Source organism: Sorex araneus, chromosome 3 (genome assembly GCF_027595985.1).
Source record: "Sorex araneus isolate mSorAra2 chromosome 3, mSorAra2.pri, whole genome shotgun sequence".
Taxonomy (NCBI): Eukaryota; Metazoa; Chordata; class Mammalia; order Eulipotyphla; family Soricidae; genus Sorex; species Sorex araneus.
In genome coordinates this window covers 146,830,246-147,079,245 of record NC_073304.1, presented here as the reverse complement: position 1 = coordinate 147,079,245, position 249,000 = coordinate 146,830,246, and the positions used below count along the sequence as shown (strand labels likewise).

General features: G+C 42.9%; 2 protein-coding genes across 6 annotated transcripts; one reads left to right on the top strand and one right to left on the bottom strand.

Moving 5' to 3' along the window:
- Positions 1 to 5,498: 5,498 nt before the first annotated feature.
- Positions 5,499 to 46,816, bottom strand: WDR3 (WD repeat domain 3). Of its 2 annotated transcripts, none has more exons than XM_055133018.1 (27): positions 46,755 to 46,816; positions 44,725 to 44,917; positions 43,050 to 43,259; positions 40,712 to 40,830; positions 37,681 to 37,759; positions 35,736 to 35,831; positions 34,566 to 34,679; positions 33,663 to 33,764; positions 33,038 to 33,135; positions 32,051 to 32,158; positions 31,129 to 31,359; positions 26,839 to 26,932; positions 23,787 to 23,888; positions 22,132 to 22,217; positions 21,833 to 21,968; positions 19,943 to 19,999; positions 18,901 to 19,001; positions 18,598 to 18,709; positions 18,176 to 18,310; positions 17,795 to 17,845; positions 17,192 to 17,257; positions 16,662 to 16,754; positions 15,999 to 16,046; positions 15,126 to 15,169; positions 9,843 to 9,971; positions 6,596 to 6,689; positions 5,499 to 6,360 (listed from the first exon to the last, which is right to left on the bottom strand). In XM_055133018.1, exons 2-27 carry the CDS (start codon positions 44,893 to 44,895, stop codon positions 6,205 to 6,207), a joined length of 2,832 nt encoding a protein of 943 aa, XP_054988993.1. In that variant the 5' UTR covers positions 44,896 to 44,917; positions 46,755 to 46,816; the 3' UTR covers positions 5,499 to 6,204. The 2 variants fall into 2 exon arrangements, with proteins under 2 accessions (XP_054988993.1, XP_054988994.1); XM_055133019.1 differs by lacking the exon at positions 46,755 to 46,816 and adding an exon at positions 46,329 to 46,730.
- Positions 46,817 to 46,866: 50 nt separating this feature from the next.
- GDAP2 (ganglioside induced differentiation associated protein 2) lies at positions 46,867 to 226,482 on the top strand. 4 transcript variants are annotated; one of them, XR_008629100.1, is made up of 15 exons: positions 46,867 to 47,022; positions 55,928 to 56,160; positions 56,685 to 56,824; positions 69,776 to 69,929; positions 70,348 to 70,436; positions 78,793 to 78,869; positions 82,882 to 83,041; positions 85,684 to 85,840; positions 95,340 to 95,416; positions 96,458 to 96,534; positions 99,795 to 99,934; positions 100,823 to 100,877; positions 115,234 to 115,377; positions 224,134 to 224,324; positions 226,291 to 226,482. XR_008629100.1 is itself a non-coding variant. In XM_055129915.1 (14 exons), exons 2-14 carry the CDS (start codon positions 55,985 to 55,987, stop codon positions 121,662 to 121,664), a joined length of 1,494 nt encoding a protein of 497 aa, XP_054985890.1. In that variant the 5' UTR covers positions 46,867 to 47,022; positions 55,928 to 55,984; the 3' UTR covers positions 121,665 to 122,454. The 4 variants fall into 4 exon arrangements, 3 of the variants coding, with proteins under 3 accessions (XP_054985890.1, XP_054985891.1, XP_054985892.1); XM_055129915.1 differs by lacking the exons at positions 224,134 to 224,324; positions 226,291 to 226,482 and adding an exon at positions 121,617 to 122,454; XM_055129916.1 differs by lacking the exons at positions 224,134 to 224,324; positions 226,291 to 226,482 and adding an exon at positions 121,617 to 122,454 and having other exon boundaries at positions 55,925 to 56,160.
- Positions 226,483 to 249,000: the final 22,518 nt, after the last annotated feature.

Below are 249,000 nucleotides of genomic sequence, written 5' to 3'. Positions count from 1 at the left end.
CTCTCTCTTCTTTTAGGTTATCTTGTTTTGTAGCATACAGCTCCTCAAAGTAATCTCTGATATTTTAAATTTCTGTGGTTTCTGTTGTGATGTCCCCCTTTTTATTTCTGATTTGGTTTATTAGGGTTTTCTCCCTCTCTCTATATATCTTGATCTTGTTTATTTTTTCAAAGAATCAGCGCTTGGTTTTGTTGATCTTTTGGATGGTTTTTTGGAATCCATCTCATTAGTTTCTGCTCTAAGTTGTACAATTTCTTTCCTCCTGCCTGGTTTGGGCTCCTTTTGTTGATCATTTTCTAAGATCTTAAGCTGTGAAGTCAAGCTATTTATGTGGGCCCTTTCTTCCTTCCTGATAAAAACTTTCCTCTTAACATTGCTTTTGCTGTGTCCCACAACTTCTGATAGCTAATGTCCTCATTCTCACTTGTTTCCAGCAATCTTTTGACTTCGTCTTTGATTTCCTCTCTAACCCACTGGTTGCTCAGCAACGAGTGTTTAATTTTCAGATGTTTGATTCTCCTGCTCTGTTTGATTGACTTCTATTTTCAGTGCATTGTGATCTAAAAAGATAGTTGATACAATTTATATCTTCTTGATTTTATTGAGGTATAGTTTATGGCCCAGCATGTGGTGTGGTCCATCTTGAAAAATGTTTCATGTGCATTGGAGAAGAATGTGTATTTGGTTTTGGGGGGATGAAAAAGCCCTGTATATATCTACTACCCCTCTCTCTTCCATTTTTTTTCTTCCCGGCCAGTACTTCCTTGCTGAGTTTTAGTCTCGTTGATCTAGCAAGAGATGGCAAGGCACTGTTGAAGTCTACAACTACAATTGTACTGCTGCCAATGTCCTCTGTGAAGTCTATTAGCAGCTGTTTTAAGTATTTTGCTGGTCCCTCATTGGGTGTGTATATTTATTGGAGTTAAATTTCTTCTTGATGTACTTATCCCTTAATTATTAAGAAATGACCCTTTACTGTCCTGTCTAATCTTTTTCAGTCTGAAATCTAGTATGTCTACCCTGGCTGTTTTGATGGAGTTTGCTTGAAGAACCCTTTTCCATCCTTTAACTTTGAGTCTGTTTGCTCCCACTGTTCAAATGTGTTTCTTGTACGTGGCAGAATGTTGGATTCACGTTTGTTTGTTTTTTTTTTCTTATCCACTTTGCCACTCTGTGTCTCTTAACTGGTGAGTTTAGTCCACTGACATTGAGAGACTATTGTCATGGGGTTTTATGCCATCTTTCTGTAGAAGTTTGTTTTGTTTGTGGGGTTTGTCTTATCTTTTTTTTTTGGGGGGGGTCACACCCGGCAATGCACAGGGGTTACTCCTGGCTCTTCACTCAGGAATTACCCCTGGCGGTGCTCAGGGGACCATATGGGATGCTGGGATTTGAACCCGGGTCGGCCGCGTGCAAGGCAAACGCCCTACCCGCTGTGCTATCTCTCCAGCCCCGGTTTGTCTTATCTTACAGCAGACCTTCAGTTCTCCTTTTAAGGTTGGTTTTGAGTCTTTAAGTTCCTGAGCTATTGCTTATCCATTAAGTAGTGTATTATTGAGTCTGAGAGTCTAGCTGGATATATTATTGTGAGTTTATTTCATTTATTTCATTATTTCATTTTTCACTATATTCCACCAGTCTTTGGGTCCAGATGGTTTCATCTGATAAGTCTGCTGTAAATCTAAGGGATGCTCCTTTGTTTCTGATTTCCTGGCCATGCTGCTTGCATTATTGTGTCTCTGTGATTCATCATTCTGATTATATGTCTTGGAGTCTTATTATTAGGATCTCTTTTACCTCATGCCCTTTGGGCTTTTTGGATTTGGATGCCTGCATTCTGCATCTTTGGGAACTTCTCAGCAATGATGTCTTTGTCTTTATCTGCTACTACCTCATTGGGGTTGCTCCCTGTCCTTCTGGTACTCCCATGATTATGTTTTTCCTCTTGAGCTCATCCCCTATGTCTTTTACCCACCGTTGAACTATCTTGAAGTCTTTTTTTCCATTTTGTATTGTTGCCTGTATGCTTTCTGCAACTCTTCAAGCTCACTGATTCTGTCTTGGCTACTGTCATTCTGTTGGGAGTACCCACTGAGTGACTTTCATCTACCAATTTTTTTATTAGTGACACTTCTGTTTGTAGCTTTATTTCTGCTCTCATTTCTTCCCTGTATTCTATTGGCTGTCCATTCCACTGTTTTTTTCATATCTTCCTATATTTTATTGGATGTCCATTACACTTTTTTTGAGCTCATTAAACATTCTTACCATTTCATTTTTGAATTCTTTATCAGAGATTGTGCTTGTAGATATTCGCTGTCGAGGCCTCAAAGGGCTCTTCATCCATTCCTCCTGTGGTGGGGTTCTGTGCTGTTTCCCATGATGCTGTAGCAGTCTGGAGGTGGATCCCTCCAGTTCACTGTCAGTGTCCCCCTCTCGCTGCCAGGAGGGACTCCAGACAAGCTCAACTGATGTGGTCTCCTCTTTACACCTTCAAGGGTGTCCCAGTGCGACTTAGGTGGGTCCTCTAGTGCTGATTCAGGGAATGTTTTCTTTTGGGTTGGATTTGTAGATTCTTGTATACAAATTATTTTGGTGAGTTTTGGGACTGTTTTGATTGGAATAGGTGAGTGCACTATTGGCCTAATGTGGTTGGGGTAGCTAGGCTGCCCTGGTAAGAGTTCACTATAGGAAAATTAACTGGTGGCTGTGTGGGCAGATGTCCTGGAGGCCATGCCCCCCACCACTGGTGTACCTGTTGGGGAAGGGGCCCCTCATTGGCACATATCCTGGATTACTGTTCTGAGTGCCACTTCCAGCCCACTTCTAAAACCGCAGGTGTCCCATATTGCCTAGGCCCTCATTTGGGCACCTGTGCCTGTAAAGGGCCTTCCTGCATTCACCACTCAGCATCTCCTCTTATATTTTAATATAAATAGTAAGAAATCAAGTATATCTCCCATACTTTGCTTGGAAAACTTAGCTAAATACCCAAGTTCAATGTCCTCAAATCCTACTTAAAATTTCTTTATTTTACGGGCAGAGGGGAGAGAGAGAGTAAAGTGAGTAGGGGGCTTGACTCGCATGTGGCAGACCTAGGTCTGATCCTCCAAACATACATGATGCCGTGTCCACCAGGACTGATAAACCTGGTGCAGAGCCAGAAGCCAGCCCCGGGCACCACTGGGTGTGGCCCAAACTCCAAAATATCAAATAAAATATTTTAGGCACCATGATTTAAAATGCTTTTGATTGGGTTCATGCATAGAATATTCCAGCACCACACAACCTTCACCATCTCACTGTCCTCACCCTCTGTCCTTCCCCACATGGTGAGCCCAGTTCTCGGGACATATCGTACCTTTCCTTCAAAAGCAGAGCAAGATTCAGGGACACTGGCCATCACTTTTTAACAGGGATCACTTTTCTACAATCACATTTTTCTCTGCATCTAATTAAGACCAACTTTAGTGTTCACATTCCTTTTTTTGGTATGGGTGGGAGGACTAGCATTTGGGCCACACTAGCAGTGTTCAGGGCTGACTGCTGGGAAGACTGGAGATCAGATGATGTGTTGAGAATTGATCATGGGCCAGTTGTGCGAAAGGCCATTACCTTAGTGGCCACACTGTTGCTCTGGGCCCTAATGTTCGTTCTTTCTAACAACACTATTCACAGTAATCCAGGAAACTCTCTTTTCATGATATAGAAAAAAAATCCCTAAAATGATAGAAATTTTTATCTAATGTTCTCAATGCTACAGCGTCCTCACCAACAAATAAATAATCTTTTTTCTTTTTAAACTATACTTGTGTGACTTGGACTACTCCCAGCGTGGTGCTCAGGGGTTGTTGCAGAGGCCGGGGAGCACCCTGGGATTCTGCATGCAGTGTGCACTCCAGTGCTTTGGGCTTTCTTCCTCATCGAGAGGAGCCTTTTTCCATCATGCACCTCAAAATTTTTCCTTTACCTCTTACCCAATGCCAAACCCATGTCCACATTTTAGGTGTTTGTTACAGTCGCACCCTGTTCCCAGCATCTGGAGCGGAGGAGAAAACTGGTCTGGCCTCTGTCCTGGCTCCTGCTGGTGAGCAGGATCCCGGGGGTTCCTTGGTTTCTGGCCACTCTCACCTCAGCTTCACTTTTTACCCCATCACGTGCTATATTTTCTTCGTAGCTGTCACTGGATTTAGGACTTATCCTAATTTAGCTTGGCCGCATTTTAACTAATGGAGTTTGTAATGGTTCTAATTCACATCACATTTCCAGTTCCTGAGTCTTTTTTCTTTTGTTTACTGTTCTGTTCATTCCAGTAGACATTTTAATAGCTCTGTAAATATTTTCGACCCTCCTTTAAAAGGATAAAGGACCCCTAAATTCTTGGACACTTCGGGAACCACTGAATGAAAGCAAAGTTTATCCTAGGGTTTCTGCCAGTGACTTCCAGATGTTATCACCGCAAACTGAGAAGGGACATTTGCTTCTCTAGATGGACAATTATGAAAACTATGGATTAGCTTTCAAAACAAACATTCCTATTTCCCATTGGCATTAATCTACTACCAGTAACTTCATCTATCTGCCTAAAAGAAGAAATGTCAGAAATGTCTTCTTCGATCCCCTCCCCCACATCGCTGATTGGCCAGGGCTTCGAACGTGCAAGGCCTGTGCTCTACCACCACATTGCCACATTCTCAGTCACATAGGAAAAAAAATTTTTTTTGATGAAATGGGCACACCCAGTGGTGCTCAGAACTTACTCCTGGCTCTGCATTGAGAGCTCACTCCTGGCAAACTCAGGGAACCGAATGGCATGCAGCAATCGAACCCAGGTTGGCCACTGGCCACAAGCAAAGCAAACGCCTCCCACTATATTGCTCCAGAAACCGAGGCTACTCTTGATGCTCCTTTGTTCATAGTGTGACAGTTACCGAGAAAAAGATGCAGTATTGTGACCTTTCATTTTAACATTTATTGCAGTCTGTAATATCACTCTAAGCTAACATGACGTTTTAGTCTATTTCTAGTATTTTCTACTTGAGACTATATTAGAATTGTTCTGAAATTATGCAATTTGTATGTCTTCCTATGTAAAAACAGCAATTTCTTTTAGTGGTATGTTACGTTGCTACAAAATAAGCTATGCTCAAACATAAAACAGTGCACACTTGCGATTCTATGGACCAGGAATCCAGGCACAGCTCTGCAGGGAACTCTGGCCCAGCTTGGAAGAGTTTGCTCTCAGGTAGCTGCTGGCAGGGCTTAGTTCCCTGCAGGGTGTTGACTGAGGACCTTAGTGATTAGGAATGTTCCCGTAAAAGCATAGGTCTAAATGTCAAGTTCCCTGCCTAAAATACTCCTTCCTCCCTAAATTTCTACCATGCATGTGTACATGTGAGCGTGAGCGCGCCCATACACACACACACACACACACACACACACACACACACACACCATATTGAGAAACCTAGGAAGAATTTCAACTTGACTACACCAACTAGAAATAACAATTTTATTTAGAGACATATAAACAGCAATAAAGGCCTTTTTATATACAGATATAACAACCTACAAGGTTAAATTTAAGGTTGGCTGTTCCAGATCAACTTTATAGCTCCTTTTAGCTCTCTAAGTCCATGCCAGCACGTATTAATGGGTTGAGGACAATCAATTCAGACACCTGATTATTTCAGTAGAAGGCAGGACCTAATACAAACAGGTAGTAAATAACCCAACAAACCTGTCATTAAATAAGAAAAACTGTGGAAACGCTCATCTCAAATCCAGTGAGGGGGGAAAAAAAACCACCTAATTTGGAAAAATCCTTTGTTTTCTATTGGGACATAAAGGGAAGAAGTCCTACAGGGCTCAAGGATTGATCTTTGGCAGCAAAGGAATATTTTCTTTTCTTTTTTAAAACTAAGCATGGTTCTGGGGGGGGGGGGGGAAGGGAGGGATGGAGAGACAGAGCGAGAGAGAGGGAAAGAGGGAGGGAGGAGAGGGAGAAGAGAAGGCGAGAGTGTGCTCGAGAGAGAGCCTGCCAGATTGGAATTCTTTCAGGCCAAGCTAGCTGGAACCATCCAGAGATCTCCAACACGTGGATGATGACGTTTGTCATCTGGTTATTTTAAAGCTGATACTACTAACTCTGCAGTCTGGAAGTTCTGTGTTAAAAAAAGTCGACAAAGGTACCACATTTAGATCTTAAGTCAGGGTTAAGATTAACTTCTCCCTTTTTTTCCTCTTCCTCTTTTTCTCCTCCAATTGGCTAGTGGCATCAGCAAAAAACATGACTTCACTTTTTGCTTCGAATTCCCTCTTGAGATAATCAAGGCCTGCCATATTGAAGCCAATAACATCCTGGGGACAAGACGAGAGAGATTAAACACACCTTCCCTCCTATCAGTTCCCATACAGAGACACAGTTACCTGTCCTTCTGTGTCTAGGGTTCTTTTACCCACCCCTTCCCCAGTGCAGATAATACAGGCACACGCACAACACACATGCCTGGAGATTGGGCTCAGCGTCCTGTGCTACTCCTAAGTCACGCATCCACTGGTTTCCCGGGTCATCCTTCTCTACAAAGACACTTACCCGGACTTGGCTGACCTTGGAAATAGTTGTTTCCTTTAATTTTTCAATTACTGGCACAAGCATTTGGTTGCTAGTGATCTGCCCAAAGTGAATCCTAGGAGAAAATTGAGAGTTAATTTTGCTAACAGAGATAGTGCTTTTTGCCTCTACTTATGCCTTCCAGAGTTAGCAAATTAAAAACAGTGTCAAAATAAAAAATTGGTTTTACTATATAGTGGGAGTGCTGAAATCTTTCTAGCAAAAAGCCAAAACCAAAACAAAACCCCAAACTTAAAAATAAAAAATCTTTGTTACTCTTTCATTCTATTTAAAATGACAGTTTAAAAATTAAACTACCCTAAATCTTCTAACAGTTCAGCTCATATGCCAAGCAAACTCTTCCCAGCAATCTGGTCAAGCATTCAGTTTCTAACAATGGTTATTTATAGAAGAAGAAGATGATGAGACTTCTAAAAAATACTATGCACTGTCTGTCTGTCGCACTGTGGTCCCATTGCTCATCGATTTGCTTGAGCGGGCACCAGTAACATCTCCATTGTGAGACTTGTTGTTACTGTTTTTGGCATATTGAATACGCCATGAATAGCTTGCCAGGCTATGCCCTTTGGGCGAGATCTCAGTAGCTTGCCTGGCGAGGGGCGGAGGAATAGAACCCAGGTCAGCCACGTGCAAGGCGAATGCCCTACCCGCTGTGCTTTCGCTCCAGTCTCGATCAAAAATAATGAAACAAAACTTTTTTAAAAAAAATACTAATTCAAAAATATTAAAATTTTTAGTGAAGCCACAGCAAGAAAGAGGCGGTCATGTAACTCGAGAGCCCAACTGTAACCTGCAGTGCCAAGATGAACACCTAGAGCTTCTACTCATCTAAAGTCCACACTAGCCCCCCACCCTCATCAGCTATCTGCCACATCTTCCTGTGAAGCAACAGCACACAGGCCTCAGCAACAGGAAGTTATTAGCCAAATGTTAAGAATTTGTGTCCTAATAATTTGCCCCAAATTATAAGTATGGCAATAATATAAACTTGTCACCTTTTTTTGGGGCCACTATCTGGTAGATGAAAGAAACGGAGGTTACAAATCATGAAAACCAGTCCCCGAATCACATTCTCTATCTACTCTGGTTTCTTCAAATGTTTGGTAGTGGCTGACCAGGTTTGCCTGTGCCGTGACCACAGCATTGGAAGGAATTGAAAGCCTCGTAAGCTTGGCTCTGTCCATCCTGTAACAGCTTGAGAAGGGACCAAGGGGCAGAGAGTGGGAGACCAGAAGATATTCCTATACCTCTGTAAATGTTTGCAATACACATTAATAAAAATTCTTCATACGTGGAGGTATGGTGCCGCTAGCAGGTCAACTTGTACCTGCGGAGCGAGTGCGTCAGAAGCCTGATGGCCTGATGGTGCCTTCAGACTTCCAGATACCCCAAAATTGCTGCTGTGCCTTTGGCCAGACCCCAACAACTTGAGGCCAAGTTTACCAAGAAATTAAATGGCCAAAAGTTAGGTATGTGGGAGACACACCCACAAACCACCTCCAGCTCAGCTACATAAGCTCATTTATTGGCCTTATTTCAGAAACCCATAAATCTCAAGAGATCAAAAGACGCAGTTAGGGCCTGTAGTGCGGGGGTATGCGGGAACCTGTGACTGAGAGCTTCAGGTCCCCTTGGATCGGGACTGGGCCTCCTCCCCACAGGTCCCCACTTTTCCAGAAGCTTGGCAGTCACACCACAAACTGCCCCCAGTACCATGTAATCTCATCAATGGCCAAGACCCAGGGACTATAAACTAAAACTCCCAAAAGAGAGCACCATAGAATGTCCTGAACCCAAGGCCACTCCCCACATGATCAGGCCAAACCTCAAGCATGATTTAAGTCCTACAGAACCCAGGTAATGCAGAACTTCGTGACCCTGGACTCTGGGAACATACGGGACCAGGATGGAGATCCTTTGCCCGCATTCCCCAGTGTCCAACGACCCAGGGGTCATGCCCATAGGCCACCTCCTGCTGGCGCCAGATAATCTCATCATCGGCCACTGTCCAGATCACATGGCTGCTTCTCCTGAAAGGGAGCATAACATGAGGCCCCCGTAACCATGGCACCGGACTCTGCACCAGGCTGCTTCACACTGGGTGCCCCAGAAGGGGGCGCGTGAAAGCCCTCCCTGCCCCAAGGGAGCCAGCTCCGGGAGCCAAAAACCTCCACAACCAAACCGCTACCATGCTTAAGGCTGCTCCCCATGAGCTCGTGCCGAGTCTTACAGATAACATATTCTTGGATAGCGCAGCTGCTTTTGCGGCGGCGCGACATCATAAAACACCCCCTACCCATTCTCTATAATTACCGCACCACATTTGATGGGGTTCAGATAAAAATTCTTCAAACTTAAAATAATCTGGACTGGAGCGATAGCACAGTAGGTAGGGCATTTGCCTTGCATGTAGCCGACCCAGGTTGAGTCCTCTGTCCCTTTAGGAGAGCCCAGCAAGTTACTGAGAGTATCCTGCCTGCATGGCAGAGCCTGGCAAGCTACCTGTGGCGTACTGGATATGCCCAAAACAGTAACAAGTTTCACAATGGAGGTGCTACTGGTGTCTGCTCAAGCAAATCGATGAACTGGACAACAATGCTACAGTGCTACTTAAAATAATCCATGAACAAAACTGGACTCCATGTTTTTCAGTACCCTTGTATACCTTGTATACCTGCCTTTACCTTCCTATTCCTATTTGCTGTAACCTGAAAAACAAACCTATTTACTCTTAAAATGCTGCTCTGAGGATATGACAAAACCTTTAAACAGCTTTAATAGTTCTAAAGAAGTTCAAAAGCTTTAAATGGTTATCACGAAACAACGAATATGAGAAACCATCAAAAGGCCCTGACCAGAGCATCTCTGCTTAATGGTAACCTAAAGACCTGAAAAGCAGCCCTCGCTCCTACGGCTTACAGAGATGGGTCATCACAGGCCAGGGGCCTAGTCTAGCAGCAGGGCACTTGCCTTGTACACAGCTGACCTAGGCTTCATCCCAGGTACCCCGTATGTTCCCTTAACACCACCAAGTGGTCCCCCAGGAAGATTAAAAATGAAAAAGGCCCGAGAAACAAAAGCATGTCCAGCAGCGCTGGCGATTCACCCAGCCCGCCAAACAGCAAGGGCAGAGCTCTGCACTGCAAGCACAGGCTGCCTCGGGAAGGTGTGGCTGGGGTCGCTACACCGAGAAAGGCACTGCTGTTACCTGAGGAGGAAGAAGAGGCAGCGGCACAGGAGCTCGACATCAGAGCCCCACTGGATGAACTCGTTGAAGAGTGTGAGGATGTCTGGGACGTAGGAGAAGGGCAGCACGAGCAGAGACTCTTCCAGCTCACTGCAGGACACAGACAAACAGGACGCCACGTTTCTTCCAACAGTCAACTGGGAAGTCTTTCCCGCCACACTGTGAGCATCATGTGCTGCCGGAGGGCGAAACCCAGGGCCCCTGCACACACGGCCTGTGCTCCAGCCCTCGGAGTGACTTCCCGCGCACCCCACCCCCACACAGTGTGGGCTGCTTCTCCATTTGAATGACTCCTGTTCACTTAGTTTATGTTACAAATCATGAAATCGTGGGGTACATGATTAAACACCCATCGATATTTTAGATGGTTCTCTTTTTGAAATGTTGTGGGTTTTCTAATCAGCATTTTAACAGACTTGATAAATTCTCCAAAGCCCTTTTGAAAAAAAAAGTTCATCTCTTCTCCGATAGTTCTTTCTCTCACTGTTAACAGACCATTTACATGAAGAGTCTGCTTCAGGGCTCTGAGTCTTCTCTGATGGTTGATTCTGACAGCAACGTATATAAATGTCTAAATTTTGCTATAGTATCACAACCCATGAGAATCTCTCCATTTTGCTGTGCGTTTGGCTGGTCTGTCGCTGCTGGTGCTGTTGGGGGGCTCAGGACTCACTCCTGGCTGTGCCCAGGGATTAGGGATGTGATGCCAGGTTGAAACTGAGCTCAGCGCTGTACCTGCACTATCTCTCTGACCCTGCTGTGCAGTCTTACCTTAAGATACCTCTAATATGCCATCTGTTCCAAACAGGAAATGAGAAATACTGATTGGATTCCCATTGTGATCACACCACAAACCAATCTTTTAAACGTATAATCTTAATATTAATAAATGCATTGTAAGGACCAGTACAATGGGGAGGGCGTTTGCTTTCCAAAAGGCCGACCTGGATTCAATACTGGCACCCGATTCCAATCACTACCCGGAGTGATCCTTGAGTGCAAAGCCAGGAGTAACCCAATCCCTGACATCACTGGGTGTGACCCAAAAAGAAAAAAAATGTATTGTAAAGTATTGCACCTCCATGAATTAAAAAAAAAAATCTCTAGTAAAATTTCATTATTATCTTCAGATAGATCCTGTTTATTTGTTCTCAGGAATATTTAAGTATTATTAGTAAGAAAAATACCAATTTTCATTAGGCCAAACTAATAATAAAGCCAGAAGTGTAACAAGATTCCAAAAATACATGCAAGGATGTAAAGAGTTCTTAAAAACTAGTAAAGTAAAAAGGGGGGCCCAGAGCCACAGCTTAACAGGCTGAGTGCATGCACATCACAGGAGAGACTGGGGCTTGGGGGCCCAGTTCCTGACCTGTAGTCCCCAAGCACGCCCTGGAGTTAGCCCTGGACTCACCTTTGGACCAGTCAGCCTTAAAAGCAAACAACTGACAAATACAACTAAGCATAAGAGATGGAAAGGAGCAAAATTAAAAAAAAAAAAACAGAAACAAGCAATAAATATGATAAAAATTTAACTTCATAATCACCCAAAGAAATCCAAGTACAATACCCCTTTTACAGGCACTTGCGAAAATGCTCTTCATCCCTAATCATCAGCGAGACAAAATCTAAACAACAATGAGATATCATCTCACACCACAGACACTGGCACACATCCAAGAGAATAAGAGCAACCAGCGCTGACGCAGATGTGGGGACAATGAGACTCTCCTTCATTGTTGGTCAGAATGCCAACTGGTCCAGTCTTCTTGGAAAATAGTATGGACATTCCTCCAGAAACTAAAATTGAGCTCCCATTTGACTCAGCAACACCACTTTTGGGAATATACCCTGCAGAAACACCAACTGCACTCTCGGGTCATTCTAGCACTGTTCACAACAGCTAGACAGCCTGGAAACAATCTGAGTGCCAAAGAACAGACGAATGGATAAACAAACTGTGGCACATCCACACAATGGAATACTATGCAGCTGTCAGGAAAAATGAAGTCATGAAATTTGCTTATGAATATATGGACATGGAGAGTATCATGTAAGTGAAATGAGTGATAAAGAGAGGGGCAGATATAGGATGACTGTGTTCATTTGTGGATATAAAAAATACATATAGTAGAAGACTAATATCCATGGTCAGGGAAAACAGGGGGTAGGAGGACTGGTCCATGATGGCTGGATCTAACCACAAGTGTGTGTGGGGCCATGAGGTGGTAAGATAGAGAAGAGACCATTATGACAGTAATAGCTGGGAATGATCATGCTGGACAAGAATTGCGAGTTAAAAAGGTAAAGGGATATTCTTGATAACCTTTCAGTATCAATATTGCAAACCACAATGACCCCAAAAGGGGGGCATGGGGAAAAGGGGTGGGGTGGGACTCCTGCCATACAGGCAAGCAGGGGGTGGGGGTGATGGGAGGGAACCTGGGACTGGTACTGGAAAATGTACACTGGTGGACCCGCAGACCAAAGGAGCAGAGTTGAATATTCTGCCACAGACTCTCAAATATACGACCACTTAAACTTTGACAAAAGAGCAAGAAATGTGAAGCAAAACAAGGAAAGCCTCTTCAACAAGTGGTGCTGGGAAAACTGGACAGCTACCTGCAAAAAAAAGAACTCTGACATCTGTCTAACGCCAGGCACAAAAGACAGATCAAAGTGGATAAAAGACCTCAATATCAGACCTGAATCCATAAGGTACATGGAGGAAAATGTAGGCAGAACCCTTCATGATATTGAAGCTGAAGCATCTTCAAGGTTGAAACACCACTGACCAAGCAAATAGAAACAAACATAAACAAATGGGACTACATCAAACTAAGAAGCTCCTGCACCTCAAAAGAAACAGTGACCAAAATACAGAGAAAGCCCACAGAATGGGAAATAATATTTACCCAATACCCTGGTTCAATTCTTCCATCCCTCTCGGATACCCCGGCAAGCTACTCAGAGTATCCCACCCACATGGCAGAGCCTGGCAAGCTACCCGTGGCGTACTGGATATGCCCAAAACAGTCTCACAATGGAGGTGTTACTGGTGCCCACTTGAACAAATCGATGAACACAGGGACAACAGTGCTACAGTGCTACCCATCTGATAAGGGGTTAATATCCAGGATATACAAGACACTAGCAAATTGTACAAGGAAAAAACCTCCAATCCCATAAAAAAAAAATGGGAAGGAGAAATGAACAGAAGCTCCCTCAAAAAAGAAATACAACTGGCCAAAGGCACATGAAAAAGTGCTCCACATCGCTAATCATCAGGGAGATGCATATAAAAACAATGAGATATCATCTCACACCACAGAGACTGGCATACATCAAAAAGAACAAGAACAACCAGAGAAAGGAACTCTCTTTCATTGTTGGTGGGAATGCTGACTGGCCTAGCCTTTTTGGAAAACAATATGGGCATTCCTTAAAAAACTAGAAATTGAGCTTCCATATGACCCCACAATACCACTTCTGGGAATATATCCTGAGGGTGCAAAAATTCACAGTAGAAATGACATCTGCACCTGCATATTCATTCCAGCACTGCTTACAATAGCCAGAATCTGGAAACAACCCAAGTACCCAAGAACAGACAACTGGTTAAAGAAACTTTGGTACCTCTACACAATGGAGTACTATGCAGCTGTTAGGAAAGATGAAGTCATGAAATTTGCTTATAAGTGGATGGCCATGGAGAGTATCATGCTAAGTGAAATGAGTCAGAAAGAGGAACAGACATAGAAGGACTGCACTCATTTGTGGAATATAAAATGAGACTGACACCCAAGGACAGTAGAGACAAGGGCTAGGAATATTGCCTCATGAGCTGGGGGAGAAGGCAGCTGGGATAGAGAAAGGGTCACTAAGTCAATGATGGTTGGTGGGATTGTTTGGGATGGGAGATGTGTTCTGAAAGTGAATAAAGGACCAAACATGACAGCCTCTCAGTATCTGTACTGCAAACCATAAAGCCCCAGAGTAGAGAGTATGGGGGAAATTGTCTGCCACAGAGGCAGGGGGAGGGATGGGACGGGTGGGATTACTGGGGATATTGGCTGTAGAAAATGTGAACTGGTGAAGAATGGGTGTTTGATCATTGTATGACTGAAACTCAAACATGAAAGCTTTGTAACTATCCACAGTGATTCAATAAAAAAAAAAAATTTTTTTTTTAAATGTACACTGGTAGAGGATGGGTGTTGGAATACTGTATGACGGAAATCCAATCATGAACAGCTTTGCAGGGGTCTATCATGGTGATTCAATAAAGTTTAAAAAACTACCCTTTGCAAAAAAAAAAAACTACCCTTTGCTTCTATAGCTAGAATGTATATATGCATATATATATATATATACACACACATATTTATTTATTATTTTTAATTTTTAAAAAATCAGTTTTGGAGTCACACCTGACTATGCTCAGGGGTTACTCCTGGTTCTGAGCTCAGGAATCACTCCTGATGGGGCTCCAGGGACCACGTGGGACCCTAGGGATCAAACCTGGTTGGCCACATGCCCTACCCACTATCACTCTGACCCCTAGTGGAAAGAAATTTTAAGAGTCTTTAAGCATCTGAGCAAGCAAGCCTGGAAAGTCATTTAGAAATATCAACCTCAAAAAAAGCTCGTGCAGAATCGCTATTTCACCAAAGATGTTCCTGCTATAAACTGTTTTTGAATTTGGGGAAAAAAAAAACAAGCCAGTGAGTTTAGGCACTGATCAGAAGGAGCACTCTTCTTAAGAAGAGAACAAATATTTATATGCAAAGTGTCCACAGAAGCAGTATTAATAATAGCAAAAACCAAATTCATCATCTAATAAGTTATTTGTGCAATGGAACGTTTTAAATAAATCTGGTGGTAACATGTTTGTAAAGCATGAAAAGAATGTACACATGTTCTTAAGTATTCTGTCAAAAAGAACAGGATATAAAATTGTATATAATGTAATCCGCATGTTCATGGAGGAAAGCAGGAGAAAATAATATACCAAAAAATGTGAAGAGCCAGTATACTGACTGATATCACCCTCCATTTTCCTGCCAAGTTTCTCCCTCTTTCAGTCTTCTAGCTCTACTCTCAAAAAGTAAATTTACAATGGATTCCTTTTCATAAAAATTCTACACATTTAAAGCTCCAAGGAAGGGACCAATCAACGACAATTTCTAAGTCATGTTTAGATAAGTGTTTTAGATGACAAAGGAAGTGTGTGTTGGAACTCACCTGGATCTGACTCCTTTCAAAATCTCTAGCACATAAGCTGAAGGCTACAAGAAAGGATAATGGCATTAGAGACACTCTTGATTGCCTTCTAGTGACACTCTCTAATTCCCACTGTAACACACATGGGAGGGACCCCTTTCTCTTGAAAAAGGGCACTCCAAAGAGGAAAGGTGGGCCTGGGTCTAGAGCAGGTCAGACGCGGGCTCACGATCCAGCCCTGCCTCTCTCCACCTCTGTCACCATTTACCCCAGGCCAGCTCCCCTGAAGAAAACAAAGAATCAGACACAAGGGACTGGTCAAGGAGTGACACACCTAAGTCCGCACTAATCCAACGTTTCTAATCAATTATAGATGATCACATGTTCTTTCGTACTCTCCTTTGACAGACTTATTTCAACTTGCTATTCAAAGTTCCTTAGGCGAATTGATCTTCAAAGGGCTCTGGCTTCAGGAGTGAGGCGAGCACTGACAAACACCACCCAGTCTGGCCCAGACACTGAGCCCGGCATTCCCAGTGCTGTCTAGGGACCACATGGTGCTGGGAATTGCACCTGGGCCTCCCACGTAGGAAGCAGGTGCTCGGCCCACTGAGCCATCTCCTTGGCCCTGAAAGGAGTGGATTTTTGGGTTCTGCTTTGTTTTGACTTAGTTTCCGAGCCACATGTGACCGTGGTCAGGGATGATGCCCAGTGGTGCTGGAGACTCAACCAGGGCCAACCGTGACTTACCCACCCCTGCACTTACTTACTCTAGCTCCGATGAGAGATTTTTAAAAGACTATCCCACTAAATTTACGCTCAAATCCTAATGCTTCTCCACTTCCTCTCCTGTCCCTAAATGTCCCCAAGGTGAAATGTCAGATATTCACTCACAGAGATGTTGCCGTATGCCATCAGGATGGGGTTAACGGGAAGACGAACCTAAAAGAAATCACTGTCATTTCAAAAGGCAGACCCACGAGTGCTTGCTGTAGGCAGGGCATGACATGATTCTATACTTTTGAAAAGAGCAAACAAAGCAGGCCTTAAAATGGAAGGAAACTGACACTGTCTGTTTTTTGGTTTCCACAGTGCTCATGAGTAAGCCTAGGCCACATTGGAAATGGTCATATCATTTCCAACCAACACGAAAGAATTCGGTTCTAGTCAACACAATAATCTCTATCTCTCTGAATCTGTTTTCCTACCCTTCCCTCTTACTAGGGCCAAGCTCCTCCCAGTTCAATCCTTTTCTTGTAACCAAGTCATCAGTGACAGGACACATCACAATGGGCGTGTTGACTCACTAGTTGTCTACCTCCACTGTGAAGCCATTGCCCTGCCACCAAGGGGACATAACTTTCAAGGTTTACTTTTTGGATCCCCGTCACTCATCTTGTGTCCTCTCTCACCTTTAGCCTGTGACCTCCTAATACCTGAACTGGAAACAGTTCTGTGATATTTATCGCACTCCCTAATCTGAGCTAGAAAAAAGTGAAATCATGATGTTCCTCCTCCACCTGTGAGGGAGTCAGGAGAGCTGCCAGGCCATCTCACCTCTTTCCCGGCAGCCTTGCAAATGGCTTTGTGTTCTTTCATTTTTGCAGTTTCTTCTCGGTATAGCTCAATAGCCTCCATGATCCTTTCAGCCTACAAAGATGACAAAGAAGAGAAATCATCAAATCACACCCAGCACCCCAGAAAACGGCAACAGGAAGGCCTTGCGAGAAAAGGAGCACGTGAAATAGCTTCAGCTGGTTAATAAAGACGTGCTGACAGTACAAACTGTCCAAGGATGCCGCCTTTGGGTTTTTTTGTTCCTTTCACTTTACAGGGAAGAGAGAAAGTGCCCTGGGGTTAGGTGAGATTGTAAGCGGTTACCTCAAGGAGCACCACAGAGAAACCCTGGGGCCAGGCTCAGGAGACCAAGACACTGTCCCTGCCCTTGGTCACGAGGCGAGAAAACATGCCAACATCACCACCACAAACACCCTGGGTTTTTTTTTTTTACAGAAGAGCAGTTTGGTTGATGAAAAGGTACCAGAGAGTTGAGAATCCATGGAAAAGAAATACATAGGTCAACTTACTGCTTTGACGGTTTCAATAGTTTTTTTCCCAGTAAAATAATTCTCCCCTTGAGTCTCCCCTGGGACCTACAAGATACAAAAAAGGTACTTGAACATTATCACTGACAGATGGTAAAAAAACAAGAAATCAACCTTGTACCAACAAAGAGCAGACATTAGCACTCTAGGATAATGGTAATACATTGTTATCAGCTACCGTTAGTTAAGTTCTTTGTAAGAGCCATACACTATTTCTCAGGCATTTTCATTAAAACAAAAAAACAAAAAAAACCCAACCCCCTCCAAAAGCCTAATTTATAAATGTTTAAAGAGAATAGTCAATTTCTTTTCTTTTCTTTTTTTAAATTCTACATAAAATTCCCTGTGCCCTCTTTAATGGTCATCATTCAGTCCCATATTTGGATAGTCACTTGTCCTATGAAGGTCAGGATACTTAGTTGAATAAAAATGCAAGGATGCTCCCAAGACCAGAAACTTAGATGGCTGATAATAACTCTGGCATTTCACTCCAATTCTAATTCCCATAGAAACTGTTGAAATGAAAATAACATATAATTATGGGGCACAATATTAGGGTAGCAAAAAAAAAAACAATGTCCTTACTGCTGGCTGGTCTTCTTTGGCCACACTCTCTTCATACTCTGCTTCCCTTTCCTGCAAAGGGGGGAGAGGGAAGAAAGGAAGAGGGGAAGAGGGGGGAATGGGAGGAGGGAGAGGGGGGAGAGAGAGAGAAATTAATTTTTTGGGGAAAAAAGACAGTCTTATTTGTGAAGTGAAATGAGGCACTGAGCAATTGCTTCTTTCAAATGACACTCCCTTGGTGGCATTTCCATCTCCGAACTTGCAGGTGAAATGGTGATGTTGATCTTGGGAACATCTGTATAGTGTTGGGACTCGCACCGGCTATGGTGCAACAGCATTACAACGAAAACACCCCCTGACAAAGCCTCCAGATTCCCCAGCAAACCGGTCACGGAATCTTACCATCTCCCGCTCCTCTTCAAGAATAAGAGGCTCTCTGGTTCTCTCCCAAAGCCTCAAGGACTTGTCATGGGACGATGACACAACATAGTCTCCACTAGGGCTAATGGCCAAGCACCAGATTTCCTGGTGGTGCCCCTGGACAGAGTGAAAAGCAGAAACAAAAATGCTGAAGGTCTTATGCAGGGGGGTGACCTGCTTACCCTAGAGGGAAACCAGCACTTAAGTCAGCCCCATTTTTGTTCATTTTTGCTTTGTTTCGGGATCACATTGGTGGTGCTCCGCGCTTGCTCCTAGCTCTGGGCTCAGGGGACAAGGTAGGGTGCCAGGGATTGAACTGAATGGCTGAGTATAAGACAAGTGCCCTACCTACTGTACTACCTTTCTGGACCCCGGCTCAAAGTAGTTCTTGAGGAAGAGGTTACCTCCAGAGTTTGTATGTGTTCAAATTTATCAGCATCCCACTGCTTAATCTTCCGGTCTTTGCCAGCAGTGAAGAAGAGGTGAGATTTGGGCACAAACTTCAGGAACATGACACTGAAAACAGAGGGTGTGAAGTGTGTAAATGCCAACTGCAAAAGCGCCTTGTCCATGCACATGGCTTTGAAGCAGCTAGCTCCGGAGTGTTGGGGTTTAGACCTTAGACTTTCTAACTGATGCTAAGAACACCGGAGACTCAGGCGAGCATGAGGTGACTCCGGGGGAGGACTCCGAGGGACCGTGCGCACCTGTCATCGTGTGCAAAGAGGGACTTATGACAGTCTCCAAAGTCCAGACCCCAGATCTTCACATTCCTGTCGGCAGAGCCCGTGGCTATGAGTGCCCCATCCTGAGAGAGAGGAAGGAAAACACTACTGTATGACGGCCTGATAGTCTCTAAATTAAAGCTATCCCGAATGTTCAACCCATTTCTTTCCAAAACACTGAAATGAATGTTAACCAAAATTCAAACTGCATCTTTAGCAAGAGCACCTAATTCTTCGTTTTTCCTACTGGTCTACTGGTAAGTACCTCTGTGGTAGAGCTGCAGGTCTCACCTGCCTGAGGCCCTGGGATGGATGAACTGGAACCAAAAAGAAAAAATAATGGAAACGTATGAACACCACCACCCACTCAAAGACTTCATGGTGGGGGTCAGGGTGAGGGAAAAAAAAGGTAAGGATGAGATTAACTCAAAATATTTATGACCTAGTATTTTTCCCCTATCTTAACAGTCCTCCTCTTTAAATGCCTAGATTGGAGAGTCAAAAGTGTGTAAATACTTTTTTAATACCAACCAAAGGCGGCAGCTATAGCATGGGGCCAAGTTCTTTTACCCATACAGGATATGTTTGCAAATATTATCACTCTCAATCACAAATCGGCACTGCAAAAATGTTGGTTAAAACAGACTGTCTATGGGACAGAACCTGATGAAATTCAAATATAAACTCAATTTCCATCTTCCTCACAACTATTATTCTCCAGAACAGATGGCAGATGTCATCTTAAAAAGGTTCTTATATTTTAGGATGCTCTACTAATTATAATAATTTAGACAACAAAATACTATTTGGGAAAACAACAGGTCTTAATTGCAAGGATTAATTCAATTAATACTTGTGAAAATATTCTGAAAATTTTAAAGACAAATAGATAAGAGATAACTTCAGTATATTATCTTTGAGGACACAGACAACAGAAATCCTCTTAAATAAAGGTATCAAATTTAGAACTAAGAGCTTTACAAAGAATAACTTGTTACTAAGAGAGCATTTAAAATTTACTTACATAAGAGATGTCCATGCATATAACGGGCAGTTTGTGTCCATACAGTGAGAGGAAAAACTAAACGTTAAAAAAAAAATTTTTGTTCTATAAAAATATAGGCATAATTTATCATATGTGAAACAAAAATCTAACTTTATAATTCAATGCAAACATTGCTACAGATTGATTTTGATCTCTATTTTCTTTTCTTTTTTGTTTTTTTCTTTTTCTTTTTTTGGGTCACACCCAGCGTTACACAGGGGTTACTCCTGGCTCATGCACTCAGGAATTACTCCTGGCGGTGCTCGGGGGACCATGTGGGATACTGGGAATCGAACCCGGGTTGGCTGCATGCAAGGCAAACGCCCTACCCGCTGTGCTATCACTCCAGCCCCGATCTCTATTTTCTTTTATTTGGTATTTGGGTCACACTCAGAAATGATCGGGGTCACTCCTGGTTCTGCACTGAGGAATCACCCCTAATGGTAATCAGGGGACCCTGTGGGATGCCAGGGACTGAACCCCATTGGCTGCACACAAGGCAAACACCACGTCCACTGTTCTATCGCTCTGGCCCCCTTTAAAAAAATATTTTTGAGTTTACAACGCTACTAAAGCGTTTCTCATGCACATAATTTCATCACCGCATCATCACCAGTGTTCCTGCCCCACCCCCGGGACCCCGAGAATCCTCCCTTTCAAGCTCCCCCTCGAACCCCAACTATTGTGGGCACAGTCCTCCCATCATGCTGCCTTTCCTTTGGGTGCTCCCCTGCTGTGTCTACATCCCACACAGAGGCCGCTCTGCACCAGACCTGTCCTGGCCGACTTCACTCAGGACGATACCCTTTAGCCCCATGCATGTGGGGACGAATGGCATGATTTTCACAGCAAGCTTTAAATGAAATACTTCGCCAAGTCTGGAAAATCTTGCCCCAGCCAGTCGTTTTTGGTTTTTGCTGCTTGGGGCCACATGCAGTGGTGCTGGGGAGGCCACCCCGGCGGTGTTGGGAGGCGGCAGGGCCAGGTCTGGAGTCCATGTCCTGCAGGCGAAGAATGCACAAGAATGCGCTCCCACCCTCTGAGCTCTCCCTGACCCACATCACTTGGAGCACGCTCAGTGACCCAGACAGACTGTTCTGGTTTTGAATCGCGCCTAACAGTGCTCAGGGCACCATGTGTACTGCCAGGGATTGAACCGGAACCCGCCATGTGCAAGGCCAGGCCTGACGTCCTGTACTATCTCTCCAGCACCTGAGCGCATCTCTCCCAGTCTGTCTAAACCCCTGGCTCTTGGGTTGCAGTGTTTTGGGCAGTAGCATGCAGGGGACCATCTGCAGTCATTGGTTCAAGCTGCTTATAGTGGTCTGTCTTTGAAAATCTTGCCACAAGCATGGGACCAATGGATCCTGGACTGAGTGAAGTCAGTCAGAAGGGAAGGGCTAGGTGCAGGGTGATCTCTCTTATGGGGGACATAAAGATGCACAGCAAGAGCACCAAAAGGAAAGCTTGCTTTAAATGAAATACTATTTACCTTAAACTGAAACACAAAGAATCACAACACTTACAACCCAAAGGATTCTCTTAAATTAGTTTCCCCATTGTGCCAACCAGGATTTTAGAAAAACCACACTCTGTGGTGCATAGTCAAGATTACTTCTTTGGAATATCAACCCAAATTCTTTTTTTGTTTTTTTTTTTGGGGGGGGGCAACACCCAGTGATGCTCAGGGAGCATCTCTGGCAATCGCAGGGGACCTCAGGGATGCTGGGGATTGAACCCGGGTCTGCCGCAAGCAAGGCCAACTGCCTTCCCTGTGGTACTTCCCTGAGTACCTTTTTGGCCCCCCAGCCCAAATTCTTAAGATTAATCAGAAAGCAAAGAAGATACTCCCAGGCATCATCATTGTACCTTTAAGGTGTCAACATAAAAAACTTTCACAGTACAGTCCAGCAAAGACACAGCTAGCAACTTCTGGTTGGGAGAGTAACTGACACACAGGACATCTTCATCCAGTTGCAGGGTCCGGGTCTGCTTCACAGAAAGTCTACCATCGCAGACAAAATCAACAGAAGCAGGAATCAGTCCTTCACAAAAGCATACAATACTCCTACAACACCCTGGAGCTCAAAAGAACACAGACGTCAAAAGACCATTCTGTGTTTCGCCACTGACCCCCCAACTGCTCCCAAATGAAAATATTTACTCACCGCTTTTGGGTACTATTTTCATCTTTCACCAGCTCAAAATCCCAGAATTTGACAGATTTATCTGCACCCCCCGTCACAAAGCCATGCTGCAATTAAATGACAAGGTCAATTACAAAATATTTCTGCATAAACTTTAATTAAGACACATTAAAAATGGCACACAAGACCATTTTTCTATTTGTGGCAGAGGGTATGAAGACAAACCTGTTTCTAACCCCTTCATGGCTCTTTTAGTGCTGCTGACATGGACCTTTCCCGAAAACTCCTAGCAGAGACTCAGGCAGATAATGACAACCCAGTTTGAGAGTCAAAAGAATTCGCTGTTCAGTAGTAAAATAGCTGAACAAATGCACACTGGTTGTACAATCTAAGTTTGTTCTACATATTTACCTCTCCGGGGTACAAATTTATTTCTGTACAAGTCTCTACTAAAAACGTCCAAAATGATTTTCCCAAATCAAGAAATTAAATTCCATTTCAGACAAAACAGGAAATAGTCTGACAATAACCCTCAATTTTGTTGTAGCAACGAAACCTAAAGCAGTAGGGAAAAATGGTTCTTTGAATCCACACTTGCACCCAAACACGAGGTCCCTCCCACAGGCACACACCGTGGCTGGAATGCAAGGGGGCGGCAGGGCGCCCAGAGCACAGAGCACTGTGTCCCAGAAGGGGACGGGGCTGCCGGGCCCCAGCCTCACCAGGAGACTGGGGAGGGACCTAGAACTCCCCACTTAAACTATACAACAAACTTCAAAAGCAAAAAAAAAAAAAAAAGAAAATAAGTGACAATACTGGGAAAGACAGAACAATCTACATATGTCAGACACTATTTTAAATTTATAGATATTTTGTTTAGCAATGAAGAGCAATGCACACCCCAGATGCCTTTTTTGCAAAAATAGCATTTCCTTTCACGGATTAGAGTTTGCCATCATCAAGCGTATCCAGAGGCACACTATTCAGGGGCATGATCTGTTAAGGTATTGTCAAGGTAGTTCAGAAAATCTGCCGAGCAACAATGCCATTTCTAAAATACGGGTTTCTAGAACATAATCATTTCTAGATAGTTTCTCAGGATGGCACCTTCAAAGGGAAGAGTAATTTACTGACTCAGAAAGACCAATACAAGCAAAACAAAACAAAACAATTCTAAGACCAGCAGAAAAGTTTACTCTGTTTCCTGCGCTGTGTTGACCAGGAATTTTGAAGTCTCACAAATCACGAGGGTGGGCTGGTGGGTACCTGTGCATGCAGGCTTGGCCCCTAGGTTATGGTGCCATGAGCAGTCTCAGGACTGAACCCTGAGCACTTAAGTCAAGAGCAGCCCTCAAACACTGCCAACTACAGCATGAAAACAGAGTAAATAAATCATCCAAGGCGAAGCCATCTGCCATCATGTGGCTGATGGCCCAGAGCAGCAGAATCCCAGTTCCTTTCAGGATTCTCCAATCACCGGATACAAGAGACAGTACCATGAGATCTAAACATCTGTGGGCTATCTTTAAAGACACCCTAAGAGAAATTTTTATTAGGTGGTAGTAAAACTAAAAATGAGAAATGAGAGATGGTAATGGTGTAATGCGATGGTACTTCAGTTTAAGAAGAGAAGAAACGGGGAACCGCAGTTGAGAGCTTAGCGCTGGAGTAGTTACCTGGTCTGGGGAGAGACACATGGACCATAAGGCCCCCTCGTGTGCGTCAATAGCCTCCAGCAGACTTCCTGAGGCCAAGTCATAAATCTGGAGCTTTCCTGTCTACGAAAGACACAAAACAGCTCTGGTCAACACACCTAGGTCCTCGATGATTCCTGCTGATGCAGCTGAGAAAAACTTCATGACCAAGCAGCAGCAAGGCTGCCGGTTGCTGTGAAAGGCCTGAGTCCCATCTGAATCCTCCGAGCAGGGCCCCACTGATGGGCCCAAGCTAGGAAGCAGGACAGCTCAGCCACACAACTGCTAACAGCACAGCTCTGCGGAATGACTTCTGTCACCCTCATGGGTCCCCTAAACCTGGGAGAACGATCAGGGCCATAAGCAAATCAGAACAAACCTGACAGCAAATGGTGGCTCTAAAAGCCCCTAAGCTCCATCAGCCTTTCAAATGGGTATTCTTTCTTATCATCAGCTCACCCAGGTCTTCATTACCAGTCTGCGTTGCCTCCTAAACAATACACTGACTATAAGAAATACACTTTTTCCCTGGGGCAGGGGTGGGATGGGGTGGGGAGGGGAGGGTGGCACACCCGGCAGTGTCAAGGCTCCCTCCTGGCTCTCTGCTCGGAGATCACTCCTGGCAGGCTCGAGGGAGTCTATGTGTTTCCCAGAATCAAACCTGGGTTGGCTAAGTGCAAGGCAGGCACCCGACCCACTCTGGAATTGCTCTAGCCCGGGTAGTAGAAATCTGACTGAAAAGTGAACGGGGACAAGACAATATTCTCAGCAGCTCAGACGTGACCAGTCATACTTCCTGCTCAGGACTGTCTTGGTGACCACTGATGCAGCAGCAAACACGCTCCACACCCACTACTCTGTGAGAAAGGGGACCTGGCAGGGGACCTAAAGCCCAGCACTGCCTCCTTCTAGCGCCTCGAACGCGAGTGAGTTCCGTTCCACGAGTCTGCTTCCACATCTGTAAAACAAACCTCAGAGCTCCGACGGCCCTGAGCTGCTCTCGGCGTATGAGGTAGTAAGTGCCGAGCTCAGACACTGCGCAGGGCTGTGGTGCTCACAGGCCGTCTGCACAGCGACCCACAGAACACTGTCCCTACAGCAAATGCTGGCTACTTGACCTCCACCCCCGCCCCTGCCATGATCCTCTGAGCACAGGAGAAGCCCGGAGCACTGCCAGGTGTAGCTCACAAACAAAGACCAAAACCCACTATTTCCCTTGACACTGACCCCAAATGTTTTTCAGTGCATTTTCTACATTTTGCTGTATATAAAGAAAATTATCCACTGTAATACATCTGTGCGCGTAATGTATAAAAATCAACACATAAAATCATCCTGTAATCATGTGCATTGGGAATTTAATGACAAATACTTCAAGCCATTTTTCAGAATATCCCACAGATCTCGTTCCATTTCTCTTGTCACAGACTTCTGCTAACATTTCTATTTAGTCATTTGCTATATGCCACTCTCTGCTGTTTTGTACAGAGGTAGGGTATTGGCATCATTTTATGTAAGAAAACCAAGGCTTACTTTGCTAACAACTGGAGAAGCTGGAATTAACCGAGTCTGTTTGGTGGGGAGGTGAGAGCACTGTCAAAGAGCACATCATCCCATTGGTGAGCTATGGGACTGAGGCTGATGCAAGTCACACGTTTTTTAAGGTGGAGACTCTGAATCAAAGCCATGTCTGCTTCTTTCCACCCATGGTCATCGCCCACATAACTAGCACAGGGAATGTAGGCTTGATTTGTTTGTCCTTAGTGAATTCTTCTGTCTGCCAAGCAAGAGATTTGGTACTTGATATAATTTCTCAAAACTCAATTACATATGTGCACTTAAAAGACGCATGAAGACTGCCTGAAATCAGTCTTAATAAAAATTAAAAGAAGGGGCTGGAGCGATAGCACAGTGGGTAGGGCGTTTGCCTTGCACTCGGATGACCCGGGTTCGACCCCCCAGCATCCCATATGGTCCCCCAAGCACCGCCAGGAGTAATTCCTGAGTGCAAAGCCAGGAGTAACCCCTGAGCATCGCTGGGTGTGACCCAAAAAGCAATAAATAAATAAATAAATAAAATAAAATAAAAGAAAAAAAATTCATGAAAAAAATCACCAAGTGGGGCCGGAGCAATAGTACAATGGGAATGACGCTTGCCTTGCATGCAGCTGACCCAGGTTCGATCCCTGGCATCCTCTATGGTCCCCTTAGCTTGCTAGGAGTGATTCCTGAATGCAGAATAAGGAGTAAGTCCTGAGCACTGCAGGGTGTGGCAAAAACAAAACCAAAACCAAACCAACAAACATTAAGAAGGGCTGGAGCAGAGTCCAGTGGGTAGGGCATGTGCCTTACCGGGGTCCGGGTTTGATCCCCAGTACTCCATATGGCCTCCCAAGCACTGCCAAGAGTAATTCCTGTGTGCAGAGTCAGGAGTGACCCCTGAGCATCGCAGCTGTGGCCCCAAAACATAAATAAAAGATCAACCAAGATGTCAACAATATCTGGATCACAAATTTAATTTTCTTCTATATGATTTTGGCATTTTCGTTTCATAATTTTAGAAGACAAAAACAAAATTTTAAAAATGAAGGAAGGGGAGAGGATGGTGCTGATGAGCCAAGAGAGCTGAAACACATTCTTGTCTGGGATGTTCTTGGTCTCCGAGCATCGAGTCAGGAGTAATGGCCGAGTACGGTGGGTAGACACAAGAGCAGAAGCTGGGAGAGGGCCATGAACCCACCCCTCCTAGACAGTTACCCCACACACATGCTGGTATATGGAAACTAAACCCCTGGGCTGGAGAGAGTAAAGAGGGAGGGTGCAGGCCTGCATCCAGCCAATCCGGGCTCAAGCCCGGCACCCCACAGGTCCAAGCCTCCAAGGATGATCCCTGAGCACAGATCCAGGAGCAAGCCCTGGGCACATTGGATAAGGCCTAAAAACAAAGGGGAAAAAAGAAACCCCAGACTTCTCAAATAGTTTTCAAGAATTCTGAATATAAAAGCCGTCTCTGGCCAAGAAAGCCTCAGTTTACCTTTGTTCCTATGATCACCTGCCTGTCGCCGGGAACAAAGAAGGAGCAGAGCGCGTATTCACAGGTCATTGTGCGAATGCACTGCAGCGTAGACCTGGGGAGAACATCGGGAATATGGGTTAAGGGAAACTGTCCCTCCATCCCTGAGGTCAGGGTGTATGTTCTGATACACGTGCAGGCACAGAATAGGCAACAGAACAGAAGATCAATGTCTGAATAACCCTGGGCTCAGGCCCACTCACAGTCAATCAAGGAGACCAGAGTAAACGCACCTAACTTTGCTCTGTCTGTGGGCATAGTTACTTCCTAACCCTAAAATAAAGGACATCACAGAAAGCAGGGCACGGAAAACCATCCGCTGAGTCTGCCGGGACTGGATCCACCACGGCTGAGGCGAGTTTCACAGGACTGCAAGTTTAAATTAGCATTCTAGGAAATCCCTAACATTTCATACTGTTTCATTCGATCAACATTTACAGAGTTCTAGGTGATGAAGACACACACTGAATTAAACGAAAAAGGTCTCAAGTCTCGTAAGTTGTCATGTCCTTGGGGAATAAAACACAGAAATCACGATGTGTCTGGTGTTAGGTGCTGTGGGGAAACACAGTCCAGGATGAAGAGAGCGAGGCAGTTAGAGAACAGCATCCTGTCATTTCTTCAGAGGGACAGTGTCTGCAAGCAAAGGGGTAGAGTGGCTGGAGACACAGCAAAGGGGCAAGAGGCCTGCTCGGCAAACAGCAGGCCCCAGCCCCAGCCCCAGGCACCTCTCCCCTGCCCTGCAGGAACCATCCCTGAGCACAGAGGCAGGAAGGAGTCAGCCCTGAGCACTTTCAGGAATGACCCACGCCACCTCAACCCTCCTTCCCTTTCAGAGAGGTTGAGTGTTTGAGGCATAGAGAACGAGGAGCATAGAGCCAGGCCCTTGTCATGTCTGAGGAACAGCAAACATCCGGGTCGCTGCACTCAAGTACAAGACTGTTAAGAAATAAGATCTGTAAGAACTTTGGCTCTTTAAGGGGATGTGGGACGGGGGTGGGGAGGGGGAGGAGAAAACCCCCAACAACAGGGATCCTCCTCGTGATTTCTGGCCACGAGACTTAGTGCTAGGGCCTGGTGCCAGGCCTATACCAGAGCTATTGGGACAGCGTGCCACGGTGGGCCTGAGTTCTGGGAGGAGGCGCGCCTGCAGCCCTGGGCCCTGGACTCTCCCTCTGGCCCCAGGACTCTGGTAACAGTTTTCAACCTTTTTAACCCCCGTGAACTGACAGCTAGAGGACAACTGGAGTGCAGAGATACAGGGACAAGAAAGCAGGGAGAAGATCGGGAAGTACGGCAATGCTCCGGAGGGGAGGCGGTGGGGCAGTCACTGGGTGGGCAGCGCTCTAGGGGAGGGGACGGGGCGGTCACTGGGCGGGCAGTGCTCTAGGGGAGGGGACGGAGCGGTCACTGGGTGGGCAGTGCTCTAGGGGAGGGAACGGAGCGGTCACTGGGCGGGCAGTGCTCTAGGGGAGGGGACAGGGTGGTCACTGGGCGAGCAGTGCTCTAGGGGAGGGAACGGGGCGGTCACTGGGCGGGCAGTGCTCTAGGGGAGGGGACGGAGCGGTCACTGGGTGGGCAGTGCTCTAGGGGAGGGGACAGGGTGGTCACTGGGCGAGCAGTGCTCTAGGGGAGGGGACAGGGCAGTCACTGGGTGGGCAGCGCTCTAGGGGAGGGGACGGGGCGGTCACTGGGCGGGCAGTGCTCTAGGGGAGGGGATGGAGCGGTCACTGGGTGGGCAGTGCTCTAGGGGAGGGAACGGAGCGGTCACTGGGCGGGCAGTGCTCTAGGGGAGGGAACGGAGCGGTCACTGGGCGGGCAGTGCTCTAGGGGAGGGGACAGGGTGGTCACTGGGCGAGCAGTGCTCTAGGGGAGGGAACGGGGCGGTCACTGGGCGGGCAGTGCTCTAGGGGAGGGGACGGAGCGGTCACTGGGTGGGCAGTGCTCTAGGGGAGGGGACAGGGTGGTCACTGGGCGAGCAGTGCTCTAGGGGAGGGAACGGAGCGGTCACTGGGTGGGCAGTGCTCTAAGGGAGAGGTGAGGGACGGTCACTGGGCAGGGACAGCGCCAGGAAGAGCGCCAGGAAGCAGGGCAGCACTCCTATGGGAGCCTACCGGCAGACTCGGGGCAGCAGCAGTGCAGGTCTGAGATGTGGCTGGAGTCTCACCCAGTTCTAATGGGGGAACTGAGGATTTCCCAATGGATGAAACAAACAACAGGAAATGCACCGTGGGCTTTGCCGAGCTGTACTGAAATAGGAACTACTGATCTGCCATGCTGGAAAGGTCGGGGGCGGGGGTGGGAAGAGCAGGGGAGAAGGTTAGAGAACTGAGATGGGTTTTAGCCATATAAAGATTTAAGGAGCCCATCAGACACCTAAAGAGAAATGAAAGGAAGGGTACAGAGAGACCAGTGCTGGCCGCTGGATAGTAACCCAATGTCGTAGGCTTCATCTGTGAACTGCCCCTTTTCCTCTTCCCAGAGAAGCTTATCGTGTCCTTGCTAGCATCTTCAGTTTAGTCTATCTTTAACCTTTCCTTTGTGTTTTACCTCTCACTGTCACAGTTCCCCAAGTCAGTCTTGATTACTTATAAGCCAAAACTTTATGGTAATTCTGAACTTCGTATTTGTACCTCCTTTTCTATTTCCCCATAGCCTTTTTATATTTCACTATAGAGCAATGTTCTTGGTTAAACACAGAAAGACCATTAATGCTATGTTCCTAATATTTGGGAGTTGACTGACTCTGAAATATATCCATCCTGGGCACAATTGCTTGGCCATAATTACTTGACTCAGGCTTCAGTTGCTGTAGTTCCTAACACCCCAAAAGGGAGGTCCCGCCGTGGGACTGGGATGGACCCAGGGCGAGTGGCTACCCTGACATCAAAATGGGACATTCTAGAAGCATAAATGCATGGTTTTGATGCAAACTGTTATTGACTTAAGAGACATGACCCCCATGGGGAAGGATAAGCTGGACTGATCTGAAATTTAGGATCTGGAATTTATGGTAAAAGCCTTGCTTGCTCTCAGCCCAGAGAACAAAGTGTTGGGACTTTTGTTTCTTACTGTGTTTATCCAAACAACTACAAGTATTGATAATATACTGTTAGAGGGAAAGATAAGAGCAATGTAGATGTCCCTGGGAGACAGAGTATCTCCTTGAGTTAATTTCCCCAAGAGAATTTTCTCTGCCAAATGTTTATTTATGCAAATGATCAATCACACCTAAGTATGCTAGCAGCTCTGCATTGAAGGAGCCATTTTCACCATCAGCTGTGGTCCCCGTCTCCCTGTCTCTCTGCTGGGGGGTGGGGAGGCAGCTTTTGGCCACCGAACGCGCACACGCAGCAGCAGCAACCCCCACGTTTTACTGTGTGAACTTACATTCAACAACACGTGAATGCCAGAGGTAGAAATATGCAGTTAGCAGAAATAAAATCTCACGCCCATAGTGGAGAGAAAAACCTCACGAAAAGCAAGAAAAGGTTCCAAGCGGCCACCCCACAGGATTCCAGCATGTAAGTGACCAGAAATATAGAAAGGAGCCAGTAAAGACTGAGGAGAAAGAATAGCAGAGGAAAGGGAAGTGATGAAAGTCCAAGGAAGTTTAAAAGAGAAGAAAATTAGTAAGGTCAATGTCAAATAAAGCTTACAGGCCACGAGAACACACAGGTCACTGCTTTGGTAAATGGTGGAAGTAAAGGTGGGTGGGAGACCAGATACGACAGGGCCAGGGAGGAGAACAGGGCCAGGATCAAGATGGCCCATCAGCTCCCACCGCGCATCTCCCTCTGGGGCAGCCCTGAGGCCCCACAGGCCGAGCAAGGCTTCATGCTGTGCCCAATCGTTCACCAGCAGGCCTGGCCCACAGGCCCTCCAAGAGTGGCTCAGACCAGGACTCTGAGCAGCACCTGAGAGGCAAGGCTGGGAAGCACCCGGAGACAGGGGGTGAGAGAAGGGGCTACTGTGCAGAAAACAGCACAGGGACTAATTTTCTCTATGCCGGGGTTGTTACAAACTGGGAATAAGATGGTGTTTTTAGTTGGAGCCCAACTACAAAAGGCCCCTTTCTCCTGGACTGACCTGGCAGGCCTGTGGTCCAGGTTCCCGGGAGATACATTCTGAGGGAACTGTATTTTGGGCCCCGGGAAGTCTGCAGTTAATCATCACAATTACCCCAAAAAACAACTCAGAGGAGGTAAAGTGCCACTGGCCACAGCTCTGGAGGTCCCTCCCCCTACAGACCTGTTCCATATCTTAGCAGACTCAGCTGAGGCGGAGAGGACAGCAATGTTGTCTGAACTGAATGACAGGGTCCGGACATCGCTGCGGTGGCCCCCAATGGTGATTCTGTTGGTCCTGGCCGGCTGAGGAGCTGGCGCCGATGGGTTCAGTGAATACAATTCCACCAAGTTGTTCTGTAGCAGGAAGACGGCCTTCAGCTCTCCCTGCGGCGAGTGAATCAAGTCAAAGGACCTGCATGAGAAGACAGGTCGTAAGCAGGGAGCTCATGGAGTTAAGTCCTCCAGGACAGAGGCCTTGCAACGCTCTCCATCTACACAGTGCGCGGACGGCCACAATGAATGCTACAAATAAGAGAGCAATTACTAATGTCATCAAGCTCAGAATCTTTAAAAAAATCAAAGAAATCTGGTACTTAAATCAAAGAAGTAAGTTCTAACATTTTTTGGTGTTTGTTTTGGTGCGTATATTTCATAAGTTAACCAAATCCTTCAAATCCTTTCTAGGCATGAGGCAGTTTTTGTTTCGTTTTGTTTTTTTAAAACAGCAGCAACCCCATCTCCCCCCCCACCCTGCAAAACAGTAGATAATAAAAAAGAGCAAAATATGTGGGAGCATTGTGGGAAGATTAAGAGTCTTGGTGACAAGCAGGTGTCCCCCACCATCCTACTCCAGATATATATGCCATAAAGATGGGGCTGGTGAGATAGCACAGTGGGGAGGGCGCTGGCCCTGCGTATAGCTGACCCTGGTTCAGCCCCGGGCACCATATATGGTCTCCCAAGCACCACCGCGTACAGCCCCAAGACCACCTCCCCTAGTCCCACATCCATAAAGACTTGATTAGAAATATCAACTGGCCAACATAACTTTGTAGCTTGCTCTTTTACTACTTCTGAGCTCTCTCTGAAGCATATGGACTCACTTGATTTTGGCAGAAGTTCTGATATTGGTCAACCGTTGAATTTCATCTTGCAATGTCATTTCAACAGTGACTTCAAGATCTTCCTCTTCCCCTTTGTCAGAATTTAATCTGGGGGTGGGGTGGGGAGAAGGTATAATATAGTTACATTCTAGAAAAAGTTTTACTGTCAACTGAGTGCTCAAGTTCTGGCTCTAAGGTCAAGTTGAGTGACCCTGGAAAAGTCACTTATCACACAGTATAGCCATGAAAATTAGGATACACTGTCCAGGTGGAAATATTTCACTAACAACAGATTCACAGATAATGAAATTCTACCAGCAGAACTTTCAACAAGTAGACTCTGAATGTACCAGCCCATTATATTTCTGGGATAAGCTTTAGTAATTCACAATATTCCACTGAAGTGTTTCCAGTAAACATTTTTAGAAAAGCCATTACCCAGTACTCACTAATAGGTATCAGGTAAATCAGACTAGATTTCAAAAGATTTGCCAAGCTAAATGGTAAATTATTGCAGAAGACAGTAATTTACATTTCAATGACTGAGGAATGGGTTTCTATGGTTCTAATGACCTTTTTCAAGGCCATGCTGTCCCTGAACCTGTCCAATCACAGACATAGTCCAGGCAGTTTTACTCTCACAGTCTGACACTACGTCAGTCACCATCCCAGCATCCTCCTGCAAGGCTGAGGTGAGTCACATTGCTGGCCAGAGAATTCATTGGTTCTGAAGCTATTTCTAGAACTCTCTGTAGAGTCTTTCTAATTACGTACGGCTAAGACCAGGATGAAGAGAGATTCTGCCTAGGAAACTATTCTAAAGAAAGAAATTTAAAGCTTCGTCTAGCGGCACTCCATAAAATCTTCTCTATTCTTAATACTAAGTGTTAGTAGAGCATTTATTACCTTAAAGACGCAGTTTCTGATTAGTAATAATGTTGCTCACACCAAAATACTTATTAATAATAAGTATTTAAAAAAACATACCTTGCTTTCTTTTTAGCTTTCTTCCTCTTCTTATCCATTTTCTTCTGAATTTCCTCTTTGGAAAGGATAGAAAAGACTTCTAGCACAGAATCTGTTCCCTAAGAAGGCAAAGACCGATGTGAATCCAAGACTGTCAATTTGCTATAAATATAGCTCATTCTCAGGACAAATCCATGTTCTTGTTCTTCCCCTGGGTAGTTGTACTATATCTTGGACGACTTAATCTTACTGGTGTTTTGAAGACTAAGCGAAATGAGCTTTTAAACAAAAACATAAAATGTGGGGCTGGAGCGAGAGCACAGCAGGTAGGGCATTTGCCTTGTAGTTGGTTGACCCGATTCTATTCCCAGCATTTCATATAGTCCCCTGAGCACTGCCAGGAGTAATTCCTGAGTGCATGAGCCAGGATTAACCCCTGAGCATCTCCGGGTGTGACCCAAGAAGAAAAAAAAAGTGCCTTTAATTTGCTTGGAAAAACAGCATTTAACAAGTGAATGCTAATAGTAGTAGTGGTCATTGTACTGTTGCTCTAACATAACCAAAGAAAAAATCCATTGAACAGGACAAGAATCTCTGGAAGGAACCACTTAACATTTGTCATTCTTCTCCCAAGTCTGGTACTCACATGACAAGCCAGAATCTTGCCTGCTCTGTCTACAGCGAGGTTCACGACTCTGTCCCTTCCTTCCCTCATTAGGGACCCAGCTTTTCTGCAGGTAAGGATGCGCTATAAAAGAACCACAGTGAAGTATCATGCTAAGTGAAATGAGTTCAAAAAGAGAGGTACAGACAATAGAATGACTGCACTCATTTGTGGAATATAAACTAACATAGTATGAGACTGATACCCAAGGACAGTAGAGACAAAGGCCAGGAATATTGCTCCAAGGTTGGAAGCTGTCTCATGAGCTGGGGGAGAAGGCAGCTGGGACAGAGAAGGGATCACTAAGTCAATGATGGTTGGAGGGATCGGTTGGGATGGGACATGTGTGCTAAAAGTAGATAAAGGACCAAATGTGATAGCCTCTCGGTATCTGTATTGCAAACCATAATCCCAAAGTAGAGAGAGAGTCTGGGGGAAATTGTCTGCCACAGAGGCAGGGGGAGGGGTGGGATGGGAGGGGGGGAACACTGGGGACATTGGTGGTAGAAAATGCGCACTGGAGGAGGGATGAGTGTTCAATCATTGTATGACACCGAAACTCAAATATGAAAACTTTGTAACTGTTAAAAAAAAAAGAAAGAAAAAGAACGAGAGTGAAACATGAGATCCGCAGAACCGTGGTTTCAAAGGAAATGACAATGAGGGTGGCACACTCAAAAGCACCCTGAAATCCTCATTTCCCCATCATTAAACTCAACTGAAACTGACACAGGAATGAATAATGAGGGCTGGAGGGAGTGCCTGACTGCATGGGGGGCATGCAGGAGGCCTCAGGTCTAGTCCCGGGGACCACAGCACCCAGTCAGGAGTCATGATGCAAAAAATTCAAAATGAATGAATTAATTCAATTAGGGAATCAATTACATCCTCTGGAGATTCATCCGCCTCAAGGGCCACATCCTGGAACTCACGCAGGTCTTGTTCCCTGGGTGAAGACCCTTTGGCTTTCTTGGGCTCTGGTTCTTCAGGATCTTCAACCTGTTTTGTAACAAGTGGAAAAACCAAAGTGGTAATACATGTTCCAGATGATTCAACTCTAAAGGCTTAGAAACAAGTTACTGCCACTACTCATCTCCAGTTAGGGATTGGTCAAATCTCTGCCACACAGGAATGTATGAAAAAAGTATTATACGGAAAGTAGGAAACACAAACCAGTCATCACTAACTGCACTGCATTCAGCAATTTTCTTTGGTATTTTGGGGCCAGAGCTATTGCACAACAGGTACACTTGCCTTGCTTACGGTCAACCTGGGTTCAATCCTAGAATCCCTGAGCCCTAACAGGAGTGATCCCTCAGCATAAAACCAGGAGTAACCCCTGAGGAAGCTGGATATGCCCCTACTATTCCCTGTAAATACCCCAAAAACAAAAAATAGAAATTTTCTATATCTGAAATACTGTGTCATAGCAGAGTGAAAAAATGATAACCAACTCTTTTCTAGCTTTGTAAAAACCCTGTAAAAGTTTATCAGACTTCAAAGGGAGATTCAAATCATCTTTAGGAACAAAAAAGGCACTGCAAGAGTTGTGACATTTTCTCTTTAAATGAGATAAAGATAACCCTTGTCTGCTAATGTAGAAACCACCAAATATGGCCCTGCTGGCCCACCATACACTGCTCTCCACCCGACTCTAAGGCCCACGGCCTTTCTCCACAGGAGGCCTTCCAAACCTGAAAAGTTGGATTTGTCTCATAACGTATGACTTAGAAACACACAAAAACTCCATACAAATTCTTGTTTGCGGGAAAGGATCACAGATATTATAAAATCCATCCAAGGACACCCAAAAACGTTCAGCAACTATCAGGCTGAGATACCCCCAAACAACTTTAATTAGGAGGAAGAGACCCCATAAGTCTAGAATGATTCTCCCCAGTTCACACAAACCAGGGCGATGCCACAATGAAGACAGACAACTCTGAACCAGTGTGCCAACACAAGCCAGCTAGATCAGAATTTCTAGAATCTGATGGCACCTAAACCCCAGCAGCAACTGAAACATGCTGCTGGCCATGGTCGGGAGAGAGTTACCTCCTGCAGGTAGCCTATGTCCCAGGCACGCAGCTCACTGTCAGAAGAACCTGTGATGAGTCGCTGGTCTTGAGACACCAGCACCAATCCCCACACCTACAAAGTTAGGAAAAGGATTAAGACGATATGACCAAGTGTTTCCAGAATGCCCCCAGAAAAGTACCTGATATTCCAGAATCTTACATCTGCAAGAGTGCATATCGAAATCTAGCAAAGGAGAAAAAGGAAACCTTTTCAAAAGGCATTAGTGAAGGGCCAGAGTGATACAGGGCAGGGTGCTTTCCTTGCATGCTGCTGACCGGGATTCATTCCCCGACATCCCCGACAGTCTCACGGGACCCTCTCGGAGTAGTCCCTGAGCACAGAGCCAGGAGGAAGCCCTGAGCACATCAGGGGTGGCCTCCAAACAAAAGTACTATTGGGGGGAAAAAGAACAAAAGGCACCTGAGTGGGACTAGAGAGTACGGGGGTAGCGTGCTCATCCTGCTCAAAGCTAGCACAAGTGCAATCCCTGGCACCCCATACGGTCCCGAGCCCCACCAGGAGTAACCCTGACTGCAGAGTCAGGGGTGGTCCAAAAACTAAACCAAACACAAAAGAATTGTTAACTTTTATTTTTAAAAAAAAAGTGTGGAACAACTGCTGATATTTATAGGAAAACTAGCATTTTCTCTGGCACTTCCGACCTTTAAATTTAGAACGGGGGAGCGTCAGGGATGGACATCTGTCTCACATGTACCAGGCATCCCTGCTCTGAGCATGGCAGGGCCCAGGAGAACCACAACCACCCAGGTGGTTCAGTGAGCATGAAACTTCAACAGCCCAGCAGCTAAGAGTGCCCCTCCAACCTCCATGGGACTGGCTCCCCAATAAAGAGGAAAAATGGGAGGGGCCAGGAGGGCAGTTCATGAGTAAAGAGAGTGATAGAATGACAGGTAGGGTGCTTGCCTTGCATGCGGCCAACCCAGACCGGATCCCTGGCAACCCACATGGTCCCCAATCCCTGCCTGGAGTGATCCTGATCCCTGAGCGCAGAACCAGGCGTCAACCATGAGCACCACCAGGTGTGGCTCAAAACTTGGGAGAAAAAAGGGATCTGACTTTGCTATCAGCCACACATGCTCCGTACTTACATCAACCCCGCCCTGCCCTCCCTCTCCCCCTCTAGCACTCCTGGGCGCACCCCCAGAGGCTGGCAGATCTGCTGGGTTGAGCACCACTGGGCCCAAGATGGAGCACTGTCAGGAGGACACCCGTGCTCCCTGAGCACCGCCTGGGAGGCCCCCACAAAACAGAACTGAGGTAACATCTCAGCACAAGTCTCAACCAGACAGCACTCAGAAGGCTGTCATCCTCACACGGCCTTGCTTTAGGCACAGCCCAGCAGTAAGAGGTGCTCCGGTAATATCTCCTGCAGAATTTCTGGCTGCAAGGATTCAAGCACTAAACAATGGAAAGAACAGTAATCTAAGTCAACAGTCCAGGACTCTGCCCGGCCTTCCCTTCTGCTTCCAGGCACGTCTACAAAGCCTGGTGTCCACAGAGCACGCAGGAGGGTGCAAAGGTATGAAACCTCCCTTGATCTGTGATGATCGGGACTGTCAGAGCAGCTACGACCTGCGGGCCATGTGTCTCGGGGAAGCACCGTGCAGGCAGCACTGTCAAACTTTCCTGTAACCATGGAGGCAGAAGCTTATTACCCAACGATGACACTCGTATCTGGCTCATTTTTCAGCGGTAAAACTCATCCAAAGTCTATTTTCCCTCAATGCCAGAGCAGTGTACCAGCGCCAGTGGTTGCCACTCCTTCCCCCACACTGACCTTCCCTCTCTCAAGGCCGCTCAGGACTGACACGAGCAGCAGAAACAAAGAGCTACCGGGAGCTGATGGAAGGACCCATTTCCTGGGCCTTGACTGTTCCCTAGGTCACAACCCTCCACGTACCTCAGTCCGGTGGTCGACCATTGTCTTGAAGCAGTGCTGAGTGTCAAGGTCCCACCACTTCACTGTGGTGTCCTTCCCACTACAAGAAGACATTGGGAAAAAGAAATCTCATTAGGTAGGGAGAGGAGGGCAGAGAAGGGGAGAAACCGAGAGGGAAGAGACAGGTGGGAAGAAACAGGGGCAGGGCCACAGGGATGGAATCCACCGGCGGTGAGATGGCGTGGTATAACCAATACCCAAATCAGAGTCAACCACACTGGAATCATGACACCCAAACTTCCAAAGCCAAACTTGAAAATGTGCTTGTCAAGATGGCAGGCTGGGGGTTGGGGAGGTGGGGCCATCAGGGGACATCAGTGGCGGGGGAGTTGACACCTGCGGTGGGATTGGTGCTGGACACTGTCTAAAGCTCAACTATGAATAACTTTGACAATCATGGGATTTTAATATTAAAGAAAAAAATCTCCTAAGGAAGATTCACTTAGTGAATTTTAAGGAAAATTCAGGATTCACTAGCTGCCTTTGGAAGAAAAAATGTAATCTTGAGGCTGGAGCAAGGGCACAGTGGGTAGGGCATTCGCCTTGCACGTGGCTGAGCCAGGCTCAATTCCCGGCATCCCATATGGTTCCCCGAGCACCACCAGGAGTAATTCCTGAGTGCAGAGCCAGAAAGAAGTAACCCCTGAGCATTGCCAGGTGTGACCCAAACAAACAAACGAACAAACAAAAAACAAAAAAAGTAATCTTGAGGATTGTGGCTGGGGAACAGCAGGCCTGACCTACAAGTATGAAGCCACAAGTTTGATTCCCTGCACTGTCCCGTGTGCCAGGCGCCATCCCAGCCCAGTGGGACTGCCATAGGGATCCTTGGAGCCACAACCAAGCGCGTGTAAGCACTACAAGTGTGCACCCCTCAGTGAGCACTACAATCAAGCACTGAGCCCCCAACAGCAACAAGGAGAAGGAAAGAAGGGGTGGGAGAGGCAACATACAGTCCAGTCCCACATTCCTTGGTTTACTGTCCCCTATCAGCAGTCCCCCTCCTCCCCTCACTTACCTTCTTTAAGGGTACAGAAAGCCCTCCCTGCCAAGGCTACACTGCCCATGCAGGCAGAGGGCAGTGACCCCCACTTTGGGCGACATTGGTGCAGAGCAATACCTTGCGGGACTCTTCTGCCTCATCTTCTATTTTTATTTACTTTTTTATGCACCATAGCAGGCAGTCCTTAGGGTTTACTCCTGACTCTGCATTCAGGGATCACTCCAGATGCTCAGGAAACCATATGGGTCAGACTCAGGCAAGGTCAAGGCCCTCCCTGCTGTACCATCATCCAGCCCCTGGTGGAAGTGGCTAGTCTGATGGGCGGTGTGGTGTTGGAACACCGCATGCATGAAAGCCAAGGGCACCCCACATAGAACTGACGAAGGAAAGGAAAGGGCTCTTGATGCTCCACAGGGCTATTCTCAGGGAGAATGTAAGATGTTCCACCTGTAGACACGAGAGTAATTTCCACCTGAATTCAGGGTGGGAAAGAACATTGCAATGGGGGCTAGACAGATAGTGCAGCGGGGAGGGTGTTTGCCTTGCATGCGGCTGACGGCGGTTCGATCCCTGACATCCCATATGGTCCTCTGAGCCTGCCAGGAGTCACCCCTAAGTGCAGAGCCCTGGGTTCTTCACTTACTTAAATCCAGCACAAACCTCCCTTCATAAGCAAACCTGGTGATATCTAGAAAATCTGTCTTCTATAATCCCACCATGAAGCCGTATAACATGTCTCCTTCAAGAGTAATCCCTGAACGTCCCTGGGTGCGGCCCAAAGACAAATTAACAAGCAAGCAAAAAAGAACACGGAATGTGACCCACCACCATTGCCGCCATCACAGGATTGAACTTCCGAGCAACACACACGTGCCAGACTATTCCAGACTGTTCCAGACCGTTCCAGACTGCCCCTTTTCCTCAGTCCAGCCAGTCTGTGTGTCCCAGAAAGGTGTCTCTGCCCTATTTCTGTGCCCGACTCCTTCCACTCCATCTCTGTACTGCAAACCTGAATTTATGCCCCACTGCCTAAATCAGGTTAACGTTTCATTTGGTTTGTCCACTCCTGTCTCCTCATCGCATTCACTGTAGATATTCCCGGTTTTCTGAATTTACACTGTTTAGGGTTCTCTCTGGTTCCTCCGCCACTGCCCAGTCACTGGTTTTAACCTGCTGCCAGAGGCCGTGGCCCTTCCTGCCTCAGGAGCCTCTTCCATTCTCACAATTTTATTTAAATTTTTGGTGGCTCTGAGGAGCAAACCAGACATACTGAAGCTTGAGCCTGTCTATTTTAGCAGAACGGCAGTCACGCTCTACAGCATCTGTGGATGTGAACTGCCTGGTTCACTCCCACATGGGCACATCCACAGATGGCACAGCAGCCGGCTTCCTTCAGAGCATCTCAGTCCTCACCAGCTCGAGTCACTGTGGGACAAACATGCAGCTCCGAAACCTCCTGTGGAGAGGACAGCACCGGGGCCGGCAGACAGACCAAGGGACTGGAGCCCCAGCTTCACATGCGGGAGTCCTTGGCTCTGATCTCTGAGCACCAGGCAGGGAGTAACTCCCAAGTCTTGCCAGGTGCAACCACCCACCTCACCACGCCCCACCCACCAAAACAAAGACCTGAACCTTTCAAAAGACAGGCCAAACTTGTCCATGCAAGAGATTGTTCTCCCCACTTTCTCCGGGCCCAGAAAGGCGACTCGAGCTCGTTCTATCAAAGGCTAAGGAACACGGAAAAGCTGGGCTCAGGGGAAAACAATGACAGATCCGGAAAGAGAATCACAGAATGCGCTGTCTCTGGACGGTCCCCATCATGTGAGGGGAAGCAGAGGAGAGGAAAACGGGGACCAAAAGACACTAGCACCCGGATTTAAGAAAAAAATCGATGAAAGGTGTCAGAAATGAAGCAGACTTCCTTGTTGGCGTTCCCCTCAGCAAGCCGACCCAGTGGAGCAGCGCTGAAAGTGAAACTCCCCTCTTTACCTGGTAACCAGCAGATTCTTCTCCCGGAGAAACAACGCTTGTGTGACAGCATCTTTGTGTCCCTTGAGACGGTACAGACCACTTTCATTGATCACATCCCACACAATAACGTCCGTGTCCTCAAGAGATCAAATACAAAGAACTGTCTTTACCATGTAAAAGTCATCTTAAAAACAAACACATTGCAGTATTCCCATTACGAAAGTGACAACTAGTCCCTACAAAACATTTTGAGAGCAAATAGGAAAGTAGAAGGAATGAACATAATATATTCCAACATCCAAATATTACTGTCCTAGTCTTCGTCCAAATTTATGTATAAAGCCAGGTTACTTTTCTACTAGAAAATGCAGATGCTATTCCTATTGTTTTATAACACCCTTACACTTTCCCATTCTTCTATGTATTTCAGACATATTCTCCTTTCTAAAGTTCCTATGTGCCCCAAGAAGGCTATATGTTTATTACTTAAACCACTTAGGTAATTTCTAATTTTCTGCCATGACAAATACAGAGATATTCCTTTTGTATATAACTCTCTTCAAAGTAAATTCTACACAGAGAACTATGGGGGCTGAAAGACTAATCTCCTTTTAAAGACTAGGACTCATGTTGTCAAGAAGTCTCCAGAAAGGTCACATGAATCTTCAGGCCTACAGGGACAGGTATGAAAGGCCAATTTTCCTATCACCTTAGCTATCTATGGATACTGTCAGTTCCTCAAACATCCCTGCTAAGTTTATCAATCACAACTGCATTTCTCAATACTTATCCTGACTTGTATTCCTGAATACCAAGGAGAAGCTGCGTGTACTCTGCGGTCACTACTGGAAACATACATGTCTTTGAACCACCTGGTCCTGTCTTACCTCTTTTCTTGGATCTATACTTTTTGTTTTGGGGTTTGAGCCCCAGCAGTGCTCAGGATACCTGGTTGTCTGCCCAGCATGGGACTAGAACCATGTGGGGCTGGGGATCAGCCCTAGAGCTCCTTCAAGCAAAACAAGAACGGAAGCCCCTTGAGTTCTCTCCCACCCTGACTATACCTCCTTACTAGATAGATATTAACCTTTCCCTTCAGATAAAAAAAAATTACTTTTTCTTCATTGTCTTTGGTACGCACAAATACCTTAAATTTAAATAAGCATCTTAAAATTTAAATATTCCAATGTATCCCTTTCTTTATAGTTCTAATTTATTTTTTCATTTTATTTAAGGGGACTGGAGCGATAGCAAAGCGGGTAGGGTGTTTGCCCTGCACGCAAGCGACCTGGGTTCGATTCCTCTGTCCCTCTCAGAGAGCCAGGCAAGCTACTGAGAGTATCTCACCCGCAGGGCAGAACCTGGCAAGCTACCCATGGCGTATTCAATATGCCAAAAAACAGTCTCACAATGGAGACGTTACTGGTACCCGCTCGAGCAAATCGATGAGCATCGGGACAATAGTGACAATGATTTTAGGAACCATGTTTTAGAAAACTGTAATTGTAGTATAGGGTTACATGCATAACACCCCCCACCCCCAGCATCCCCCCACGTCTGTTTCCCTCCACTGTCCCGTGACCCCCCTCCATGCCTCCCTATAGTGAGCTTCCTACTGAAGATCTGTTCTCAGTTTCTGTTGCTTTGGGCATGTTATTCCCTGTCTCTTTATATCCGGCATCAGGAGAGATCATTCTGTGTCTGCCCCTGTCCTGGCTTCACTCAGCATGAGACTCTCCAGATCTAGCCACATAGCGCAAATTGCAAGGTTTCACCTTTTCTTAAAGCCGAGTAGCATTCCACTGTGCACGTGTACCATGCTTTACAGTTCTTAAAAACAGACTGGTTAGGAATGTGAGAAGCGTACTGTATTTATTTCTAGGCTATTAATTCGTCTGTAATAATCTATGTTGCCTTAGTAACACATCTTTAACTGTGGCTTTATAATGTATTTTTCTATCATTATAATGCACTTACTATTATTTCTCAAAATCTTAGTGTTTATTTTAATTTTTATGTTTTTCAGATCCTGGCCATATTTCAGAAAAACATGAAAACAAAACAAAAAACCAAAACTCCAACATTTTGGAATACTTAGCTTTAATTATATCACTGGGCAACATTTTCACACCAACACTATAGTCAGTTGACGTGGGATTCGTCACCCAGTCAGTCAACATAAGAGGCTTTTATCAGAGAATATTGGAGGAAACAAAAAGACTTGCCAATCCACCCTTTTTGTACTAGTTCTTCCATGTACACAATTTTGCACACTGAGCATCACTGCATCACCCCACAATCTGAGCAAAAACCATTCACACTTGTAACAGTCTGAGTACCTGTTTCTTAGCCTCACCTTGGAGCCAGATGCCAATCTGCCCCCTAGCTGGTCATACTTCAAAGACGTGATGGCTGCTTTGTGTCCATTGAATGTCACATTTCCTTCCCCACTCAGGAGACTAAAGATTCGGATAGAGCCATCCTCATAGCCTACCGCCAAGTGCAGTCCATCTGGGGATGGGCACAGGCAAGTGACTTCTTGTTTAAGCCCCCGAAGAATGAGGATCTGAAATCGTAAGAATCAAGAAGTGAAAGTGAAGAGCTGAGTATGTCATCATGGGAGAAGTCTGGGAATAATTAGGCACAGAAAATTAAAAATACCAATAATTTCAAATCACTCTACTGAGGAAAAATTAAATTCCACAATCTATTTTAAGTTCTTTAATATAAAAATTATTGAAATCGGAACAACAGTATAGCATGTAGGGTGTTTGCCTTGCATGAGGCCCACCTGGGTTGATCCCTGGCATCCCATGTCGTCCACTGAGCACTGCCAGGAATAATTCCTGAGAGCAGAGTCAGGAGTAACGACTGAGCATCACCAGGTGTGACCCACAAGCCAAAAAAAAAAAAGAAAAAAAAAATTACTCGTACAATTGGGCAACAAAATATTCACAATTAAAATTATTTCCCCCTAAGTTCTATGCTAAGTTAAAACATGAAAAATTTCTCAAAACAATGGAAATAACCACTAATTATTTATCGCACATTAATGTGAAATGGTTTTCCAGAAAAAATTAGAAATACCTTCTTGCTATAACCGAGCCTATGTTATAGAGATGAACCCACATGCATCAAAGTGCTGCTATTGGTTTGTACCCAAAGACACTATGACTGACAATTAAGTAGCAAAGAACTAACCTTTTGGGAATCACAAAGGACACTAACAATACCAAAAGGCCTTTTTTTTTGGTTTGGCAGAAATAGGCTAAGGGATGGATCCAATGAATCACCAAGTAATAAAGTTAGTTTCCTTTTGTTTGGGGGCCATACATGGCGGAACTCAGGGCTCACTCCCGGCTCTGTGTTCAACCAGGCAATGTTTGGGGGAATCATATGTGGTTCAGGGAATGGACTGGGGTTAGCTGCATGCAAGGCAAAAGCCCAAAATACCTAACATTTCATACTGGTTGTGAAGGCACATATTCAAATTTACCTATTTGAAAAAAACAAAAAAACAAAAAAAATCAACTAGCAAAGTGAAGAAAAGCAAATCTGTCAAGAAGAATCATTAGAAACAAATATCAAGATCTGTACAAATATCAAAAAAGGCTTGCTCTTTAAGCCCCAGTTCTCCCAAGAATATGCAAATCACTTACTTGTCTTGATGTTTCTTTGCTGGCATACTTTCACTCGAGAATCTTGTGTTCACTCCTGAACCCATACCTTTCTCTGTCTCTCCCCTCACATCTTTCTAGAAAAAGTTTCAATAAAAACAACCTTGCTTCTCTAAAATAAATAAAGACAAAAAGATACCTCAAAGGTAAATAGCTATGTGCGGCTGTGATTTTCAGGAGTTACTGTAGAAACAGCACAACAGAACCTGACCATTAGACTCAAAGGAAAAAAATTTCTCATCTAAGTGCACGCAAAAGTACTATCTGTGCCTAATACATCAGAGTGCCCCCACTTCTGCCTCCTCATCCTCAAATACCCATAATCAATATCAACTTCGCTGATTTCAGGCTTACCTTTTCTCCTTTCCTTAAGTCCCAGATGAAAACATGCTCGCAGGCAGGCACTGCCACGTAGCGCCCCTTTTCACCACGGAGTGTCACGAAGACAATACTGCCTTTTTGGCTGCCAATAAGGCCGAAAACTGCACTAGCAACGTAGCGGAGGTACTGCTTGGTGAGCCCCATGTCGCACGGTCTGGTCTCCAAGCTGAGGCAATGGCACGAACAAAGAACGCTCACTCAGTATTCCAGAGTCTGGGTCCTACTGGGCCAGACTTGTTAAAGAATCTATTCCTCATAATGTGGCAAAACCTATGCCATCTCTATCTTTATTTACTCTGGACAAAACACTGGCAAAAAACACTTGGGCACCCTTGTTTTCTCATTTATTGCTGATTAAATGTGGAGTCTCTCAGTTTCAGGTTATTTACACTTTGTCACGCCCACCTCTAAATTATCTTACACTAAGTCTCTATGCAACTCAACCATTCATGTCTGACCTACCATCAGTTTCCACACTGTACAAGAGCCCGGCTAAGACAGAACATATTTATCGGGCAATATTTATTATATAATTATCAGGCACTATAGTCGAGATAATGGAAGTCTAGTACTGGGTCAAACAAAAGAGCTAATGGTACATACCTTGTACAGTGGTTCTCAAAGTTCAACCCTGTATCTTAGAGGGGCAGCTGATAAAAAGTTGCTCGAAGCCACCTCTGCCTTGGTTCCCTATAGCTGGCTCAGGAGATCTGAGGTGGAGCCCCAGATTTTCCATGACTAACACATTCTCAAGTAATGGTCCCACTACTGCTGCTATGCTAACTGTTGATGCAGTTTCTCAACTTGTGAACTATTATTTCATGACATGCAGGTCTGCCCTTGATTCCAAACAAGTACCCCCACTCTTCCTGACACAGAAAAAAAGAGGAAGAGTAATTCGAACCTAAAACCTAATCTACTCTTTGTTTTGTTGTTTCTTTGCTTTTGGGGTCATACCCGGCAATGCACAGGGGTTATTCCCGGCTCTGCACTCAGGAATTACTTCTGGCGGTGCTCAGGGGACCATATGGGATGCTGGGAATCGAACCCTGGTCAGCAGTGTGAAAGGCAAATGCCCTACCCACTGAACTATCACTCCAGCCCCCTCCCCAACCCAATTTACTCTGCTTCCTAAACCCCTCTCTTTGTTTTCTGAAACTAAGACACAACCAGGTTCAAAATCTTGTAGTAGGAGCTGGAGTGATAGAGAGCACAGCAGGTCCTATCCCCAGCATCCCAGTATGGTCCCTGAGCACTGCCAGGTGTGATTTCTGGGTGGCAAGCCAGGAGTAGCCCCTGGGCATCTCCGGGTGTGAAGTCCCCTGCCCCACCCCACCCCTCACATCAAATAATGCCCAAATTTTGTAGCAAGGTTTAGTTCATTAGTTTTTTAAAAAAATTAACATAGCAGCCAAGACGGAAGGACCTGCTTTTCAGGAAACAGGTCCAGAGCACTGAATGTATAGAGCAGGTAAACGCAGAACAGAGGTTTAATGAGATACAGTGAAGAATGCAAACGGAAAGGGGGGGCATGAAACATTGTTCGCGGTAACCAATGAGGTCAGAGTTACTTTTACCTTCATTTTACAGCACAGGAAACCAGACACAGGCAATGTGAACCAGCCAGCTCCACGTCCCTTTGGCCAGCTAAGTACCAGATCAGGATCCAGCCCGGTTTAATCCGGTAAGAGGACTAAAGCAGTCCTCTTACATGCTCTGCCCCTCCTAGCATCTGCTCCGTGCTCCCACTGCCTGTCCGACGTCCCGGGGAGTGCCGGGCACTGCCCCATCTACACCACCGAGCGGACGGCGTCAGCGCCTCGGGGAGCGACAGCCCGGTCCCGTCCGCGCGGCCCGACCCGCTCCCGGCTCCAGCGAGCGGGATGCCCCGGCCAAGCGTCCTCGGGGGTCTGCGAGCCGGGACACAGGGCCGAGGCGCCCACGCACGAGAGGCCGGTCGAGCCCCGTCCCGCGCGCCGCTGACCCCGCAGCCCGCGACTCACCTGCGCCGCACGCGGCCCCGAGCAGCCGCCGCCGCCGCCGCGCCCCTTCCGGCCCTCGCCCCGCCCCTTCCTGCGGGAGGAAATGACGTTGGCCCGGCCTCCGATTGGCGGGCGACCGCCGTGAGCGGAAGTCGCGGGGTCGCCGCCGGCTCGGGCGGTGCTCGCTCTGGCCTCCGGGATCGGGACGTGCCCCTGGGATGACGCGCGGCGCCTCCTCCGAGCAGCCCCCGCCGCCTCGCTGCCGCCCGCATGGGACACCGCGAGAGCCGTGAGCGGCGGGCCAGGCCGGGCGGAGGGCGGCGCGGGCGGGCCGGGAGGGGCCGGGCCGGGGACGCCGGGGTCTTGGCCGCGGAGGCCCGAGCGCCGCGCCGGGAGTGACCTGGGCGGCCCGGGGTGGGCGCGCCCGCGGGGCTTGGCCTCCGGGTGCCGTGGGTGCCCCGCGCGCGCGCGCGTGTGTGTGTGCATGCGTGTGTGGTGCGCGTGCGTGTGTGTGCGTGTGTGTGGACTGTATGATCCTATTTTCCTAGACTTGAGGGTTTCGGTTTGGATTGGGGCTGGCGGGAGAGGGGCACATCCCGCCGTGCTGGGGGTCCAGCCTGGTGGCTCTTCTCCATAAGCCACCCTGGCACCTGGAGCTCCCTTCAGTTTCTAAGACGGGTCTGCCCTACGCAGGACAGTCGCAGTCGTGGAGAATGGGTGTGTTGACCCTGTGGGTATAGATATTTTGAAACAACTGTAGATCAGATGATGCGTAAGAAGGGGTGGAAGTGTGTCAGCAAATTTTCAGGAAGTCTGACATTTTAGGTGGGGGTGTAGATTGTGTGGTCTAGATCTCATCCCCATGACGCCTTTGGATTATCAGAGCCTAAGAAACTATTATTAATAGGGTAAACCGTAAATAATGTCAATGTTTAATAGTTTTGTCTGTGCAAAGTCTGTCGTCCTAAAATTTTAATGGTAGGATTGGTTTTATGCACCTTCAGCCTTCTTGATCTGATTTTTATCCACCTGCCCAGTTCCTTTGCAAGTTAAATAAAATCTTGAACACGTGTTCAGTCATTTTTACATTTGAATGAGTCATAATTTTACCTTCAAAGAAGTTAACTTGGTGTTATTCAGTGTCATGGGAAAGGACAATCATAAGTGGGAAAAATAATTTTAGTTGTTGGTGAAAGAGAAAAACTGAATGCTAAAAATAATGTGTCTTGTCACACTGTTTTCTCGTTGTTCATCGGTTTGCTTGGGTGGGCACCAGTAACGTCTCCATTGTGAGATTTGTTACTGTTTTTGGCATATCAAATATGCCATGGGTAGCTTGCCAGGCTCTGCCGTGTGGGTGGGATACTCTCTGGGTAGATTGCCGGTCTCTCCAAGATGGATGGAGGAATGGAACCTGGGTCGGCCACTTGCAAGGCAAACACCCTACCCGCTTTGCTATCACTCCAGCCCGTGTGTCTTGTAAGATTTTCAATATTGGATTTCAAAGTGTAGCCCTAGATTCCTTTTAAAAATTTCTCCTTGTGGGGCTGGAGCAATAGCACAGTGGGTAGGGTGTTTGCCTTGCACGTGGCTAACCCGGGCTCGATTCCCAGCATCCTATATGGTCCCCCAAGCACCGCCAGGAGTAATTCCTGAGTGCATGAGCCAGGAGTAACCCCTATGCAACGATGGGTGTGACACCCCCCCCCAAAAAAAATCTCGTTGTAATGATACTTAAACTAAAACATGAGCATTTTTAATATGAAGGTGATCTACCAGCTCACTATGGGAACAAGCACTTTTGGTATTTTTTTAAATTTTAATTTTTTTTTTTTATTGAGTCACTGTGAGAACAGTTACAGGGCTTTAGGATTGAGTCTCAGTCATACTATGCACAAACGCCCATCCCTTCACCAGTGCACATGTTCCACCACCAATAACCCCAGCATACCCCCCCCTACTCCCCCTCTGCCTGTGTGGCAGATGATTTTCACTTTACTCTTTCCTTACTTTGATTACATTCAATTTTCGACAGGAAACTCACTACCATTATTTGGAGTTTTTCCCCCAACAGTCAGACCTGTCGGAATGGCATCATTAGATTGTATGTTTTCTATTGTTGGTAACAAAGAGCATAACTTTTGGTATTTTTGAACCTTGACCTGGCTTAGAAGTATTTCTGCTATCCAGTAGCTCCCATATTATCCCCATTATGCTTTGAATGGTTTCGGTTAGAAAACCATCAACTGTGGTTCAAAACTATTTCTAAAAATAGTCCACATTCATATAGCATATTACAGCATTTTTATTTTGGGGGGGTTTTGTTTTTGTTGTTTTGTTTGTTTTTAGGTTACACTCAGTGATGCTCAGGGATTATTTCTGGCGCTGTACTCAGGAATCACTCCTGGCAGTGCTCAGGGGACCATGTGGGATGCCAGAGATTGAACCCAGTTGGCCGTGCACAAGACAGGCACCTGCTGCACTATCACTCTGGGCCATACCTGGCTGTGCTCAGGGTCTGCTCCTGGCTCTGTGCTCGGGGACTTCATGGGGTAACAAGTGGGCACCCACCAACCCGTGATGGGCTGCATGCAAGTGAAGTGCTCTACATTTTGTACTGTCTCTCGAGCCTCTACAATACTGTATTTTAACTCTTTTATTTTATTATTAGCTAGTGTTATTCTCTTGGTATACCCAGTTTATAGATTAACCTAAAGGATTAGCATTAGTATATATATTTGGGAAAAACACTAGATGTTGCCAGTGAGAGCAACTGGAAAGGGGAAGGGAGGGGCCCTCGGGCAGTGGGGATGAAGCAGCTGCAATAGTGTGTTGCCTCCTCCTTCGGCTTGCTTCTGTGTCAGAGGGGAAGTGCATGATAGGAGTTAGAACTGGTGGCCTCAGGCTACACCTCACACCTATTTGGTCCATGTGATCCCTGTTCCCTGTGTTTTCCAGGAGCCGTGACCTTCATTAGGAGAAATTTCCTCTTTGCGGAAAGGTCAGTCCTGACCTCTGCCCAAGTTTCCAGGTTCAATGAACTCTTTTATTAAAAGGGAGATTTAAAAAAAAAGTGCTCAAGAATATAGGCCTCTTCAGAGAGCCCAATGAAGAGAGAGAAAGGAACTCTGCCCCCCTCGTTGGGATGGGTGTGACTCCAAGTAAAATGTGCAATGTTCTGTGAACAGTCACTTATAGCTGCCTTGGCCCAGGTGCTTTTTGGTCTGGCCCCTTTTCAGGGAAGGAAAGTCTGGGCACCAATGGTCTTCCGCACTCAGCCTTAGCGTGCCTTCAGTTTTTGAATCATCTCCTGTGCGGGTTCAGTCTTCAAGCTGGACGGAATCCTGCAGGGTACTCTAGGGTTGGAGCTGGGGCCTGGCGTCAGGTCTGGCTGGAGCAGATGGAGGTGGCTCTTTCCAGAAACTCTGGGAGGTGGTGGTGGTGGGTAAGGGGCCTGCTCCTTCCTGTAAGAATCTGGAGCCATTTGAGACCCAGTTGGGGCCGGAGGATCCATGGCTAAGGGGAGTCACTCACCTGCTTGGCAGTGGCCCTATGTTGGCAGGATCTCTCGGTGTCTCATCTTGGGGACCTTTCCACGGGCCGCCGGAGTGTCTCCAAGTCTTGGGAACTAGTCTCCCCAAACCCATGGCTTAGGAGCATGGCAGCAGCCGCCGCGCCTTCAGAGTCATACTCGGTCCTTGCTGTTGCATCTTGCTGATTACACAGGCCAGTTCAATTTATCACGGATAACAGCTTAAACGAGGATATTCAAAATAATTGCTAAAATGGAGGCACTGACTGACACAGGAGACCCTGCCTTGCCTGCATTTATTTCAGCATTAGCTATGTGACTCCCCACTCCTGCCCCAGGAATCCTGGAACAGGATCAGAAAATGTGTTTTGGGGCGATCTGGGTGTTAGGGATTAATAAATTATTACAAAGAATACTTTGAGCTATTATTTTTAAAGTATCTAAATCCAGTCATATGTTTCTCTTACTTGGTGTTTGCTGAAAGACTTTTGGATCAAAAGCAAGTCTTTTGATGTATGATAAAGGGGCAGATTTACCTATGACTTTTATAACTGCTCCAAGAAAGTTATAGCAGTTAACTTTCATGGAGCCTTGCTCTGTGCCAGTTGCCCTACTTTAAAATTTTAATAGAAATTAAGTAATTCAATCACAAAAACCCTAGGAGTTTGTTAGACTTGTTTTAGAATTATGAAGACCTAGGTCAAAGATACTATTCTGTGGGGGCTCCCAGATCTAAATTCATTGCTTTCAGTAACAAAACCCACATTCTGAATGCCGACTAGTTCAGCCCTTTTAGAAAACAATATGGACGATTCTCAAAAAACTAGAGGTTGAGCTTCCATTTGACCCAGCAATAGCACTGCTGGGAATATATCCCAGAGGAGCAAAAAAGTATAGTCGAAATGACATCTGCACTTATATGTTCATTGCAGCACTGTTTACAATAGCCAGAATCTGGAAAAAACCCGCGTGCCCTAGAACAGATGACTGGTTGAAGAAACTCTGGTACATCTATACAGTGGAATACTATGCAGCTGTTAGAAAAAATGAGGTCATGAAGTTTGCATATAAGTGGATCAGCATGGAAAGTATCATGCTAAGTGAAATGAGTCAGAAAGAGAGAGACAGACATAGAAAGATTGCACTCATCTGTGGAATATAGAATAATAGACTAGGAATCTAACGCCCAAGAATAGTAGAAATAAGTACTAGGAGGTTGACTCCATGGCTTGGAGGCTGGTCTCTCATTCTGGGCAACTCAGATAAGGGAACACCAAGTAAAATGTGGTCGGAGGTCATGCAGGGGAGGGGTGACGCGTGCCGAATGTGGACTAGAGACTGAACACAATGGCCACTCAACACCTTTATTGCAAAACACAACACCTAATCAGAGAGAGAGAACGAAAGGGAATACCCTGCCATAGTGGCAGTTTGGGGTGGGGGGAGACGGGACTGGGGAGGGTGGGAGGGACGCTGGTTTTACTGGTGGTGGAGAATGGGCACTGGTGAAGGGATGGGTTCTCGAACTTTGTATGGGGGAAACATGAGCACAAAAATTTATAAATCTGTAACTGTGCCCTCACGGTGATTCTCTAATTAAAAAAAAAAAAAACACATTCTGACTTTATACTACCTTGCATCTGCCTCACAGTGTAATTGCAGGTGAGAATATAGACCTTAAAATACTAATGAAGCTACATTCAGAGTCCATACAAAATGATTCTTCTCTAAGATAAAACAAAGGATAGTAAATAAGTATATTAAAACTCGAGAACTCTCCTCCCTTACATGTTGGTGTTTTTCAAATGTTTTATAAGTAGGTATCACTTAGAAAATTTTACTTATTTATTTTTTGGGGGATAACATTCTGTGGTGCTTGGGGGCTACTCCTGACTCTGGGGACTTTCTTAGTGTTGGGGATCAGACCATAACACAGGGTCTACTGCAGGCCAGGTGTGCACCTTAACCCCTGTGTTATCTCTTCGACCTGGGAAAATTTATTCTAGATATGTAATTTTATCTTTAAAGTTGGTGTCAGGTTAATCAAATGGAAACTAAAGTTGTGGCTAAAGGAATTTTTTTACACGATGGTTTAAAAGTTCTAGCCTGATTTATTGCATCCAAAAATGTGTAAGTTTTTTATGAGAATAGGCATTTTTTACACTGCATTAAATAGTTCTAGTTTTCTTACATAGGTCAAAACCATATAATAATCACTAATTGGCTCTTACTCATTTTCTGATCATTTTATTTGCCAGTTTTTAAAATTTTGTTGGAATAAACAATATAAAGTAAGTTTGTTATGTGCCAAAGGTTGGGGTTGGGAGGGAGATAGGATGTTGGTGGAGGAAAGGTCACACTGGTGGGGTTGTAACACTAAAGGCTAGAGACAGCTGTATAAGGAACACGTTTGTAAATCACAGTGCTTTTTGTAAATATTAAATTTTTGTTTAAGCTTTCAAAATTATGATTTTATGAGAAGTCCTGTTCCACTGAGCTTTAGGCAGCTCAGCCATGGACTCTGAGCATGGTGAACATTTGTTCTTTTTTCAACTTTTAAAGAGAGAACTTCAGTGCTAAGTCATATGCCTCATATGAGTAAGGCCCTGGTTTGATGTTGTGTGAGACATACAATAGATACACACACTTACTGTACACATAGAGATAGAATTGTCATAGTTTTATCATAGCATAGTCTCCAAGGCCTTTCTGAGATTAATTACCACATTTCCTACCTCTCATTTTAGCAAGAAGCACTAAGGAATTTGGTGTCAAAGGCATGCTTATTCTTCTTAGCTGTAACAGCAGACATCAGGGCCATACAGAAAATCTGCAGTAAGAACTTTACATTTCCTGATCATCTATGTGTTCCTGTTATTTTCAGTTACTGGTAACATCAAATTTGCTGAGCCAGCTAGATGTCACTGAGCCTTTAGGGACACTCGTGTTTTACTCCAGCACATCTTTTATGGTGCCTGCATTCCTTTTTTTTTTCTTTGCTGTTTTTTTGGGTCACACCCATTGATGCACAGAGGTAGGCCTTGAAGCATGGCACGGACCTTAACTCTAGTCTTGTCTCTCCAGCCCCTCTTGAAATGTTTTCTGTCCTTTCTCCTTAGACCAGCGCAGCACACTCCTGATATTTACCCTACTGTCTTAATCTGTTCTTCGTGTGCTCACATTTGGACTCTCCTTACAGACATCTATATTTTGCCCGAGGACTTGCCCTTGGTTCTTTTTTCTCTGTTTGCACTTAATCTTTAGGTAACCTTGTCCAGTGATCTTGTCTCAGAGCTTTGTGCTAGTGTGCTCAGACTTGCAGATTTCTCTCAGCTGCTCCAGCTTCCTCTGAGCTCTGGCTTTGTTTTATCTGAAATAAATACTTGGCCATATATAATGGCATTCAAGCAATAAATGTATGGGAAAAGAAAAATACCTTGATTGTTTTTTCACTCTACCCCACAACCTAGCCTTCTCTGAACAGTGCAGTCAGCTACTCCGTTGCTCTGTATTCATTTGAAAGAAACTTCAAAACGCATTCCAAATCTTACCATTTCTCAACATTTTTCTGATCTCTTCCAGACCACAACAGTTGTTTACTGTCTTGCTTTCACTCTTTTTTTTTTTTTTTTTTTTTTGCTTTTTTGGTCACACCCAGTGATGCGCAAGGGTTACTCCTGGCTCTGAGCTCAGGAATTACTCCTGGCGGTGCTCAAGGGACCATATGGATGCTGGGAATCGAGCCCCAGTCGGCCGCGTGCAAGGCAAATGCCCTACCCGCTGTGCTATCGCTCCAGCCCCTTGCCTTCACTCTTGATAGAATAATCTTTTGAACTGTTACTTTGTCTGGTCTGGAAAGATGGCTTGAAGGGCTGGGGCGCACGTGTGGCATGTGGGAAGCCCAGGTCTGGTCACTGGCATTGCCTGACTCCTTGTGCACCGCTGGAGTGGCCCTCGAGCACTGCTGCTGGTAGCCTCTCCCACCCCAAATACATAAAATACAATTTATAGGAGGTAATCTTGATCAAGATTCTCTGGTAGACTCCTGTGATATTTAGAATAAGATTTAAACTTCTTAAAATGAATGGACAAACTGCATTAGCTGCTCATATCCTCGCAACCTCATCACTTCCTACTCTTTAGCTGTTTTATTCTGCTCTGGCCACATAGATCTTGTACTTTGAAAACACTAAGGTCCTTCCTGCCCTTGGGTCTTCTCACATGCTGTTTTCTCTGCCTAAAACACTCCCCAGAACTTCTCAGCGCTTGCTCTCTCCCTTTATTGAGCTCCCTCTACAGTTACCACTTTTTCTATGTGTTGCCTCCAGTCTTTCAGCCAACAAACCTGCTGGCATGTTTATCATTTATCTCCGTCATCTCTCTAGGATATTGAAGTTCAGTAAGTTAAATTAAGTAAGGAACTTGCTCAGTCTTACTCATCGCTTTATCTCCAGACCCTGAAACAACACCTGACCCCAAGTAGATGCTTACATAGATTTATTGAATTAATACATGCAGCTGTCTGCCTCGTTGGCAAGTTAAATACACTTTTGATGTGTTATGTTTTCCATGACCTCTCTGCAATATTTTTCTGTGTCTTCTAGTCACCCGCTTCGTTTAATTTCTGCATTTAGTCCGAGCATTCTACCACATCAGTGTCTCATACACCTAACCCTACGCATTGCCCAGCCCTACTCATTCTTCCTTTGGCCATCAAACCCATGTCCCTTTATTACCTGTATTTAGTGCAGACTTTTCACTACTTTAGCTTAATTGCAGTCACCTCTCCACCTCTTTGTCTTAATTGACTTGTCACTTTATTAGACTGCCCTAAATTGTACATATCATTTATCTTTGTCTATTTTGAAGCACCTAGAGTCCCCTCCCCTTCCCCACAACACACACACAGGTACACAGATACACACACACACACAGGAGCAGACACATTGTGTTTAATGAATGGTCTTGTGTCTGGGAAGTAAGACTGGTGGGACCATGGGATTATTTTATAGCTGAAATTTTTGGAAAAGATTTATGCTTAAGTAATCCCTTTTCCTATTTTAGAAAAGCTGTGGCAAAAGTAGAGAAAAGGAGGGAGGGAGGGTGGCAGGCAGGCAGGCACAGGTGGGTGAGATGGAAACTGGGGACATTGGTGGTTAGAAATGTACGCTGTTGAAGGGATGGGTGTTGGAGCATTATATGATTAAAACCCAATCATGAACAACTTTGTTAACTGTGTATCTCTCTGTGATTCAATTTTAAAAAATGATATTTACCACATTAAAAAATCTGTTATAGGGGGCTGGAGCAATAGCACAGCGGGTAGGGCGTTTGCCTTGCATGCGGCCGACCCGGGTTCGATTCCCAGTATCCCATATGGTCCCTTGAGCACCACCAGGAGTAATTCCTGAGCTCAGAGCCAGGAGTAACCCTTATGCATTATTGGGTGTGACCCAAAAAGCAAAAAAAAAAAAAAAAGGTTTTAAAGATTAAAAAAATATTTAGGTTGTAGCAATCTTTGTTATACATTGATTTTCATGGACTAAGTAATCATATTCATATGGTGCATAATGGAAGCACTTGACAATAGAGTTTTGTTATTTTCTCTAATAGAAGTAAAGTATCTGATTATTAAAACAATCCTTTCTTTTTTCTAAAGCAGAATTTTCCAGTGCATCTTGACTTGCTGAGGATTTGGGGAAGCTGCATTTCCCATCCCATGGATCCCCTGGGTGCACCTTCCCAGTTCGTGGATGTGGAAACGCTTCCAAGCTGGGGCAACTCATGTGAAGAAGGATCAAACGCTCCGGACACAGCAGCTGAGGCACCTCAGGAAGACCCTATTCGATCACCTTTTCTTTATAACAAGGATATTAATGGAAAAGTGGTTCTTTGGTAATACTTGGATTCAACTCTAATTTTTTCTAAACTCTTTTGGTAACTCCTAGCCTTCTACTGATTTACTTTTTGTTTCTATAGGCTCGCCTGTTTCGTGTAAATAGAACCAGTTGTGACTTAGCACAGTGCTATTAAGATTCATCTGTGTTATAATATGAATACATGTTTTGCTCCTTATAAGGCCAAATGATATTCTATTGTATAATTTACCACATCTGGTTTATCAGTTCACTAGTTGATTTTGTGCTGGTTTTCCAGTGGACTATTATATAGATAGATATAGGTATACCTGTCTATATCTTATGTGTCTGTATATAGGTGTAGATATATATGTATATGTGTGTATAGATATAGACATATATATTTAGAGAGAGAGAGTGCTGTTTTTCTACTCTTGCATAGTTTGTAAGCTAACAAATCAAGATCGTTAAGGAATAAGGATAGATTTTTGTAACAATTTGAAACTAGTTTTCTTACCTACCTCTTCTTCCTCACACTAGTATTATTTCTTGTTTCCTCAGGAAAGGAGATGTGGCATTACTGAACTGTACAGCTATTGTGAATACCAGCAATGAAAGTCTTACCGATAAGAATCCCGTGTCAGAAAGTATCTTCATGCTCGCAGGGCCTGATTTGAAGGAGGACCTCCAGAAACTTAAAGGTGATTGAAATTTCATAGGTTTGTTATCACTTGGAAAATAATTATTGTAATACCTTTTACCTTGAAAAAGAATGTTTTGCAGGTGAGGAAGATATGTAAATTTATTTTTATTGTTACTGTATCACTGTATCACTGTCAATTTACTCGAGCAGGCACCAGTTATGTCTCTATGACACTAAGCCCTGAGATTTTAGCAGCCTCTTCTTACTCATCTTTCCCAACGATTGGAGGCTCTTTCAGGGTCAGGGGAATGAGGCTTATCATTACTGTTTTTGGCATATTGAATACACCATGGGTAGCTTGCCAGGTTCTGCTGTGCGGGCCGGATACTCTCAGTAGCTTGCCGGACTCTCTGAGAGATATGTATATATCAAATATAACAAATGTATATATAGTTACTATGTAAAATAATTTTTTGAAGGTGGTGGAGAGATAGATAGTACAGTAGGTAAGGTATTTGCCTTGCATGCAGCCAACCTGGGTTTGGGTTCTCCCCCTGGCATTCATATGACCCCTTGAGCCTCTCTAGGAGTGATCCCTGTGCACAAAACCAGTAGTAAGCTCTGAGCATTGTTGACTGGCCCCAAAATAAAGCAAAAACAATTTTTTTTTTAAACTTCACATTGTGTTATGAACTAAAACTTTTTTTTTTTCCTTTTTGGGTCACACCCAGCAATGCTTAGGGGTTATTACTCCTGGCTCTGCACTCAGGAATCACTCCTGGCGGTGCTCGGGGGACCATAGGGGATGCTGGGAATCGAACCCGGGTCGTCTGTGTGCAAGGCAAATGCCCTACCCGCTGTGCTATAGCTCCAGGTCCGTCATTTTCTGCTGTGCTATCGCTCCAGCCCCAATGAACTGAAACTGCTCTCTGTAAAATGCCTCTGTGTTTAAGAATCTTAAATGGTATATATATTGTCGGCGATTTGATAGCTTGTTCCTGACTGGATATTTTCTTGTACAGATAATCCTTGTAAAAACAATGCTTTTTATCTAAACTAGAAATCTCTTGCTCATGATTTAACATTAATCATGAATTTTTTAAATATACTTCTCAGTATATGTTGAAATTCTGAAATGAAATTTATTTCTGAATAAAACCAAAGTGCAAATGTTTCTTTGAAATAGGAACAGAAAAAGTTCAGGATCTGGTTTTTCTTTCTTCTTTGCGCTTATTTTCTTAAATTACAAGCCTTGAAACATTTTGTTGTTATTTAAACACAGTGAAATATTGTGAAACTCAACCATTCCATTTGTAAAAAGTATTTATGAGAAGGGCTTCTCCAAATGTAAGTTGCAAATCCCAGCTGTATGATATCATGATATCAGCTAGAATTAACACTGACCAGCAGTTTGTAACTTAGTAAAGATAATTGTAATCTGAAATGAGAATATTTATGAAGCTGGATCCATGAGAGAGGAATAGAGAGAGAATTTCATTATCTGGTGAGGAACCTGAACTTGTCTCTCAGAGGAACGTAAAAGGTCTTTATTAAACTGAAACATGGCACCATGATGAACATGTGGAAATTAGAAAATTATTTCTAATAATTTTATTAGAAGCAACTCTGGAGTTCTTTGATAAAGTGTTCAGAGAAATTTTCTAGGGGTGTGTGTGTGTGTGTGTTTCCAAACTTCATAAAGCTGGATTAGAAAATGATGTAAATGTATTAAAATATTACATATATGTTATATGTTATTAAAACAATATATATTACATATATTAAGAAATACCTTAATAGTAGCATGTTCTAAGTGCTGTATTCCTTGAACCTCCTTTGCAGGGTACATGTTCTAACACCCCTTTCCTCACTGGCCAATTGTTTCACCACTTACATTTCCTTCACACTCAGGCTAGGAGAGTGATACTGGTTTCTACCTCACTTCCTGACACGTAACCATAGCCCTCTATGGTTTGGAAATGGAAAAAAGTGATAGAATGAAAATTATGATAAAGAATGATAAGTACTAAGCATAGCATAAGTGTTTAGTCAGTATTTTTACTGTGTTATCAGACTAGTATTATCTAGAGGCCCCAGTTGTATTGTTTAGTGAAACATTGCCAACCTGTAGAGAAATGATTAATGTGCATGAAAAGGCTAAGACTTAGTCCTATCTCTTTTTGGGTTTTTTTTAAGCATGTTTAGTAACTTAGCAAATGATGATGTTTTAGTTTGCCAGATCTGTAGATGATAGAAAGGTGGCATGACAGAAGACATTGGGTGACAGACTAACGGTGCTTAAATATGTGTATCGACTTGAAAACAAGTCAAAGAATCAAGAAGATGACAGGGCTGGACTTAATAGGTTTTCAGGGAGTTTAAAATGTTCTAAAAATGTAAAATCCCCATTAAAGGAAGGGGAACACAGGCTGACACCTTTCTTTCTTTCTTTCTTTTTTTTAATTTTTAAAAAAATTTTAAATTAGTCACAGTGAGGGTACAGTTACAAATTCAAACATTTTGTGCTTGCTTTTCCCTCATGCAGTGTTCGGGAGCCCATCCCTCCACCAGTGTCCATTCTCCACCACCAATGAACCAGTATCCCTCCCACCCCCCAATCCCATCCCCCCACCCAACCCGCCTCTCTGGCAGGGCATTCCAATTTGTTCTCTCTCTCTCCTTTTGGGTGTTCTGGTCTGCAATAGGGGTATTGAGTGGCCATCATGTTCGGTCACTAGTCCACTTTCAGCGCCCATTTCCCTTACCACATGTGATCTCCACTCACAATTTACTTGGTGTTCCCTTCTCCATTTGGTATGACTTTCCCCCAGCGTGTGAGGCCAAGTTCCAAGCTATGGAGTCAACCTCCTGGTATTGCATACTACTATTCTTGGCTATTAGTCTCCTACTCTGTTACTTTATATTCCACAGATAAGTGCAATCTTTCTATGTCTGTCCCTCTCTTTCTGACTCATTTCACTTAGCATGATACTTTTCATGTTGATCCACTTATATGCAAAGTTCATGACTTCATCTTTTCTAACAGGTGCATACTATTCCATTGTATAGATGTACCAGAGTTTCTTTAACCAGTCATCTGCTCTTGGGCACTCGGGTTTTTTCCAGGTTCTGGCTATTGTAAACAGTGTCATGATGAACATATAAGTGCAGATGTCATTTCAACTATACTTTTATGTTTCTCCAGGATATATTCCCAGAAGTGGTATTGCTGGATCAAATGGGAGCTCAATTTCTAATTTTTTGAGAAGCGTCCATATTGTTTTCCAAAAGAGCTGAACCAGTCGGCATTCCCACCAGCAGTGCAGGAGGGTCCCTTTCTCCCAACATCCTCTCAAACAGCAGTTGCTTTTGTTCTTTTGGATGTGTGCTAGTCTCTGTGGTGTGAGGTGGTATCTCATGGTTGTTTTGATCTGCATATCTTTGATGATTAGTGATGCAGAGCATTTTTCATGTACCTTTTAACCATTCATATCTCTTCCTTGGAAAAGTTTCTGTTCATTTCTTCACCCCATTTTCTGATGGGGTTGGATGTTTTCTTCTTGTAGAGTTCAACCAGTGCTTTATATACCCTTGATATCAACCCTTTATCGGATAGGTATTGGGTGAATATCCTTTCCCATTCTGTAGATTGCCTTTGTATTCTGGTCACTGTGTCTTTTGCGGTGCAGAAGCTTCTTATTTTAATATAGTCCCATTTGTTTATCTCTTTTTTTACTAGATTGCTTAGTTCTGTGTCATCTTTGAAGATACCTTTAGCTTCAATATCGTGAAGGATTTTGCCGACACTCTCTTCAATGTACCTTATGGATTGTGGTCTGATGTTGAGGTCTTTAATCCATTTTGATCTGATTTTTGTGCATGGAGTCAAGTCGAGGTCTAAGCCCATTCTTTTGCATGTGGTTATCCAGTTATGCCAGCACCATTTGTTGAAGAGGCTTTCTTTGCTCCACTTCATATTTCCTGCCCCCTTATCATCAAATATTAAGTGATCATACATTTGGGGTTGTGTGTAGGGATATTCCGCTCTGTTCCATTGGTCTACGGCTCTGCCTTTGTTCCAGTACCATGCTGTTTTATTACTGCTTTGTAGTAAAGTTTATGGTTGGGGAGGGTGATGACTCCCATCATCTTTTTCCCAAGAATTGTTTTAGCTATCCGTGGGCGTTTATTGTTCCATATGAATTTCAGGATTGCTTGATCCATTTCTTTGAAGAATGTCATGGGTATCCTTATAGGGATCGCGTTAAATCTGTATAGTGCTTTGGGGAGTATTGCCATTTTGACAATGTTGATTCTCCCTATCCATGAGCAGGGGATATGTTTCTATTTCCTCATGTCCTCTTTTATTTTATGGAGTAGCGTTTTATAGTTTTCTTTGTAGAGGTCCTTTACTTCTTTAGTTAAGCTGATTCCGAGGTATTTGATTTTCTGGGGCAAGATTGTAAATGGGATTGCTTTTTTCATGTCCCTTTCCTGTGTCTCATTGTTTGCATATAGGAAGGCCGTGGTTTTTTGGGTATTGATTTTATAGCCTGCGACTTTACTGTACAGGTCAATTGTTTCTAAGAGTTTCTTAGTAGAGGTTTTAAGCTTCTCTAGATATAGTATCATATCGTCTGTGAATAGTGAGAGTTTGACTTCTTCCTTTCCTATCTGAATGCCCTTAATATCTTTTTCTTGCCTAATGGCTATTGCTAGTACTTCCAGTACTATATTGAAGAGAAGTGGTGAGAGTGGGCATCCTTGTCTTGTCCCCGATCTTAGAGGAAAGGCCCTTAGTTTTTCCCCATTGATGATAAAGCTTGCCATAGGTTTGTGGTAGATGGCTTTGACTATCTTGAGGAAAGCTCTGCTAAAACCCATTTTGGTGAGAGTTTTCATCATGAATGGATGTTGGATCTTATCAAATGGTTTCTCTGCATCTATTGATATGATCATATGTTTTTATCTTTACTTTTTTTGATATGATGGATTATGTTGATTGATTTTCGAATGTTAAACCATCCTTGCATCCCCGGGATGAATCCCACTTAATCATGGTGTATGATCTTTTTGATGAGTTGTTGGATTCTATTTGCTAGTATTTTGTTGAGGGTCTTCGCATCGGTATTCATCAGGGATATTGGTCTATAGTTTTCTTTTAGTGGTGTCTTTGTTTGCTTTTGGTATTAGGGAGATATGTGCCTCATAAAAACTGTTTGGGAGGGTTCCTGTCTTTTCAGTTTCCTGGAAAAGCTTGAGAAGAACTGGCAGCAAGTCTTCTTTAAATGTTTGGAAGAATTCACCAGTGAATCCGTCTGGACCTGGGCTTTTGTTTTTGGGGAGACTTTTGATTACAGTTTTGATTTCCTTGATATTTTGGGGCCTATTCAGGTACTTCAAGTCTTGGTTCAGTATTGGGAGATTGTAGGAATCAAGGAATTCGTCCATTTCTTTTAGGTTCTCTTGTTTTGTGGCATACAGACTTTCAAAGTAGTCTCTGATGATCTTTTGAATCTCCTCGGTTTCTGTTGTGATGTCCCCCTTTTCATTTCTGATTCAGTTTATTAGAGTTCTCCCTCTCTCTTTCTTTGTGAGTCTTGCTAGCGGTTTATCAGTCTTATTTATTTTCTCGAAGAACCAGCTCTTTGTTTCATTGATCTTTTGGATTGTTTTTTGGGTTTCCATGTCATTAATTTCTGCTCTGAGTTTTATTATTTCTTTCTTTCAATCTGGTTTGGGTTCCTTTTGCTGGTCCTCTTCTAAGATCTTGAGCTGTGAAGTCAGGCTATCTATATAGGCCCTTTCTTCCTTAGGAAAGCTTGCAGAGCTATAACTATTCCCCTTAACACAGCTTTAGCTGCGTCCCATAGGTTCTGGTAGCTTGTGTCTTCATTCTCATTTGTTTCGAGGTATTTTTTGATTTCTTCCTTGATTTCCTTCGTGACCCACTCATTGTTCAACAGAGAGTTGTTTAATTTCCAGGTGTTTGATTTGGCTCTCCGCGTCTGTGTGTGATTAACTTCCATCTTCAGTGCATTATGGTCTGAAAAGATAGTTGATGCAATTTCTGTCTTCCCGATTCTATTAAGGTATAATTTGTGGCCCAGAACGTGGTCTGTTTTGGAAAACGTTCCATGTGTGCTGGAAAAGAATGTGTATTCTTTCTTTTTGGGGTGTATAGCCCTGTATAGGTCTATTAGCCCTGTCTCCTCCATTTCTTCCTTCAGACCCATTGTTTCCTTGCTGAGTGTTGTTATTGTCGACCTGTGCAGAGGTGATAAGGCAGTGTTGAAGTCTCCAATTACTATCAGGTGCTAGTTATGTCCCCCTTAAATTCTGTTAGGAGTTCTTTCAAGTATTTATCTGGTCGTTCATTAGGTGCATATATGTTTAAGAGTGTGATTTCTTCCTGTTGTACATATCCCTTGATGAGTAGAAAATGGCCTCGCTGTCTCTTCTGATCTTTTTCAGCCTGAAATCTATGTTGTCGGATACTAGTACGGCCACCCCAGCTTTTTTGAGGGAGTTGTTTGCTTGCAGGATTGTTTTCCATCCTTTGACTTTGTTTTTATTTTTTTTTTCCATCCTTTGACTTTGAGTCTGTGTTTGTTCTGGCTATTCAGATGTGTTCCTTGTAGGCAGCAGAAAGTTGGGTTTAGTTTCCGAATCCATTTTGCCACTTTGTGCCTCTTAATTGGTACATTTAAACCATTAACATTGAGAGAAATTATTGTCCTGGGATTTTGTGCCATCTTTTTGTAGGGTTTGTTGTTCTTGTAGGGTTTTTCCTTGTCTTATAATAGCCCTTTTAGTCCTTCTTTTACATTTGGTCTTGAGTCTATGAAGTTCCTGAGCTGTTGTTTCTCCGTGAGCCAGGTAAAGTATTCTTGGTGAGGCATTCATTTCATTGAGTTTTTTCACTATATCCCACCATTGTCTTCGGGCTTGGAAGGTTTCCTGTGATAGGTCTGCTGTGAATCTAAGGGGTGCTCCTTTGTATATGATTTCCTTCTTTGATTTTGCTGCTTGCAGTATTGTGTCTCTATCCACGGCATCCATCATTCTGACTATGATATGCCTTGGGGATTTTTTATTTGGGTCCCTTTTAGCTGGCACCCTTCGGACTCCTTGGATCTGGATGCCCGCATACTCAAGCTCTGGGAATTTCTTAGCAGTGATGTCTTTAATGGTGTTTTTTTCGTTGGGATTGGTTCCCTGTGGTTCTGGCACTCCAGTGATTCTTATGTTGTTTCTCTTGAGGTCATCCCCTAAGACTCTAATTCATTCTAGAGCCATTTTGAAGTCTTTTGCCATTATTTGTTGTTGCCTATATGCTTTCTGCAGCTCATCTTCAAGCTCACTGATTCTGTCTTCAGCTGTAGTCATTCTACTATTGAGGGCTCCTACTGAGTTTTTCATTTCATCTACCGATTCTTTTAATAGTGTCACTTCTGTTCTTAGCTTTGAAATTTCTGCTCTCATTTCTTCCTGGATTATCTTGGTGGACTGTTCTAAAGCTGCATCCATAGCTTCCCTTAGTTTAATGGATGTTCGTTCCATAGTTGCTTTGAGTTCATCAACCATCTTTATGATTTCCTCTCTGAATCCTTTATCTGAGAGGAGGTTTTATTTCTGGGAAGTCCCTGTTGAGGTTTCTGAGATCCTATCTTCCATCTCTCCTGGTGGTGGGGATTTTCGCTGTTGTTGTGGGCTTTACTGTCAGGCGCACTTCCTTAGCTTGTGAGGAGCCTCCGTTGAAGACGTGGGGCTAAGGTCTCTTTACAGAGGACTTTTTGTGCAGCTTGATCTGTTCACTGGGGGAAGAGGCAGGCCTCAGGACAAAGCCAAGAGGTGACTGACACCTTTCTTAGATAAGAGGGTGCTTGTTTATCTAAGTAAAACATTATCACGGAAAGGATCTTCTGCTGCTACTTGGAACTGGATCCAAACCACACATTGCATCTTGTTGTTTGAGCTCTTTGTTTCTTTTTTTTATATCCAGCACAGTTCATTTTCTGACTGATTTATTTAGAACTAGGCCAGATCTTTTCCAGATGTTCCCCCTCCCCTTGTCTTCTGGGTTTATCAGATTCACCTGAGGTGCCTGTATCCCCTCTGTCATGTAAACTGGAAGTTAGAGCTAATGGAAGCGAGTTTGATGAAGACATTTCTCTCAGTGTGTACTTCAGGTTATACCCTTTAGATTTGCTTGAACAATTAAATATACCACTTCTGCTATTAAAAGAACTCTGCATTAGTGTGATGAGAGTTTCATCTTTCCTTTTGTAACTGAAGGTGGTCTATATGCTTTTGAATATCTAGTTACTTATCACACATTCACATATTGTTCTTTGTAATGGTTCACATGCTTGTCTGAATCAGTAATTTTAAATTAACGATGGTGTCCTAGATTTTATCAGTTCCATCCACATTTACTAGATAACATTCTTGGAGCCTTCCTCAATAGTTGACACTGAGTTATGACTGATTTATAGTTTCTGTAAAGAGGGACAGGATAAGTGCTTACATTTTAATTACCATTTCTCAAATCAAAATTTGATTTGGTAACCACCTCAGATGGTGCTAAATTAGTTTCCCTCACTTTCCTCTTATATGAGTATTATTTTATATCAAAATGTCCGAGCTCGAAAACTATCCCCTATCTTCCCCCCCTTCTACTTCCGATTCCTTTTCTTCCGGAATTAATACTTTGAAAATGTTTGGTTAGCCTTTCTTAATTCTTTTCCTTAGTTACCATCTGTTTGCAAATAATGTGCTGAAATTATTGTAGTGATTTTTTTTTTCTTTTGACTTCTCTTTGTTGAAGTTAAAGAGTGAACTCATGCATTTGCAGAACACATATACATTTTCCTCCACCTTCACTTCCTCAGATTGGTTGGTTGAAAATGTTGTTAAATCAGTATTCAACCTTAACAGTACTGTTATGTAAATAGTGCTCCTAGCTGATTAGAAGGCAGATTGCTTGGACCAGAGCAATAGGGCAGTGGATAGGGTGTTTGCATGCCACTGACCCAGGTTTGATCCCCAACATCTGGTATGGCCTTCTGAGCCCCAGCAGGCCTGATTCCTGAGAGTAGAGCCAGGAGTAAGCCCTGAGCATGCCAGGTTGGCCAAAAACCAGGAACAAAGGAAGGGAGGAAGAAAGGAGGGAAAGGAAGGACGGGAAGGGAGGGAGGAAAGAAGGATAGAAGAGATGGAGAGAGGGAAGGAACGAAAGGTGGGTGATTGTTGTACACAGCTGTTTTCCCTCTAGGATATTATTTTTGTTGTTTCTTTAGTCTTGGCCCTGTCTTTCATTGACAGTCCCAGACTGTCAATGATTTTGTAGAAATTTCTCTTTCCTTCTCCTTTTGTGGCTGCTGCTGTGAGAGGAGGCCACCCGCCTTGGTTACAGGGCTTGCTTACGTCCTTGCTGGGGTCACCATCTCCCGTGTGGTGTTTGCACACCTTGGTGGCAGGGGTGACTCACTTGGTGGCAGGATCCTAAAGGACAGCTCGTCTGACTTGACTCATCATGTGGTGGGAGTGGAGCATAGGATTCACATTTGTAAGGCAGCACTTGTGCCACTGAGCTGTCCCCGGACATAACTGGAACTTTCCTCTCAGTAAAGTTAAGTGCGTGGAATTATTTTCCAGTATTATTTTTTTACATGCATACACACATGTACACACATGTGTGCGTCCCCACACTCAATGCGATTATTTCCTAGTACTATATTTCACACACACACACACTATGTTCAATTGGTAGGTAGTTGGAAATCTGGGCTGGAAATAATTTTCCAGAGTTTGAAGGCATTGCTCTGTTATTTTTATTATTTCTCTAGAAAATTTGATTGCTGTTCTTATTCTTCATATGCCCTGGTTTCTTTTCTAAGATCATCATCTGTGTATGTCTCGTGTTCTCTCTGTCTCTGTCTCTGTCTGTCTGTCTGTTTCTCTCTCTCTCTTCTCTCTCTCTCTGTCTTTGAATCACTGTGAGATAGGCCACCACAAAGCTATTCATGATTGGGTATCAGTTATTCAAAGGTCTAGCACCTATCCCTTCACCACTATCCATTTCCTACCCACCAGTGTCCTCAGTTCTCCCCCCTACCTCAACCCCTACCCCCCACCTACCTCTGTGGCAGGCACCTTTTTCCCTTGATCTTTCTCTCCTGTGCATTATGGTTTGCAACTGGGTGGTGGCTTTGGATTGTGGGCATGACTGCTGGGGCTTCCAGAATTACAGGGAGGGGGAGGATGTAGCCTATCCCAACCCTGAGAGAGCCTGTAAAAACAATGCTTTTTCATCTAAACTGCAAATCTTTTGACCATGGTTTAACATTGATAATATATTTTTTTCCGTCACAAAACTTGCATACCCAAATTTTCAGCAGATTGACATTTTGGTGGCGTCTGTCCCAAGACGGTGGAGTCCAACCAAGAGCATGGTAGTGATTTTGGATTGTGGGAGCAAGTGGCTGCCAGGGGTTATGCTTGCAGGGGTGGGGAGGGGGCCCTGGCAAACCTGCCCCTTTCTGGTGTACCCCATCTGTACAGCCTTGCACAAGTCCCAGACTAACTGACTTCTGATCTCTTTTGATGTTTATTTATGGGTCTCTGAAGCAAGGCCGATAAAAGAGCTTGTACGAATGAGCCGAGGTGGTTCGTGGGTGTGAATCTCGTGTGCCTAATTTTTGGCAGTGTAACTTCTGGGGAAACTTGGTCCTGGGTTGTTGGAGTCCAGTCAGAGGCACAGCAGCGATTCAGGGTATGAGGAAGAATGAGGGGCACAACCAAGCTGCCAGTGCCCTTGCTCCACAGGCCCAGGTTGACCTGCCGGCAGCACCATACCCCTGTGCCCCAGCCAGAGTATCCCAGGGGCACCTGCACTCACTCACACCGCAATTTTGTGGCTCCGTAGGTTATTCAGAGAGATGAGAGCTGCCATCTGCTGGCGCTTCTACCATCTTGACCTTAACACTTCTGCAACCTTTGCGCATAACTATGGAATCTAGTTCTAAAGCTCCGTCTCTGGTGCTCTTAATTTCTCAGTAACATATATGCTAATGGATCGTTTGTGTATTGCATGAGGTCCTTGAGTACAGAAACACATTTCCTCTGTTCCTAAACATTTCTTCTTTTATTTTTATTATGTTTTCAATGGGGCAGGAGCCTTGCAGGCGTCCAACCCAGGTTCCATTCCTCCGCCCCTCTTGGAGAGCCCAGCAAGCTACCTAGGGTATCTCGCCCACACGGCAGAGCCTTGCAAGCTACCTGTGGCATATTCGATATGCCAAAGACAGTAACAAGAAGTCTTACAATGGAGATGTTACTGTACCCGCTAGAGCAAATTGATGAGCAACGGGATGACAGTGACAGTGATGTTTTCAATGATTTCCATCTTTTTGTATTATTTACTCTTTCCTTGAAGAAATCATTTTGAACACTGACTTTTTTTAACCCTCCAGTTGTCAAGTCTCTTATCCTTTGCCTTTCCATCTTTATTGTCTTCTGAAGGATTTTCTCAAATCTTCCAGAATGGGTAGACTTAACCTAATGAACTATTAATTATTTTGTTTTTCTATTTATTTACTTATTTTGCTTTTTTTGGATCACACCCTGCGATACACAGAGATTACTCCTGGCTCTGCACTCAGGAATCACTCCTGGCAGTGCTTGGGGGACCATATGGGATGCCGGGGATTGAACTCAGCGTGGCTGCATGCAAGGCAAATGCCCTACCCGCTGGACTATTGCTTTGGTCCCCTGTTGAATGTTTCAGGTCTGCTTCATAGTTTTTGCCCGATTATAAGTTATGTAAATGTCGTTTCTCGTTTCATCTTCTATTTTTTTTTTAATGACATTCTGATTTGATCTTGGATGTATAGTATATTCTCATACTTTTTTGAGGGTGGTAATTATTGTATTGGGAAGTTCTGGTTTGTTTTTAACATTTTCTTTCTTTGCACTGTTGAGTTTTGAGCATTTATTTTGCCTTCCTCTTATTGGGAATATTCCTGATGCCACGGCGATCCTTGGTCAGCTGGGTTTAAGAGGGAAGCACTGAGCAGGGTGCTGTGTGGCAGGAAGAATTGGTGCATCTAGAAATAGATGATAAAGCAGGAGCCCCATCATTTGAGGGGAGTCTGCTTGTTACTACAGTCTGCGCTTTCTTGGTTCGAGCCTCTCCTGTTTTGGAACGGGATTTCCAGGAGTATCCGCCATCACTGTTGCCTTGAACATGTGGACAGAATGCCTTTTCAGCTTTGCCCAGACTCCGGGAGTTGAGAAACTACTTCAAAGTTTGTCTAGTTAACGTCTCCTGCATGTATCTCCTTTGCTCCTCTGGCGATGAAGAAATCTTCACCTTGCAGTGCGGCTAGGGAGGGATTGTTGGCTGACTTGGCTGTTAACCCATAAACTGTGAACTCAGTCACATCCTTCTAGTTCAGCTCCACATCACAGCCTGTCCTTGCTTCAAGGCCTTTGATTCTTGAATCTCTCTAATGTTTGCAGTGACAGCAGTGCATTGCATATTCCTTTGTTCTTCTGAAGTACTTACTAATGTCCCTACTAAATAGGAAATGGAGGCATGGCAGGACCAAGCCCCTGCCCCAAAATATCCCCAACAGGAAAGTTGTAGACTCAGAATTAGAATCACAGCAATCTGTTTAGACTCCTGTACTACCTTTCTATTTAGACCAGAATGTTCTCTATTGGGTTTTCACCCATTTCTGCAGTTATGTTTCTCTGCTTGCTAAATGAGTGAGACTTACTGTCTTTGGAAATTTTAATGGTGCTATTTTGTTGTCTTCCATTTTTTTGTCACTCTATCATGTTGCTTTTTTTTTTCCATTTTGAAAACAAATACATGTTTGTGTTCAGTTCATGTTTTCAGCTGAAATTGTTGCAGTTATTAGCACTTATTCTGTGTCAGGAATGTTATGTTTTTGTTTTCCTAATTCCCCCACAATTTATGTTTGTACTCTTTTATTCCCAGGCTGCCGGACAGGTGAAGCAAAATTGACAAAAGGATTTAATTTAGCTGCTCGGTTCATCATTCATACCGTGGGGCCAAAGTACAAGAGCCGATACCGCACAGCCGCCGAGAGTTCCCTGTACAGCTGCTACAGAAACGTGCTCCAGCTGGCCAAGTATGCCTCCCCTCTTGCCTGGGCATTGGTCAAGGCCTGGTTTTAAACTGAAATCGATCTATGGAAGTCAAATTTTGAAGGATTTGACAATCTAGGAGGACACTGAGATAGAATTATCTTCTCAAACTTAGCAGAGCAGATAGAAGGAACAGATAAGCAAACACAAGGAACTGTAAAAGGAACAGATCTGAGGGACTTAAGATTTTCATCTGTTACCATTTTGCCCAGTTTTTGCTGGATGTGTTTCTGATTAAGTTATGTATAATGTAATTATTAAATGGTGAGTGGGCTAACTATTGCAATAAATTTCTTGAATGAATGGGAAGGGGAAGTTGAGTTGCTTTTTTAAATTATGTTCTGTTTTGTTTGTACTACGAGTAATGGTAATGTCATCTTTCTGCTTTCTGTTTGATTTCAGAGAGCAGTCAATGTCTTCTGTTGGGTTCTGTGTCATCAATTCTGCAAAACGAGGTTATCCCTTAGAGGATGCAACTCACATAGCACTTCGTAAGTCACATGCTGTGCAGAGCTGGCATACCACTTAAGATGGGTACTGCATAATCAGTTTTTAAAAACATTTGTTTCATCACTAGTTAAATAGTTGTAGCTGAAGAAAATTTGATGATGGACTAATAAATCATGACACCCTAGAGGGATCTTTGTATTGGCCAGTTGCGGAGTTCTCAGTTTACATCCTTGGGTTGGCATTTTTATCCACTTAATAAAGGATTAAAAGCATTTCTATGAAAATTTAAAATAATACCAAGCAAATAGAGTGGTAATGCATTCATTGGGTTTTTGAATAATTCAGATAATGGTAACAGGCTGCAATAATGGAGTTAAAATAGATTTTATAATGACTAAGTTGTTTGTAAACTTTACAGTTTAAATGTTTGTGGCATTTTAAAATTAAAATCTACATTTGGATTTTTAAAAAGACAGGGCTTAATCTTTATAAATTGAAATGCTTTATATGTGATATACAAATAAGATGCTTGGCTTAAGAGCCTCTGTGACCCCAATATATTTCATAAATTCAGATTCAAGGAGAGTTGTGTGTGTAATGCTCATATTTCATGAGACTTGGACAAACTGGTGGGCCAGCAGCTTAACATCAGTGTTTTTTCTACTAAAGAGAAGCATCACCGAGTCTTACGAAGCCCATTTTCACGTGCCGGCCTCATTACAGGCTTCCTCTGTGCTGTAGTGCAGTAGTTCTTTGGATCTTTGGAACTCAGCAGAAGCTACACTTAGTATCTCAGGAAAGAAAGTTTTACCCCTTCATTGCCCAGTTCCTCCCTCTAACATCTCAGAGTGCTCCAGGTTCCTGTAAGGGTCGGTACAGCGAAGGCCTCCAGCTAGTGACAGTAGGTTTGAGACCAAGTGACAAGGAAGGAACGGTCCTATTTGAGATTGGATTGCTTGTAATAGAAAGGTTTTTTTAAGTTAACTTGTCCCTCTTCTCATGCAGAGACTTTCTTTAATGCCATCTTTAATGTCTCCATTTATTTATTTATTATTTTTTGCTTTTGGGGTCACACCCGGCGATACACAGGAGTCACTCCTGGCTCTGCACACAGGAATTACCCCTGGTGGTGCTCAAGGGACCATATGGGATGCTGGGAATCGAACCCTGGTCAACCACGTGCAAGGCAAATGCCCTACCCACTGTGCTATCGCTCCAGCCCCTAATGTCTCCATTTCTTACTAGTCACAAGTGTGTAAAACACAAAAATAAAAAGGAAAGCGCGGGCGAGGGAAGGGACGGAGCCATGATGGTTGGTCTCACCGCAGTTTATTCCAAACTTCTTTCTCCATTCTCCTCTGATTCTCCTCCTGCTTCTTTCTCCCCCATGCTACTTCATTCTCTCTCCCTGCTTCCACTCCACTTCCCCAGCCCCCTCATCCAGCTACCTTAAATCTCCCGCATCTGGGGGTTTACTCGTAGGTAGGTGTGGTTACAATCTATAGGGGGTAAAGTTCTATCCCTTAGAAGATGCTTTCACTAGGACAGAATCTCTCTCAGCGGGACATCCACCCAAGAGTGGAATTCCATGGGTGTGTTTCTCCTCTCTTTGTCTAAGTATTCATATTATAAATCATTTTGTAAGGACAAAGCAAGAGACACATTAAACTTATAGAATTGCTCTGGGGTCACCTCGATCTCAGACTACAGCGTTCAGGCCAGATTAGTCTTTCTTAGCCCTAGCAGGGCCTAGTCTCGTTGCTTTTGGATCATGACATGACAAGCCCATGACCAAGCTCTTAACATATAGTTAAGCATTAGGCACTTTGGCCAGGCCCATCTCGATGCCAGGGTAGCACATAACTCACCGCTTGTCCTGGGTCCATCTCATCCCCCGTTGGGACCCTGCTTTTGAGGGTGCTAGGAAGTAAGGCCAGCTGAAGCTTAAGTGGAGAAAGCAGATGCCCAGGAATGAATAATATTTGAAGCCAATTAAATCCCATGTTAATGAAGCATATTAATAAATGTCTTTCTTTGTCTATACAAAAAGAAATTGTTTTAAAGTAAACTATTCAAAAGACATAAGAGAGGAGAAAGACAATATTAACTTACAATGCAAGTACACTTGTCTTAGCAAGGTCTGACCTTACAAATTAACAGAGTTTGATTAGAGGAAGAGCAGATAAACTGGTAGAAGTGGTTACAGATAAACAAAGGAATGGGAGTGACTCAGGAGCACTTTGATGGGCGTGACCGATATACCTAAGCTCCTAGTGGCAAGGAGAGCAGGACAAACCAATGATATCCAACACACAAGAGTGAAAATTTAAAGAGGCAGCATCATTTTGTAGAAAGGCTCTGAAAAAAATGGGGCTGAAGCGATAGCACAGCAGATACGGTGTTTGCCTTGCATGCAGCCAATCCAGGTTCGATTCCCAGCATCCCATATGGTCCCCCGGGCACTGCCAAGGGTAATTCTTGAGTTCAGAGCCAGGAGTAACCCCTGAGCATTGCTGGGTGTGACCCAAAAAGAAAAAAGAAAAAAAAAAAAGGCTCTAAAAAGAGTCAAGAAAACTGGGTTTTGTTCCCAGCTCTTTCATCTAATTCTAACTGATTCCAAATTAGACTACTTGCTATGTAATGAGATATTAGCTTAAGCACTAATTCTAATAACAGTAGGTGATGAAGAGTAACAGTTAAGGATAAAAGATTTTAATGAAAAAAATTCTAGGAATTTAGCACAGAGGAAATACAAAGGGTTTAAGTAGGAATGAAAAAAAGGGAAAGTTAAGTTACATTTTATCATGCTTATTGGATTATTAACTGTAAATCTAGCAGCAAAACACACAGATAACTGTGCCCTTTGCTCAAATACTTTCAGAGCCTTTTATAAGGAATGGCTTGTTGGCTTTTGTGGCATATGTGGGCCATCAACAAATCTAATCATATAATTCTAAATCTTTAGTACCAAGAGCTTTGCTACTAATTAGACTATGAAAAGAAATGATTTCATTTGAAACCTAGGTAATGTCTTCTATATGACTGCATTAAAGCTGTTTATCTTTTTGTTTGTTCATGAGCAATTCAGTTCTTCTGAAAAACTCGTAAGAAACATCTGCATTAAAACAAATTTAGCAGGTTAATTATTTATTCAGCAAAACTGGGTTAGAGTTACTGTATAGGAAAGGAGACAGTACTGAGGAAAAAGACCCAAACCAAAGAAACAAAACAAAACAAAACAAAACCCTATTCTTTTGCTTCCAGAGTAGACATTTTAATGTGTCGGGTATTACCCTTTGCAATCACAGGATTTTCACTGAAATTTAGATATATAATCCAAATATTATGATTACAAAGAATAGTGCCCAGTTGAAACTTGGGACAGAATAGTCTGTAATGACTTTATTTTTTTTAACTTTATTTTTATTGAATCACTGTGAGATACAGTTACAAAGCTTTCATGTTTGAATTTTGGTCATACAGTGATCAAATACCCATTCTTTCACCAGTTCACATTTTTCACCACCAAAATTCCCAGTATCCACCCCCCACCCCTCCCAACCCTCCCCCTGCCCTGTGGCAGACATTTCCACAATACTCTCCCTCTACTTTGATTACATTCAATATTTTGACACCAGTCCCACCATTATTATTTGGAATTTTCCTGCCACCACTCAAACCCAAAAAGGCAATGCTAGACAATTTATTTTGTATTGTTTGTTATGGATAACATATGATGTTGTATGGTCACAAGTGGCCGTGCACTCCTGGAATTCTAAAATTTTAACATTGGGTCTGGAGAGATCTCTGCGGTGAGCTGCTCGGTTCCGAGATTCTTTTGTGTGTCTGGAGTGACAGACTTTACTACACCGCTATAGTCATGGCTTTATCCTTTCGTTTCTCTTTTCTACAAAATTACTCCTATAAATTAATTCTGCAGTACAAAGAAATTCAATTTGGTTACTTGTCTTCCAAAATAAATCCCACACATATATATGTTAGTGATTATTATGTGTAGACATTAAATTAAAAAATAAGTTGGTACCAAAGTAGAGAGGATAAAAGAAAATCCACTTAAAATTTTTTATTAATTATTAAAGCAGAATAATGAGGGTAATGAAAAATGTACTTGTTGCCTAACAGGAAGAATTATAAATATTTGCCAAGTCCATCAGTAAATTTCTCTGCTTTTTAGCTTCTCCAGTTACAGTTGTCACAGCCTGACACTATGAAGATAAACAGGCATAAGAGGTTAATTCAGGGGCTGGAGTGATAACACAGCGAGTAGGGCGTTTGCCTTGCACACGACTGACCCAGGTTCAATTCCCAGCATCCCATATGGTCTCCCGAGCACTGCCAGGGGTAATTTCTGAGTGCATGAGCCAGGAGTAACCTCTGCAACGCCGGGTGTGACCCAAAAAGCAAAAAACAAAAAGGTTAATTGAGTTATGAGCTGTATTTGAATGATAACTCTTCTTATTTTTAAAGTGTAATGAATCCCATAGGTTAATATAAACTATATAGTCTTCAAAAACCTTACAGTCTCGCTATAAAATGCTGTGAGGAGTAGTTGGTAACAGGTTTACTAGCAGAGCGTGAGCATCATGGAGTCCCACACAAAAGAGGTGGGTTATAATGGACCTCGAAGAGTAAATTGGAATTCACCAGGAAAGATGTGGGCCAGTGGATGGTTAGCGATTACCCAGCAGGGAAAGGGAGCATGGCTGGAGTTTTAAAGAGAGCGAAGCCAGTTTCACTGAAGCATGATGTTTGTGGGTGAAGTAATTGGAAATAGGGCCTAGGGGTCAAAGTATGACCCGGGTCAGAGTATTAAGAGCCGTGTGAGGGACTTTGAATCCCTCCCTGTCAGCACTGGGAGTCTTGTTTGGTTGTCGAGCACCACGTGTGAACTGGAAATGAGTAAACAAGGCCAGTGAGGCAGGAATGAACATATAGATTTGTCATGTTGTTCTTGTTCTGGAGCTGGGAGGTGGGAGGAAGTGCTCCTCCCTCGATGCCTGGTGCTGGGGGTGGAGCCCAGGCTTCGGTGTCACAGCCTGAGCCCTCAGCCATCTCTCAGCCCTGAATATACAGACCTGGAAAAGAAATGAACATGGGAAATGCTGAAGAGCTTTTTACCCGAGACTGTAAACATGGAGAGGCTCAGAGCAGTGGCAAGAGAAGTAATGCGTGGAAGAAATGTTGGCAGTAGAAGTTAAGAAGATTCTTAAAAAAATGCAGGATAAGGGAAAAGGTGAAGGTGGAAAAAAAAAAAGTTCTAGCATGTGAGGAATGTGTGTTGTCTAACTGAGAGAAAGAACAGGCCTTGCCGGGAAAAGATGGAAATAAAGTTTGGACCTGTTGAGCCAGATCTGAACATTTGGAATGTGAGTTCACTGAACTTTCTGGGTGGATATGCTGTGTAGGCAGAAGGGAATTTATTTAGTGCAGAAAAAAAGAATAAAAAGATTTGTGAGCCCTCAGCATTTGGGGTTAGTACCTGACCAGAAAATCAGTGTGCTGAAGAGAAAATACAGATCTGTTACGTGTGTGTATTAGTGTGTATAGTAGAGTGTTATGTGTATGTATTTATGTAATCATGATAAATAATATGTAATCATAATACATAGACTTAAAAAGTTAGAGGAAGCTTGGTGGATGTTTTTTAAAAGTCAGATACAGGCCAGAGATATAGTACAGTGGGTATTCCAGGCAGCCAATCGAGCTTTGGTCCCTGGCACCCCATTTGGTGCTCCCAGAGCCCTGCCAGACGTGACCCCTGAGTGCAGAGCCAGGAGTAAGCCCTGAGCACAGCTGGGTGTGGCATTTGTTCAGGAATAAAGCTGGAAACAGTATCAAAAATTAAGTTTTGCTTAACGGGCTTTTGACAGTGATAAAGGGCTGAGCAAGAGAACTGAAACTGTTAACCGGGGGTGGGAAAGACTGCAGGTAGATCCTTGATCACGCACTGGCCCAGGTAAGGAGAAGAACATGCTGAGGAGGGGAGACTTCTCCAGAGCCAGCACCTTCCCTTGCCAGGCACTATGTTAGACCCAGGTACAGAGCAGTAATTGCAGCGCTCATTGCTGGGCAGGGGGGTGGGCAGAGAGGAGAGTGAGCAGGAGATGCCACGGAATGTCTCAAGAGTTACTCTGGAGAGAACAAATCAGGAAACAATTTATGAAGAGAAATTTTTAGGGTGTGTTGCTGCCAGCAGGTCAGCCTGCACCCACAGGGCAAGTGCTTCCACCGCCTGGTGGTGCCTTCAGGCTTGCTGATACCCCAAAATTACTGCTGTGCCTTTCACCAGACCCCAACAACTCGGAACCAAGTTTCCCAAGAAATCAAAGGACCAAGAGTTGGGTTTGTGGGAGCCACGCCCACAAACCACCTCCAATCAGCTGTCCAAGCTCATTTATCAGCCTTGCTTCAGAGACCCGTCAATAAGTCTTGAAAGAGATTAAAAGCCACAGTTAAATTTGGACCCAAGCCAAGCTGAACAAACTAGGGTAAATTGGAGGGGGGCAGGTCAGCCTGATGCCCACCCAGCAAAGGCCCTGGCAGCTGCTAGCTTCCACAATCCAAAATTGCCACCATGCCCTGGCCAGACTGCACTGTCTCGGAAAGGAACTCGCCAAGATAAAATCTGCTGAAAATTCAGGTATGTGGGTTTTGTGACTGAACTCCCTGGCTTTCTCGGGGTCGGGATGGGCTGCCTCCTCCCACCTCCCCGTTCTTCCAGAAGCCTCAGCAGTCACGTCCACACCCCAAAGTTGCCACCCAGTTACAAAAAGCTACTCCGGCCTTACCTTCCTGATAAAAACACTGACCGACCTGAACAAACATGATGATCTCTTAGTACCTTTTGCAAACCATAAAGCACAGAAGGAGAGAGAAAGAAGAAAAGTGCCTGCCATAGAGGCAGGCTGGGGGGATGGGATGCTGTGGGATGGTGGGAGGGAAACAGGGTGTAAGAAACTAAAGCACGCTGTCGGGCGTGTGCACTCTCGGGCTCTCCGAGCGGCTCTGTCTCACTGCCCCTGGAACCGCTGTGTGTGCTGTCGGTCAAGGGCAGGCGACAGAAGGAAGAAGTCCAAACTGGTTGCTCGATCAGTTTATTTCATTCTCTCTCTCTACTTCTCTCCCGGCTCTGGATCTCTCTCTGGATCTGTGAATCTAGCCCCGCAACCCACTCTTACAGCCTAGTTAAATCTCCCCAGCATGAGTGGGTTGGGACGTATACATAGGTGTGGTCACCATCAATGAGGGTGAGGTTCTTTTCCCTCAGGGGATGCTTCTCCTAGGACTGATTCTCTTTCAGCAGGAGGATCCACCCAAGGGCGGAGTCCCATGAGTGTGTTTCTCCTCTCTTCATCCAGCAAACATATAAGCATTCATAATATTAATCATTTTGTATGGACACAATAAGAGATGCATTAGAGTGTATAGAATTGCTCTCCTGGGGCCATCTCGATCTCAGACTTACAGTGCTCAGGCCAGATTAGTCTTTCTATCCCTAGCAGGGTCCTAGTCTCGTCATTACTTTTGGATCATGACAGCATTTGTCTATGATCAAGCTCTTATAGTTAAGAATCAGGCACTGTGGCCAGGCCCATCTCGATGCCAAGATAGCACATAACTCACCACTTGCCCTGGATCCGTCCCGTCCCTCGTCGGGACCCTGCTTTTGGGGTGCTAGGAACTGAGGGCAACTGAGGCTTAAGTGGAGAAAGCAGATGCCCAGGAATGAATAATATTTGAAGCCAATTAAGTCCCAAGTTATAGAAACATAATATTGTCTTCTTGTGTCTATACAAAAAGGTCATTTGCTTTAAAGTAAATTATTCCAAAGGCATAAAGAGAGGAGAAAGGCAATATTATAATATTCAGTGTCTTAGGAAGGTCTGACCTTACAAATTAGCAGAGTTAGTTTAGGGGAAAGCGGATTAATTGTTTTGGGGAAGAGAGCATAGAGAAGTGATTACAGCTAAACAAAGGGATGGTAGTGACTCAGGAACACCTTGATGGGTGTGACTGGGGTAAGCCTAAACTCCAGGAAAAACCTGGATAAGCTCCTTGAGGCAAAAGGGGGGAAAGGACAAAGTAATGTCATCGGTTGTGGGGAAGGTACACTGGTGGAGGGATGGCTGTTGTATCATTTAATAACTGAAATCTAATCATGAACAGCTTTGTAATGGTCTATTGCACAGATATTCAATAAAAAAATGTTTAACTAAAAAGAAAAAGTAATTTTGGTAGACCTCACAACAAGTTGTATTCCAGCAGAGACTTGAAAAAATTGAGGAATGATCCTTACAAAAATGATACCCTCAAGTTAGTTTTTCTTTGCACACAAGTAATTTTTTATTCATTGAATCATCTTTCTTTTTTCCTTAGGCACTGTAAGGAGATTCCTAGAGATTCATGGGATGAGCATTGAAAAAGTAGTATTTGCTGTCTCTGAACTCGAAGAGGTATTTTACTGATATGTTATGTTCTTTGAATCTTTTTACTTGTCTTTACATTTGTCTTATTATTTACTTATTTGCCAGCAAGCAAATCCTAATTGTCTGTGCGTGTATTGGTGGCAGAACTTACCATTTGTTGAAAAAAACTTAAAATCGAGTCAAGAAGGAGGGTTTTGTTCTTTTTCTTACTGCTAACCTGTTGTCACTTAATGAGATCTTAAGGTGCAGCCATTCTGCTTCCTGTGGTAACATGAGCCCGAGGTGTCTGTGTAGCCTGAGGGGAACCTCTCTGACCTGAGAAGGGGGTGGTGTCCACTGACCTGGACACAGGTGACAGCTCTGTCTAGAGTTTGGCATTGAGCAAGGCTGGGAATTTATGCTTTGTTATATATATAATTAGGTTTTAGTATTTTTCTAAATACTAAATACTTTAGGGCCAGTTTAGACAATTAGTTCTTTTTATAATCTTTTTATGCTCCTGTTCACTTTGTTTCACTGTTATCTCTCTGATTCATTCTGCTTCATTTTCCATTTTTGTGTTCTCGTGTAATTTCTTCACTTCCCTGTGTCTTGACAAAATAGAAATATCTTTGGTACTTACAACATGAACGTTTTATGTGAAATGAGTTAGTGCATTTGAAATTTTTATTCAAAATATATGTGGTTGCACACATGATCCTGAAATATTTTGGAATTTACCATAATCAAACATATTTGTTTTGTTTTCTGCCTCTCGTTTCACCTGTTTCCTCTCCATCGTTTAGTGAGCTTTTATGGAGTGTCTAACAATCATGGGTTTACTCTGCTAGTTCCTGGGAATATGCCAAAGAACAAGTCATGGACACTGTATTAAAGGAACTCAGCTATGGTGGAGACAGATCATTCAGATCATTCTGAGAGTGCACTGAGAGGGTACAGGGCTGCATAATTCCCACTGGGCCCAGTGTTATGGGTACTTTCCATAGAAAGTGGCATGTAAGTTAAAATAATAGATATAAATAAAATTTTCCAGGGGAGAGGCAAGTGACAGTATGAGCATGAACAAAAAGATTAAGAAGTAATATAAAAGGTGTATTGTTGCTATTGCATAAAATGTGAGACAAGGAGCAGCAGAAGTGAAAGCCAGTCGGGCAGGGTCACTCACAGTCCCACTCGTGGTCTTGAGCTTGTTGGCCTTGTCACTTAGGCTGTGAAGAAACAGAGAGAGAAACTTGAACCAGGAGAAACTTACTTCGGAGCTTTTACGCAGACTAGAGATAAGGCTTGATTGATCCACTTAGAGGAGCATTTGGAAGGAGAAAGGCTGGTGACAAGTGCCAAAAGGCCACACAGTGCCAGGCCTGACCTGGGCTTCTCCAGGTGCTGCTCTAGCAGCCTCCGAGCACCACTGGGATGTGAACCTGTTGGTCCCCCAGCAAAGTCAGCTGTAGTCACTGGTCATAAATACAGAGGACTAGTTGATGACGCCACCACTGAGGCAGCCAGAGGAATGAAGTGGGAATAAGATTCTTCTCTGAGTGTGTTGGGTAGTAGGGAGCATCGGGGACAGAGGGTCAGGCCATCACTCTGCTCTGTCTGAAGTGCAGAGTCAAGTCTGGGCATTGGCTGTTCTCAACAGGACATGCCGAGTACGAGGTGATTCCTGCTCTTCTCGGTCCATCCCAGTGAAAGCCGATGGACAAAGGCCACCCAACAGTGTGGCAGATGCTGTGCAAGGAGCGTGCCCCTCAGTGTTCTGGCAGTATGTGGGTGCCCCCGCCTTGGTGTATCCAAAAAAACAGTAATCATCAATATTTATCATGTAGATCCAAAGGTGTCTTTTAGGGTTTGTTTTTTTTTGTTATTTATGAATGATTTATTAAAGAATAAAGGAATAACGAAGAACAATTTCATAGGCATGTCGGTAAGAATTCAAACACAACGGATCTCTTTGTACCAAGTAAACCTTATTGCATGAGCATCATACAATGTGAAAAGTCAAGCCAGGACTTAGACAGAGATCCCACTTTCAAATTTATATAGAAAGGATTCAAAAGCAGGTCCACAGAAAAACTTGTGAGTGACTATTCACATTAGCATTATTCCTGATAGTCAAAAAAACTGGAATCAAATAATTAATTGCTTATGAGGCCTATACTACATGGTATTATTGGCCTGTAGGTAAGTGTATACCGATATTTGCTGCAAGGTGGATGATCCTTGAAAACATCCTGCTAAATGAAAGAAGCTAGGCACAAAAGAACACATACTACATTTCATTTGGATAAGTCGAGGTACCTAACACATACTACATTTCATTTGGATAGGGGGGTTGCAGACTCTCAACCAAAGCTCGGTGGACCCCAAGACCTCTCAGACAAACCAGGCAGATGGTTCATTGCTCAGCCCAGCCATGTGACGTGTCTCAGGCCCAGCAGTGCAGGGGTGCACGGGGGTACCAGGGCCATACCCAGAGTGCCCTGGGGGCTGCCAGTGCTACACCTGGTGGTGATGGGGAGTTTGACAGTGCTGGGAACCAAGCTGGGTCCTTGCACGTGCGGTACAGGCCTTCCTGAGCCCTGAAATGACCTAGCACTCTCTGCTGTAGTCTACTTTCATGAAATACCCAGCTCGTGCAAATTCTGGAACACAAGTGATCAGTAGTTGTCTGAGGCACTGGGATGATGAAAGTGTTCTTAGATTGTATTGATGAATTCATAATTTTCTGAGTGTAGGTCTTTTTTTAGATGCTGCTTTTTAATATATGACTTATCTACAGGAAATGCCTTCTATATATCGACCCTGAAAAATGGTGCAAAACTCTGAGTGACTCAGTTAAAAAAGTGATGGAGGGGCTGAAGCAATAGTACAGAGGGTAGGGCATTTGTCTTGCACGCAGCCGACCCAGGTTCTATCCCCAGCATCCCATATAGTCTCCCAAGCACCACCAGGAGTAACCCCTGACTATCGCTGGGTGTGACCCACAAAGGAAAAAAAAAGTGATGGATAATGACTTAATTTTTAATTTTTTTTTTTTATTAAACCACAGTGAGATACACAGTTACAAAGTTGTTCACAATCGGATTTCAGTTATATGGTGTTCTAACACCGTCTCTTCGCCAGTGCACATTTCCCACCACCATTATCCCCCACCCAACCTCTATAGCAGGGTAATTATCCTAAACAATTTTATCCTTCCTTTGCTTTCTTTTTATTCTAGTTTAGGGCATTTTTTTTAGTAGTGTTAGAAATAATTAATGAGTAATAGTAAAATAATTCCCAGTATGATGTAAAAGCAAAACGTTCCAAGATACAGGGAAACTTGGAAAATTAGTGGGTCAGTCTAGTGAGCCTACCCATATGGAAATTATAAAGTAGCAGTTTGGGTTTTGGCTTTTGGCAGGAATGGGCCGGGCCTGACCACTCAGCGCTTCTGTGGCAAATGGGGGTGCCACCAAGGCTGCCTCCAGCAGTGCTCAGGGACCTTCAGCACCAGGGACCGCCACATACCAGGCCTGTGCTCTGGAGCCTCCTGGGCTCATTTCCTGGCCTGTGAGTGTCAGTTTAAAGTTGAATTTTTTTGTTTTTGTTTTTTGCAAAAACTTGTGAAAGAAAGGATAAAAGTCATGAAATAGAAATCTTTCCAAATAATTTGAGCTGTGTGGAAAAGAAACCCCAAATCTCAAAAACAAAAACTGGCCCAGAAGATGGCATCCTGAATCTTCCGGAGGTCGAATCTGAGTCGAAACTTGAACGACCAGTGCTGTCACTGAGGCAGGGAAGGGGTGGGAGCAGGAGGAACAGGGTGCAAACGGTCCTGGTGGTGCCGTATGCAGTCGAGGCATCGAGTCAGGCTTGCCTGACGGTCCCGCCCTGGCCCAGTCTCACACGGACTGAGCGAACACCAGGCCTGGGTTGGGGCCCTCGGGCCTGTTCTCATTGAGGGCTCTGCACAGACAGTACAGGACGGTACAGCAGCACTATCACTGCTGGTGCTGCCGCGTCCTTGTTCCCATGGAGTGTCTTCCTTCCAACACAGGCCACTTACCAGAAGCTGCTGCCCCTCTACTTCCCGAGGTCACTGGAGGAGGAGAGTCGATCCTTGCCGTTCCTGCCCGCAGACATTGGGAATGCAGACGGGGAGCCTGTGGTGCCCGAGCGGCAGATCAGAATAAGTGAGAAGCCTGGGGCTCCAGAGGGTGCGTGCCATCTTTTTTTTTTTTTTTAATTGCCTTCTTGAAAAAGCAAAGGGACTGTTAAAATACCAACGGCCAAAGAAGTAGAAGTACAGCTTGACCTTTGAGAAACTGCACCTAGCGAGTTCTGTGATCAACACCAACTTAGGTATTTTTGTGTTAGGCTGGTGAAATACACAGGAAAATACAGTAAGATTCTTAACTCCTGTGAAACATAGTTTCATGTAGAGCACTATAAGATAGCAGTCAATGGCATTTTTAATCTGAAAATCATCGCTTTAACAATAGCCTCTAAATTAATGGACTAACATTAAATAGCAGAGAATACTGATAACTGTGTTTTGCTTCTTTAGGTTTTACATACTCATGTAGCTTGAAGCAGTAGATAGATAGAGGATAGTCAGAGTGTAATCCTTCTGAATCTGTTCTGTAAGCTAGCTTGTCCTGTTCTTCATGTATACCTCACAAATGTTGGTGCCAAAATTCCACTTGAAAAGGCACCTAGGAATTCCTGTGAGATTCCTCCTATGATACTTTTCACGGAGCATCAAGTTAGAAACCTGCAGGGGTCTATTTATCTCTTTTTTACCAGCACTCAGACAAATCAAGTTGAAAGGAGTTTCAAATGACTTAGCATCAGGGAATGTTTGTGAATCAAACTTTGCTGGACACTTATACTTCACCTTATAAGTGTCCCTCCAAACCAGACTTGGCCGAACTTCTCCTAGTGAAGTACTATAAAGGTGTCCAGAATCCCTTTGAAATGTTCACTGTGGTGGCCACCACAATAGGGTATAATTTTTCCCAGATGCATAAAGTGCATTTTGTATGGTCTAGTGAGAAGCAAATCCAGTTGGAGAAGACTTTGCTTTACCGAAGATGAGACCTATTGGCCAGGTTTTCTTCTGTCCATCATTCTTAGAAGGCTTGATTTATGTTTGTATATTGCTATCATAGATACAAGCCTTGGTGCTCATAGATATTTTCCATTAGAATGTTAAACATATTAAAATGTAAGATCAGCGGTGCTTGAGTGATGGAAAGATTTGTTCCTGGGTATTTTTCATGGAAGCAGACTCTTCTAAGGCACTGACCTGTCCTAGTCAGAAAACAGTGGGCTGAATAGGTGGTTTTCAAACACCGGTGTGGACCAGTGCTATTTAGCAGGTGTTAAAATATTCAAAACCTGTGAACTTCATGTGAGGAAGTCCCAACTAGATCACCCATGAAATTGGGAATTGGTTCATATGATTGTCTAAGGAAGTACTTAAGGGTCTAAAAATATTTCGCTTTTTGTAAAATTAAAAACAGAACAAAAAAATAACAGAACAAACCACCAGCTTGGTAGGGCTGTGTGGAACTCAGTGAGCTAAGATCCATTCCAGGCCAAGGGACAGCAAAGAGGTGGGTATAGAACTGGCATGTCGAGGCCCCGGTGTGATCCCCAGCACCACATCACCCCAAGTCCTGTCCAGTGCTTGCTCCAGCACCGCTGCTTCTGAGCAGGCCTGTGTCTGGAGTCTCTGCCCCCGTCAGGCCCAGCGTTACTGGTCACATGCCGTCGGGAGTGGCCCCTGGGCCCCTGAGCACGGTGTAGAAGACCCTAAAAAAGATGTCAGATTTTATAAGGAAAACATTGGGTTATCTTTTTGGGTAAATCAGAAAATTAGCTTATTTATTTGTTGTGAGAATAAACCATAATTCTTAGGGACCAGAATGATTATGTTAGGATGACAAGTGTAGAAAACTGAATTAGAGTCAAAACATTTTTTTTTTAAATTTTTGACTTTTGTACACTCGATGATGCTCAGGGGTCACTCCTGGCTCTGCACTCAGGAATCACTCCTGGTGGTGCATGGTGGACTATATGGGATACCAGAGATTGAACACGAGTCAGCCGCTTGCAAGACAAGCTGTTGTGTTATCACAGCTGTGTTATCTCTCTGGCCCCCAAAACATTTTAGTGAATGCCAGTCATTCCCTGTCATCCTGGTCCATCCACTCCCATCTTTCTTTATGACCAAAAGATGAGAGTTTATATTCGAAACAAATCAAGTGCTCCCTACTAGCAAGAAATTCTGGATATGTATGAGCTCCGTTGTATAATTTCTCATTGATTACCCACCAAACTCTAACCCATGTTTAAATCCACATACAGTATACTTTTTCTAATTGTTTTCTCTTATGATCAGATTTTATTTTTTTCCTTCCTAAATATTATACCCAGGCCTCCTTGATTTGACCTACAGTACTACACCATGATACTTCTGTTGCACAAGGTCTGGTAATTTTTATCATTACTTCACTTCTTTAAATACCCAAACCTGAGGGCCAGAGCGAAACTACAGTGGATAGGGTATTTGCTTTGCAACTGGTCAAGCTGGATTTGGTCCCCAGCAAGCCATGTGGTCCACTGAGCCTCACCAGGAGTGAGCCCTGAGCACTGCCAGGTGTAGTTCAGAACCAAAAATAAAAATCCCCAGCCCTGAAATTCAGCTTCGTCTTTAAGGGGGGGGAGAAGCAACGTTAACTTCAATTTTTAACTTATTTTACAATTATATCTATTGCAGTATTAGCACTCTGCATGTAATATTTACTGTTGAATGTCATCATAACCGCTCCACTGATACCTATTTTTGTTACAGACAGCCAAGAAGAAGAAGATGAGGGCTTGGGAGTCGATCTTTCTTTTATTGGCTCTCATGCTTTTTCTCGAATGGAAGGAGATATTGACAAGCAAAGAAGATTGATCCTGCAGGGCCAGTTGTCAGAGGCAGCCCTGCAGAAGCAGCACCAGCGGAAGTAAGACAGATAAATCCCCTTTGGATTGACTGTACAAAGGAAACAGGAAAGGGCTCATTATCTGCCCCGTGATTCACTTAGTATGTGTCCTGCTTTATCTTCGTAATTTGGTGAGGGGAGAAGGTGTCCCCGTTTCATCAGCACAGAAACTCTTAAGTTTCCAGCGTTTGGGTGCAGAGCTGGTATTTATTAGAGCTCCTTCTCTTCTTCACTATAATTACAGATTGACCTCTTCTGGGCTTCTAAAAGTGGAGAAGCACAGGATTTTACATAACTTTAATTAAAAACTGTGACCTACATGTTCATGTTTCCTAAGCAATTCTGAATAAATCCTTTTCAGATAAACATAAAGGCAGCTTTCCATCTTCTGGGTCAGTTTTGCCAGATAAGTTTTCCCAAGGTAAGTCCTTGGAAAGCTAGCTGCTTTTCAGAAATGTTCAGGGAAGAGAGAAGTAATGAACTATAAATTCTTTTTCTTTGGGTCACACCCAGCGATGATCAGGGGTTATTCCTGGCTCTGCACTCAGGAATTACTCCTAGTGGTGCTTGGGGGACCAGATTGGATGCCAGGGATCAAATCCAGATTGGCCGCTTGCAAGGCAAACGCCCTGTGTGCTCTTCTGCTCTGGTGTCTGAATTCTTAATATTCACTACTGCCTGATAGAGTTGGGCGCTGCTGTTCTCTTCAGTATGGGGAATCTTGATGGATTTTGTCTTTGCTTGTTGATACTTGTTCATTTTGTTTTATTGTGGAGGCCATACTTGGCGTGCTCAGGGCTTGCACCTGACTCTTCTTGGGGATTACTCTTGATGGGCTTGACAGACCATATGAGATGTGGGAGACTGGACCTGTGTATGCCGTGGTGGGATGTGTGCAAAGCTCTCCACCTGCTTCCTCTGTCTCTGACCCCTTGTTCCCTTTTAATGGAACTCTCATCTGTAGCTTCTGCCTCTTTTCCATATTTCGGCTCAGAAGCTGTTGCCCCTGGACATTTAGCTCTGAGTCTGGCACAGATGCCTCTTCCTGTACCCTTTGTCAACACCCTGTACTCACTGAAAGCACAGCGAGCTTTTAACTGTCCAAAAGTGCCCGGGACTTTCCTGATTTCTGTGCTCAGGTCTCCTGCTGGTGGTCCTCAGCAGCTATTGTGCTGGGCATGGAAACAGGGTCGAAGCACCCTCCTGTTGTGCTGTCTCTCGGGGCCCCCAGCATAGTGCTTGCCACGATGTTCTGTGGTATCTGGTTATTGTCATGTTTAGAGTTGTTTTGGTCTAGAGCGCATCCTGAGTTACACACAGTCAGAACTTCCTGTCTCTGTCTGTGTTGTTGGTCTTCACTGTATTGTTACAGTTTCAGAAACAAAGCGTGTTAGCCACTAGGGGGCACCAATGAATAACTTTTCAACAAGATCTTGAAGCAGTTTCTAATTTATGTCTCAGAATCACACGTGATTGGTTCTTTGGCATCTATATTTTTAAGCTTTTTCACATTATAGTTTATCCACTGATAGTTCTCAATTATTCTCATATCCTCTTTGTTCTCTTTTTTAAAAAATTTTTTGTTTTTTAATGAATCACTGTGAGGTAGTTACAGATTTACAAACTTTCGTGCTTACATTTCAGTCATACAATGATCGAGTACACATCCCTCCACCTGTGCCCATTTTCCACCACCAGTGGTCCCAGTATCCCTGCCACCACCGCCAGCCCATTCCCCCCATCCCACCCCACCTCTGTGGCAGGGCATTCCCTTTTACTCTCTCTCTCCTTTAGGGTTTTGTGCTCTGTAATCCACATTATTGAATGGCCTATAGTCTGCTTTCGGCCCTCCAAACACCCTTAACTTGGTGGTCACTTCTCTATCTGAGCTACCTTTTCCCCCAGCATGTGAGGCCAGCTTCCAAGGTGTTGAGCAAAGCTCCTGGTACTTATCTCTACTATTCTTGGGTGTTAGTCTCCCATTCTGTAATTTTATATTCCACAGATGAATGCGATCTCTGTGTGTTTGTCTCTCTTTCTGACTCATTTCACTTAACGTGATACTTTCCATGTTGATCCACTTATATGTAAATTTCATGACTTCATCTTTTCTAACAGCTGCATAGTATTCCATTGTGTAGATATACCAGTTTCTTTTTTTTTAAATAAGAATTTTACTTTATTGAATCACCATGTGGAAAATTACAATGCTTTCAGTGCTTTCAGGCTTAAGTCTCAGTTATGCAATGCTGAAAAAACCATCCAAAAAAAAAAAAAAACCCCACACAGTACACCTCCTATCCCGCGCCGCCCGCCCCCCCCCCCCTTTGTAACTGATAAGTTTCACTTTACTTTCTGTTTACTTTGGTTACATTCAATATTTCAACACAAACCTCACTATTATTGTTAGTAGTACCCTACTAGAGTCAGACCTGTTGTAAAGAGAAATGAGGTTTTGGATTTCTGTACATTAGCAACTAAGTCCAGGGAGATTTCTTCCAGATATTGGATTATTGCAAGCTTGTAAACCCCATCTGTGGTCATCATAATATGGCGGTCACCACACCCTTCATCCCCGGAAAGGAAGAGGCGAGAGAGAAATACCTTTCCCCTCCTGGGCGGGTATGGGGCCGCGGCTTAGTTCTCAGGCTGGAAACATTCTGCGAGGAGCTGCCCGTGCCAAGAGAAGTTTAGCTGGGTCTGGATTCACGCTCTTGCAGCTGCGGAGAGGCCTCACACACGTGCAGCCCCCGGGATCACGTCTCGGTGGCCCCAAAGTTTCTTTAACTAGTCATCTGTTCTCTGTTTTTTTCCAGATTCTGGCTATTGTAAACAGTGCTGCAATGAACGTACAAGTGCAGATGTCATTTCTACTATACTTTTTGCATCTCCAGGATATATTCCCAGGAGTGGTATTGCTCAGTCAAATGGGAGCTCAATTTCTAATTTTTTGAGAAACGTCCATACTGTTTTCCAAAAGAGCTGAACCAGTAGGCATTCCCACCAGCAGTGTAAGAGGGTTCCTTTCTCCCATATCCGCGCCAACACTGGTTGCTTTTGTTCTTTTGGATGTGGGCCAGTCTCTGTGGTGTGAAATGATATTTCATTGTTGTTTTGATCTGCATCTCCCTGATGATTAGTGATGTAGAGTTTTTTTTATGTGCCTTTTTTTTTTTTTTAATTGAATCACTGTGAGAACAGTTACAAAGCTTTCAGGTATAAGTCTCAGTCATTCAATGAACACACACCCATGCCTTCACCAGTGCACATGTTCTACCACCAAGAACCACAGTATACCCCGCATCCCACCCTCCACCCTGTCTGTGTGGCAGTTGATTTTCACTTTCTCTTTACTTTGATTACAATGTTTCGACAGAAAACACAATTATTTGGAATTTTCCCAGCAATCAGACCTGCCGAAAAGGCATCATTTGATAATTTGTTTTCTATTGCTGATAATGAAGAGCAGATAATGTTGCACTGCTGCAACAGCGGCTGCACGGTTTTGGATTTCTGGTATTTTAGTAATTAAGTCCAGGAGAGATTTCTGCCAGAAGCAGCTGGGTTCTGAGATTGGTTTGTGTGCCTCTGGGATTTTGGCTGTTCAGGAGCGGAGGAGCCATTCATGGGCAGCCGCTTGGGCAGGTCATGTGCCTTTTGGCCATTCGGATTTCTTTATTGAGAAAGTTTCTGTTCATTTCTTTGCCCCATTTTCTGATGGGATTGGATGTTTTCTTCTTGTAGAGTTCAACCAGTGCCTTGTATAACCCTTATCAGATGGGTATTGGGTGAATATCCTTTCCCATTCTGTATACTGTCTTTTATTCGGGTCACTGATTCTTTTGAGGTACAGAAGCTTCTCAGTTTAAGATAGTCCCATTTGTTTATCTCTTTTCCCACTTGCTTGGTTATGGCATGTCATCTTTGAAGATACCTTTAGCTTCAATATCATGGAGGGTTTTGCCGACCTTGTCTTCAATGTACCTGATGGATTCTGGTCTGATGTTGAGGGCTTTAATCCATTTTGATCTGACTTTTGTGCATGGTGTTAGGTCGAGAACTGAGCCCATTTTTTGACATGTAGCTGTCCAGTTTTGCCAGCACCACTTGTTGAAGAGGCTTTCCTTGATCCACTTCACCTTTCTTGCTTCCTTACGAAAGATTAGATGATCATATACTTGAGGTTGTATGTCAGGATATTCCACCCAGTTCCATTGGTCTGTGGCCCTACCTTTGTTCCAGTACCATGCTGTTTTAATTATTACTTTTTTGTAGTAGAGTTTGCAGTTGGGAAAGGGGATGCCTCCCATCTTCTTTTTCCCATCTTCAATTTAAATAATTGCTTTAGCCTTTTGTACGGGATTTGTTGTTCCACATGAATTTCTGGAGTGTTCGCTCCATTTCTTTGAAGAATGTCATGTGTATCCTTATAGGGATCACATTGAATGTGTACAATGCTTTGGGGAATATTGCCATTTTTTCATTGTTCATTCTCCCAATCCATGAGCAGGGGATGTCTTTCCATTTCTTCATGTCTTCTTTTATTTCGTGGAGTAGCATTTTGTAGTTTTCTTTGTACAAGTCCTTTACCTCCTTAGTTAAGCTGATTCCAAGGTACTTGATTTTCTGAGGCATGATTGTTAATGGGATTGCTTTTTTCATGTCATTTTCTTCTCATTATTTGCGTATAGGAAAGCCATGGACCTTTGGGTATTGATTTTATAGCCTGCAACTTTACTATACAAGTTTATTGTTTCTAGGAGTTCCTTGGCAGATCCTTTGGGGTTCTTAGAGTCTTTTGTGCCTGAGTCACTGATCCTCTCTGATCCTTTTACTGAGGATCAGTCGATTACCTATAGTGACTGGCCAGAGTTCCAGCTAGTTGAAGAGGAGCCTTCAAAGCAGCTTCCAGGGCTTATCCTCCTTCTCTGCCACAGCGTCTTCAGTTGGCTTTCACTGTCCAACTTCAGAGGGACTGGGAAACCCATGCGTCTAGTTTGCACTTAAAAAGCTGCATTATGAGCTTTTTCAAGCCCATTAGATTGTATTCTCTCTCTCTTTTTCTCTTTCTCTCCCCTCTCTTTCTCTCCCCACTTTCTCTCCTCTTTCTCTCTCTCTCTGTCCCCCCTACCTTCTTTCCCTCCCCCCCTCTGATATATACACCTTTAAATTTCTCTGTGAATATTATTCTTTGTAATTTAAATGTGTGTGGGGACTGGTTTATTCATGCATATCTTTGTTTTTAACAAAGTAGCAGTGCACTATAGCACTGCAGTCCTGTTGTTCATCGATTTGCTTGACTGGGCACCAGTAACATCTCCGTTGTGAGACTTGTTACAGTTTGTGGCATATTTGATATGCCAACAACAGTGACAAGTCTCACAATGGAGATGTTACTTTGACAAAGTACACATTCAGAATGAATCTGTACTCTCAGAACCACCGTTTCTGAAACTGTGTTCCCAGCAGAGGGGTAGTTTCCAGAAAGAGACATGAGTACAGCATGTAAATATCAAACCTCATATCCACTTCCTGATAGAGGGCCTTAGCCTGGAGATTTAAATGTGTTACACAGTCTCAGTTCCCATTCAACCCAGAAAACTTGGAATATTTATACATCCAAGTTACTAATCTGGATGCTGAAATATTCAGAGATGAGTAAGGTAGTCTCTCTCTTTTAGAATTCATGTGTGAAGCACACTGCCTTCAGATATCAGAGGTGCATTGAATGGTGACATCCAGTCACATATAGTTAAGATTGGTGAAGAGGCATAGACTATGGCTCCAAATCCTGAGCCAACATGCATAAACTTGGTATCTACTGGGGAACTACTTAGATGCCTGATAAGCTACCTCTGAAGTCAAGGACCTTTGAAGTTTCCTTCTGTGCACCTTATGTCTGTCTGTGCTGATTGTAGATTAGGTTGTTTTATCTTGTCATATCTATGTAACAGAATCACAATCGCGATAGCCCGTTAATCACCGATTTTTCGGGTGGGCCCAGTAACATCTCATTTCGTCCTTTCCCTGAGATCCTAGAAGTCCATCTGGACTTGGCCCTCCCAATGATGTTGCACTGGGGTCTCTTTAGGGTCACGGGAATGAGATCCAACTTGTTACTGGATTTTGCATATGAATACACCATGGGAAGCTTGCAAGGCTGTCCCATGTGGGCAGAAGGCTGCCAGTTTCTCCCAAAGGGAGAAGCACGCTAAAGATATTGCGTGGCCGCGCTTGCATCACTCTTTTCTGAGAGCTTGCTTTTAAGTCTCTCTGGATGTTGGCCATTGATGGGATTACATACACCTAGGTTCCTCTGCCGGTACCTTCATGCATGAGGCCCATTATCGCAGCAAATTAAATGTAGAGCAGATATGAGAATCAAGTAGGAATTAGATTTACAAAAATGTAAAAGAACTTAAGTCTTTTCCCTAAACAAGGATTTTTGTTTCATAAAAGATTAGCTCAGATTATAGGCTTTTATTGTTTTTTAAATATATTTCTAATAAGATAGTAAATATTGATAGGTCTAACTAGCAAAAACAAGTTATTTCGGGATCCACAGTTTTTAAAAACAAAAAGACCTGGGCCCAGAGAGATTCTCCAGCAGGTAGGGCACTTGCTTCCCACATTACTGACCCAGGCTCAATCCCTGGCATCCCATATGGTTCCCTGATTCCCCCCGGTGCATGATCCGTTAGTGTAGAGCCTGGGGTACCCCTAAGGGCCATCTGTTATGGCCTAGAACAACAAAAAGAGTTCCTAAGGCCTAAAAGTTGTAAAATTATTTTAAAAAAATGGTATACCGGAGTGGTGCTCTGCCATGTGTTAAGTGTTTAAGATTATGTGTTGTGATTTTAAAATTTTATTTCTCTTACTCTTTCTTAAATCAGGCATATTTACATATATTTATTCTGGTTTCTGTTGATCCAGTTGAGCAAATTTTTCCTTTTTTATTGTTTTCTTTCTTTGGAATTAGGTCTGTAGTTAGTAATGGTTGAAAACCTCCAGCTCTTCAGTTACAAAGCAAAAGGTCACAGCTTTGACACTTGCTGTATCTTAGCATAGGTTGGATTTTCAGTGTCATTCTAACTTATTACCAAAGTTGCCTTTCTTTACAGTATGTAACTTTATAAACTACTGAAGGCCAGGGACTGTTTATTCTCAGATCCCAGAGTACTTTGTGGAAGATTATTTTACTCTTTCTCTAAACAAAGCAAATTGTCTGATACAGACAATGTATTTATGCACTAAAGCTGAAAAATGAAAGTGAATACATAAATATAGAAATTAGCAGGTATTTATTGGATTCCTATATATGTGTTGTGCTGGGATCTCTGGTGCTTATGTGGCATTAAAGATCCATGGGAGACAGTCCCATTGGTAGGGTGCATGCTGAACCCGGCTCTGTTCCTGGCACTTCATGATCCCTCCCCGAGCATGGCTGGGCTCAGCCCTGAAGACATGCCTCCTGGCACTTTTCTCCATTATGGTAGAGTTCCCGTTTCTGGGACACGCGTGTCCTGAGAGGCCCTGGCAGTGCTGCGGTGGCCTGGGTGGCCCAGTGCGGCAGGGCCCGAACAGTGTCACATCCTTGGCCCTTGCATGGAGCCAGTGACCTGCTCTACTGAGAACCGTCTCCAGGTGCCCTGGGCCTCCTGAGCACTGCTCCCCTTTCTCCCTCACCTCCAGCCCTGCAAAAAGTCATTTAAATAGATCTTTCTATTGTCCCTCAGAAGTCAGATAACTCATTGTAAAAATGTAGATAAGAGCACAGTTCGGGGTAGTGTCAGTAGCCTTGGAAGTAGTGGGTCGGGGAGGTAGGTCAAAGGGCTGGAGCACTTGGTTTTTGTGAAGAAGTACTGAGGCCTTCCCTGGCACTACCTGGTCCCAGAGCACCAGTGGGAGTGCTCCCGCCCCTCCCCCTCCAAAAAAAGTGCATACAGAGAGGGAGAAAATAAATGCATAAAATAAATGCAGATCTTGACTTGCAAATCAAAACCTATTTAAAGTCTGTTGTCTTTGACCTCTCCGTTTGCATGGGTGGATGTTCCCAAGTTTAAAGCATACAGACTTGTACTGTCTGGTATGTTTTTCACAGGCAAAAATGATACTACGATACTACAATAACAGTGGGCTGGTATTTTTTATTTGATTTATATATGGTAGATTTCCTATTAAGTATCCTTAGTTGTATGTGACGTTCCTTTATAGAGAAAGAACGTAGAACACAGAAAATCAGGGTTCTGTCTAGGTACCACCTTGTAGATTAGGAAAATGAGTTCCATAGACCTGGGAAAACTATTAACTTTGCCCAGAAGGGGGTAAGATTAGAACCCAAGTCTTCTACATTTTCTATAATGTTATGTATGTTAGACTGGAGCGATAGCACAGCGGATAGGGCATTTTCCTTGCACGCGGCCGACCTGCAGTTTCGATTCTTCCGACCCTCTTGGAGAGCCCAGCAAGCTACCGAAGAGTATCCCTCCCGCACGGCAGAGCCTGGCAAGCTACCTGTGACATATTCGATATGCCAAAAACAGTAATAACAAGTCTCACATTGGAGACGTTACTGGTGCCCACTCAAGCAAATCGATGAACAACAAAACGACAGTGCTACAGTTATGTATGTGGTATTGCCTTATGTGGCCTTGATGGTTCAGCATTGCTTTTTATATAGTTAGGTTCCCTGAAAGCTTTTATTCACAATCTAATAATTGGTAATTACAATTTAAGAAAGTGGTGTGGAACAGAAACAAATACCGACCTCCCCAGAAATCTCAGAATCTGAGTGAAACTTCACACTTGACTGCCAGTGATTGGCAGGTGATTCTAAGCTGTCTCCTGTTGGTCATTTTCCCTTTCTAAAATCTTTATCGTATCATTCAGGTGAGCAACTTCTTAAATAAACCCAGACTGCAAACCTCTGCCTGGCATATGGGGTATCAGAACGCTCAGTTTAATGAATTAGTCATCAAAATGCCTGAACTTCCCAGGCCGTTTCCTTATTCCTTCCTGGTACCACATAGCATGCACCGCACTTGATTGTTTTTCTCCTGAAAGGAAAACTCTTTGCGAGTAGCAGCCACTACTGACTCTAGTATTCTCAATGCTGATCCTTCAGTAATTGCCCAGTAAGATTTTGAAGGTGTGAACATCTGTTTTGTAGGCCTGTTACTACTTAGACTGTTTCTTTTTTTCAATAAAGGAAAATATTTGTATCTTAAAGCATTATTAATTTGATTACTTGTATCTCAGTCATTTTTTGGCCCTCAAATGCCTTCATTTGATTACAAAGAATTATTAAAGCATGTAATATGAACACCTTCCTTTATTAGTAACGGCATTTATATCAGTCAGTAATATGTAGTGGAGACTGTGCATAATGAAATGACCTTAGCTTCTTATTATAGTAAAAAAGCAGTTCCTAGGGGATAGTAAAAGATAAAATCAGGTCCATTTGTAAATTTAATTTACAGGGGTTTATTATAAGAGTTATGTATGTTCTTTATTTCTCTAGTTATAATCGCTGGTTATGTCAAGCCCGGTCGGAGGATCTGTCTGACATTGCTTCTCTAAAAGCCTTATACCAAACAGGTAACTAAATTTTTTTTGTTAGTTAAGAACCCTATCTACTAACCAGTTTGGGGAGACTTTATTTTTCCTTGAATTTGTCCATATTATCATAAAAAAGCTTTTGTTAGTAATAAAAATAGTTTTTGCCTATCCAATATTTAAAATAACAGTGCAGCATATAAAATTAACAACTTGTAACTTTGCATTGACCAATTTCATTTTTTTTTTCTTTTTGGGTCACACCTGGCGATGCACAGGGGTTACTCCTGGCTCATGCACTCCGGAATCACCCCTGGCGGTGCTCAGGGGACCATATGGGATGCTGGGATTCGAACCCGGGTCAGCCGCGCGCAAACGCCCTACCTGCTATGCTATCGCTCCAGCCCCCCAATTTCATTTTTTTGTACTGTCCTTTTTCCTTTGCATGTATGAATCCTTGGGTTTAGTTCCCAGCAACACACACACAGACACAGACACATGCACCCATGTATCCCATCCCATACTATACCACACACAGAGTTCCCAGCAAAAAACACATAATACCACACACAAACACTTTTTTTGCCTTTAAAAGTACCATATGTTTGCTCACAAATTCGGATCTTACTTAAGTATATATTATGCCAGGTTCTTAGATTATATTCAAATATATCTAAGTTATAATTCGGTTATAGATTTTATATTCAGTTAAATTTACTCATAGGCAAGACTGATTTCTATTTTGAATTCTATTTTTTTTTCTAGATTGTCTGTTTAAACCCACTTAAGCGGGTTTAAACCCAATTCCAAATTTTATATCAAAATGGAATAAAAATTGGAATTTGGTTTAAATACAAAGCTATTTCTGAAAAAAAAAATCTTTACTTCAAAAGCTTACCTTTGGCTATCCCAGATTAAAATACTTTAAGAAAACATTAAAATCCTTGTGAAGCTTAAAAAATAAGGTTTTTCCATAAGTAAAAGAAAGCTAAAGGTGAAGTTTGAAGGGAAAATATGTCAAAACCCAGGACAGATATAATCTTGAGGTCATTTCTGGGTGCTAATTGTATTTCCTTTTTCTAGGTGTTGATAACTGTGGCCGCACAGTGATGGTGGTTGTTGGAAGAAACATTCCTGTAACATTGATAGACATGGACAAGGTAAGCAGGAATTGGCGCCGTTTCCCAAATAAGGCTAACTTTAAAAGTCAGTGGAATATGAACTGAGAATTGGGCTTAAGTTATGAAGTGGAATGGAACTGAGTATCTGATGGAGTGGCAGTGGCAGGTGAGCCCGTGGGTCAACAAGTATTGGTCAGTAAGTTAGGGATTCGGTTCCACTCTGAGGGAGAAACAAAATAGTGGAACACCCAAATGTGATCTCTCACATGGAGCGTCTGTGTTTGAGGTATGATGGTAACTGGCAGGTTTTTGTTTGGATCCACTCAGTGTAAAACTTGGCTAGCCAGCTCTGTTAAGTCTTAAAAACTGAAAAATTCACTTTCAGCATCAATGTGAAAGGAAAAACCAGAGAAGTAAGTAGTTAACCCAAGATGGCATAATTGGAAAATAAAAGTAATAAAATGTTCAACTTGCTTATAGTCAAAGAAAAGTGAATTAAAATAACATTTTTGCCTTCAAAATTTGCCAGAACTTTTGAATAGCCATAGTTATCAAGGATAAACAAACTATCAGTGTAATCGCACTCATTGACCCAGAAATTTCATTCTTGAGAAGTTTTACTAAGGAAAAAGTCATAAATATGAAGTAGCTTTTGCCCCAAAGCTGCAAAGGATAATTGAGAATGAACATGTAGATCTTCCTAGAACAAAATTCATTAGAAACTAACTGCAAGGAGAAAGAATCATTTTAATAAGCATTCTTAGCCATGTAAAAAAAGATTTAAAGTATAAAGACCATACATGATTTTAAATAAAGTACTGTTGGGCACGGCTGGAGTGATAGTACTCTAGGGCTTTTGCCTTGCCTGCAGCCAACCCAGGTTCGCTCCCCCAACATCCCATATGATCCGAGCTCTCCAGAAGTGATTCCTGTCACACAGCCAGGAGTAACCTCTCAGTATTGCTGGGTGTGACCTATAAGCCTAAAAACAGAAAACACTAAAACACAGTTGTGCAAGCAGATAATTGTTTTCAGGTAGATCCTTAGACTTTTGGTCAGTCATGTTAACCAGACCTGTTGTGTTAATCCAAAATTGTTAGTGATTTAAATTCTTAACCTGAGATTATGGTGTATCCACAAAGGGAGAGTTTGAAGGATCTTAATTGTACTCTGAAGGGTGCACAGGAAGAGTAGTAACAGTTTGATAAGAACAGAAAAGATAACAAAAAGGCAAGAACAGAGGAAAGACTCAACTGATAGAAATTGTATCGTAATTAGGGTTTTTCTTTTTTGGTGCTCATTATATACTTAATCATCTGTATGACATTTTTTTGCGTTAATAATGAAATTGATGCAAATAAAAGCAGAGCCATGCATTTGATTCAGGAGTGTACTGCATTGTGGGCCTGGATATTCCTGCTCTTTCTTCTTGAACATTCTTGGGAGTTCCTCCTAGGGAGTTGTTGGAAAGAGACGTGCTGTTTTTTTTTTTTTTTTCCAACTGCTCTTCTCTATTCAGTGGTTATTTAATCCTAATCCATGTTAATTTAATGCCAGGGACTTCCCTAGAGGGAATCGGAAATAACTGATTGATAGTTCTTCAATGTTGCCTTTTGGTTTTCTCGTTCTCACTAGTGATAGATAGACAGCAGGTGGGACACTGGCCCTGCCTAGATGATGTCTCTGTGTTACGGAGAGAGTATTTTTCCAGCCCTTCTGGGACTTCTTAAATCTGACTCTGTCTGAGCTCTGGAAATGTGCTGGCTAAAGCTTTTCCTCACTCAGATCAGCATTAAGAGATTAAACCTGGGGACTGAAGTGATAGTAGAGTGGGGGGGCGCTGACCTGTGGCCAACCCAGATTTGATCTCCAAGACACCCTGAGCAGCTCCTGAGTGCAGTCAGGAATAAGACCAGAGCACAGCCAGATGTGACCCAAAACACAGAGAGGGAGAGAGAGAGATGGAGGGAGGGACGGAGGAAGAGAGGGAGAGGGGGGAGAGAAAGGGGGGGGAGAGAGATTAATCATTGGTTACAGAGAAAGAGAGAATTGGTAATGTCTTGTAACAATGTATTTTGGACATGTGACATAGAAATTAACCATTGGTAGCACTGTAGCGCTGTCGTCATTGTTCATCGATTTGCTCTGTTGGGCACCAGTAACGTCTCCATTGTGAGACTTGTTACTGTTTTTGGCATATCGAATATGCCATGGGTAGCTTGCCAGGCTCTGCCGTGCGGGTGGGATACTCTCGTAGCTTGCCTGGCTCTCTGAGAGGGACGGAGGAATCGAACCCAGGTCAGCCTCCTGCAAGGCAAGTGCCCTACACGCTGTGCTATCGCTCCAGTCATTGGTGAGAGAGATTAATCATTGGTAATGTCTTTTAAACATTTATTTTTGGATACATGCGACTCCCTGCCTCAGTTAGGACTGGGAAGGAAGGAATTTTAAGAGTGGTTGAAAGTCTTGGAGTTTTATTTCCGACTCTGATGTCGTTATCTCAGAGCGGGGCGACTCCGGCTTGTCTCCTTTCCTGTTACCTTTCGGAGTCCTGCCAGCTTTGTTTTCACATGGGTTTTCCCAGGGCATTGCAGTTGGCGGTTGTACTGGGGTCGTGGTTTTGTGCTGTTTGACTGATCTCGACAGTGTCCACCTTGACTCGAGCTCTGGCGTTTCCGCCCCCCCCCCCAACCCCTTCAAGTCCGTACATCTGTTTATGATGTCTCAAGATGTCCTTCCACTGGGGACTATGTGATCACTTTCTTCTTTTGAAAGAGAACTGAGAACTGAGGGGCCGGAGCGATAGCACAGCGGTGAGGGCGTTTGCCTTGCACACAGCCGACCTGGGTTCAATTCCCAGCATCCCATATGGTCCTCTGAGCACCGCCAGGAGTAATTCCTGAGTGCATGAGCCAGGAGTAACCCCTGTGCATGGCCGGGTGTGACCCAAAAAGCAAAAATAAATAAAAAAGAACTGAGGGGCCGGAGTGATAGTACAGCAGGTTGGGCACTTGCCTTGCTAACAGCCTAACTTGGATCTATCCCCAACACCACATATAGTCCCCTGAGCCCTGCCAGGGAGTGGAATCTGAACACAGAGCCAGGGGTAGCCCCTGAGCACTGCTGGGTGTGGCCCTGAATCAGACAATAATAACAAAAAAGAGAACGAGTGTCTGAGAGATTCGCCCACCCTGCACAGGGCCTACGTCAGATTGCTCTCCAGGCTGTTTCCCTCTTTGCTCTCGGCTCTGGGAAGGTTCCTGGGAAGTGTCCTCATGCTGGTTTCTCTGTCCCCCCAGGCACTTTTATATTTCATTCATGTCATGGACCACATTGCTGTGAAGGAATATGTGTTAGTCTATTTCCACACACTGACCAGCGAGTACAATCACCTGGACTCCGAGTTCCTGAAGAAACTCTACGACGTTGTTGATGTCAAGTTAGTCCTTTTTGCAACTTGTCAAGAGCAGAAAATAGCATCTTCCCTCTTGAGCAATCGAAAGCAGTACTGTATATTTTGTGAAAGGATATTTTATAGAACAGGTTTTTTTTTGTATGTGGAATAGATATTCAGATTATTGTTCCCATTTTAGTATTTGTGCTGCCAACATGAGCACTAGATATTCTGATCAATTTTTTCTTAAACTCCTTTACCTTGACTTTTATTTTAAAAATCATGTATAAACTCTCCTTTTAAATGCTTTGAGAAGGATTTGGGGTCATTACCAGTCTTTGCATAGAAAATAACCAAAAATGCCGTCTTCTGTTTATATGTTGTGTTAAATTTATCGTAATGTATTTCTAACATTTTATTTGTGCCAGTGGAGTATCAGTTTATTAATCCCAGAGATCCTATACTTAAAAATGCCATACTTAAAAATGGTTTACAAGGCCTGGAGTGATAGCACAGTGGGTAAGGTGCTTGCCCAACCTGCGTGGGCCTACAGGCCTGCCAGGAATGATTCCTGTGCACAGAGCCAGGAAGAAGTGCTGAGCACAGCCAGGCGTGGCTCAGATACAAACACAAAACTAAACAAAACTATAACACAGTGTTTGTTAAATACTTGACTTTGCTCTTCCTCTTGTGAAAGTGGCTCTTTCACAACCAAGAGAAATACTCTCCTGTAAAAGGGATAGGTTAGATACTGAAATGTTCTCCCACTTGTTCTTGAAATTTCACCTAAAATTCACAGTGTAATCAAGAGATGTTTGAGAAATCTTATTTCACATGTGTATATAATTCACACTCAAGCAACAGATGAATTGTCCTAAAGGTTGACTGGTTTCAAACATGACTAACACGGATCCTGTTTTGGTTTTGAATCAGGTACAAGAGGAACTTGAAGGCTGTTTATTTTGTTCATCCGACATTTCGCTCAAAGGTATAGTATATTTTGTTTTTAGCAAACTCATGAATTTAAATCCACCGCATACCAGCAAGGTAGATTTCAGCATCTTATTTTACAGTCACCATTGTGGCTACTAATTTTCTTACATGCCTTTTCCTCTAAGTGGTCTTAAGTCTGGTCCTTCTGTTTTGGCTCTTTATGACTCTAGGGTCTTTTTAGGGCCTTTGTCTCTTTGTAATTCTAGGCAACCCTCAGAAGCCATTTACTCTCAGCCCATGAGTCTTCATTCTCTGTTCATCTTTGCTCATTCTGTTGCTATAGAACATTTTTCTCCCTCTACTTACTACTAATTTCCTCAGCTCAGCAATTGTTTTATTTTTTAAAACTAAACAAACTTTCTGTGTGTGTGGCCAGATAGTATAGCAGATAGGACACTTGGTTTGCATGCTGCTAACCAGGTTCAATCTCCAGCACTCCATTTGGTCCCCTGAGCACTACCAGGAGTGATCTCTGAGCACAGAACCAAGAGTAAGCACTGAGAGAAGTTGAGTGTGGACCAAAAATAAAGCCAAGAAAAGCCTTTTCCTCCAGTACTGTGACTAGTAGATACTCCTATAATTGTTATATTTTTCTTTCTAATTGCATGTGTGTGTTATGTGTATGTGTGAAAGTGTGTGTGTGTGTGTGTGTGTGTGTGTGTGTGTGTGTGTGTGTGTGTGTGTGTTGTGCTGAAGATTACATCCAGGACCTCACAGGGCAACACACAAGCTCTATCATTGGGCTTCCTCCCTCACCCTTATTGTTTAATCTAAGATCTATAAGGAATAAAATTTACTGTCTTACAATTTTCTCTTACAGTAGTATCTAATTCTACATCTTAGCCTCATCAAAACATCTTTTTAAAAATTTTCCAGAAAATCTTAGCTTGTTGTTTTTATTTATTTTCTTTGCACAGCCTCAAACTCTTGTTTCGTCACTTAAGCTGTCACTGGCTGAAATCATAACCTCTTCCTTGTTCAGCATGCTTTTGATCACAATCTAATTTGGAAATAACCCATTGTTCTGCCTTCTTCCCTCCTGTACCTGGGTCCTGAGCACTGGTGGGGAAATCCTAGAGCCAGAGTCTGGTGACTCAGCTTCCCTCGTGGAAGTTGGCTGTGTCTCGGCCAGGGTCTGCTTCATCCTTCAGGCATTGAAGGCTTGGCCCAGCCGCACCTCCTCACTCCATAACATAGCTTTGCTTTGTCCTTTACTGGGAATTTGGGCAACATCAGTGAAAGTGCCCCGTGTCCTTATTCCCACTTACTCACTGGCAGATTTATTCTTATCACTGACTCCTGTCCTCTTCAGGGACACATCTTCCCTCTACTACAGGACACTCACTCTGCAGTTTCTGGGCCCTGGAGTGATGACTTGAATGCTTCCTAAGAATTTGCCAAATATTTCCAGTTATGTGGAACAACTGAAATCCTTTTTTTTTTTTTAAATTCTTTATTAGTGAATCACTGTGAGGTACAATTACAGACTTTCAAACTTTCATGCTTGTGTTTCAGTCATACAATAGTCGAGAACCCATCCCTCCACCAGTGCCCATTCTCCACCACCAATGATCCCAGCATCCCTCCTACCACCCCCACCCTATCCCCTCCACCCCACCCCATCTCTGTGGCAGGGCATTCCCCTTTGCTCTCTCTCTCTCTCTCCTTTTGCGTGTTGTGGTTTGCAGTAGAGGTATTAAGTGGCCATCCTGTTTGGTCTATAGTCTACTTTCAGACCACATCTCCCATCTTGAGTGGACCCTCCTAGCACCCTTTACTTGGTGATCCCTTCTCTATCTGAGCTGCCTTTTCCCTTAGCATTTGAGGTTAGCTTCTAAGATGTGGAGTAATCCTCCTGGTAATTATCTCTACTATTCTTGGGTGTTATTCTGCCGTTTTGTTACTTCATATTCCACAAATGAGTGCAATTTTTCTATGTCTGTCCCTCTCTTTCTGACTCATTTCACTTAACATGATACTTTCCATGTTGATCCACCTATATGCAAATGTCATGACTTCATCTCTTCTAACAGCTGCATAGTGTTCCATTGTATAGATGTACTAAAGTTTCTTTAACCAGTCATCTGTTCTCGGGTTTTTTCCAGATTCTGGCTATTGTAAACAGTGCTGCAATGAACATACAAGTACAGATATCATTTCTACTGTACTTTTTGCATCTCCAGGATATATTCCCAGAAGTGGTATTGCTCGGTCAAAATGGGAGCTCAATTTCTAATTTTTTGAGAATCGTCCATACTGTCTTCCGAAAGGGTTGGACCAGTCAGCATTCCCACCAGCAGTGAAGGAGAGTCCCTTTCTCCCCGCATCCAGGCCAACACCAGTTGCTTTTGTTCTTTTGGATATGGGCCAGTCTCTGTGGTATGAGATGATATCTCATTGTTTTGAGCGGCATCTCCCTGATGATTAGTGATGAAGAGCATTTTTTTATGTGCCTTTTGGCCATTCAGATTTCTTCTTTGAGAAAGTTTCTGTTCATTTCATTGCCCCATTTTCTGATGGGGTTGGATGTTTTCTTTTTGTGGAGTTCAACCAGTGCCTTGTATACCCTTGATATTAACCCCTTATCAGAAGGGTATTGGGTGAATATCCTTTCCCATTCTGCAGATTGTCTTTGTATTCTGGTCACTGTATCTTTTGAGGGGCAGAAGCTTTTAAGTTTAAGATAGTCCCATTTGTTTATCTGTTTCCACTGGCCTGGTCAGTGGAGTGTCACCTTTAAAGATACCCTTAGCTTCAATGTCATGGAGGGTTTTGCCAACTTTGTCTTCAATGTACCTGATGGATTCTGGTCTGATGTTGAGGTCTTTAATCCATTTTGATCTGACTTTTGTGCATGGTGTTATGTAGAGGTCTGAGCCCCTTTTTTCGCATGTAGCTGTCCAGTTTTGCCAGCACCATTTGTTAAAGAGACTCTGTTGCTCCACTTCACATTTCTTGCTCCTTTATCAAAGATTAGATGATCATATATTTGAAGGTTTGTGTAAGGATATTCTACCCTGTTCCATTGGTCTGCAGCTCTGCCTTGGAACAACTGAAATTGTATGTGCTAAGTAGTAATAGGAATTTGCATGATGGCTTTGAAAACAGTTGTGACAATTTCTTCTTCTAAACCCAGCAATTCCTCTGCTAGACATTTCACTCAAATGACCGGAAAACCTCCACACATAAAAAGCCTCTGGCATGGTATTCGTAGAAGCTCTAGTCACTGCAGCAGAACTGGAGACTGCCCAGATGTCCACCAGTAGAATCATGAATAATTAAGCTCTGGAATATTCTTGTAATGGAATATTATTTGATGCTAAAAGAGAACGTTGTAGTGTACATAGCATAAAAGAATCTTAGAAACAGTCTGTTGGGTAAAATAGACCTTCCATGTAAGTCATGCTATATGATTCCATTGACACGAGATTCTGCAGTAAGCAAGAGCTAATCCATGGAAGAAAGGAAAAAAATCATTTTGCCTCTGGAAAGAGGAAAAACAAGCATGAACAAACTTTCTGGTGGAATAAAAATCTTTATTTCAGTGGGAGTTTTCTGATGCATGTGCATGAATTTGAATAAATTGCAAAAGTATGCTTAAACTCTGGGCAGGTCATCAAAAGTAAATTTTATGTCAGAAAATTTAAGCAAACATTGAACTGTTTGGTGTGGTGCTGACTGAGGTTCCCCAGGCATTGTCAGGTGCAGCCCTGAGCCCCCACGCTGCTGACGATTAGATTATCCCCCACGTGGCAGGACCTAGGCAGCGTCTCATACATGGACCCATGCACTAAACTGATGGTCTGGTCGGTCAGGAACCACCACTTGGATGTCCTGGATCTCCTGAGCACCACTTGGTAATAATAAATAAATTTTTAAAAAAATTTGGTGAGAATTAATTTAAAGATTTAGTTTAATTGATATGTATGTAAATATTAAGTATTTTAGTGAAAATAACTATTTCAAAATAAATTTTAAAATGTTTTGGTGAAAGTCTTCCCTCCACCCCTCCCTCACCGTACTTAGGTCCTAAAGTCAGAGCTAATAGTTCCCTCATCTGGAACTCCAGAGTGAACACGTAGTGGTCTTTCCTGCTACATACGTGGATGGATGGGACCCAATATTTTGGTATTAGCACCGGTAGCCTGGCCGTCAACTGGAAGTTTTTTCAGCTCCAAGACGGTGCTAGGGCAGGCAGAGGTGAAGCACAGCTGTGGAAAGGGAAAGCATCACCTGACTTCCTAACAGTTTTGTTCTGGAAGAGTGATTGAATGAATAAAAGGCATGTGATAAAATAAAACTTACCATTCTTTTGTACTAAATCAAAACCAAAAATAGGATCTTTGTCACCATGAAATCATGAGATGAGCTTACGGGGTAATAAAACAATAAAATCATATTGTTCTGATTTCCATACTCAGATCTTTTGCAGGCCATGCTAACCAAGTGATTATAAATTGACAGCTTATATAAATCACTACTGCTTTACTTTTTGAAGTTACTAACCAGAGGCAAACTAAGTGGACTTTGTTTCTGGCTATAGTGAATTACGTGAGTGCCCATGCTATGTGACCAAGCTTTTTCTAGTTTATAGTTTGCAGTTCTATTTTTCTAGGCTTTGCAGTAGCGAGTAATTGGACGAAAGAATCTCTGACATTCACAGTATCAGAAAGCTTGGGACCATTGTGGGGATAGAACAGGGACTAGAACACCAACAACCCATGACAGTGGCAGAGGAGGGGGGAGGAGGATGTTGAAAGGTGGCAAAGTGTTAAGCGTGAGGCCCTGTTAGTAATGTGTGTGTCAGAGAGACAGACTGGGGGCTGAGAGGGGAAATGGGGTCACTGGTGGAAGGATTAGTGCTAGAACATTGTATGCCTGAAGCCCAACCATGAATAACTTTCTGATTCACAGAAACTAAATTAGTGTGTGTGTGTGTGTGTGTGTGTGCGCGCGCGCCTGTGTTCATTTTCAGAGTTTTAAATTTTCTCTTGTTTCAAATTACAGATTCTAGGTGATACAATTTTACCTAAATGATGTTTGTGACTTGTTATAAATAACTGAAAATTAAAACAAATTATGTAAAAACTAAAGCATAAAAGATGTTGTCCCTGTATAGAAAACTTTTAACTCGGTTTCCATTTCTGTCTGCTTTGAATATTTTCTCCTCTGACTCTTGGAGGATGTAAATTACAAAAGTAATGGAAAGAAATGCAATGAAGAAATAATTTTTTCTATTCTTTTCCCACCAAACTCTCTCTTTGATATGGTCACTATTCACTGTGTCAGTATGGTATGACATATTCAAGGATCCCACAACAGTATTGAAAGGGGCATTAGAAGTAGTAAGTTTGGCGGGAGAGAGAGTACAGCAGGCAAGGCACTTGGCACTCTGACACTCAGGTGGTCCCTTGAGCCCACCAGTAGTGTTTTCTGAGCACAGAGCCAGGAGTAAGCCAGACGACTCTAAGTGTGGCCCAGCCACTCCCCCAGCCCCACCCTGTGCCCCCTCAGCCAAAGGAAAAAAAAAGACTTGCTCTTTATATGTGTGTTTTCCCTTGAGTATGTATTTTGCTTATTTTTCTCTGTTTCTTTGCTTGCTTATTTCCACCCTGGAAAAATCTGTGTTTTGTCTTGAACCCGCATTTCTCCCCATCTTTCCCCTCCTATCTTTCTAAATAAGTTTCAGTAAAAACCTTTTTGTTTCACCAAAAATAAATTCGAAAACTCCTTTTTCTTCCCCACCTGTTAAGCCTTTCAGTACATATTGAAAGCTGTACTTTCTGTGTCAGGCATTAATTAGACTTTGAGCTCGGTACTGAGTTAGCTAATCCCCGCACTAGCGAGCTGATAGTCTGTTAGAGAATGAAGCGAGGTGAGCAGACACTGCTCTGCTGGAATATGTAAAGGAAGTTCCTCTTCCAGCTTCAAGTGGAAAGGGATCAAAGGGAGCTTCCTTGGTGAAATAAAATCTGATCTGAATCAAGGAAAAGGCAGCATGTATAAAGGTTCCGGTAGGGCATTTGCCTTGCACGTGGCCAACCCGGCTTCCATCCCCAGCATCCCATGTGGTCCCCCCAGCACCACCAGGAGTAATTCCTGAGCGCAGAGCCAGGAGTAACCCCTGAGCATTGCTGGGTGTGACCCAAAATAAAAAAATAAAAAAGGTTCCAGTCTAAGGGTCATTGACATCAAAATCCCCCAGTCCCCTGGACCTTTACAACTTTTTTCCAAATAGCCCCTCCTTGCATAGAGAATCATCTCTTATTTTCTGGGCTGTTCATTGCATTCAATACATTTTGCTCTAGTTATTCTTACAGTCTAGCACATTTAATTGAATCTGTGCTCACTTTCGAGGATGAATCAGTTATTACTGTATATCACATACAGCCACCGCATAATGCTTAAAGCACAGATTAGCCAGTTGGTGGTTAATTTCTTGCACAAATATATCTGCTGACATACTTTGAGTTTCCTCTCTGTTCTGATCCTACAGTCTTGCTTTCTCAAGCTCTTTCTAAAATCTTTCAAATCATCAGGTGCTTCCATAGTTCTTTACTGTTCTGTCAACTATCTCTAGCTGTTTAAAGAACTCCTAATCTGAAATTTTCACTAAACTGGTTTGCAGAAATTGGTGTCACCTTGGTATTAGGATTAAATGTTTAAAAAATACTGGTTTGGGAGTTTTGAAGCTGACTTTATGCTAGCAAGGTGCCAAGTACTTCCCTAACACCTCCTCCCTCCAAATAAATTTTGTACTATGGGAAGGGAGGCAGTGCAGAGAGTAATGCTGAGGCTATAGAAGGTTTTGGTAGTGTTGCCAATAGAATGGCCTTAAAAGTCATAAAACAGTTATTAGTGATTAATTCTTTACTATGGGCACAGCAGGTAGGGCATTTGCCTTGTACATGGCCAACCCGGGTTCAATTCCTTCGTCCCTCTTGGAGAAACCGGCAAGCTACTGAGAGTATCCTGCCCGCATGGCAGAGCCTGGCAAGCTACCCATGGCGTATTCAGTATGCCAAAAAACAGTAACAAGTCTCACAATGGAGACGTTACTGGTGCCCACTGGAGCAAATCGATGAACAACGGGACGACAGTGCTGCAGTGCTGTGTATGTGAGAGGGCATGGGTATCTTGTGTCACTTGTCACTTGTCATCCCATTGCTCTTCGATTGCTCGAGCGGGCACCAGTAACATCTTCATTTGTCCCTGCCGCGTGCTAGTGCAGCCCAATGGTATCTGCTCGCTCCAGTGACACGAAGAGCCTCAAACCAGTCGTTCAGGATCTTGACGAAGAAGTCTGAGGATCTGGTAGGTGGGCGGCCACTCAGTCTTTTTTTTTTTTTGCCTTTTTTTTTTAAGGGTCACACCCAGCGATGTTCAGGGTTTACTCCTGGTTCTGCACTCAGGAATTACTGCTGGTGGTGCTTGGGGGACCATATGGGATGCCAGGAATCGAACCTGAGTCAGCCACGTGCAAGGCAAATGCCCTCCCGGCTGTGCTATCATTCCGGCCCCACACAGTCTTTTGATATCCCATGGAATCCAGTCAGTAACAGCTCTAGTCCAGCGGTCATCTCTGAATCACATTACATGTCTGGCCCATCTGATTTTCAACACCTTGGCAAATGAGATTTTCCCTGATTCTTGATCATTGACAGAGATCAGAACATGGATTCCTTCTCTCACTTGAGTGAAATGTGATACTCCAAGCATAGCTCTTTTGATTCCTCTTTGGGATACCCGAATAGCGTTCTCATCCTGTTTTCGTAGGGCCCAGGTCTCTAAAGACGTATGTTAGTGCAGGAAGAATGGTGGAATCGAAAAGATGTGCCTGGAACTGGAAGTCTTTTGTCCTCTTAACTTCTTTGATGCTCTTGAAGGCATTCCACGCTGCTCTCTTCCTCCTGTGCAGTTCTGGCACCAAGTCGTTCCTCATGTTGAGTTTTCGACCCAGGTATACGTAGCTGCTGCATTTGCAGATGTTCATTCCATTGAGAGCAAATGGAACATCAGGGACTACTTCGTTTTTCATGAACATTGTCTTGGTGAGATTCAGCTGCAGTCTGACCTTTCCACACTTGTGGTCGAAGTCGGCCAGCATTTGTGCCGCTTGGCTAATGTTTGGTGTTATTAGAACGACTCATCAGCAGAGCAGAGGTGGTGTAGTTGCCGACCATCTGTCTTCACTCCATTCCTTCCCATTCCAGTCATTGCATGATGTTCTCGACGGTGGCACTGAAGAGTTTTGGTGAAATAGTATCGCCCTGCCAAACCCCTCTCTTTATGTCAACAATCACTTCCTTGTAGAATGTGGAGATCCTGGTGGTGAATCCGTAATACAGCTCAAGGAGGATCTTGATGTAAAGAGTTTGAACGCCCTGTTTGGCTAGACCTTCGATACCGCTTCAGTCTCAACAGAATCAGGCCTTCTTTAAGTCGATGAACATTAGACAGAGTGGCATCTTGAACTCTCGTGAAATCTCAATGAATTTGGTCACCTTGTGGATATGGTCGATCGTGCTGAATCCTTTTCGGAACCCGGCTGCTCACATGGTTGTCCTTTGTATAGTGTTCTGCCTATTCTATTCAGGATGAATCGAGTGAACAACTTGTAGACGATGGACAACAGGCAGATAGGGCGATAGTTGCCTGTGTCGTAGATGTCTCCCTTGTACAACAGAACGGTCCTGCTGGTTTTCCTTTGGGACGGAACCTTGTATTCGGACAGGTAGTGTATGAAGAGCCGAGCCAGTGTATTGACGAGTACTGGCGGCAGATTCTTTACCAGCAAAATGGCGTGTCAGATTTCAGAAGGGAAGACATTGGGAATGTCATATCCATCCTGCAGAATTTGGTATGTGGATGGGTGGACATGGCTGTCAAAGAGATCTGAGTAGAAGTTGTGAATAATCCTCTCCATTGCCCTTCTGGAAGATGTGATAGATTCATCAGGATGACGGAAAGCAGTCATCTTGGTCCTGTAGTTGGCGAAGGGCAGGCGAGCATTGCAAATACTTTTCTCAGCTTCTGCCACATTGGCCAACACTGCCGCTCTTCGCTCTTTGAGGTCTTCCTTTATCGCTTTTCTGCAGAGCTTTTCGAGCTCGGACGTTAGCTTGTGGTTTCCTGAGGCTCGTGCCAAACCACATTGGCGAATGAGTTCAAGAGTTTCCGAAGACAGGTGTCTGTGGCTTTCCCACTCTTGGCATTCCTCATGTAGTCATGCAGGTGCTGAACCAGTTGATCGTATTCCTTGTTGATGTTGTCAATGATGGCATCTTCCCACATAATAGTGCCAAATAGCTCCCAGTTGGTTGTCATTCTGGGGGTTCTCTTCTTAAACTTAAACTTTATAGTCCTTTCTCCCTGCTCTGTAAAGTAGAATTTTGCATGAAGGATACAGTGGTTCAATTCCGTTTAAAATTTTGGGACAACAGTGACATCAGTCAGGCAAAACCTTCGATTGGATATGATGTGGTCAATTTCATTGTGAAACTGTCCACTGGGAGACTCTCATGTCCAATGTTTAGATTCGACCTCCTGTAACTGTGAGTTACCATGGATGGTCTTGGTTGACTTGATGAACTTAGACAGTCTCTCACCCTATTCGTTCCATTCTCGGCAATGGGTCCCAATGTGGAGTTCTTCGGGCAGCCTTCTTGGTCCTATCTTGGGATTAAAATCACCAACAATTGTTGGAATATAGCTCTAAATATGTTAGGCCTGACTTTGGTTCGTCCTTGCTCCCCTTGCCCAAGGAGCTTAGGTTTATCAGTCACACCCATCAAAGTGCTCCCGAGTCACTCCCATTCCTTTGTTTATCTGTAACCAATTCTACCAGTTTATCTGCTCTTCCCTTAATCAAACTCTGTTAATTGGTAAGGTCAGAACTTCCTAGGACACTGAATATTATAACATTGCCTTTCTCTCCTCTTTATGCCTTTTGAATAATTTACTTTTAAAGCTATGTCTTTTTTGTATAGACACAAGAAGACAATATTATGTTTTTATAACTTAAGACTTAATTGGCCTCGATATTCCTTCCTGGACATCTGCTTTCTCCACTTAAGCCTCAGTTGCCCTCAGTTCCTAGCACCCCAAAGTAGGGTCCCCGACGTGGGACGGGAAGGATCCAGGGCAAGCGGTGAGTTATGTGCTACCCTGGCATCGAGATGGGCCTGGCCAAAGTGCCTAATTCTTAACTATAAGTTAAGAGCTTGATCATAGACAAATGCTGTCATGATCCAATAGTAATTATGAGACTGGGACCCTGCTAGGGATAGGAAAGACTGATCTGGCCTGAGCACTGTAGTCTGAGATTGAGATGGCCCCAGGAGAGCAATTCTATAAGCTTTAATGCATCTCTTATTGTGTCCATACAAAATAATTAATATTATGAATTCTTATATGTTTGCTGGCTGAGGAGAAGAGAAACACATTCATGGGACTCTGCCCTTGGGTGGATCCTCCTGCTGAAAGAGAATTAAGTCCTAGGAGAAGCATCCCCTGAGGGAAAAGAACCTTACCCTATTGCTGACCACACCTATGGGTATGTCCCACCCCCCTCATGCTGGGAGATTTAACTAGGCTGTAAGAGTGGGTTGGGGGAGAGATCCATCGGGGCAGATCCACGGAGCCAGATCCACGGGGCCAGATCCGCCAGAGCCAGATCCACGGCGCCAGATCCACCGGGGCCAGATCCACAGGGCCAGATCCACGGGGGCCAGATCCACAGATTGAGAGAGAGACCGAGAGCCGGGAGAGAGGCAGAGAGAGAGAGAGAGAATGAAGTAGGATGGGGGAGAAAGAAGCAGGAGGAGAATCAGAGGAGAATGGAGATGGACATGAAATAAACCAATCGAGCAACCAGTTTGGACTTCTTCCTTCCTTCACCTGCGCGCCCTTTCTTTTTATTTTTGTGTTTTACACAACTGGCGTCCCTGGGTGGGCACGAACCACCAACCTTTCGGTTGCTCGATTGGTTTATTTCATGTCCATCTCCATTCTCCTCTGATTCTCCTCCTGCTTCTTTCTCCCCCATCCTACTTCATTCTCTCTCTCTCTCTCTGCCTCTCTCCCGGCTCTCGGTCTCTCTCTCAATCTGTGGATCTGGCCCCCGTGGATCTGGCCCTGTGGATCTGGCCCCGGTGGATCTGGCGCCGTGGATCTGGCTCTGGCGGATCTGGCCCCGTGGATCTGGCTCCGTGGATCTGCCCCGATGGATCTCTCCCCCAACCCACTCTTACAGCCTAGTTAAATCTCCCAGCATGAGGGGGGTGGGACATACCCATAGGTGTGGTCAGCAATAGGGTAAGGTTCTTTTCCCTCAGGGGATGCTTCTCCTAGGACTTAATTCTCTTTCAGCAGGAGGATCCACCCAAGGGCAGAGTCCCATGAATGTGTTTCTCTTCTCCTCAGCCAGCAAACATATAAGAATTCATAATATTAATTATTTTGTATGGACACAATAAGAGATGCATTAAAGCTTATAGAATTGCTCTCCTGGGGCCATCTCAATCTCAGACTACAGTGCTCAGGCCAGATCAGTCTTTCCTATCCCTAGCAGGGTCCCAGTCTCATAATTACTATTGGATCATGACAGCATTTGTCTATGATCAAGCTCTTAACTTATAGTTAAGAATTAGGCACTTTGGCCAGGCCCATCTCGATGCCAGGGTAGCACATAACTCACCGCTTGCCCTGGATCCTTCCCGTCCCACGTCGGGGACCCTACTTTGGGGTGCTAGGAACTGAGGGCAACTGAGGCTTAAGTGGAGAAAGCAGATGTCCAGGAAGGAATATCGAGGCCAATTAAGTCTTAAGTTATAAAAACATAATATTGTCTTCTTGTGTCTATACAAAAAAGACATAGCTTTAAAAGTAAATTATTCAAAAGGCATAAAGAGGAGAGAAAGGCAATGTTATAATATTCAGTGTCCTAGGAAGTTCTGACCTTACCAATTAACAGAGTTTGATTAAGGGAAGAGCAGATAAACTGGTAGAATTGGTTACAGATAAACAAAGGAATGGGAGTGACTCGGGAGCACTTTGATGGGTGTGACTGATAAACCTAAGCTCCTTGGGCAAGGGGAGCAAGGACGAACCAAAGTCAGGCCTAACATATTTAGAGCTATATTCCAACAAACAATGATCTTGTAGCAGGTGTGGTCTTCTTTATAGAACTTCTCCAGCTCCATGTAGAACTTCTCAGTTTCTTCATCATATTTGGATGTTGGTGCGTATACAACGAAGATAGAAACTGCCGTCAGTGAGCCACATCTGTTCAAGCATAATTATCCGATTCGGGTTGTTAGGCATTCAAATGCCAAACATGGCCAAGTTCATGTTGACAAGGACACCAACTCCACCGACACCTCTATTTTCACATGTTCCAAAGAACAGTTCTTCTCCAGTGTCGAAAATGGCGTGATGTGTTTGGTGCCTTCTCGTTTCGGTCAGACCAGTGATGTCGTACTTGGTCTTCTGCGCTTGCACCATCAGGTCTTCGATGGAAGCTTCCGATGCCAGCATACTTGCGTTCAAAGTACAGACAGTCATTTTAGTCCTTTTTCATTTTGGCAGCCTCTCCTTGCTCATCCTTCTTAACGCTGCCCTAGTGGAGGCTCTTTCAGTGTCAGGGGAATGAGGCCCGTTGTTGTTACTGTTTTTGGCATATCAAATATGCCACAGGTAGCTTGCCTGGCTCTGCCGTGTGGGCGGGATACTCCCGGTAGCTTGCCAGGCTCTCCAAGAGGGATGAAGGCTATTTGAACCCCATCAAATATGGTTGGTATATGGTTCTCTCTACCTTGTAAAACTCTGTGCTGTTGGGTTTTGTTTGTTTAGTTTGGGGGGTTACACTCTCAGGGATTACTTTTGGCTTTGTAGTCAGGAATAAATTCCTGGTGGTGCTTTGGGGACCATCTGGGATGCCGGGGATTGAATCCAGTTGCCTGGGTGCAAGGCGAGTACCCTCCCTGCTGTGCTATCATTCTAGCCTCTGCTATACTGTACCTTTATGATTTTCAAGGACTATGGAAATTATTAAAATCAATATAAGTATCTAATACACTAGGAAGTTGAAAAACATGCTATCCATGAGATTTAAATAGAAGGTCAGTTGGGAGGAGAATCTGTTTGAAATTATAACAGTATAGAAGCTAAAATAGAATTTTCATGGAGATTGTTCAGTTCTGTATTTCTGTTCCTTTTGCTAAGTGTGAGATTGTTTTAGGAGCCTGAAAAATATGAAGGAGTTGGAAGAATATGGTGGGCTAGCAAAGAGATTAACAAAGTGACATGAGTGACAACTGTTTGTCATATACACAGTTACACATATGCTGGCTTCCTAGAAGCATTAACTCCTGCAAATTAAGTAGGGATAGCAACAATACCGTAATTACTTTATACAACTGTTGTGTAAGTTTTCTGCAAACATGAGCTAGTTATGACTATTTAGCTACAATAGGTGAACAGTAATTTGGAAGCCCTAGCTACTGCCTAGTCTCGTCAGTCTTGTTTGCTCTCAAGAATTCTTTGTATTTGGACCAACAAATTTTGCTGACTAGTTTTTCTAGAAAATTGCATATATGTAAAGCGAAATAAGCAAAGATCATTCCACATTTTCAGAGCACTTTCGACTTGGATTGACCAAGAAAGAGATGTTTATCAACAGGCTGCAGAGATAGTATACCAGGGAAAGCGCCTGCCTTGCACTTAGCTATTAGGTTCAACCCTAGGCATCCCATATGGTCCTCTGAGCATAGAGCCAAGAATGACCACTGATCGAGAGAGAGAGAGAGAGAGAGAGAGAGAGAGAGAGAGAGAGAGAGAGAGAGACTGAGACAGAGAGATGTTTGCCAAGTGGCAGCTGAAAAGTAAATGCTCCAAATATAAGCAAAAAAAAAAATTATTTTCAGTCTTATTTGAAAGAAAAGTTTCTGTGATTCAGAAATATTCAGCAGCGTCCCAATCCCAGTCACTTCACCAGAGTGTAGTGACCTTGACCACAGCACTCGGTAAGAGGACACATTGCAAACAGCACGTACTATACTGGGAAGCCTGTGAGCAAGCCACGGAACCAGAAACTTCAGGAAGCAGAGCTCATTACCCCCTCCCCGAGTCATTACTCTAGTTTGCATCTTTTTTTGTTTCTGTGTTCAGAATCCACTAAAGTAACTACATAACACCCTGATGAACTCTGGCCTGCACTTTGAAAGACAGTGCTTACTCTGAGATTACTCTGTCACCAATTTGACTTAAAAGTTTCTGTTTTGTATCCATTTTCAAAATCATTTTCACCTCAGGCTACTGACTTAAGTTCTTTATCTCTTCTGTTAATTCAGGTATCAACATGGTTTTTTACCACCTTTTCTGTCTCAGGACTGAAGGATAAAATCCATCACGTGGACAGCCTGCACCAGCTCTTCTCTGCTATATCACCAGAACAGATCGACTTTCCTCCTTTTGTCCTCGAATATGACGCCAGGGTAAGGAATGCGTCACAGTGGAGAGCTATGAGCATAGTGTCCTTTCATTCCAAGATAATACTTACGCATTTAGTGTGTTTTAGTGAACTGCAGAGTACCAGTCAGCATTCTTTCCTAACAGTAACTTAGAAAAAGACTTTGTCCACAGAGAAGGCTTTTCCCTCCAATAAAATTTTCAGTGAGAGTTTTTCTTTTTTATGTAGATTTGATACCACTCTTGACTGTATTACTGCCCTTTTTTTTTTTTTATCACATCCAGTATTGCTCAGGGTAACTCCTGACTCTGCACCACTCCAGATCACTCCTGGCAGTGTTCACGGTCGTATGGGATGTCAGGGATCATCAGATTGGCCTCATTCAAGGCATGTGCCCTCCCGACTATACTATATAGCTCCAGACCTATGTTACTAATTTTCTAACTTGGAAAGTACCCCCGTCTATTATCTTAACATCGATAAGATAATATGGCCTTTCATTTACATAAACACAACCACAAGAATCTCTTGATGCACATTTTTGTTTTAATTGCAAATCCGGTAGCCTGTCTATTCTTTGACCTGTTAGAAGTTTTATTTTGTCTAACAGGACTTTATATGTTTGGAATATCAGCTGGTAGCATTTCTTTATTAGTATCAATTAATACTAATATTAGTATTAGCATTAGTATAATCTTAATAGATTAATATATGCTAAACACAAGTAGAAGACTTCTTGAATTTTATTAAAGCTCTATATCTTTATTAACAGTATTACTTTAGTAATTTCAAAATAATGAGATATGTGGTAATTTTAGCAATTTTAAAGTAATGAGGTGCTTGGTTGAAAAATCATCTCCTTATTAAAGTTTGTTCATTCTGTACCTGTATGCATTAGTAAGGGAATATATTTGAAAATTACATTGTTTAGAATAACTTATTTTTCTCTGTTGTACAAAATGTATTCAGTAAGATAAGTATATAATATATTTTTTTCCTCTAGCATTTCTTTAACTTTAATTTGTTCCCACTAATGTGAAGATCAGAGTATTTATTTATTGTGGGATGGGGAGAATTGGCCACACCTTGCTGTGCTCAGAGATGACATATGTGATGACAGGAACTGAACCCAGGTCAGCTGCATGCAGGGCAAGGACCTTACCTGATATTCTATCTTTCTAGGCTAAGACCCAAGTACTTAATGTGTTTTAATGGCTAATTTCTTGTTTCCTATTCCAGAGAAAATTTAAAATTAGAGCAGCTGGATCATAACTACAAAGATATTTTAATATGGGGGGTGGAGGGGGATGGAGGGCTGATGATACTGCTGAAGTAGCATTTGTGCCTAGAGTAGGCAAGGTGGGGTTTCCAGCATTGCCCACAAATGGCTATGGTCAGTATTTGGAGGAGGAGAAAGAATGTCAGCATGTATTTACTGCAGATTTCTGGAGTAGAAAATGGCCTGATTGTTTTTCTTTTGAACTCTACATCACACTTACTACTTTCAAAAGACGGATAGCAGGGGACATGAAAGGCACTAAAGAAAGATTTTTTGATAGAAAATCTTTGGAATAACAATTCAAAGCTAGTGTCTGGATTTATAATTTAACTTTTCAAGTAGGGATATACATATTAGGATGTAACAGTTAGAAAACTTAAAGGACTCTGCTCACTCCTGGCTCTGTGCTCAGGGGTCACTCCTTGTGGGCTCAGGGGACCCTGTGGGGTTCAGGGATCAAACCTCCTTGTGCAAGACAAGTGCTGTACTATGGTTCTGGCCCCCAAAGTAGTGTTTTTAAAGCAATTTTATTTTTAATATGCTCAAGGAACTATGAAGTTGACTTTCATGAAATACCAAAATCATACTCAAGCTTGAATTTTTTTTAAATTTTTTTGTGTGTTTCTCTTAGGGTTTTTTAATATATCTAATGCAGATCTAATTAATAATATGATTAATAAAAATCAAATTAGAAGATCTTTCTTCTAACACTTGAATCAACAAATAATTTCTCTGCACCTTTTACTACAGCATGCTAAAGTTGAGATAATAAACCACTTGTATACACATACAAAGGGCAGAGTAAAATAGGGCCAAATAAAAGAGTATCCGGAGGTGCATTAGAAGACCAGGCAGAGAGCAGATGTCTAGATTCTGGAGCTTTGCAAGAGCTTTGTGAAAGTGTCCTGCAAGGAGAACCCTTTATTATTTGTATTCCTGTTGACTAGAAAGATGAGTAAGGAAACAATGTAGAGAATAGCTGGAGAAAAGTAAGGCTTTAGAGATAAGAAAGAGGCTATTAGTGAAGATAAAGGAGAAATGAGACTAGAACTCGGCCATTGGTGGTGATAAAGACAAGAATGTCTTGGAGACGTTTAGATACGGGCATTTTAGGAAATGAAATGCGCTGAGTAGCACTTACTGATGGAGTAAGAAAAATCCTATGGTGACAGTTTCTGTCCTGGGAGTCTAGATCAATTCTGTTGTTGCCTCTCCAGAGAGGGGATTTGGAGGGACATACTGGGACCTTAGAGAAGAAGGGTCGGGGGTGTGACACAGTAGGAACATGGAAGCGGATACTGTCTTGTAAGGAAAGATATTTCTCTGCAAGGAAGAATTTAATGTTTGGAGGAAAGAAATTGAGCCTAGAATTGAGTCCATTTTACTGCTCAGTTGTACCTTGCACAGTACGGGCTCTTTATTTGGTAAAGGAATGAAGTGGCGTTGGATGATAGCAGGTGTCAGAGTCATCTGTTTCTTGGGGACATATGTACTTAAAATAGTGAAGGAACTTTTACAAAGCCAAAGGTAATTTTTATATATCTAGATTTCAGGAAAGGAGCTAGTCAGCATTCATTATAAACAAATTAATCAAAGAAGAAAGTAAATTGATGTTGTAAAAATTCTTCAAATTTCTACAGTGTTTCCAGAAAGACAAAATATTTCAGTGTTTGGCATTCTCTTGTATAGTGTGAGATTAATATAAGGTTTCTATTTCATAGCCTTAAGAATTGGATTTGCCTTCTTAGTTTATCACAGGGCTGGAGAGATAGCACAGCAGTAGGGGTGTTCGCCTTTCATGCGACCGACCCGTGTTCGATTCCTCCACCCCTCTCGGAGAGCCCAGCAAGCTACCGAGAGTATCTCACCCGCACGGCAGAGCCTGGCAAGCTACCCATGGCGTATTTGTTATGCCAAAAACAGTAACAATAAGTCTCACAGTGAGAGACGTTACTGGTGCCTGCTCGAACAACTCAATGAGCAACGGGATGATAGTGACAGTTTATCACAATTTAATGTAGTTGTAATGAAACCATAGAAAAAGATGGAGTAGAGAGGAGTAGAGAAATCTTGAAGGTGGATACAAGTGATTTCTTTTCAGAGGAACATCAAAACAGATTCATCTCTTTAGGCATGTTTTAAGTATTATAACTTCCATGCATACTGAGGATGCAGGATTAGGCCATAAAACAGATCCTGGTATGAAATTCAAAACCAAATGGGGGGGGTCATTGTTTTTTGTATAATAATAGTTTAGGAAGCTATAATAGTGTTCAAGTTTATAGTATTGGTATATAAAATTATGACACCTCCAATCACTACTACCAAAATACCTGCAACTCTCCGCCAGCTCTCCCTGCCTTTCTTCCAGGCTGTTCTTTTCCTCTCCCTTCACCCAGTTTGGTGATTGATTAACCAGCACTCCAGTGTCGAGGATTTGTCATTGTTTGGTACTATTGATTCTCTTACTCTGACTATCTTCCACAGATGAGTGAGATCCCTCCCACCCCCAATTCACTTCACTTAACATGATATCTTCCATTTCTACACACATTGCAGCAAATTGTGTGGTTTCATCTTTTCTTACAGCTGCGTAGTACTCTATTGTATGTATATATGCCACAATTTTTAAAAAACGAAAGTTTATTAAAATTCTGTATTTCGCAATGCTGTTAGTGGTTTCTCATGCACATAATTCCAACACCATACCCATCACCAGTATACCCCCTCCCTCTCCCAAAGACCTACACCCCTCCTTTGCCACCCTCACCACCAGTTTGATTGTGTAGATCAGTTCTTCCATCACGTTGCCTTTGGCCTTTTGTTGCTGCCTTGTTGTGTATCTTGTCCCACATATGAGAGAGATCATTCTGTATCTGTCCCTTTCCTTATGTCTGACTTCATTCAGGATGATACCCTCTAGTTCCATCCGTATTGATACAAATGGCATGATTTTGTTCTGCATAGTATTCCATTGCATATATATATTATACACACACATATATAATATATGCACATACCAATTCTTGATCCATTCATCTGTATTGCATATGGATTGTTTTCATGTCCTGGCTATTTTACCAAGTGCTGTAGTGAACATTAATGTGCATGTATCCATCCTTTAAAATTAATGTTCTTGTGTTTTGGGGGGAATATGGCAAAACGTAGAATCTCTGGGTCTTATTCTTAGACTTTTAAGAAATCTCCATACTTCTTTCCATAGAGATTGAACCAGGTGAATTCCCATCAGCAGTGATGAGAGTACCTTTCTCTTCACATCCCCACCAACACTGGTTATTTTCAGCCTTCTTGTACTGTTCTCGCTGGGATGAGATGATACTTCACTGTTACTTTGATTGACATCAAACACTTTTTCATATGCCCACCAGCTCCCTGTACAAATGTCTTCTTTGAGGAATTATCTCTTCCTTTACTCCACTTTCGCATGAGATGATTGGATATTTTTTGCTTTGAGCTATGAGAATGTGTTAGCCTCCTACCTGATGTATTGTGTGTAAATAATTTTTTTCAAGTTTCCTGAAATTCTTTTAGACTTTCTTTCACTCTCTAGTGAGATGCGAAGTAAGTTTTTCTGCTCACCTTTTCCTTTTCCTGCTTGTGCTCCTCTGGGGTCAGCTGCTTCTCTGGAGCATCTGCTCTGGACTCACACAGACTCCCATGGCATTCAGTCTCCTGCTGGGTTCAGGACATGATAGATCAATACTCAGTGGCTGTCAGGAAGTAGGATTTCCCTATTTGGTAGGCTATTTAGGAATAGTATTTGACAATAATATTTAATAGTAGTAAATAGTATTTAGTAATCGTAGTAATAAATAGTAAATACTAACTAGTATTTAGTAATACTATTGCCACTAGCCACTAATTTTTAGAGAAAAATTGGAGGCGGGGGCTGGGGGCAAAGCGATAGTACAGCAGGTAGGGCATTTGTCTTGCATGAAGCTGACCCTGGGTTTGATTCCTGGCATCCCATATGGTTCCCCGAGCACCACCAGGAGTAATTCCTGAGTGCAGAGCCAGGAGTAACCCTGAGCATCACCAGCAGTGACCCAAAAAGCCAAAAAAAATTGGGGGGGGGGCATTCGCCATTAATAAGTTTTAATGCTTCATCGCTATAATTAAATTTACCATCAAGAAATACTGCTTCCATCTTACCTTCCATACTCTGTGCCTAACAAGTGTCTATTGATGGTATACATTTTCTATGACTTACTGGAAAACAAGGATTTATCAAAGAAATGTCTTAGAGATAAGAAATGAATCTTAAGTCTCATAAATCTAATTTCAAGCCCTTCTACCATAAGATTAGCTGCCTTGATTTTTTTAAGAACATTTCCCCTTACACTGATTTGTTGCTATCTATATTTGACATTAAAATTTTGGCTTTTAATTCTCCATCTTGTTCTTAAATAAAAACCCCTGAGAACTGTAATTGTTTTGAGCCTTGCCACTCAGACATGCCATGGAGAAGGCTCGTTTCTGCCAAAACACTTAAAGTTATTAAATTCCTGTGACAATATGCTTTTTGTTTCATAACTCTGTGTTAAGATTTGTACATAGTAAAGACAGTGCAGTCTGATCAAGAAAACCCAGGATCTGGGTATGAGATCTGCACAGATGCAGGTCCAAATTCAGCCTCTCGGTACTGGCTTTGTAACTTAGGTGAGTGATAAAGCCTGTGTGCTGGTTTTCCCTTTCTGTAAAATTAGGATGTTCCCTGCTCCATGGCATTATGTGAGGGGGAAATGCTGATATAGTGTCTACTATTTTGAATCTTTAATAAGTAGTGATGTTATTTTTAGAATGTTACTCTGATTACTTCTGCTTACTTTTTACTGCCTTATAACTTCACTGGGTCTGAGGGCTCACATAGGGCCAGGCAGAGTCTTGACTATAAATCCCTATTTTGCACATGCCCAGTAAAGTTGGTCTTATAACTGACTGTTCTTGTCTCTTTTTTTGCACAGGAAAATGGGCCTTACTATACATCTTATCCCCCATCGCCAGATTTGTGACCTGCCATTTCCCAGTGCTGTTGATTTCCAAGGACGTGACGTTCTTCATGAGTCACTATCAAGTGAAGTGACACTCATTTTTGCTGTCCAGACCCAGGGAGCCCTTTTGTCCCCATCTCTCTGGTATTTTTTTATATTGACTGTATATTTTCTGGCACATGAGCAGTCTGAATATGGTAGGCCATACTGAAACGCACACTTATTTTAAATTTGTATATTTGTATCAGATGAAAAAAAAGAAGCATTCATTTTTAAGAGAGTTGTTAATAGAAGCTGGGGAACAACCCTTTCAGTATCATCACAAGACACTGGATTCTCCATTCGACAAGTCACCGCTGTTGATATCATCTCTGTGACACTGCACGTTTCCTTTATGTACTCGAGTATTTCTAAAAAGTGTGTGTGTGTGTGTGTGTGTGTGTGTGTGTGTGTGTGTGTGTGTGTGTACACTTGCTCACTGGTTGTATTATTTGCTTCAGATCCTAGCTTTATATTTTAAATAGCAAATTTGGTTATGACAAATGAGAATAATCTATTTTTTTTGTTTGTTTTTGTTTTAATTTTCTTTTGGGGTCATACCCTGCAGTGCTCAGGGCTTACTCCTGGCTTTGCACTCGGGGATCACTCTCAGTGGTTCTTAGAGGATCATATGTGGTGCTGGAGGATGAACTCGGGTTGGCCACATGTAACTACCCACTGTACTATCACTTTGGCCCCAATAAACAAGAATCATCTGGGACCAGGGATATGGCAATGTATCTGATTGAAAACATTAAAGCCATTTGCAAGATATAGGACTTAGAATTTTATTACGCCAGTTAAGACCTAAGGATGAAAGTGTTGTTTTTGTTTGTTTTGCTTTCTTTTTAAATATTTAATTGTCTTCCTAACATCGTGGGCTAGTTGATCTCTTTGTCCTTGTTCAGAAGAAGTGCACATACCAGTACTCTTTTTTAAAAAATTTATTATTTTTTAAATGGAATCACGGTGAGATACACATAGACAAGTACCCTGAAAGCCATCTTCCAAGATTCTGTGAGGAAGCGTCACCAGAGTTAGGGCATCTTACAGAAGCTACGATTGTTTCCTTTTGACATTTAGGGCTGTTTTCCTCTACAGACATTTTGTGGTAGTGTCTCTTGAGTTGCGTCCATGTAGATGGACGAAGGGTTTCACTGTAAACCATATTTCAGGCCATTTTTAGCATCTGGACTCCGTCTCAGCCCCACCTTGTGTAGGATTGAGACCTGGAATTGCCCTGCCCACCTTGCCGAGGTATTGGAAGGACAACATTAAGAAGGGGTGCTAGATGTGTTTGCTTGGATCATCGTGGATGGCGGGGTGCCTTCAGTGTCGTTCTCGATGATGATAAATAAGCCCGAGGGAGGTGCCACCAGGCATTTCTAGTGTCCGTGGCACTGCCAGACAGTTTCCTCTTCTCAGGAGAGGAGCTGCTGGAGCACAGCCCGCCCAGGACTCCTCTGTCCCACTGTCTTCTGGGCTGCTCACCCCCTGCTACACTGTAACAAGAGGCAGCTGTTAGCCATTTTAAACATTTCTAAATGAATTAGTCAAGCCATTATCATTTCCATCTGAGTGTCTTCATATTCCCTTTGATTCCTACACCCACCCCCAGTCTCCCTCACCCCATCCATTGGCAGTCCAGGGAAGGAAAAGTAGAAATCTATAATCATATGTGCCTAGAATTGTGCTTCCAAAGGTCCCATTCCCTTCTCAGATCCTTCAAGAAGGGCCAGGAAACAGCTTTTCATTGATGATAGAGAAATCCCCCAGTTTTAGCCACAGTCTTGGTTTCCCCATATAAATAAGAAGGGGAAGTACATTTTTATTTTAATTAATTAGTTAATTAATTAATTATTTTTTTCTTTTTGGATCAGTCCCGGCGATGCATAGGGGTTACTCCTGGCTCTGCACTCAGGAATTACTCCTGGCGGTGCTCGGGACCATATGGGATGCTGGGAATCAAACCCAGGTTGGCCGCGTGCAAGGCAAAATCCTCCTCACTGTGCTATTGCTTCAGCCCTGGAAGCACATTTTTAAATAAGCACTCATGCCTTTTGCATGTATTATTAAACACCTTTGTTTTGTGTTAGAAGTCAAAGACGTAAGGAAATATATAAAGAGCAAATGATTATGTTACATACACATACATGCACATATCTATTTATTTCTTAAGGACTCCCTGTTATATTCCCAAGGTTGTTGGGTTTTGGACAACCAGATATTAAATACCTCTCTAATCGTGTTTCTTTAACCCCTTGAGTCTTTTTTGTTTGGTTGTTTTTTTAAATATTTATTACCTGTAAACTATACCACATTTTTCTTTCTTTCTTTCTTCTTTTTACCCCCCTTAAACCTTGAGCCTTAAAAATCAAAAAAATTCACTCTTCTTTTCCAGTCATTTGTTAGATTATTGAGGTCACTTTTCATTGGGGTATTGTGCCAGGGTTTTTGTTGTTGTTCAGTCTAGACTTGGCTAAGTCAAGGCCTGAATAATTTTCTCTGTAATAACAAAGGTTTAAAACGAGTTTGCTGTGTAAGTTCACAAAATAAATAAGTGAGTGGCGCGGCATGGTCTTCCTTGCCCACCACATGCATTGTTCAGTGACCATGTGTATCCTGCAGCCACAGCCAGCACACGCATGGAGGAGGAAACAGGGCCACAGGCTGGTTGGTGGCCAGTTGCTGTTTGTTCCCTTCTCTCCATGCCTGTTCCCGTCTCACTAAGCCTTAGCCCCATTCCCGTCTCCTCCCGTCCCCCGTGCTCATCTCTCCACCTTTCCTTAGTGTCTTAAGGCACACAGCCTTAGTCTAGCCCTCCACCTCCATGCACTGGGGGTAGCAACTGCACCTAGTCAGGTGGCACAGTCGCCATTCGAAAGCCCTTCCTTGGGAGGAGGCTCTTGAAAGATGAGACGAAGATCTGCAGCCAGGAGAAGTACAGCCTTGCAGCTCAGGGGCAAAATACCACCTAGGGAGTGTGTTTCTCCTTTCCCTAGTCCAGCAACCATTTAAACATCTTAATGCTACTTCTTAATAATATTAGTCATTTTGTATGGACACAGTAAGAGATGCATTAAGTTTGTAGGGTGGCTCTCCTGGGGACATCTCGCTATAGATCCCAGACTACAGTGCTCAGGCCAGATTAATTTTTCCTAACCCTAGCAGGGTCCTAATCCAGTTGTTACTCTTTGGATCATGACAGAATTTGTCCATGACCATGCTCTTAACTAGCAGTTAAGTATTGTGGCGCTTGGCTACTACAGCGCATTAACTCCCAAAGCTATCTGTTTCAATACCAAGGGAGCTCCCAAGGCTCACAGCTTGCCCTGGGTCCATCCAGTCCCTCATCGGGACTCTGTTTTGGGGATGTTAGGAACTAAGGGCCACTGAGGCTTAAGTCAAGAAAACAGATGCCCATGAGTGAATATTATTCAGAGTCAGTTAACTCAGGTTTCAAAAGCATAGCATTGACTGTCTTCCTGTGTCTATACAAAAGCACATGGCTCTGAAGTAAACTGTGCAGAAGTACATAAGGGAAGGAGAAAAGCAACATTTCACTTACAAATACAAAATCAGATGTCTAAGGAATTTGACTTACAAGCCACAGGTACTACTTAGGGGAAATGAGTGATTAACAGGGAGAGAATGCTTCGGGAGCACTGTGAGTGGTGTAACCCAATAAACTTAAGCTCCCTGCAGCTGGGGAGAAACAAGAAACCAATGTTACCATACAGTTTGCCATTTGAAAGAGAGTATATTTATGTGAGAAATTTCTTAAAGGCAATAATTTTGAAAGCATGTCTCCTTGCTTGTATTTATACCATGTTTAGTACTCCTGGCAGGATTCCACATCTGCTGATTTTCTAATTCAATGGGTATCCTTGAATATAAATCTAGTATGACTCTGTCTGCATATTAACCATATTCCATAAGTACATGGCTAAAGATGAGGGCTACTTTTCTTAGGAAAACTAAATTTAGTGTGGAACCAAGTACATGCTTTTAGTGTTACTTAACATACTAAAGTGTTATGTATGCAGTTGTTTGAATATGTTATATCCTAGAAGGAGATCTTGGAATTCAAACTATTAAGCAGTATTTGGTTTAAGTCTGCCTATGTTGATTAGCTGGATGACATGTGTAGTAAAGGGGTAGCTGGGTGAGGGTGACCACAGCATGTGATATGCAGAGCACCACCAAGTCCTTGATTTAATTAAACTTTGGTCATGCCTAATACTCGTTAATAGACCAAGAAATGATTTACAAAGTTTTAATCCATTAATTAATGCATGCAAGTAAGCACATTTCTTGTTTAGCATATATACGAAGTCTTAATTCATCAAGAACCAAGTTACTTCTTGGGGGCGGGGGGACAACATCTGGCGGGTTTCAAGGGTTACTCCTGACTCCGCACTCCGGAATCACTCTCAGCAGTGTTCAGGGGGCTAACGGGATTTCCGGGATGCAACCCATGCTGGCCGTGTGGAAGGCATTTTGCCCACTGTACTCTCTCTCTGGCCCTACATCCAAGTTTCTTGATAACGAAAGTCACCTCTTGGAAAAGCTCATTCTTTAGAAAGGTTTAGTTCCCAATCACTTATATTCTAGAGATACTCTGTGGTTTCATTGGCCGGAATTATATCCATGTCCAGAAGCTAGAGAGTAAGCAACAGTATTACTGGAGTGTTTTTGGTTGGAAAAAAAAAATGGAGGTTTTTATTAAATATCTGAAGTCCAGGAAGATTGAAATATCTCCCATTTCTGTAAAAGGGTTCACACAATCATTCTAGTAGAAAAATGTGACTTACCTTTTCTTGGTTATTTTTTATTTGTTTATATATTATTGAATGAATTCAGTAATAGTTGAATGTAATTTAAGAAGTTAAAATTACCTTGTGCATCCCAAATACATTTCCTGTGTATGTATGTGGAGTTAAAATGGCTTAGCATATGAACTGAAATTATTAGAATTTGAAGTTCTGGAAAGAGAAGAATTGTATGGTTTTAGAAACAGTGGTTTCATTGCACTGAGGATTAAAAGACTGTAAGTGAGCACGGAAGCCTCTAAAACTGAAATTGGCCAATTCCAGGTTGTAGTTCTTTTATAGTCCACAGGCACCAGAGATATTTCCCATAGCACTAAGTATGTTTCAGTGGTATATGATTGACTTTGGTTCACAACTGTTCAGGACATGGAGGGCAAAAGAAGGTTCTAGCTATAATCTAAATTTACATAAATTCAGCAGTTAATGGGGATTGGATAGCAGGCTTACCCATATATATATTTGCATACATACCTACATTATGATACACACATGTGTACACAACAGGTAATCTGCTTAGCTTTATGCTTTTCAAATGTGTTTTCTGTAGCCTACATATAGGAAATAGAGAGCAATAAATGATTCAAGCCTTGTTTCTATTAAAATGGCCCCCAAATTGCCCTTAAGCGGATGACTTCAAGGCCATTGGGCAGAGAGGTATTAATTGTTCACCTTACCACGTATGCTTCCAAAGAGAGTCTCCTTGAGTCTTTTTAAGTGCAAGCATGCCTTAACTGCATAGGGTCACTGGAATGTCGCAAAGCATGAATATTCTCTAGGTTGATTACAATAACAAATTTGTAATTGCTGAATGTGAACTATTATTTTTGTCGAACATTGAAAACTGTTACATTTTCTGTACAGAATCACATTTTTATTGTAATGCATTTTGTTTGGGAAAGCACATAGTTATCATAAACTGAGCCAGGACTTTGTCAGACAAGAGCTTATGAGCCAGAAAATTTAAATGAGAGCTTAACATACATAAATGACTTGATTGCAGTTGGGCAGAGGAGACCTGATTGACGAGTTAAAATTCATGTATTCAGAATTCAGAAAGCATTTATGAATGTTTGTACTGACATGTATTTCTGGATGGGATGCTAGATACAAGATGTCACTCTACATACAGTCTATGAATTAATAGTAAAATGATAATGTTTCTATTAAACCTGGGGCTACACTGGTTTTTGTTTTGTTTTGGGAGGGGGTGACACACCTGGCAGTGTGTAGGGCATTCTCTTGGCTCTGCAGGCAGGGATTATTCCTCGTGGTGCTTGGGGGACTATTTGGAATGCTGGGAATCAAACCCAGATTGGCCATGTGCAAGGCAAGCACCTTCCCCCTGCACTTCTCCAGTCTCATTGGGGGCCCATTTTTCATCAAAATTAACCTACAAAGTACAACATAGAATGAACTTTACTGATGGTCGTCTTGGTGAAGATCTAGCTTTAAAAAAGAAAAGAAGAAAGAAAACAGGGACCACCCTCAGTCGTGCTGGCACATCCCAGGACCACTCCTGGCAATACCTGGCCTGATGTGGTCCTGATGGCTTGGTGCTTGTTGCTTAGGCTTGTGATCTCAGGGCCTCCCAGGGGTCCAAGTAGGCATGCTCAGTTCTGGGAGTCTGGGGCAGGGCTTGAGTTTAGGCTGCAGCAGGCTGCCCCATCGCTTGGGCACTTGCTACAGCCCACTTCTCAGACCTGAGTGTTCAGCATTAGCTCTGCTGGGAATATATGAGAATGCAGGCTTGGTTATAGTAGGTTGGGGAGGGAGAAGCCTTCCCAGCTTCCAACTCTCAAGTGATGTCAAAACTGCTAGATACACATAGAGTGAAAGAGCCAAGACCACGTGGGTTCCCCATAGTTTTACAGACAGGAGGCGGGCTAGTTACTGCAGTCCTTCTGTTGGTCGGGATTCACACACTCTCTCCCTTTGACCACTGCGTGTTCTGGTGGGTTGGTGTTCAGCGCTGAGCAATATTGAGCAGCTTAAACAATACACATTGCCTCGACTATGTATTGGGGGAGTAGAGTGTGTTCTGGGTCCCCGGGGTATATTCCCAGAAGTGATATTGTGGGGTTGTATGGAAGCTCAATTTTTAGTTTTTTGAGGAATGCCCGTATGGTTCTCCAGAAAGGCTGGACTTGTCGGCATCCCACCAACAGTGGAGGGGAGTCCCTGTCTCCTCACATGCCAGCCAGCACTGGAGGCTGTTGTTCTTTTGGATGTGTGCCAGTCTCTGTAGTGTCAGGTGATATCTCGTTATTTTGATTTGCATCTCCCTGCTTGGCAATGTAGAACTTTATTTTAATGTGTCTTTTGGCCACTCGTATTTTTTCTTTGAGAAAGTTTTTGTTCATTTCTTCTCCCCATTTTTTAATGGGGTTGAATGTTTTTTCTTGTAAATAGTGCCCTATATATCTTGGATACTAACCCCTTATCAGATAGATATTGGGTAAATATTTTTTCCCAATCTGTGGGCTGTCTTTGTATCTTGGTCACTGTTTCTTTTGAAGAGTAGAAGGTTCTGAGTTTAATGTAGTCCCATTTGTTTATCTTTGCTTCCACCTGCTTGGTCAGTGGTGTTTCATCTTTGAAGATGCCTTTAGCTTCAGTGTCATGGAGGATTCTACCCACATTGTCCTCCAATTTCATGTACTTTTTTTTTTTTTTTGCTTTTTTGGGTCACACCTGGCGATGCACAGGGGTTACTCCTGGCTTTGCACTCAGGAATCACTCCTGGTGGTACTCAGGGGACCATATGGGATGCTGGGAATCGAATCCGGGTCGGCCACGTGCAAGGCAAACGCCCTACCTGCTGTGCTATTGCTCCAGCCCCTGTACTTTTAATTGAGAAAGTTTTTTTTTCCTAAAAAATATTGCAAGCCGGTGAGCACCGTCATTTAGCAGATAAGAAATAGAGGCCCAGGTATTCGGGTACTTGGAAGCATGCTGGAATGTTGGCTCTGCTAAACATAAGGTGCAGGTCTATGCCTTACAGAGACAAGCTCAGAAAAGATGTTTTAATTGTGGAAAACCAGGCCACTTTCGTAGAGATTGCAATGCGCCCCCAAGCCGTGCTACGAGAGCACGTCCTGGGCCCTGTCCCAGGTGTAAGAGGGGAAATCATTGGGCCAGAGATTGTCGCTTTAATTTTGATGTAGTGGGTGATCCTAACTCGGGACACCTGCAAGGGGGCCAGCCCCAGGCCCCGCAAAATCGGGATGTTCTCAGTTGCAGCCCCTCTCCCCAGTGTGGAGTTTCAGAGCTCCAATCAGTATAATCGCTGCAGCCAGGGACGGCAGGAAGCGAAGCCTATTTCCTGCCCTGATACAGTTACTACAACCCCTTTTCAGTATAGAACACTGGGCCTTAAGCCCACCCAGGGACACCAGCTGTAAAAAACGAAGGCTCGCCGAGGGGTGTGAGCACTCTCGGGCTCTCTGGGCGGCTCTGTCTCACCACCCGCGTCCGGTGCCCCAGAACCGCTGTGTGTGCCATCGGTCAAGGGCAGGCGACGGAAGGAAGAAGGAAGAAGGCCAAACTGGTTGCTCGATCCGTTTATTTCATTCTTTCTCTCCGCTTCTCTCCCGCTCTCGTGGATCTGGGCCCCATGGATCTGGCCCCGTGGATCTCGCCCCCCACCCACTCTTCCAGCCTAGTTAAATCTCCACAGCATGAGGGGGTTGGGGCGTACACATAGTTGTGGTCACCATCAATAGGGTAAAGTCCTTTCCCTTAGGGGATGCTTCTCCTAGGACTTAATTCTCTTTCAGCAGGAGGATCCACCCAAGGGCGGAGTCCCATGAATGTGTTTCTCTTCTCCTCAGCCAGCAAACATATAAGAATTCATAATATTAATTATTTTGTATGGACACAATAAGAGATGCATTAAAGCTTATAGAATTGCTCTCCTGGGGCTATCTCAATCTCAGACTACAGTGCTCAGGCCAGATCAGTCTTTCCTATCCCTGGCAGGGTCCCAGTCTCATAATTACTATTGCATCATGACAGCATTTGTCTATGATCAAGCTCTTAACTTATAATTAAGAATTAGGCACTTTGGCCAGGCCCATCTCGATGCCAGGATAGCACATAACTCACCGCTTGCCCTGGATCCTTCCCGTCCCACATCGGGGACCCTGCTTTGGGGTGCTAGGAACTGAGGGCAACTGAGGCTTAAGTGGAGAAAGCAGAGGCCTGGAGGGAATAATATTCGAGGCCAATTAATTCCCAAGTTATAAAAACATAATATTGTCTTCTTGTGTCTATACAAAACAGTCATAGCTTTAAAGTAAATTATTCAAAAGGCACAAGAAGAGGAGAAAGGCAATATTAACTTATATAATATAAATTCAGTATCCTAGAAAGGTCTGACCTTGCAAATTAGCAGAGTCAGATTAAGGGAAAGCCGAGGATTAACTCCTTTGGGGAAGAGAGCATGGAAAAGTGATTATAGCTAAACAAAGGGATGGGAGAGATTCAGGAACACCTTGATGGGTGTGACTGAGGTAAGCCTAAACTCTGGGTAAAACCGGGACAAGCTACTTGTGGCAAGGAGGGAAAGGACAAAGTAATGTCATGCTACACCCAGGTGCGCTAAGGAAGGTTAAACTCGATGGGTTATCTTGCCAGCCATAGCTAGAGCTCTTTGGTTCATTGTGTTTGCAGAATCACTTGAAGTTCACATTCCCTCTGAGGTTCTCTAAAAAGAGTTTACATAGATATGTGTGTGTCCATATAGATACACATATGTGCATATGTACATGCACGTATATATATGTGCAGTAATTTGCATTGTTCAGTCAAGTTCCAGGGTAGAACATGAGCTCAGGAACTAGAAGCAGAGATCAAAGAGAGAATTCAATTAGCATTCAAGGACTGGGAAGATAATTGAAAGTGGTTGGGGTCCAGAGCCATAGTACAGTGGGCAGGGTGCTTGCCTTGTAAGCTGCTGACCTAGGTATGACCCCCTGCACCTTATAGGATCCACCAAGCCCTCCAGGAGTGATCCATGAGTGCAGGGTCAAGAATAAGCCCCACGCACCACTAAGTGTGGCCCCAAAACAAACAAGAAAGAAAATACTGGAAAGTGGTAGATTAAATAAATTTCAAGCCATAGATTTTAGCTTTTCTTGGTTTGTTTGGGGGAGGGGAGGGCACATCACACCTAGCAATGCTTAGGGGTTACTCCTGACTCTGCATGCAGGAATCACCCTCATCCCGAGACCTGAAGGGTTGCTGGAGAGTGAACCTGTGCTCTGTAGTGCCTTACCTGCTATACTATCTCTCCAGCCCTTTAGATTTCGTTTTTATCCCTACTGTCCATTCCCTCTTCTTCTCTCTCTCTCTCTTGAATCCTGTTTATGTCAATTTAGCACTTTTTTTTTCTCTTGATTCCTCATTTAAGATCCCTTGCTTTTTTCTTCACTTGAACTTAGCAAAAAGGCTGAGAAGTGATGGGCCTTAGTTTTCTTATTCATGTTCTATCTGGTTGATTTTCCAATGACAACAGTGGCTGTTAGAGTCTCACAGCCACTGTGTTATTCTAGATCTTGACTAAATGTGTTGCATCTCCATTTTGTTAATGTATGCTAATAATAATTAAGTCCTCTTTCTGTATTAATCTTAAACAGTATATAACATGTATCCCATCTCTTCTTACCATTTTTAGTTTGAATGCTATTTGGACTGATACAAATATTCCATCACTACTGTTTTGTTTGCTCTTAGCCTGTATGATTTTTTTTATTAATGAATCATCGTGAGGGTACAGTTACAGATTTACACATTTTTGTGCTTGTGTTTCCCTCACACAATGTTCGAGAACCCATCCCTCCACCAGTGCCCATTCTCCACCACCAATAAGCCCAGTATCCCTCCCACCCCCCAATCCCATCTCCCCCCACCCCACCCTGCCTCTGTGGCAGGGTATTCCCTTTTGTTCTCTCTCTCCAGTTGGTGTGTGGTTTGCAATAGAGGTATTAAGTGGCCATTGTGTTCAGTCTCTAGTCTACTTTCAGCACGCATCTCCCTTCTCGCGCGCGGTCTCCAACCACATTTTACTTGGTGTTCCCTTCTCTATCTGAGCTGCCTTTTCCCCCAGCATGTGAGGCCAGCTTCCAAGCCATGGAGCCAACCTCCTGGTACTTATTTCTACTATTCTTGGGTGTTAGTCTCCTACTCTTTTTTTATATTCCACAGATGAGCGCAATCTTTCTATGTCTGTCTCTCTCTTTCTGACTCATTTCACTTAGCATGATACTTCCCATGTTGATCTACCTATATGCAAATGTCATGACTTCATCTCTTCTAACAGCTGCATAGTATTCCATTGTATAGATGTACCAAAGTTTCTTTAACCAGTCATTGTTCTAGGGCACTTGGGTTTTTTTCCATATTCTGGCTATTGTAAACAGTGCTGCGACGAACATTAAGTGCAAATGTCATTTCGACTATACTTTTTTGCTTCTCTGGGATATATTCCCAGAAGTGGCAATGCTGGGTCAAATGGGAGCTCAATTTCTAATTTTTTGAGAATCGTCCATATTGTTTTCCAAAAGAGCTGAACCAGTCGGCATTCCCACCAGCAGTGTAGAAGGGTCCCTTTCTCGCCACATCCTTTCCAACAGCAGTTGCTTTTGTTCTTTTGGATGTGTGCCAGTCTCTGTGGTGTGAGGTGGTATCTCATGGTTGTTTTGATCTACATCTCCCTGATGATTAGTGATGTAGAGCAGTTTTTCATGTGCCTTTTGGCCATTCGTATCTCTTCCTTGGGAAAGTTTCTGTTCATTTCTTCACCCCATTTTCTGATGGGGTTGGATGATTTCTTCTTGTAGAGTTCAACCAGTGCTTTATATACCCTTGATATCAACCCCTTATCAGATGGGTATTGGGTGAATATCCTTTCCCATTCTGTAGATTGTCTTTGTATTCTGGTCACTGTATCTTTTTTTTTTTTTTTTTTTTTTTTTTGCTTTTTGGGTCACACCCAGCGATGCTCAGGGGTTACTCCTGGCTTTGCACTCAGAAATTACTCCTGGCAGTGCTTGGGGGACCATATGGGATGCCGGGGATCGAACCCGGGTCGGCCACATGCAAGGCAAACGCCCTACCTGCTGTGCTATCGCTCCAGCCCCCAATTCTGGTCACTGGTCACTGTATCTTTTGCAGTGCAGAAGCTTCTTAGTTTAGTAGTCCCATTTGTTTATCTGTTTCCACTTGGTTGATCAGTTCCGTATCATCTTTGAAGATACCTTTAGCTTCAGTATCGTGGAGGGTTTTGCCAACCTTGTCTTCAATGTACCTTATAGTTTGTGGTCTTATGTTGAGGTCTTTAATCCATTTTGATCTGACTTGTGCATGGTGTCAGGTCAAGGTCTAAGCCCATTCTTTTGCATGTGGTTGTCCAGTTATGCCAGTACTTTTTGTTAAAGAGGCTTTCCTTGCTCCACTTCACATTTCTTGCTCCCTTATCAAAGATTGGATGATCATACATTTGGGGTTGTGTGTAGGGATATTCCACCCTGTTCCATTGGTCTGCAGCTCTGCCTTTGTTCTAGTACCATGCTGTTTTTAATTGTTACCGCTTTGTAGTAAAGTTTAAGGTTCTTCTCCTAATCTTAAATAAAAACTTCTCTTTCCAGAAAGGTTGAACAAGAAGCGAATTTGTTAAAACCACTTCTTCAGAAACCAAGAAACAGAAAATGTTGATTTAAATGTGATCAAACTTAGCATCTTCAAAAACTGCATAGTCTGTTAGTGCTACTCTGTTAAGTGCCAAAATGGATTTTATATTATGTCCATTCACACTGTGTTATTTGGATCCAAGCAACCGGCTGCTGATTTCAAGCCTAGGCAGAAAGGAAACGTGCTCTGGGAACCCAGGAATTTGATGCTCAGTTTCTTTCTAAAAAATATTTTTTATCGATATTCTGTAGTTTACAGTGCTGTTGATAATGGTTCCTCATGCAGATTCTTCTGCTGCCACTCCCACCGCCAGTGTGCTTACCTCCCTCCCCAGACAAACCGTACTGCCTCCCAGGTGCCCCATCAGCTCAGTTATGAGGATCCCTTCTTTCATTATGCCAAGTTTGGCCCTTGTTGCTACCCCGTGGTGTGTCTTTAAGTCCCACAGTTGAGAGAAATCATTCTGGATCTCCCCCTTTCCCTCTGCCCTCAGCTCTATCCATATTGCTACAAATTACAGGATATTTTTTATTCATTAGCCAGAGAGGTGATAGAGCAGGAGCTGCTTGCCTTGACTCCTCTGACCCAGGTTCAGTAGCATCCCGTGTGAGAGATGGTAGAGTGGCAAGGTGCGTGCCTCCATGCTGCCCAACTGGGTTAAGTCCATGGCACCCCATATGATCCCCAAGCCCTGTCAAGGACCAGTCCCTGAGTACAGAGCTAGGAGTAAGCCCTGAGCACCACCCCCCACATACCAAGAAGGAATGTGACTACATAATGAAAGAAATACTCCACTAGAGATTTATCAACTGTCAGAATTGAGCATTGGCTCGTGATCACAGTCTGGAGTAAAATCCCTGGATGTTGCTAAGGACATTTTTCAAGCTCCTAGTATGTCCAGATGTCTCTGTACTCTGTGGCACTGTTTCTCAGCCTGGGCAACGTGGCACTCAGGGAGAACCCAGGATGTTCCAGTGGGGCTGTGGATGATGAGAACCAAAATGGGGGCCAGGGCACAATAGTATGAGACTGGGCCAATCAGTAGGACAGGGAGGCTACGGGAAGGAGACGAGGTCAGAAGGGGACCAGGGCCGGGAAAGCATGGCACTTAAGCAGCAAATGGACAGCATCCAGACGCCCACACGAGTAGGACAGTGTGTGATAAGGAACAGACCTGCTAAGTGCAGACTCTCAGTCCCATCCTAGAACTGTGCGATCCACTCGGCACTGCCCGAATCCCCAGAGTGGTTAGCGTCCGCAGGGAGATGAGAGAGTTCCTGTTGTAAGCCTGGCCCCAGTACTGACTGTCAGTTGGTGGTTTTTCACCAAATTGTGTAGTCTCTGTCTCCGCTTCTGTAGAATGGGGTTGGGTATAGAGTTATCACATTCACAATCAGGTACCCAAATGTTACTTAACATCAGACAGTGAGTGTTGACTGTTTCCACATTCTGTGTACTTTTAAAATAGAAGGAGCAATAACTTTTCAAACTGTTTTATCTCATCATCTTTCAACCTTTAATTGTATTTATGTGACAATAAGGACATTTATCTCTTTGAAATGGTGGTGAGAGATTTTTATTTGTTTTATTGAGTCTTTGTTGCTTAGGGAGGAGTAAGTACAGAAAAAATAAACTCCTCTGAAGTCCCCAGATGGTGTTTGTCCTAACTAGTCCTAATAGACAACAGTCTTAATTTCAGTCAGTGAATATCAAGTGATAAACTTAAAAATGTACACAGAAATGACCAAATTTGCTAAACCTGGAGAGATACTAACTGCTTAGTGGACTTTAGTCATAGCAAATGGTAACCTTAGATTAATTGAAATATGTGAAATGGAATATTTGTAGATGAAATCATTTTGTTCAGACAGAAAATAACGTGATTTCAATGTTTTTAGACGTGTTTCAGCGTTATAGACTGTGCTTCGTGCAGTAAGTAGAACATGCGCACACTGATGTTATAGTAAATAGAACGTGCAGCACTGTAGAAGTGCATCCTTCCTGTAACTCCCGCTCATCCCTTTACTGCAGGTCCTCTTCATCCTCTTCATCGGATGTTTCAGTGTAGAAAGTTACCTAAGATAGGACTAAATCTGTACTCCCTAAATTTTAAAACAAATTTCTCGTATCATCTTAAGCAACTTTCTTAAATTATTGGCCATAGGACAGCAGGTAAGGCATTTGCCTTGATGTGACCAAGCCAGTTCCATCGTAGAATCCCCTAAGAGTGACCCCGGAGCTCAGAGCAAGAGTAAGCCAGGAGCATAGCCAGGTATGGCCCCAAACAAAGATAACTTACTATCTTACAATTCCAGTGTAATAATTTAAATTTTTAATTTTATTTTTATAGGACTGGAGCGATAGCACAGTGGGTTTGCCTTGCATGCGGCAACCCAGGTTCGATTCCTCCAGCCCTCTTGGAGAGCTCAGCAAGCTACCGAGAGTATCCCGCCCACACAGCAGAGCCTAGCAAGCTCCCTGTGGTGTATTCAATATGCCAACAACAGTAACTATAAGTCTCACAATGGAGACTGTAAATTCACAAAATAATGCTCGGGGGTTACTACTGCTGCTGGTCACATGTGTGTGTTCGGTGACCCTGAGCCGCTTCCCCATCTACTCACCTCCCTAGGGCTCCCCAACAGAGACACAGAGAGACAGGGAGGCTGGGGGCCACTGTCTGATGGTGAAAATGGCCCGTTTAATGCAGAGTTGCTAGCATACTTATAAACATCTGAAGGGGGATTGAGGTGAGGACTGGTGTGATTGGTCTTTTACATAGATAAACATTTGGCAGAGGAAATTCTCTTTGGGAGATCAACTCAAGAAGATACTCTGTCTCCAGGGACAACTATATTGCTTTTATCTTTCCCTCTAGTTGTATAAGTTATCAATACTTGCAGTTGTTTGGATAAACACAGTAAGAGACAAAGATCCCAACGCTTAGTTCTCTGGGCTGAGAGCAAGCAAGGCTTTTACGTAAATCCCAGACTAAGTCCTCAGGCCTGTTCAGCTTGTCCTTCCCCCTGGGGGTCCTGTCTCTTAGGTTGTAACAGTTTGCATCAAGACCAGGCATTTATGCTTTCTAGAATGTCCCATTTCAATGCGGGTAGCTTTGCCACTCACCCCGGGTCCATCCCAGTCCCACGGTGCGACCTCCCTTTTGGGGTGTTAGGAACTGTAGAAACTGAAGCCTGAGTCAAGTAGTTATGACCAAGTAATTATGCCCAGGAGTAGATATATTTCAGCGTCAATTGAGTCCCAAATATTAGGAACATAGCATTAATGGTCTTTCTGTGTTTAACCAAGAACATTGCTCTATAGTAAAGTATAAAAAGGCTGCAGGGGAAATAGAAAAGCAGGTACAAATACACAGCATTTCAAACACAGAGCAGTACAAATACAAAGTTCAGAATTACCAGAAAGTTTTGGCTTACGAGTAATCAAGACTGACTTGGGGAACTGTGGCAATGAGAGGTAAAATGCAAGGGAAAGGTTAAAGATTAACTAAGTTAGGGATGCTAGCAAGGGCATGTTGAACTTCTCTGGGAGGAAGAAAGAGGGCAATTAACTGATGAAGCCTAAAGCATTTAGGGTTAATATCCAACAGGAGACATTACTGGTGCCCGTTCGAGCAAATCAGTGAGCAACAGGAGGACAGTGCTACAGTGCTACATGATAATTTATTACATTCAATATTCCAACACCAATCCCACCACCTTCCCACCACCATTATTTTTAATTTTTCCAACCACTACCCAAGCATGCCCCAATAGCAGACCTAAATAATTTATTTTGTGTTACTTGTTACGAATAATTCTATAAAACTATCTTAAAAGTTTTCCTAGAATAAAGTGTCTGAAGATTGTTGTATCTCACCCTGGAGCCATTAAGCCTTTGTATAAGAGATTACTAACATGTTACTCATTGAGCCTTGTGTTCTAACTTTTTTTTTTTTAATGAGATTTAAAAATCTCTACATCCCATCCAATGTGGTTTGCTATTCCTGGTACATCAGTGGTGTAAAGGAAGATGTTACATAGTTGCACACTCCAGGAATCCTAAAATTTTGAATAGGGTGATACAACTGGAGTTAAATTTTTACTTGGATGGTGACTTTGGGGTCCGGAGGCATTTCTGTTGCTTATTTATCTCTTCTGAGATTTATTTGTGAGTCTCTGGGTCATGGCCATTAATGAGTTTATATGGCGCCAGAGGCAGTTCATGGGCTTGACTGCCAGGCTCCTGGAAGAACAGGGAGAAGGGGGGCAGTGGGGGCGGCGAAGGGGGAAGAAATTCCAGTATAATTAGGGAGTGCTTACTGACATTATGAGTGATTTCTTATCACTGTATCACTGCCATCCTGTTGTTGATCAATTTGCTTGAGCAGGCACCAGTAACGTCTCCATTCGTCCCTGTCGCTTGCTAGTGTAGCCCAATGGTGTATTGGGGGCAGTTTGAGGATCAGGGGAATGAGGACCGTTGTTGTAATTGTTTTTGACTGGCACGTCGGGTATGCCACGGGTGGTTTTCCAGGCTCTGCTGTGTGGGCAGGATACTCTCGGTAGCCTGCTGGGCTCTCTGAGAGGGACAGAGGCTTTGGGGGGGGCCTCTAATCATCTCTACAGGTGTTCCCAGTCTACCAAAGGTAAGCTTGTGGTCAACTGGCATGCTGTAACAATCTGCACACTGACAAACATGCACCTGCCTGTGTCTCTGGGCAGCACCTGGGACATCTGTGGCCTCAGGTTGATCTCCTAGAGGTTGATGGAGTGCGCCCGGAGGGTGTTGAGCAGCTGGCAGAGCAGGACCCTATTACAGAGGGTCTGTGCCAGGTCGAACACCTGCGCCGAGTCCCAGGTCACCTGGTGGTTGGCTACAGCACCCCACAGTGGATGAGCCACTACGCGCACTGCCGCCACAGCTCTGTCTGACGGCGCTGTGACTCAGCCTGGCTGGGGCAATGTAGCCCTTCTCAGCTTCAGATTTCACACCTGTGAAAGACCCATAGCAGTATCTCCTTGATGGGATGTTGAGAATCTCTTGAACAGATACGGTTTACATGTGGCATTCTGTCTGACCCACAGTACGTGACGATTAGTTCACTGGTAAAAGAGAAACCCCTAGTTTGGTGACCAGGTTCTATCTCCTGCCATTTCTGTTTCTCTTTGTATTTTCTTTGTCTCTCCACATACATGGTGCTGAGGGTCAACCCCAGGGCATCATGCATGTGAAGCATGCTCTGTATTGCTGGACCATATCATTTGCCCCAGATTTCTCAGATAACTAATCTTCTGCCATATATTTCCCTAATTTCCAGGCTGCAAACTCAAGGCAGCATAATACTTTTCTGGACCTTTAGCTCCCAGTTTCCTTTCTCAAAAAAGAAATTCTAGGGGTCAGAGAGATAGTACAGCAGGAAGGGCATTTGCCTTGCATGTGGCCAGCCTGGGTTCAACTCCTGGCATCCCACATGGCTCCCAAGCACTGCTGGGAGTAATTCCTGAGCGGAGAGCCAGGAGTAAGCCCTGAGCACAGCTGGTTGTGCCTCCCCTCCTGCCACCACCACCCCCCAAAAGGAATTCTAGAGCCCCAGGAGCCATGACTTCCTTTTTCTTGTCCCAACTCCTTTCTGCAGGAGAATTATTTCTTTTCCAGAAACTTGGTGGCTCGTCACTGTAGGACCACACTTGGTATAGGAACTAGCTCTGGCCATCAGCTTTAAAGAACTCAGGATGGATTCCCAAATCCTCATCCCAACTTCAGCAGCATCCATTGTCCCTTTCTTCCTCTTGAGTACCAGGTTGTTCCCAGGAGGCTAAGCTGCCTGATTTATGCAGCTAGAAACCTGGGTTGATTACTAGGCCTTTTAAGGACTAGGGACCACATTTTGCTGTCTTTTTCCCATAGCTGATTTGTTATGCATGCAGCTTACCCGAAAAACATAGCCAACACAATAATGTAATAATAGCACCTACAATTCCTGGCACTCAGTATGTATTATCTCACTAAACTCTCACATGGTGTTGATAGATGTTTCCCCCCCTATTTCAGAAGAAGGGCAAAAAAATCTTGAAAAAGTAGAGGGAAAAATAGATATATAATAATAACAGGAAATAGCCTTTGGAAAGACAGAAACTTGGACAGATCTGCAATTTTTCACTAAAACAATCAGGCAGTCTGTTCCGTGGCAGGGGACAGTATATAGAAGCAGAAGCTTCCATTCAAATTGCAGCTTTGCCACTTGTGGCCTGATCCATGGTCTTCGCCCCTTTGAAGTTCAGTCCTCTCTTTTGTAAAGAGTAGTTATTTTTTCAGAGTCACTGTGATCATCAAATGACCCAATATTTAAGAAATCCTCATCAAAAGCCTGGGGCTGCCCATGGGGTGCACAGCGGTACAGGCATGAGGCCACCAGGTCTATCCCTGAAACCACCCCCAGTGCTGAGTGAGACCCCATTGTCATTGTCACTGCCAGACAGATCTCTGCCAACAAAATAAATGCAATCCCATCAGGCATTGCAATGACAAAAAAGGAGAAAGACAGACAAGAAAAATAAACAGTTCTCATTCTATAGTTATAATCTTATTTCCTCTGTTGCAGTGATACTTGTCTTTATATTATGTTCAGAAGGCATCTGATCTATGTGGTGGATCTTTTTCCTTTAAGAGAAAATGATTATTTAAGACAGGTTGGCAGACATATTTTGGTAAAGGGGCAGTTAGTAAATATTTCAGGCTTTTGAGGCCATGTGGTCACAACAATTCAACTTTGCATATTGTGGAAACAGGCATAGACAATACTCAAGCAAACTTTACCTGTATTCCACTTAGAATTTATCTATGAGAACTGACTTTAATTTCAAATAACTTTCAGGTATAGTGAAATACTATTTATTTTTTGCTTTCAGTAAGATATAAAAATGACAGCAAAAGGACAGTATACACATAGACTGCAGGTCATAGATTTGACAACACCTATTTTAAATAATTAACACTTTTAGCGGTGATGAATTCAGTAGAGTCCTAACTAAGGAAAGCAGTGTGAAGGAAGAAAATGAAAAACCAATCTGTTGATGACCTAGTCTGAGTCATAACTGTATTAACTACTTCGCTGCCTAACACAATTATTGGAGCCCCTTTTAGCATAACCTTTTACTTTTCATTTATAAAAATGAAACAATGATCATCTCTGACCTGTACCTACTTCATCCTAGTGCAGGGAGTTAAATAATAATCATCAGCTGCATTTAGCCTTTGTGCTAAATATTTAAATTTATTTATTTTTTTGTGGGGTCACACCTGGTGGCGCTCAGAGCTTACTTCTGGCTCTGTGTGCGGGAATCACTCTTCGCAGAGTGTGAGGGTCCACGTGGAATGCAAGGAATCAAATCCAGATCAGCACGTGCAAGGCAAGCACCCTATCTGTTATACTATTGCTCTGACCCATTCCAATTATTTTAGTTCTTACTAGTTGCACTTTATAGATAAAGGTATGGAAGCTCAAAGAGTTAAATTGTTTAAGATTTCAGTATCTGTATCAAAAGCTAGATGTTTAACTCAGTTTCCGTTAATTCTCCCAACCTTCTAATACATTACAAAGTATACATAGAGAGAGAGAGACCTCATGTGACTTGTCCTGTGTTCTATCCCCAGTATCTGACTAATACTTCATATATTTGACAGGCATTCAATAAATGCTTCTTGAATAAATGAATGTTGATATCACATCAGTGGTTCATAATATTTCCTTAAGTCAGATACATCTTTGATAAATAATAAATTTCTGGATCATCTCAAAAAATCAGATCTTGGGGCTGGAGCGATAGCACAGTGGGTAGGGCATTTGCCTTGCATGCCGCTGACCTGGGTTCAATTCCCAGCATCCATATGGTCCCTCGAGTACCACTGTATCACTATCACTGTCATCCCGTTGATCATCGATTTGCTCGAGTGAGCCCACCCAGTAATGTCTCCATTTATCCTAGCCTTGAGATTTTTAGCTCTTTACTCATCCTTCCAAACAGTGTCACATTAGAGGCTCTTCAGGGTCAGGGGAATGAGACCCATCATTGTTACTGTATTTGGCATATGAATACACCACGGGGAGCTTGCCAGGCTTTCTCGTGCGGGCAGTAAACTCGTGGTAGCTTGCCAGGTTCTCCAAGAGGGAGAACTAGGCTATCAGAGTTTGTTTGTTTGTTTGTTTGAGTTTTTAATTACTGAGTCACCGTGAGGGTACAGTTACAAATTTACCCATCTTCATGCTTGTGTTTCCCTCATACAATGTTCGAGAATCCATCCCTCCACTAGTGTCCATTCTCCACCACCAATGAACCCAGTATCCCTCCCACCATCCAACCCCGTACCCTCCCCCACCCCGCCTCTGTGGCAGGGCATTCCATTTTGTTCTCTCTCTCCTTTTGGGTATTGAGTGGCCATCGTGTTCAGTCTCTAGTCTACTTTCAGCATGTGCGGGAATCTTTCTGCGCGGGATCCCCAACCACATTTTACTTGGTGTTCCCTTCTCTATCCGGGCTGCCTTTCCCCCAGCATGTGAGGCCAGCTTCCAAGCCATGGAGCCAACCTCCTTGTATTATATACTACTATTACTTGGTTTTATAGTCTCTGGATGTAGGCCGTTGATGGGATTACATGGCGCCAGGGGTAGTTTTTGGGTGTGACTGCTTAGCTATTGGAAAATGGGGAATCTGGGTGGAAGAGGCCCAGTCCCGATCTGAGCAGCGTTGGAGATCTCGGCCCTGGGTCCCGCACACCTGGGTTTCTCTGTTGGTTCCTTCATGCGTGAGGCTCGTCCAAACATGTGGAGAGGGGCCTTGAGCATGGCTGTGGCTGGGTTCCGGAGGTCTTCAACTGCTGGGCTAGCAGTTCGGTGGAGAAGTCTTGTCCCAGGGGTATGTAAGTACCACCAGGAGTAATTCCTAAGTGCAGAGCCAGGAGTAACCCCTGAGCATCACTGGGTGTGACCCAAAAAGCAAAACCAAAAAACCCTCTCAAACTGAGAAACCTTGCTTTAAAAGTATCTGGCAAACTGTTGAAGGGAGAGACTGTTTACATACTCTGTAACATTTTTTCAGATTCTTCTCATTTACATGGAAATGGGATTTTGAGATTTCTGACTTCTTTTTCTTTAAATCACAATATCCTTGCATTAAACAATGTCTAAAATATTTTCTTCTCTACACCCAGCATATTTTTAAAGCCCTTGATTCCTTTAGAAGTTCCTTTCTCAAGAATTATTATTATTTGAAAATTACTTTCATTAGATCCAGGTTGCTTCAACATGGAAAGTTGAAACCACAGTCTACTAAAGCTAACATGCAATTTTTTTGTCTTCGGAAATATAGCAGTGAAATAAATATCTACTCTTCCCTGTCTAAGGGCCCAAAACTTGAATCCATCATATTACCCTCAACGAGCCCTTGCTGCCTGTGCTTCTCAGTAACTGACAACAGCTTCCTACCCCTCAACCTGCTGTTACGGCAGTGACAGAGAGGCAGAGTAGGAATGAATGCCCAGACATTGTTAAATTCAGAAGTTACTCTTCTCCTTTCTCTTTAGAAGCATCTGGTCCTTATGTGCCCTTATCATTAACATTAGGAACTTACAGTTACGAATTCGTGTGCATTTTGTATTCATAGAATGCTCTCCAACTGTCGTGTTGCCCAAGTAGACTTAGGAAACATGAGGTCACCTCATTTGCTTGCTGTATCTCCTCCGGACAAATTCCATTTGAAATATGAGTATTTCTTTCTCTGTTCCTGGGCCAAATTACTCTGCACAAGTTAGCCATGTGTCATTTTTCCCTCTGCCACCATTACCAGGTTCAGACTCAGCTGCAATAATTGTTAAAAATAGGAAAATACCTCTGTATGAGTCAGCAAATAGCAGCTATGCCGAATCCTCCTAATGCCTTTTGCTCCTCGGCCCTTCTCTCATACCCTGGACCGCCTCACAGTCCAAACTAAAAAGTGAGTCCTTCCTGCCCTCCAGGCCCCTTTCAGACTCTGGCCAGCCTCTCCTCACTGGCCAGTGCCTTGGTAAAACCCATTTATTGCCATCTGTATGGATGATGAGGGGGTATAGACTTTCTGTTTTGTTTATTGTAGTATCCTTTGAGCAGCACCTGGCATATGGAATGTTCTAAACAATAATAATAATAATGAAAATTTTTTGTTTAAAAGTGAAGTATGTTGGGGTCAGGATATAATAAAGTTGGTAGGATTCATGCCTTGTGTGCACCCACCAGGGTTCTATTCCTGGCACTGAGCAGTCCCTGGAGCATCACTGGGTACAGCACTGGGGGTCCCGTACCAGGACATCAGTGCAGCCCAGATGTCCCCAGCAGTGTCACATCCTTGGCCCAAACATTGCCCACTGTACCGCTTGGTTGAGAATCACCAGTGGGGCCTCAAGCTCCTTGAGCACTACTTGTGGGAGGCAGCCCCCACCCCACCCCGCCACAGAAGCCCAGGAGAACCGCTCAGTGTTGGGCAGCTCCTTGATGAGTCACAGAAACAGGGAGAGCATCTGCACCAGGGGATCCCTGCATCAGGACTGTCCCGTGAGCAGCCTCATTTCACAGCCAAAATGTCACATTCTTTTCTTTTTCCCCCCAGGGAAGTTAAATATGAAGACAGGATGGGGCTTTATGTTCCAAATTGCCTCATTCATGAGCCAGTACTAGGCCTAGAGCTGGAAGCTAATCACCTCCCGGTGGTCCCCAAGGCAGGGGGTCCTGTAAGAAGACTGTGACCCATCTCACCAAGAAATCAAAATTAAAGAAGAGCCCAGGCGCCTCAGAACAAGAACTAAGAGTTATTCCCATTTTTCCTGGCAGCCATGCCCACAAGGACAGCCCTGATGGCAGCTTCACTGTACCCTCCGAGCTCCTGGCAGGGAAAGGTCTCCTGCATGGACATGGCCCTTGCCAAACAGGAAGGAGGGAGGGAGCACATGCATCACGCGTCGTCTCAGCAGGATCTTGGATCTGTGCACAGTCCTTAGTCCTTCCTGTCTTACCCCAATAGGCACCTGTGGATGTCCCTAGACTGCAGACACTGTTTTCAGCAGTGCCGCCTCTTTTATTTTTACTCAGTAATCAGTGGTTGACCTAGATTTGTCTTTTCTGGGTTTCAGGGAGCACCTTCCAAAGAGCATTATACAGTTCATGTGATTTGGTCCCTGCTCACCTTCCTCACATCTCCTGTCTTTTGTAACCCTCCAGATGAAAGCTGCTGGGTCGGCCCGGTCTCCCAAGGGAGCCGCTGGCTCCTAGCTGGTTGACCGCCTACTCCCCTTTGGTTCCACTCCTCTTCCTCATCACACTGATGCGAACCTTTGTTTTCACCCTTGAGTCAGCCACAAAATTGAGGGGTCACATGGGAATGCCATGTGCCCCAGTCTCGACTGTCGTATTGCCAATGAGTTCCTTTTCGGGAGGTCTGAGTAGTGTCATGTGTTTGGGGATTCTCGTTCTTTGTTGAGGTCTTTATTTAAAATGGTTCTTTCCTGAGGGAACAGAGAAGTCTCACAAGAGTGGCGCGTGAGCCTGCTATGTGCAAGGCCCCACACTTGGTCCCCAACACTACATGGCTCCTGGAGCACCACTGTGTGTAGTTCTGGTGGCCCCTGAGCATCCCTGGGCTAAGCAACACCCTTGCTGAGCCAAGTACCAAGCAGACCATGCATTGCAGGGAGTGGTGCCCCCGACTAAAAATTCACTAAAATAGATTTTAATGAGTCCCAGTGTAGGGCTGAAGGCCCTGTCCTAACTGCAAATGCTAAGTGCAAGAAGGCAGCTCTGTGCCCAGTGGCAAACGGCATGTCTTCAGATGCTAGCACCTGCCCTTTGAACTTGTTTTTGTTTTGTTTTGTTTTGTTTTGTTTTGGTGTCAAACCCAGCGATGCTCAGGGGTAACTCCTGGCTTTGCACTCAGGAATTACTCCTGGCGGTGCTTGGGGGACCGAACCTGGGCCGGCCGTGTGCAAGGCAAACCCCCTACCCGTTGTGCTATCGCTCCAGCCCCCCTTTGAGCTTGTTTTGGGGGCACATGCCATCTTGATGAGGGGAAACACAAACGCAAACCCTGGATGATTCCATTGTTCACTCGTGGACACCGAGAGGGTGATCCTTGACTCGTGAGAGCCTGCTGCTTGTGTGTATCCTGTCTCCACATGCATGTAGGACATCCAGGTTGGGGGGGGGGGGCTGGAGTCTGCTGTAGACTGGGGTCCCTCTTGTCACCCAGCAGCAGATTTCAAGACTTCTCTGACACTGTGAGCCATGACTCTAAGTCCCAGCTTCCTGTAGCCCTACGAGCAGCTGTGTCTCTCTGGTGCTGCAGCTGTTTCTCTTTCAGTTGAATTTGTGTGTGTCTGCGCTTCTCTCAGATACCCTGGGCCTTCTGCACCTCTTCCCTGCACTTTGCCAGAGATGTACAGCATTGAGTGATCTGCCACAGGTGGCATATTAACCAAAGGCGGGATTTGAGTGGTTAACTTGTGCCATATTTTCATTCTGTATATGAAAAAATTCACAGAGCCTGGGAGTCCTTTCTGTCATCAGAAACATGGCCTTCACCATGTCTGCAGATAAGCCTCTGGGTGCTGCCTGCTAGGAAATATTTGCTTTGTAGCACGACAGTGGTCACAGGCGTTTTATTAACCTTCCAGGTGAGTTTGGTTCAAGAAAGTAATGCCCACACAGAATGTACACTTCAGTCAGCAAACAACGTGGCAGCCAGAGTGCTACACTCAGTCCTGCTTTCTATCCGTGAGTGAGTGCTCTTCACTCAATGGTGACCAACACCACCTTGGTTTCTTACAGTAATTGGAAGCCCTACACTTTATACTTTCTTTATTATGATAAATATAAAATTAATACTCCTTTACTACAAAACATACTCTTTCTTGGTGGAAGTCTGGCTCTGGGTTCAGGGATCACTCCTGGAGGGCTCTGGGGGTGGGGGGTGACCATATTGGGGTGCCAGGGATGGTGCCTGAGTCAGCAGCATATAAATGGCACCATCCTGCCCACTGCACCATCTCTCCAGCCTGACTATAATACATTCTTTAAATACTGTTTATTTCTGGTGGGATATGACAGTACTAAACTAGTTCACTCTGTATTTTGGTCATGAAGAACTTTAGGCATGTTTTTAACATTGTTCAGGGTGAGTAATGGAGGCAGAAAAGGAGGCAGGAAATATGCATCTTACCTTTTGAGTATCTGAATAAAAGGGAGGGGTTAACTACTGTGACTATCACTGTCACTGTTATCCTGTTGCTCAACTATTTGCTCCAGTGGGCACCAGTTAACGTCTCCATTGTGAGCCTTGTCACAGTTTTTGGCATATTGAATACGCCACGGGTAGCTTGCCAGGCTCTGCTGTGCAAGCGAGATACTCTCGGTAGCTTGCCCGGCTCTCTGAGAAGGGCAGAGGAGTCAAACCCGGGTCGACCCAGTAATTGGAAGCCCTACCCGCTGTGCTATCGCTCCAGCCCACTGTGACTATAGAAGAACATAAAGAGAATGAAGTTGTCTTCACCAAAAAATGCACTTTTTTTTCAAAGTTAAAGAATACCTATCCTGATTTAAAAGGAAAGCCTTGATAATGTGCTGTTATTTAAGAATTAAAGAGTCACCTTTTCTTTTTGTCCTCCCAGTTTACAACCCTTAACTCAGTAGATTGTAGCAGAAAGAACACAAGCTTTGAAATGAGAAGAGTTGGGTTTGAGCTCCAGCTTCTTGGGATTTTGGTGTGTCTGTGTCTGTGTGTGTGTCTGTGCTTTTTAGCATATCTGGTTTTCATCTCTAGCCCTTAATCTCTTCTTGTTATCATACTTTATTACCTCCAAGTGTAAGTGAAGATCAATTATAAATTACTAACATCTAGTATCCAAGAATAAAGTATCATCATTACCATTATTATCTCATCTCTTACAAATCAAGAACATCCTTGTGAGGATTTACCAGAATCATATCTTTAAAAAATGACTCCTACCTCCTCAAGTCTAATGTAATAATTAGTTTGTCATAAATTACTTTGTTGAGGCAAATTCCTGTAAAGAACACAGTGCAACAGAAGCAGTTCACTGAGTCCTGTAACTTTGGGTCAATAATTACACCCTGTTGCAGTGTTTGGAAAGATTTTCAACCAACCTGTAGGTGGGAGATAGAGACAAGAAGTGACAAATATGCCAAGATTCCCTGAGCAGATATGTCATGGAATGAGGGACTAGAACATTGTGTACAGTGATAAAAGTCCAACTCATTGGCCAACTCCATACAAAATTATTACTTGAGAAAAATTATTACTTGATTTATTTGAGAAAAAATAACTCATTTTGTGAAGTACTGAGAGCAAACACATTTCAGCCAAGAATTATTTGTTCTAAGAGACCTCTGGTCAGGATCAGTGTACTTGTCTTCTAATTTTAACACTTCCCTGCCTCCTCCTGCTCCTTCCCCCCCCCCCCCGTGGCTGATAAACATTTGGAACATGTTGTGTGACAGTTATAAGTGAGCCTTTTAAAAAACCTACAACTTTATTTGCATTTGAGGCTATTCCAAGGAGATAACACTCTACAGTGGATATGGAGTCGTTATCCTTGTTTGGTCATGGTTTTGGTGAAGTGTGACTTTAACCGGGATTTTCCAGAAAGAATCAGACTAGAAACTATATTGATCCTGAGTGATTTTTTTTTAAGTATGTCTGGGAACAATTCTATGAATACTAACATAGTCAAATCTATAACTCTTGTAGATGTAAGCGTGTGGAATGCACAGAACAGGAAATGAATGCTCGTCATAGTTTTTTCCACAGAAATTTTTGTGCACAAAAAAATCAGAGTCCAGCCTACTACATGGATTCCAAAACACTTTCCCCCACAGGATAAACAGACTCTGTACTTTTTTGTCTCAGCTTCCAGTGAAAGAAACCAACGCACTGATCCACAATTTCAGCTTAATCTTTAGCACATTTTTCCTGCTCTCTTCATACACATAAGCACACTTGGAGAATGGGCCCTGTGGGAGCTAACAGTGTGTATCACCAAAATCAATCAGAAGGTCCAGAGGAATGGCACAGACTTAAAATGCCTATCTTGCACTTCACAAAGTGTCATGAGTTCAAATCCCTGTGGCCTATATACACAAAGTACAATCCTATTTTTCCTTTCTGGGCCCCATGTGGCAGTACTCAGGGCTTACTCATAGCTCTGTGCTCATTTCTAGCGGGGCTCAGGGGACCATATGGGGTGCCAGGGATTGAACTTGGGTCAGCAGTGTGCGAGGCAAATAAATGCCTTACCCACTACACTAACTCTCTAGCCCCTCTTCCAGGCTTTTGTTTGTATTTAAAATCAGTGATAGTGATAGCTTCAGAGAAGAAATTGAAACAGCATGAAGAAATAAACAAGAGCCAGTGTTTATAATACCAGACTTTATTCTAAGCATATGAACTCATATTTAAGTTTCCCATCAATCCGGAGGGAATAAAATATTTATATCCGCTGCTTCCAGAAGGAGAAATTAAATCACGATTAGAATTAACACCCAGAGACAGTGGGTAAAGGCCAGTGGGTAAAGGCCAGTGGGTAAAGGCCATTGCCTTCTTAAGGAACCCCTGTGAATGGGAGGTGGGCTCAGTAGGAACTCAGATTCTCAGACTTCCCACAGCAGATACATGACTCTCAGCCAATGTGTGTGTGGTGTGGGGGGAGGGGGAGGAGGGGGCTGTTAGGTATTGACATGTTTAAATTTTGTTTGTTTTTTCATTTCGTCACTGTGAATTGAAGAGATTTCTTGATTGGGTTTTGGGCATACGATGCTCCAATATCAGTCCCTTCACCAGTGTCCTCTTCCCTCCACCAATGTCTCGTTTCCCACCCACCCACCCACCCACCCATCTGCCTCTTATCATAGACCCTATTGCCCATGAGACTTTAACCACATCTCCCTCTGCTCTGAACTTGAGCCTATTTAAGGTCCTTATTTTTAACCTTTTTTCTTCTTCTTTTTTTAAAAAAAAAATTATTTATGAATCACCGTGAGGTACAGTTACAGATTTACATAATTTTGTGCTGTGTTTCAGTCATACAATGCTCGAGTACCCATCCCTCCACCAGTGCCCATTCTCCACCTCCAGTTATCCCAGTATCCCTCCCATCCCCCCACCCCCCCCACCTCTGTGGCAGGGCATTCCTTTTTGTTCTGTCTCTCCTTTTGGGTGTTGTGGTTTGCAATAGAGGTATTGAGTGGCCATCATGTTTGATCTATAGTCTACTTTCTGCCCACATCTCCCACCCCGAGCGGGTCCCCCAACCTCACTTTACTTGGTATTTCCTTCTCTATCTGAGCTGTCTCTTCCCCCAGCATGTGAGGCTGGCTTCCAAGCCATGGAGCAAACCTCCTGGACCTTATCTCTGCTATTCTTGGGTGTTAGTCTCCCATTCTGTTGCTTTATATTCCCCAGATGAGTACAATCTTTCTATGTCTGTCCCTCTAGTTCTGACTCATTTCACATAGCATGATACTTTCCATGTCAGTTCACTTATATGCAAATTTTATGACTTCATCTTTTCTAATAGCTGCATAGTGTTCCCGCACAGCAGAGCCTGGCAAGCTACCCGTGGCGTATTTGATATGCCAAAAACAGTAACAATAAGTCTCACAATGAGAGACGTTACTGGTGCCCGCTCGAACAACTCAATTACTGGTGCCCGCATAGTGTTCCATAGTGTAGATGTATCAAAGTTTCTTTAACCAGTCATCTGTTCTCAGACACTTGGGTTTTTTCCAGATTTTGGCTATTGTGAACAGTACAGCAATGAACATACAAGTGCAAATGTCATTTCAACTATACTTTTTTGCCTCTCTGGGATATAAATGGGTGCTCAATTTCTAATTTTTTGAGAAGTGTCCATACTGTTTTCCAAAAGGGCTGAACCAGTCAGCATTCCCACTAGCAGTGAAGGAGAGTCCCTTTCTCCCCACATCTGTGCCAACACCCATTATTTTTTTTTCTTTTGCATGTGGGCCATTTTTAACCTTATAGAAGAGTGACTTATGTTCTTACCTTAGTCCCCCTCCCTCCCACCATTCTTTCTTTCCTTCCTTCCTTCCTTCCTTCCTCCCTCCCTCCCTCCCTCCCTCCCTCCCTCCCTCCCTCCCTCCCTCCCTCCCTCCCTTCCTTCTTTCTTTCTTTCTTTCTTTCTTTCTTTCTTTCTTTCTTTCTTTCTTTCTTTCTTTCTTTCCTTCTTTCTGTCTGTCTTCCTTCCTTCCTTCCTTCTTTCCTTCCTTCCTTCCTTCCTTCCTTCTTCCTTCCTTCCTTCCTTCCTTCCTTCCTTCCTTCTTTCTTTCTCTCTCTCTCTCTTTCTTTCTTTCTTTCCTTCCTTCCTTCCTTCTTTCTGTCTGTCTTCCTTCCTTCCTTCCTTCTTTCCTTCCTTCCTTCCTTCCTTCCTTCCTTCCTTCCTTCCTTCCTTCCTTCCTTCTTCCTTCCTTCCTTCCTTCCTTCTTTCTTTCTCTCTCTCTCTTTCTTTCTTTCTTTCTTTCTTTCTGGGCTGGACCAATAGCACAGCGGGTAGGGCATTTGCCTTACATGCGGCCGACCCAGGTTCGATTCCTCTGCCCCCCTCAGAGAGCCCGGCACAGCAGAGCCTGACAAGCTAACCCATGGCATATTTGGTATACCAAAAACAGCAACAACAAGTTTCACAATGGAGACGTTACTGGTGCCCACTTGAGCAAATCGATGAGTAATGGGATGATAGTAATACAGTAATTCTTTCTCTTAGCTGTTGTCGTTGGTTTTGGTTGGGGGCCACACCCAGCTGTGCTCAGGGTTTACTCCTAGCTCTGCACTCAGAAATTAATCCTGGTGGTGTTCAGGGGGCCATATAGGATGCCAGAAATTGAACCCAGGTCATCATCTATGTGCAAGATAAGTGCTTTACCCCCTGTATTATCACTCAAGCCCCTCCCACTTTCCACAGGTGGAGCTCAGGTCGGGCAACGCCTGTCTCACCCATCACTGCACTTCCTGCAGTACCCAACCCGTCAGCTTCCCTATAGAGCCCATCCCTGCCCTGACTTTGCCAGACTATGCATTGTGAGGTAACCTGTCACAAGCAGCACATCAACCAAAGAAGGGACTGGGATGGTTGACTTGTACCATGTTTTCATTCTGTATGTGAGAAAATTGAGATAATTCAGAAGCCACCTGAGGTCACTGTTGAGCTGGTGACAGCCAGCTGTCACCTGAGTCCCTGCTAATTACCACCTTCAAAAGTGTAAAAGGAAATATATCACCAGGGGAGATATCAGGGTTCTGTATCTGTATAAAGATATGGGTTGCTTGTATCTTCATAGGAATAAGTAAAGTGTAAGGGAGGAAATTTATGATACAATAATTTCAAGAAGGAAGTTGTTGAGTATGTGAGAGAGAATGAAATGCAGATCATAAACAGAGAGTGCTTAGAAAATAGTCTGACAGATTACCCATAGTGCCAGTTGATAACAGCGAGTATGTGGTGTAGGTGTAGGTATATACTCTATCTGTAGGTATAGGTATATTGGCAACTAACAAGAGCATGTGGAAGCTTTTTCTCAATTTTTCACCTCTTTCAATGAATATAAACTACACATTTCAGCTGGAAATGAGAAGGGAGAGGTATTAGTTGTTCTAAGTGAGAATGATAAATATCTAAGAGAGGAAGGGAAAAAATTGATGATAGAGTTAAAGTGCGAATGTGAACAGCAGTGATTATTTCAGATTTGTGGTACAGAAGTTTTTTTTTCCCCACTGGAAATACTATTGGGTTTCTGAGCAACGTGTTGCTCAGTAGTTAGCATCCCCGATCCTTAGTAATACTCATCACTGCAGTTCTAGACATCCCTTGGGCATGAACCTGTTCCCGCTTGAGAACACTGAGAGACCCCTTAAAGGGCAGATGCTGTTTTTCAATCATAGGTGTTGACAGGGAGTACGTGGAAATCTAGAGTGAGTGATGGTGCTTGGCAGAGGAACAGTGAAGGAAGAGAGGGGCAGAGGAATTGAGGCTGTATGTAATGGGGTGATCTTAATTGATTTGCTGAAACGACAGAGGCCTGCTGGTTCCAAGCAATTTAGCAGCACCACAGTGGTAGATGATTCCTTGCTAGCCTTTATGAACATATAACCCACGGTCTGTTTTCTGGCTCTTATAAATAAGCTTCCATAGGCATTCTTATACCCGTTTGGGGGTAGACAATCATTCATTTCTTCTGGCAGTATATTCTGTGACCCAGCAAGCCTACTTGATAGGTCACAGAACATGTATTTTATTCTATTAAAAACTCCTCCTTCTATTCATGATCAGGCACAAGAAAAGGTAGCCAAGTCCCACCATTTTTATTCAATAAATTCTCCATAATATTGAATTTTGAGGGATCTTTCAGGATGAAACACCACTCACCAAGCAGAAGCAATGACAAACAAATGGGACAACATGAAATTAGAAGCTTCTGTATCTCAAAGGAAATGATGATCAGAATGCAAGAACAGCAGAGACTGGGAGAAATTATTTGCCCACCACTCAGCCAATAAAGGGTCATTACCCAATATGTATGTAAAGAACTGTAGAATTCTACAGGAAAAAACTTCCAGTCCTGGCGGGGTGGAGCTATACTGGGATTCTTGGTGGTGGAATATGAGCACTGGTGAAGGGATGGGTATTCGAGCATTGTATAACTGAGATTTAAACCTGAAAACTTTGTAACTTTCCACATGGTAACTCAATAAAAAATTAAAAATAAAAAAAATAATAATAAATAAAAAAATTGAAAGAAAAGGTGAATAAAAACTTCCTCAAAGAAATACAAGTTGCCACAAAAGTACATGAATACTGGTCAATAATAAAACCAACTGTTGATCAACATAAGAACATTTATTTGAGTAAATGAACAGTTGTTCGAGTAATTGAAGGTAAATACTAGATGCATGTTAGATGAGTCAATATGTATAATATTCCAGAAGAGGGCAACTAACCCATACTGAGAGTGGACCAGCGTTTAGTATAGCACTGTAGCACTGCACTGTCATCCCATTGTTCGATTTGCTCAAGCAGGCACCAGTAACGCCTTCATTCATTTCTGTCTTGTGCGAGTATAGCCCAATGGCATCTGCTCACTCCAAGAACACAAAGTGAGACCCATTATTGTTACTGTTTTTGCATATTGAATACACCATGGGTAGCTTGCCAGGCTCTGCTGTGCAGGCAGGATACTCAGTAGCTTGCTGGGCTCTCCGAGAGGGATTTTGGAGCAGGAAAAACTGCGTCACTCTCTTCCAGGAGCTTTGTTTTATGGCCTCTGGATCTTGGCTATTGATGGCATTACATGGCACCAGGGGAAGTTTGTGGGTATGGCTGCCAAGCTACTGGAAAAATGGGGATCTGGGTGGAGAAGGCCCAGTCCTGATCCAAGCAGGCTTGGAGATCTCAGCCCTGGGTCCCACATCCTGGGTTCCTCTATTGGTTCCCTCATGGGTGAGGCTAGTCTGAGCATGTGGAGAGTGGCCTTGAGCATGGTTGTGGCTGGATTCTGGAGGTTTTTGGCTGCTGGGGCTCTGCTTGGGATGGGAAGGGAGACTCAACCCACCCCCCTCCAATAGGTATGTCCTGGTGAAGACAAAAATTTCCAGAACCCAGCCACAGCCATGCTCAAGGCCACTCTCCACATGCTCAGATGAGCCTCACACTTGAAGGAACCAACAGAGGAACCCAGGTATGCAGGATCCATGGCTGAGATCTGCAAGCCTTCTCGGATCAGAACTGGACCTCTTTCACCCAGATTCCTTGTTTTCCAGTAGCTTGGCAGTCACACCCACAAACTGCCCCCGCAATGTAATCCTATCAACAGTCAAGATCCAGAGACTATGAAACAAAGCTCACGGAATGAAGCAATGCAGAATCTCCTGCCCCCACACCAGGCTGTCTTCACCGGGATATACCTATCAGAGGGGTATATCCCTATATACAAGGACTCAACCCACTCCTCTCTGTGAAGACAGCCTGGCGCAGGGGCAGAAGATTCTACCAGCGTTTAGGGGTATAAGAGTAAATTTACATATAAGAGTATAAAGAGTAAAGTATAAGAGTAAATTTACATATTAGAGTAAAGAGCGGACCCTCTGCGCCTAAAGACTTTGATTCCAGAGACCTAACACTTTCGGGCATCCAGCGCAGCTTCTAATAACAATGCACTGGGACTGCGAACTGGGCTTCAACTCTGTGCTGCCCAGGGGTGGATTTTTTTTTCCTCCCCACCCTGTCTTCCTGCACGGAAAATGGCGGCGGCGGCAGCAACCGCATGGCAGGTGCCATCTTAAGAATCCTAACCCAGAGGTACTCGATTTCTACACTTGGGGCTCCCAGGGACTCACGGGAAGGGGGTGTAACTGGCACGCCCTCGGCCCAGATAAATTCGGAGCTGCTGAGCGGGAAGCGGACCCTCTGCACCTAAAGACTTTGATTCCAGAGACCTAACACTTTCGGGCATCCAGTGCAGCTTCTAATAACAATGCACTGGGACTGCGAACTGGGCTATGCAATTTCTGGTAGAATTTTCCCTGGACTTTATACAGAAATCCAAAACCGCGCAGACGCTGCCACGTCCGAATGACTTAACATCTATAATTGTCAGCTATGTGAAACGGTTCCTTTTGAACAGGTCTGACTTGAGGGGGAAACTCCAAATAATAACAGTAAGTTTTTGTTGAAATATTGAAGGTTATTAATGTAGCAGCCACCTCTCTGGACTGTGAACTAAGCAAAAGCCCCACGCCAGCTGTTGTGGCGTGGCGTACACCATACTATGAGGCGCGGAATGGGGGATGAAGGTGAAAAAAAAAAGGGAAAAGGAAAAAGGAAAAACAAAAAAGAAGAGTTATGTATTTGTAGCAGTGGGGCTCCATATCTCTTCATTCCCAGCAATGGAAAACTAATTATCAAATGCTTCCTTGGTAGTAGGTCTGTCTCTCTTGGGTAGAAACTCCAACAACTATAGTGAGTTGTGTGTTGAAGTATGGAATATAATCAAGGTAAAGAGAAAATGAAGTGAAATTTATTAGTTATACAGTAGGGGGTAGGGGGTGGGGCGGGGGGTATACTGGGGTTTTTGGTGGTGGAATATGGGCACTGGTGAAGGGATGGGTGTTTGAATATTGTATAACTGAGACATAAACCTGAGAACTTTGTAACTTTCCACATGGTGATTTAATCAAAAGTTAAAAAAAAAAGTAAAGAGCAATATGTGGGTTGAAAAGACAAAAAAAATTGTTGAAGGCAGTAGCTTTGTTCACGTGATCATTTTATTGGCTGTGGTTTAGTGGACAAATAAGTGTGCTGAAACTCAGCAAATTATGCACATTAGAACATGCAATTTATTGTATATGGATTATATCTTAGCTTTTTAAAAATAGTCCTACTAGGAAGATTTCCAAAATGGTTCATTCCATTTGTCCTCTGTCCGCAGTGTGTAAAATTTTTTTCTTTTTTTTTTTTTTTTTTTTGCTTTTTGGGTCACACCTGGCTATGCTCATGGGTTACTCCTGGCTCTGCACTCAGGAATTACCCCTGGAGGTGCTCAGGGGACCATATGGGATGCTGGGAATCGAACCCAGGTCGGCCTCATGCAAGGCAAACGCCCTACCTGCTGTACTATTGCTCCAGCCTCAGTGTGTGAAAATTTTTAATGTCTAGCAAGTCTTTGACAACATTTTGAGGACTTAATCAGTTTTTTTATTGAATCACAGTGATAAAAACATTTACAAAATTGTTCATGGTTGGATTTCAGTCATATAATGTTCCAACACCTGTCCCTTCACCAGTGTTTTTTTCCCACCACCAGTGGTCACTGTTTCCCTCCCGCCTTCTGTCCCCTGCCTGCAACTCTGCAGGCACTTCTCTGTCTCTGTCTCTGTCTGTTTGTCTGTCTCTCTCTGCCTGTCTCTCTCTCTTTCTCTCTCTCTCTCTCTCTTTCTCTCTCTCTCTCTCTCTCTCTCTCTCTCTCTCTCTCTCTCTCTCTCACTCTCGCTCTCTCTCTTATTCCTTTTGGGCCTTATAATGGAAGGTTATCAGGTATATCCCTTTACCTGCTTTCAACACTCAGTTCTTGTTCAAAATGATCATTTCCAACTATTTTCATGCTGATCCCTTTTCTATCCTAATTTTGCCTCCCACATACTCTTGTGGCAAGTTTCTAATTATTGACCAGCCCTCCTGGCCCCTGTTTGTTCTTGCCTTGGATATTAGTCTCATAAATATATAGATATGTATATGTATATATATATTTCTATCCCACAAGTGAACATAGTCATTATATACTTGTTCCTCCCCTTCTGAATCATTTCATTCAACATGATACTCTCCAAGTCCATCCATTTATAAGCAAATATCATGACTTCATTCTTCCTAATGGCTGCATAGTATTCCATTGTGTAGATGTACCATACTTTCTTTAACCAGTCATCTGTTCTTGGGCATTCAGGTTTCCAGATTCTGGCTATTGTGATTAGTGCTGCAGTGAACATAAAAGTGCAGGTGGTATTTCTGCTGTATGTTTTTATCAATTACTTTTTAAAGTTTAGCACATTTTTAATAAATTAAAATTGGTTTGCAAGACTTTTTAGAAGTAAAGCTTTACACATATTTCACGATGCATGTTTCCACATCATACATGCCAGGCCCTCTCAAAGTGCCAATATCCCTTCCACCACTCAGGCTCTTCCAACCTCTCAGCCCTCCCCTCCCCTACATGGGAATCTCAGTTCTGCAGTAGGAGGTATCATAGTTTACAATAGTGCTAAGGTAGTTATTATTTGAGGGATGGAGGTGTGTTTGAACCACACCCAATTGTGCTCAGGACTTACTCCCTGCTCTGTGCATTCCTGATGGCACCAGAAATGGAAGCAGGGTCGCTCATGTGCAAGGCAAATGCCCTTTCTGTGGTACCATCTCTCTACCCCTGCAGTAGTCACTTCACAGTTGCAGAGCTACTACCCCAGTCTCTCCACCATTACCCACAGCCCCTTCCTCGCATACACCACCCCCCTCTAGTCCTGTCTTGATGGCTTCTTGAGCTTACCATGAACCTTTCCAGTTCCGTTCATGATGTCATGAGTGGAAAAACTTTTTTCTTACAGCCCTGCAGTAAGAAAAAAAAAAGTAATTGCATATAGACATCACATCTTCTTCATCTGTTTATCTGTCACAAACATGGGTTGTTTCTATACTTCAGTTATTATAAATGTTAGCTCAATGAGCATGGGTGTGTGTGTGTGTATATATATATATATATATATATATATATATATATATATATTTGGATTAATGCTGTTGTGTTCTTTGCATAGATACCTAAGAGTAGAGTTGTGGATCATATAATATAATGATATATATTCTATTTTTAATACTCTGAGAAATCTGCATTTAGTTTTATATAGAGGCAGTTTGTGTTCCTACCAATAGTGTGTAAGGGCTCCTTTTTCTACACAGCCTCACTAGCACATCTTATTTATGAGCTTTTGGATAGAGGCAGTTCTCACGTGTTTGAAGTGATTTTGATTTGCATGTTTTGATTTGCACTTCCCTGAAGAGCTAAAGGGCGTTTTTTTTTTAACGTGCCTGTTGGCCATCTCTATATCATCTTGGTGAAATGTCTATTCTGTTCTTCTGCAAAGTTTTTGATGGGGTTGTTTGTTTTTGCTGTTGAGTTTTGTGAATTTTTTTAAGATAGTTTACATATCAGTCCATTGGTGAATTATGCTCTTCAAATACTTTCTTTTTTGTTTGTTTGTATTTTAGTTTGGGGCCACATCTGGTGACATTCAGGGGTACGTCTTGGCTCTCAGGAATCACTCGTGATGGTCCTCAGAGGACTATGTGGGATGCCAGGGATTGAATCAGGTCAGCTGCATGCAAGGCAAGTGCCCTACCTACTGTACTATCTCTCCGGCTTCTCAAATATTTTCTGATAGAATAGACTTTATTTTTTGTTTTTTAATGTAGCACAGCGGATAGGACTGCTTATGTGCGGCTGATCCGGGTTCAATTCCTTTATCCCTCTCGGAGAGCCCAGCAAGCTACCGAGAGTATCCCGCCCGCATGGCAGAGCCTGGAAAGCTCCCCATGGCATATTCGATATGCCAAAGACAGTAACAACAAGTCTCACAATTGAGACATTACTGGTGCCCGCTTGAGCAAATTGATGAGCAACGGGATGACAGTGATACAGTGACAGTAACACAGTGATTTACTGTGCAAAGAAATTTAGCTTGATGTAATCCCATTTGTTTAGTTTTGCTTTTAGTACCCTGACTTCTGGAGTCACTGAAGGCATCTTTGAAGCCAGTATTTCATAGTGTTGCCATGTTCTCTTTCCTGAATATTATGATCACTGTCATTCATCAATTTTGAGTATTTTTTTATTAGTGAATCACCGTGAGGTACAGTTACAGACTTACAGACTTTCGTTCTTGCATTTCAGTCATACAGTGATCGAGTACCCGTCCCTCCACCATTGCCCATTCTCCACCACCAATGGTTCCTGCTTCCCTCCCACCACCCACCCCACCACTGTGGCAGGGCATTTCCTTTTGTTCTTCAATTTTGAGTAAGTTTTTGTGATTAAGTGATCTAGTTTCATTCTTTTGCATGTGGCTATCCAGTTTTCCAACACTGTTTACTAAAGTTGATTGTCTTTTCTCTATTCTGTACTCCTTTTTCATAAATTCATTGTCCATATGTGCAAAACTTTATATCTGCACTCAATTCTGTTCATTTTTGGTACATATATGTATGAATATTTTGGTGAGATGGTCATGTTTTAAAATGCTAATTCTTTTTTTTTTTAATTTTTTTTTAATTTTATTGAATCACCATGTGGAGGGTTACATAGTTCTCAGGATTATGTCAGTTATACAATACTCAAACACCCTTCCCTTCACCCGTGCCCATATTCCATCACCAACCACCCCATTAAACCTCCCGCCCCCCCCAGTCCCCGCCCTTGTAAGTGATAAGTTTCACTTCGTTTACGCTTTATCTTGGTTACAGTCCATGTTTCTCACTATTGTTGCTAGGGTTTCCCCCAAAAAAGAAAAGACAGTCCCACTGTCAAGGAAGCATCTGATGGCTCTCCATTGCTGAGAATGTAGAGATATTAAGTCCCGCTGTTTGTTACATAACTTTTCTATTTTTTTTTCCCCCCTCGTCCCGCACCACCGAGATCACGCCTGTTTAGTAATCACCACGCTGCCTGACAAAGGGAAAACAAACCAAAAAAGATGGTTATTTCCCGTCATCAGCCGGCATGGGGCTCTGGCTTAGTTGATAGCCTGGTAGAATGTCTGCAAGCAGTTTCTGGAATCAAAGGTAATACGCTGGTATCGGCCCCGGCTTGAGATTCCACCAGCATCCCGCTGTTCCAAGTACATAATAATTTATTCCCTTGTATCCCGTTCCCATGCCACCAGGTCCGTGTCAGCTTAATGGACATCATACTATGGTTAACGCCACGCTGCGTTTCTTCCAGAGAAAGAAGGATATTTCTTCTCAGCCGGCGTGGGGATATGGCTTAGTTCAGTCTATAGAGATGGCTACCACTTTGGCAGCCTTCAATATTTCAGCAAAAGACTTACTATTCTTGTTAGGATTTCCCACCAAAGTCCGACCCGTTAAGAAGGAACCATTTCATATGGGTTATGATTAAATGACAATAGGTTGCGCGGCCATGGCAGCGGCCTCGCGGCTTTGAATTTCTGTATAAAGTCCAGGGAAAGTACAGCCAGAAATTACACGTCGCTACAAACTTTAACCCTATTATGGTCCCCCCAAAGTCCAACCCATTGCAAAGGAACCATTTCATATTGCTGATGATTAGATGACATTAGGCTGCCGTGGCCGCGCGGTTTTGGGTTTCTATATAAAGTCCAGGGAAATTCTGCCTAAAATTCTATCGTTACAATGTTTTACCCTTCAACAAAAAACTCAGTACTATTGTTTGGAGTTTCCCCCCACGGGAAGCCTGCCAAAAAGGAACATTTACACGTTGCTGACAATCAAACAATCAAAAGATATTAGGTCGCGCGGCTGCGGTTTTGGATTTCTATATGAAGTCCAGGGAAAATTCTTTTGGTAATTGCATCACTCGCTGGCAGCGCCTGGGCCAGAAGCTCCCAGCACACAGTTTGGAGGCATTTTGGGGGCGCCGCTTGTGTCCAAAGTGGTTCAGTTGCCTCCGGGGTCAATCTCGCGCAGGGCCGGAAAGGAGCGTCCCCGCATGGCTCTGTGCTTAAATGTCGGCCGGCACAGGGCGGATCCGGAAGTCCCACCCCATCGGCTTTCCTGGACTTCCTGCATAGTCTAAAAACCGGCTATTGCCTCGCTGCATTCAAAAAGAAAGAGTTGAGAGAGAAAAGACCATACCCCGCCGGCAGCGCCTGGGCCAGAAGCTCCGAGCACACCCATGCGGGGACGCTCCTTTCCGGCCCTGCGCGAGATCGACCCCGGAGGCAACTGAACCACTTTGGACACGAGCGGCGCCCCCAAAATGCCTCCAAACTGTGTGCTCGGAGCTTCTGGCCCAGGCGCTGCCGGCGGGGTAAAATGCTAATTCTTGGGCCGAGAAACAGTACTGTAGGCAGGGTACATACAGCCAACCCAGTTTTGATCTGGGCACAACTAATGGTCAGTGACCTAAGCCCCACCATGAGTGAACCCTGAGTACAGAGCCAGGAATAAGCCCTAAGCAAAATACCAGGTAGACTCCCAAAACAAAAAGAGTTTAATTCTTTCAATCCAAGTGTACAAAATATCCTTCTACCTCCTTGTCTTTTTCTACTTTTTTCTTCACCTTTCAAGGTACAAGTCTTTCATTCCCTTTAAGTTGACACCTTGGTACTTTTTATTTATTTATTAATTTGGTTAGGAAGTCTCACCTGGAGGTGCTTGGGGATAGTTCTGGCTCTGGGCCTACGTTCACGTTCAAAGATGCTTGGAGGACCATGTGTTACTTAGGATCAAACCAGAACCTCCTACAAAAGCTTGTCTCACCAATTGAGTGATCTCTCTGGCCCCTTGACACAATTTGAAATTGATAGTTTCCTTGATATCTTGCTCTTCTAGATCATTGCTTGCTTGCAGAAATGAAATATATCTTTAAATTTAAAATTTTAAAATGTACTAAAATATGTATTTTAACCTACCACTTTACTATATGGGTATATTGTATTTATTAGTTTTTAAGTGGCATTTAAAATTTTATATTTAAATTTTCATATCTGCAAAAGATCATAGTTTGGCTTCTTTTCCATCTTATATCCCCCTTTCTTTGCTCACCTAATTTTTGTGACAAAAATTTCTGACATTATATTAAATAGCAGTAGTGAAAGTGTACTTCTTTGTCTTGAGTCTAAACTAGAGAAAAGTTATTTTTCTTACTTTCCCCATTGAACACATTGTGGATTTTTCATGTGTGACCACAACTTTGTGGAGGTATATTTTTCTAGTCACCAGTTTTTTTCTGTAAGAATTTTTATCATAAAGAGACATTAAACCTTATCAAATGCCTTCTTTGCACTTTTTGAGATGTTATTAACATGTGGTTGTCATCTCAATAAATGATATCCCAACAAGTGGTTTATCTGGGCAGAAGGCAAGTGCCCTGCCCACTGTATGATGGTAGTCGGCCTGAAGGCCTGAACCCATGTTTATGTTTATATATACATATATTTACTCATAATTTTTATTTTTCTTTTTGTTGATGTGATGGTATACTTTAAGTGATTTGTTTTTGGGGTCACACCCAGCAGTACACAGGGGTTACTCCTGGCTCTGCACTCAGGAATTACCCCTGGCGGTACTCAGGGAACCATATGGGATGCTGGGAATTGAACCCAGGTCGGCTACGTGCAAGGCTACGTGCCAGCCCTACCCGCTGTGCTATTGCTCCAGCCCCTACTGTAAATGGTTTGTGTTTGTTAAAACATCTTTTCATTCTGGAACAAATATCACTTCCTTATAATGTATAGTTCCTTCAATGTATTGTTAAATCTAGTGTGCTAAGATTCTTTGTTTTTATCATGCCCCTGTCTTCTTTTGTTTTGGAGGCTCAACGAAAATTTTTGGAAGAATTTCTTTTAATTTTTTTTTTAAGAACTCAAGAAGGAGTAGCTAGGATATCATTTTTGAAGGTTTGCTTGCACACACTAGAGAAATTTTTTGGTCTGAGGCTTTTGTTTTGGAATTGACTTTTGATTTTTGTTTTAATGTCATTGCTAGGTTTTCTGTTTATTCCTGATTGTGCCTTAGAATGTTATATAATTCTAATAATTTATTAATTTCTTCTATATCTTTCAAGCTATTTGCATAAACTGTTTGCAGTTTTCTCTGATCCTTTATGCTTATATAATAACTATCATAATTTCTCCCCTTTACACACACTCTCTCTCTTTCTGTCTCTTATTTCTGTCTCTCATCTCTGTCTCTCTCTGTCTCTATCTCTCTTTCTCTCTTTCCCTGTCTCTTTCTCTCTCTCTTTCTGTCTCTGTCTCTATCTCTGTCTCTCTGTCTCTGTCTCTCTCTGTCTCTCTCTGTCTCTCTCTGTCTCTCTCTCTCTCTCTCTCTCTCTCTCTCTCTCTCTCTCTCTCTCTCTCTCTCTCTGTCTCTCTCTCTCTCCCCTCTACCTTACCCCCAGGAGCTTAGTTCAGGGCTTGTTGATTTTGCTCATTCTTTTGAAGAATTAGTTTTTGGTTCCATCAGGTTTTTGTATTGTTCTATTGTTTTTCACTTTGCTTCTGCTCTCGTTTTTATTATTTCTTTTTCTTACTAACTTCAGATTTTGTTTCTATTCTCCTAGTTCCCTTCAACATGCATTGAAATTGTTTGACTTTTTTTTTGTTTCCCCATGTAATTTTGATTGCTATGAATTTTGTTTTTTATATCACTTTTGCTCTGCCTGCTATATTCTGATATCCTGCTTCTTCATTTTCATTTGTTTTCAGGATTTTAAAAAAGTCACATTTTATTTTCTGTTGACCTATTTGTTATTGAATTACATTTTACCCTCCATATCTTTGAGTTTATCAAACTTTTCTTTTTTTAATGGTTGATTTCTATGTTTATACCATTGTTATCTGAAAAGATCATTGATATGATTTCAACCTTCATGAATTTATTGACACTTGTTTTTGTTGTTGTTGTTGTTTTTAAATTTTTTAAAATTTATTTTATTGAATCACCATGTGGAAAGTTACAAAGTTCTCAGGCTTATGTCTCAGTTATACAATGCTCAAACACCCGTTCTTTCACCAGTGCCCATATTCCAACACCAAAAAAAAAAAACCCAGTATACATCCCACCCCTCACCCCCCAAACCCCCCCCCCGCGTAACTGATAGATTTCACTTCCTTTTCTCTTTATCTTGATTACATTCCATATTTCAACACAAAACTTACTATTGTTGTTGGAGTTTCAACACAGAACTCACTATTCTTGTTGGAATTTATCCCCCAAGAATACAGTCCTATTGACAAGGAAATATTTGATAATTAGTTTTCCACTGATGAGAATGAAGAGATAAAAAGTCACGCGGCCACAGTAGCAGCCGCACAGTTTACAATTTCTGTATTTTAGTAATTAAGTCCAGGGAGATTTAAGTTGGAAATTGAATCATTTCCCTTCCTGGAGCAGCATGGAGCAAAAGCTTAGTTCACAGTCTGGATACATGGTTGCAGGCACTCGCTGGAACCCCAAGACATATAGCTGGCTCTGGATCCTGCTCGTTCCGCAGCCAAGTGGCTGTGCAAAGGCACAGCCACCCGGGTTGAATCTCAGCCGGAGCTCCGGCCCGAGACTGCCCAGACGTCCCGCTGTTTCCTATTGACACTTGTTTTGTACCCCAACATGTGGTCCCTCTCAGTAATGTTCAGTGGGCATGCCAGAAGTATGTGTATTTATCTTTTGGGGAGATGAAGAAACTTGTAAATGTCTATTACATCCTTTACTATTAATTTTATTGCTATTGATATCTCTCTTAAAGTCTGCAGCTAGTTGGTCTACATTTTGGTGCTCCTTCATTTGACACATATATTTTAATAAATATTTAATCCTCTTGGTGAATTGATCCCTTAGTCATTGTGTCTGTTCCTATCTTTATGCCATTTTTATCTAGAAGTATGTTTTTGTGTTGGCTTGGTTTTGGGGCCATGCCCAGGAGTACTCAGGGCTTACTCCTGGCTCTGTGCCCAGGGTTCACTCCAGTTGGTGCTCAGGGGACCATATGTGGTGCTGGGGACCAAACCCAGATTGGCCATATGCAAAGCAAATGCCCTATCTGCTGTATTGTCTCTCTAGCCCTTTTCCCTCCTACCCTGAAGACCAAGGTGAGGACATAACTTCAGTGACTTCTTTTGTGGGAATGAGCTATCATTTGTAGGCTTAAGCTCTTCCCCAAAAAGCTCCAAGTCTTCCAAATATATGTTCTTCATCTTCCATAATGAAAACATTTTCTCTTTTTTTTTTCCTTTGAATCGCTTATGTGGTCCGTTCGAGTGGGCCAGTGATCAGCACCTTCTACTCCACAAGCTCACCTTCCCATGGTGACCTTGTGAGGCAGGAGAGCTAAGACCCAGGTCAGTGGAGCCCCAGTACCCCAGAGAGGTGTCCCATGCTTATGTGCTGGAGGGGACATGCCCAGAAAGGGCAGTGTTAAGGTCTCCAATGTCTTTGGGTTACCAGGCCACCAGAATGGACATGTCCATGAATGCTTGCACAGAAACAACTTCCCCAGTGCACTTGGGCCCGTAAATCTTTGAGGCCTATCGTGGTGGGGGTGGGGATGCTGAGGTGAGCGCCCCAGGGGTGTAGGCAGCACCTAGCTATAGGCTGGGAAAGGCAGGGGTGGTCTTGGGGCTCTCGGGTGGGGTGCCCACAGCCCATGTTTGTCCTAATCGTGAAGAGTAGCAGATACTGAGGGTCTGCGGCTGCTGTACACTCTGCAGCCAGTGGAGCAGGCAGGCAGTGCGGGGGCGGCGACAGGTCCACCGTAGCCCATGCCCACATCCCCACGGTCTTGCAGGGCTGCTGCACCTGCTGCCGCCAGCAGCGTCTTTCTGTCTTCAGAAAGTCTTGGGGGGAGAAGGCAGCAAGTGGAAGCACGGGGTCATTTGGAAGCTCTAGTCTCAGCTTAGGAAGAAGCTTTTCTATATAGCGACAGAACCAGACTATATTCCCAGCATCAGTGAGTGAAGGTACTTGTGTCACTACATCCCACCAACACTGGCTGGGGCTAGTCTTTTCAGTATATGCCATTTTCCCCAGTGTGAGGTGACATCTCCTTGTCCTTTTGATATTTTTTTCTTCTTTTTGGGTTACACCCAGCAATGCTCAGAGGTTACTCCTGGCTCACTCGGGACCATATGGGATGCTGGGGATTGAACCTGAATTGGCTGTGTGCAAGGCAAACGCCCTACCCTCTGTACTATCGCTCCAGCCCCTGATACACATTTTCTTGATAATAAGTGATTGTACTTTTTCATGTGGAAGTCTGTATATACTCCTCAGGACAGCATCTGTTCTGTTCATTTTCAGATGGCCTGATTGATTTCTTTGTTGCTGACATATGTGAGTGCTTTGTCTTGTGTATTTTTTTTTTTGGTTTTTGGGTCACACCTGGCGATGCACAGGGGTTACTCCTGACTCTGCACTCAGGAGTTACTCCTGGCGGTGCTCAGGGTACCATATGGGATGCTGGGATTTGAACCCGGGTTGGCCGCATGCAAGGCAAACGCCCTACCCGCTATGCTATCACTCCAGCCCCTGTCTTGTGTATTTTGTGCAAATATTTTATTCCCATTCAGTAAAGTGTCTTTTTATTATTATTTTTTGTTTTTTATGTTTTTTATTAAATCACCATGTGGAAAGTTACAGTTTCCAGGCTTATCTCAGTTATACACTGCTCAAACACCCGTCCCTTCACCAGTGCCCATATTCCACCACCAAAAACCCCAGTATACTTCCCACCCCCCACCCCCACCCCCGCTTGCATAGCTGATAAATTTCACTTCATTTTCTCTTTACCTTGATTACATTCCATATTTCAACACAATATTCACTATTGTTGTTGTAGATTCCCCTAAAAAAAAAAAAAAAGCCCTGCTGACAAGGAAGCATTTGATAATTAGTTTTCCATTCCTGAGAATGAAGAGATATGAAGTCGCGTGGCCGACCTCAGGATTTCTGCATTTTAGTACTTTAGTAGTTAAGCCCAGTGGGATTTATGTTAGAAATTGCATCATTTCCCTTCCTGGGACAGCATGGGACTCTGGCTTAGTTCACAGTCTAGAGACATTGGTGGAAGCAGTTGCTGGTACCCAAAGTAGTTTAGCGGGCCTCCAGATCGTGGTCATCATCAGCAGATTGGCCGTACAAATAAACATGTGGCCACTTGGGTCGCATCTCGGCAGAGCGCGCACCGATATTGCTCCGGTTCGAGACTGCCCACACGCGTCCCACTGTTTTAAATTTCAACCTCTCTTTTTTTCTAGTTCTTTCCTGTGCCACCAAGTTCATACCTGCTTAAAAGTCCACATAATATGGCGGACACCACGCCGCTTTCCCCCAGCAGGGGAAAGCAAACCGAGAAAGATCTTTCTCCTCCTCGGCCAGCATGGGGCTCTGGCTTAGTTCACAGTCTAGAGACATTGGTGGAAGCAGTTGCTGGTACCCAAAGTAGTTTAGCGGGCCTCCAGATCATGGTCATCAGCAGCAGAGCGGCCATACAAATAAACATGTGGCCACTTGGGTCGCATCTCGGCAGAGCGCGCACTGATATCGCCCCAGTCCGAGCAACTGTCTTTTTATTTTAACCTGCATTTCTTTCACCAGTGCCAAACCTTTTAAATTTGATGCATTCTTATTTGTTTTTCATCTTTTATTGTCTTTGCCAGTGGAGTCAAATCATTGAAGACACTTCAGAGGTCCATATCCTGTTGATATGCCTGTGTTTTTCTCAAGCATTTTATAGAATAGACCAGAATCATTTTATAGCTTCTGGGCTATTCTTGGAGTCTTTAATCCACTTTGGTGTAATTTGGTAAATTTTGTGAGACATGATTCTGGTGTCTTTTTTATATATGGCTATCAAGTTTTCCCAACACAGTTTTAAAATGACCTAAGGCTGTTAAAGGACTTGCAAATCTGGAGCCCAGGGATTTCAAATACTAGTTTAGCAGTTTTTACACTGCACCAACAATGAAAGAACAGAAAGGACTCCTACTCCCCCTCTCAGAATGTAGAATCACTGGGATTTTAGAACCTGTTTTCCTTTCCATGGCTCTATCATTCCTTGCTGACACATGTTAGGACACATCTCCCTTACTAAAGTAAGTCATCTGTTCCTGCTCTGCCAGATTCTGTCCTCAACAAATGTATGTCTCTCCATTAGAAAAACAACTTCTTTAACTTTTCCCACAAACTCTCATTCTTGAATCTGACCTTCAGCAGGCCAGGATAAAAATATAAAAAAAAAACAGTTGCAATTCAATTTCTACTTGTGTGAACTTCATTTGGGAAGACAAAGCAAATAGCACGTTTATTTGATAGTGTTCAAATAAAAATTCATGTTCAAAAAATTTATGTTCAAGGCATACAAATGAAGTGTATGGACTGGGAGACAGCACAGGGGGCATGGCATGTGCCTCACATGCAGCAGACCCTGCTTTGATCCCAGGTGTCACACTGTCCCACAAGCATGGCCCGGTGGTCTGTATCTCCAGGGTGGTGCAGCACTGCATCTTTAGGTCCTTACACTGAACTATAGGAACTGGCAGGATCAGTAGAAGGGGATCTGGATACCACTTGGGAGCCTCTCCCCCTGAAAAAACAGGTACAAAAAACACGTGATTAAATAGTTTATACTAATCAGGAAAGGATTATCACATGCTATGTTTTTGCTTTAGATCTGAGAAGAATGACATATATAAACTATAACAACACCAACTTATATACCACTTTCAAAATCTTCAGAGAACATTACAGATATTGTAATATTAGAACAGTTCCTTCATTTTATGCACAGATTATAAAATAATAATAGAGATATCAAATAATTTGTCAGACAGCAGGGAAGAACTAGGATCTATGTTCTGTCTACTATACACACCAAACTGCTTCAGCTTGGTAGAGAAATAGATGGTGCTTAATGAGTCAGAGATTTTAACTCCTGTAAGAGGTCATATGGTTTAGTGGGAAGGCAATGATTTTGGAGTCAGATTAGATCTGAATCTGTCATATTGTTTATAAGTCATGCTCTTGGCAAGTTGCTGATCCTCCAAATCTCCGCTTATTTCAGTTGCAAGATGGAGTTAGTAATGCCTACTCTTGAGGATCATCTTATATACAGGAAGCAACTAACACGAGGTAGCAATTGTAGTTAAAACTAGGCTTGAGTGAAAATACAGAGATATTTTTCTCTTGAATGTGTCTGATGGACTTGATTGGAATAAGGAGATTGTGGGACAAAAAGACACATGCAGGGGCCAAAAACATAGTATAGCAGGTAAGGTACCTGCCTTGCATGCAGCTGATCCAGTTTTGATCCCTGGAACCCCATAAGATTTCCTGACAAAATTATTGCAAGGACCTGAAGGGATCCATGAGTACAGAATCAGGAATAACCCCTGAGCACTGATGGGTATACCCCCCAAAAGAACCAACAAAAATCCAACAGAAATCAAAAAACACAAATACATACCAAGGGTATGAATCCTAGTGAAAAACACAATTATTTCCTCAACACTTCTCTCCATGCCCCTGTCCTAGGAGGGAGATGTGTGGACATAAGGAAGAACTACAAGAAAGAAGAGAGATTTTTAACTCTTTGGATGCAGGCTGATATGGCTTGCACACAAACATTATTTGGTATGTTTGCCAAGTGCACAATAAGCTATTAAAACTCAGTGATGGAAGGGTGTATTTGACTTTGCCATTGCCACTGCCCATCTATCTGTTCATAAATTAGTAAACTTCTTGTTCCAGAGACTCTCTTGCAGCCACCTTCCAATGTTTTTATTTATTCTTTATTGGGATGGTGGCGGGGGTGCCTCCCCAGAATTGCTCAGGGGCTCCGGAGTTGCTCCCAGCAATGCCCAGCCCTGACTCATATCTCCTAATCAGGTACCATTCTCGACCAAGGCATATAGTGATGAAAACAATGGACAAGATCTCAGGGAACAGTGTTCTCATGGGAGGGGAATCAGACAATAAGCCAGGCTTCTGCCCAGCACAGACCTCTGGAGCTTTTGCAGGATGGGGCAGACTGAGTCCCCACACTGCCCAAGGCCCAGCACTCCATCCACCTACGTCCAGCCCCTGCCCAGTTTCACAACTGACCTTGGAGAGATGCTGGTAGCTCATTGTCCCAGCTCCAAAGCTCCTTACATGGCCTCATGACACCTCCAAACTTCAGAGCTGGCAGCCCAGAAGAAGCACAGCAAATTAGACGGGAAAGTTGTGTAGAAACCCACTAAGATTCAAAACAGAGGCTCATCTAGCACTTAAAAGTTCAGTAAGTCCTCAGACAATGACTTTATTATCACCATTATGAGGTGTATGTTGTAAAAAGCAATATAACAAATTACTTTGTGCCTACTAATGGAGCAGACATGGGGGTGAGTAAGAATCTGGGGACATTGTTGGAGGGAAGGTCACATTGGTGGTGGGATTGGTGCTAGAACTTTGAACACTTGAAACAATTACTGTGAACAACTTTGTAAATCACAGTGTTTTAAAATAAATTTCCATACAAAAAAATTAGGTCAGGAAGCCACCCTTAGTAAGTGATCAGCATAAAATGCAAAATAGGATGCTGACATCGACTGGGTGGAGTGCCTTTGGGTTGGGTGGGTCTGAGTGAAATCTATTACAAATGGAGGTGTACAAAAGTTCTTAGAAAGAAGTAGGTTCATTGTGTTTGGACAGAAGTAAAGTCACATGGGGACAGAATGTGTAGAAACAGCTTGGATGAGATAAAAAGTAGTAGGAAATGAGGTAAGGTTGCAAGACCACATCAAGTAGTATTCTCATAGCAAAGAATTTGTATTTGATGCCAAGTACAATGGGAAACCACTGCAGATTTTCACGTCGGGACATATTCTGATTTATAAATATATCATGCGTGTACTTTTCTTTGTGGTCAAATTCACATAACAAATTTAAAATATAAAAGTGACTATTTCAGGGGCTAGAGAGACAATACAGTGGGTAGGATGTACTTCCTTGTGGGTTCAATTCCTGGCATCCCATATGGTCCCCTGAGCACTGCCAGGAATGATTCCTGTGTGCAGAGCCAGGAATAAGTACTGAGCATTGCTGGGGGTGGCCAAGAAAACAAAACCAACCAACCAAAAAGCTGACCATTTCAGTGTCATTTAGTACCTTCATTGAATACACTCACTGCCAGTTTATATTTAGCAAAGGTCATTCTGGTCTGTGTGGAAAGTGGGTGGTGGATGAGCAAGAGGATATAGAAGAAATGTGTCTGGAGGCCGATGTCAACAAGATGATAGTGAAGAGAAGGCAGCAAGGAAGGTGGGGGACGTGGACACATTGCCCAGGCAGTCCTGCTGACTATGAGACTCCATGGCAGCTTGAGAGGGAAAAACATCAACTCTATGGAGGCTCTTGGTAAAGTGTTTCCATCATTAGTTGTGAATAGGAGTTTTACTCGAGAATGAGCAGAACTGGAAGGCTTTGTAAGGTTCTGCTGCATCCTGAGATGCTCTGATGCTTTAAAGATGGGGAAACTGCCTGTGGGTAGAGGGGAAGATTTATTTGAAGATTTCCTTGATCCCAGGCAGTGCCTGAGTACTTCCAGAAGACAGTTCCAGCACATTGTCCAACCAAATACTTGGTGAGAATAGGCAAAGTGGCTTCCCTCCAGCCTACTGGGCTACGTCAGGGCCTGAAGGCGTGCATGGGAACCAGGCTCAGCCTCCCAGACACCACACACTTAAGAAGGAAGTGCCCTGACGCCTAAACTCTCAGACCTCCAAGATGTCCAATAAAAACACACTGGGTGGTGGGGCCTGGGCCAGGGAAGGGAGAGTGCTTCCAGCAGTGCGCTCCTCTGAAGATAACTTGCTGGCACTGAGCAGACCGCAGTGGGTTGGAGCACTTTCCCCGGAAACCCAGGAGACTTGTCTATGTTCAGGTGATGAGAAACTTCTAGAAAGATCTTCTCTGAAAGACAACTTCTTCCTTCCCTTCCTTCTCCTATTTTGAGATATTTGCTGTTAACCCCAACCCATTGGATCCATGACCTCTGTGGTCTCACTGGAGAATAGAAGAAACTCTTTTCCACACAATGTCTAGACAGTTAGATCTCAGCAGGGCTGGGAGTGTGCTTCCCTATCAGTCTCTTACTAAGCAAATAGATGCGAATGAAAAACATTAAAAGTTTGTTGAAGAGTAGAAGAGGAACTCCCCAGCTGGGGAGAAACTTAGTATAGGATTAAGTTTACCAAGGAAATTTTTTCTAAACTTTACTTAAACATCATGGTTTACAAAGTTGTTCCTAATACAGCTATTACAAGCTTTCTATGTTCCAACACCAATCCCACCAGCCAAGTGACCTTCCCTCCACCGTTGCCCACATTTTCCCAACGACCCCCTAAATCCACCCTCTTAGCAGGCAAACAATAGTTTGTTTTATATTGCTTGTTACAACCATTTCATGCTGCCTATAATATAACACTGCTCTGTTATAATTTAAGGGAGATGGTCACCCGCCAGCTGTGAGATCAGTAGCCCATAATATGGAACCAAGATTGACAGCATTAACTTTTGTAGCACCTGGGCTTTTTAGAAATGCATATTCCCCAAATGAATAAGCTCTGGACATGGCTCGGAAATCTTTGTCTTCACCAGTCTTTCAGAAGGTGTGATGCTTAAAAACCATTGCCTTTGAGAAACAGAACTGGAGGCCTACAGAAGTCTGAGCATGGCAAGTGTGTAGTCACTGGGTGATGGATGTAGGAAGTGGGGGCCAGAGAAGCTGCTTGGACTTGGAAAATGTAGAGGACAACCTTTAAGTCTTTTTAAGTGCCTCTCTTCTCCACAGGAAATTTAGAAGTTTTTCTTTAGAATTATGATTCTTTCCCAAAGTTCTAGCTTGACCTCAATAAACAATATCCACAAAATTCTAACAGCTTACTCTGTTAAAAGGAATCTGATCCTAAGTGCATAAACTGCTAAACGCCTCTCCAGGAGTGTGACTTGGGTTGGATTCCCTGGAAAGAGATTCGGTGACAGATATGTGCACCCAGAAGTTTTTTGTTTGCTTGTTTATTTGGTGGGTTTTGATTTGGGGGCCACACCCAGAGGTGCTCAGGGCTTACTCTTTGCTCTGTGATTAAAGATTCCTCCTGGTCGTGTCTGATAGGTCCTATGCAGTGCTGGGGATCTAATCCACGTCAGCTAAGTGCAACTTTATGACTTACCTGCTGTACTATTTCTCTGGCCCCGGATTTAAAAGTTTTGTTGGGTATTCTTCCACAGACACGTGTATAAGGATTATTTAGTGAGAGAAACTATTCTTAGCATGACTGTAACAGAGACCTTCACAGTCCCACAGGGAGCTCTGGGGCTGGCAGGAATTTTCAGAGAAGGCTCCAACTGATCAAGGGGACCAAGCCTTTATGCCACTGCCTAAGCCCGTGTTGGCTGTGACCTGCCTCTTAAAGAGGCCTTAATCTTGGTCCAGGAAGTCCCCTGCCAAGGGCACTGCCCCATAAGGAACACAGCTGGGAGCTATCAGCAGCTGGAGGCTGAGTACGGCCGCCCTGCAGAAGGAATCCAGAGAGACTAGGAAAAGATTCTGTACAGAAGGTCTTCCAGATTGGGCAAGGTCAGGAAAAACTCACATGCTGAAAACAAAATCCAGACACCCCAAGACTTATCATGTAAATAAATCAGCTGGGGCCAGAGTCATATTCCAGTAGGGAGGGCATTTGCCCTGCACACAGATCACCAGGGCTTAATCCTCGTTACCCCACATGGTTCCCCAAGCCCCGCCAGGAGTGATTCCAGAATGCAGAGTCAGAACTAAGCCCTGAGCACTGCCAGGTTTGACTCCAAAACAAATAACAACAATAAAGGGATCAGCTCTAAGAGGAGATGTGTTGCTGAAAGACCTGGGGTCTCCCATCTCTCCAGAATATTCTTGGATGTAGTGCAAATGACCCCACGTGGACTTTCCGACAAGTGTGCTCTGGCTCTCAGGTGGATGACTAGTTCCTCTATCAGCTCACCCTAGCATGGGCATACACATCGCCCTTGTGTACGGGAGTGGGATCTACCTGAAGCTAGAAAGCATCACAAGCTTACACACGTGGGCATTAGCTGCTGAGAACAACAGAATTACACCACCATTTGCCTGGCCTGTGTTCATAAACGCCAAACTCAACTCGCTTCTCTGGCACGTGCCATAGCAGGAGCGCTCCAGTGCTGGCAACCAGCATGTTTGTCCAGAAATGTCTTTAGAGCAGAGCCACTTCATCCAGGTCCTCTGGAAGAAGAGGAATCCCCCTTCAGAATAAGAACACTCTTGGAGCTTTGCTCTGACTTTTCTCCACGTTGAGAAAATTGGTTTGGGATTCAGCGTCTTGAAGGGGATTATCCTTGAGAGTACAGACCTGAGAAAAACCAGGCTTCAAGGATCCACAGATTTGTCGCTGACAAATCTGCATCATACTCGTCATCCAGAAGAGAATGAGCCCCCTTCCCCCTGCCCCCCAGTCTTCTTAGCTATGGAGAATGAAGAGAAGTAAATTTCCAGGTGGGCAAAATGAGGATCCACATCTGAATCGTGGTGACTGGATATGGAGAACTTGGGCTAGTGTCTCTACCAGCAGCTTCATTTAGTGAGCTCTTCACAGAAGCAAAGCCCACAGACCGAAGAGGCCATTGGAGAAGCAATAATTTGCCACCGGACACAATTCTTCTATGTATGGAAGTAGACTATGTAAAAGGGATTGGAGAAGACTCGATGAAGACATCAGTCGGCAAGCCATGAGCGGGCTCCATCTGCGGAGTGGGAGTCCTGTGGCACAGATATGTAGATAGCATATGCTCTATAGTCAGTGGGTCTCAGGGAAGACCAAGGGCCTCTGGAAGCAGGTTCATCTTCCAGTTCCTTTGCTCAAGGGTTATTTATAGTACTGGAAATGGGGCAGGGAGAGGCTGTGCTTGTTACAGTGTCCCAGGTCTTACACTTTGTTGGAATATTCTAAAGGATACACAGTTATAGCACCAGAAATCCTGGGAGTGTTGGGGATTGAACCTGGGGCCCCATACAAGCAAGACAAGCACTACCACTGAGCCTTAAGCCAGAGCCCCAGTTGCCAATATTTCTGTTAGGAGGGAACAAACACTGTGTTTCCCTTCCGTAGTTGTGAGCTTTGGCCCAATGCCTTAGGCAACTTGGCCCCAGAGCTCCTCCACAGATCTCAGGTGCATTGCTAACTACTTTTATCTATCAAAAATATGGTTCTCTATTTTTCTTTTCCAAGGACACAGGGGAGAAATTGTAATGGTCTGAAAACCTGACACCTGTGCCTGAGGACTCCTGCTCCTGCCAGAGGAAGTTCCCCTGCTGCTGGTGCTCTCATGCATGCGCACACACACGCGTGCACACACACATACACACACACACACACAAACTTCCCCAACACTAGAGAAGGGGTAACTAATCTCCTATCAGGGAACACACTGAGAGATTGCAGACAGCAGGTCTTCTGAGCAGGTCCGAGAGATGTTTCACTAGCACCATTGGTTCTGTTGGTTCTGCCACCCAGAGAAGCAGAAAGGTGATAAAGTCAGTACCTTGAACTCACCCCAAGTATTTAGTGTAAGTGCCTGACTCCACAGAAGGTTTTCTGCAATTCTCCAGGACTGTTCCAGACGACTTTGGGGGAGAGAGGTGTCATCTTTGTTTGACGGCAGCCAGAGTCACTCCACAGGGCTTTGGGGCAGCCAACTGAACCCTGGAGTGTCTGCTTTTGCTTTAACAGGATGCCAGGGACCCCACCCTAGTCTGCCTGTGAGTGGGAGCAGACACTGCCAAGGGCTTGGTCTGTCTTTCTCTCCTTTCCTTTCCCTCTTTCTTTCTTTCCCTCTTTCTTTCTTTCTTTCTTTCTTTCTTTCTTTCTTTCTTTCTTTCTTTCTTTCTTTCTTTCTTTCTTTCTTTCTTTCTTTCTTTCTTTCTCTTTCCATTCCCTTTCGCTTTCTTTCCATTCCCTTTCTCTTTCTTCGTTTGTTTCTTCCTTCATTCCTTTCCTTCTTCCTTCCTTTCATCCTTGCTTCCTTGCTTCCTTGCTTTCTTCCTTCCATCTTTCCTTCTCATTTTTCACACCTTTCAAGACTCGGGCCTTTATTCCTGGCTCTATATGCTCAGGAATTGCTCCTGGTGGTGCTTAGGGAACATATATACAGTGCAAGGCATCAAGGCGGATTGACCCCATGCAGGACAAGCACCTTAACCCCTATACTATCTCTTCAGCCCAGGGTCAGTCTTTATTAACCTCAGTTCAAAGCATTCAGAGCATTCAGCCTCCTAGGTCCCAGAAAATACCCAGACCTCCCTGTCACATTGTTTCATCAAGAAATGTTCCTCTTGTCTCTGTCTCTATGTTCTTCTTAAGGGTAGGAATGATGATGACCTTTTCACTCCACGGCCTCTAATGGAGTGTTGATTGCCAAGTAAGGTCTTGAGAAATGCCTGGTAGATGAATAAGGAAATACGTGCATAAAGTAGATGCCGTTATGAAGATTTATGAGTCTCGCTTCCACCAACCAGTTGAATCAGTGAGCACCAAATTTTATAGTAGAAGATGGAAGGTGGAGTAACTGCATCCTCCATCCAGGCAAATTCTGTCTGCTCATGCACTATTCGTCCTTGCTTCCAGCATGCAGTATGACAATGAAATGAGGGTACAGACTATGGCATATGGAAGTGGGTAGAAGCTGTGTTTTATCCCCACACTTCTGCTAAAGCCTTTGGGTAGGGTCTTCATGAAAGCCTTCCAGAGCATTACCTGGCAGAGCCCAATCTTTCTCCACCCAGTTACTGTATCTTGAATCACTTTCCAAGTCACCCTCTGGCCCTCGGTGTATGCCTTCCCAAGCCTGTGGGTAACACAGGCTAATGGTCACCAACACTTCCCGCACTCAGCAGCAGTGGTTTCTCTGAGTCAGTGTGACGCCATTTCTGCCTGGAGGCAGTTAATCATTCTCACTCCTTGTCACTAAAGATATCTGGACATTAATCCTACAAGTCTAAGTCTTTAGTGCATTCGTGGTATATAAAAAGAGTAATAGAAATGTGACAGAAAAATCTACACAGAGGGAAAAAATACAGAACTGTGCTCCCCTCTGGAGGCTAGTATGCTTAGCTTAGCAAGGCTTAATGATATTTGCATGTGTTTATGGTATACTAGGTAAGGGAAAAACTGGTTCTAGAATAAGCTTCTGGTCCAACTCTCAGTAACATTGCTTCCAATAGTTTGGAGCCTTAGTCTCAACTATCCCAAATTCCAAGTATTTTATGGTCAGAACTCTCATGGGATTAATCACAGACCTAGCACATTCCATAAGACTCAGTTATCCTCCTGGGCCTCAGCATCTTCTCCCTTCAGTTTAAGAAGGAGAAGTCCAAGAGAAACATCTGAATCTTAAATCCATTGCTCTTGAAGTGAAATGTCATTTCTGCTCATCTCTTGGTGAGGGGGACTGGAGTACCCAATCCTTCCAGTGCTGCCTGGGTGCAAGGGGGTGTTCCTATCTGCAGTACAAAGCCCACTTCCTCGGCGAGACCTGCCCAGTTCACACAGGAACAGAATTCTTAGCAGGCTGTTTAGGACATCCAGCAGACCTTGGCAGTGACACACTGAAGATTCTGAGGGACCAGGATCTGTCTCTTGGTGGGGGGAAAGACACAGAGCAGTGGGGCAGGATCGCAGGGAGGGAGAGAGAGGTGGACGCAGCCAAGAGGAAGGGAAAGAAACCAAGCGCACAGCTGTTGTCAGTGTGAGGCTTTGGGAAGTGACTGGCAAGAAAGCTCTTTGCACCTCCCTAGTCAGGCTTCAGCTAAGCTTCAAGCACGGGTGTCAGGGCACGAGAGGGCAGTGGGTAATCCCGGTCACTAAATCAAAGACTTCCAATGTGATAGTCACTGTTCTGAACCTGGATAAGATGCAAGCTGCACATTCTAGAGAATGAAGGTACTAAAATTCACTGACGCTTGTTCTTGGAAAAAATAAGTTTTATGGTATGGAAAGATTGCTCACTAAAAAAATGGTGAGGAAAAAAAGCAGTTCCAACTTTGGAGTGCTCCCTTTGTGTCAGTATTTTAGATTTATTTTTTCCTTTTGGGCCCACATCCAGTGATCTGCAGGGGTAACTCCTGGTACTGCTTTTAGGAATTGTTCCTGTTGGTGCTCAGGGAAGATCATAGTGGGGATTGAACATGGGCCGGCCTCAAGCACACTGCCCACTGTTCTATTTATCCAGCCCCCAATATTTTAGATATTTTTCTCATGTCTTGTTATTACTTTGTATTGGGGGAGGATATTTGGGTTACACCAGTTGTGCTCAGAGGTGACACTCTGTTCGGAGCTGAGGGATTACTCCTGGCTCCGTGCTCATGCAATGCCAGGGATTGGACCTGGATCAGCAGCATGCAAACAAGTGCCTTTCCTCCTGTACTATCTCTCCCATCCTAATTCTTACTTAAATTTTTGAAAATGTTTTGATTTTTTTGTGGGGGCCTCTCCAGACTGTGCTTGAGGTTAACAGACTCACAGCTGGAATGTGGTGCCTGTGGTACCATATGCAGCTCTGGTATGGAAACCAAGGGTTTGTATTCAGCAAGGTACGTGCTCTGATGCATGAACCACACCCTGGCCTTCTACTCTTCACTCTAATGTGAAAGGTAGTAACTAATGTCTCAAGGCTGAGATATACTAGGATTTAGTGACCCAAGGTCACACACAAGTGTGGAAGCCTGAACTCACACTTGAATCTGCCTGGCTGCAACGCTGGTTTCTCTCTAGATTGCTCAATAAGTGGCAGGCACTCCATAATACTTGTGTTACCAAATATTCGTGTGATCAAATGCATGTTTTAATTCCAATTCGTTGAACAATCCTGTAAAGTTGGTGATAGTCTTAACTTCATAGACAAATCACTGAGGCTCAGAATCATCACTAACTCATTCACAGCCGCCAATACCAATTTTCAAATCTTGTCTGATTTCAAAGTTCCTTAGTATACTTTTTCTGAGAATCCATCAGAATAATTTCTGTTTACAGTGCCAGTTGTGACTTTATTGTGATTCTCTTCTCCGAAAAACATAAAACTTGCTTTAACCAGCCTGATTGGAATACACTTTTCTGTTTGTTCAGAGGCCTTCTATTCTGCTTTTTATTTATCAAGATCTACAATTTTCAAAGTTAGATTCAGTTTCTTAACAAAGTGTATACCATTTAATTATGATTATATCCACCTTTATCTTCTTTTTTTTTTAAACAAAAAAATTCACTTTTATTGATTTGGAGTTTCTCCCCCCTAAGGTCGATCTGCTGAAAAGAAAGCATTTGGTAATTTGTTTTCCATTGCTGAGAATGAAGAGATATGAGGTCAGGAGGCCACACTAGCAGCAGCATAGTTTTGGATTTCTGTATTTTAGTAACTAAGTCCAGAGAAATGTCTGCCAGGAATCGCAACATTGTAAGCTTGTACCTCCAGCTACTTTATATTCCACATATGAGTGCGATCTTCCTATGTCTGTCTCTTTCTTTCTGACTCATTTCACTCAGCATGATACTTTCCATGTTGATCCACTTATATGCAAATTGCATGACTTCATGTTTTCTGACAGCTACGTAGTATTCCATTGTGTAAATATACACCTTTATCTTCTAAGTAGAAAGAAAATTGTGATTTTATAAATGCAATCCAAAGTGTTCTCTTTTTAAAAGGTACCTTTTCAATTTTATTTTTTTATAAATTTGTTCACAATAATTTATTACATTCAAGATTCTATCACCTATCCCACCACCATTACACCTTCCCAGCACCATTATTTCTAATTTTTCCAACCACCACCTAAGCTTGTCCCAATAGCAGGCCCTAAATAATTTTTTTATATTGCTTGTTATGAATAACTTGATAAAAATGATCAAAAAAGTTTCCTTAGAAAAAAGTGTGTGAAGATTATTGTATCTCACCCTGAAGCCATTAAGCCCTTGTAACAAGTCTCACAATAGAGATGTACTGGTGCCCGCTCGAGCAAATCAACAAGCAATGGATGACAGTGATACAGTGATGAGGCTACTAACATGTTGTTACAGGTGAGCATTGTGTGCAAATACTTTTTTGGGGGAGGGGGTGGTCACAACCAGTAATGATCAGGGGTTGCTCCTGGCTCTGCACTCAGGAATCACTCTGGCAGTGCCCAGGAGACCATATGGGATGCCAGGGATCAAACCCGGGTGAGCCGTGTGTAAGGCAAACACCCTACCCGCCGTACTATCTGCTCCGGCCCCTGTGTGCTAATAATTTTTTAAAATGAGATTGATTTCCTTCTACTGTACATTCTACCCAATGTGGTGTGCTACTCCTGGTACATCAATGGCATAGATTATGAGATGTCACATGGTTGTGTACTCAAGGGATCCTAAAATTTTAAATAGGGTGATAAAGCTGGAGTTAAATTTTAAACCGCATGGTGATGTTAGGGTTCAGAGGCATCTCTGAAGCTTGTTGATCTCTTCTGAGATTTATATGTGAGTCTCTGGATCGTTTCTGGTTAATGAGGTTATATGGTTCCAGAGGCAGTTACTGGGCATGACTGCCAGGTTCCTGGAAAAACAGGGAGATGGGGGGAGGTGATCCATCCCTGGAGATTTTGGTCACAAAACCCGCATACTGAGTTTTTCAACATATTCATTCATGGATGAGGCTTGCCCTGAACCTGTGGAGATTGGCTGTGAGCATGGCTGCAATTGGATTCTGAAGGTTTTTGGCTGATGGGACCCCTTTTGGGAAGGTGGTGCCCCAGATGAGACTTAGTCTGGCATAAGGTCTGGAGGCATCTTTCTCAAAAATTTCCCCAATTGCTCAATCTAATCTATTTGTCACAGATAATCAACATATGTAAAAAATTGAGCATAATTAAACATACTAAGAAACCCTGATAGTAAATCACTATTGCGATACCTAGTTGCATGAGTGCATCTATAATTTATTATTTTCATTTTTGTAGAAATTTTATATTTTACAAGAGTAAGTCAACTACAAATTGGATTTTTAAAAATGATTCTGTACAAATGATTCTGTACGAATAGTGTGAGAAGCATTGACATAGAGCAGGGATAATTTTTTCTAGTCACACTTTTTGGCTGAGAAATGCAACATGAGTGAGCACTGCCAGAAACATCTTGGACTCATTACACGATTGATTTTGAATTAATTTTTGGTCATTGCACACTCAAAGACCTTTCAGTATTGCCAAAATTTGTGTGACCCTTCCCATATTCAGTGGTATAACCTCATATGGGATCACCACCAACTGTATAAGAGTGTAGGACCTAGGCACAGGTCAGCAAACAGTGAACCACAAGGCAAATCCAGCTAGCCATCAGTTTTGGAAATAAAAGTTATTAATTCAGGCACATTCAGCTCACTCACACATTGCCTGACTGTTTTCATGCTAAAATTGCAGCATCAGTCAATTGGGAAAGATATCACTGACCAGTAAGACTAAGAAGTTTACTACTTGGGCGTTTACAAAAGAAATTGGCTTAAGCCTACCTACCTCACTTTGATCTCAGTCATGAATGCTTTTTAGGACCAGCAAGAAATATTGTACAAAACCAATAGCCAGGTTCTATCCCTAGAGATTTTTCCATTCATCTAGGGTGCAGCCTGTGCAGGTCATTTCAATAATAAAGCTTTTCAATAACTGTTTTTTCTCAGAAACCTTCAGCTTTAACTGGAAATCTGAATCACTCTAGATGCCAGAGAACTGCCCTTACCTACCTATTCAGAACTGTGGAAGTAAAGAAACTGGGCACACTTGCTTGTACTTTATGAAATAATCCCCCACAGTAATATAGATATTTGGAAAAAAATTGAAACTCTTGCATAATCTTTGAAGCAATGATTTTCAAGGCTATAATATGTATCAGAATTACATGAATTCTGATGTAGCTCAATGGTAGGACATTTGCTTTGCATGTGTGAGGCCTTGGCTTCATCCCAGGTACGGGAAGGAAAAAATGTCGATTCCAAGGCTCACCTCTGTCAAGTCTAATTCAGTAAATCTCAGTTTTGTGATCCAGGAATGCCCATTTTTAGCATATTCTGATGCAAAAGTCATTCTTAACCCACTCTCAGGGAAATACTGCTGTAGTACAGTGTGCACTTGGCTTTTACTCAGCTACTGCAGAATGACTTAGATAGCTGACAACCACCCCGCCCTTTCTCAGATGAGAACAAGTCTTCCCTTGTTTAAATTTCTAAGATTGTGTAAGTTTTGAAGATATTAAGGTATGTGGAAAATTTTGTTAATCACTGTATCACTGTCACTGTCATCCCATTGTTCGTTGATTTACTTGAGTGGGCACCAGTAACATCTCTACACCTCCCAGCCCTGAGATTTTAGCAGCCTCTCCTTACTCATCTTTCCCAACGATGCACCCAGGGCTGCAGTATCTTCACTTTGGGAATTTTTGGTTTAGATACACATTTTTCAAGTGGTTCATTTTGACAGTGTGCATGTGAGTTCTAATTCATCTCTGTGTAATTGACAATTTTTATAGCAAAATTGAGATCTGGTTGGGACTACCTGGAAAATTTTGTTAAAAGTGAAGAAAAATGCAGACAGAGAAACATATTAATGCTCTAAAATGGCTGAGAATGATGTAGTTAGTTCTAGTTTGACAAAGATTTGTATTTATTTCAAAGAACTTTTGAGTGGCAGATTTGACACAGCAGTACCAGGCTTAGAGCATGGCCTGGGACTTTTACTTAATCTTTGTTTTTTTTTGTTTTTGCTTTTTGGGTCACACCTGGCGATACACAGGGGTTACTCCTGGCTCTGCACTCAGGAATCAACCCTGGCGGTGCTTAGGGGACCATTTGGGATGCTGGGAATCAAACCCAGGTCAGCCGCATGCAGGGCAAACACCCTACCCGCTGTGCTATTGCTCCAGCTCCTTAATCTTTGTTTTTAAAGAAAATTATTGTGGAGGTAGTGATACCTATATACATATAGATAATTAAAATTAAACTGAAATTTTACACAATTATAAATCAATGATAAGGTGGAAAATTGTTTCAAGAACTGGATCTTGCTCTATTTGTGTGTTTATAAATTTAAGAAATTAACAGTGTAAATAACTATGCTAGTACATTTTAGAATTAGCATTAGAATTAGCATGAAATAGATATATCCCACAAATACACAATTTATTAAGAGGATAAGATAATTTGAAAAATCTTAAAAGAAGATCTTAATAGGCCTATAAAAGTATTAAAGTATGTTTTATGTAAAAAAGAAAATATAGTGTTTATTAGAAAATATAGTGTTGAAGTATCTGCATAAGTAAAATATTGTAATATAGATCTCTATAAATAAAAAACCTGAATAGACATAGAACAGTCAATATAAATGAAACATTATTATTGAAAAAGTGTAAAATTCTTTAACAGGCTAGGAATAAAGACTTTTAATATCATAAAGGGCAACCACAAGCACTGTGAGTGAATGCCATACTCAGTGACAAAGTGTTGAAAAGTTTTTTAAAGAAACTTCTTTTATGCTTCCTGCAAAACTGATTTCAAAGTTCTGAATTCCCTGCATTTCTTGCCTGTCTGTGAAGTTCTGCTGGATTATTCCTTCAAATCAGAATGACAATCAAGCTGGATACAGTACTCTTGGTAAAGTGTTTATTTCATTGAGTTTTTCTCTACTCACTACTGCCCTTCATTGTCTTCTGACTCAGTCTCAGGTGGTAGATTTGCTGTGAATCTTATGGACTTTTGTTTGTATGTAAGTTCCTTTTTTAAAAAACCTTGCTGCTTTCAATATGATGTCACTATCTTTGGTTCTTTTCATTGAATTATAATGTATCTTGGAATTTTTCTATTTTTGCTGGGACCTTTCTGGGCTCTTGGATCTTGGTTCCTGCACAACCATGAATGAGTACAACCATGAAAAGTTCTTATCTGTGATTCCTTTAATTAGTTGTTCTTCACTCAGTTCTCCTCTCTGTTCTTCAGGGACTACTCTGATTCATATTGTTCCCCTTGACACAACCCCATAGTTCTCTGATATGCTGTTCATTTCTTTATAGACTTTTCCCATTTCTCTTGTTTTCTACAGATTTCCTGCATCTCAGCTTAGAGCTCCTTGATCTTTTCCTCGACTGTTGTTATTTGGCTATCCAGACCCTCTATTGGGTTTCTGTATCACCAATCATATTCTTCATTTCTGAAACTTACTGTTTGGTTGGTTGGATTTGGGGCCATACCTGGCAGGGCTCAGAGCTTACTCCTGGTCCTGCACTCAGCCTTGCTTCCCGGAAGAAACCAGAGCTCAGCAGCCTGCTGTTTACAGAAGCACCATTTCACTAATGACAATCTTTTGTTGAACTAATTCAACAAAGGTCAGCCAACTCTGGTCCATGGGTCAAATCCAGCCAACTATTTTGTAAAGAAAAATATTATTGAAACAGTAAAATCTATTTATTTACAGGGTGTCTGTAGCTATTTTTAAGCTATAAGAGTGAAATTAAGTAGTTAAAACAGTCAGACTGAATGTTTTGGGAAAAAAGCCTAAAATACTCACTTTCTAGCTAGTTACAGAAATATTTGCCATCATCTAACAATATTCCTTGCCTAGTCTGAAGCTTATTTGAATAAGGTCCCATAGTTTTTAGTGAGAAGTCCTTAGATGTGTTTTTTAAAAATTTCTTATACTGTTGGAAGAAGTGCCATATTGTTGGAAGAAGTGCCATACAGCAGAATGTTAATTACATGACAAAATAAAATTGTCTTTTTTGTACTAGCAAAGCAACACAATCAACCACAGAATCATAGCAGACTATGATTCTGCTCCCAAAGAGAGAGCTGGTCAATAACTTACAACCACAAATCTGTGAATTTTGTCTATAGTAGTACATAGCAACTGGTAAAATGCAAGATCCAAGTCTTAGTCATGATCTCATGCTTCCCTTTGCTCCCTATTTTATTGATCTCATAATGAAGCTATTTGAACCATAGTAATCCACTCTTCTACCTACAGACCACTGGACATTTATTTATTTATTTAGAAGGATTTGGGGCCACACTTGACAGTACTCAGGGGCTACTCTCCACTCTGTACTGGGAACTACCCCATGCTTTGTGTCTGATAGTTGCCCTTAGGAGACCATATAGTATCAGAGATTGAATCAGGGTTGGCCACACTGACCGTGCAAGACAAACACCACAGGCCCCGTATTATCTCTCTGGTCTCGACAACTGGATAGTTAGTGTTAGGGGGTCATTTAAACTTGAGGCTTGAAAACTAATCTTCATAATGATCTAAGTACCATGCTGGAGCGATAGCACAGCGGGTAGGGCGTTTGCGTTGCACGCAGCCAACCCTGGTTCGATTCTTTTGCCCCTCTCGGAGAGCCCGACAAGCTACTGAGAGTATCCCGCCCACACAGCAGAGCCTGACAAGCTCCCCATGGCATATTCAATATTGCCCAAAATAGTAACAAGTCTCACAATGAAGACGTTATTGGTGCCCGCTCGAGCAAATCGACGAACAACTGGAGGACAGTAATAGTGCTACTACCAACCCATAAAACAAAACTTACTTTACCAGAAATGATGTACTTTAACCTCATGTGTGGCAAATTGGCTGGATCAAAACAGGTCCTGATACCATCCATTTCTTTCTCTTTTAATTGATTCACTGTGAAGTACAGTAACAAATCTTTCATGTTTGAGCTTTGATCATACAGTCATCAAACACCATTCCCTTCACCAGTGCCCATTTTCCACCACCAAAATCCCAAGTATCCCTCCCCCTTTCCACACTTCCCCCTGCCTGTGTGGCAGACAATTTGCACAATAGTCTTTTTCTCTACTTTAGTTCCCCTTCGATATTTCGAGACCAGTCCCACCACCGTTCATACCTGCTCAAAGTGCAATGCTAGATAATGTGTTTTGTATTGCTTGTTATGGATACAATATAATGTCATGGTGGTGCACTCTAGGAATTTGAAGATTTTAATCATTAGGATCTGAAGAGATTGCTGCAGCAAGTTTCTCAGGTCTGAGATTCATTTGTGTGTCTCTGGATCGTGGCCATATGGGAGCTGAAGCTTCTCACTGACTTCTAGAAAATGGCGAGCGCTGGAGCTTCTAGAGGGCAGGCGGAGGGACGCACCTGCCCCCATCTGGAGCAGCCTAGCGGAAATGGCCTATTGCAAAGTCCATCTCTGCAGCAAGTTGCTTGGGTCTGAGATTCGTTTTACCACCCATTTCTTTCTTCACAGCAAGGTCCCTTATCAGAAAATGATGCTCTTTAAGGTTGTTTACATGCCATTTGTTTACATGAACAGCAGAATTCAGGTCAACTGTGCTCCTAAGGGTCTTGACCTGGAAGCATCTTAGAGGCATTGTAATATTCAGATGACTTGTGAAACTTCTCTCAGTGCTGTTTTGAGACTAAATCGTAAGTAAAAACATGACTTAACCATTACTCTGGCGGTGGCTTTGAGATGCTATATATGCCCTTTTACTAGCATCTGATGGTCTCCATATCATCCTTGGGACTCTACTTTCTTTCCAATCCCAGTCTTCGCAGGATCTGTTGGTCTCGGTGTCCCTGGGAGAAGCCTCTCTGCTCTTCTCTAATGGCATGTTAGACTTAAGGCAGCTCTGCTATGATTGCTGCTGTTCATCAAACCTCCAAATGCCTTTGGTTTAGTCAAATAATAGTGTTGGCCTATGTGGAACAAGACTCGAAACTGTCAAGAAGCAGAGGGGTAGGCAGAAATGAGACAAAAACAAAATATACTCAGAGCACTGATATTATTGGAAGTTAGGCTTGGTGATGATGATCATTCCAGAAAACGTAAAGTAGTTAATATCCAGGCAAATTTTTTCGTAAAGGGGCCACTCCAGTGTTGTTTGGGAACAACACCCTGCGATGCTTAGTGGGTTGTGAAATGCTGGGGATCAAATTCAGGGCCTTGTATATGCTCAGAACTTTCTCTACCACTTGAACTCTTGACCTCCAATCCCCAGGTAATCCCATGGGAATCAGTAGATGGGATTGAGGGTAGGAATGAAATTAAGGTCAGGAAAAACAGCATCTACATTGATCCAGAAGCATAGGAAGAGCTCAAGATGTGAAAAGGTCTGCTTCTGTCCTGCTTGATCTCTGGAGCCTTCTGGTAGCTTGGCAGTGCAGGCACCAGCTGTGAGGAAAGCTCAGACCACACTCAGCTTGAGAGTTCTGCTGTTCGATCATTGTGGGCTGTTTCTTCTTCCTAAAGCCTTGACCATGGGTTCTAGTTTTACCAAATTCTGGCTTGAGTTGTTCCTTCCATGAGTGGCTTACCCCTCTGGTGAACTTAATGATGGGGAAGGAAGCTAGTCTCAGAATCCTTGTTGTCACCTTTCCAAAAGCTCCATGGCTTCCAGACTGTTCCCCCCCACCCCACCCACTTGTGAACACCATTAAGTCAGATCTGCTTGTCACCATGTCCAGAACCCTTGATGATGTGCATGAGGCTTACACTAAACCTACGCAATTCTTGCACAATCATGATTTACAACTGTCTGAACACTGTGACTTTTACTTGTCCTTACAAAGCTTTCACTTGGGAGGCATGTAGAATATCAAGACCCCTGTCCTAGTTCTCAGAAAGTGAACACATCGAAACAGTTCATTTGAGCTTTGTACTTAGTTTTATGGTTTTCATAAGATTTGCTCAGTCTTCCAGCAACATCTGGAACTGGGAGTGTGCTTGATCACATTGCAATAAAAGGAGGCTCAGTTGGCTGGGTTTCCTTGGGGGAGGGGGCATTGTTTGTTTTGTTTGTTTTTTAAAAGACTCAGGAGGTAGAACTGCAAAGAGGGTGTAAGGTCATCAAAGGCTGTGGAGGCAGCAGCTGCTCAAGGCTAGATGTGCTTTCTGTCTAAGAAGTAGGCATCTTGTCTGTTTAATGGAGAGCCCAGAAGTAGAGAATACCACCCAGAAGCAAACATTTGACTCTGTTTTGTGCTTTATCCAGTCTTCCTTGCCTACCTCAGTCTCCCTAGTCCTTCACGCCTAGGATTTTAATGCTCTCCTGCTCCGAGCCAGGCTGCCAACTCTACAGCTAGTCCCCCAGCCACCTCCCCCTCAAAATATTTCTTATTATCACTATGTTGAAAAAAAGAAAGCTCCAGTGTGCTCATAGATAAATATAGGAAATGTTCAATGCAATCAGACTTAAGACACAGGGTAAGAGGTGACTTCTTTTCCTGTTATAAAAATTTCTTTTAAAAAATTTCTCTAGTTATTACCAGCATATTTTGTTCATAGAAGTCATAGATATTTTTTATTTCTTCCTCCTTCCCTCCAGATTACTGATTCTGTTGTCAATGCTTGATAAACTCAGTTGGGATTGTATGGTAATAATTTAAAATGCAATACTCCAATAAGAAACCATACTTTCAAGTTGGATTTCTGGAATCAACTGATAGCCAACGAATGTTTTTCCCTATCATCTCAGTCGCATGCTTGGGAATTTGGGGGTAAGGAGTAGACACCAAGGCAAAGCAGCTGGTAAAGATCTTGATGGTCATCGAGTCCACCCTCTGCCCGAATTGCCTGATCACTTCCAGTTATGGGAGCGTGCTTCTATGAGAAGCAGCCTTTGAGACTTTGGGTGTTTTAGTTAGAAAGTGTTCTTTCTTTTCTCTCTTTTCTCTCTTCTCTCCTCCCTCTCTCTCCCTCCCCCCTATTTCTCTTCTCTTATTTATCTTCTTTCTCTCTCTTTCTCTTTTTCCTTCTGGAATTTTTCCAAATCCATCCAGTTTTTCTGAAATTTAAATAAGTCTAATCCTTTTCCCACATGTTAGCGGGTGAAATAATACAAAGTAGCCATAACACCCAGTGCTTTCTTCTTTAAGCAATTAAGTAATAAATCCAATAACCCTCTTGTACACTTGCTTTTATCTGTGTTGCAGCCACGTCTGGAGCTGCTGAAGGCCTACTCCTGGCTCTGTGTTCAGGGATCATCCTAGTGGGATTCGGGGGATTTCGTGGTCATATGTGGTGCCTGGGACCAAACCCAGATCATCTGCATGCAAGGCAAGCACCCTATCTGATGTACTGTTAGTCTACACCATTTCATCCATAACCTCAGTGGCATGACCAGGCTGATCAGTGTCCCTTTTCAGATGTGGTGCCCATCATTGGTTCTGCACTCTAGTTGCATATTTCAGACTTTTGCAAATAGACTGTGGAGTTATGTCTCCTTGTGTATGTAGCCTGGCAGCTCTACGCATGTCCTTGTGTTTTTATATGGAGTTAGGGGTAAATATTATTCCTCCCTCCCCCTCTACCTCTCTTTATCCCTTTCTCAGACATATGACTGCTAATTTGCCTTTTGCGCAAAACCATGTTGTTGTTGTTTTTTTACCATGTAAAGCAAAGGCTGTCATAATGAGAAAGACCAAGTAGACTCTATTAGTATTCCTTTTACCTAGGAAATATAAACAAAACAAATTTGTAAATTTGTAAACAAATTACTTGGTATATTTCTTGGGGGGTTGTAGAGAGTCGTCCCATTATGCAGGGATTATACTTCCTTCTAAATCCTATTCAATTATTCCATTTGACCTGTGCAAAAGATAGATGTGTTTGGGCGTTAAGGGTAGGGTATGGATAAGGGAAGGGTGGGTTATTTTCAGTCTAGCCAGGTGGGCTCCAACTAAAATTGTTGGTTTCATTCAGCAGATGAGGTCTTGTTACTTGAGCAAATTAACATGGCTCCTATTACCTTGTATGCTCTGTGTTTTTTCTGTATGTGCTTAAAAGACCCGGCAGAAGGCATTTGATTCTGGCTGACATGGCCTGTAATATACCTTCACTGTTCTACTCAGGCATCTATCCACTCTCTAGCCCTGTCATAATTGTGTCACAGAAATTTACAGGGGGTGAGAACATGGTGTCATATAACTTCAAAAGTAAGGGGTAAGATACTATATATTGTATACCATCACAACCAAGAAAAAAGCAGATAGTCTAATGGACCTCTATGGGTTTCAGTCTTTTCCTTGGTTGAGTGTATTGCTTCGGTCCTTTTAGTATGTGACCCCAAAAAACATGAGTTTCAAATAGGACCCATCCAGTGAAGGGCTTGCAACTGGTCCAGGCTACTGTGTAAATAACTTTTTTATCCATCAGATCCAATGGTGTTTGAAGGAATTGTGGTAGGTAAGGAATCCTTTTTGTGATCTTTGGCAGACCCTTAGAAGTGAATTATAGCACAGATCACTGGAATTTAGGAGCAGTGGAAGAAAAGCCCTGTGATTCTTCACAGATATTCTTTGAGAAATAGCTTTTGGCCTGCTACCAAGTCTTAGAAGAAACTAAAAACTTCAAAATGATCTTCCAATTGCTTTCTTTTTGTTCTTGTTTTTCAGTTTGTTTGTTATTTAGGACATACCCAGTAGTCCTATGAGCTTATTCCTCCTTTTGAGCTAAGGAGTGCTTAGGAGATCATATTCGGTGCTGGGTACCCAGGTGGAGCTATCTCTCCAGCCTGCCACCAAATGTCTATGCAATGTGAGCCACCCATCATGAACTGGGTACTTTTTATTTAACCTACAAAACCATAAAGTTAGACATGCACTGCAACATTTCATCAGTACAGAGTGATTTATACATAATACAGCTTAGGTCATTTCTAAAGACCCAAGTAAGTTACATGAAGAAGTAACTCAAATGCCCAAATTTCCAATTCTCAGTGTACCACAGTCTCTTTCCCAACCCCTATCTGCAGTCTGATGGAAGAATTTCCTGTTACAAATTGGCAAAGAAAGAGACTAAAGCCTGATTTACAGATGGCTCAGCACCATATACAAAATTACCTAAAAGTGGGCAGGAGTAGCAATGAAATCCTGTTTGGGATATCCTTCAAGTTCAGCAAAAGGAAAGCCTCTTAGTGGGTAGAATATCAGCCAATTGGTTGGTTATGTTTCTTAGAAGGAGAAATATCCAGAGTTACATACTTATGATGATAAGTGGTATGGTTGGATGATCAGAGATATAAAGAGACATGTGGAATAATGGTAAAAAGAAAATTTGGCTGAAAAAAAAAAGAGGAATGTGGCTAGCCTCTCTAGGTCAGGCTTAGTATACATTAGGTTTAGGATAAGGATTAGAACTTTTGGGGATCTGTATAGGACTTCGGTACTGATTTTGTTGTGATCAAACTGAAAATTCAAGACACATATTGGGCAATTGTTAATTTTGGCTAATTGGTCCATTTAGGCTAAGGCTGGTCACAGTTAGTATGATGTTAGTGTAACCATAAGAATTAGGGTCAGGACTAGGTTGAGTAGTGGTTAGGTATTAGGTTTGTCAGTGATCATAGTTAAAAATGCAAGGTAAATTTAGGCTAATTAGTAGTTTTGGCGTTGGCTAAAATCAGGCTTAGTATAGGCTACGGTTAGGATTAGGATGAGGGTTAGGGTTTGTGTATGGTTTGAGTGTTAATTTAATTTTTAATTTTTATTTTTTTAATTTTATTTTATTGAATCACCATGTGGAAAGTTACAAAGTTCTCAGGCTGATGTCTCAGTTATACAATACTCAAACACCCATCCCTTCACCCGTGCCCATATTACACCACCAAAGACCCCAGTATACCTCCCAACCCCTCCTTCCCACCCCCCATCCCCGCCTGCTTAGTTGATAAATTTCACTTCATTTTCGCTTTACCTTGATTACATTCCATATTTCAACGCAAAATTCACTGTTGTTGGAGTTTTCCCCCAAGAAAGACAGCCCTACTGCCAATGAAGCATTTGATAATAAGTTTTCCATTGCTGAGACTGAAGAGATATGAAGTCCTGCTGTTTCAAGTACATAGAATATTTTCCCCCTCCTTCCCACACCACCAAGTTCATGCCTGCTTAATGAATAGTCCTCATATTATGGCTGACACCACGCCGCCCGACGAGAAAAAAGGATATTTCCCATCCTCAGCCGGCGTGGGACTATGGTTTAGTTCAGTCTAGAGACATGGCTGCAAGTAGTTTCTGGAACCAAAAGTAGTTGGGCTCCAGATTCTGGTTGATCAGCAGCATCGCGGCTGCACAAAAGTGTGGCTACCCGGGTCGAATCTCGGTGGAGCATGCGCTGGTATCGGCCCGAGACTGCCCAAGCGTCCCACTGTTCCAAGTACGTAATTTTTTTTCCCCTCCCATCCCCGTGCCTCTAAGCTTGTGCTTGCTTAATAGACCTCAATATGGTGGACACCACACCGCGTTTCTCCCAGAAAAGGGAAAAGAACCAAGAAAGGAGGATATTTCCTCACCTTGGCTGGCATGGGGTTTTGACTTAGTTCACAGTCTAGAGAAATGGCTGCTACTTTGATTACCTTCAATATTTCAACAAAAAACTCAGTATTATTGTTTAGAGTTTCCCCCCACAGTCAGACCTGCAAAAAAGGAACCATTTCACATTGCTGACAACTAAGAGATATTAGGTCTCTGCAAGCTTTTACTTCCCTTTTGTGGTGCTCATATGATGGAGAAGCCTGGAGAGAAAAACCCTGCCCCGCTGGTGCGCATGGGCCAGTGGCTCCGATCACACAGTCTGGAGGCATTTTTTGGGGAGCTGCTCGTGTCCAAAGTAATTCAGTTGCCTCCAGGGTCGAGCTCGTGGAGCAGCAGAAAAGAAGAGTGTTAATTTTATTGTTTACAAACTTTAAAACGTGAGTTAAGTGTGGGGTGATTCTTAAATGTTAGCGTATTAAAAGGTTTAGGCCTTGGCTTCTGTTGTGGTTAATAGAAGATCAGGGTTAGTTTTAGGATTAGGGTTAGAGCTATGGTTAAGATTATGTTTGTGTGTGGATAAAGTGTTAGGTTTTTCTATGTTCATAGTTAAAAATCCAAGTTACATATAAGGCATATGTTAATTCTAGACTAATTGGTAGTTTTTAGCATCAACTAAGATCAGGTTTACTATAGATTAGGATTAGAACTAGGTTTATGCTAGAGTTTGTGTATTGACTAGTTGTTAAATTTTGCTGTGTTTGGAATTCAAAATGAAAGTTAAGTATTGGGGACTGGTATATTTTATCTAATTGGTAGGTTTTAGGCCTAGGTGTAGGTTATGGTTATGGTTAGGACTGGAATTAGGGTTAGGATTAGGGACAGAGTTACATTTGAGTAGGGGTTAGGTGTTAGGTTTTTCTGTGTTAATAGTTAAAAATGTAAGTTAAGTATAGCACAATTGTTTAATTGAGACTAATTGATAATTTTGGGCATCAGCTAAGGTCAGGGTTATTATAGGTTACATTTTGATTAGGGTTAGATCTAGGGTGAGGGTTAGGAATTATGCCTTGAGTTTTCTTGTATCCAAAATTCACTGTATCACTGTATCACTGTCATCTCGTCGAACATCGATTTGCTCGAGTGGACACCAGTAATGTCTCTATTTGTCTTAGTCCTGACATTTTAGCAGCCTCTCTTTACTCGTTATTCCCAGGGGTGCCGCATTGGAGGCTCTTTCAGGGTAAGTGAAATGAGACCCATCATTGTTACTGTCTTTGGCATATTGAATATGCCACGGAGAGCTGCCAGGTTCTGCTATGTTGGCAGGATGCTCTCAGTACCTTGCCAGGTTCTCCCAGAGGGAGAACTAGGCTATAAGAGGCTAGTTTGTGGCTACATTTGTGGCCACGCATTTCTGGGAGCTTTGTTTTATAGTCTCTGGATCTTGGCCATTGATGGGATTACATAGCGCTGGTGGTAGTTTGTGGGTGTGGCTGCCAAGCTACTAGAAAATGGGGGATCTGGGGGCTGGAGTGATAGCACAGAGGGTAGAGCATTTGCCTTGCACGCAGCCGACCCAGGTTCGATTCCCAGCATCCCATATGGTCCCCCAAGCACCTCCAGGAGTAATTCCTGAGTGCAAAGCCAGGAGTAACCCCTGAGCATCGCCGGGTGTGACCCAAAAAGCAAAAAAAAAAGGGGGGGGGGATCTGGGTGGAGGAGGCCCAGTCCCGATCCAAGCAGGCTTGGAGATCTCAGCCCTGGGAACTGCACACCTGGGTTCCTCTGCCAGTTCCTTCCTGTGTGAGGCTTGTTTGAACGTGTGGAGAGGGGCCTTGAGCATGGCTGTGGCTGGGTTCTGAAGGTCTTCAGCTGTCGGGGCTCTGCTTGGGGCTGGGAGGGAAACTCAGCCTGCACCCCTTCGAGGGGCCCCGGTGAAGACAGCCAGGTGCAGGGGTAAGAGACTCATATTCAAAGTTATAACTGCAAATTAGGTATTAAAGATAATTAAATTTTTGCTAATTGGTAGATTTAGGCCTAGCCTTTGGTCATGATTAGAATAAAGTTAGAGTTATCATTAGGATTAGGGTTAGACCTAGGGATAAAGTCAGGTTTGTATTGGGGATTAGTGTTAGGATTTTCTGTGTTTGTGGCTATGTACAAGGTTTTTGTTAAATTGAAGCTAATTTGTAGTTTTTGGCATCGGCTAAATGGGCTTAGTATAAATTAGGGTTAGGATTAGGGCTATGGTTAGGTTTAGAGATTGTGTAAATTATAGGTGTTAAGTTTTGCTGTCTTGTCCTTCAAAAACTAGAAATTGAGCTTCCATATGACCCTGCAATACCACTTCTGGGAATATATCCAGAGGATGCAAAAAAGCAGAGTAGAAATGGCATCTGTACCTATAGTCATTGCAGCACTGTTCACAATAGCCAAAATATGGAAACAACCCAAGTGCCCTAAAACAGATGACTGGTTAAGAAACTTTGGTACATCTACACAATGAAATACTATGCAGCTGTTAGGAGAGATTAAGTCATGAAAATTTGCTTATAAATGGATAAACATGGAGATGCTAAGTGAAATGAGTCAGAAAGAGAGGGACAGACATAGAGGGACTGCACTCATTTGTGGAGTATAAAATAACATCCCATGAGGCTGACACCCAAGGACAGTAGATACAAGGGCCAGGGGGATTGCCCCATAGCTGGAAGCCTGCTTCATGAGTGGAGTGGAGAAGGCAGATGGAATAGAGAAGGGATCACTAAGAAAATGATGGCTGGAGGAATCAGTCGGGATGGGAGATGCATGCTGAAAGTAGATAATGGGCCAAACATGATGACCGCTCAGTGTCTGTGTTGCAAGCTATAATTCCCAAAAGTAGAGAGTATGGGGAATATTGTCTGCCATGGAGGCAGGGGGAGGATTGGAAGGGGGTTATACCTGGGATATTGGTGGTGGGGAATATGCACTGGTGGAGGGATGGGTGTTTGATCATTGTGAGATTGTAACCCAAACATGAAAGCTTGTAACTATCTCACGGTGATTCAATAAAATTAAAAAAAAATTAAAAAATAATAATAAATAAACACACTCCAAAAAAAAAGTTTTGCTGTCTTCCAAGTTAAAAAATGAAAGTTAACTTTTAACTGATTGTTAAATTTTGGCAGATTGGTAGGTTTGTGAAGGGGTTAAATGTTTAATATTTTTATGTTCAGACTTAAAAATTGAAGTATTGGGCACTTGTCAAATTTTTGCCAGTTGCTAGGTTCAGGCCTTGTCTTTCATCATGATTAGAGAGAGGCTAATATTAGCATCAGATTAGAATTAGAGTTTTGTTTAGGTTTAGCATTAGGATTTGGGTTAGGGCTGCATTTAGGTTTAGATTGTGTAAGGTGTTAGGTGCTTCTATGTTCATAGTTAAAAATACAAGTAAGTACAGGGTGAGAGTTAAATTTGGCTAAGTTTTAGTTTTGACGTCAGCAAATATCAGGGTTAGTATAGATAATGTTGAGATTAAGATTCAAATTAGTGGGCTGGAGCAATAGCATAGTGGGTAGGGCGTTTGCCTTGCACGCGGCCGACCCAGGTTCGATTCCCAGCATCCCATATGGTCCCCTAAGCACCGCTGGGGGTAAGGAGTAACCCCTGTGCATCACCGGGTGTGACCCAAAAAGTGGGAAAAAAAAAGATTCAAATTAGTGTTAGGGTTAGGCATTGTGTAGTAGTTAGGTGTTAACTTTGCTATCTTCAAATTTAAAACTTCTAGTTAAGGCAGTCATTTAATTTTACTTAATTGGTAGTATAAGGTCAGCTTGGATGATGTTTACTGTAAGATTAGGGTTAGCATTAGGGTTAGGGTTAAGGCTAGGTTTAGGATTCTGTTTGAGTAAGTGTTAGGGATTGATTTGACTGCGTTTACATTATTGACTAGTTAATAATAAAATTTTATTCTATAGTAATTATTAAGTTTAGGTTAATTGTAGTTTGGCATCTCCTAAAGTCAGGTTTAGTATTACAGGTTAGAGTTAGGATTAGAATTAGGGCTAGGGTTGGGGTTAGGATTTCTGTAGGGTTTGTGTGTTAATTTTGCTATTAGGTGTTAAGTTTTGTGTGTTCAAAATTTAAAAAACCAGTTATGTGTTGAGGTATTGTTAAATTTGGCTAATTTGTAGGTTTAAACCTTGGCTTCTGTTATGATTAGTATAAGGTTAGAGTCAACAGTATGATTAGAGTTAAGGTTGAGGTTAGGGTTAAGATTATGTAGGGGTTATGAATTTGGTTTATCTGTGTTCATGGTTTAAAATTCAAGTTAATTATAGGGTAATTGTTAGATTTAGGCTAATTGATAGTTTTGGGGGATCAGTTAAGGTCAGGGTTTGTATCATTTAGGATTAGTAATAGCACTAGGGTTAAAGTTAGGGATTGTATAAGGGTTTGGTGTTAATTTTTGCTGTGTACAAACTTACAAATAAAAGTTAAATATTGAGTGAATGTTATATTTTATCTAATTGGTAGGATTAGGCCTAGGCATTGGTAATGGTTAACATAAAGTTTGGGTTGGGATTACAGTTAGGGCTAGGATTAGGGTCAGTTTTGTGCAGGGATGTATAAAGGTTTTCTGTATTGATATTTAAAAATAAAAGTTTAGTTTAGGACAGTTGTTAAATATTGGCTAATTGATAGATGAAAATCAAGGAAACACCTTAAGACTAAATTAAACCAACCAGGAGATAGTTTTTCAAAAGAATAAACAGATTGACTAGTCTTTAGCTACTTATGAAGAAAAAAAGAGAAAACTGTGATAGAATGAATCAGAGGAGAAAGGGAAGTAATTACAATAAACACTTCAGAAATACAAATATCTTAAGAGGTCACTATGAAAAGCTCTGTCACTACACTGTATAACCAAGAAGACATGGACAAATTATTAGAATCACACAATATCCCAATGTCAAATCAGGAGAAATTGAAAACCCTGTAAAGACAAATAACAAGTAAGAAAACTGATAAAATAACTTAAAATTTCCTCAAGAACCAATGCATGTGTTCATATAAGTTCACTATTGAGTTCTACTGAGGCTTCAGAGAAGACAGACTGCCTATTCTTCTTAAAATCTCCCAGAATATTGGAAGTATGTAAATCTCTCCTAGTAGCTTCTATGAATCCTTCAATACTATAACAAAAGCAAACTGAATCCAAGAATAGTTTAAAAGGTTCATGCACTATAATCAAGTGCAATTCAACCCATGGATGTAAGGACAGTTAAAAAAATAACACCAAATCAATAAATGGCATGTGCCATATCTACAAAAGGAAATCTACAAAAGGAAAGATTTCATATTCATTCATGATTTTAGAAACATAGTAACAAAATAACAAATAAGGATTGAAGAACCATACCTCAAGTTAATAATTTACATTACATAATGACCATTTACAACAAGCCCAGGTCCTATATCATACCCAACAGTGAAAAACTGAAGACATCTGTTGGATATCATTGATTTGTCCTTTCTCCCTTGCCACAGAGTTTGGGAATATCTGGTAATAATCTCTAAACAATTCTAGACTACATTGGTATTCCTGCTCCCCTTGCCACTAGGAGCTTAGGTATATCAGTCACACCCATCAAAGTGATCCCGAGTCACTCCCATTCCTTTGTTTATCTGTAACCACTTCTACCAGTTTATCTGCTCTTCCTCTAATCAAACTCTGTTAATTTGTAAGGTCAGACCTTGCTAGGACAGTAAACTTGTATTGTAAGTTAATATTGTCTTTCTCCTCTCTTATGTCTTTTGAATAGTTTACTTTAAAGCAATATCCTTTTTGTATGGACAAAGAAAGACATTTATTAATATGCTTCGGTAACATGGGATTTAATTGGCTTCAAATATTATTCACTCCCGGGCATCTGCTTTCTGGACTTAAGCCTCAGCTGCCCTTCCTAGCACCCCCAAAAGCAGGGTCCCAACGAGGGAAGGGATGGACCCAGGGCAAGCGGTGAGTTATGTGCTACCCTGGCATCGAGATGGGCCTGGCCAAAGTGCCTAATGCTTAACTATATGTTAAGAGCTTGGTCATTGACCATCGACAGAGGTCAGAGCTCCAGCTTCCTTCTCTCACTTGAGTGAGACATGATATTCCCAGCGTAGCTCTTTCGATTCCTCTTTGGGGTACCCTAATAGCGTTCTCATCCTGTCTGCGTAGGGCCCAGGTCTCTGAGGCATATGTTAGTGCAGGAAGAACGGTGGAGTCTAAAAGATGTGCCCGGAGTCAGAGGTTCTTCATTCTCTTAACCACCTCTTTGACGCTCTTGAATGCATTCCACGCTGCTCTCTTCCTCCTGGACTATTCTGGTGCCAAGTCGTTCCTCATGTTGAGTTCATGACCCAGGTACACATAGCAGTTGCATTCGGAGATGTTCGTTTCATTGAGAGCAAATGGAGCTTCAGGGACCAGTTTGTTTTTCATGAACATCGTCTTGTTGAGATTCAGCTGCAATCCGACCTTTCCACACTAATGGTTGGTGTTATGAGAACGATGTCATCAGCAAAGCGGAGGTGATGTAATTGCCGACTGTCTATCTTCACTCCCATTCCTTCTCCTTCCAGTTGTCGCATGATGTTCTCAAGGGCGGCACTGAAGAGTTTCGGTGAAATGGTATTACCCTGCCGCACCCCTCTCTACATCAATGATCACTTCCTTGTAGAATGGTGAGATCCTGGTGGTGAATCCACAATACAGCTCTCTGAGGATTTTGATGTACTGAGTTTGAATGCCCTGTTTGGCCAGGGCTTCGATGACCGCCTCAGTCTCAACAGAATCGAAGGCCTTCTTAAAGTCGATGAACATTAGACAAAGCAGCATCTTGAACTCTCTCGAAACTTTAATGAGTTTTGTCACTGTGTGGATATGGTCTATTATGCTGAATCCCCTTCGGAACCCGGCTTGCTCGCATGGTTGTCCTTTGTCTAGTGTTCTGCCTATTCTATTCAGGATGACACGAGTGAACAACTTGTAGACGACAGACAGCAGGCAGATTGGGTGATAGTTGCCGATGTCGTGGATGTCTTCCTTCTTGTACAAAAGAACGGTCCTACTGGTTTTCCACTGGGATGGAACCTTGCATTCAGACAGGTAGCATGTGAAGAGTCAGGCCAGTGTATTGATGAGTACTGGTGGCAGATTCTTCAGGTGTTCGGGTCTGACCTTGTCTGGACCAGGTGCTTTTCGCCTCTTTACCAGTGAAATGGCGTGTCAGATTTCAGAAGGGAGAATGTTGGGAACGACATGTGCATCCTGCAGAATTTGGTATGTGGGCAGATGGACATGGCTGTCAAAGAGATCCGAGTAGAAGTCGTGAATAATTTTCTCCATTGCCTTTCTGGAGGATGTGATAGATCCATCGGGACATCTGAGGGCAGTCATCTTGGTCTTATAGTTGGCAAAGGACAGTCGAGCATTGCAAATGCTTTTCCCAACTTCTGCTGCACTGGCCAACACTGCTGCTCTTCTCTCTTTGAGGTCTTCCGTTATCACATCTTTGCACAGCTTTGTGAGCTCGAATGTTAGCTTGTGGTTGCTTGAGGCTTGTGCCAAACCATGTTGACGAATGAGCTCTAGAGTTTTCGAAGACAGGCGTCTGTTTGTGGCTTTCTCACTCTCGGCATTCTTCACACAGAACATGGAGGTGCTGAACCAGTCAATCATATTCCTTGTCAATGTTGTCAAGGACGGCATCTTCCCACGTTGCTGCAATAGTGCCAAAGAGCTCCCAGTTGGTGGTCATTCTGGGAGTTGTCTTCTCAGACTTAAATTTTGCAGACTTTTCTCCCCGCTCTGTGAAGTAGAATTTCACACGAAGGAGACAATGATCTGATCCCGTTTGGAATTTTGGGAAAACAGCGACATCTGTCAGGCAAAACCTTCGATTGAATATGATGTGGTCAATTTCATTGTGGAACTGTCCACTGGGAGACTCCCATGTGCACGTTTAGATTTGGCCTTCTGGAACTGTGATTTACCATGGATGGTCTTGGTCGACATGATGAATTCAGACAGTCTCTCACCCTGAGCATTCCATTCTAGGCCATGTGTCCCAATGTGGAGTTCTTCAGGTGACCCTCTAGGACCTATTTTGGCATTAAAATCACCAACAATGATCTTGTAGAAGGTGTGGTCTTCTTTATAGAACTTCTCCAGTTCCATGTAGAACCTCTCAATTTCTTCTTTCCAACTTCAGTAGTTGGAAGTTGGTGCATAGACGGTGAAGATAGAAACTGCAGGCAGTGAGCCACATCTATTCAAGCATAATCGTCTAATTTGGGTTGTTAGGCATTCGAATGAATCGATGCTCATGGCCAAGTTTGTGTTGACAAGGACACCAATGCCACCAACGCCTCTGTTGTCGTATGTTCCGAGGAATAATTCTTCTCCGGTGTTGAAATGGCATGATGTGATTGATGTCTCCTCGTTTCAGTCAGACCAATGATGTCGTACTTGATCTTCTGCGCTTGCACCATCAGGTCCTTGATGGATGCTTCTGATGCTAGTGTCCGTGCATTGAAAGTACAGACAATCATTTTAGTCTTTCTTCGTTTTGGAAGTCTAGTTTGTTCCCGAGATTTTTTTCAGCCTCTCTGCTCATCTTTCATTTTTTTTATAAGAATTTTATTTTATTGAATCACCATGTCGAAAATTACAATGCTTTCAGGCTTAAGTCTTAGTCATACAATGCTGAAACAACCATCCCTTCACCAGTGCCCACATCTGACCACCAAAAAAAAAAAAACACAGTACACCTCCCATCCTGCCCACCCCCACACCCCCCCACCCCGCCTTGTAACTGATAAATTTCACCTTACTTTCTATTTACTTTGGTTACATTCAATATTTAAACACTAACCTGACCATTATTGTTAGGAGCACTCCACTAGAGTCAGACCTGTTGTGAAGAGAAATGAGGTCCCGCGGCCGCGCGGTTTTGGATTTCTGTACTTTAACAACTAAATCCAGGGAGATTTTTTTTTCTTTTTGGGTCACACCTGGCGATGCACAGGGGTTACTCCTCGCTCTGCACTCAGGAATTACTCATGGCAGTGCTCAGGGGACCATATGGGATGCTGGGATTCGAACCCGGGCCGGCCGCGTGCAAGGCAAACGCCCTACCAGCTGTGCTATCGCTCCAGCCCCCAAGTTCAGGGAGATTTCTTCCGGATGTTGGATCATTGAAAGCTTGTAAACCCCATCTGTGGCCGTCATAATATGGCGGTCCCCACGCCCTTCAACCCCGGGAAGGGGCAGGCGAGAGAGAGAAATACCTTTCCCCTCCTGGGCGGGCATGGGGTCGTGGCTTAGTTCTCAGGCTAGAGACATTCTGCAAGTAGCTGGCCGTGTTGAAAGTGGTTTAGCTGGGTCTGGATTCATGCTTGTGCAGCTGCGGAGGGGCCGCACACGCGTGCAGCCCCCGGAATCACATCTCGGCAGCGGCAGGAGGGACCGGTGCCTCCCACCTTCCCAAGAACACCCTCGCATCCTTTTGCTGCAGTTTTTGTCATAAAATCCCATCTGTGGTCATCAAAATATGGTGGTCCCCACACCCTCATCCCCGGGAAGGGACAGGCAAGAGAGAGAGATACCTTTTACCCTCCTGGGCAGGCATGGGGTCGCAGCTTAGTTCTCAGGCTGGAGACATTCTGCAAGTAGCTGCCCATGTCGAAAGTGGTTTAGCTGGGTCTGGATTCACCCGGGATCACATCTTGGCAGCGGCAGCTCTTTGCTCATCTTTCTTAACGCTGTCGTATTGGGGGCTCTTTCAGTGACAGGTGAATGAGGCCAGTTGTTGTTACTGTTGTTGGCATATCGAATACACGCCGGGTAGCTTGCTAGGCTCTGCCATGTGGGCGAGATACTCTTGGTAGCTTGCCGGGCTCTTCGAGAGGGACAGAGGCTTTTAGGGCGGCCTCCAATCACTCTTAGAGGTGTTACCATGGTTCACACCAAATTTGAACCCTAACAAATATGGTGTGGGAATAAAAGGTATTAAGTGTTTTATGGTGTGTCTGGAGAGCAACCTGGAGGGTGGTGGTGGCTGGGTAGTGGATGTAGTGGGGGTCGGCCAGTGAGGTATTTATCTTGGGTAGGGTGGGGCGTCTGGGTTGGACCCCTCCCTCAGTTGCTGGAGTTTGGTGGAGGCAGACAGAGGATCTTGTTTCCAGGTCTCATTCCAGGTTGCTCTCTGGACACTTGGGCTGAACCTCACGCACGAGTGAAGCCCCGCAAAGCCAGGTAAGCAGAACTTTGCGACCTTAGCTCTAGGTTCAACGAGACCTGGAAACAAGATTGTGTGTATATCCTTTAATATTCAGTAGCTCAAGGTTATGTAAGGATATATAAGGTTAATATCAAGGATATATAAGGCACTGGTTTAACTCTACAAAAAGAAAGCATCCAATCCCATAACAAAATGGGGCGATGAAATGAACAGAAGAAATTGCTTTCTCAAAGAAGAAATTCAAATGGCCAAAAGGCACATGAAAAAATGCTCCTCATCCCTAATCATCAGGGAGATGTGATCCAAATCAATGAGATATCATCTCACACCACAGAGACTGGCACACATCCTAAAGAACAAAAGCAGATGGTGTTTGTGTGGATGCGGGGAGAAAGGGACTCCCCTTCATTGTTGGTGGGAATGCCGACTCTGGGCTAGCAATACTACTTCTGGAAATATATCCTGAGGGTGCAACAAAGTACAATAGAAATGACATCTGCACCTGTATGTTCATTGCAGCACTGTTCATAGTAGCCAGTATCTGGAAACAACCTCAGTACCCGAGAACAGATGACTGATTAAATAAACTTTGGTATATCTACACAATGGAATATGATGCAGCTATTAGAAAAGATGAAGTCATGAAATTTGCTTATAAGTGGATGGTCATGAAGAGTATCATGCTAAGTGAAATGAGTCAGAGAGAGAAAGACATAGAATGACTGCACTCATTTGTGGAATATAAAATATCATAATATGAAACGAATACCCAAGGACAGTAGAGATAAGGGCCAGGAAGATTGCTCCATGGTTGGAAGCCTGCCTCATGAGCTGGGGGAGAAGGCAGCTGGGATAGAGAAGGGATCACTAAGTCAATGATGGTTGGAGAGATCACTCGGGATGGGAGATGTGTGCTGAAAGTAGATAAAGGACCAAACATGATGGCCTCTCAGTATCTGTATTGCAAACCATAATATTCATAAGTATAGAGAAAGTAGGAGGGAAATGATCTGCCATGGAGGCAGGGGGAGGGGTGTGACAGATGGGGGAAGGGATACTGGGAACAATGGTGGTGGAAAATGTGCACTGGTGGAGGGATGGGTGTTCGATAATTGTATGGCTAAAACTCAAACATGAAAGTTTTGTAACTAAAAAAGAACAGAAAGAAAGTTTTGTAAATAACTCATGGTGATTCAATAGAAAAAATTACAACCCCCCCCCACAAATTTGTGCTGCTTATAAAGAAGAAACCTTATTCTTTGGGATAGAAAACCACCAGCTTGTAAAATGTGGACAGGCTTTGAGGTTTTAAAGTAATATACAAATATGTAATGACATATTTTAGTTTAGAATCCGTATGGGCAGAGTTTGTGTAGATGTGATGTGATCTCATTCTTGCAAATGCCCATTGGCCACTCCTTGCTGGACTGGTATGTACTTATGGGTGTCACATGATCACTCAAATTTGCCAAGTTGGTTTTGATTTTTAATCTTTTTCAACTTCGTGGCTTATGCCATTATACAAGAATCTAAAGTCTATGATAATAGAAGCTTATATAATACAAACATCAGAGTACATTTTGTATTTCACTGATTTAAGTTTAATTTGAGTACCTAGTAATTTTGAATTGCATGACTAAACAAGTTGTCCTGCGTTACCCTTACCCATTTGCAGCCATGAGTGTAAGTGGAGGGCCAGCGTTTTCTCCTCTGGCAAGGGAGCAGACACAGTATCTTAGAGGACTCAAGGATTTCTTATAAATACAGGAAAACTGTATCACTGTCACTGTCACTGTCATCCTGTTGCTCATCAATTTGCTTGAGTGGGCACCAGTAACGTCTCCATTGTGAGACTTGTTACTGATTTTGGCATATCAAATACACCACGGGTAGCTTGCCAGGCTCTGTTGTGCAGGCGAGATACTCTTGGTAGCTTGCCAGGTTCTCCGAGAGGGATGGAGGAATCGAACCCGGGTCAGCTGCATGCAAGGCAAACGCCTCACCTGCTGTGCTATCTCTCCAGCCCATAGGAAAACAAAAGGGAAACTTATCCAAGGCTCTTCTGAAAGACTCAGTTGAATAGGAAGCTACCATTATGAAAGAGAGAAGTAAAGAGTAGAATATTGCAAAGTTCCAAAGGACTAGATTTAGAAACATTGTAAAACTCAGAATGGACTAAACTGAGGTCAATACCTGGACCAAATGTGGTTTATCATATGAATAATGAAATAAGCCTGTTTTTCCCATGATGCTTGGCTGTTTTGTGACAAACCAGTTTCTTTTCTAAAGATTGAGCAGTTGCCTACAGGTAAACCATCTTCACAAGAATTTCCAATGTTGGTAAACAATGTCTTCTCCACTACTTGTTCAAATTTCAGTCTTTTCAGGGACTTTTCAGAAAATACTATCTTTTCCCTCTCATAAAGGATCTGCAGATAAACTAGGTACAGTCATTTTGGGGGCTGCTGGGAGATCACTTCTGGATTCTGAGAGACCACCTGGAGATCTTGGGATCCAACGAACTTGGTCATCCAGATGCAATGACCCCCAAATTAATCATATTTATATCTTATTATAAACCTATTTACCTCTAGAGTATGTGAGCTTATATATGTGTTACATATAATCAAATATGTATTACATGTATTGCAAAACCAATCAGTATCACAGGGTATGGTTTTTCAAACAGGTAATAAAACTTACATACTGTAGTTTAAAGCATGCTACCAAGTTAAAAGAGGTTAAAAGAGGCCGTGGGAATATAGACCCAAGTCTCTATCTCAAAGACCTATTTTTCTTAACTCTGCACTTCTGTGACCACCAGTGCCTTGATCTACTAACATGTCTTTATATATGTCACTTGCTTGAAATATTAAACTACATAGCCAATACATAATTAGTCACTATCACTTCTCAATATTTTTAATTAATGAAGATGGAGTTATCTCTGGTTCTTGTCAATTAGCTTAATTAACTCTACAAGTTAAATTCAGCTTTGTAAACCAAATCTATTATACTTTTTTTTTAAAATGAACATTCTTGGGGCTGGAGAGATAGTACAGTGGGTAGGGTAGGATGCTTGCCTTGCATGTGCCTAACCTGGATTCTATCCCTGGAACCCCATATGGTCCCCCTGCCTGCCAAGAGTGATTCCTAAGCCAGACCCTCGAGTAAGCCCTGAGCACTGCCAGGTGTAGCCTAAAATCAAAAACAACAACACAGTGATTCTCTTCTACTCTTCAACATCATTTTCTTGTTTGAAATGTCAAACAAGTTTGATGCAAGTTTCCATTTAAACAAATTATTATAGATTCCGTTTAATGTGCTGATTTTTGCAAAAAAAAACCCATAATCTATTCAAAATAATTTAAGAGTGTGCCTAGAGGATCACTCTATTGCAAAAGCACCTGCATTTTTGGGACAAGGCTAAGAATTTGATCACTGTGCTGCCCCCATGCACCAAGCATCACCCTGATGTGTGGAACCTTTGGCATTTCAACAGAGTGTGGCATCTCTGGAGTACTATAGCCAGGTATGTGTGAGCACTGCAGCTTTAAAGGGTGTGATGCTAGCGAGTGCCTCAACTGAAAGATATGTGAGAGCTGCAGCAAGTAGTGCAATTCCTAGTGAGTACTGCAACCAGAACACGCACAAGGACATAACGGAAAGAAGTATAACCCTTGGCAACCATACATGTGAGCACCATAATTAAATGTGCAAGTGCCATGACCAGCAATGTGTGACACTAGGTCATTGGAATAACAACAACAAAGTGAAGGGAAGGGGGGAATCAATAGCATAAGACTGTTTTCAGACCACCATAAACTATTGCCTTGAACACAATAATTCTAGTCTCTTCACAGTAACCAGCATTTATTCTTCTAAAATTCATGTCCAATTAGGTCATTTCTCTGCTTAAAATCATTTAGTAGCTCCTGTAACCCTCAGCCTAAATTCCAAACTGCTTAGCATAGGCTTATAGAAGGACAACTGGGCCAGTTTAGTGAAATACTCCTTGACTTACTCATCCATTTCAAATAACTAAGCCACACCAAATTAGGCCATACCAAAAAAGAAGAGATTTATCTATTTGTTGGATATTGGAAACATAAGGTAACAAGGTGGTACCCCACCCCACATCACCTTCAGTCTCTCTCTGACAGTGACAGAGCAAAATGTTTTCAAGGTTTGAACATTCTTTCTTTCTCCCAGATTTTAACTGGTGGTGAATGCTGTGCTAATGATTCCTCCAAGACAATGAATCAGTTTCAGGGTCTCCAAATGTCCACCCTAGGAGAGTCAGATCAAGTAGGGTGAGATCAAGGCACCCTCCAAATATGCGCATTCCACCAATCAGCAAGAATATAATGGTGTCTCAGAAACAAAGCTCTCAGGAGAGAGCAACATAGAACAACACACTGCAGAGATGCCTCCAGATCCCGCCCCAGGCTGTCTCATCCAGGAAAACCCGGAGGGGAATGGGTGAGTTTTCCTCCCCACCCCACAAGTTTCCCAGCAAACCACCAGAGCTCATCCACTGCCACACTCATGGCTGCTCTCCACAGGCTTGGCCAAGTCTTACCCATGAGTGCATCTGCAGAAAAACCCAGGTATGCGGCACTTGTGACCAAAATCTCCAGGCTCGCATGGAGTAAAAATGGGCAACCTCCTCCCATCTCCTCGTGTTTCTGGTAGCTTGGCAGTCACCCCCATGAACTGTCCCTGGCACCATATAATCTCCTTAATGGCCATGATCCAGAGACTCAGAAATAAATCTCAGAAGAGAGCATCATAGATCAATACGCCACAGAGATGCCTCCAGACCCCACACTAGGCTTTCTCACCCCTCCCCATACTAACAGAGCCCTGGCAGCCACAAGCCTCCAGAACTCAACTACTGCCATGCTCAAGACTGCTCTCCACAGTCTTGAACAAGTCTCGCGTGTGAGTGACTCTGCTGTATAACTGTATTTTAAATTTTGGAATTCCTGGAGTGCACAGCTGCAAATGCAGCCACATGACATCATATACTTTACACCACTGATATCCAGAGTAGCACAGCACATTTGATGGAGTTTAAAGTAAAAAGCAACCAATGCACATGAGCCTCAACCTTTAACATGTTAGTAATCTCTTATAGAAGGGCTTAATGCCTCCAGGGTGTCTTCACACAGTTTCCTCTAAGGAAACTTTTTGGGATCATTTTTAGCAGATTATTCATAACAAGCAATACAAAATAAATTATTTCAGTTCTGCTTTGGGGGCAGGATTTGGGGTTCATGGTGGAAGCATTCAAATGTGGTGGGAAGTTGCAGTGGTGGTGGGATTGTTGTTCAAATATTAAATGTAATAAATTATTGTGAACAACTTTATAAAAATAAAATAAAAATAAAATTTTTTTAAAAAGAATATAATAGTGTGTCGGTCTCTCTCCGTGTTTCATACATCCCTCAGCAGGGCAATATCTTTCTGGGCCTTCCCCTTGAGGCCTTCACAAATGAGTTTGACCTCTCACTGGCTTATAGTTTCTTGTTAGGTAGGTATGAAAAATTGGGGATGCATGAAGTAGGGTAACAAACTTCTCTCATATTTAAAACAAATGCCCAGCAGATTGATGCCAAGGGTAAATTTAAGGTGAGGAGAAAACTCTGCCTAGTTTGATGACATCTCCACAGTCTCCCCTTTTGTTACAAAGAGGGGGTAGCAAGCATTGATTGGTTCCAAGTAATCTCGGAACAAAAGAAGCTCAGTATACCCTCATTATGATACTTGAACATATTAAAATCATTCCCACTGCTCCATGACAGTTTATAATTACCACAACAGGCCATGAAAGTGGCCAGATCTGTAGACAAGAACTCAGATCCCAAGTATTCCCACTCATGTGGGGAAGATGGTGGGAGGGATTTGAGAATCTTAAACCATAAAAAAGCAAAATAAAAGCAGCGCTGCTGTTTCCCTCTGGACCTGTGGGAATGTCGTTACTACTCTCTCTTTAATAAGCATTTCACATCAGCTCCAGATGGATGATAGCTTCATTTACTTGCCTCCTTTAAAAACAAATGTTTTAAGTATTTTGTGCTTTCCATGAAATCCTTCTTGGGGAGCACAAGAAATAAGGAGTGACAGTGCTGGGGGCTTGGGGTAGGGGGTGAAGCGGTGTCACCAGTGCCCTGACCTACTTTATGCCTTTTCATCGTAAGACTAAGCAAGCTACCAGTGTTGTAATTATCATTGGTTCAAATATTAGGAAATCAGACTCAGTCTTTGTAAACATTCTTCTGAGTAGGGCTTATTGACTACATAAAATTATGTTTGGTTCACTGTCATATTTCATGCCAAAACATCATCTTTAGACCTCATTGATTATGAATTTTTATAATGTATCCTCTGTTTTGCTTATGCTACTTTGGGTTGAGTTTTTTTTTCTTCTTTTTTTTTTTTTTTTGGTCACACCCGCTGATGCACAGGGCTCATGCACTCAGGAATCACTCCTGGCAGTACTCAGGGGACCATGTGGGATGCTGGGAATCAAGCCTGGGTTGGCCGCGGGCAAGGCAAACGCCCAACCCGCTGTGCTATTATTCCAGTCCCATACTTTGGGTTGAGTTTTTGTCATTTATGTCCAGCATCCCGTCGGATTGCAGTTATGTAAAACAACTCAACTCTATGAAGTTCACTGCAACAGGGAGCTTGTGTTCTCCTTTATTCTGGCCTCTGCAGATAACTGGTCCTGTCTACTGTCAGAAAAGACTACTGTGAAATTTAAGCAATTGTTTGGGGTGTATGATCTCTAAATGTTAACCATTTAGAGATGATAATCAAATGTTACATAAATGAAATACTTCCTTTGTGTAATATGCAAAAGTGCAGTTTAGTTTATTACCTACATACACAGTTTCTTTTGTCTTCATCCTGAGGACTTCACTGTAAATTATACTATCTTCAACTAGTGTTTGAAATCTTTATTTTAATTTTTTTTCACTTTCTAGACAGTGATACAATTTTATTTTTTAAAAATTTTTATTGAATCACCATGTGGAAAGTTACAAAGGTCTCAGGTTTATGTCTCAGTTATACAATATTCAAACACCCATCCATTCACCAGTGCCCATATTCCACCACCAAAAACCCCGCTCCCGCCCCCCACTCCCAACTGTATAACTGATGAATTTCACTTCATTTTCTCTTTACCTTGATTATGTTCCATATTTCAACAAAAAACTCACTATTATTGTTGGAGATTCCCCCCAAGAAAGACAGCCCTACTACCAAGGAAGCATTTGATAATAAGTTTTCCATTAGAAGATTGTATGTTTTCAGTTTTTAGAAAAGGTCTAAATTAGCGGCCGCGCGGTTTGGAGTTGTCCCAGTCCCGCATCCCGGAGCCGTGTTAATTGCTGCTCAGTGTCGCCAGGGCTCTATCTGGAGAGGGTGTGGTGGCTGCACCTCCTCCGTCTGGATCCCCAGTGTTGCTGGCCTGGTTTCAGATCCGGAGCACTCTCTGGCCCGTTGCTCACCAGAACGCCCAGCTGCTTCTCTCTATTTTAAATTTTTGTTTATTTTGTTTGGGGACCACACCTAGCAGTGCTCAGCAATCACTCCTGGTGGTGCTCTGAGGACCATACATGGTGTCAGGAATCTAACCTGGGTCAGTCACATACAAGGCATGCATACTACCTTCTGTACTATTTCTCCAGCCTTGAGATTTTATGTTTATGCTTTTCTAGACCAACTTGACTGCAAGTTATCTCTTCCCATTGAAGACTTGCCTTCTCTCTTTAATTTAGAGAAATATGACTTTCTGTGACTGTGATTCTCAAATATTAGCCTGCATCAGAATCATTCAGAGGGTTTAGTAGAGCACAGATTGCTATTCTCTCTGCACTAAGACAATTGAATCTATTCTGATTCAATAGATTTGGAAGGAGTTTCCCAAAACTTTCATTTCTAGGAAGCTGCAGGTGATCAGAGGCTGCTCCTTTGGGAAGTGCTCTTCATTATCAAACACTACCCATGGGAGACTTTGTCTTTTTTCTTGGCTCTTCATTAAGGACCTGTGGGGAGAGGTGTTCTCCATAGAGGACTGTCCATCTGTTATATGGTCCACTCATTCTGCCAGACTCAAAACCAAATTCACAGGAAGTAATCTAAAGGAGTGCATGCAGAGTGGGAAGTAGGAGACTGAAGAAGTGAGAAATTTATGTGCTATGTAAGGTGCAAGTTCCTGGCTCTAGAAGGACTGTGCCCTACCTTAAAGAGCAGCCTGATGGTGGGGTCCCAGACCACCTGGAGAAGACCACAACTACATTATTAAGAAAAAGCTAGGTAAGTTAGCTAACCTCTGTGCTTTCGTTTCCTTGCCTGTAAGTAAGAATAATAACCCAGGCTAAGGGCATAGTTTAAGTGGCAGAACACAGGCCTGCAAGTGCAAGGCTCTGGGTTTATCCCCAGTTTACATGTACTTCTTCCCCACAGCATCACTTGGTGTGACCCTGATGACCCCCAGAGAGAAAGAATATAGGGTAAGGCACTTGTCTTGCATGCAGCCACCCCAATTCAATTCCTGGCACTGCATATGGTCCTTTGAGCACAGAGCCAGGAACAGCCCCTGAGCACCACCAGGTGTGGCCCAAATACTCCCCCTCAAAAGTAGCACTGTAGCACTGTCATCCCATTGTTCATTGATTTGCTCCAGCGGGCACCAGTAACATCTCCATTATGAGACTTGTTATTACTGTATTTGGCATATCGAGTATGCTACGGGGAGCTTGCCAGGCTCTGCCGTGTGGGCAGGATATTCTTGGTAGCTTGATGGGCTCTCCGAGAGGGACAGAGGAATCAATCCCAGGTTGGCTGCATGCAAGACAAACACCCTGCACCCCCTCAGAAGTAGCCACTAAAATTAAATAACTATGTATAATAACATATCTTATTTCATAGGGCTGTTATGAGATTATGTTACTTCACAAGATAAAAGAGGACACGAGGAAATGGAAACATATCCCCTGCTCATGGATTGGGAGAATTAACATTGTCAAAATGGCAATTCTCCCCAAAGCATTATACAGATTCAATGTGATCCCTATAAGGATACCCATGAAATTCTTCAAAGAAGTGGATCAAACACTCCTGAAATTCATATAGAACAACAACCCCCCACGAATAGCTAAAGCAATTCTGGGGAAAAGGAAGATGAGAGGCATTACTTTCCCTAACCTCAAACTCTACTACAAAGCAGTAATAATTAAAACGGCATGGTACTGGAAGAAAGGCAGAGCAGTAGGCCAATGGAACAGGGTTGAATATCCTTACACACCCTAAAATATAGCATCATCTAATCTTTGATCATTTCATCTTTGACAGGGATGAATGGAGACATTACTGGCACCCGCTCAAACAATCTATGAGCAATGGATGACAGTGATACAGTGAATCTTTGATAAGAAAGTAAGAAATGTGAAGTACAGCAAGGAAAGCCTCTTTAACAAATGATGCTGGCAAAACTGGACAACTACATGCAAAAAATGGGCTCAGACCTCTACCTAACACAATGCACAAAAATTAAATCAAAATGGATTAAAAACCTCAACATCAGACCAGAATCCATAAAGTGCATTAAAGACAAGGTTGCAAAACCCTCCACGACATTGAGGCTAAAGGTATCTTCAAAGATGACATGTCACTGACCAAGCAAGTGTAAACAGAGATTAACAAATGGGACTATCTTTTTTTTTTTAAATAATTTATTTATTTTTAATTAGAGAATCACTGTGAGGGTACAGTTACAGATTTATTTTTTTTTTAATTTATTTATTTTTAATTAGAGAATCACCGTGAGGGTACAGTTACAGATTTATACACTTTTGTGCTTATACTTCCCTCATACAAAGTTTGGGAACCCATCCCTTCACCAGTGCCCATTCTCCACCACCCGTAAACCCAGTGTCCCTCCCACCCTCCCCAATCCCATCTCCCCCCCACCCCACCCTGCCACTGTGGCAAGGCATTCCCTTCTGTTTTCTCTCTCTAATTAGCTGTTGTGGTTTGCAATAAAGGTGTTGAGTGGCCGCTGTGCTCAGTCTCTAGCCCTCATTCAGCCCGCAACTCCCTTCCCCCACATGGCCTTCGACTACAATGTAGTTGGTGATCGCTTCTCTGAGTTGACCTTTCCCCGGAACGTGAGGCCAGCCTCGAAGCCATGGAGTCAACCTCCTGGTACTTATTTCTACAGTTCTTGGGTGTTAGTCTCCCACTCTGTTATTCTATATACCATAGATGAGTGCAATCTTTCTATGTCTGTCTCTCTCTTTCTGACTCATTTCACTCAGCATGAAACTTTTCATGCCCATCCACTTGACTACAAAATTCTTGACCTCCTTTTTTCTAACAGCTGCATAGTATTCCATTGTATAGATGGGGTACAGTTACAGATTTAAACAAAGCAATACTTTTAAAGAAGTGGTAACCACTGAACTCTGGTCATTTGGTATCATGTGAAATATTAGTTCAACATCATCTGCTCTTTTTTATTTCATTTAGGAAAAACTAGAAATGTGAATTTTTCAGTATGCTACTCTAGCATGCCCAGTTCCAAAGGATCACTGGGTAGATTAAAGAGAACATGTCTCCTATAAGCTGCATACTAGCAAGTTCTGTTTCCAACCAGGAGGTGAAGAGAGGCTAAGGTGGTGGACTGTCATGCCCACTGTGACCCCTGGCTTGTGAGCAGTTTATTTCATCCGATTTGCTAACACATTTGTAAGTTTTACCCTTCATGTTTGTAGCCTTCCAGCTCTGCTTCTTCATTCCTCTCCTATTTCTCAAGCCAAAACCATAGAATACCTCCATTCCTAAGTTACCCTACTCTTCTCTACTAAGCTTCTGACCTCCTCCTTTGGGATGGATATTATTTCTAAAGATATAAGAGAGCAATGTAAGTATTTACATACACTACTGACATTAAACCCATCTCTTGTCACTTATGAGAACTTCCTTTAATTCTAATCTATTTTTATGTGAAATAAACAGCCTGTCTAAATTTTCAGTCCTTGAAACTTGAAGTTTCTTGGTGACTAAATATAAAGCACACACCTTAAGAGTAAGATAAAAGAATCAAGGGAATCAAAACAATCCATATTCTGGTCAAAGGGCTGTAGCCATGATTTGAATTTCAGCTCACAGAATCTGGCCTGCTCAATGGGAAACAATAAGTCCTATGTCATGATGAAAGAACATAATCTTCCTAAAATACAAGGAGCTGATTTGTTGCAGCTGGAACTTATTGGTGTCTTTTTTCTATTTTGCTCTTCATTAGCCCTCAAGCCAACCCCCCAGGCTGTGCTTCTTATTTAAAAGTCAATGAAGACTTTTTCATGCATGCCCTCCTGGGACAATTGGTGGTGACATTAGAGCACTAGTTTTTCAGTTGGTGGTGGTGGGTGAAGAAAGGGATTTTCTCATAGAACTGGGTGAACAAACAACCTGGAATATGGCCTGATACCAAGCTCTGATGGAAGTATATCACAATGTACTGAATTGAACAACTCTCCCCTTCCCCCAAGGTTTTTTTTTTTCTTTTTTGGGTCACACCCGGCGTTGCACAAGGGTTACTCCTGGCTCTGCACTCAGGAATTACTCCTGGCACTGCTCAGGGGACCATATGGGATGCTGGGAATCAAACTCGGGTCAGCCGCGGGCAAGGCAAACACCCTGTGCTATGGCTCCAGCCCCACTCCCCAAGTTTTTAAGATGAAACATGCAGCTTTGTTTGTAAATTTGTCTTTCTCCCCCTCAGCCGTTGCCTCAGCAGTTTCAGACTCTGAGACACTTGCTTGCTTCTCAGAGTGTTGAAGAGCACCAGAGCAGGCTTTCCTGTGGAAGAGCTCTTCCGGGTGTTCATGGCAATTAGTGGAATTTGTGGCATTCACTTTGATTTAACTCCTGACAGCCAAATCTAATCATTGGCATTGAAATGCTTCTGGGCATCTACTGTTGTTAGCAGAGGGTTCACTGTAGCTGAATGAGGAAGACTAAAAGGAAAGTCTGAAGATCAAGAAATGGAAGGGCAATGAACAGGAGAGAACCTTGAGACAACGGCGGAGGGAAGCCGACACTCCAGTGGGGTGTGGGGCATTGGATGGGTATGTATAGAAAACCCTATCGTGAAGGGTACTGTAAATCATGATGCTTCAAAAAAAAATAGGAAAAGGAAAATCCTAGGGAAAAGGAGAGGGAGGTTGCTTTTGTGGTCTTAGAAAATCCTAGATGTACATTGGCTTTGAAAATTTCCAAATATTGGGGCTGGAGAGATAGTACAGTGGATAGGTATTTGCTTTGCACATAGATGACCCAAGTTCAATCCCCTGTGCCCTGTAAGGTTCCCCTAAGCACTGTCAGCAGTGATCCCTGAGTGCAGTGCAGAGTCAGAAGTAAGCCTTGAGTACTGTGGGATGTGGTCCCCCTCCCCGCAAAAAGAGAGAGAATTCTAAATGTGTTGAGTTTTTATTCCATTCCACTTGAATATAATAGGTACACTATCCTAGTTACACTATTATAGAATACGTAATTAACATAATTATGGATGATTAGTTTTCAGAACTTACTATTCTGTATAGGGCTAGAGCGATAGCACAGCGGGTAGGGCATTTGCCTTGCACACGGCCGACCAGGTTCAATTCCTCCATCCCTCTCGGAGAGCCCGGCAAGCTACCAAGAGTAGCCCGCCCGCATGGCAGAGCCTGGTAAGCTCCCTGTGGTGTATTCAATATGCCAAAAATGGTAACAAGTCTTGCAATAGAGACGTTACTGCTGCCCGCTCGAGCAAATCAATGAACAACGGGATGACAGTGACAGTGACAGTGATACTATCCTGTAGACAAAATTAACACAAGATATATGTACAGACCTATAGATTATTTAACTCCTCCTTATTCTAGGATATTTAAGTTAGAGTGAATACCCATAATATGTTTTTCTTGAGGTTGTCAGTTCTGTTCCTCAGCTTTGCAAACATATAAATGACTCAATAAACATGGTATCTAAGTCAGATGTGAGCCAGAGAATCTAAAGTACATCCGTTTCTCTGGGAGACTAAATGCAGCCACAGATGTACTTTTTGCCCCTTTACTTTAGACTGTGGGCTTCCTCTAGATATCTGGTAGCCTCTCTTATCTCAGATTGGTAAATACTGTTACTGCTACAATAATTTTCTTCCATGCTATTATGTTTTCATTAGCTTTCAATACTCTGTTCTGTTAAACCTGTGAAATAACTAGTCCCTAAAGTTATTATTCTATCACAATGCATTTTTTTTGCTTTTTGGATCACACCCAGTGATGCACAGGGGTTACTCTTGGCTCATGCACTCAGGAAATACTCCTGGCGGTGCCCAGGGGACCATATGGGATGCTGGGAATTGAACCTGGGTCGGCTGTGTGCAAGGCAAATGCTCTACCCACTGTGCTATTGCTCCAACCCCTACAATGCATTTATTTTGCTTGTTTACCCTTGTTAAGGGAAGCACTAATTCTCCACTCCTAGTTTTATTGCCAAAGGATTTCCATGAAGTAACTCTTGACCTGCACCTTGGGAGGAAAACAAACGTCTTGCAAATGATTTGGGAAGCAGTCTTGAGTATTAGTTTCTGCCTCTTCTAATGTCCCTCTGCACTTCTGTAAACTGGCAAAGGGGTACATTATAATGTTCTCTCCTGCTCTGGTGCCTTAGACAAAGACAGCCATGTCAATGTTCAGGTACATAAACGTGCAATTCTGAGGAAGAAAGGCATGCCATTCTTAGTCCTCCTTCTGGACACCCTACTCTTAGGCAACAAGGAATTTGTCAGCAAGCAGAGTGCCAGTTGGCTAAACCTTAAGGCTCCATTTGCTTTATCCTCTCCTGAAGCACCAGTAAGTTGCAGTCAAGTTGAGGACATTACTGTGCTGTAAATTCAAGAGAAGCAGATGGTAGCACACTCGAAGGTCGAATCGGAAGTCTTTGTTACAGAAGCCTGGGACCACGGGCAGACAGGTATCCCAGAGAACTCACAGCCCTCAAGGCCAGACAGAGATAAGTTTACAAAGGCAAAAAATCATTTCCTAGTCAGACAATGGATTCAGTGAGTAAGAGGCTATGGGAGCTGTGATTAGCCAAGCAAGTTACAGAAGCAAAATAAGCTAGTTAATGTTTAAGCTGGTTTACAGTCATGAGGAACAATGGCTTGCAGTTAAAAGGGACAAATCCCAGTGAAGAGTTGATGATTCAGGAGGCCGAACAGTTTGTTTATGGTCTGTTCTTGTTATTGGGTTACACTTGATCCTTGGAACAATGGTGAGGAGTTTCCTTCGGACTGACAGGCTAGGAGTGGAATGAAGATGGAGTCAGGAGCCCTTAGCACAATTATTTTCTTTGTTTGTTTTTATTTGGGGGCTACACTGGTGGTACTCAAGGATTACTGGCTCTGTGCTAAGGATCACTCTTGGCATGGATCCAGGGAACATATGGGATGCTAGGGACCAAATCCAGATCAGCTACATACAGACAAATTACTACTTTTGTACTATTCCTCTGGCTTTATTTATTTTCTTATCATTTAATTTTCATTATTCAGTGACAGAGAACAAGATTACTTGTGTTAGGTGAACAAATTATTTAATTATCATCTAACCTTTCCCTAACAGCCATCATATCTCCCTTTGGTTTTGTTTTTTAGGCCACAAGTTGCCATGATCAGGGGACCATCATATGGGAGGCCAGGTATCAGACCCAGGTTGACTACATGTAAAGCAAGCGCCTTACCTGCTGCTATGCCATCTCCCTCCCACATCTCATTTCCTCTAAGACATCAAAACCATAATAAATATTAAATGCCCTTCAGAGTTATATAGATGCTAATATATATAATCTATATGATGCATAATATATAATGAATCATTATATATAATTGTATATATATATATATATGATGCTGGACTAGAGCTGTTACTGACTGGATTCCACAGGATGTCAAAAGAACACGTGGCTGACTGTAGGATAACATGGAGTTTGTCCTTTTAGCCTTGCCACAGGGAACTTAGTTTACCTTAAAGCAATGTCCTTTCTGTATGGACACAGGAAGACAGTTAATATATGCTTTATAACTTGGGAGCTGATTGACTCCAATAATATTTACTCCTGGGCATCTGCTTTCTCCACTCAGTTGCTCTTAGTTCCTAGCACCCCAAAATCAGGGTCCCAACGAGGGACGGAATGGACCCAGGGCAAGCTGTGAGCTACCCTGGCATCGAAATGGGCCAGGCCAAAGCACCACAATACTCAACTATAAGTTGAGAGCATGGTCATAGACAAATGCTGTCATGATCCAAAAGTAACGACGAGACTAGGACCCTGCTGGGGTTAGGAAGACTAACCTGGCCTGAGGACTGTGGTCTGGAATATATAGTGAATGTCCTCAGGAAGAACCAAACTCTAAGTCTGATATATCTCTTACTGTGCTCATACAGAAGGACATTGCTAGAAATACTAGAACTAAATTTACTATAACTATATAAGTGTATTACTAGCTGAGGAAGGAAGAAAGGGACACACTCTGACACACCTTTGTTTGGACCCCACCCTTGAACAGATTTCCTAGTAATCTCCTTAATTGAGATTTTGTTAATCTCCTTGAGAAATGGTCTTACTCTTTGTTGATTTGTTAATGTTCAACCCACCTTTGTGTTACCACCCTATGCAATTTGCTATATAAACTAAGACTGTGGGGGAAGACAGGGGAGACAGTAGAAGACACAGAAGTGAAGGAGACAACACAGACAGAAGAAGACACAAAAGCAGAGACAGAGAGAGGTCGGAAGAGACCAGGGGAGAGACAACAGAGACAGAGAGACAGACAGACGAGAGCACAGCAGCACACACAGAAGCAGAGCACAAGGAGGAGCCGTCCCAATCTGGTCCATACACAGTGGCTCAAGAACACTGAACACGAGCGGTGCATGCAAGAGAGAACTTCCCCCAAGAGCCCGCGGACAACAGAACAACATCATTGCATCTCCCCCTCCTGCACGCCGCCTTTGTAATAAATACTTTGCAGCTGCCCACCTACGAGATGGTCAGACTTCTTCACCAAGACCCTGAACAAATGGTTTGAGGCTCTTTGTGTTCCTGGAGCAAGCAGATGCCATTGGGCTACACTAGCACGTGACAGGGACTAATGGAGACGTTACTGGCACCCACTTGAGCAAATCGATGAGCAACAGTATGACAAGTGATACAAGTGATATGTGATGTTCTGGTGTTACTCCTGGCTCTACCTGGCTCTGCACTCAGGAATTACTCCTGGTGGTGCTCAAGGACCAGATGAGATGCTAGGGATCAAACCTGGGTCAGCCACATTCAAGGCAAATACCCTACTCACTGAACTATCACTCTAGCCCTAATGCTAATAGCATCTTAATATCATATAATGCTAATATTATCTTAATAATTTTGCCCTCTTGTTCTGCCTTCCTTTTTCCTCATTTCAGAAGCTGCAAAAGTGCATTCTCTTGGGCTTTCTATTCACATTTAGCTTAGCTCCTCTTTCCCCTTCTACCTCTTAGGCCTCCTCCTTTCCAGAACTTTCCATTCTGACCTTTAAAAACTTCTTTTCACTTTAAGTTTTGTATTAATGCTTCTTTACCTTTCCCCAGCCACCTTTAAGAATCTGATAGTTAGGAGGGCAGTTGATTTTAGAGATAAAACAAATTTGGGAACTATAATGTAAAATATGCTATATGTGTAGGATATCATTGGTTTGTCCTTTCTCCCTTGCCACAGAGTTTGGGCATATCTGGTAATAATCTCTAGACAATTCTAGACTACATTGGTATGTCCTGGTCCCCTTGCCACTAGGAGCTTAGGTATATCAGTCACGCCCATCAAGGTGCTTCCCGAGTCACTCCCATCCCATAATCACTTCTATGCTCTCTTCCCCTACTAGTTAATCAGCTCTTCCCCTAATCACTCTGTTAATTTGTAAGGTCAGACCTTGCTAGGACAGTGAACTTGTATTGTAAGTTAATATCGCCTTTCTCCTCTCCTTATGTCTTTTGAATAGTTTTCTTTAAAACAATGTCCTTTTTGTATGAACAAAGAAAGACATTTATTAATATGCTTTGGTAACATGGGATTTAATTGGCTTCAAATATTATTCACTCCCGGGCATCTGCTTTCTGGACTTAAGCCTCAGCTGCTCTTACTTCCTAGCACCTCCAAAAGCAGGGTCCCGATGAGGGACAGGACGGACGCAGGGCAAGCGGTGAGTTATGTGCTACCCTGGCATCGAGATGGGCCTGGCCAAAGTGCCTAATGCTTAACTATATGTTAAGAGCTTGGTCATGGACATGTCAGGTCATGATCCAAAAGAAACGACGAGACTAGGACCCTGCTAGGGATAGGAAAGACTAATCTGGCCTGAGCACTGTAGTCTGAGATCGAGATGACCCCAGAAGAGCAATTCTATAAGCTTAATGCATCTCTTGCTATGTCCATACAAAATGATTAATATTATGAATACTTATATGTTAGTTGGGCAAGGAGAGGAGAAACACACCCATGGGATTCCACTATTGGGTGGGTGTCCTGCTGAAAGAGAATCTGTCCTAGAAGAAGCATCCCCTAAGGGAAAGAACTTTACCCCTATTGATTGTGACCACACCTATGTGTAAGCCCTGACCCCTGATGCTGGGGGATTTAAGGAGGCTGTAAGAGGGAGTTCGGGGAAGAAGCAGAGAGAAAGAGATGGGAGGGTTATAGAGAGGAGATTGGAATAAACTGCAACTGAGATCAACCAGCTTGGCTCCGTTCCTTCCTTCGCCTGCCTCATTATCGCCATCAACCTCCCCGGGGTGGGGGAAGCGGCTGGAGACTACCGAACGCGGGCAGCAGGAGAGACAGCACCGCTGCCCTGTGCCCTGTGCCCAGTGCGGTGAGGTGCTCCCCTCCTCGCCCCTTTCTTTTTTGTGTTTTTACACAGTATGCATGGTAAGATTGTAGAGTAAGGTAAAAGAGGAAACAATCATGGAAAGAATTGTTCATCGAGTGTTTGTCATAAAAGAAGAGAGAAATGAGCAAACAAACAATATCCGAGTGCATAAGTCAAATACAATAACAACTTTATAATAACCTCTGAAAATTGAAGAAAAAGTGACCAGTGGTAGTATTGATAAGAGTGGATTTAGTCTTGAGGTGAAAAAAAAAGATACATTAGATAAGCTTCCAGTCTTCTTTGAGTCTTATTTTCTCTTTCTCATTGATCGTCTAGTTGGAAGAAACTTTTAAAGACATTATAGCAAGTCTTTTGTCTTTATTATCGTTTTATTATCAATCTAATATCAATTTTTATAATGCTCACTTGTTATTTTCTCTTAGGCTATTCTTACATAGGTGTGTTACAATTAATTATATTAAGGCATAAACTATCATCATGTTCACTTCATATTATAACTCACACCTGGAAAGCATTCTTTCACCACATCCCATATAATAAACAGTTTACTCTTGGCACAGGACTTGCAGAAAGTAGAAACTGATGACTGAAGGATGGCTTGTTTGTTATATGACATTCATAGCTAGAACATTACACTATGAACAGAATAGTGCATTCTATAAAGTCTTTCCAACTTTAATCTGAATGACACTCTAGTTAACCCCAAACTAAAGGAGTGGTGCTGAAGATTATGCTTCACTTACACAGAACCCAATAAATGAATTTCTACCAAGGCAATTTTGAATTGCACAAAATAACATAAAATTCACTGTCAGGTTAAAATTTGAAAGAGGGACATTATCAGTTACCATGTTTTCAGTGAGGAAAACAAAACATACATATCTTATAAAATTGTATGGGTCATAAGGGAAAATAAAATATAGTCCTGGATGGTCAGGGAAAGAGAAATTTTCTCATAAAAAATCTGAGAATTCCTGTGGCTGGAAAGATAGATAATGGGTAGGGATTTTGCCTTGTATCTGGCTAACCTGGACTAGATCCCTGGAACGCCATGTTCCTGAGCTCACCAGGAGTGATGACTGAGCATAAAGGCAGGAGTAAGCCCTGAGCTCAGCTGAGTGTGACTCCAAAACAATAAATAAATAAATAAATAAATAAATAAATAAATAAATAAAAAGTTTTGAGATGAATTTCTTTTAGAATCCTTTCAGATTCAGTTTAAGTTTGGAAAGTCTTTATAGAAGAAACCATTCTGTTCCTAGCGTTCTTTTTCCAACTATGAATGCCAGGTGTTCTTCAAGCCATCCTTTTGATCAGTCTTCACTTTCTTCCCAGTTGTATGCCAAGAATGGGTTGACTATCAGATATGATGTAGGGGAAAGAACGAAATTAAAAGAGTGAAATTAAAGACCTAGATAAATGGAAAAATATATTGTACTTGTAGTTGGTTTTTTGGTGTTTATCTTTCTTTTTGGGTCATACCTGGCGATGATCAGGGACTACTCCTGGATCTGCATTAAGGAATCACTCCTGGCAGCGCTTGGGCGACCATATGGGATGCTGAGGATTGAACCTGGGTCTGCTGCATGTAAGGCAAATGCCCTACCGGCTGTACTATTACTTTGCCCCTGTATTTCTAGTTTGGAAGATTCAATATTATCAAGGTGTCAATGCTTCCCAAATTTATTTGTAAGATTAAAAACAAATTTTAATTTAAAAAATAGCATGTAAGTTATATAACAATATAAAACAATTAAATTATTAAGTAATATTTTCTCTTTTGTATCTCCATTCCTAATATAGACCATAAATTTTGTTTTTGTTTTGATTTATATTTCATTTTTCTTTCAAATAGCAAGTCTTACTAAATTAGTTATGCGCCTTAGGGGAGCATTTGATCGCCATTTTTTATTATTATTTTATTTTATTTATTTATTTTTTTTATTGAATCACCATGTGGGAAATTACAATGCTTTCAGGCTTAAGTCTCAGTTATACAATGCTGAAACAACCATCCCTTCATCAGTGCCCATATTCCACCACCAAAAAAAAAAACAACCCAGTATACCTCCCATCCTTCTCCCTCTCCCCCTCCCTCCCCCGCTGCCTGCTGGGGTAACTGATAAATTTCACTTTACTTTCTCTTTATTTTGGTTACATTCAACATTTCAACAACAAAACTCACTATTATTGTTAGGAGTTCCCCATTAGAGTCAGACCTATGGTGAAAATACATGGATTTCTGTATTTTAGCAACTAAGTCCAGGGAAATTTCTTCCAGAAATTGGATCATTGCAAGCTTGTATCTCTCATTAGTGGTCCTCATAGTATGGCGGTCACCACGCCCTTCCCCTCCCCCACAAGGAAAAGGCTTGCGAGAGAAAAACCTTTCCCCTCCTGGGCAGGCATGGGACCGCAGCTTAGTTCTCACTCTGGAGACATTCTGCAAGGAGCTGCCGGTATCAAAAGTAGTTTAGCTGGCCTCCGGAATCATGCTCGTGCAGCTGCGGTGAGGCCGCACACGTGCGGCCTCCAACCGGATTCACATCTCAGTGGCAAGCGGGACTGGTGCCGCCCCTGATGTCCATTTTTTAAAACCATAATTATTGTTGATAAGAAACATGATCATGAGTGACTTAAAATTTAACATAAATTTATCACTTTCAAAGTATTTTCTCCATAATATTTAGAAACATGTGCCAAGGAAGGAATTGAACTCAGTTCAGTTTCTGGAAGCTTTCAGGAGACACTGGACGGTCTTCATTCAACACATATTTATGGAGGACACCGATCATGAACCAGGCATAGTGTTTATGAATCTGAAACTATAGGAGCATATCTAAGATACTGGGGGGTTTCAGCATAAAATAGAATTAAATTATGTAATTCCCAGGGTTCTCCATATGTCTGTAATTGATCTATATTTTTTAAGAAAGAAACAGATAAAGAGAAAGAAAGAAAGTCTGTAAATAATCTGTTTTTAAAGGACAAAGAAAGAGATAAAGAAAGAGAAAGAGAGACACAGCAGTGAATCCCGGGAGAAAGCAGCTCGCCAGAGATCTCTCCGGACCCGTACCCAGTCAGTTCCACGGGGCACCTCAGATGGAGCGGGTGTGCCTTGTCTGCCTGCTCGAGATGAAACCCCAGCAGCCACGAGCTTCCTGAAGCAAAATCCAGGTATGCGAGTTCCAGGACTAGGACTCCAGGCCACATGGCAGCAGAGGAGTCGGGCCATCCCTTCCCATCTCCCAGCCCTCTTGGGTCCTGGCTGTCACGCCCATGATCTGCCTCTGGGCGCCATCTCAGCAAATCAATGGCCTTGATCTAGAGACCCCCAAATTGGATTAGCTCCTTACAGAGGTGTCTCTGGACCCCAGCCATTTATAATTTTAGAATTTCAGAAGCACTTGGCCACTTTTGCGGCAGTGCGACCTCTCATAATATTCATGATAAGCAGTGGGAAATAAGTTATCTAGCATTTGCCCCTGGAAAAGAGGCTTGAATGGTGGTGGAAAAATTCGAGCAAACCATAATGACCAAAAGTAGAGAGAGAGTATGGGAGAAATTGTCTGCCATAGAGACAGTGGGAGGGGTGGGCTGGGGTGGGGTACTGGGGTATTGGTTGTGGAGAATGTGCACTGGTGGAGGGATGGGTGTTCAATCATTGTATGACTGAAACTCAAATACGAAAGCTTTGTAACTGAATCTCATGGCAATTAAATGAAAGATTAAAAAAAAAGAGAAAGAGATGGAGGAAGAGGTATGGAGGGAGGAAGTAGGAATGAAGGGGGCAGGGAAGAAGGAGAGAAAAGAGGGAAAGAAGTAAGGGAGGGGAAGGAAGGGAAGGAGAAAGAGAAAGAAAGGAGAAAAAGAAGAAAGAAGGAAGGGTAAGGGAGGGAGGGAGGGAGGGAGAAGGAAAGAAAAGGAAGGAAGGAAGGAAGGAAGGAAGGAAGGAAGGAAGGAAGGAAGGAAGGAAGGAAGGAAGGAAGGAAGGAAGGAAGGAAGGAAGGAAGGGAGGGAGGGAGGGAGGGAGGGAGGGAGGGAGGGAGGGAGGGAGGGAGGGAGGAAGAGAGAGAGAGAGAGAGAAAAAGAAAGAAAGAAAGAAAGAAAGAAAGAAAGAAAGAAAGAAAGAAAGAAAGAAAGAAAGAAAGAGAGAGAGAGAGAGAGAGAGAGAGAGAGAGAGAGAGAAAGAAAGAAAGAAAGAAAGAAAGAAAGAAAGAAAGAAAGAAAGAAAGAAAGAAAGAAAGAAAGAAAGAAAGAAAGAAAGAAAGAAAGAAAGAAAGAAAGAAAGAAAGAAAGAAATTTGCCGTCTAGGGAAGACAGTGCTTCTCACTATGCTGTCTCGTGCTTGACAGAGGCACGCAGAGGTCCCCCAACACCTAGGAAAGCATCCTTCCAGCCCCAAACAAGAAAATTTTCCCGACTCTGTCATTAATCAAATCCATCTATCTAGTCCATGAGACCTCATGAGCTTCTGCCAGAGGTAAATGTCAAACACATGGTCTTGGTCCAGTCTTATCCCTGGGAAAGCTTGAAAGGGACTATGTCAGAATATGCAACCCCCCCTTCCGGAAAATTCACCTTCTGGCATTGTCCCTTTCCTCTGGAAATGGCTGCAGCTTCGAGGACTCTCTGCACTGGGAAAATAAGGCAGCCATGAGTTAACCCAAGCCAGAGCGAGCAGATGACCTGGCATTCTGGGAACATTCTAGGCATATTTTTCCAAAAACTATCAAAAAATGAGGGACAGTTCCAGGAAAAGAAGGAGGTGGAACTAGAATCATGGGTTAGGCACAGAAGGCCAGTAAAGAGCTCCCAAGAGCAGCCTGGCTGGAGTCAGGGTAGAGGAGACAGTTGGCTTCTCTTGCAAATGAGACCGTTGGATTCTCCCAACTTTAAAGGACAAAACCTTGGCTCCCATCCAAGGTACCCCAGGGGTTTGCAAGCTAATGACCAGTTGCAACTCTAACACCAGATTCTGGAAACAAGCTTTCCATGTTCCAGAAAAGAAAGTGAATAAACTCCAAATCATCATACCATTTAGTTTTCCCCAAAGTATCATTTTGCAGTTCCATACATGTGTGTGTTATGCGTGTTCCTCCTCCTGACTTTTATCTTGTTGAAGTTCTACTTTTCTTTGCAGGGTTATCTCAAGGAATACCTCCATGATGTTCTCCTGGATTCCTTCAACTCCAAATAATCTGTCTTCCAGCATTCTCAATTCTTTAGGCATGCTCTTCAAGCCCATGTTCTCCCTTGAACACACATCTCTTTGCTTGTCTCAATGTTTTTTTGCTTGTTTTTTCCCCACTCTGGAGAAACTCATGTTCTCTCTTGAGCACTTATTCCTGTCTTTCACTTCTTTCTGAGTTCCATTCAATAATAACTACCTTAGTGCACAATAAATAAATTAATAAATTCTCTTATAGCCAATGTTATACTTTATATACCAACAATTTGTGAACATCTTACCTTTAAAAAAGCAAAAGCAATTAAATTATAAATACTTATAGTTGAGGATCATTTTTTGGGTACCTCATCGTATTCCAAAATCAATTTTGGTACCTCATCCTATTCTGAATGCTCCTACCACCACCTCTTATAGGATTTTAAAAGCTTGAGGGAATGAAATTTTCAAATGAAAACCAGATCTTCTAGAAAATCACTGAAAACAGTCAGAACTTCTTCATTTCCTCAAAAGGGAAAGTCTTTTCCATCACCTCTCTGGCTGATAATGACCCTTTCTCTCAAGACTCTGCTCCCCACCCCAGTCAGTAAACTGTTCACACTCAGGAATGCCCACTTCACCCAGAACTGTTCAGAAATAAGTAAGCAATTCCACCTAAGTGAATTTTCCAGATCACTGGAATTTACTTGAATTCAGAAATTTTAAATGGTTTACAAAGTATGCTTTTTCAAAGGCATGGAGATATTTAGAATATCTCCAGAAAAACAAATCACTTATAGTAGTTGTATTCAAAGAGAATAACTTAGATACTAAAGAATAGGTGTAGGAGAAACTCTATTTTTCACGATATCGCCTTTAGTGCCTTTTGGGTTTTTGAATGATATACATCTACTATATATTATTACACATATTTCAGAGATTTATATTTGATTTTGTGTATTAAGGGAGGGGCGGGGATGGGTTCATCTTATTACGTTGTATCACAAAACTATTGTATCACAATAGTTTTCTGACATATGACTTTAAACTATTGACATACATACTTATTTCTTTAAATATTGTTGCTGAACATAATTTCATTTATCTTATTAAATCTCAATTCTTCATTGTCATCATGATTCCCTATCTTGTCCCTAAATGGAATTACTCAGAAAAGCTTTTGAAACAAGTTATTTTTTGGACCCTGCGTCACCAAATAGCTTTCACACTGCTCAGCCTCTAGAGGGCGTGTGCTTCCGAGTGGCTCTGAGGGCAGCTTTGTCCCTCATCTGATCTGTCCCTATTTGTTGAGATGTGACTTGGAAGTCAAAAGATCTCAGATGATAAGTACAGAGGCTGGAGAGATATTATAGCAAGCAGGGAGCTTGCCTTGCACATGGTCCTCCTGGGTTCGATTTCTGGACTCCCATAGGGTCCCCAAATCACACCAAGAGTGATCCCTGAGCACAAAGTCAGGAGTGCAAGCCCTGGGTGTAACTTGGGTGTGCCCCCCAAAAACAACAAAAACAAAAACATAATTACTTAGTAGAGAAGCAAAGGAGAATTTCAAAAGTTTTTTTAAAATGTTGTCAACTCTGGACACGGCCTAAATCTGAAGATTGTGGTTGTGTAAAGTGAAGTGGGCTGAGGAGCATTCTACTGGTGCACCCGAGCTGCTTCTCTCCCTCTAAGGAATAGAGGTGGAACTTGCCGAGTGCATATCGTCCTTTAAGAATGCTCAAGGACACCAAAGCACTGACTTGGTTACGGCACGCTGCTAGAGGCAATTCCTTTGTGTGCTAGAGAGAATCCATGTTTTGCTGTTGAGAAGCATAGGGACCAAGGCAAGTACCTACACACTCAGAAAATGTGGCTGGAATTGCTGGCAATGAGTATGTCAATTCCACACTCTTTGTTTTCCTTCTCTGTGGCTTTTCTGCTTGTCTCTGTTTTGGGTTTTGTTGTTTTTTGCTTTGGTTTTAGGAACCTTCCCCTACATTCTACACACTCAAATGACTAGGTAAATGGCTTTTAGATATGCTTGTTAAAGTTAATGGCATCATTAAAAGAATTGTTTCTCTTTTTATATGACAAGGTTAGAAATATCTGTGTTGAGTTGAAGTGAGGGCCCAGTGGACTTGAGCACATGCTTTCAAACCAGGAGACCCAGGTTTTATTTTTTTTTTCCTTTTTGGATCATACCCGGCGATGCACAGGGGTTACTCCTGGCTCTGCACTCGGGAATTATCCCTGGTGGTGCTTGGGGGACCACATGGGATGCTGGGAATTGAACCCAGGTCAGCCACATGCAAGGCAGATGCCCTACCCACTGTGCTATCGCTCCAGCCCCATGAGACCCTAGTCTGATCCTTGGCACAGCATAATACCCTAAACACCATTGGGAACAATTCCTGAGCACTGAGCTAGGAGTATCCCTTAAGCATTGTCCCAAATTTTAAAAATGAAATAAACTAAAACCCTGTGGAGGGATATTGGCATTTTGGTAATAAAGGTTATTTATACCATAAGCACCCACATTTACACTACTCTAAACTCTTCATTAGTAGCACTGTAGCACTGTTGTCCCATTGTTCATTGATTTGCTCGAGTACTGTTTTTGGCATATCGAATACGCCATGGGTAGCTTGCCAGGCTCTGCTGTGTGGTGGATTATTCTCAGCAGCTTGCCAGGCTCTTCAAGATAGACGGAGGAATCGAACCTGGGTCAACCGCGTGCAAGGCAAACGCCCTACCCACTGTGCTATCACTCTTAGTAATACAAAAATACTTTAAATGAAAAAATAAAATGCTGGCTATTGAATTGGCAATATAGATTTAAGAAACAATAGCTCCAAATTCAGGTTTGGTCACAACTCAGTTGATGTTCAAGTCATCTTCAAGAAGGCACATCCCTAAGTATCACCACTCTGGGTTAAATTATGAAGTTTGAAAAAAGATTGGAGTACTAAAACGAGTCTGAATATCGAAGGCAGAAAATGAGAACAGACCATAACTGTGGTGTTAATGTTCAGAAAAGGAAGCTAATTGTGGAAATTACTGTCCAGTAAGTTGGATAGTCATAGTAATAAAACAGATGTTAACAGTGAAAGCTCATCAATATCTGGAAAGGATAAAGTCACAAATGATGGAAAGACATCAATCAGTTCAAGAGATTCAGCAAAGGAGGAAAATAGAATAAGAACAGATCTTTAAAGTCAAGGATTTGGAACTTGGGTAAAGGATTTTTCTCAGCCTGCCACACTCTAAGGTCAGTTCAGATTCAATCCGGAAATTGGCTGGGAGGTCATAAATGACGGATGATGATCTGAATACCCCAAAGAAGCTCCAGTGAGGAGAGGGGTTGAAGAGCACTTACGCCATGTCCCACAAGACTGAGGGTCATGTCTGTTTTTCTTCAAAGTCTTATTTTATTTAATGTTTTTTTAAAAATTTATTTTATTGAATCACCAAGTGCAAAGTTACAAAGTTCTCAGGCTTATATCTCAGTTATACAATGCTCAAACACCCATCTTTTCACCAGTGCCCATATTCCACCACCAATAAAAACAAAAACAAACAAAAACAAAAACAAAAAAAAACAGTATACATCCCACCCCTCACCCCCCAACCTCCCCCATGCGTGACTGATAATTTCACTTCCTTTTCTCTTTACCTTGATTACATTCCAGATTTCAACACACAACTCACTATTGTTGTTGGAGTTTCAAAACAGACTCACTATTTTTGTTGGAATTTATCCCCCAAGAATACAGCTCTATTATTTTTTTTATTTTTTTTAATTCTTTTATTAATTCACCATGTGGAAAGTTACAAAGCTTTCAGGTTAAACAAGAATACAGCTCTATTGACAAGGAAATATTTGATAATAAGTTTTCCACTGATGAGAATGAAGAGATAAAAAGTCGCGCGCCTGTTACCGCAGCCGTGCGGTTTACAATTTCTGTATTATAGTAATTAAGTCCACGGAGATTTAAGTTGGAAAATGAATCATTTCACTTCCTGGAACAGCATGTAGCAAAAGCTTAGTTCACAGTCTCCATACATGGTTGCAAGCACTTGCTGGAACCCCAAATCCTAAAGCTGTCTCTGGTTCCTACTCGTTCCACATCCACCGGCTGTGCAAAGGCATGGCCACCCGGGTGGAAACTCAGCCAGAGCCCGAGCTCGGGCCCGGGCTGAGACTGCCCCGGTATCCCGTGGCTGTTTCAAGTTCAAAGCCTAATGGTTTTGTTTTATTTAATTATTTGAAAAGAGAAACAAATGAATGTCAAAAAAATGTGCAAAGCCCATAAACTAGAGACAAGACTTCACCCAAAAGGATGAAGAACACTACCAAAAGATACCGGAAATAACCTAGGTCAAAGCAACCTAAGAAAATGATCTGAAATAAAAGGTTGGATGGGAAGGGATGGGAAGTTAGATAGGAAGAGAACAGGAATAGTCAAAAGTATTATCAGGAGACAGATAATGTTGAACAATATAACTTTGGAATGAGGCTGTGAAATAGAACACAGACCCAATTTTGAGATTTGTAATTGAATGCTGCTGTCCCAAAAAAATATGATATGATGACTGACCCAATTGAGTTAGAGTTGTAGGGGCGAGCAACATGAGGTTGACTGTGAGCCTAAGACTTTGTATATTTATTCAGACCCAAGTCATAAGGGCACACATCTCAGTAGCCCTGTGACATTTGAATTCCTATTACTAACATCACACCTGGCACATAACAGACGCTCAGCGACTGTGGGACAATTGCAGGATGCCCTGTGGAATTGGTGAGGTCTGAGGTCACTGAGTAAAAATAGGATGAAGACTGCTCCTAAAGACCCTTAGAGCTTGGAGACTTGAGAATTCTCTGATTGGAAGGAAAAAGAGCCAAAAACAGCCAATTTAGAGCAATGAGGACCGTCTCTACTGTCTCTAGCCTTTGCCCTGCGACCCAGACATCCCCTCCCTCCCTGCCTGTGAGAATAGAATTGCACGTCCACTCATCCTCCTGGGCTCTGTCTTGATACAATAACCGAACCCTGACTTTGGGGAGGTTCTCTACCTGCTGCCACAGCGTTCCAACTCTCTTCAGAACCCAGCTTGGACTCATTACTGATACCTTCTTTTCCTAACAGTCTGATTCCAACAACAACAACAACAAACAACAGCCCCAAACCTCATGTTTCTATAGGCATCACTAAATCCCATGTACCTAAAACAATCCATAATGTAGTTATCTCTAGACTCTCTGGATTAGGGCATCTAACACTTTACTATGTATAAATCCTCTGCCTTAGGAGACCATTTCTAATAAACCCTCAAGCAATGCTAGTGTCGATCTACACATAGGGAAAATAAGATGTTGGGGCCAGAGCAATAATATAGTGTGTAGGCCACTTGCCTTGCACACAGTCAATGTACATTTGATCCTGGGAATCCCATAAGGTTCCCCGATACCCCCTAGGAGTCATCCCTGAGCTCAGAGCTGGGAGTCAGTCCTGAGCACCTCTGGGTTTGGGCCTAAGAGAAAGAGGGAGAGAGATAGGGAGAGAGTGAGTGAGAGAGAGAGAGAGGAAGAGACAGAGACAGAGAGACAGAGACAGCGACAGAGACAGAGAGGGAGAGAGAAGCAAGACTTTGAAGCAGCAGTCCACAACGACATAAATGCTCTTTAATTATTTGTCTTATCCAAAATAGGATCCACAAGTGACATGTGACTATTAAATGCCAGCATGACTCCTGCATTAATTTTAAAGTTTTATTTTTTAAACTTAGAGACCCATGGCTTAATGATGCCTTTATTGGATGGTAATTTCTAAATTCAGATGCACATCATGTTTGAGGAACGCTTGTTTGGACACTTCCAGGTCTTGTATTTCCTTCTCTTGCTAACCTACCAATAATGCAAGTATCTGGGTCTCACAATATTGCATATTAATCTGGATAAACAAGCTAAGTTTGATTGGGAATAAGTATTTCGTTTATATGGTGATGACTTTTATTGCAAAATTTTACTTACTTAAACAGCAGTTTAGGCAGGGTGGAATATCCCTACACACAACCCCAAATGTATGATCATCTAATCTTTGATAAGGGAGCAAGAGATGTGAAATGGAACAAGGAAAGCCTCTTTAACAAATGGTGCTGGCACAACTGGACAACCACATGCAAAAGAATGGGCTTAGACCTCAACTTGACACCATGCACAAAAATCAGATAAAAATGGATTAAGGACCTCAACATCAGACCACAAACCATAAGGTACATTGAAGACAAGGTTGGCAAAAACCTCCACGATATTGAAGCTAACGGTTTCTTCAAAGATTACACGCAACTGACCAACCAAGAGGAAACAGAGATAAACAAATGGGACTACATTAAACTAAGAAGCTTCTGCACCTCAAAAGATACAGTTACCAGAACACAAAGACAGTCTACAGAATAGGAAAGGATATTCACCCAAAACCCATACGATAAGGGGTTGATATCAAGGGTATATAAGGCACTGGTTGAACTGTACAAGAAGAAAACATCCAATCCCATCAGAAAATGGGGCGAAGAAATGAACAGAAACTTTCCCAAGGAAGAAATACAAATGGCCAAGAGGCACATGGAAAAAGTGCTCTACATCACTTAATCATCAGGGAGATGCAGATCAAAACAACCATGAGATACCATCTCTCACCACAGAGACTGGCACACATCCAAAAGAACAAAAGCAACCACTGTTGGAGAGGATGTGGGGAGAAAGGGACCCTTCTACACGGCTAGTGGGAATGTCGACTGGTTCAGCCCTTCTGGTAAACAATATGGACGCTTCTCAGAAAATTAGAAATTGAGCTCCCATTTGACCCAGCAATACCACTTCTGGGAATATACCCCAAAGAAGCAAAAAAGTATAGTCGAAATGACATTTGCACTTAATGTTTGTCGCAGCACTGTTTACAATAGCCAGAATCTGGAAAAAACCCGAGTGCCCAAGAACAGATGACTGGTTAAAGAAACTCTGGTACATCTATACAATGGAATACTATGCAGCCATTAGAAAAGATGAAGTCATGAACTTTGCATATAAGTGGATCAACATGGAAAGTATCATGCTAAGTGAAATGAGTCAGAAAGAGAGAGACAGACATAGAAAGATCGCACTCATCTGTGGAATATAAAATAACAGAATAGGAGACTAATGTCCAAGAATAGTAGAAATAAGTACCAGTAGGTTGGCTCCATGGCTTGGAAGCTGGTCTCACATGCTGGGGAAAAAGGCTGCTCAGATAGAGAAGGGAACACCAAGTAAAATGTGGTTGGAGATCCCACCCGGGAAGGGAGATGTGCACTGAAAGTAGACTAGAGACTGAACACAGTGGTCACTCAATACTCCTATTGCAAACCACAATACCCAATTGGAGAGAGAGAGATCAAAAGGGAGTTCCCTGCCACAGAGGCAGGGTGGGGTGCGGGGGAGATGGGATTGGGGGTGGGGAAGGATACTGGGTTTATTGGTGATGGAGAACGGGCACTGGTGGAGGGATGTGTTTGTGAACATTGTATGAGGGAAAAACAAGTTCTAACATGTGTGAATCTGTATCTGTACCCTCGTGGTGATTCACTAATTAAAGAATAAATTTTTTTTAAAAAAAGCAGCAGTTTAGGGCCAGGGATGTGGTTCAGTGATAGAGATCATGCTTTGTATGTGTGATTACTGAATTTGATCCTGGAACCACAGAAAGAAAGAAATATAAAGAATAAAGGAAGAGAGAGAAAGATTAAAAGAAAATTACAACCCACTTATGCCAAGAACTCAAAACATCTGCTACATTTGAGTTTTGTCTAAAAACTTATGGATTTATAATTGGTGTACAATAAGATATACACAATAGCAATGCATAACGTAAGTTCAAAACTGGGTCATTTTTGGCATATCACTAAGGTCAAAATAATGTACATTTATGCCCAAAAGTCTTTGCAACTTCTTAGTTATGCCATTGCTTCATATGTAGTGATCAACTACAGCCACTGATAACTGGGCAGCCATTGATAGGGCTTCTGCTACTATATATTTTTTGTATTTACTGCAATTTTACTAAATGAAAGCGTGCAATATACACTATTTTATTCACCGGGCTCTCTTTACTCAGCATAATTATTTTTAAGGTCATTAATACTGTGTGTGCCTGAATAACTCATGACCTTTGATTGCCACATTCTTTTAAAATTTTTTATTATTTTTTATTTTTATTTTATTTTTTTATTTTATTATTTTTTATTTTTTCTTTAGAGTATTATAAAGCTGTTTATGATTGGATTTCAGCTTTACAATATTCCAACACCCATTCATCTACCAGTGCACATTTCCCAGCATCAGTGTTCCCTGGTTCCCTCCCATCATCCCCCACCCCCTACCCACTGTCTGCCTCTAGGTCAGGTGCTTTCCGCTTCCTTTCTTCTCTCTCTCTCTCTCTCTCTCTCTCTCTCTCTCTCTCTCTCTCTCGATATATATATATATATATATATATATATATAGTGGTTTGCAATACTGATACTGAAAGGTTATCAAGAATATCCCTTACCTACTTTTAACCCTCAGATCTTGTCGAGCGTGATCATTCCCAGCTATTATTGTCAAAATGGTCTCTTCTCTATCCTACCTACCCTCAGGCCCTCGCACACTTGTGCTTAGATCCAACCATTGACCAGTCTTCCTAATCCCTCTTTACCCTGGCCGTGGACATTATTCTTTCTACTATATATATGTATACATATATATTTTATATGCCACAAATGAAAGTAGTCATTCTATATCAGTCCTTTTCCTTCTGACTCATTTCACTCAGCATGATACTCTCCATGTCCATCCATTTATAGCGATTGCCAAATTCTTTACTATGATTTGTTTATCCATTCAGCTTTAGTGGTCATTTACATTGTTTCCATGTTTGGGCTATTATAAATAGTAATGCTATAAATATTTGTTTTGTTTTGTTTTTGGGTCACACCTGGCGATACACAGGGGTTATTCCTGGCTCTTCACTCAGGAATTACCCCTGGCGGTGCTCAGGGGACCATATGGGACTCTGGGATTAGAACCCGGGTCAGCCGCGTGCAAGGCAAACGCCTTACCCGCTGTGCTATCGCTCCAGCCCCAATAATGCTATAAATATTTGGATAGGCACATAAACTCTCACTTCTCTTGGGCCAATCACTGTAACTGTCACTGTCACCCCATTGCTCATTGATTTGCTCTAGCGGGCACCAGTAACGTCTCCATTGTAAGACTTGTTACTGGTTTTGGCATATTGAATATGCCACAGGTAGCTTGCCAGGCTCTGCCGTGTGGGCAAGATACTCTCAGTAGCTTGCTGGGCTCTTCGAGAGGGGTGGCCAATACCTCAGAGAAAAATGGCTAGACCATGTGTAAGTATATATTTAAATCTATAAGAAACTGTTAAACTTTTGCCATAGGTGCACTATTTTACAGTCAGGACATTAGTTTATAAGAATTTCAATTACTTTATACTCTCATCAATGGTTGTTTTGTTCAGAATTATGAATGGCGACTATCCTAATAGGGGAGAGATCACTGTATCACTGTCATCCCATTGTCCATCAATTTACTCGAGTGGGCACCAGTAACGTCTCCATTCGTCCCAGCCCTGAGATTTTAGCAGCCTCTCCTTATTCATCTTCCCCAATGATTGGAGGCTTCTTTCAGGGTCAGGGGAATGAGACCTGTTATTGTTACTGTTTTTGGCACATAGAATATGCCACGGGGAACTTGCCAGGCTCTGCTGTGCGGGAGGGATACTCTTGGTAGCTTGCTGGGCTCTCCGAGAGAGATATATATTTTTTTCCCTCTATGATGATGTGTCGCGTGACTGCTTTGTGGCTGCATGGCCCAAGAATATGTTTACTCATGTGTGAGACTCTACCCAAGTGTGTGGAGTACGGCCTGGAGCGTGGTGGATGTTGGGTAATGAAGGTCGACTGGGTCCCTTGAGGCGCCCCCTATGGGGTGTCTGCAGTGAAAACAGCCTGGCACAGAGTCCCAGTCCCGTGGCATGGTTATGGGGTCTCATTTTATGCTCCCTTCCAGGAGAAGCAGCCATGAGTTCTGGAGGGTGGCCAATGAGGATTTATCTGGAGCCGGCAGGAGATGGCATATGGGTATGACCCCCGGGTCGCCGGAGACTGTGGGGAGTGGCAGAGGATTTCTGCTCCCAGGTCCCATTGAGCCCAGAGTCCAAGTCCAAGAGGATAGATATTTCATTGTAATTTTATTTTGCACTTCTCTAATGATTAGTGACTTACATGCATTTTCATGCACTAATTTGCTATTGAAAGGTCTTCTTTAATTAAATGTATGTTCAAATGTTCTGCCCTTTTTAAATTTTCTGCAACAAGAATAATTTTCTTATTACTGCATTTTGAGAGTCCTTCATAGTTTTCAAGACCAAACCTTTGCTCAGATATGAGCTTTGCATATTTTTTCTGTAGCCTGTCTTTTCTTTCTCTTCATTCTTTGTTTTTTGGTCTCACTCAGCTGCACTCAGAGCTTGCTCCTGGCTCTGTACTCAGGAAGTACTGCTTACTTTTGGCAGTGCTCAGGTAACAGATGCAGTGCCGGGAATGCAACCTATGCTGGTTGCATGCAAACCAAGTACCTTACCAGCTGCACAATATCTCTGGACTCTTCATTCCCTTTTTGTAAAATATTACTTCTAATGTAACATTAATTTACAAGATGTCACTCCCTTCTCTTAAAAGTATCTTTCAAAGAGTGAACTAATTCTTTACTTGCTTTTGATGTTACATCATCAAAACTTCTAAGTGTTTTACAAGTTTACATATATTCATATGAGTTCATTTTTATATGTGACATTAGATATTAAATCAAAATTCTTTTTTGCATATGAAAAAAGTAATTTTTTAAAATTTATTTATTAGTGAATCACATTGAGGGTACAGTTACAGATTTATACATTTTCGTGCTCATGTTTCCCTCATACAAAGTTCAAGAACCCATCCCTTCACCAGTGCTCATTCTCCACCACAAATAAACCCAGCATCCCTCCCACCCACCCCCAATCCCATCTCCCCCCACCCCACCCTGCCACTGTGGCAGGGTATTCCCTTTTGTTCTCTCTCTCTAATTAGGTGTTGTGGTTTGCAATAAAGGCCATTGTGTTCAGTCTCTAGTCTACATTCAGCACGCATTACCCTTCCCCCGCGTGGCCTCCAACCACATTTTACTTGGTGTTCCCTTCTCTATCTGAGTTGCCCTCTCCCCAGAATGTGAGGCCAGCTTCCAAGCCATGAGGTCAACCTCCTGGTACTTATTTCTACTATTCTTGGGTGTTAGTATCCTACTCTGCCTACTCTGTTATTCTATATTCCACAGATGAGTGCAATCTTTCTATGTCTGTCTCTCTCTTTCTGACTCATTTCACTTATGATACTTTCCATATTGATCCACTTATATGCCCTGTTCATGGATAGGGAGAATTAATATTGTCAAAATGGCAATACTCCCCAAAGCATTATACAGATTCAACTCAATCCCTATAAGGATACCCATAACATTCTTCAAAGAAACGGATCAAGCAATCATAAAATTCATATGGAACAAACGCCCATGGATAACTAAAACAATTTTTGGGAAAAAGATGATGAGAGGCATCACCCTCCCCAACCTAAAACTTTACTACAAAGTGGTAACAATTAAAACAGCATGGTACTGGAACAAAGGCAGAGCCGCAGACCAATGGAACAGGGTGGAGTATCCCTACACACAACCCCAAATGTATGATCATCTAATCTTTGATAAGGGAGCAAGAGATGTGAAGTGGAGCAAGGAAAGCCTGTTTAACAAATGGTGCTGGCATAACTGGACAACCACATGCAAAAAAAATGGGCTTAGACCTCGACCTGACACCATGCACAAAAGTCAGAAAAAATGTAATTTTAACATCATTTATTGAAAAGATTTTTTTACTAGATTCCTCTCCATATTTGTGGAAATGCAATTTATTTTATACATGTAGGCCTATTTCTGGACTCTGTTCTTACCACTGATCCATTCGTCTCTCTTGACACCAGCATCATACTGTCTTGATTACTGCAAATTTTATAACAAGTCTGGAAGTTGGTAGCGCTAGTCTTCCAACAGTTCTTTTTCAAAATTGTTTCCGCTGTTCCAGATTTCTTGCATTGCCAAATGAATTTTTGAGCCTATGTCAATTTCCACTAAAAATTACTTGGATTTTTATTTGGTTCACCTTAAATTTATAGACTAATTTGGAAGAAATTTTTTATATTATCAATATTGAGTTTGCTGATAATAGTATCAATCTGCATTGTCGTTTTTTAACTTACCTCAAAAATGGTTTTTAGCTTTCAGCATACAGATCTTGCAAAAGTGTAGCAAAATATTTATTTCTTTTATTATTACAAATGGTTAGTTTTTTATTTCTATAAACAGAAATGTAATTAACCTTATAATTGATTATTGATCCTGTATCTTATGACTGTTGTTGTTTTGATAAACTTATCAATTACATTAGGTAGCTTTTTTGGGTGAATTTTTACCAGTTTACTACAGGAAATCATGCTGTCTGCCAATAATACAGTTAGGCTTCTCTGTTCCAATCTGAGGGATTTTGCTTCTTTTTACTGCCTTTTTTGCACCAATTAGAACCCCAGTATATTGTTGAATAGGAGTGAAGAAAGTGGATAATCCTTGCCTTGTCTCTGATACTTTTTTAAAAGTTTTTTACTAAAACACCGTGATTTACAAAGTCATTCAGCCTTGAGTTTTAGACATAGTTTTGTAAAATATTTCTTCTGCATGAATTGAGGTACTGTGACTGTCATCCTGTTGCTCATCGATTTGCTCGAGCGGGCACCAGTAACGTCTCCATTGTGAGACTTGTTGTTGCTGTTTTAGGCATATCAAATACGCCAAGGCTCTGCCGTGCAGGCCAGATACTCTCAGTAGCTTGCTGGGCTCTCCGAGAGGGGCAGAGGAATCAAACCCAGGTCGGCCACGTGCAAGGCGAATGCCCTACCTGCTGCACTAGCTCTCCAGAATTGAGGTAATTAAATGAATTTACTTTTTTTTCCCCTTTCATTAAAAAAAAATTTAGGAACCATGATTTACAATACAGTTAATGTTAAGGTTTCATGCACCACACCCTCTGCTACAGTATCCATTTCCCTCTGCCATTGCTCCGTTGTCCCCCACCCTCACTTCATTTTACCTCCCCCAGCCCTGCCCATGGAATGGAGGAGGTTCTCAAGTTCATTGCCTGTGGGCATTTTCTATTTCTCACTATTTTTCTTTATATCTTACACGTGAGAGAGGACATTCTGTGTCTGTTCCTCTCTCTGTTACTACCTTCATTCAGCTTGATATTCTTCAGATCCATCCACATAGCAAACTGCATGGTTTTCTCTTATGGCCAAGTAGTATTCCATTGTATGTATGGAATATATACACATATAGGACTGGAGCGATAGCACAGCGGGTAGGGCCTTTTTCTTGCCCGTGGCCGACCCAGGTTCGATTTCTCTGTCCCTCTCTGAGAGCTCGGCAAGCTACTGAGAGTATCCCGCCCGCATGGTAGAGCCTGGCAAGCTACCCATGGCATATTCGATATGCCAAAAACAGTAACAAGTCTCACAATGGAGACATTACTGGTGCCCGCTCAAGGAAATTGATGAACAATGGGACGACAGTGCTACAGTGCATATATATACATATATATGTATATATATATGCCATAGTTACTTTAAAATGAGTTAAGATGCCACAGATCATAGATATAGCTCAAAGGCACCATATACACACTCAATAAGAGTAATCTTGGGGCCGATCATTAGTGCAGCCAGTGGGACACTTGCTTTGCATGTGGCTGACCCAGTTGGATCCCTGGCATCCCATACGGTAGCCTGGCCTGCTGGGTGATTCATGAGTGCAGACCCAGGAGTAATCCCTGAGCACTGCTGGGTGTGGTCCAAAGACAAACAAACAAACAAACACAAAACAAAAAAAGTTAACACCATCTTCAAACTGATTTAAAACCAAAACAAAACAGAAAAACCTTTCTATTATTTTGCCTGAAATTCTACTTGAGACCCATTTGAGATTTTATCCAGAAGAAATCTACTTTCTGATCACTGTAAATTTTTCCTTACTAAATGAAACCCTACTCCACATTCCTCTCCCCCCCCCCCCCCCGCACTTCTTTAAGAGAGAGGACATTTTGATTGAGAGCAAGGAGAAAATGGGTGTTTTTAAAGTCTAGGGGCTAGGGTAGAGGCCAAGAAGATAGGACAAGGTTAAGGCATGTTCATTTCCTGGCACTGCGTGCCCTCCCAGACATCACCAGGGAGGTAGCCCTGTTGACTTCTGAGCACCACCCAGTAGCCCAGAGGATAAACAGCACCGCATCCTCAGGCCCTAGCACTGGACCACCAGCCTGACTGGTAGAGTATCACTTGGAGTGCTCCTGGGTTCCCTGAGAAGTACTTGGGAGACCTCCAAAGTGAGCAATTAAGCAAGTAAAGTCCAAATTAGTGTGGGGTACCAGGGAACCCTATGTCGCTTAAGACCTTATTAAGGCTCTGGAATTTGTGCAATGCATAACAATAAAACAAAGTCAATATGCTTATTTTGACATTTTTCTTGAAAACCAGTCCTGTGCCTAAGAAAAATTGGAAGATGTGTTTGTCTTAGATGTAGAATTTAGGTGTTTATTGTTGTTGTTGTTGTTTAATGTCTGGCAGAGGGACACCTTTAAACAAACACATGCCAGTTATGTGCAAACCACAAACATACATGAGCCATGTTTTATGAGAAAATGCGATTTATATTCATGAGATACATTAGTCTAAGTTTTATGTAACATCTTTATTTTAGGTATCAACATATTTCTGGGTCTATTCTTGAGAATATTCCAAATGTTTTTGAGAAAAATTCTCTAAAATTCTGTTTGGGAATGAATGTTCTGAATGCAGCTGTACATGGTCCAGTATGTTATTTTAGACCATTTTTGGGGATTTTTTTCATTATTATTCGTTATTTATTTTTGTTTTATTTTTGAGCTTCACCTGCTGTGTTCAGGGCTTATTCTCTCTCTCTCTCTCTCTCTCTCTCTCTCTCTCTCTCTCTCTCTCTCTCTCTCTCTCTCTCTCTCTCTCTCTCTCTTTGGATCACACCTGGCGATGCACAGGGGTTACTCCTGGCTCATGCACTCAGGAATCACTCTTGGCGGTGCTTGGGGGACCATATGGGATGCTGGGAATCGAACCCGGGTCGGTCTCGTGCAAGGCAAACGCCCTACCCGCTGTGCTATTGATCCACCCCTAGGGTTTATTCTCATCTCTGCACTCTGTGATCACTCCTGGCAGGATTCAGGGGACTATATGGGGGCTGGCGATCAAATCCTGGTCTGCCGCAGGCAAGGCAAGTGCCACTGTGCTCTCTCCAGCCACTTTTTGTGATGTTTAGTCTAGCTAATCTGTTCTGTGATGTAAGTCAAATGTTAAAGTTTCTTACTCTTATTGTTTTTCTGTATTTCCTTTTATATCTATTGTTTTATATACTTGATACTCCTATTTAAAATACATGTATACTAACAGGTTGTGTATTATGTATTAATCTCCTTGATGATGATATAATATGCATATTTATCATGTTAAAGTTTTTAGCTGAAAGTCTATTTTTTTAAGTAAAGTAGTTCTTGGTTACTTTTCTTTTGATTTTGGGTCAAACTAGCGACTTGCTCTCAAAGTGCTGTGCTGCTTGGGCCAGGTGGTGCTCAAGGCTCACCAGAACTGTACTCAGCCATGGGTAGGGGAAACCGTGCAGTACTGGGGATTAAACCTGGGGCTTTCACATGCCAGAAATGTGCTCGACCACCAGCTATCTTCCTGGACCCCATCGTGATTCTATATTCTATATTCTACACTCTTTATTCTATATTCCTATTCTCAGTGTTTCTTTACCTTTAACTTTTATCCCATAGTTAAATGTTATAGACCTTGTTTTAAATAGAATTGCAACTTTATTTAAAAAAAATACTGTATCACTGTGAGATACACAGTTAAAAAGTTATTCATGATTGGGTTTTAGTCATGCAATGGTCCCACACCCATCCCTTCCCCAGTGTAGATTTCCCATGACCAGTGTCCTCAGTTTCCCTCCTCCCCACTCTTGCACCCTCACCTGCCTCTATAGCAGCACTTTTCCTCTCTCTCTCTCTCTCTCTCTCTCTCTCTCTCTCTCTCTCTCTCTCTCTGTTTTCTTTCTGTTTCTTTTGGAGAGTTGTGACTTTCTGATTCTGATTTTTCACCTTGTTCACATTTTATGTGCTTCAATATTTTAGTTTCACTTTTTTAGTTTAGCTCATTTCAACATTTTAGCATGATTTTTATATGAAAGTCTAGTGGTGACATATTACTTCATCCTTTGTTTTCCTGGGAAAACATTTTTCCCCTTTTCTTCTGAAAAAAATACCTTCACTTGAATAGAGTATTCTTTTTTTTTTTTTTTTTTGCTTTTTGGGTCACACCCGGCAATGCACAGGGGTCATTCCTGGCTCATGCACTCAGGAATTAGCCCTGGCGGTGCTCAGGGGACCATATGGGATGCTGGGATTTGAACCCGGGTCGGCCGCATGCAAGGCAAACGCCCTACCCGCTGTGCTATCACTCCAGCCCCGAATAGAGTATTCTTGACTGATAGTTTTTATCCTTGAGTATCTTGTATGTGTCATGCTATTCTACTTTGAACTGAAGAGGTTAAGCTGAGAAATAAGATGTATCATGATATGAGTACCTTTATGTGTCACATGCATTTTACCTTTAGCTTCTTTAATAGTGTCACTTATCATTGACTTCTTTTTGTTTTTTTTTTTTTTTTTTTTTTTTTGTTTTTGGGTCACACCCGGCGATGCACAGGGGTTACTCCTGGCTGTTCACTCAGGAATTACCCCTGGCGGTGCTCAGGGGACCATATGGGATGCTGGGATTAGAACCGGGGTCGGCCGCGTGCAAGGCAAACGCCCTACCCGCTATGCTATCGCTCCAGCCCCCTATCATTGACTTCTTAAAAAATTTTATTGAATATCCGTGAGACAGTTACAAGCTTTCATGTTTGGGTTACAATCTCACAATGATCAAACATCCATCCCTCCACCAGTGCACGTTCCCCACCACCAATATCCTGGGTATACCCCCACTTTCCCACCCTCCCCCTGCCTCCATGACAGACAATATTCCCTGTACTCTCTCTCTCTCTCTACTTTTGGGCATCATGTTTTGCAACACAGACACTGAGAGGTCATCATGTTTGGTCCATTATCTACTTTCGGCACACATTTCCCATCTCAACTAATTCCTCCAGCCATTGTTTTCTTAGTGATCCCTTCTCTATTCCATCTGCTTTCTCCCCTCCGCTCATGAAGCAGTCTTCCAGTAGAGCAATCCTTCTGGCCCTTGTGTCTACTGTCCTTGGGTGTTAGCCTCATGTAATGTTATCCTATACTCCACAAATGAGTGCAGTCTTTCTATGTCTGTCCCTCTCTTTCTGACTCATTTCACTTAGCATGATACTCTCCATGTCTATCCATTTATAAGCAAATTTCATGACTTCATCTCTCCTAACAGCTGCATAGTATTCCTTTGTGTAGATATATCAAAGTTTCTTTAACTTTGTTAACTCTGTAAAACAGTCATCTGTTTTAGGGCACTCGGGTTGTTTCCAGATTTTGGCTATTGTCATCACGATCTTCTCTTGCCATCTGTTCCCGGATTGTCAGTCTCTTTTCCATTTTTTGTTCTTTTCTAGAGAGTCTCTGGACTTTATCTACAAGCTCACTGATTCTGTCCTCAGCTCTCCACTGAGTTTTTAAATTCGCCTATCAGGTTTTTCAGGTCTGACATTTCCGTTTGTAATTTTCTTTGTATTTTCCGCATTTCTACCTTCAAATACTTTTGTATTTTATTGGTATTGCTTTCCATTGTTTCTTTTAGCGCCCTAAGCGCCTAATTTAGAAAAGAGCTCAGTAGCTCTTTTCTAAATTCCTTGCCAGGGAAGTTGCATTGCACTTCATTGCTGTTGGGGTCTTCTGGGCTAGGCTCTTCAACATTTAAGCTTGGTGGGGATCTGCGTTGCTTTACCATTGTGACCTATGTGGTTCAGCCCTTCACACTCACTGTTACTATTCTGCTTATGATGCAATATTAATTGAGGTTGGGCTTAATGAGTTATTGGCCTAATGTGTTTCTGGTGGTTAAGCTAACCTGGTGAAAGTTCCAGCTAAGAGGGTAACATGGTTCTTGTGGGATATGGAGGGGAGAGAATAATTTGCGGCCACATTAGTGACTGCAGCTCCAGGAAGGAGCCCTGACCTGGATGGGCTGGCAGAGCATGTGCGGAACACTTCATCATTGACTTTTTTCAATTTTACTATTGAAGAATGTACTTGATCCAGTTCTTTTTGCATGTCGGTAGTTAGGTTTTTGTTAGCTCTGTAAAATTGTGCATTATTTTTTCCTAGGTTTGGGAAGCTCTTGACTATTATATCCTTTAAATAAGCATGCCTTCTCTCTTTCTTCATCTTCTGATGCAAAAAAATCCCTCTGTTGAGTGATGTTATAGGTTAAGGGGATAAAACAAATCAAGTGTCTTGAACCACCACAATTCTGATATCTCAACAGTTTTTTGTTTTTATTTTTTTAATTTTTGGGACACACACAGCTGTGCTCATAGTTTACTCCTGACTCTGCACTCAGGAATTACTCCTGGTGGGATTGGGGGACCATATCGGATGCAAGGTTGATTGAACTGGGGTAATCTGTGTGCAAGGCAAATGTCCTCCCATTGCACTATTGCTCAGGTCTCATCTCAGCATTTTTTAATCAAACAAATAAACTGATTTATTTATTTATTTATTTATTTATTTATATCTGGCAGTGCTCAGGGCTTACTCCTAGATCTGCACTCAGGGATCATTCCTGGCAGGCATGGAGGACCATATTGGTGCCAGAAATTGAACTTAGATTGGCTGTATGGAAGTCAAACACCTTATTCACTATATTATTGCTCCAGCCCCAAGTGAAAGACTAAAGTTTTTTTTAATAACAGTCTAACTAAATTGGCAAACATTTTTTTGTGGGGGTGATGATTTTGGACCACTTTCAGTGGCTTACTCCTGGTTGTGTGCTCAAGGCTCACTCCTAGTTGGGCTGAGGCATCTATATGTGATGCTGGGGATCGAAGCCAGGTAGGCTTCATGCAAGGCAAGTGCACTACCCACTGTACTATTGCTCTGGACTGTAAGTGACAATTTTTAATGGTCATCTTTTCCATCCTCTCTTTGTCAATTTTCTACTCCTTCCTTCTAGGCAGGTTTAGGAATTAGCACAGGGTTTTAACTCTTAGCGGCAAAATCTTCATGGACTCTTTCAATAACCCTGTCAAACTAATTAATGGCATTGCCCACAACAAAGAGATGGTCAAATAAACATGTTGCAGCTATGCTCTCATAAGTCAGTACCACCTTTCATGCTTATTTCACCGAAACTAGCAGGAGTAAGTGGAATAGAAGGTATAAGAATTTTTTTCCAGAACTGTAACCATGCAAAAGCAAGAGTGCCTGACCCAGAAATATATAAGATGAAGAAAAGTCAGTATCATTTATTTGTTATACTTCTAAAGTCTTTTGTTTTCTAATAATATGGGTTATTAACTACAAAGTTGGGGTTATTATTAACAGTGGAAGTCAAGATTATTAACAGTGGAAGTCAAGAAGGGGCCAAAAATGTCATGGAAATATAGCACAGGCAAGGGCTGGAGCGATAGCACAGCGGATAGGACTTTTGCCTGCATGCGATCAACCTGGGTTTGATTCCCAGCATCCCATATGGTCCCCTGAGCACCACCAGGATTAAATCCTGAGTGCATGAGCCAGGATTAACCCCTGTGCATCACCAGGTGTGACCCAAAGAGAATACAGATAGATAGATAGATAGATAGATAGATGATAGAAAATAGATAGACATATATATGTACATACATATGTATATATATGTATATATATATATATATAGAGAGAGAGAGAGAGAGAGCACAGGTATTAAAGTGTTGCCTGACATGTGGCTGACCCTGATGCAATCCCAGCACTACATATGGACTGCCTACAGACTGCCAGGTATGGTCCCAACCTCCCACCAAAGATGAAAAAGCAGGAAAAAAGGCTATAGGACATGAGAATCATTAACCTATTAGAAATAAGCTGTCTTCATCAAGGGTTTTATTTAGGAGGGTTAAAAAGATTTAATATTTTTAGTTGTTTGTGGGTTTTAGTGGGGAAGGGTTTTGGGGACCACCCCAGGTAGTGCTCAGGGGTTATTCTTGTCTCTGTGCTCAGGAGTGACTCCTGGAGGTACTCAGGAGGCCACCTGTGGTGCTGGGGACTCAAACAAGGGTCAGTAGGATGCAAGGGTGAGACAAGAGCCTAACCCTGTAGAAGACTATTTTAGGAGAATATTGGGAAGACTTTGTTATCAACTATGTATATTCTTGTTTTATTTCCTTATATAGCACATGCGTGAAGTTACCCAGTGCTTGACCTTCTACAAAGGGCCAATATTTATGACACATAAGGAACTCACACAACTAAACAACAAAAAAGGACCAAATTTTAAAAAATGGCAAACCTTATGAAAAGGCACTTCTCCAGATTAGACCTAAGACATTTCCAAGAGGTACATCAGCTTATCCTCACTGATTACCATGGAAATGCAGATCAAAATGACAATGAGATATCATTTTACACCAGTGAGAATGACATACACTGAAAAGACCAGAATCTGAGAATGTGAGTGGTGAAGAGGCCAAGAGGAAGAAGCATTCCTTCACTGCTGAGAAGGAGGCAAACAGGGTCAGCCTCAATGAAAGACAATATGGCAATGATTCAATATACACACATAAATTCATTAGAGCACTGAATGGCAGTGGCCAAGATTTGGAAATCACCTAAGTGTCCACACACCAGAGGGGGCATATCTATGCAATGGAAGGTAGTTTGGCCATTAGAAAAGACGGCATCTTGCTTATTGCTATAACATGGATGGAACTGGACAAGGTCATACTGAGAGATAAAAGTCAGAAAGAAAAAGAATACCACCCCTCCAGACTGCCGGCCGAGTGGCCGGCACGCTGACCCCAAGCACCGCAGCCCTTCTCTCTTCCGGCCCAGGTGTGTGACACCCCCTCGACCCGCCCTTCCGTGACCCAGCCTGCTCCTCGGCCCTGAGCACCCCAGCCTTCCTTCCCCTCCGGACTGCCGCTGAGTGGCCAGCACACCACCCCCAACCCCTTGACCCACTGTCGGGTTGTGGGAAAGGAACGTGACTTAATTGTCAGGGCGTGGCTTAGGCAAAGTGGGAGTGGCTTCCTTTCTTGCCAGCAGACGCTTACGTGGCCGCAGATATTCTCCTCAACATCATGTCCAAGACTAACATCCTAGCTATTCGTAAACAGTAGACAATAAAACACAAGACTTCACATAAGGATTGAAGGAACATCTGAGTGGGAGGCCAGGTTTTAGAAGGGAGAAATCAAAACGCAACCACCATTGACTGAGCCCATCCACAATTATTTTTTGCAACAAGAGGGAACAGGGATACTGATCTTCAAGGTCCCTCTTCCATACCACCACGACAACATGAAGAAACAGCACAAATCCCCACCGCAAGCAAAGGACGATGAAAGGAGTCCAGAAACCTCAACTGCTGTTTCCTACAAACTTGAGCACTCTGATAAAGAATTCAGAGTTGAAATCCTCAAGATGTTCAATGAACTCAATGCAAAGATTGACAACTTCAAGGAGGAAGTGACAGAAACAATACAGCGACAGCCGACAAAATACGGAAGAAATGAGAGCAGAAATAAAAAACCTACAAAAAGAAATGAAGGATTCGGTATATGAAATCAAAAACTCTGGCTGCCCTCAACAATAGAATGACTGCAGTGGAAGACAGAATAAGTATGCTTGAAGGTGAGCTGCAGGAAGCCTACAAGCAACAACAAACAATGGGAAGAGACCTCAAAATAGCTCTAGGGTGAATCAGAGTCCTAGGGGATGATTTCAAGAGGAACAACATTAGAATCATTGGAGTACCAGGAAGGACAGGGAACCAACCCCAACGAAAAAGCCAGTCAAACAAATCAATGCTGAAAAGTTCCCAGAGCTGGACAATACAGGCATCCAGATTCAAGGCACCCGAAGGGTGCCAGCTAAAGAGATCCTAACAGAAAAACCCCAAGACTTATCATAGTTACAATAATGGACATCATGGATAGAGACACAATACTGCAAGCACAAGGTCAAAGAAGGAAATTGCATACAAAGGAGCAGCAGATCTATCAGAGGAAACCCTCCAAGCCCGAAGGCAATGGCGGGATATAGTGAAAAAACTCAATGAAATCAACGCTTCACCAAGAATACTTTATCCGGCTAAACTCTCATTCAAACTCGAAGGAATCATACACTACTTTGGGGATAAACAACAGCTCAGGAACTTCATAGACTCAAAACCAAACCTAAAAGAAGCACTAAAGGGGCTATTGTAAGACAAGAAGAACCCCTTCAAGCACAACAAACCCTT

Coding starts and splice junctions, on each gene's coding strand:
- WDR3 (XM_055133018.1), bottom strand. CDS start 44,895: ATGGGGCTCACCAAGCAGTACCTCCGCTACGTTGCTAGTGCAGTTTTC. Junction 26,933..31,128: donor TCTGCTAAGATATGGAACAG/GTCTGTAGGGGG, acceptor TGTTCTCCCCAG/GTCTACGCTGCAGTGCATTC. Junction 18,710..18,900: donor CTCTTTGCACACGATGACAG/GTGCGCACGGTC, acceptor CTCTGTTTTCAG/TGTCATGTTCCTGAAGTTTG.
- GDAP2 (XM_055129915.1), top strand. CDS start 55,985: ATGGATCCCCTGGGTGCACCTTCCCAGTTCGTGGATGTGGAAACGCTT. Junction 56,825..69,775: donor GGACCTCCAGAAACTTAAAG/GTGATTGAAATT, acceptor TTTTATTCCCAG/GCTGCCGGACAGGTGAAGCA. Junction 70,437..78,792: donor TGCAACTCACATAGCACTTC/GTAAGTCACATG, acceptor TTTTTTCCTTAG/GCACTGTAAGGAGATTCCTA.